Here is a 288,358-nt window from a genome sequence, read left to right as displayed (position 1 = left end):
CCTATTGTAAAACCTCCAAAAGTGGCAATTAGTAAACTGGCTACTTTTAATTACCCAAAACACAGGAGATTCTGCAGATGCTGTAAATGTGGAGCAACACACATAGAACGCTGGAGGAACTCAGTAAGCCAAAGGTCAATGATGAAGAGGGACAGTTGATGTTTCGGGCCGAGACCATTCATAGGACATTAAATCAGAATCAGAATCAGGTTTAATATCACCAGCATATGTTGTGAAATCTGTTCCTTTTGTGGCAGCAGTGCAAAGCGATACATAATAATAGAGAAAAACCGTGAGTTACTGTATGTATATAAAATAGTGAAATTAAATAAGTAACGCAAAAACAATAGAAATAGAAAGTAAACAACACACACAAAATGCTGTTGGAACACAACAGGCCAGGCAGCATCTATAAGGAGAAGCACTGTCGACGTTTCGGGCCGAGACCCTTCGTCAGGACTAACGTTAGTTCTCCTTATAGATGCTGCCTGGCCTGCTGTGTTCCACCAGCATTTTGTGTGTGTTTGAATTTCCAGCATCTGCAGATTTCCTCGTGTTTGCTCGAGAAATAGAAAGTAGATTGGTAGCATTCATGGGTTCAATGTCCATTCAGAAATTGGATGGCAGAGGTAAAGAAGATGTTCCTGAATCATTGAGTGTGTACCTTCAGGCTCCTGTACTTCTCTCCTGATGGTAGCAATGAGAAGAGGGCATGTCCTGGGTGATTGGGGTCCTTAATGATGGATGCCATCTTTTTAAGGCATTGCTCGTTGAAGATGTCCTGGATACTACGGATGTCCATGATGGAGCTGACTGAGTTCACAACTTTCTGCAGCTTATTTCCATCCTGTGCAATAGCAACTCTATCCCCCAAACCAGATGGTGATGTGCCTTTGGTGACTTACCAAAACTCCTCAAACTCCTAATGAACCATAGTCACTATCTATGGCTGCATCAATATGTTGGGTCCAGCATAGATCCTCAGAGATGTTGACGCCCAGGAACTTGAAATTGCTCGCTCTCTCCACTTCTGATCCCTCCATGAGGACTGGTGCATCTTCACTCGTTTTACCTGTTTTGAAGTCCGCACTCAGTTCTTTGCTCTTACTGATGCTGAGTGCAAGGTTGTTGCTGTGAAGTAGCATGGAAGTGAGTGGTAGAATTGGGAGGGAGCTGAAGAAAATACAGAGGGAATAAAAAGAGGATAAATGTTAGATCAGTGTAAAATATGTGGCTGGGTGATTGGTGGTTAGTGCAGATTTGATGGGCTGAAGGGCCTGTTACTGTACTGTATCTCTCTATGACTCTTTATGACTCCATGGCTTTATAACCACATGGAAACAGACATGACTGCATCTTCTGATCTCGCCAGAGGCAGAGTGCTCCCATCAAGTAGCCAACCATTATTGAATCCCTAGTCAGTGACAAAGATGAATGAATACCCACAGCTAATCTTCCTTCTCTGCACCCAGTTTCTTTTGATCAATAAACCACAGATGTTGTAAGCACGGATATCTTACTTTATACCACTTTGCACAGCATCCCTAAGCACTTTTTTGCAGACCCCAACCATGATGCAATGTTTGGAGGCTGCTGTCTCTGCTTGATATCATTCATGCAAATGAATATTCGAGGAGGGTTAGCTTTAGATAGTGCACAGGTGAGAAGTTTTATTCAACATGGTTACTTTTATAAATTGGCATGGAATATTGATTTTTGTTTTAGCATTTTGGTTAGGTCGATACAGGAATAGAGGCAAGGGGAAGGTAGGAAATGAATGGAAATTATGAGTTGTGTTTATTGATCGCACAGCCGGATAAATTTGGTCATGGACAGCTTGGTGAGAAATGCAAATTGAGATTATTTCCATTCCATCTGCTCCTCTTACCCCAGAGCCACTTGCCATCACGTTGTTTGCAAGGGCTGAGGCCTCACAGTCAGGTCATCAGACGTGTTGGAAGCAACTCCATTGAAACTTCTGAGTGCTGGCCTAAGCATCAGATTCATTCAGTAGGCCATTCTTCAGCTTTATTGGAAAGTTATCTGCACATTAGTTGCAAAATTTTTCATGTAAGTTTCTATATACTTGCAGATCTTTATTTTTCCTTGAGTTGCTAAATAAATTTACATCCAAATTGTAATTGAAACTGTGCCTACACATGCCTCACTTTCATAAAGTGCAAGAACAATCTAAGGCACAGTTTCATGAAATATTTGCATTTGAACCATATTTGGTGAATTGCTTTTTTTAAAAAAAAATTACATAATTTTCTGGGATCTGTGTAACAACAAAACCAATATTTATTTTCCATCCCTAATTGTACAGTGGCTTAGGAGTTAGCACAATCGCTTCAAGTGATCACTGATAGGAGTTTGATTCCTACCGCAGTCTGTAAGGAGTTTGTATGTTCTCCCCGTGACCATGTGGGTTTCCTCTGGTCCTGAGTGCTCTGGTCTCCTCCTATATTCCAGACAGGGTTTGGGTAAGTAAGTTGTGGGCTAACTATGATGGCATGGAAACATGGCAACATTTGCTGGCTGCCCCCATGTCAGGGCACTGAAGCAGGGACCCAATTGCAGACCAAGTACTGTGCACACTGATATTTACTGAGTAGCAAATCCAGAGGGGTAACAACATTGTCGTCAAAGTTCAGGCGGAGATCGAAAATTCCAGAGAAATCCAAAAACCTGAATCAGGAAACAGGCAGAGTTGCTATTTGGATGGACAGAGTTCAGATACAAATGCTGGACAAGCTCAGGAAAATTCATGGGCACAATCTAGTAACAAACAGTTGAAAACACAGGACTGAAATACACTGAGCAATAAACAGAGAGGCAGATGATAGATGGAGCACAATGAGACACAAGTGGCAGCAAAACAGGTAATAATGAGAAACAGGTGAGAGGCAGAGTACTCAGTAATAGAGGGGCTGGAGTAGAGCAGGAGTGGGGACAAGAGTACATGGGGCATGAGAACAAACAAGAGCACATGGCAATACAAAACTACAGACTGACAGCTGGGGGAAAACACATGTAAAGACAGAGTTCAACTGGAGGTACTGACACCCCAACACAATCCTTACTGATTAGATTTGACGTGAAAGACGCATTTCACTGTATGTTTCAATGTACATAAAATCATATGACATGGGAGTAGAATTAGTCCATTCAGCCCATCGAGTCTGCTCCACTATTTAATGGAAATCTGTAGATGCTGGAAATCTGAGCAACACACACAGACAAAAATACTGGAGAAACTCAGCAGGCCAAGCAGCATCTTTGGAAAAAAGCACAGTCGACATTTTGGGCTGAAACCCTTCGGCAGAACTGGAGAAAACAAAAGCTGAGGAGTGGATTTGAAAGGTGAGAAACACCAGGCAATAGGTGAAACTTGGAAGGGGGAGGGATGAATGCTAAACTCTTGTTCTTGAGAAGGTGGAAAAGGTCCTGGCATAGTATTGATTGTGAAGAAGTTTTAGGATTTAGGCATTTGGGGGTAAATTCTGTTAAAATTATAAGTACCAATTTTAATTTTATTTATTGCCACTGCTACTTCAGATATCAAATATTTTTTATTGAACTATTGCAAAAGATTTGAAGTAGAAGACTGCCTTGAGTACTGAGATCTGTCTCCATATAAAGAACGTGGATTAGTTTTGCTAACATTGATGACATGGAATATCTATCCACCCACATGCATGATCTCAAAAACGGAGTGAATTCTTGATAAAAAGGCTTTAGTTCACTTTAATTTGCTGTCAAATATTGATAAAACTTGTTCGCTAATCATGAATAAATAGTCCACTGAGAGAATATCCCTTACAGTTGCAATATTCCATTGGAGCCTCCTCAGTTCACTGAGAGGCTGAAAATTGTTGCCTCCTGGAATCTCTCTTGAAATTCTTTTCTGAGTTCATCAGCTTTGCGAAGGTATTATTCCTTGCTGACATCACATTGAATCTCAGAGCTTGTGCACAAAGATTTAAATATAGAAACGTATGCCAGGTTACTTTGAGAAAGTTATTCTGCTTTGAATCTCAAAAATGTAATAGAAAATACCGGCAGTGCTCTGTATTTCCCCATTGAATTCTCTAAGCTAAGAATTCCATTGAATTTACCAAGGTAGGAAAACCTTGAAATCTTTCATTATCCTGTGATTCTATAATAGCCTTTTTCCTTCTGATTCATGAGCAGTTGGCTCATAATTTCCAATTCAATAAATCGTTTCTCGACTTAGTGACTGATCTGCAGTGCAAGATTATGTCCTTTCAAAAGCTGGCTAAGTTCTCAGTGATTAAGACCTATAATCTTATAAGAACTACAGCCATAACATAGATCATTTTGAAGTTCCAATTTCTTGATATAATATTAAGCCCTTACTAAGCAAGAACCTAACAACTTTTGCTTTAAATATACCCAATGACTAGGCTTCCACAGGTGTTGGTGGCAATGAATTCTACAGGTTCACCACTCTCCAGTTAAGAAATTCCTCCTCATCTCCGTTCTAAGATGATGTCCTTCTATTCTGAAGCTGTGTCCTCTGTTCATAGATTCATTCACTATAGGAAACATCCTCTCCAATTTGTCTAGGACTTTCAATAGCCAATAGGTTTCAAGTTCAAGTTCAGTTTGTTGTCATTCAACAATATGCATGTATGCCACCAAATGAAAGATTTGTCCAGACCAAGATGCAACGCACAGCATATATAACTCACACACACAACTCATAAAGTATTACTACCACAAGTAAATTAATAAATAATAAGATGCAATTACGACACAAGTTAAAGAGTAAACAGTATACATGATGTGGCCAGGGTTGTGGCAGGAAGTACTGAAGTAGCTGTTTCCCATCCTCTTGTCCTAATATTACGGTACTTCCTGCCTGATGGTAGGAGTCAAAGAGATTGTTAGGTGGATGGAGCCCAGTGCCATCAAATGGTCCTCATATGTTAACCCTTTCATTCCTGGGATCACACTTGAGGACATCCTCGGGACCCTCTCCAAAGTCAGCACATCTTTTCTTGGATAAGAGGCCAGAGAATTGCTCACAGCAATCCAAGTGTGGTGTGCCTGATGCCTTATAAAACCCCAGCTGATATTGTCAGCTTAGAACAGTGGTTCACAACTTTAGGGTTGAGAGTACAATAGCTAAAGACTACAAGAACTTCATGAAGATTTAACAATGTTAAAGTTATTTAGTGTATGTTCACAAAACTCAGCATACTAGCTGCACTGTCTTGACCAGTCTCCAGGTACACCTGTGCACCTGCTGCTAATGCAAAAATATGTTATCAGGCAATTATGTGGCAGTTCTGTGGGTGAAATGGTCTTGTTAATGAGAGGTCAGAGGAAAATGGCCCGACTGGTTCAAGTTGACAGGAAGGCAACAGTAACTCAAGTAATCACTCATTACAACAGTGGTGTGACAAAGAGTATTTCTAAACACACGTGTCGAACCTTGAAGTGGATGGGCTACAGCAGCAGAAGACAACAAACGTAAACATCACTGAGTGTGAAAAAATGAAGCCTTAGATTAAAAACAAATGCTGGGAATCAAGTGGTTCACAGCAACGTTTTTAGCTGAAGCCTGGACCGCACATGTAGATCCCAATGGAGCCAGATGATCAGAAAATGGGCAGGTGTGTAGTGAGCGCACGTCTGGTAATGTGGACAGACAGGTTGCTGACAGGATGGAGCATGACTACATTATCAATGTGAAGGAAGGGTGGAGCTGGAGCAAAGAAATTTAGGATTCAAAGGGGGAAGTGTCATCTTTCTCTCACTCATGGGCACTGATTACAGAGAATCACCTTTATTCAATCCTCCATACTTGCTAACATTTCTCCCAAGCCCTGAAACCCAAATTCTGAATGAGATCCTCTTGGCTGGCAGCTTAATGAATCTCTTTGTAAATCTACCAATCCACTTAACTCCTTAGTTTATTGCAGACCCAAAATGTTATTCCAAATTTGTCAAATGCAGTTTCTCTTAAATCTTAAACATGAGACGCTGGAAATCCAAAGCAACACACACACAATGCTGGCAGAACTCAGCAGTGCTTCCTCCGGTAAAAGAAATTCATCCCCCTCCGTTCTTCTTCTATTTCCCCACTCTGGCCTCTTACCTCTTCGCACCTTCTTTCCGAGTCCCCTCCACCTTCCCTTACTCCTATGTTCCACACTCCTCTCATATCAGATTCCTTCCTCTCCAGCTCTTTATCTTTCCTGTTCACTTGGCTTCACCTATCACTTTCTAGCTATCCTCCTTCCCCCACCTTTTTATTCTGGTGTATACCACTGCCCCCCACCACTTCCTTTCCAGTCCTGAATAAGGGTCTTGGCCCAAAATGTCGACTGCTTATTCATTTCCATAGCTGCTGTCTGACCTACTGATTTCCTTCAACACTTTCTGTGTACTCTTTTAAATCTGCATTGATTCTCTCCAAACATATTTGGATCTTGTAAGTACCCTGGTCCACGAGATTAGATTCTTGCATTGCCCTTACCCTTGATCTTGCGTTGACTGGTGTACTGTTCCCTTTCCTCTATCTATGTTTTTTTTGAATAAGGTTTGATATCTTTAAATCCAAGCGCACCATTTCTGACATCTATGGAAAGTGAAATACAATGGAATTACTATCTGTGAAGAGATCTAGAGCCTCGGTTCAAACATGATAGCAGATGCAGTGGATGCATTTAATATTTGTATATTTCTTCCCCTTTCTATTTTCTTGACTTTGTCTGTAAAGAATCCACGTGCATTCTTGCTCTTCTCTACTTTTTACACATACATAGAAGCTTTTACAATCTGGTTTCAGCTCTTAGTAATAAAGGAGAGTAACAACTCCAAGCAAAGAGAGAACATGAGACAAGGTGACAGACCATAGTGAAGAAATGAGAAAGACTGACAAAGGGAAAGAGGGAGAGACATTTAGTGAGAAACATCGGGAAATGTTAAAGTGAGAGAGACAGATAAGAAGGGGTACCAGGTAGTAGACAAGTTTGGAGATTGACGAGTGCAGCAAAATACAGAATTACACAATCTTCGGATTATCTGAGGGAGACAGAACATTTGTGACTGAAATCAGAGTGACTGGGTCAGATTCAGAGGTAAAGAAGTGAAAGGGAGAACAAGCAGAGAAGCAAAGTGGAGATGAAGTGATGGTGAAAATGTGGATAGGGAGAGGAAGAGATATTGAAAGGAGCACATGGGGAATCAGGTAAAGTGATGAAGGGTAGGAAATAAAATATGAAAGTAGGAGGAAGAGTGTGCAATCCATTAAGTAGGCCCAGACAACCCAAGAAAACTGAAAATCTTATCAAACCAGGCAATAACTACTAATGTCTCAGATCAAAGAACATCAGAGGAATGATCAAAAGAGTCTGTTTTCTGGTTTTCATTTCCTATTTGATCATATCATTAAAAGGAATGTTTGCCCAGAAGTTTCTGCTCTTTCAGTAACAGTGAAGGTGCTCTATAATCACTGCTGAAAGTTCAGCTTTAAGATTCAAGTACTTTTATCATCAAAGAACGTATAAATTATACAACTTTGAGATTTGCTTGCTCACAGGTAGCCACACAGCAAGAAACCCAAAGAAACCCAATTAAAAAAAAAGAATAAAAATAAAATTAAAAGACCAATGCTCACTGTGCAAGAGATAGGAAAAAAACACAAGTCATGCAAGCAATTGAAATGAACTACAGCAATCTGAACCAAAATTGAACAAAACCAAAATTACTCTGGCTATTTTTACCTCAGTAACTGAAGCAACAAGATATGAAAGAAACAAGAGAAAACCTGAAAATCTTCAGATGTTGGAAATCCAAACAACACACACAAAATGATAGAGGAATTCCACAGGCCAGGCAGCATCTATGGGAAAGAGTACAGTCGATGTTTCGGGCCGCGTCCTGCTGAAGGTTTTTGTCCTGAAACGTCGACTGTACTCTTTTCCATAGATACTGCCTGGCCTGCTGAGTTCCTCCAGTATTTTGCAGTGGGATAAGAATCTGCTTTTATATAGCAACATCAGTTCTACCAACTAAGAATCAATCTGGTAAAAGGATGGCATCAGGATGCAACCTAGGAATTGTCTAGAGCTCAATATCTGGGACTAGTTTCTTAGAAGCCAATACCACAACTCTGGTGATAGTAATTTCTATATGGACTATTCCACAATGCATGGTAATACGTTCTTTCCTCTCTTGTTACATGAATGGCTTTGTGATGAGTGGGACACACAAGTTAGAGGACTGTCCATGATCAGGAACATGATTTTAGTCAGTGAACTGTGGAACAGCATAAGAGTTTGCCCTTTCGGACATGTTTCTGTTTGAATAGTTTCAGTTTAATTTCAGTACTTCCCTTGTCAGTTTCTACATTATTACTTCTTATTCATTAATACAATTTAAGCATCGTTGCCAAAGTTAACATTTATTACCTAATCTTCAAATATTTGTGAGAAAGTGATAGTGGTCAACTTGAACTGCTGCAGTCTGCATGGGTGAAGCTTTTCCCACTGTGTATCCTTACTACATGCAAAGATTCTAACTGATTTCTTAAGAAATTCTTTTAATTGGCACGCACCAAAGGATCACTCTGACTAATAACTCTTCAATAATGTGATACTTCAAAAGGAATGTGAAAGACTCCTCTTTTCCCCTCTCTGCAGGTTTTCCCTAATGTGCCAAAGCTACCTTTCTGCTTCATTAGTGCCTGTTAGTGCCACCATTATCCTCATAGAGCAACACATCAAGACTTTACTCATACTTAGAATGGTCACGGTAGGGAAGAAAGAAACATCAAATGCTTGATATAAACCCAGGTAATGTTTCGTGAATTACCTGTGTTAATGGGAAGGAAGAGTAAGCATCTTGTTAGAATCCTGGATTTGGAAACATGACAAAGTGCCAAGGAACCAGGCAAAATTCTGAATAACTACTCACTGAGGAACAATTTGGGATTTTGCTCTCAGCAGTGGTTTTTGAAACGTAGATGCCTGGCATGGCTCATTAAACGAAATTATACTTAATACGGATGGGATCTAAATATACCTAGTTTATCGATCCTTGGTTGGTTACCTCCAGAACAATGAAGTAATAAATTTATTCTTGCCATGTTATCATGGAAGAAGCCATGCACAAACCGAATATTTTCATTAAAGATCGCAACCTAAAATTGGATATACGAAAGCTTAATAAAAATGCATTAGTTCATTAAGAATTACTTAGCAGTTAAGTTGCAAATCACTAATAGGTAAGCACATTAAAATGAATGGCAAAGGTAAATGAGTTCTTCAGTGAACACTGTAAATCAACACTAATGAATGCGCACGTGGTGAATATTAGGACAGAGTAGTCTGATGTTCGAAACTGAGATTGCTAAAATCAATCTTTAGGAATTGCTCTTAAGTAATCTTAATTTAGAACCTCAGATTATAAAAAATGGTAAACTTTGAATAGTCAACATATCAACTAGCTCAGATCTCTGATTGGGATAAACAACATTCAACAATGTGATTGCGTCAGTTCCTTTCTTTGCCTAAGATGAAGGCATTGTGCTGATGATTTCTTTGTGAGTCCGGTATTTGATGACTGCTCTTTGGTGATTGGCATGTTCTGGGATCGATGCCAAAGATCTAGTCCTGAGGATGAATTGGAATCTGGAAGTTGAGGCCTAATGGCCAGAGGGGAGTCTGTAAATCTGAGAGTTCGCTGGAGTGGTTGAAGCCTGGTGTCTGTAGGCCTGAGTTTGTGTCTGCTGGAGGTTGTAACTGGAGGCTTGCCCTGGGGTTAAAGGACCAGGTATGTGCCTGGATGGGATGGGAGGGAGGAATGGGGCTTGCTTTTGCTTGTTGTGTTCTGTGTTGTTCTGCTGAGCATAGTGGGCATGTTATGTTGGAGCCAGAATGTGTGGTAACCCTTGTGGGCTGTGCCCAGCACACCCTTGGGTGTGTTGGTTCACTGTATGTTTTGATGTATACATGACAAATAAACTTCAATCCTGATCTTCATTTGGATTTCTATCTCACGTTGCTTGGTCAGGGTTATTCAAATTACAAATGTGCCACTTTTAGTTCTCCCTGAATGGACAATTCAGCCACAATTTAACTTATAATGCCTGATATTCTTTATTTAAAAAAAACTACTTTGATTTAGCTTACCCTATGTTTTCGTGATCTTGTTAAGAACAGACACAAAACTTCTTGACACAGAATGGAGAAGAAAATCTGTTGACTCACTAAAACTATTTTGGGAGACAGAAGTCTTCATGAAAAATTTGATTCCTAGCTATTGACTCCAAGTCTTGTTAGCAACTATCTGAAAATGAATGAGAATGATAATTATCTTAGCTGATTTTGTGGTGGACTTTAGATCAAATAATTGAGGTATTAAGGTTGCCTGTTTTTAACTCATTGACATTGCCTGACTCTGACTCCGTCACAGCTTATCGGATACTCATAATTTCTGTATTTAGCAGCAATGTTAATACACTCTCGCCCCTATCTTAAAATCCAAAGTTCAGCTATTCAAGCTCTAATTCATATTGTCCCATTTTCACATCCACTAGATGGCGCTGTGCTTACCTAATTACCACTTAGCTTTAAAAAGAATGAACGGAGGGGGACATGGGAAAAGCACATAGTTAAAATCTTCCTGTCAGAAATTTGCTTTCATCCTGAAAAGAACAGTTGTGGATGTATTTTCTCACAGCCAGATCAAAATTCAGGGTACATGAAGTAACACTACTAACTCTATTTGCAAATGATTTTACCACATTAGAGTCTGAATGCATTCATCTGTCATTTTGAGCACAAAACTTTTAGTTAGTGTGTTTAATTTCTGAGATTAAAATGACTTTCATCTTCCCATGTTGTACATTTGAAAGTACTTTTATGGCAAACTGGACCTCAGGCCTCTGCATTAGAGATTGGACTGTGCTGTAGTGGTTTATTGGTTGCTTGTTGGAACATTGAGGGCAGGGGAGATTGAAGAGAGATGGTAGCACTTCATACCAAGCTGATAGCACTTTTCTCATGGAGTTGAGTGGCAGAAAACAAATTCGTGTCATTCCTGAACTTGCAAAATCAAGATTTACTAGAATGTTACCTGGGTTTCAGCACCTAAGTTACAGAGAAAGGTTGACCAAGTTAGGTCTTTATTCTTTGGAGCGTAGAAGGTTGAGGAGGGACTTGATAGAGGTATTTAAAATTATGAGGGGGGATAGACAGAGTTGATGTGGATAGGCTTTTTCCATTGAGAGTAGCGGAAATTCAACCAAGAGGGCATGAGTTGAGAGTTAAGGGGCAAAAGTTTAGGGGTAACATGAGGGGAACTTCTTTACTCAGAGAGTGGTAGCTGTGTGGAACGAGCTTCCAGTAGAAGTGGTAGAGGCAGGTTCGATATTGTCATTTAAAGTAAAATTGGATAGGTATATGGACAGGAAAGGAATGGAGGGTTATGGGCTGAGTGCAGGTTGGTGGGACTAGGTGAGAATAAGCGCTCGGCACGGACTAGAATGGCCGACATGGCCTGTTTCCATGCTGTAATTGTTATATGGGTATAAAAGACATGATCATCATGCAGGAGGTAGCATGCTGTTTTGGGTATATATTGTTCGGCTCACAGGAAACAGAGAGCAGATACTAATAAATCTAGTTGGCAAATTTAACTGTGGTGCTGGGTGCTTATTGATTGATGACAGGACCAAAAAGATGTTTGCTTCATTTGACAAAGACACAAGAGATGAGACAAAAATGTTGTGAAGACGTCTTAAGGAGACCGCAAAGGTCAATGGATTGGTAAAGTGAGTAGACAAAGATTTGGTAAATGGTGTAGAATGCGGTAAAATGTGAAATTAAAAACAAAACAAGAATCATATAAAATAAGCAAGGAGAGTTTGCAGAGCTCTGAGATGCAAAGGTATCTGGGTGTCCAAGTACAGGATCTGGGACAGGCCAGTATGCAACACCGCATATTATTAGAATAGCTAATAGAATATTACTGATTATTATAAGAAGAACTGAATGCAAAAGTAGAGAGATTATGCTTTATTTATATATAGGCAACGATAAGACCACATCTTGAGTATTGTGCATAAAGATTGATCTCTGTGAGGAAGGATGCAAATGTGTTTCAAGCAATTCAGGAAATTGATATTCAGAAAATTGTATTATGAGGAAAGGTTGAATTGTCGAGTTTTGTACTTGTTGCTCTTTAGAAAAAGTGGGGAGGGGGTGGATTTAATTGAAGCTTCGGTGGGTTCTCAGCTGGGAAGATGTGAAGATGATGTTTTATTTTTGAGAGAATATAGAACTTGCAGTCACTGTTTAAGAATAGATTTCTCCTATCTAAAATAGACAAGTTTTGTTTTATTCTCTAAGGAATACTTGATTAGGCAGTGGTGTTCAGTGCAATATTCATATTGACAGTGACCTTTATTTCCACTCCGTAGTGCTTGGTTTGGTTGCAAAATGATGTCTGTGGCATGTTATATTTGTGTAATTGTTATTTCATTGGCACTGCCATCAACAACAGTTTGATTTCAAATGCCTCTTGTCAGTCTGGAGGTGAAAACAAATTGCCCTGATGAATATAGGTGAATGCTGATAATTGTTAGCATTGTTGAGGACACCAGGTGGAGGGATTGGTGTGATGCAAAGAACAATGTTCCTTATTTAAAAAAAATGTTCATAATCTCAAAGGAAATAGAACCCTGCCTGGAAGACTACAATGTCAGTAAAAGCAGGGCCTGTATTGCAAGCCTATGGTGGTTAGAAGGAGCTGAAACAACGGGTAGAGGTTTCAGAGTAACACTCTCGCAGGAGGTTCAGCTGATTGCAAACACAATGCTTCAATGGACAGAAGTTTGGGCAAGTCAAGAAGTAGTTACTTACTCTGATCTATGTTCTGGAGATGCTCCACTGGTACCTGAATGGGGAGAACTGCCAATGGTGATAGTGTTCTTATGCTACCTACATCAATAATACCAACACCCTGCAGATGAAAAAGAGAATGCTTGTGAGGAGACAGGTAGTCAAAGTAAAGATTTGATATTGTTCAGGCAAGTACTAGCATATTGTTACCTTTCTTGGTTGAGCACATCTCAAAAACAACTGAGCCTGAAATGGTCCTTGTACTGAGACGAATTCCATCCTTGCAGCCAGTGACATAGGCGATCCAGAGGATTGCTGACAAGATGATATGATGCACCATTTGAAAGGAGTGATTTTGAAAGGTGTGAAAGATATTCAGACTACACTTCCATGTGAGGAATTTAGCTAAACACTCAATATGACCTGATTACCCTTGGGTTATTGCTCTTCAAACATCAGGCTCCCGAACCAGCATGAACAACTTCACTCACCACAACACTGAACTGGTCACTGAACACAGCCTATATACGCACTCTGAAGGACTCGACAACCCATATTCTCAGGATTATTTATTTAATTTATTAATTACACTGGTTTCTGGTTAATTGGGACATGTTGGGACCAATACAATCTGGCCCCATTAAGCTGCCACGACAATTAGCCAAAGTTCCAAGGGAAAAGTTAAAAAGATATAAAAAAAAGACCAAATGAGTAACAAATTATTTATTTAAATGAAATACAGAATGAATTAGAACACAATCAATAGTAGTACAGTACTATAAAATTGTGTATTAGTTTCTAATATTTATTACTGGTGATATTCATCCAGGATGCAGGATGGTGCCAAATTTGTTGCAGTAGCTCCTGTGCTTTCTCACTTTTCATATTAGTTTATGTTTCCTTGCGTGTCATACTGAATTATTGTGTGCTGGGACCGTTTGTGATGGCTACCTTGTGTTGGAGCGAAGGCTGTGTTTATTCCGGAGACCGGCTGATTAAGCTATGCAAACCGATGCCACTGCCGGAGTAGGCCCTGAGACCCCGCTGGAGCTTGCGAGGCGACACCAAGGCTGCAGGGCCAGAGCGAAGGTTAAGGCTAAGAGGAGGAAATATAAACCATCTATCCCCGCGATCATCATGGGAAACATGAGGTCCTTGGGAAATAAGATGGATGAGGTTGGTGCACTGATTAAGACCCAGAGAGAATACCAGGAGTGCAGTGTTTTTGTTCTTAACTGAGACCTGGCTACATGCGCATTTCCTGGACTATAGTGCTACCATATCCAGCTTCAAAACCGTCTGAGCGGACAGAGATGTATATTACTATCCTGTACTTTATTATTAGTTAACTCTGCACACTTCTAAATGTGTTTTTAAATGTGGCTGCTGTAACAAAAGAATTTCCTACTTGGGATATTATTATTATTACACAATGAAAAAAAATCAATGCAGACACCTGGTGCAGATAATTGACTGCCTTCATACAATGCTATCGATCATTGCATCCTCCAAATCTTTATTTTCATTATAACATTCAGAATGATTGTTGACACCTTCAAATTCTTTGTGGTTCCTAATTTGTTGAAATAGTGAAATTATTTCATTTTTGCTACCGGCTGTTTGTTGCATCTCCAAGCCTGAATGCTTTTTGAACACAAACACATGCAACGTTCATTCTAAGCACGGTGTAGTATCTAATGGCTGCACAAGTGCAAATGACTAACACTAGTTAGAAGCTGTTCGGCAAGTCTCCTGCCCCAATTAAAGTAGCATAGTGGCCCAAATAAATGCTGTTTTCTCATTTAGCTTTTTGTTCTTTAAGAATTGTCTCAAGTAAGTGGTTGTCTATATTAACCAATGGTCCAATTAACTGGAATCCAGTGCATTATTATTATTATATTTGCACAGTTTGTCTTCCTTTGATTGATTGGCATTCTTTGCTTGTGTGTGGTTTTTCATTAATTCTGTTTTTTTTTTGTTCTACTGTGAATGCTGGCAAGAAAATAAATCAGGGTAGATTTGGTGACATGTATGCATTTTGATAATAAATTAATTTTGAACTTTGAACCCTCCACTTTGATCTTCAAGTGACAAAAGGAGAATATTCTTCCAGATTTTGAAGATGTAAAAAGATCAAAAGCACTCACTTCTCACTGGGGACTAAATGGTTATGTCCCAAAGCAGAGAGGGCATCCAGTGGAGGGGGTTGAGTGGGAAGGTCAGAAGCCACGAGCAGAAATGCCTACGACTAGAACCAACCTGAGAAAATTGTTCACGGTCATCAAGTCCCAGGGGACCCAGGACCAACGTAAGGTCAGATTTATTTCACTGAGAGTTGAAATCCTTCTGTTAACAATAAACTTCATTCCCTCTGATTTTTGAAGCTAGATTTTTTTAGAAAACACACATCCATCACTGGTTATTTACAAGCTCGAAGAAGCATTTTCCAGAAATGGTATCCTCAAGGTGCTGATCATGGATAATAGGCTTCAGTTCAGAGCAAGCAATGGTGGAATTTTCTCGGGCATTTTGTTTATTGGGCATTAATAGCTCATTTTTCTGCAGAATACCGGAAAAGTGGAGAACACTAGGCTGGTGGAGGAACTGATGAATGGACTAATTCATCATCCACCAAGCTTGTTGGAAAGAGAATTGCAGAACTGCGTAGGAAGGAAACAGAAGGCAGTCAAGGGAAGTCTATTAGAAATGGTTTCCAAAGATGTGCACTGCAGAGGACTACAATGAAAGCCACATTTCTGCCTGGCAGTTCACTGAGTCACTATTCACAGACGGACATGTACATTTCATTCAAAAGGGTGACAATGCACTTGACTATACCAGGTATGTTGTAGATGATCACTGAATGCACTCACTGCTTTGTGTACACTGCATTAGGAAATTAGGAGGTATTGTTTATAGTAAAGAAGGTTGTGCTGAAAAAAGATATAGATGAAAGTGGGATCTTGACAAGTTGGGGAAGTTCAAAGTTCAAAATAAAATTTATTATCATGTCACCGCATACAACTCCGAGATTCTCTTTCCTGTGGGCAGACTCAGCAAATCTATAGAATAATAACTGCAAAACAGGATCGATGAAAGAGCAAGAGCATAGAAGACAGCAAACTGTGCAGATGCAAATATAAATAAATAGCAATGAATAAAAAGAGTGAGAAATAACAATAAAGAGTCCTTAAAGTGAGAAAATTGGTTGTGGGAACATCTCAAAAGATGTGTGTAGTTATCCTCTTTTGTTCAAAAGCCTGATGGTTGAGGGGTAACTGTCCTTGAACCTGGTGGTGTGAGTCCTAAGGCACTTGTACCTTCTATCTGATGGCAGGGCCAAAAAAGGAGCATGGCCTGGATGGTGAGGATCTGTGATGATGGATGCTGCTTTCCTGCGATATTATTTCATATAAATGTGCTCAATGCTTGTGAACAAAGGAGTGGCAAATGGTTTTCAATACAATTAAATGTGAGGAAATGCATTTTGGATGACCAGGGAATGACTTATACTATAAATGAGAAGACAATAGGAAATGTCATAGACCGGAGGGTCTTAAGTGTACAAGTGTAATTTATTGAAAGTGGTGTCACAGGTAGACAGGCTGGTGGGAAGGCCACTTGGCATGCTGGTCTTTATCAACCAGACTATTGAGGACAGGATCTTGGATATGCAGCTGTATAAATCATTGTGAAGCTGCACTCGGAGAACTATGTACAGTTTTGATCACCCTGTTACAGGAATGACATGATTAAGCTAAAAGAGTGCATAAAAAGAGATACGAGGATGTTGACAGGACTAGAGGGCCTGAGTTATAGAGAGAGTTTAGCCAAATAAAGTCTTTATTCCTTAGAATGTATGAGAAGGGAGGCAACCTTATAGAAATGTTTATGATTGTGATAGGCATAGATAAGCTGGATAGTAACAGTCTTTTCCTCAAGGTAGGGGAATCCAAAATTAGAGGACGTTGATTTAGCACGAAATGAGAGGCAATTATTTCACACAGAGGTTTGTGGGTATATGGAATGAGTTGCCAGAGGAAGTGGTTGAGACAGGTACAAAAGAATAATTTAAGCAGAACTTGGATAGGTACTGGGATAGATATGGGCCACGTGCAGGAAACTAGGACTAGTTACGTGGACGGCATTGTCAGTATGGGCTCATTGGGCTGAAGGCCTGCATCCGCACTGTATAGTTCATAACTCTATGGCACATACACATGTTAACTCTTCCTTACACTGTTAAAAACTCTGCCTTGTACCATTTCCCAGCTAATAGGAGGTAAAAGGGAAGCAAAACATCCAAGTTATTTCCTGGCTGCAGTTATGCCTTCATTGCATTAGTGAGTGGCATGCAATGTATTTTGGTGATGAAGCTGGCATGGTTGGCACGTGACAGTGTATGCAAGCTGAGTGATGTCGAGGTAAGGCTGGCAGCAGGGTTAAGTGGGTAAGGGTGCAGGGAAACACTGGAAGTTAGTTATGTGCATTGTTATGTCTCTACCAAAGGAGGTATAAGGTGCTCCTTCCCTCCACTAGCCTGCAGAGCACCCTTGGGCAAGGTATAACATCTACTTAGTCCCCCCTCCCCCTGGGATCAGGGTCACATGAAGCCATGGGAGCAGGTGCTGGTGGCCGATTCACAAGATCACAAGACAAAGGAGCAGAAGTAGGCCATTCGGCCCATCGAGTCTGCTCCGCCACTTCACCATGAGCTAAACTATTCTCCCATCTAGTTCCAATTTCTGGCTTTTTCCCCATATCCCTTGATACCCCGACTAATTAAATACCTATCAATCTCCTCCTTAAACACCCTCAATGATCGGGCCTCCACAGCTGTATGTGGCAACGAATTCCATAAATCCACAACCCTCTGGCTAAAAAAATTTCTCCTCATCTCTGTTTTAAATGGGTACCCTCTAATTCTAAGACTGTGACCTCTTGTCCTGGACTCACCAACCAAGGGAAACAGCCTTTCCACATTTACTCTGTCCAACCCTTTCAACATTCAAAATGTTTCTATGAGATCCCTTCTCATTCTTCTATACTCTAATGAATACAGTCCAAGAGCTGACAAACACTCCTCATATGTTAGCCCCTGCATTCCTGGAATCATCCTCGTAAATCTTCTCTGAACTCTCTCCAAAATCAGTACACCCCTTCTAAGATAGGGGACCCAAAACTGCACACAGTATTCCAAATGAGGTCTCACCAGTGCCCCATAGAGCCTCATCAACGCCTCCTTACTCTTATACACTATTCCTCTTGAAATGAATGCCAACATAGCATTCGCTTTCCTTACTGCCGATCCAACCTGGTGGTTAACCTTTAGGGTATCCTGCATGAGGACCCCCAAGACCTTTTGCACTTCTGACTTTTGAATTTTCTCCCCATCTAAATAATAATCTGTCCGATTATTTCTTCTTCCAAAATGTACAACCGTACATTTCTCAACATTTTATCTCATCTGCCATTTCTTTGCCCACTCTTCTAAACTGACCAAGTCTCTCTGCAACCTTTCTGTTTCTTCAACACTTCCTGCTCCTCCAACTATCTTGGTGTCATCCGCAAACTTAGCCACAAAACCATTTAATCTATAATCTAAATCATTGATATACAGTGTAAAAAGAAGCGGCCCAACACCGCCCCCTGTGGAACACCACTAGTAATCGGCAACCAACCTGAATAGGATCCCTTTATTCCCACCCTTTGCTTTCTGCCTATCAGCCAATGCTCCACCCATTCCAATATCTTTCCTGTAATTCCATGGGCTCTCATCTTATTAAGCAGCCTCTTATGCGGCACCTTATCGAAGGTCTTTTGAAAATCCAAATACACAACATCCACAGCCTCTCTCTTGTCAATCTTATTTGAGATTACCTCAAAAAATTCCAATAGGTTGATGAGGCAGGATCTTCCCTTCATGATAGGGAAAATGATAGGAGAAGACCGGAGGGGGTGGGATGAAGCTAAGAGCTGGAAAGGTGATTGGTGAAAGTGATACAGAGCTGGAGAAGGGAAAGGATCATGGGACGGGAGGCCTCGGGAGAAAGAAAGGGGGGGAGCACCAGAGGGAGATGGAGAACAGGAAAACAACTAAATATGTCAGGGATGGGGTAAGAAGGGGAGGAGGGGTATAAACGGAAGTTAGAGAAGTCAATGTTCATGCCATCAGGTTGGAGGCTACCCAGCCGGTATATAAGAATCACAATGCTGTCTGCTCCCACTGCCTACTGTGTGTGGGTATAGAACATCTCCTAGCCAATGTGAATATAGGATTCCTTCTTCTCACCTTCATCTCCTCCACTGAAGTTCCAGTCTACGGACGTGATTCTCTTATGTTATTATATCACTTGCTGTTCCTTCAGTTTAGTTTGTAGCACACTGTACCACTGTTACAAGCTGCAGTCTGACTTTAAATAATACGTGGAAGCTTTAACCAGTTGTACCTGTTTATAAATTGAACCTGTGCAGAAGCGTCCAGCCAATGAATAGGATAGTAACTGCTGGGTGTTGCTGATATCTGCCTGGTCAACAGACAGCGTTGGTGTGCTGTCTACGTCCCTCGGTAGGTGTGCGTTTCCAGGGAGCTCTGCGACTCCGCTCCCATTAGATCACAACTGCAGTTCAGTTATAGGAAGGAGTAAGATTTTTGTTTAAAACAGAATACAATCGACAGATAAAAGTAACATGTGATGTTAAATCATAAGGAAAGAGAATGGTCATGATGGACAACGTTTGAAAGTAAAAGCAGAAACTTTACAAATACTCCTGAGTTGTAATGCTGGAATTAGAAACATTATCCTTTTTAGGGTGAAATGATGCAGTGACTCCAGGACAGCTACAGGATGAAGGATTTATACAGCAACAAACACAAAATACCGGAGGAACTCAGCAGGTCAAGCAGCGTCTATGGAAAGGAATAAACAGCTGAGAGTTCGGGCCATCATCGGGACCAGAAAGGAAGGGGAAAGAAGCCAGAAGAAGAAGGTGGGGGAGGCAAGGGTGGTGAGGAGGGGAGGGTGGAGAGGAGGGGAGGGTGGTGAGGAGGGGAGGGTGGTGAGGAGGGGAGGGTGGAGAGGAGGGGAGGGTGGTGAGGAGGCGAAGGTGGAGAGGCAAGGGTGGTGAGGAGGCGAGGGTGGTGAGGAGGGGAGGAGGGGAGGGCGGTGAGGAGGCGAGGGTGGTGAGGAGGCGAGGGTGGTGAGGAGGCGAGGGTGGAGAGGAGGCGAGGGTGGAGAGGTGAGGGTGGTGAGGAGGGGAAGGCAGAGAGGAGGGGAGGGCGGTGAGGAGGGGAAGGCGGAGAGGAGGGGAGGGCGGTGAGGAGGTGAGGGCGGTGAGGAGGTGAGGGTGGTGAGGAGGGGAAGGCAGAGAGGAGGGGAGGGCGGTGAGGAGGGGAGGGTGGTAAGGAGGTGAGGGTGGTGAGGAGGGGAAGGCAGAGAGGAGGGGAAGGCAGAGAGGAGGGGAGGGCGGTGAGGAGGGGAAGGCGGAGAGGAGGGGAGGGCGGTGAGGAGGGGAAGGCGGAGAGGAGGGGAGGGCGGTGAGGAGGGGAGGGCGGTGAGGAGGGGAAGGCGGAGAGGAGGTGAGGGTGGTGAGGAGGGGAAGGCAGAGAGGAGGGGAGGGCGGTGAGGAGGGGAAGGCGGAGAGGAGGGGAGGGCGGAGAGGAGGCGAGGGTGGAGAGGAGGCGAGGGTGGAGAGGAGGGGAGGGTGGTGAGGAGGGGAGGGTGGAGAGGAGGCGAGGGTGGTGAGGGGCAAGAAGTACAGCTAGCAGGAAATAGGTGAAATCAGATGAGGTGCAAGGTAGGGTGGGACAGAGACATGAAGTGAGAAGCTGGGCGGTGGTAAGTGGAAAAGGTAAAGAGCTGAGGAAGAAGGAATCTGTGGGAGAGGAGAGTGGCCCATGGGAGAAAGGGAACGAGGAGGGGCACCAGAAGGATATGATGGGCAGTTGGAGAGAGGGTGAGGGGTAAGAGGGGAACTAGAATGGAGAGTGGGAAATGTGAGATGGAGGAGGGGGAGGAAGTACCAGGTTCGGGAAATTCAATCACCAACAAAAGAAAATCTGCAGATGCTGGAAATCCGAGCAACAGAGACAAAATGCTGGAGGAACTCATCAGTCCAGGCAGCATCTATGGAAAAGAGTACGGCTGACGTTTTGGGCTGAGACCCTTCAGCAGGACTCTGAAGGGTCTCAAACTGAAAGTTAAATGTCAACACTGCGGCTGGAAGCAATAACTAGATACTAAGTGAATGCCGCTCCTTTATAGCCCCCGTTGAAATGGAACACCTCTTACCTGGACAAGGACGAGGGTAAGCAGGGACCGTAAATATTGCTGTGCTTTTGGTCAAGTCTCGGCAAGAATGAAAAGAAGGGAGTTTAATGCTACCATAATGAAACAGTAATTAGCTGGAATGTGCATACTCTGTTGCAACGAATGGTGAGGATAGCTGTGTTACCATGTGAAGGGGGTAGTCCAGTGACAAAATCAAGAGCTATACGGGACCAAGGGCAGACAGGGACAGGTAGGGGACAAAGCAGCCCAGCAGGTGGCCGATAGGAGGCTTTTCCCCGGGCACATGCTGTACAGGCGGAGAGGAAGGAGCGAGTGTCAGCATCCATGGTGGGCCACCAGAAATGTTGCTTCAGAAGGGACAGGGTTCGACCGATTCCAGGATGGCAGGCTAACTGGGAATTATGCCCCCATTGGAGAACCTGAGAACGGACAGAGTCAGGCACAAAGAGACGATTGGTGGGGCCATCGCCTGGGTGAGGTTGAGTCCTTTGGGCCTTTCTAACTACGGACTCGATCTCCCAGGTGAGGGCAGCCATGACACAGGATGGTGGAAGGATGGTATCAGGATTGGAAGGGCCCTCCTCGGAGATGTACTGACAAGAGAGAGCATCTGGCTTCAAATTCTTGGAACCAGGACAGCAGGTGAGGGTGAAATTGAAGTGGCCAAAAAGTAGTGCCCAATGGGCTTGGCGGGTGTTAAGGCGTTTAGCTGTCTGGATGTATGCCAGGTTCTTATGAGAGAAAATGGTGGCGAGATGGCAGCGTGTGTGGCCACTCCAGGAATGAACATCTGTTACCTGTAAGTAGGGGCCGTGCACAATCCTGATTTGATGGAGACGGATGTGAGAAGCACGGAGGAACATCTGGTGAACCTTCTGACATGCCTGTTTCGCTGCCGCTGCTACTGTGCGATCAAAAAATCTCTGGAGGGGAAGGCCCTGAATCCTTGGCTTTGCCTGTTGCTTGGCGGCTGGGGCCAGTGTTGAAGCACTCGGCAGAGATGGTGCTTGGTGCTCGGTGTCAGAGAGCTGGTCGGAGGCTTGAAGTTTTTCGGATGGACTCAGAGTTGGCTGTGGTCCGATGCTTCCAGAGGCTGCATCGGGAAGCTTTGCGGCACTGGAGGTTCATGGCAGGAAGAGTTCTTCTTCCTTCTACCGTTTACGTGAGATGATGGGCTGTCGAGGACTTTGAGACTTTTCACCATGTCCATGGTCTGCCCTTATCAAATTACAGCATTGCTTTGCACTGTTGTAACTATATGTTATAATTATGTGGTTTTTGTAAGTTAGTCTTGGTCTGTGTTTTGTGATAGCATACTGGAGGAACATTGTATCATTTCTTAATGCATGCATTACTAAATGACAATAAACGAGGACTGAGTGTCCTCACAATCTAATCTAATCTGTCCAAACGATGAATGGGTGTTCTGCTCCCTCCAGCCAGTGCCTCCACTTCTCCAAGGCTAGTTTGACGGCCAGCAACTCCTGGTTCCCAACATCGTAGTTCCGTTCAGCAGGGGATAGACAGTGAGAGAAGAAGGTGCAGGGATGGAGCTTTTGGTCTGAGACGGAGCGTTGGGAGAGGACCGCTCCCACCCCAGAGTTGGAGGTGTTGACTTCCACTATGAACTGGTGAGATGGGTCAGGTTGGACCAGGGTGGAAGTGAAAGTGAAACGCCTCTTAAACTCCGAGAAGGCTGAATCCACTTCGGGGGTCCAGTGGAAGGGGGTCGCAGGAGAGGTGAGCTGAGTAAGGGGCGCTGCCACTAGGCGCTGCCACTAGTCCCTAATGAAGCAATGGTAGAAATTGGGCAAATCCCAGAAATCGCTGGAGTTGTTTAAGCGTCGTGGGTTTGGGCCACTCTGCCACCACCCGGATCTTTTTGGGATCCACCCTCACCTGTCCGCTCTCAATGACGTACCCCAGGAAACTGATGGAACAGGCATGGAATTCACAGTTCTCGGCCTTAACAAATAGTTTGTTCTCCAAAAGCCTCCGAAGAACCTGGCGGACATGGTGGGTGTGCTCCTGGAGATTACGGGAGAAGATTAGGATATCATCCAGATAAACAAAAAACAAATCGATTAATAAAGTCCTTAAGGACGTCATTGACCAGAGCCTGGAACACCGTGGGAGTGTTGGTCAGGCCTAAAGGCAGGCCTAAAGGCATCACAGGTATTCAAAATGACCGAGGGGGGTGTTAAAGGCCGTCTTCCATTCATCTCCCTCCCGTATCCTGACCAGGTGATAGGTGTTCCACAAGTCCAATTTAGAGAATATTGTGGCTCCGTGAAGGGGCTCGCATGCTGAGTTGAAAAGGGTACTTACGGTAATGCTGTTCAGGCCACGGTAGTCGATGCACGGGCATAGCGAGCCATCTTTCTTCCCCACAAAGAAGAAATCAGCGCCTACAGGGGAGGATGAGGGTCAAATGATGCCAGCTGTGAGTGAGTCATTTACGTACGTCTCCACAGCTTCTCCTTCTGGGTGGGACGGGTTATACAGCCGACTGATGGGTGATGAGGCTCTGGGGAGAAGGTCAATTGTGCAATCGTAAGGGCAATGTGGAGACAGAGAAAGGGCCCTTGCTTACTAAACACCTCTCCAAGATCGTTATATTCTACGGGAACCATGGACAAGTCAGGGGGTTCAGAGGCGGATGAGGTAGCAGTGACCTCCACTCGGAGAAGGGCTGATTGCAAGCAAGAGGAATGGCAGGACAAGCTCCAGCTGACCATCTTCTCGGTGGGCCGGTCGATGTGGGGGTTATGATGGCTTAGCCAAGGGTAGCCGAGAACTAAAGGGGCCTGAGGAGAGGAAATTAGATTGAATCGTACCTGCTCCCGATGGTTTCCGGAGAGAAGGAGAAGCAGGGGTTCCGTGCAGTGTGTAACTCAGGCCAGGTGTCTACCGTCTAGTGCCTGAGCGTCTGGGAGGGGGGGAGGTGTCACGAGGAATACCGGCTTGGAGGGATAGGTTTTCGTCCATGAAGTTTCCCTCTGCGCCATAGTCCACTAGCGCTAGCAGAGGCAAGGACAGCTGGTTGTAACACAGAGTGGCTTGAAGCTGCATCCGGGGTTGGGGGATGAAAGGGAAGGTTGTCTGGCTCACCAGGGTCACCCTGGCTACTGGTGAGCCTTCCCTTTTTGGCCGAAGGGGGCAGGTGGCAAGGGAGTGGCCGGACCGGAAAGGCAGGTGGCAGGCAATATTTATTTTGACACGGAGTGACAGAGCTACACAGGAAAACCTCGGTACTGAAACAAAACCTAGAATACACAATCCTAAGCGGCCGGGAGCGTGAATTACCACACTGGCTGAAACCACGATCTGGCGAAGAGTGGATGCCAAGCCGGGGGATTTATGCTGCAGGTTTAGATGAGAATCAGCTATGCCACGATAAAGGAGCCCGGGAGAACACGGGGAAAAGGGAATTAGGAAAATATGAGGAATCAACAGTCGGGACTGTGACATACTCATGATTGCCAAACCTGCTGTACAGCCCACAGAGGAGTCTGTGGTCACGACAGGATCATTGCAAATCATGCAAGCTCATGAAATGGTCTTCTTGGGGGGAATTATTTTATCACTATTATCACTCTGCATTTCAATTAAACCTTTGTATTAATGGGTGTATACATAATTTTATTAAGCCTTCTCTTTCATTGATAGCCGATGAACATAAAAAGACCAAACAGAATCATGGAGGAGCAAAATTCCAATTATGTTCTACATTCTTCTAACATCTAATAAATAACTTGATGTAGACATAAAGGAGCATTGTTTGTGAATCATTTCAATAATGACAAACATTGAAATTAGCTCAAGCTAATATCTAGGAATTTTTCTCTAATGCATCATAAAATTAAGCCAGCTTTTAGCCTTCAAAGAGTGCTTCCGCAATGTCCTTAAGCAGCCTATCAGTTTAATTTAATTTAATTATATCCTCTTGCATACTATGTCTTCCATTAGTTCAAACAAGTAATCAGACCCAACTATATAGTTGGAGGATGCAGAACATACTTACTCTAAAGGTTTTTATAATTTCACAACAAATGCCTCAGAAATTGTGGGTTTTCATAGTTTGTCATCGTCGTTGGGTCGCATCTAGAATTTCTAATTGGCGGACAATTTCCCTCCACGCCGCTCTGACATATTGGGAAATCATGTACGTGGCGGGTTACAGCAGTGGTTTGCCTTTGCCTTCTTCCAGGTGAGTTTAAGGAGATCACCACCTCTGTGGATGACCAGGATGTCTAAGTGTCTTGTCGTGCTCTTAGCGCTCCACGATGCCTGCTGGCCTGCCTTCTTGACCGTTGGACCACTAATCATTCTCCTCCGCTCAGTCTGTCAGGGCCAGACGTCACACGCTGGGATAGGCAAATCCCCTACTTCACTGAGGATCGAAGACTTGTCGGCTACCCTCACCCGTCTTGGCCTGTCTGCCAAGACGGTTTACCGGGGTGTGGCCGCTGCTCGTGTTACAGCTACTTGGAGCTACAGGTGAGAGCTGAGCTCCAGGTGGGGACCAAAGGTGGATGAGCTGCCCTGAAAAAGGGCATGGCAGGCCCCCCACCAGAGGTGCTACCCCTCCCTAGACACCCCATACACCTCTTTTCATAGTTAAGTACTAAAAATGTTGAAGCTGAGTGAGATTAGTCAGATTTACATCTTATTTTTACTTTTTATCCATTCAAGTGACAGAACAATGCAAGATTGTTATAATAATATCCCGACACTTTAACAAGGTTTGATGTGAATCATCCAGCTGTTCCATTACACAGTAAATGAATACACAGAGCAAATGCTATGATCAGAATATTTAATTTAAACAACCCTATTTGCCACATGGTATCAAGACAGAAAATACTGAATGCACTGTAATTTGGTGTGCTTGCCTTTGCAAGCAAGTCTCTAATATTCCTCCTCCGTTGTTTCCTAGCTCGCTTCCGATTTTAGAGCAGGAGGCAGTGCGGTCTTTTTTGAAAAATTCTGCTTCTCGTGACCCATTCAGTATCATTTCCTTCTGCTGCTCTAGAGTGTATGTCCTTTCAGACCATCTGAGGCCAGTAATTGCTTAACCAGATGGCACGCAGGCTACAGCGCAGCCCATGAGATCTTTTTGCTTTCTGTCTGCCCCACAACTTCTGACACGGCATGAGGAACCTTCGGCCGGCTTCATTTCCTTCTATGAATAATTGATGCTCCAAGCTGCCTGCCAAAAGCACAACTGGTCCTTTATGAAATTTGATAGCCTTTTACAAAATAGGCACGTAGCATATCTTGTAATGAATGGAATGTGCCAGCAGCCAGTTTGCTAGTGCCATATGATCGCTGATGAACAAAAGCACTTTGAGCATTCTGAACAATTCAACTCGGCATCTTTCAATGATCCAGTAACTTCATGATGTCTACGTCTTGTTCCTCATTTCCAAGTAATAACCTAACATTAGGTTAATAACAATAAACTCTACTGCTCTCAGCCAAAAATCACATTGCCCAAACAGACCTATTTTCACTAAACTGTCTCTGTAACTCAGACCCCTTAGTCCTGCACATCTTCATAACTCTATTCGGCACTCTTTTAGCTTAACCACGTCTTCTCTATAACAGAGTGACCAAAACTGTGAATAGCCCTCCAAGTACAGCCACACCCACAACTGCAGTGTGGTGTCCCTGATCCGGTTCTCAGTACCCTGACTGATTAAAGCCAGCATGCCAAAGAGTGTATTGATGAATCTGCACTGAAAAAGGCATTAAGCAGGAAACAATATGTGTGGAATCATAGAGAGTTGTTTTTGCAACACATGCTTTTCCATTCTTCCTTCCAAACTAGATAATCTCACATGCTCCCACTTTATACTTTGCCTGCCAAATTCTTGCCCACTCACATAAACTATCTATAATCCCTTTGCAGGTTCTTTCTGTCCTCCTCACAGTGTGTTAACTTACTCACCTACTTCAACATTAGACATGATATATACGGTAGTTAAGGCCCCTGGACTGATTCCTGTGACACCCAGTAGTTACTGATTGTCAAGGTGAAAATGGCACATTTATCTCAGCTTTCTCCTTTCTCTTTCAAAGGTACATTTAATGTCAGAGAAATGTAGACAATGTACAATCCTGAAATTCTTTTTCTTCACAAACATCCACAAAAACAGAGGAGTGCCCCAAAGAATGAATGTCAGTTAAATGTTAGAACCCCAAAACCCTCCAGCTCCCCCCTCCCATTCATAAGTAGTAGCAAAGCAATGACCCCCCCACCAGCAAAAAAGCATCGGCACCCCCCACTGAGCGCTCAAGCATGCAGCAAAGTATCAGTAAAGACACAGACTTGCAGTATCCCAAAGACTACTCGTACATCTGGTAATTCAACATACCACAGGCTCTCTCTCTCCCTAATAAAGGAAAAAGCAGTGTCCCTGTTTCACTACTCTTCTATCAATGGCTATATAGTACCCCCAACCTTGTACATTATAATATTCACCAGTTAATACCTTCTGGAAGTATTAAGTCCATAATTCAATATAGAGACCTAGTTCTTAACTTATCTACTGTTGGTTCCTGGTGCTTTTGTGATCCAAAGGTTTTATGGAGCCCTAAGAAAGAAGCATAAAACTTGTTGCTTATGTTTGTTTATTAAGTGTTACAAGAACAAAGAAGATGGAGGGAGTAGAAGCATGAGGACAGTGAATGAAAAAGCAGAGAGAGAGAGAGAGGGGAGAAGAGCAGGCTGGGAAGAAGAGGAAGAGCAATGTAAAGATTGTCTGGTCTTCTTCTATTAGACAACTCATTAAACTTGTAACACCCTGGTTAAGATTTTTACTGCTATGCTGTAGGTATTCCATTTTAGCAGTTCTGTAAGAGCAGTCTGTACTGCTTTCAGGCTGTTTGGGTTTGAGCTGAGATAAGACACTTTGTTGTTCAACTTAGGAATGTGGTGTCAGCCAGTCAGGATGGTGGAATTGGGGGGAAGGTTCTGGAGAACACTGGGTTGAGATCTTTTTTTGGCGGGAGCTGGGAGAAGACAGGAGGGAAGATGGCTGAGGATTGAGGATACTGTCCCTGTCGCACAGAGTGCTTTGTGCAGAGGAACGGCTTCGAGAAAGGACCAATACTCCCATGGGAGACCCATTTGTTCGAGATGGATTTCGAGCGACATTCAGGAGGTGGTGTGTGTTTTCATGCAGACCAAGGGTCCAGTGTGTGATTGACGGACAAGTTCAAGGCAAGCTCCAATTTAAGTGCATTTGACTGCTTAAGTATAATGGACCCTTTTTCTCTTTTTCTTTCTTTCCTATATAACTGTTTAAGTTAACTTTCTTAAATATACTTCTTTATAATTGTATGCAATGTTAATTATTGCCGGCAGATGATTGCCTGGGGCAGTGAGTCACACAGCATTTACACAAACCAGGGTTTGGGTGGGCAAAACACCCCAACATCAAGGATTTGACACGACCAAAGTCACATACACCCTAGATGTATGAAGCCTGAGGTAGTTGGGTTTCCCGCCAAGGAGTCCAGTGGCTGTTAGCAAGAGGCTAACAAGGCACATTTCTGGAGATGCCCAATAAAAGGTGTTTCACATCAAATTCTATTGTTAACATTAACCAATCAGATAGCCAGATTCAAGTAATATAGTACCCACTACCAAAACCAAGAAGTTTCCAGAGAAATACAGAGACAACTACAACCACTGAGACTCTCACTAAACAATTAATTGTATATGGGTGATTATATAAAAGCACAACCAAGCATAGGAATGTTAAAGTACAAGAAAAGTAACAACTCTACACCACAACACTACACTACCTAACATTGCTGGTTGCACCATACACAAAGTGCAGGAGGAACTCAGCAGGCCAGGCAGCTGGAAGAGGGAGAGGGCTGAAGTAAACAGCTGGGAAGTCAGCTGATGAAAGAGATAAAGGGCTCCTCTTACACCTTATATAAGGTTGAACAACACCTTATATTCCATCTGGGTAGTCTCCAACCTGATGGCATGAACATTGATTTCTCACACTTGCAGTATTTGCCCCCCCCCCAACATTTCCCATTTCCATCTCTCTTTCTCACCTTATCTCCTCACCTGCCCATCACCACCCTTTGGTGCTCCTCCCCTTCCATGGCCTTCTGTCCTCTCCTATCAGTTTCCCCCTTCTCCTGCTCTTTATCTCTTCCAATTGGCTTCCCAGCTCTTTATTTCACCTCTCTCACTCTCCCAGTTTCACCTATCACCTGCCACCTTGTGCTTCTTTCTCCCCTCCCCCCACCTTTTTACTTTGACTGTCCACCTTTTTGCTCCAGTCCTAATAATGGGTCTCGGCCTGAAATGTTGACAGTTTACTCTTTTCCATATATGCTGCCTGGCCTGGTGAGTTACTCCAGCATTTTGTGTGCGTTGCTTGGATTTCCAGCATCTGCAGATTGTCTCTTGTTTGTTACTACTGGTTTCAACGTCAGATTAATCTTGATTTGCACTCCCTTCAAACTCAGCAAATGAAAAGGTTAAAGTTGAACAAAGACAGAATTATGTGCTTGGCTTAGCACAGCTGAGACATTTTTTAATTGGTTTAACAAATTTCACAGGATATTTATGCCTTCTTTTGAAATAATTATCCAGAATCATAGAGTTTGTTGTCACATAATTTGTGGTTGAATATATTGCAATGCATTCCTCTGTGAATCTTGAGGAAAGTGCTCGGCCAGGGGTGGCAAACCTTTCTGAGAACATGTGCCCAAATTGATGATAATCTTCTAAAAAATTCTCTCTTGTGCCATGATAATTTTGAGCTGAGATTAACATTGATTAATTAATTAGTGACAATAATCATGGGCTTTAAGGAAAAAGGATGAGTCCTTTTGCTTAATTACATATACTCATTGTTTTATTATTAATAAAAGCACAACAGAGACACATTAATATTAATCTTTTAAAAATGAATGTTCAAGTGTGTACTAAACTATGTGCAGTATTTACCATGATCCAATGTTCGCTGACAAGTGATGGAAGAAGGAAAATAGAAGCAAAGAGAAGGCAATGCCCAAGAGTTTACTATCCAAATGTTGATGTATACACCTGGTCTGCAAGGATTTTAAAACTTATCATTCAGCATCACATGCCTCACAATTGTCTACCTGGTGCCAAGCCAGAGTAAGATGTTTCCTGTGAAAGCACCTCATTGCTCACAGGTTGCAAAAATCATGCACTGCTTCATTTGGCAGTAAGGATAATAATTATGCATCTTTTCATTATGCATGCAGTTTAAAGTATCAAGGGTGGCACTGCATGCTGTATGCCAACTAAGTTTTTTCATGTGCCTTCTTCGTTATGGTGCAGTGGTCTTGCCGCCTCTGCTTTAGTCATTTCCGCATGCGCAGAAACTCAGAAAGGCCGAACAGGGTTATCACAGCTGTTCTGTGAATATTCTCTGAGCACACAGGCACTCGATGGTGGCCTGTAACAGGATTGATTTTGGAAAAAAATTAACTTTCTGGCTAAATGTGCCGAGAAGTCTTGAATGTGTAGGACTAGGTAATGATTGGGGGTGGTGATCTTGTTAAGGTGTTGGTAATCACTATATGGGCGATTGGACTTAAGGAACATATGTAGGGGTGAGGCCCAGGGCTACTCAACTGGCATACAATGCCATGTCTTTCCATGTTGGCAAACTCAGTCTTCACGGTTGCCAGCTTTTCTGGATCCAGTCTATATGCATAGGCATGGACTGGCAGGCCAATTGTGGCAATGTGCTGCTGAATCCCATATTTTGTGACTGTCATGGAGAATGTGGGCTTGGTGAGGTTTGGGAATTCTCCAGCAGGTGAGTAAACTCACGTGCAGTGCTGCATCTGCTTGACAGAGTCGTTGTGGAGAACTTACTGGGGGAGCAGGGTAATGACCCAAAGTCTCTGAACTCCACAATCAGAATCAGAATCAGGTTTATTATCACCGGCATGTGATGTGAAATTTTTTTAACTTAGCATTAGCAGTTCAATGCAATACATAATGTAATATGCTGTAATGTTCCACTGCTGAGGTAATGGTTTCTCTGTAGCAGCAATGTTTGCATTATGACTAGAGATAACGGGGCACGTTAGCCAATGAGTGGGATGTTTTTCTTTCTTGTGTGTCTGGGAGAGGGATTTTGCTGTCTTTTGCTGGGGAGAGATGAGGAGAGAAGACGTGAATGGAGAGAGTTGGTGGACCGCTGGATGGAGTGGACTTGGAGCGAGGGTCTGAAGGTCAGTGACGATCAGAGGAGGTTGATGGTGATTGGATGGCTTTATCAGTGAGCTCCAACCTTTGTGCATTAGACTGTTTCATGAGAATGGTCTCTGATTTTTTTTTTGTTTCTTCACTAACCATATAGTCAAATTAAGAATTATAAAGCTCAATCATTTACTTAAGATTAAATAATCATTTATTTATGGGTGTATTTGAGGCAGAGATAGATAGGTTCTTGATTAGCCAGGGCATCAAAGGGTATGGGATGAAAGCAGGGGAGTGGGGATGACTGGATGAAGTGGATCAGCTCATGATTGAATGGCGGAGCAGACTCAATGGGCTGAATGGCCTACTTCTGCTCCTACAACCTTTGGTCTTAGGGTCTTATGGTGTAATTGCATATTGTGTACTGTTCGTTATTTTGTGGTACTGATTTGTAACAGGGGACACATCGCGCAGCATCCACTCAAACAAGATTTCTTAAGTTTGGCCGGGCTGGGGGCTATCGTCCCCTAGACTTAGCCGCTAGCTGAACCGAGAGTTACAACTATGGGGGCTCATCTGGGATTGATTCCGTTGGATTCTGTGTGATTACCCTGAGCATTGAATCAGTGGGGTAGATATTCATACTCTGGATGAATTGTTCATTTGCCTATTAAGTACTGTTAAAGTTGCAATTGTGGATGGAGGTTTGATAGAATAGCTCAGCTCTCATTTTAATGCAGACCAGCGCTGACATAGCAGGAGCTGGGGGTGGAGATTTCAAAGACAGGGTTCTGTCGTTTCTGAGGAGTGAGCGGAAGGAGTGGTCAGATTTGGAATGTCTAATTAGTCCACATCCCCCAGTGAAGAGTGAGAATTCTGAGTTAGCATCCACCATTACCTCTCTGGCGAATAAATGGAAAAATGCCCAGGTTCAAAGTCCCAGCTATTAGGGTCCACCTATTCTCTGGAGTAATGCCCACCCCTAAAGGGGAAGAGGAGTATGAGACTTGAGCAGAGCGGACCTCTCAGTTGTTAGATGACTGGCAGTGCTCTGGTGATGTAAAATAACAGAGATTGGTTGAGAGTTTGAGTGGGTGGGCTGCTGACACTGTGAGAGCACTCAGGTTACAGCTGTCAATTACATGCAAGCACTGAACAATACTTTTGGCCTGACAGGAAGCCCAACGGAGCTCATGGTTGGGTTTCAGAATATGCGTCAGGAGAAGGGGGGAGAAGTTTTCTGCTTTTATTTTTCAGCTAGAGAGGCAGCTAAATTGCTTACAGCTCAGAGGGGTCATTCAGGTGGCTGAGGTGGATCAGTTAGTAATGGACCAGAGAGCCAGCGGGAGCCCTGATTGCTTGTGGTCTCCGACAGTCTCGTACAACGCGCCCTCCATTTTAGTGGAGCTGATCAGAGAGGTACGGAAAGAAGAGAACACCTTAGAGGCACAGGAGGGCTCCGTCAATAGGATACAGTCCGTGGTAGTAGTCCCCTGTGGTGAAGTGACCATGGATTGACTACTCCGGGGAGGGGAGACCGTGGGAGGTTGTGGCAGAGGTGAGAATGGAGGTATGTTGGCTGTTATCAGCAGGTGTGACCTCCCCACCCCCATATGATGAAGCTGATGGGGGGGGGGGGGCGGATTTCCCAAGGGGATGAACAATGCGGAGGGCTGCTGGCAGCAGGTGTCACGCCAGAAGGAGAGTGAGCCCCCGGGTACCTCAGCAGGGAGAGTCGTCGGGAAAACTTAGAGGAGACCCAGTGAAGTAACGGCCCGGTGTCTCTGGGGGAGCATGTTCCCAGTAATGTACCAAGGAACCCCCGAAGGTGAAAGGCCCAACTCCCGAAGGCTTAGTGGAACCATGCTCCAGTGTGTTGCTATGGGTAGAGGGTATTTATGCTAGTCACATTGTCGCAGGTCACGTTGTTGTACCATTCGGTTTACAACCAGTATCTGAAGCATTTACCCTTGACCCCATTCAGGGCACTGGAGATCTGGGGGTTTAGTGCTAGTGATTATCCATACGACGGTTATTTGTCAGTGAAGCTGGAGTTCTTGGAGGCCGATGTGGGAGTGTGAGGTCCTTAATACATTAGTGCTGGTTTGTCTGAACCCTGTTGAGAAGGGCAGTGTTTCAATTCTGGTGGGGACCAACACCCCTCTTGTGAGGAGGCTCATGGGGGCCTGCAAGGAGAAGGCTGGCAAGAGCTTTCTGGGAACATTGTCCATGCACCCAGTGTTTTGAACTGCTTTTGAGGAAGTGCGTACCTGCATTAAGCTGGATACCGAATTTAAACGAGAGACTGTGTGGTTCACCCAGTCAAAGTCAATGGTAGTACAGCCCGGGAAAATAACAAGAGTGATGGGGACACCCAAATTTCACGGAGTGCCTGAGGGTGAGGCCCTCTTAGTGGAGGCTCCAGAAGACCACGAGGGGGAGTCAGGATTTCATGCCGGGGCACTGGTGAGGCCCGAATTACAGAGGCCCTCAGTGGTACAGGCAAGCAGGATTGTCAGGAACACTATGAAGAGGGAGGTCACCTTCAAGCGGGGGATGCCCGTGGTGCATTTATTCCCGGTGACGGTAATGTCTAGTGTCCCTGTGAGACAAGCCGGGGAGAAACTATTGGCAAAAAGGGGAAAGTTGACCGCTGAGTCATTGAACTTCAGGGACTCACCGGTTCCTGCGGATTGGAAGAGGAGGATGGTAGAGAAGATGTTGAAGCCACCAAACACTGATGACCTATGGCATCCAGTTTCGCCAAGGTCAGGATATAAGTTAAGGGGTTGTTGTCTGTCCTCACCTCAAACTTGGCCCCGTAGAGATAGTCACTCAGCTTATCAACCACTGCCCATTTCAATGCCAGAAATTCTAACTTGTGCGTGGGATAGGAAGCAGCCTGAAGTACAGGCCAGGAAGCAGGAACATTGATGCTAATACTTTGTCCCGACAGGTGCATGAGGGACTGGTCAGGGATGAGGAGTGGGAGAGCATTCCTGCCCCAGAGGTAAAGGCTATGTGTCACTTTGCCATCACCGTGAAGGCAGAGGGAAAGGAGGGGCAGGTTCGAGCGGTGGATCAATTGGGGGCTTCTGATGATGCCATTCCCCAAGTTTACTGTAATCTGACTGCTCTGAAGACAAATCAGCTGGCGGAATTGGGTTCTGGGGAAGGGGCAGCTGCTCAGCAAGATGATCCGGGCATTGGTGCCATTTGGGCAGCTGTCGAAAAGGGAGACATGGATCAGGCAGAAAAGACGAAACACGCTTCGGTGCCTCCATTACTGCAAGAATGGCCTCGGTTGGAGCTGAAGAACCAGATCTTATACCGGGTCATGTCACCCCCCCCCCCCCCCCCCGGACTGACCTCGGGATTGCCAGCTGGGTCTGCCCGAGAAGTATCGGGGGATGGCGTTGAAGTAATTTCATGATGATTCTGGAAATTTGGGGGTGGAAAAGACCTATGGATTGCTCAGAGACTGGTTTTGCTGTACCCGGATGAAGTTGGAGGTTGAAGAATACTGCAAGTTGTGCATTCAATGCATATGGCGGAAGACACTGCCTACGCGGGCAGCTCATTTGTCCCACTTGCAGGCCTCTGGACCTGGCGTGTATGGATTTCCTGTCAATAGAACCCGATGCCAGCAACATGGTGAATGTCTTATCATCACGGCCCACTGCACCAGATATGCTCAGGCTTTTCCTACCAAGGACCAGAGGGTGTCCACGGTGGCTGGTGTTATGGGAGAAGTATTTCGTTTACTATGACCTTCCCAAGTGAATACGTAGTGATCAGGGACAAGATTTCAAGAGCAGACTCATCCATGAGTTACTGGGCATGCTTGGAGTCGAGAAGTCAAGCACCATGCCCTATCCCCAGCCAGAGAGGTTTAATCAGACCTTGATAGACATGCTCGGAACCCTGGAGATCAGCAAGAAGAGCAAGTGGAGTCAACATATTGGGCATCTAGTTCACAGTTACAAGTGTACACGAAATGAAGCTACTTGCTACTTACCATATTGTTTGATGATTGAGCGCGAGGCAAAGTTGCTGATTGACCTTTGTTTTGGGACTGACGAGGGTGACTTACCCCCGAAGATTTATCTGAAGTACGTGGCTGACATGAGAAGAGAGCTGAAAGGGCTTATGAATTAGCTGGGGTCACAGCTGCCAAGCAGAATCAAGGAAATAAGAGGAGCTACGAACAAAAGGTGAGATTCTCCCAACTCCTGGTGAGGGACCTCATAAAGAATTTGAGCCTACCTGGAAAGCATAAGTTGGCTGACTGCTGGGCGGCTACACCCTATGTGGTAGAGAGTCAGGTACCAAACCAGTTTTCCAGGTGAAACCAGAGGAGAGAAATGGGCCTATGAAGATTCTCCCTCAGAACCACCTGCTGCCCCGGGACAAGAGGTGCAGGTAGACCCAGAGCCCGACCTGGAACCTACACCTAGTAAGAGGACTCTGCAGAAACGCAGGGTGACTGCAGGGCCCCCAACAGGTGAGGTTAGGCCAGTCCCCACCCCTGAGAGGGATACTGATTTGGAGGATGAGGACCTGGGTGAGTGGTATATGCTAACTCCCCATTGATTGAGGAAGAGACTCCCAGCCCTTCTCCTGCTGAGTCAAGTGGTGGTGAGGGGTATCTCTGGGCAGTCTGGGTTACAGGGGGACTCTGCAGGGGAGGAAGCAGGTCTTGGCTATGGGACAGAGGGCTCCGAGTTGCAGGTGGGCAAGAGTGATAGATCAGGGGAGGCCTCGCCAGGTAGACTGGAAGTATCCCCAGTAGTGTCTGAACATGAAGAGTTAGATGAGGGGGTGCAGAGGCCTCAGAGAATTAGGAGACCACCGGATAGGCTGGCCTACATAGCACCTGGGGAACAGAGTGTGACCCCTACTGTTTTGGGGAACTATGTCACTGCCTTGTGCAGCTGGATTGGACTTTGTGTTTTGCAGAAAAGGTTGGCGAATTATCTCAAAGTCATGAGGACATGACTAAATTTGGTGGGGGGGGGGAGAGTGTAACACACTGTAAGGTTTCACTGTCAATGTAATGGCCTCTTTGTAATGTTCCACTGCTAGCAGCAATGGTTTCTCTGTAGCAGCAATGTTTGGGTTATGACTAGAGATAACGGGGCATGTTAGCCACTGAGCGGGATGTTGTTCTTTCTTGTGTGTCTGGGAGAGGGAATTTGCGGTCTTTTGCTGGGGAGAGATGAGGAGAGACGACGTGAATGGAGAGAGTTGGTGGACCGCTGGATGGAGTGGACTTGGAGCGAGGGTCCGAAGATTATTGATAATCGGAGGAGGTCGATGGTGGACAAACGGCCTTATCAGTGAGCTCCAACGTTTCTGCATTAGTCTGTTTCTTGAGAATGGCCCCTTTTCTTTTTTTTTGTTTCTTTACTGACCATGTAGTCAAATTAAGAATTATAAAGCTCAATTGTTTAATTGCATATTGTGTACTGTTTGTTATTTCATGGTACTGATTTGAAACAGGGGACACATCGTGCAGCATCCACCCAAATGAGATTTCTTAAGTTCGGCAGGGATGGAGGCTATTATCCCCTAGACTAAGCCACTAGCCGAACTGAGAGTTATAATAATATAGAAGGAAAAAAAATAATAAAATAAAAATAATAACAATAAATAAATAATTGTATATAGAATAGGTTAAAAATCATGCTAACTAACAGAAATACTGTATATTAAAAAATGAGGTAGTGTCCAAGGGTTCAATGTCTATTTTGGAATCAGATGGCAGACGGGAAGAAGCTGTTCCTGAATCGCTGAGTGTGTGTCTTCAGGCTTCTGTACCTCCTATCTGATGGTAACAGTGATGGTAACAGGCATGCCCTGGGTGCTGGAGGTCCTTAATAATGGACGCTGCCTTTCTGACACACCGCTCCCTGAAGATGCCCTGGGTACTTTGTAGGCTAGTACCCAAGATGGGGCTGACTAGATTTACAACCCTCTGCAGTTTCTTTTGGTCCTGTGCAGTACGCTCCCCCACATACCAGACAGTGATGCAGCCTGTCAGAATGCTCTTTACAATACATCTATAGAAGTTTTTGAGTGTATTTGTTGACATGTCAAATCTCTTTAAACTCCTAATGAAGTATAGCTGCTGTCTTGCCTTCTTTATAACTCCATCAACATGTTGGGACCAGGTTAAATCCATAGAGATCTTGACACCCAAGAATTTGAAGCTGCTCACTCTCTCCACTTCTGATCCCTCTATGAGGATTGGTATGTGTTCCTTCATCTTATCCTTCCTGAAGTCCACAATCAGCTCAAACTGGCAGTACTTAGAATTGACCAACAGTTCTTGGGCACACAGGAAATCTGCACTGAGCAGAGGTCTAGCCGCTTCAGCCAGGATGAATTCCCATGTGTAACATTGCCTACTGAAGCAGAGAGTCACCAGTTGTGTCCCATTGGCGCCATTGGTGGCCTCCAACAATGGTTCATCTCTCCTTGCCTTCTGATCAATAGGTGATGCCGACAGCACACTCACTTGAGCTCCCGTGTCACACAGGAAGTGTCGCTCTGAAAGGGTGTCCATAATGAACAATAGACATCCCTGACAGCTGGAACATGCAGCGTTCACAGATCTCTGATGCCCTGATGCACTGGCACAGTCAAAGTTGCGAGGTGTCGGCACTTCATAGCATTGCTACCAAAGCAAACATGGTAAAAGCACAGATCTGGAGTTGTCTATTCTACAAGCGCAGGCGTCCTTATGTAGGGGGGCCTTGCTGACTGGACTTATTGAGATAGAGAAAGGAGGAAGAATGATGCATCGTTGCCTGGCTGAGTGTAGACTATTAGCCATTTTAGCAAGCTCCCTATAGCTCTTCATGGTTGCATTAACGAGGGCTATATGATCAGGTATTTCCTGCAAAAGGAGTTAAAAAAAAATAAAACAAGTATGGTGATTTCCCAGGAGAGCCAGCATGTGGCCCATTAGTTCCGATGGTTTAGCATCACTGAGGCTGGGCAAGGAGAGCAACTGTTTGGCGCACTCAGACTGCGATAGTTGAAAAGTCTGTAAAAGGTAAGTTTTCTGCTATCGGTATTTATCATGTTCAGGCAGGTAGTTGCCATGGAATTGCTGAGTGACACTACCAGGTGGTAGAATTTGGTGTCTTCGGAGGTGATTTCTCGCAGAGTGAACTGAGCCTTGGCTTGTACAAACAAAGCAGCAGCATTTTGTTCCCAAAACTCTTGCAGTTTCAAAGCAACTGTACTAGCCAAAATGTTCAATAACTCTGGAACTGTCCTAGAGCATCAGGGTCATCAATGTGTGTTTTTGCAAATAAAATGAAGTGAGGCATGTTTAATGTTTAATGAAAGACCGTAACACATTTTATTGAACTCCAAATGCTAAACACAAAAGCTCGCTAAAATATAATAACGTCATTGTGTCAGACCAGGTTCTTAAAGTGAAACCCCAATTCAATATTGGTGGTTGTGAATTATATACATTTCTCCCAATTATATTACCCTACAGTATGATGGAGATCTGGAGGATAATGTTAAATTTAATCAATGTAATATGACTTTGAATGTGCATATTACTGATTTATACAGAGACAAATGTTTATAAATCTATCTTTTTGTTGAAGATATTCCAATAACCTAATATGCCTGAATTTGCTGAGTGTTAATCACCCACAAAGCAAATTGCAATCAGAAAATGGAGAGTTCAAGAACTTCACATAATTATGTTGGAAACTAAAATATTATTACAATATCTTTTCAGAAAATATTTTCATTTCGTTTTAAAACCCACTTTATTTTGAGTAATCATAGGGAGGATTACAATACGCACAAATACAATTAATTATTTTCTGTTAGACTCATTGCTAAACTGCTATTATAGCTCCTTGTAATATTAAATATTAATTTGCTATCAAAGAGTAAAACTCACCGATAGCAAAAAATGAGAATTTAAGTGTTCTACGGTGGGACCAGCAACAACTTCATGTCTGTTCACCTGTACTTTGTAATGTTTCATAACTTAAGAACATTAAACTAATTCAAAGGAAGACAAGGGGATCCAAAATGTGGGTCTAATCTCGTGCTTACTTTAAGTACGATGCACATGTATCACATGGTGGTGTGATGGTGTATGCAATGCACATATTTATACATATAACCTGTAATGAATTATTGAAACAAACAAGAATGCTTAATCAAACAATATATTTACAATACTCAAATATTACTGAAATATTAAATACATAACACTCCTCCCTGCCTAGCTATAAACTCCAACTCAATAAACAATGCATTTCAACTATATACACAGTATATTATATAACACAACTACTATATACAGACATCCACAGCATGGTAAATTTTTGTTCCATTCAGGTCTAGAGATTTAATCACATTAGAGTCTTTCTTACTCTTGTGGGATAATGTCTTTCCTGACGAGGGAGGTCATTTTGCTTGGCAGGTGAGACTCGTGGTTGTAAAAACAATCCCAGGCTCTGGGGCCTCAGTAGTTGAATCTGAGACTGCAGGAAATGGTTCTGACAGTTCTGGACTCTTTTCTTCTCCTTCCTTTCTTTCCTTCTAGTTTGTAAGTCTTCATCTTGGGAAGGAGCATTTAGTTCACTGGAGTACTCTCTTATTAATCCTTCTATTTCATCCTTTACAATGTGGCCTATTGGTTTCCTCATCCACAACCTCATCTGACAAATCCTCTTTTTTTGTATCTCCGTTGACACCCTTCTTTTTGACTTTCCATTCATCCAGCTGAGCTTTGGTCTTAGCATTACTTTTACAAGCAGCTTTTTGTCTCTCTTCATGCAATAAACGTAATACACGCAGAGTAGATTTTAGATCTTTATACTCATAGAAGCTGAATGCTTGTAACTTTCCTGAAGCTCGTTGAACTCTCTCCAGACTAGGCCACATTTCACAAGTAGCTGCCTTATTAACATATTACAAACTTTCTCGGATATGCTGCCAGCAAAAACTGTGGTAGTCAGACCAGTGCCTTTGTCACTTTCATGCTTCCTCTGATCCTTTCTTGGTCCAATATGCACTCCATCCAGAGACGTCAACACCTGTTTGTCCTCTGTTGGGCACTAGTTCATGGTATACAACATTTGGACAGTTGTGACATCATCCAGTACATTTCTTAATTCGACTTTATTGTAGGGGATGTGGCATGAGAATGGTGGATAGACCTTCAAACAAGTTTTAGTTGCCTCAGCACTCATGTCCCAACAATGCTGGTCCTCCTGTTTTTCCACATACAAGCTCAATGTGGTTTGTAGGTTGTTGTATTTCACTGTCACGAATGTCATTCCCACAGGAATTATCTTTTCTCTAGTATAAGTTCTTTGTTGGATATCTGCGGGCTTTAGGTTCAGAATCTCTGAAATACCATTTCAAACCCATTTTTTTTGGAATGACTGAAACAGACAAGCCAGTGTTCAATTTCATTTTAGTTAAATTGTCATTCACTTCTGTTGTAAGCCATATTTCTTGCCTATTGTAGGTTTTCACATTATAAATCTTGAGGCTACTCAGTCCTGTGTCACTCTCATTATTGTCAGATTTTTCATCAACAGCTTGTTTTGAAACTGCCACTTGACTTCTTATGTTTTTCTTTTCTCTGTGCAGTCCATTTATTTTTGTCTGCCTAAATGCTCTTTGGATGTGACCTACTTTGTTGCATTTTCTGCAAGTTTCACCTTTAAATCTGCATTGACAATAGACAATAGGTGCAGAAGTAGACTATTCGGCCCTTCGAGCCTGCACCGCCATTTTAAGATCATGGCTGATCAATTCCTTATCAATACCCGGTTCCTAATAGACATTGATCTGGTGTATGTGAGCCCCTACAACAGCAGTAACACAGCTTGTTGGGGCAGGTTGGTTTCTGTTTAGACCTTGCAATTTGTTCACACTCACTTTCATTCCTGACTGCAACTCAATTGCATCTCTGTCTGCTGTTTTCATTGACACAGAGATTGCAACTGCTTTGTAACAGTGAGTTGTGCTTCAGTTAGCTGCTGTTCCTGAATATGTTCTTGCTAAATGATCTTTCAGTGCATCAATAAACCCATAATTGAACTGACATTGCTCAGACAATTCAGCCATTATGCAGAAATGGATTCCCCTTCCTTTTGATTTCTCTTATGAAACCTAAACTATTATGCGATCAACAATAATTTTGGCTCTAAGTGTTCCTGCATAACTTTCACAATAGCAGCAAAGCTCATTTCTGCTGGTTTGGTTGGACATTTAAACTTCAAAGCAAACTGTATGCCTTTAAACACAATGCACTCAGCAAAACTGATATTTGTTTTTCATTGGCTATTTCATTTGCTTAAAAATACTGTTCAATTAGCTCAATAAACATGAGCCAGTTACACATTGAGCAACTGAATGCATCTATTTTTCTGATGTAGCCTGCCATTTCTGCTCTTTTTAAAATTTATGATCATTATCTTGGGACTCATCTTTAAGAAGCCAAGAGTTCTTCCATTCTCTGCCATTTCTTTTAAAACTCAATTGTGTCTTATATTCCAAAGAATACATGCTGCACTATCCTTTTCAAAAATTTAAATAGCTTGCTGCATTTCAACAGGTTGGCAGCTATCTTGAGTTCACTTTAAAAATACCTCATCACCACTGTAATGTTTTGTAAATTCAAAACATTAAACTAATTGAAAGGAAGACATGGGAATCTGAAATGTGAGGTTAACTTTGTGCTTTCTTTAAGCAAGACAAGCATGTATCACATGGTAGTGCGACGATGTATGCAATTCTCGTGTTTATACATAGAACATAATGAATTATTGAAATAAACAAGAATGCTTAATCAAACAATGTATTTACAAGATTATTCAAACATTACTGAAATATTAAGTACATATTTTCTCAATTCTGCTGCAAACCACATAGTCTACAAAGATGTAGAGAATAGAATATACTGTAGAACAGTATAGCATACCACAATTAAGTTAGTAAACAATAAAGTTAGTAATCGAATTGCTAACTAAACTAAACTCTTCTGCCTGCACAATGTCCATATCCTTCCATTTCCCTTACATTCACGTTCTCATCAAAACATCTCTTAAAAGACCCCAGGCGGTGCATTCCAGGCACCCACCAATCTTTGTGTAAAAAAAACCTGCCCCTCACTTCTCCTTTGAACTTACCTCCTCTCACTTTAAATGCATACCTTCTAGTTATAGACACTTCACCCTAGGAAAAAGATACTGCCTGCCTATTCTCTCTATGCCTCTCATAACCTTTTAAACCTCCATTAGATCTCCCCTCAGCCTCCAATACTTCAGAGAGAGCAACCCAAGTTATTCATGTTGAATTACTAACAACAACTTCGGGAACTCCTGCAGTATGCTACACAGGCTCAGAAATTCCAAGTCAGCTGTCAGCTTTGTACTACAACTGTCAATCATCTTGTTTATTATGTTCATGTAGTCTCTGTGGCTGTATCCATTTGCCTATAGGAACATCTTCCACCTACATATAATTCCATGGGAATTCAGAGTACATGTTAGAAACAGTGTAACTCTAGCCGAAATGTCTGCTACTTGATGCAAAGTCAGAACACCGCTCCTTGTTCCTTTTAGAATCAAAATCAATTATAGATTGCAAGTGCAAAGCACTGTGAATGGTAGAAATGTAAAATCAAACAAAGTAATATTCTGGAAATGTTCAGCAGATCAAACAGTGCAGTTAAATACATAAACAGAGCCAAAATGTCAGTTCAATGATCTTGCATCTGAACATAAAATATTAACTGTTTCACTCTCTATGGGTGCTAACTAAGCTGCTGAATAATTTCAGCATTACCTTTTTTTTCATTTAGCTTTTTATTTTTGATTTAAGAGCACAAATCAAACAATGTCAGATTGGGATGTGCAGATTTTATATACTTATATTTAAATTACGATCCCACTGCCTTTTTCCATATTGGCTTATGTGCTTTCCTGTTATTTTTGTTTTTAATAGCCATAGCAAAATATGAATTACTAGATGGATTCACAAAACAATCTATTCTCACATTGAAAACCACAGCAACATATCCTGAGCAGGTTGCATCATCTTAACCCTTGAGAATTGTATCACTGTCTCTCGTGGAGTCTTTGCTATCTGTTTTTATCTGTGATTTTATTAAAATATTTGTAACAGGCATGTTATCCATACTTTGTTACCTATACATTTTTACTAATTTTGATGGAACTAATTTCTTGCCTTATTTGGGTATAAATTTAAGCACCATTCAAATGGACACTATGAGGTGCAATATACACTGGAGCACAAGTGTTACTATAGCAACGCTATTAATATTCAGTTGTAATACACCAAGCACGAAGAGATGTCAGTAGCAGACTCTTCATATTTCAAGCTGCATTTCTAAAGATTTAACATTTTATTGCAACACAGTGAACTTATTTAGTATTTTGTAACATTTTACAACGGAGAGTATTCCCTGTTCCGAACAGAGAACATTCCTCAGTTCTGATATTTATTGTGAATTAGACCTTACAATGTTCACTATGATATCCGAATATTTCTGTGGTATGTGTACAATAAATAATACACCCAAATTGCTCATAATCTGTACCCTTTATCATAAAACCCTGAGGTTGAGATGAGCATGGCTGAAAACTGCTTACTATGTGTTGCATGTTTGAGCAATAATGGTTTTATTGCTGGCTAGTTAATTCTTTATGGGAATCACTCCGCGGCAAGCAGTCATACAGATCATGTGGGTGATGAAGACTATTTAGCCCATCTATTTCATTTTCCATATCTTTCTTCCCTTATTCCACAGTCAATTGTCTCTTTAATGATACCAGAGCCTTTGCATTCATTGTTGTTAGAAAGGAAGGCATATAGAGTAGCGATGGAAAATTTACAGTATGTTCGCCTGATTTTATCTGCGCTGATCGAAGAAAGCACTTAGCCCATAGCTCTTGAGGCCCAAGGCTTTTTAAGGACACATAGAAGATACAGCATACAACAGTTCAGCATAGTACAGGGCCCTTTGGGCCATGATATTGTGCCAACCTTTTCACCTCTGTCAAGATCAACCTAATGCTTCTCTCCCATGTAGCCCTCTATTTTTCATTAATCCATGGGCCTATCTAAAGGTTTATTAGATGTCTCTAATGAACCGCCTTCGACCACCACCCCTGACATGTGTTTCATGCACCCTCCATTCTCAATGCAAACAAACCTAGCTCTGACATCCCTCCCTTTACTTACCTCAAGTTACCTTAAAATTATGCCCTCTTGTATCAACTATTTCAACCCTGGGAAAAAGGTGCTGACTGTCCACTATATCAATGCCTTTTATTATCATATACACCTCTGTCAAGTCATCTCTCATCACCCATCACTTTGAAGAGATAAGCCATAGAGTATTTATACTTGTGCGTCGCATCTACGCCGTAGGTATCGCGTACCTTACGCCGTACCTACGCTGTACCCTACGCCGTAGGTTGACATGCACTTCCCCAGAAAAGTTACACATCGCGGTGACGAAGAACGCAACAACTGTGATTGGTCCGCTTGGTAGCATTGCATTTCCTCTTACGCACTTCTGATTGCTTCTTCTCTGCCAAGTCTGTAGGCTGTGCATACACTGATACAAAATAGATTAACCAAGTCGTCAAATCTACCTGCCACCATGCGAAAATATTTAAAATGCATTTCCTCGTCCATGTCTCTCACGAAGAAACTCAACACAGTGGCATAGAAACCCCACTGCCAGCTAGCATTTTGGTGCACGCCAATGCATGCGAGCTAAGGTGCAGAACGACGCAGAAGTGAAAATCAGGGCTACAGCATAGGCTGCGGCATACCCCTTATGCACAAGTATAAATCAGCCATTAGTTAGATGTTCCTCATAAGGAATGCTCTCTAATCCAGATGGCATCCTGCCAAATCTCCTCTACACACTCTTCCACATCCTTCCTACAATGAGGTGGCCATAGCTGAGCACAATACTCCAAGTGTGGTCTAACCAGAGCTTTATAAAGTTACAACATTACCTCATAGCCCTTAAACTCGATCTCTCTACTAATGAAGGCCAACACATTGTACGCCTTCTTAACCATTCTATCAACTTGTACAGCAACTTTGAGGATGTGGACATCTAAGCACATTTTTAATGCAATATTCAGTGTGTTCCAGACCCATACTAACATCTGAAGAAAACACAACATCCTCAATTCTTCTCTAATCATGCTACCAAGTACCAAATTTTTGAATTCTCTGCTGTAGGAAATGGATCCTTCCTATTTCCTCTTTCTAGGTCCCTTTTAATTTTATAGATTTCAATTAAGTCTCCACTCAGCCTCTTAAAAAGCACAAGTCTAGCTTATTCAATTTATCTTCATAGATATTATTTTCCAGTGCTGGTAACACACCTATAAATCTCCTCTGCATTGTCTCCAGGGGAATCACATCTTTCCTGTAATGTGATCATTTGAACTTTACACGGTACTTAACTTGTGATCTAACTACTCTAGGGATTCATTTTTTGTACAAAGAGTTTCTTCTTGATATCTGTCATAATCTTTCCCTTTACAATTGGTTCAGAGTGTACTGAAGGTTGGATAGTTGCCAGCTATCCAGAGAGTGGATAGCTGTGCAACCTAAACATCTGTACTGACACACTTTAGACAGGAAATTAGAGATACACCTAACATCAGACTTCTCTTTGAGCCCCTTGTCTGACATTGAGTCTTGAAAAAGCTCATTTTCATGGCACTTATACCCTGTGTTTGTCTGCATAAGACAACAATGAATCTGATACTAAGTAAAGAGCTGAATACATTTTGTATCTGGCCCCTCAGCATTTTGCCAACCATGTCACCCAGGTCATCCCCGTTCATCTGAATGAGAGTTTGTCAGCCTTCATCTGAAAGATAGCTTCAGATTACTTCAAATATACTTAAGGCTTTAATTCATTAACAAAATTTTGTATGCTTCAAATAAACTACATTTTTGAAACCATTTATAATTTTTCTTTCTTTTTGAACTGCTTTTGAAGGTCTCTGATGATCAGAGAAGATGACAGTTCCTTTGATGTTGTGGGCTAGTGGGAAGTCATCAGTAGTCATTTGGGGTACTAGTCCGTCCATTGCTCTTTGTGGGAAGACACAGCACTGACACCTGCTCTGCTCTAAGAATCACACCAACACAAAAACTGGTGCAGCAACAGGGCTGACATGCGAGGAGACTGGGAAGCACTGGCTGGGTTCATTGCAATCCAGCCAATTTTGTTGGTATTTTTCTTCGCCACTTATAAGATTTAATGTTCAAAATAGATCCTTTGGTTGAATTGAAAGCTTAAGTCAGAGGTTGATTCTTCTCTCTAATCTGAATATTGTGGTGTGGGCCACAATGAGATAAACAAGAATGATAGCTGAAGTGCACCACTGTGATAGACCACTGGCCTCCAGAAGGATCAAGAGGTGAGACCCATGGACCAATGCTGCTGTGTCAGGGCCAGACATGTTGAAAGGCATGAAACACTCAGTGACCCCAGGTTAGATCACCGATGATGTGTCCCGGTGCACCCTAGGATGTATCTCAGCACCACGAGGTACCTTTCAAAAAGAACACATGCCAGGATGTAAAACATTCAGATTTAATACAGTGCAAACGAGTTCTTAGTGTTTTATTCAATGTTTGCACCTTGTTGCTCTTTGGCTCCAATTTCAGCTCTTCCGTTCCTAGAGTCTCTCCATTTGCTTCCTTGGTAACTGCTCCCTGCTTGGTCATGCATGTTATATTTTCTATTGACTCTCAACTACCTCTTACCTGTTTGTTAACAGGTTTGTTTATCTGTTTGGAAACCGGAGGATATCTATTGGATACCATATGGACTGGAATAGCAGGCGATCTAAATTCCACCATTCTCAAAGACAATGACTTGGCAAGTGTGGAGAGATGACAAATTTATGCAAAGTGAGTGAGCAGTATAATAATAACAATGCATGCACAGTAATAATGCCTGCATAACTATTTTATTTGGAGATACAGCATGGTAACCGTCCCATTCTGGGCCAATGAGACTGCACCGTCAATCACATGCATGTGATCAATTAACCTACAAACATCTTTTGAAAGCCGGAGGAAAATGGAGCACATGGAGGAAACCCAGGTGATCATGGAAAGAATGTACAATCTCCAAACTGACAGTGGCGGGCATTGAACCCGGGTTGCTGGCGCTGTAGTAGGGTTTCAATAACTGCTACGCTGTCCCATACTGTGCTCATGAGTAGTTCAGAGATTCATTACCTCAACATCTTCAGTCCAAAATCTACTGCTGCTTTCTTTCCAAAATCACGTATGATATAGGGAAAGGTTATTTGCATGTCATTTATTCTCATGTGACAAATGTTGCACGTCAGGAAAAGTGGAAGTTCCAGGTAAAATTAAAATACATAATCACAGGCATGGTATATGCCACTGTTCCAACAGATAGCTGATTCAATTCCTCAAGACATGGAGTCTTAGTGTGGCCTTTTTTTTATTTCAGTGATTATGTTTTCTGGTTTAAGATTGCGCTGGTAATGCCCAGCGACTACTTATCAGCGGCAAAGAACAAAATAAAGAAAATTACTAAATATCTTATTAATAACAATGAATACTAGCAATGGAGAAGTGAGCAGTTGTGGTGGTGGAGGTGAGAAATAGTTGAGGAAAGCCGAGGCAAGTGGTGATGGAGGCAGAGGCGCAGGGAAGGCACGGTTGAGGCAAGCGAAGGTGGAGTCAAAGCAGAGGCAAGGCAAAGTCGTGGTGTCCTTGAGACCGAGGGAAGTCCCAATGTCTGATCACTCTGAGCACCAGGCCGAACTGAAAATGTTGGGTACGGGCCAAATTGTGGAGGTGGGGTTCAGGCCTCAGAGTGGTCTGAAAGTGAAGAATGACTCAATGTTTGGATGATTTAAACGCCGGGCCAGATTGAAAAGGTCAGGGTGCCAGGACCGGAGGTGAGGTTTAGCTCAGTTCAGCTCATTGCTCTGTGATGTTAACTCAGCTCTGCGCTGAACTCAGGCTGTGGCCTGCTCTGGCTGCAACGATGCCTGGCTTTGTGTCTTTCATAAAACTTCAGCTGTGAGGTTATTTGCTTACTTTTATCATTTTGCATGATTTTTTTTCCTTTCCGACTGTCCATTGGGCGTTTGACGGTCTTGTTTTTAATAGGTTATTTTGAGGTTTCTTTGTCTTGTGGCTGCCTGTAAGGAGAGGAGTCACAAGGCTGTACAATGCTTAGATAATAAATGTACTTTGAACTTTAATTTTAGGCATGCCAGTGACAACAGGTGGGGAAGCTTCATTGGTAAACTGAGCAACTGACCCTTTATTGCTGTCAGATTTTCCTACAGAAGTCTCGAATGATTCATGCTGATGTATAAATCCATGTTCCCGAGACTGTAAAGTAATTCAGGTCACCAGCCAAGGAATTACCCTTTCCAGATGTTCTTGAATAGCAATGCCCAACTGTGCACAGCAACAACAACTTGCACAGAGACAGACCAGTAAATCTAGCATTGACAAAGGTAGCATTTTACATTTGATAATGCAGACTGAAATTGGTGATAAAAGTTCCACTTTGAATAACCTCCAGGTCATGGAGACAAAGTTTTCCCATAGGGCTGGTGTTGGACTCCCTATACAGTGTGCTTTACTGTGCATTTTTAGGTAAAAGGCAATTCTAAACCTGTATATCCTTTTGTCATGCAAAAGCAAGTTAAATCCCTGCTCTTATTAACTGCTACCCAGTACCATCTGCACCTGTTATACATTGCAAGATATTGCGTTGGTTGAATAAAACAAGAGAAATTGTCCTGATGGCTTTTGAAGCATTAATGAGCATCAGGACTGTAAATCTCTCAATACTCCAGTAGCACACTGTCACTAAACACCTGTCATATACATCTGTCTCTTGCTGTTGACTTTGTGTTCACTGTTGCCTGAGAAAAGGTAGACTCAAACATCTGAATTAAGATCATTTAATAATTGGAATTGTTATTTCCTTGGGAGCAGATTTCAATTATGCACTTTTACACACATCTCTCTGGAATTATTCTGAGGCATATGTTATTATCTCTTCCGTACACCACACAAAGTGAAATATCTTTCCGAGTTCAAGTAAAAGCATCATTAGATGTTTGACACAATTACAATGCAGGAGGAACTCAGAGGTCCTGGTGAATGGTCTCAGCCCGAAATGTTGACAGTTTATTCCTCTCCATAGATGCTGCCTGACTTGCTGAGTTCCTCCAGCATTTTGTGTACATTACTCTGGATTTCCATCATCTATAGAATCTCTTGTGCTTATAGGGTGTTTGATGCATTGATGCACAGGGTGTTTGATGTTAAGTGACAGAAGGAGCACTTCACCTTTCCAAAAGCCCCACTTACCTGCCCCCCTCAATTATTTCCTGGCCCACCTGCAATGGACTAAGGGCCCACGAGCTGCTCCAGTATCTACAGAATCAGGGACAAGTTGGCTTAGTTTCAAGGGATGGCCAAAGAAGAGATTACAGATCAAACTTACCGTTAGAATTAACCTCCATGTTTTTCAATCAACTTGCATCTGCCAAATACTAGCCTATTTTCTAAAGACTGGATCAGAATCACAGTACACTGGATGATACATTGCACCAGAGGCCAGTTTGAAATCGTGCCTTCTGTTAAATCCAATTTACCCTACAGACACGGTTGGGCGCAAGGAGTGCTATCATCCATGCTGAGAGGAAACACCATATTCAGCATGATTTTGTTAGAAAACCAGGGATGCGTGAGGTAGAACACTTGCCAGAAGGTTGTGCTTGTCAGAAAATAATTGAAATGTATTATTTCTTAAATATGGCAGAGTTCTTCAAACAAGACTTCATTGCAATTAATCATGAATGAATCTGAATTGGCATATCTAATTTGACAGAAAAGAGTGAATATGATTTGGTGATAATGACTAGACATGAATAACATAAATCATGGAAGCTCAGAATGATTCCCAAAAGGAGGCCATTTGGCCCATTATCCCTACTGACTCTTTTCCAAAACTATTGAATTAATTACACTTCCCATCCTTACCCCATTGTTCTGCAAGCATACTTACATTCAAATCGCAAGCCAAGTTAGACTGGAAATTCTAGCAATGTGGATTAGGAGACAAGGGGTATGATAATTCTCTTAAATTATTTTGTTTGGTTTATGTTTAATATTTCTTTGCATTTATGTGTTTTTAATTATCCTTTTATTTTTGATTCCTTTAAGTATCTTTTTTATGATTGATGTAAACATTAGTAGATAAAACATTTGAAACTTGTGAAAGCTTTGAGGAAAATGAAACTCCCTTAGTGATGGGGATGTTCTGGGCGGTTGCTGCCTAAGATCTAGGCATCACATGGATGTCAACACGTGAAGTGGCCCAACTACACCAGCCGTTTTCATCCACCCAAGGCAGGTGAAAATATACAGGGGCCAGATGGTAACTATTAACACTGTGCCAGTTCTCACACTATTGAGACCTTTCAGTTATCCTTTAGAAACTACTAATGACTTTGATTCCAATGTCACTTTGAGACTCTCCAGACCAGGTCATAATACTCACTGTGAGAAATAAAATTTCCTGATGTCCTCATCCCCACAGTCAGCCCTCCTCCTCCTATTTTGCCACACAGTCACTTAAATCCATGTTAGTAAATCATTACTGACCTACCACTCAGTGAAATACTTCTTCATTATTTCTCTATCAAAAAACATTCAGAATTTGGAACTCCTCTGTTAAAACTCTTCTCTACATGGCCTCAGGAGAACAATTTCAGCTTCTCCATTCTCTCTATATGATTCAGTTATCAAGCCTGATAAAACACTAGTGAATTCCTCCTGAATCTGCTGGAAGACATTGATTTCCTTCTTAAAGAATGGCAATTAAAAATGAACACAAAACTCTGGCTGTTGAAATTCGACCCATCATTTTTTAAAGATCAAAACTCAACATTTTTCCATATCATTTCAATTGGGCTTGCTTCCTTTCCATACATTCCTAACTTACCTTGTTTCTAAATTCCTCTTCAAAATTCATATAATTGAATTAATTTTCCTTCTTGCAATTTCTCCTACCAAAAATGCAATACTACCTGTATTTTCTGAGGAGTATTCTATCAAGTTCATCGTCTGTCCAGAAATCTATCCTTTTCATATTCATTATTACCTCTATTTCTGTGTTTCTCTGCATCTGCAAGTTTGAAATTATGTCAATCATCCAAAATCTATGTAAACATCTATATAGAGCTGTGATCCCAGTAACAAGCTTTTAAGAATAGCTTGTGCTCCCCGCTCTTTCCTTACCTTTTGCGTCCTTAGGTTAATTACCCCTTTAATTCTATGCCCTTTAACTGTTTCTGCTGTGGCTGCACTTCAACATTTGAAATTCTACAAACAGAACAACTGCACTATCCTACATAAGAACATGATCAATCCCATTTACTAAATATATTTGCAGTGGTTGCTTTTCAGGTTACTCTGAGTTTTACAGCTATTCGACAGCAACAATGGTTCATTTGGAGCTTTTAACATAGTAACCATGCCAAGCAAAATTTGACACCAAGCCCTATGGAGAGATAAGGGAATATTAGCACAGATAACAAATAACTTGGTCAAAGTGGTAGATACAAAGAATACTTAAAAGTAGTGCACAATAACCACAATGGGTGTTTTATTATCAATTCGTAAACATTTTTATGGAATATTTAAGTGGCAATTGAAAATTGCAATGACGCTGCACAAGGTCGACATCAACGTATCCAGTCTCCCAATAACTGAATCACTAGACTTATATCATTCAATATTATAAATCCATATCACTCATGTGACATCAATTTCTATCATTCATGGTTCAAATCTGATTAATCATAAGTCCTACTAACTCCTTCAAACTCACAACTCCAACAATCAGTCATATATTCCCAACTATTCAAGAAGGGAAGGGGCATTAACTGTTTACATTTGCCCAGAAGACACTCAACTGCCACCATTAACAATCAATTACTATACCCCTTAGCTCAATGGTTTGAAGGAAAGAATGTTGGGTACTATTGCACGTGCTCCCACCAAACTATTGAACAGAGATCTTCTAATGCCTAATCTCTTACTATGCAAGCTCTTTTGACTTACAGAATGGGGAGACTGTAAACATGTTCTTCTAATTCCCCTTTCCTGGGTAGCACAATGCTTTATAGCAACAGCCAGCGATCAGCATTCAGGGTTCAATTCCTATCACTGTCTGTCAGGGGTTTGTAGATTCTCCCAATTGGAGAACCCACTAGGGTTTTCTCCAGATTCTCCTTTTTCCACCCACATTCTAAAGTTGTACATGTTAGAGTTAGTATGTTGTAGACATGCTATGTTGGCACCAGAAGCTTGGCAGTACATATGGGCTACCCAGCACAACCCTTACTGATTCAAGTTGACACAGACAACACGTGACACTGTGTGTTTTGATGTGCAAGGGACAAATAAAACTACTCTTTACCTTTTGAAAGATCACTCTATCATTGTGACTTCCTTCATTCATAGAGACAACAACTCCCATCTTTATAGGTATTCCTTTATCGTATACCATGCATTGAAATTTGTCTTCACCAGCAAGTCAGGTTTTAATACTATTTCCTAAATACTCTTGAGAAAATGTTGAAGAGCCATCTATGTGTTCTACTTTAGTAAACACAGTGCAGGTACTCCCACTGTGCTATCGGATATGATACATCATCAAGGAAAAATTATGTATCTATTTCCAAACGTTGTGATGTATGTTTGGGACATGAGCTTGCAGGTGGAGATGTAGTCATGAAGCTGATAGCCTTGCTTCTCAAGGTGGTCACCGGGAGCCATTGGCAAGTTGCTGCTTTAATTTTTCTTGGAAGGTTCCAATTATGGATCTGGTGCCCTTGTGGAGAAGACAGAAGATGAACATTATGGTTGATGGGATGATGGGTAGGGACTGACTGGCAAGAGCTTTGCTTAGTTCTGTAACTACTTTGTTATTGTTGTGACTGAACTTATTCAGGCAAGTGATAGATATCCTTGAGACTTGTTAAGTTGCACACATTTGGAAAAGTGGAGATTATACAATCAAAATACCATAGAAGATCAAAAGGGATTTGTGAAGTCTAAAATAATCTACTTACCACTTGGATATCCTAGCATTTCCTGATCAAACGTGACATATTTTGTCCAGGTAGATTCCTGCTCGATGGTGATCTTCCAAGAAGTTCCTGGGGATCTAGGGCACCACACCCACTCTAATGTTGAAGGTTGTAAGGAGAATGATTAAACTGGTTCACATAATGAGCAGATGGGAACTGGGGAGCAGCTGGAACAGGGTCTCGGTGTACTCTTGAAATGGGGACTTGATATTGTCTATACCACTGGAGTTGGGCTCATTGGCCAAAGCCAGAGAGGATGTTGCAATTCTTGAAGGAGCTTTTGAAATCACCCTTGAATCTTTTCCTCTGTTGGCCAATCTCTCACAATAGAATATCAGCTTGGGCATGACAATGACATGGCCAGCCTGAATGTTTCTGTACCTGGGTACTTTCCCTTTTCCGTCCAGTCCTGATGAAGAGTCTCAGCTTGAAACGTTGACTCTTTACTCCCCTCCATAGATGCTGCCTGACCTGCTGAGTTCCTCCGTCATTGTGTGTGTTGTATCTGGGTACTGACTCCCAACCCCACTTGCTAGCTCTGTTAATGTCCTTCAAATCAATAGATAAAGCATACACCATCTTACAGCATCTTATCTAGTTTTAGCCTCCACACCATTACCATCTACATACATCTGCTATCTGTACTATGGCCTTCCCTCTGAGCATTCTCCTCCCCATGTTCATGGCTTGTGAGTGAGTGGGGCTGGTACCAAGACTTAAATGCTTGCAGAGATGGAGCTCCTTTGTGTCACATCTTACCTTCTGTTAAAGCATCCCGACTAATGAACGTTCAGACTTCCTGTTCAATGCCAGACAGATCGCGAACAATTGACGACAACTTTAAATAGTGGAGGTGTGATGTGGTGAATGGGTTGGGTGGGGTGTGAGGTGATTTTCCGGATGCTAAAACCAGGTTTTCTTTGGTACACATAGGATAGACATTATGTCAGCACGGCATGAGTGTAAAATGCAAACAATACCACATTGTTCATTTTTCAAAGTAGTGTTAAAATCATGCACTTGCAATTAATGAATGAAATTCTGAGCAATTTATCACCACAGACTGATAAAAGTATCACCAAACCAACACGTCTCAATCTAGTCCCGCAGTGCGTGCAATTCACAAAATCGAACGAATTGGAATTGATTACATTAATTGGTGATTTTTTTTTCCGGAAGCAGACCTGCGTTTAACGTGTTGCCACCATTGTTAGGCACATCAAATCAAAAGCATGCTATCGTCACAAGATTCACATGATCAGTAACTAAAGAATGAAAGAAGGAATCGTGTTGATCTCCAAAGTTCAAAGTACATTTATTTTCGAAGTACGTGTGTGTCACCGTGAGCTAAGTTCACAGCTGAGATTCATTTTCTTGCAGGCATTCACAGTAGAACAAAATAATACATTAGAATCAATTGAAAGCTACAAATAAACCAAGACTGACAAACAACCAACATGCAAAAAAGACAAGCTGAGCAAATACAAACAAAATTAATAATAAACAAGTAAGTAAATAAATAATACTGAGACAAACAAGAGAAAATTTGCAGATGCTGGAAATCCGAGCAACACACACAAAATGCTGGAAGACTTCAGCAGGCCAGGCAGCATCTAGGAAAAGAGTACAGTTAATGTTTCAGGCCGAAATGTCAACTGTACTCTTTTCCTAAATAATACGGAGAACATGAATTGCAGAATTCTTGGAGGTGAGTCTATATGTTGTGGAATCAGGTCAGTGTTGAGGTGAGTGAAGTTATCCACACTGGTTCAGGAGCCTGATGGCTGAAGGGTAATAACTGCTCCTGAACCTGGTGGAGTGGGACCTAAGGCTTCTGTACTTCCTGCCAGATGGTAGTAGCAAGAAGAGAGCATGGACTGGATGGTGTGTGTCCTTGATGATGGATGCTACTTCCTTGTGGCAGCACATCTTGTAGATGTAATCAATGGTAAATGGAGGTTTTCCATTGATGAACTAGGGCTGTATCCATCACTTTTTTGTAGTTTTTTTCCATTCTTGGGCATTGGTGTTTCCCCACCAGGTCATGATGCATACCTGGTGTGATGGCTGTGATCGTAGCTCAATGCAAACAGCATTCATCATTAAATGATTTGTCTTGTTAACTGAATTATATGTCCCTTTTGAGCTTCTATTTAAGGATATTTTCTATACACCCCCTCCCCACCCACCTCCATCTCTGCCTTTCCTCAGATATCTTTGGCAAAATACGGCAATAATATGACAGAACTGGAATAAAATGTTTATTTAAAATAAGATCAGCCTTGGAGAAATTCATTCTCCCACACTTGCTAGTGTTAATGGTAAACAGATAAAACGGCGAACACTGCCTTTCACTGAAACAAAAGTGACAGTATTGTTGTCATGATCTGTGATGAGAGAAGACAGTTTCAGATACAGTGACTTTATGCACTGAAGCAAAGAAGTAAAAACCAAGATTTATAGTGATGTAAGACTTTGAGAGATTGAGTAGGGAAAGATTATTTCCACTGGTTCAGTAGTCTGTGACAAGAAATCATCAATTTATAATGTCACTAAAAGACCAAGGAGAGAAGTTAGGGAATATTTCCTTACAAAGGTCATTATTAGAGCATAAAATCTTTTGTCACAATGAGTAGTTTATGCAGAAGCTTTTGAAGATTTTAAGGAAAAGCATTTTAACATTTGATAGCTACTGGGGCTGTAGAGAAGAAATCTGTAGGATCAGTTTTTGATTGCTCCAGAAAAGAATCGACAGAGACATTGTGGGTGGAGCCACTTCCTTTGGTGCTGTCACTGTCGAGTCCTTTTGATTTCTTCCTCATCTTTTTTGGACAACTTTAAACCCATCACTACATTTTTTGCTAAAATTAGATAATATATAACAAGAGCATTTAACACAGAAAAACATGGAATAAACTCATTGTTCATGTGGTGGATTATCTTGTTCCCTACTTCAATGAAAATTGAGAATTGCGGTTTGGAATTCTTGCATTGGTGTGCACAGACAGTGTCTTGATCCACATGTCAACATTGAGCTTTGATCTCTAAAGAAGTTATAACTGAGAAATTCGATCAAACTATTTCTTTCAGTATTCGCAACTCAACTGATTTCTTAAGTGTATGAAATTTACTCTTCTGCATCTAGATCACAATGTTAACGATAACACAAGAGTTCAAAAGAAGCAAGGGTATTTTAAGACTGCTACCCTTTAAAAGGAGGAGAACGAGGAAAGGAGAAATAATTACAAATATCTTGAGAGGTATAGAAGGACTTAACATACTTCATTGATGTAAATTCATGTTTATGCAATTATTTTTAAATCGTTTAAAATGTTTTAGAGGCTTGCTGTAGCATTTCAATTGCATGGGTTATTTTATTCTTCTGTATTTTTTATTTTGCTAAAAATATAACTGCAAATTCCCATATTTCCTTGCAACACAAGGCAGTCTGTTTGGCTCATCAAATCAATGCTGGCAGAGAGAGCTATCCCATCAGCCCACAATTTTCCCTGTAATCTATTCTTCCCACATTGCCACTGCTCATCCCAGGTGACCTTAATAATTTTCATGGTGTAAAACAAATAATAAGCATGGGTGAGTTCAATCTTTATTCCTAATGAATACATTTTCCCCCATTATTACCATGCAAATCCATGTCAGAAGTGCTGCTTTTTGGTCCAATATATGCACCTTGTCTTGAAGTTCATGCTATAGCGCAGGAATTAAGTTTGACTTTATACACAGCCACAGCCACCACATAGAAATCAGTTGATTTGAATAATGCTGTAAACAATATAGCATCAAAGCCTCAAAAGGCCTGGATATCTAACTGTGTGGAGGAAAGGAAGGTGGTGCATATTGTTATTTAAAAGCAACTTGCATCAGGAGCACACGGAAGCTTTCTGTAAGCCAGGGAAGGTATGCACTACCTCACGAATTACTCATCTGATCTTCCTGTCAGCTATATTGTCTGCAGCTCCTGAGCTCATTTGCCACCTCAGATCCAACAGGACTGGAATGGAAGCAAGGAACACCGGGAAAGGGGAAGGCACAAATAAGAAACCGCAGCAATAAGCAGAAGTAAAAGATCATAGTGGTACAGCAATTAGTGCTGTTGTCTCACAGGTCCAGAAGCCTGACCTTCAACGCTATCTGTATAGAGTCTGAGCATGTCTTTGTGGGTTTCTGCTGTGTGCTCTGGTTTCCTCCCATGATCGACATACTGAGAGTCGATTAGTTAACTTGTTATTGTAAATTGCCCTTTGGTGTAGGTAAATGTCAAAGGAACTCAAAAGAAGTTGATGGACATGTGAGAGAGAATAAGCTACACAGGAAAAAAGGAATCAGACTGATGGGATTTCTCAAATGTGAGCCAGCATGGACCTGTTGGACTGAACTGTATGGGCTGGAAACTTTAGGACAGTGCTTTGCAACTGTCTTTATATCGGATAGGCAACAGGCAGACTTCATGTCTGAGTGAGAGACTAAAAGCCTGTCTGAGCAATCTGAGAAGTGCCAAGTTGCTTCTAAATGGCAGAACAATCCTGCATTGTCACAAAGGCTTCAATTATCTCAGAATGACAGCTAGGTTATATTCAAAGACTAAATAGCACTCTGGATTCACTGAAGCAAGAGAGCATTGCATGTACAATCGCTCCTATATACCCTATTGGCAGTCCTATTGATCAAGGAGTTAATAGGTGAAGTTGCTGCATTCCTCCAAATCACTTCTCTCTTACCTAGCCATACATGTCTAACTGCTTGTTCATGCTGAACTTGTGACAAAGCTTTCAATCGTTGAACTCAAGAAATAATGTTAAACAAAATTAGGATGGTAAAAGAATATTAAGCACCAGTAACTACATCAATTTTTCATACAGAGAAAAAATTGATTATAATGCACTGAGGAATATTGGATGACAGGTGAAGGATGGGTTGACATCAGCATATAGGCTCATTGTGAGAAGGAGATGATTGGGATATTCAGTGTGAAAGCCTAAAGATATGTGGAATGAAGAAGCTAGTAGCTAACTCTGTCATCTCCAAACTCAACCTGGTGAACCACTCCTGCAGCAACTCCAGAGCCAGTATACCCTTCCTCAAGTAAGGAGACCAGACCTGTGTACAGTACCACAGGTGTAGCCTCATCAGTACCTTATATACAATAGTTGTAACATAACTTAAATTCAGTCCCCTTAGCAATGAAAACCAACATTCCATTTGCCTTCTTGGTGTCATAGAGTCATAGAACACTGCAGCACAGAAACAGGCCCTTCGTCCCATCTAGCTTGTGCTGAACCATCAACCTGCACGCGGACCATACCTCTCTCATCCATGTAACCACCCAAATTTCTCTTAAATGTTGAAAATGAACCCACGTCCACCACTTACGCTGGCAGCACAATCAACACCCTCACCGCCCTCTGAGTGAAGAAATCCCTGATCATGTTCCCCTTAAACATTTCACCTTTCACCCTTAACCCATGATCTCTGGTTGTAGTCCCACCCAACCTCAACAGAAAAAGCCTGCTGGAATTTACCCTATCTATGCCATTCATAATCTTACATACTTCTATCAAATCTCACTCATTCTTCGATGTTCTAGGGAATAAAGTCCGAACTTAGTCAACCTTTCCCTAGAACTCAGATCCTCCAGTCCTTGTGACATCTTTGTAAATTTTCTCTGCACTCTTCCAATTGACAGCTTTCCTGTAGGTAGGTGACCAAAACTGCGCACAATACTCCAAATTAGGCCCCACTAAAGTCTTATACAATTTCAAGATAACATCCCAACTCCTCAACTCAATACATTGATTTTTATAGCCCAATGTGCCAAAAGCTTTTTGTATGAGCCTATCTACCTTATGATGCCTCTTTCAAGGAATTATGGATCCGTATTCTCAGATCCAATGTTCTACTGCACTCCTCAGTGCCCTGTTGCACACTGTGTAAGACCTACCCTGGTTAGTCCTCCTAAAGTGCAATACCTTACACTTGTCTGCATTGAACTTTTTACCCCCTCTGAAACTCACCTCTCTTCCTCGAAAGATTACGCCCTCTGAACAAGGCAACAACCAGCTTGACTTCAGAACTCCCCTCTCCTCCTCAAACCTTGTACCCTCTGAACGCACTGTTCTCCACTCACTCGGCACCAATCCGAACCTCATAGTCAAACCCCCAGACAAAGGAGGTGCTGTTGTACTGTGGCGGACTGGCCTCTACTTTGCTGAGGCCAGGCGACAACCCTCAGACACCTCTTTATACCTACCTCTTGAAGGGAATCTCTCTCCAGGCCATCAGAAAACTGTTTCTGACACCATCATTGATCTCATCAACTCTGGAGAACTCTCATCCATTGCCACCAGTCTCATAGCTCCCTTAACCCACATTGTTCACTCCTACCTCCTACCCAATATCTACAATCCTGCTTGTCTGGATAAGGTCACTATCTCTGTCTGCTCCTGCCCCACTGAACTCATGTTCTCATGCCTCGACTCCATTCTATTTCCCTTGCTTCGGTCGCTTCCCACTTACATCCATGACACTTCTCATGCTCTTGACCTCACTAACTTTCAATTTGCTGTCCCTGACCACCACAATTTACACCATGGATACTTAGTCCCAATTCACTTCTATCCTCCATAAAGAAGGCCTTAAAGTCTTCACTCCTTTCTCAATGAAAGGACCAACAAAGGACCAAATTCCCCTTCACCACCACATTCCTCCTTCTGGCAGGACTGATCCTCACCCTCAACAAGTATTTCTTTCGCTCCTGCCACTTTCTCCAGATTCGAGGGGTGGCCATCTGGCCATGCACCTGCATGGGCCCCAGCAATGCCTGCTTTTTTGATGGCTACATGGCACAGTCCATGTTTCAAGCCTTCCCCGGCACGCTACCCAACTCTTTCTCTGCTACACTCATGATGGCACTGGTGCTGCTTCATGCACCCATGTGGAGCTCATCAATTTCATCAACTTTGCTTCTAACTTCCACCTCACCCTTAAAGTCACTTGGTCCATTTCTGACACCTCCATCCTCTTTCTCGATCACTCTGCCTCCATCTCTGAGAAAAACTATCGACTGACATCTTTTATCAACCTATCGATTCCCACCGTTATTTTGACTGTACCTCTTCCCAGAGGCCTTGCTAAAGTCCTTGTAGACAACATCCATTACCTTATCTTCATCAACATTCCTGGCAGTTTCCTTGAAAAATTCTGTAATATTGGTTACACACAATCTACTATGTACCTGTTGACTATCCCTTATCAGTCCATGTGTATTCAAAAACTTATGTATCTCGCTCCTCAGAATACCTTCCAATAACTTACCCAATACTGACGTCAGGCTCACAGGCCTATAGTTTCCTGGCTTATTCTTGGAGCATTTCTTAAACAACAGAACAACATTAGCTATCATCCAGCACCTCAGCCATGGCTAAGGATGTTTTGAATACCTCAGCTAGGGCCCCTGCAATTTCTCCACTAGCCTCCTACAATGTCTGAGGAAACAGCTTGTCAGGCCCAGGGGATTTATCCACCCCAATTTGCCTCAAGACAGCAAACACCTCCACCTCTGTAATCTGTGATTGGTTCATGACCTCGCTGCTGCTTTGCCCCACCTCTACAGACTGTGTAGAGTCTGTAGACTCCAAGTGAATACAGATGTAAAAAATCCATTTAAGACCTCTCTCATCTCTTTCAGCTCCATGCATAGATTACAACTCTGATCTTCCAGAGGATCAGTTTTGCCATTTGCTATCCTTTTGTTATTAATATATCTACAGAATTAGGATTCTCCTTCACCTTGTCTGCTAGAGCAACTTGATGCCTTCTTTTCGCCCTTCTGATTTCCTTAAGTGTTCTTTTTCATTTCTTATACTCCTCAAGTACCTCATTTGTTCCTGTCTGACTTTATTTGGTATGCACCTCCTTCTTTTTCTATACCAGGGTCTCAATATCTCTTGAGGAGCAATGATTAATGACCTTGTTTCATATACTAAGGGCATTCAGAAAGGTGTCCTTAGGCTCATTGTCCTTTTAATATCTTGTTAGCTTCGTGTCCTTTGTGTTTGAATTTTTTGTACTCCACTCTGACTTCTTTCTGCCGTTTGCTTTGGTCTCCACATTGCTTTCTCCTGCCTTTATGTCTGGATTGCTACATTAGTTCAAATCCTCCTCAACAACACTAGCAAACAATACCTGAGGACATTAATTCTGGTCCTACCCAGGTGTGGACGGTTTGGCTTGTATTGGTCCCATAGCCCCACAGAATTGGTTGCAAACTGTAATGCTCTATCTACACCACTGCTCAAGCCATATATTCCTTCTAACTAAATTGCAGTTCCTACTCTGACTAGCACATGACACAGGTAGCAATCCTGACGTTATCTTTGAGGTCTTACTTTAAATTTATATCCTAGCTCCCTTAATTTGGCTTGTGGAACCTACTCCTATTTTTTCCCCATATTATTGATACCTACATGCACCATTGCAAATGACTATTCATCCTCTCCTCTTGCAGTTGTTCTGAGACATTCCAGACCCTTGGAGCTGGGAGGCTGCACATCAACCAGGAATTCCATTTGTGGTTGCAGAAGCTCTTGTCTATGTTCCTTACAATGAAATCCTACCACGATAGCTCTTCACCCTTTTCCTTCCATCCTGTGCAGCATCCCATGGTGCCATGATCCTGGTTACTGTTACCTTCCCCTGATGACTCATATCTCTCAACAGTATCCAAAGCAGTATATCTGTTTTTGAATAAGGCAACTGCAGGGCTCTCCTACTCTACCTTTCTGCTACTGCCCTACCTGTGGCGCACCCATTCCTTATCTTTCCCTAGACTCTTAAACTGCGGTGTAACCAACTCACTAAGTGTGGTATCTTCAACATTCTCATCGTCGTGGATACTCCAACGTGAATGCATGCACGGCTCCTGGGCTGTCATGTGGTCTGTCGGGAGCTGCAACTGTACATACTTTCTGCACACCTAGACATCAGGGACTCTGGCCACCTCCCCGAGTTTCCTCATTGTGCAGGAGGAACATGACACAGGTCTGAGCTTACCTATCATGACTAAAAACCTTAGAGGGAAAAAAAAAGACAAAAATGATCAGAAACTTAGAGGGGCTCACCTTCCTCGCTGAAGCCCAGTGTTTTGTAAAGCCCACACTTAGACAACCAGCAGAACTTTGACATGTCAGCAGCCACTCTCAGAAGAATCGAAAATTTATGAATGGCGATTTGAGGAAAGACGTGTGTGTGTGTGTGTGTGGCTCTAGAAGAAGTCGATAGCATGTTTCAAGGCTATATAATGAAAAAGAATGTTAACATATTTATGGACATTCTAGCTAGAAATATAATGTGCATCTTAAGGTTTTGGAGTGCCAATCAGAGTCTTCACCTTTCTATCAACTCCAGCAATAATACTCTTCAAGTCAGTACCCTATGACAGAAGCATTTCATGGCATCTTGAAGATTTTTCAGAGACTCAAATGAAGAGATAGGATCATAACTTTTCCACAGAAGAATCTCCCTTAGAGATTTTGCTTTATATTGAGTGCTCCCTGTCCTCAGGTCTTTTGTGCGTATTCATTTTCCTAAAAATGTAAAAAATAATTGCAGAATTTTTGTACTACCAGATCTTGTCTCCAATATTCTGGTATTTGCCTATGTGTGCCATTTCACAGTATATGTTTTAAGACAACAGATAGTTTATAGCAGTAGTCTGTGTATATTTTAGAATAAGTGTCAGTGTCATATCTGATTTATGTCCTAAATTCCAATACTGTGGTTAGAACTACACTATTTTTGTCCCTGTTAAATTTCGAATTTTATGGTGTGACAGTGCACACATGAGCAATGGCCACTTTAATGAGGTACCAGGAGACAACTGGAATTTGTGGATCCTTACCAGCAGATCAATACCTTGGACAGAGGATTCAAGGAAATTGAAATGAGATTGTAATTTATAGACAAACCTTTGGAATGCTTTGTGAACCAGCTCATTGACATACTGAGACAATTCTTTCTCAGTACTGGTAAATTCTATAAAACCTGTTTTGAGGATGTAGCTGATATTTTAGCAAACTGATAGCATGGAGTTTGGAAAATGGGATTCTTCTGTGATATTGAAAACACGAGTAGAATGGGTATCCATTCTAAACATTTAAAGATCGCATGGATGAACTACAACAATTGTTCATCCCAGTTTAGCAAAAGAATAAACCAGGGAAGGTAGTGCACCCGTGGCTGACAAGGGAAATTAGGGATAGTATCAAGTGCAAAGAAAAAACATATAAATTAGCAAGAAAAAGAGGCACACCTGAGGACTGGGAGAAATTCAGAGACCAGCAGAGGAGGACAAAGGGCTTAATTAGGAAAGGGAAAAAAGATTATGAGAGAAAGCTGGCAGCGAACATAAAAACTGACTGTAAAAGCTTTTATAGATACGTGAAAAGAAAAAGATTGGTCAAGACAAATGTAGGTCCTTTACAGTCAGAAACAGGTGAATTGATCATAGAGAACAAAGACATGGCAGACCAATTGAATAATTACTTTGGTTCTGTCTTCAAAGGAGGACATAAATAATCTTCCGGAAATAGTAAGGGACCGAGGGTCTAGTGAGATGGAGGAACTGAGGGAAATACATGTTAGTAGGGAAGTGGTGTTAGGTAAATTGAAGGGATTAAAGGCAGATAAATCCCCAGGGCCAGATGGTCTGCATCCCAGAGTGTTTAAGGAAGTAGCCCAAGAAATAGTGGATGCATTAGTGATAATTTTTCAAAACTCTTTAGATTCTGGATTAGTTCCTGAGGATTGGAGGGTGGCTAATGTAACCCCACTTTTTAAAAAAGGAGGGAGAGAGAAACCGGGGAATTATAGACTGGTTAGTCTGACATCGGTGGTGGGGAAAATGCTAGAGTCGGTTATCAAAGATGTGATAACAGCACATTTGGAAAGAGGTGAAATCATCGGACAAAGTCAGCATAGATTTGTGAAAGGAAAATCATGTCTGACAAATCTTATAGAATTTTTTGAAGATGTAACTAGTAGAGTGGATAGGGGAGAGCCAGTGGATGTGGTATATTTAGATTTTCAAAAGGCTTTTGACAAGGTCCCACACAGGAGATTAGGAGATTAAAGCACACAGTATTGGGGGTATGGTATTGATGTGGATAGAGAATTGGTTGGCAGACAGGAAGCAAAGAGTGGGAGTAAACGGGACCTTTTCAGAATGGCAGGCAGTGACTAGTGGGGTACCGCAAGGCTCAGTGATGATTTAATGATTTAGACGAGGGAATTAAATGCAGCATCTCCAAGTTTGCGGATGACACGAAGCTGGGCGGCGGTGTTAGCTGTGAGGAGGATGCTAAGAGGATGCAGGGTGACTTGGATAGGTTAGGTGAATGGGCAAATTCATGGCAGATGCAATTTAATGTGGATAAATGTGAGGTTATCCACTTTGGTTGCAAGAACAGGAAAACAGATTATTATCTGAACGGTGGCCGATTAGGAAAAGGGGAGATGCAACGAGACCTGGGTGTCATTGTACACCAGTCATTGAAGGTGGGCATGCAGGTACAGCAGGCGGTGAAAAAGGCAAATGGTATGTTGGCATTCATAGCAAAAGGATTTGAGTACAGGAGCAGGGAGGTTCTACTGCAGTTGTTTAAGGCCTTGGTGAGACCACACCTAGAATATTTTGTGCAGTTTTGGTCCCCTAATCTGAGGAAAGACATTCTTGCCATAGAGGAAGTACAGAGAAGGTTCACCAGATTGATTCCTGGGATGGCAGGACTTTCATATGAAGAAAGACTGGATCGACTAGGCTTATATTCACTGGAATTTAGAAGATTGAGGGGGGGATCTTATTGAAATGTATAAAATTCTAAAGGGATTAGACAGGCTAGATGAAGGAAGATGGTTTCCAATGTTGGGGAAGTCCAGAACGAGGGGGTCACAGTTTAAGGATAAAGGGGAAGCCTTTTAGGACCAAGATGAGGAAAAACTTCTTCACACAGAGAGTGGTGAATCTGTGGAATTCTCTGCCACAGGAAACAGTTGAGGCCGGTTCATTGGCTATATTTAAGAGGAAGTTAGATATGGCCCTTGTGGCTAAAGGGATCGGGGGTATGGAGAGAAAGCAGGTACAAGGTTCTGAGTTGGATGATCAGCCATGATCATACTGAATGGTGGTGCAGGCTCGAAGGTCCGAATGGCCTACTCCTGCACCTATTTTCTATGTTTCTATGTTTCTATCCCACATGAGCTACAACCTTTTAACTGCAGGTCTCCTTTCAATAGATTCTCGCCCTCAGAAAGCCCAAAGCCTTCTTCAAGGGAAAGTCTGCCTTCTGAAGAACGAAGACAGTACGAGCAGGGTAGATAGGCACAACAACTGTAAGGACCTGGGGAGGGGGAAGCAGGCCAGTGGTGAGTCCAGAACTCCAGGTGGTGAGGGATTCCCAAGTTACGATAGATGCTTCAGACTGTAGGAGAGTGGCATGTTTTATGCAAAAAGCAGTAGATATGATGCTGACTGGAGGATCATAACAGTTGGATCTGACAATTTACAGGACACAGGAACTTTAACTCTTGGACCAGCTCATTGTGGTTAAGGAAAGACTTGCAATTAATCTGATGGGAGGCAGCCTCATTACTAAATTTGAATGTCATGAATACCTATCACGAGTGGAATGACTATCCACTCCCCAGCCCTCCTCCATCAATGCCAGAAGTATTCTGGTTTCTGTTTGTGGATTGTGAATGCTCTGCAGATTCCTGAAGACCTTTTGCAGAATGAGCTGGCAAATGCACATATGACACAAAAGAGTGTAAAACAAAGCCTCTTTATTCACACTGCGTCTTGGGACTTTTTTTATAATACAAGCCAAAGAACAGTTAGTCACAAGATACATTGCTTAAGGGAATAATGGCCATAAGGCTACAATTATTACTCACAGATAATATTACATATACCACATAGTTCCAAATATTTTGTTAGTTTAGTCACTGTCCTGACCCTGATCATGACCATAATCTGAGATATATGACACAGGGTTTCAACCCAAAGCATCCACAATTCCTTCCCCCACCCGTCCATAGATTCTGATTGACCCACTGAGTTCCTCCCGCAGAATGCTTGTTGCTTGGGATTTATGATTCATCCCTGGACGTGGTGAGCTTTGCATGACTTTCTCTTGCCGCAGTGCCTCCAAACATTGCAGCCTTTCTTTCTGTCATGTTGCTCTTGTGCTGTCTCCAAGTTTTCAGATCAGATGCTCTGGCTCTGGTTGTTTTCAACCATTTCCGTCTGCAGGGATATAACACAACATTAATGTTGTTTTCCACAAACAACATCACACACACACACACACACACACACACACACACACACACACACACACACACACACACACACACACACACACACACACACACACACACACACACACACACACACACACACACACACACACACACACACTTATGAGAACTGCAAGAACAGATGCCTTTAATTATGACCACATTGGAAAATTGAACTGTACTTCCTTACAAATTTCGCTGCATGCTGCACCTCCCTGTGATCACTCTGACAATACACCGCACAGTCTTGATTACGTTGTAAATCACTTATAAACAATGTGAACTCCTACGTTGTTGAATAAGTTAGCATATACTTATTGTGAACTCATGAAAATATGGGAAGATCACATCAGGAACAGCTACTCGGTTATTTTGAAGATCTTGCTTGGGAAAGTGGTGGAATGTGAAGGGTGGGAATGAGGGACTATGCTGCATTCCTAAACCATGTTATTTTTATTGAATGGCAGTTACTAACACACTCAATAACAAGAGGTGCAAGCATTTACAGGCTCTCATTTTATATGTGGGCCGGCTGGTGGCACAAGGGCATCAGCGCCGGACTCCAGAGCGAAGGCTCCCGAGTTCGAATCCAGGTCGGGTTGAGCATTGAGCAAGCCACTCGGCCTCATTAAAAAAAAGTGTTGAGTCAGGAACGTTCATATCGTGACCCGGTTAATCCGAAAGGAGACCAATCCTGACACCACGCGCCAGACAAGAATGGCTGACTGTCTGGTGCGACATGCCATTAAAAAAATTATTTATGATTAATTTCTTGTGCCATTTCTTATTTCCCTCATCTAAGTGAACAAACGCAATAAAATGGGAAGTCCGTAGATTTGAGAATTATGTACAGAATTATGTATTATCTATTAACTATCTTCTAATCTAATGTAGACCTCGATAAGAACACTAAAACCTCAGTTTGTTGGAATTACCTCAAAAAGCAGCACTCCAACAGGGAGATGGTTTTTTGTTTTAGCATCTGATTCAAACTGGCCTTCAGCCTGGATCTTCCCTAGAACAACTTTGCCAGCAGTAGGAAAAGGCCGACTTTACTCTAAGGTTCCAGTTTTCAACCCAAGTCAAAGAAGCACTACTGTAGTTTTAGTTTTTACTAGTTCTTTATTATTTCACTACTTGATAAAATTGCGAGATTGTAGAGACTATGGATCTGAAACATAGAGATTTCATCTGTTATTTGATTGCAAGTGCAAAAGGAACCCTTGAAATATGGACATTCTCTTATCAAAACATTTGAGGGTATAGTCAAAATCAATCAATATATAATTGATTATTTTCAATAGTCTTTATGTCTAATATTATCCTTTCTAAACAAATACAACCTTTTTGCCTTTTCAGTGGGCAGACTGTGGCGTGAAATATTGCAGTGAGGTTCACTAATCTTGGGAATTGCTTTTGCTATTCATGACACGAGTAAGCTTATAAATTTCAGAATATTGAAGATTCAGGCTTTCCTGTGGAAATTGATTTCTTGCTATGAATGCAAATAAAAGAGAGTTTGATGAGATTCTGAATTTTAACTTTTAGCTTAATTCATATGGATGTCACTCTCTCAAAAATTGAACTTTATGTTCCCGACTTTTTTATTCATTGTTTGTCAATAGTGGGGTACTTTTAATTTTCTTCAGATGTCTCTGCTTTTAATGAATAATAATAAACAGCTTAATCTGTTTATAGATGTGCCTGCTGTCTACCTTATAAACAGTGCTCAGGTGGAGAGCAGTGTTGCACCACCCACTGAAGGATAGCTGTTGTGAGTTGTTGTAAATATTCATTGCTGCTGATACTCTGGCACGTGCTCACTAAGAGGCAAGAGAAAATCATTTAGTTAGAGTCATTGTATAGTTTCAAAAGTAATGAATAAAGTTGAGGTTTGGTTGTGGGACATTTTCGTATTTGTGATCTGATTACAAATGAAGCTGCCGCATTGTGGCCACGCAGCAGAGCGAGCGTAGATGGCCTATGTGACCACCAGAACAGGGGTGTTCCCCTCTAAGTCATGAACCATCCTGATGTGGACATATATTGCCATTATCTCTTTCTTTTCTGGATTCAGGAGCTGTCCATAAGTACCATGAGAGTATCTTCACTATGAGGTCAACAATGGCTCTCTATTATCTTCACAATGGCAATTAATGCCGTCTTATGTACCCTAGAAGAATAAGACAAATAGTCCTCTAACTCTTGAATGTCTAGAGCATTTAAAGGGCACACACTGAATAGTTGCACCTAGATACTCTGGGACTCATTGGCAGAAAGCAGCCAACGTACAAAGAAAAATTGAAATGTTCACAGTAATTCAAAAACATCTGAAGCTGTAACTCAAAAGTGCTGTAGACATGCTGGAACATAATGAGATCAGTCCTACAGCTTAACAAGCAACAAACAATCTATTGGAGGAAGAAATGTTGATGGTCCAAGTTCAAATCCTACATCAGGATCAATATACAAGGTTTCAAACCGAAGTTTCAACACTTACTTTACTCTCCATGTGCTGAATTGAGTTTCTCCAGCAGATTGTTGCTCCAGGTTCCTACATTAGCACCCTCTTATAGATTAAGGATTTGGATTTAGACTCTGTTTCTCCCAGTCTCCATTTATTCCAATGCCAATAAACTGTCTTATTCACAATTGAAATACAGAAAAAGTGGCAAATAATTTGCGAGCTTATACAAAAACCACTATCAAAAGGACAGATAATGTTCTGGATTTTGGGGTAACAGTGGTGTGTTTAATGCTTACCATTGCTTATCATATTTTGTACCAATTCACCAAAAACCAGACACCTTTTCAAAGTGATGTCTCTGGAAGGCAGCTGGTTCGTCTCTGTGGTTTTTTAAAAAAAATATTCAGAATGAACCACTTTTCGGCTTTTGCAGAGTCTAAATATGAAAGGGAATGAAAGATGGAAACAAAAGAGTAAGTGACATATACAAGAAAAGTAAATTTTTAATGTTTATTCATTATTAAATTTATAACAATAATTAAATTTTAAAGGGATGAAATACCACAGTATTAGAGAACTTGGCTGGTGCAAATAAAGATGTACCATGTTGATGAAAATTCACATACATTTGAAGAGACAAACTATTGCTTTTCTAGGATATTTATAAGGCAATTAAACATTCAGTGCTATTACTTCATAACCCATTGAGTTTTAATGGTTCTGTTGAAAGTAAGCTGCCAATTTCTCAGGTTTGCTATTTACATACTGCCCTTTGAAATACCACCCAAAGAAACAGCAGAAATTTCAACACATATACGATGAGACATGGTGAAGCATCCCTGATGTCAATATCTTTCCTACTGGAAAATTATAGAAACAGCGTTAACTTTTCAGATCAAACACACAGTTCCGAGGAAGCACTCTTAACATGAAATGTCAACTATGTTTCCCCTACCCTCTGGTGTGGGTTGACTTGCTGAGTATTTCTAGCATTTTCTGTTTTTTTCTCTATTTCTGGAATATTAGAGACATTTTTTGGTGATGTTGTTTGAGGGCTGTGATTGACAGTGGGGAGAACTTCCCTGCTCTTACAGAAAAAAATCATTCAAAATATGCAACACTGAAGACAAGATTTACGTAAGTCTATGCCAGTCATATAACGACGATCTTCAAAGCATTTCATCAGTTGCTTTAAAACCATGTCCCCTGGTTTTTCACACCTCAGCCAAAGGAAATGTTCTTCCTCTCTGCTCCATCTTGGCCACTTATAGTTTTATCCAGCAAATTGTTCTTCCAAATGTTGCCTTCTACAACCATAAGAAATAAAGAGAGCCTTGCTTTAACATCTCACCTGAAAGGTAACATCTCATGTTTGGGGTCTCGGACAGAGTTTCATTCTTCAGGACTGCACCAATCTGGTGTCTAGGGTAGGATGGAATTTTACAACATTTTAGCTCAGAGAAGAGTGAAGCACCTTGATACCGAAAAATATTGAACATATAAAAAGGAAATCCTGCTTAATAATTGTAAAGAAAGCTTTTAGCACCTTGGCCTTCATGAATCAAAGTAGGAGATGGGATGTTATGTTAAAGTTGTACAAGACATTGGTGAGGCCTAATTTGGAGTATTGTGTGTAGTTTGGTCAAAGTTGGAAAAAGTACAGAGAAAATTTACAAGGATATTGCCAGGTATGGAGGGCATGAGGTATAAGGAAAGATTAAATAGGTTAGGACTTTATTCCTTGGAATGTGGAAGATTGAGAGAAGATTTGATAGAGGTATACAAAATTTGAGAGGTATCGTTAGGGTAAATGCAAGCATGCTGTTGTGTCTGTACAACTACATATCAATTAAATAAAAGCACACAAGTGGAGGTGAGGTTAACAGGTATATTCACTTTGCTTTGGGAAAACAAGTTGTCAGTCAATACGAAATGCTAATGGGAGTCATTGCACTAAAAGAAATAGATCCATACATTACACTTCCTCCACCTTTAGACTAATTTAAAATAAAACTGCATATGTAACAAAACATTCAATTTCCCATTAACAAACCATATTCAAATAAACATGCTTTCATAATGACAGTCCATAACTAACTTCATTATACTAAAGATTCAGTCTTTTGGGTGGTGCTGTGTTTCTTTTAGGATAGTGTCTCTAGACTTGTGGAGTGGCATCTGGTTTAGTAGGTTCTTGTCAAAGACAACTTCCTCTGTTGCAGGTGTAACGTTGCTATTGGAGACATGATCATCACTGAGAGGTAAATCTGGTGGATGCAATATGTCCGTCTTTTTGGATACAGTTGACTCAGGTTTGTTCTTTGGTTGAGCACCCAGTATCTGGTCCACATGATGCCTCCATGTATGATCTCCAACATCCACTGTGTAAATCAGTTCTTGTAGCTATCCTACCAGGTGTTCACTTGTCTTCTTGGTAATCATGTGCTAGGACATCCTATCTAACCTCGAAGTTCCTTGTTGATTTACTTGGCAACTGGCTGAACTGTTTATTCTGTACTTCCCTCTATAGATCTGATTTCAGGAGGTCTATGCGAGATCTCATGTTCCTGCTCATGAACAGCATTGCAGGTGTTTGATTTGTCGGTGCATGAACAGAGTTAAAATACACAAAAAGAAAACTGTCCACCTTGTGCTGTACAGAAATGTCCTCCTTGTCCTTTGCATTAATGGATCTCTTGAAGGTTTGGATAAACCTTTCAGCTAACCTATTCATTGCTTGGTGTTGAGGAGCTGACTTGAAATGTCTGATGCCATATTTCTATAAGAACAGTCTGAACTCTTCTGATACGAATTGTGGTCCGATGTCACTCACAATTTGTTCAAGTAAGCCATTTCTGGAAAAAATAGTCCTCAGAGTGGAAACAGTCTTTTCTGAGGTGGTTGACTTCATGGATATAACCTCCAGCCACTTTGAATGAGCATCCACAGCAATCAGAAATGTGGACTTCACGAATAGCCCAGCAAAGTCAATGTGTACTCATTTCCATGGTGACGACAGCTGCTCCCACAGGTGTAATGATGCCTGTGGGGGTGCATTTTGAACTTTGTGGCATCCTGAACAGCTTTTGGTCAAGTCCTAAATCTGTCTATCTATTCCTGGCTAGCACACATTGCTCCGGGCAAGACCCTTCATCTTGAATGTACCCAGGAATCCTTCATGCAGATTTTCTAACATTCTGGTGTGCAGTTTAGAGGGAACTACAACACAAAATCCACACATCAGCGTTCTTTGACATACAGACAGTTGGTCTTGACTCACTGAGAACTCTGGAAACACAGGGTTACCATGACCTGGCCATCTTTGCCTGGTGATGTCATAGACTTTTGACAGTGTCTGGTTGCTCTTCATTTCTCTTTGTATTTCAGAATTTGTTACAAACAACTGGTCCACCAATGCTGTGTGGAACTCTTCTGCGGGGTCAGAGAATGAAGACTTTTCTTCTTCAGTTGCCAGCAGTGGAAGACATGACAAGCTGTCTGCATTGCTGTGTTGTTTGGTACCCTTAAACCCTATGTCATTAGAGTGGGCTCCTTGGAAAAGTGCCCTACATTGCAACCGGTTAACAGACATCACTGGGATTCCCTGCCTGGAATTGAAAATAGGCACAAGGGACTGTTGGTCTGTCACTAGAGTAAACTTTTGTCTGTAGAGGTAGTGGTGGAATTTCTTTATTCCCCATACTAGACCAAGGGACTTTCGATCGATCTGTGCATAGTTGCATTCTGCGCTCATCAGTGATCTTGAAGCAAGTGCAATTGGATGTTCCAATCCATCTTTCATGATATGTGATGAAACAGCTCCAATTCCATAAGGGGATGCATCACACACCAGTCTGATGGGCAGGGATGGGTTATAACAGGTGAGCAGCTGTGCCAGTCTCTGGTTAGTGCCACCATTTGGTCTGCTGTTGCCTGATGATCTCACATTGAGAGCTTTGACTGTGTGTCAGTCCAGTTGGATTTTTCTCAACCATTCACTTCCAAAAAGTGCTGGCCCTCCACTTTTCAACACATAAACCTCTAGCTGCTGTGCTCTGCCTCTGTATGTCACATTTACTTTCAGTTCACCTTTGTGAGACAATTTTTCACCTGTGTGGGTCTTTAGCATCACCAAGGTCTTTTCTAATGGTAGCTTAGAAAACAGCCTGTTGTTGCCTGCCTCGAAAATTACAGACACACATGACCCTGTATCCAGCTCCATTTTCAGTTTTACACCAGACTCATCTGTTGTGATGCATTTGATTTCATGATCTGCTTCAGTAATGCTATGCAGCTCTACGCATGACAGCTCACCTTTGTCAGACTCGGTGTTGTCTGATTCCATTTCACATTCAGTTACTTTGTGCATTTGTTTAGTTCTGTGTTTGAAACTTTTATTTCTCTTTGGTTGTGCTTTTTGTCTGACTTGCACACTCTCTCTATATGTGACCTTGTGTGTGACACTTCCTGCACACTTTTTCTTTGAACTAACAGTCATTTGCATCATGGAAGGATTTGCCACATCAATAACATTTTTGGCTTTTTACACCATTCAGGGACATTTTGTGCATTTCACATTCTAATCTCTTCTTCTGTAGTTCTGGTGTGTCCTTTTCTACTGTCTCCAGTGATATTGCAATGGTCAATGCCCATTCTAAGCTTAGGTCTCTTTCTGACAGTAGTCTCTCTTGAGTGCTTTGACTATGCATGGCAAATACAAGCCTGTCCCTTAATGCATCAGAAAGTACATCTCCAAAGTCACAGTATAGGTAAAGTTTGTGGAGTTCTGTAAAGTATTCAAAATTTTTCATCCTTTGACTGGTTTCTTTTGTGAAATCTAAATCTCACAGCTATTACTAGCAAGTTAGGGGTCAAGTGATTTTATAAAACAGCAACAATTTTGTCAAACGTCTCACTTTCTGGCATTTCAGGAGTTACTAAGTTGGCACCCATTAAGCTAAGAAGCATGGAGATTTTCATTTCCTTATCTACATCGTTCACATTACAATACAGTTCAACCCTCTCGATGTACGATTCCCAGTCCTCATTAGCACTGTCAAATTCATCAGACTTTCACAACTAAGGCCATTTTCACATTATTTTCACTTTAACTTTGCCAGCATTGAATTGAATTGACTTTATTTCTTACTAACTTCACATACATGAGGAGTAAAAATCTTTAAGTTATGTCTCCATCTAAATGTGCAATGTGCTATCATAGTAATTTATAATAAATAAAACAGACAATGTTATATAGAGTACACTCAAATCAGCATGAGTTCATCAGTCTGATGGCCTGGTGGAAGAAGCTGTCCCGGAGTCTGCTGGTCCTGGATTTTATGATGTAGTACTGCTTCCCAGATGATAGAAGCTGGATAAGATTATGGTTGGAATGGCTTGGGTCTTCAATGATCCTACAGGCCCTTTTTACATTCCTGCCCTTGTAAATGTTCTGAATCATGGGAAGTTCACACTACAGATGTGCTGGGCTGTCCGCACCACTCTCTGAGGAATCCTGCGATTGAGGAAAGTACAGTTCCCATACCAGGCAGTGATGCAGCCAGTCGGGATGCTCTCAATTGTGCCCTTGTAGAAAATTCTTAGGATTTGGGGGCCCATATCAAGCCTCAACCATCTGAGGTGAAAGAAGCGCTGTTGTGCCTCTTCCACCACACAGCTGGTGTGTACAGACCACGTGCATCTCTCACTGTGTACCGTGCATGGTTACTCACGCATCCCTTTGTTAGCATCAGTGACAGCCTTCTCCAAACGGATTTGCTCTTTTTTCTCACTCTCTCTCCCTTTCTCTGAATTCTGTCTTCTCATAACTGTCAGTGCAGTTGGTGACATTCGCTGACATTGAGGTTCATACTCGTCGCCGTTTGTTGTCTCTGTACAACTGCATATCAATTAAATAAAAGCATTCCAACCAATATGCACAGGTAAGTCATCAGTCAATAAGTGGTGCGCTAAAAGAAATAGACCCATACATTACACATGGTTTTTCCACTGAGGTTGGGTGGGTCTACAGCTAGAGGTCATGGATTAAAGGTGAAAGGTGAAAAGTGTAAGGGTATTATGAGGGGAAATTTCTTCACTCATAGGGTTGTGAGAGTGTAGAACAAGCTGCCAGCACAAGTGGTATCAGTGTGCTCAATTTCAACATTTAAGAGAAGTTTAGATAGGTACGTGGACGGTAGGGGTAGAGAGGGCTATCTGGTGCAGGTCGATTGGAGTAGGCAGTTTAAATGGTTCAGAACAGACTAGATGGGCCAAAAGGCCTGTGTCTGTGTTGTACTTGTCTATGACTCTATGAACAGAAGAGATTCTGCAGATGCTGGATATCCAGATTAACACATTCAAAATGCTGAAGGAACTTAGCAGGCCAGGCAGCATCTACAGAGAGGAATAAACAGTCCATGTTTCAGCCCAAAACCCTTCATCAGGACTTGAAAGGAAAGGGGTAGAGCCCAGAATAAGAGGTGAAGTGAGGGGAAGGAACTCGAGCCAGAAGGTGAAACCAGGTGAGAGGGAAGGTAAGTGGGTGGGATTGGGGCAGTGAAGAAGCTGGGAGATGGCAGTGTAAAAGGCAAAGGGCCAAATAATCTGTTAGGAGTGGAGTGTACTATGGGAGAAAGGGAAGAAGGGGCACCAGAGGGAGGTGATAGGCAGGTGAAGAGAAGAGAAGGGGTAATGCTTTGAGCAGACTTTCTAAACTTCTCTTAATGACTGTGATCCAACTCACAAGCTTTAATCATTACTAAGTTAAACTTATTTTTTCTGAGGCGGGTGGGGTGATGAAATCTGGCGTTCCAAAAGCATGAATTTCCCAGATGTCAATCAGGGAATTGTGCCAGAGCTGATTGGTGGCCCAGAGACACAGCCATTCTCTCCCATCGTTTTGTTGTTTTGAAGGAGTCGGACGGAGGAACAACAGAGAAACGAGTGAAGTTTTAAGGTAAGTGCAAGTTTTCTAGCCGGCTGACTTTTGCAGACAAAACGCGGGGTCAGCTCCCCAGCGAAAAAATATTACGCGTGCCGGTTCCTCACATTAATAAATATATAATTTTGTGCTTTTTTTGGTCAACAAAAATGGTGAAATTGACTAGGTTATTTGTATTTTCATTTTATTACTCAATAAGTACATTTTTAAAATATTTTAGCCAAACTTTTCGAGTGCAGTAACCTTTAGCATTCCAAAGCATTTTGTTCCATTGATTGTTAATATTAAAACATAAATTATGTACTTTATTGAATTACTTTAGTGGAGTAAAATTGATGCAACTTTCTGCCTATGTCAATAGATCGGTTGATTTCGAATAAATGCTAATTTATATTTAAAATGAGGAAATCGGCACTGCCCCGATAAAATTATTTGTAAGCACAGAAGAGACATTCTTCTTACGTTTGCAACACAGGCACACATGGACCATCTTGCCCTCTCACATTTTCAGAAGTGACGGGGGCTAGAAGTCTGTTCCGTTGGACTCCCCGGGTCAGGGTGGCAGAGCTTAGCTGTACGGTGAAATCCAATATAGTTTCTTCTGGAAGTACAATCAGAAGACAAAAGGTACTCATAAGGGAATCTGCATTACCTTAGCGACTCTGAATAACACAAATAAGGAAGGTGTAAAAGTCTTAAGAGCATAAATTAGACGTTGCTCAGAATTGCATAGAGTCTATACTTTGCGTTAACTTTTTACTGCGCAATGGTGCTCAAACTTTGAGTTTCTTTAAATTGGCTTTGCGATGAGGTGACAAAACAAGTTGCCAATGGAAAGAATTTACTGGCAGTATTCAAAGATAAGCAAAAGTTTTTTTTGAACTAGCGCTCTGCCCAACATTCGTCCGTGTTCATTGCTCCTCTTGCCGTTTGTAGGATCTTGTCACATCGATCATCTGTTCTGGTTTTCCTGTATAGTAACACCTGATTAGACATCAAGCTTTAATTATTGACCATAAAGCTCACGCGAATGTTCTCGAACGTGAAAACTGTTTTATAAGTTCCGTGCTCTTGGTTAACCTTCTCCATTTCCAGAATCAAATGTTCATTCAATGCCTTGCCTTTTGAAGCGAGCCGGAATAAATTCAAATTTTATTCCTTAAAGATTTTTGAAATATCTATAATATCAATGCTTAAACAATTGTATTATTTGGGGAAAATATAATATGACTAATTCCATTATCCTCATTAATGAAGGTTAAAGCTTTTTGGAATTAATGATTGCTTAACCCCCAAAAGCTTAAAGGTTGCAATAATAATAGAAGCATTTGAAGAGGAATATTTGTGTACATGTATTAGACACCACAGAATCAGATAAAGCATCATTAACAATACAAATAGCTAATCAGCCAATCATGTGACAGCAACTCAAGGAATAAAAGCATGCAGACATGGTCAAAAGGTTAAGTTGTTGTTCAGACTAAACATCAGAATGGGTAAGCAATGTGATCTAAGTGACTTTGACTCTGGAATGATTGTTGGTGCCAGATGGGGTGGTTTGAGTATCTCAGAAATTGCTGACCTCCTGGGATTTTCATGCACTACAATCTCTGGAGTTTATGTGAAAAGTGCAAAAACAACAAAAAAAATCTATTGAGCTGCAGTTCTGTAAAAAAAAAATGTTTTGTTAATGAGAGAGGTCAGAGGAGAATTGCCAGGCTGGTTCAAACTGACAGGAAGGTGACAGTAGCTCAAACAACAGTGGTGTGCAGAAGAGCATTCCTGAACGCACAACATGTCGAACCTTGAAGTGAATGGTTTATGCAGCAAAAGCTCACAAACACGTAGTACACTCAGTAGCCGCCTTATTATATACGGGAGGTACCTAATAATGTGGCTACTGAATGTACATCATCATTCATCAATGTCAAACTCCTAGTATCTTGTTAAGATTTCTTAAGTTATTCCATCTTGAGAAAGACTGGTGAGGAGATAGATGTGCATGTATAATGAACAGGCAGTAATGCGTGCATATGTGTTGAAATTCTATTTCAGCAGTTCATTTCCATCAAAAATAATAGAATCTAATTTAATAACAGGGTCTAAAGCACATGTGTTAACAATTGAAGTGTAACATATACAACAGTAAGTATATTTTTATTAATGATGTCACCTACCAAGAAGGAAAAGCTGCTATGTTGATGGAGTTGTTTTGCGTAAACATCTTGAGAAGCACCAAGCCAGGAGACTGTGAAATTCATTAAAGGATCTTCAGCATTCTTTCCAAATGATTGCTAGTGTTGGAGACCAGGGTATGAATAGTAGCAGATTGTCCTACTCTTTTCATGATAAAAGGGCAGCAGAATGTGCTTGTAGGTAGGTCGGACATCATGCACACAGAGAGGAAAGAAGTAAGTTACAAGCTGAGTATAAATTGTTCAGTGGAAGGATGTTGGTAATGAAACAATGCTTTAAGAGGTTGGTTATAGCTAGAGTTAACTCTTGTTTCAGCAAGGACCTGGAGCTCGTGCAATTTGCTATCACCACAATAGGTCCACGGCAGGTGTGATCTCATTGTCTCTTGATGTGGCCTTGGATCACTCGGACCATACAAATGCCTATGTCAGGATGCTGTTTTTTGACTACAGCTCAGCATTTAACACTAACGTTCCTACAATTCTGATTAAAAAGCTCCAACAACTGGGCCTCTGTATCTTCTTCTGCTGCTGGATCCTAGACTTCCTAACTGGAAGACCACAGTCTGTGTGCATTGGAAATAACATCTTCGCCTCATTGACAGTCAACACTGGCGCACCTCAGGGAAGTGTGCACAGCTTGCTGCTGTACTCTCTAAACAGCGACTGTGTGGCTAGGCACAGCTCAAATGCCATCTATAAATTTGATGAATAAACTGTCATTGGCAGAATTTCAGATGGTGACGAGAAGGCATATAGGAGCGAGATATATCAGCTAGTTGAGTGGTGTCACAGCAACAATCTTGCACTCAACTTCAGCAAGACCAAAGAACTGACTGTGGACTTCAGAAAGGGTAAGACAAGAGAATACACACCAGTCCTCACAGATGGATCAGAAGTAGAGAGAATGAGGAATTTCAAGTTCCTGTGTGTTAATATCTCTAAGGATCTATCCTGGATTTAACATGTCAATACAGCTACAAAGAAGGCATGACAGCATTAGGAGTTTGGGGAGATTTCGTATGTCACGGAAGACACTCAAAAATTTCTACAGATGTACCGTGAAGAGCATTCTGACTGGGTGTATCATCACCTGGTATGGGAAGCTGGGGGGGATGGTTGTCTATTGCACATGACAAAATAAGCTGTAGAGAATTAGCCAGCTCCATCATGGTCTCTAGCTTCCATAATATCCAAGACTTCTTCAAAAGGCGATGCCTTAAAAAGGCGCCATGCATCATTAAGGACCCCTATCACCCCTATCAAGGAGGAGATGCAGGAGCCTGAAGGCACAGACTCGATGATTCAGGAACAGGTTGATCCCCTCTGCCATCTGATTTCTGAATGGACATTGAGCCCATGAACACTGCCCCAATATATTTAAATTTTCAAAAATCTTTTCACTACTTATTTAATGACTTAATATATATACATGCTTATTGGAATTCATTTTTTTCTCTGTTATTAAGTATTGCATTGTAATGCTGCAGCAAAGACAACAAATTTCGCGACACATGCCAGTGATAATAAACCTGATTCTGATTCACCCGTTGTAAATGTTCCATGTGAAAACGGAATGTCACTGGTGCCTTTTAAAAGGCTGTGGACTTTAGATTAATTTACTTATCCCAGGTACTGTGAAATGCATCATTTGCATTAACAAGCAACACAACCCAAGGATGTGTTGGCGGCAGCTCACAATTGCCCCCCATATTCCAGTGCCAACATAGCATGTCCACAATGCTCAACGGAACTACACAAGAGAACAAGTCTCCCCACCCCTCTCCCATCCACACATACAGGCAGTCCTCCAACTCCAGTACAGGGCCCCGAGACCCAGGCTTCAGCCATGAGGCTATGACCTCTGGACTTCAATCAACCTTCGCTCTTTGGTATCAAACCCCAGACCAGCTGATGACTGGAGCCAACAGCTCGAACTCTGAGTGTAGCAACTGTTGAGCCCTTGTGCATCAGTATATCATATTTGACTCATCTACTGGAGTTTTTTGACAATTAGGATAATACGGATATGGTTGGTCAACAATGTTAGAGCGCACAGTCGAGAGCAATATTCTGACAGGGATTGAGAATTGGCAATGGGAACAAAAACAAAGTGTGGGGATAAATGGATCTCCCCGAGGTTGCTAGACTGTCTAGTGGAGTATCAGAAATTGGACCTTGGGCCTCTGTTGTTCATATTACAACAATTTGGCTTAGGAGACCATGTGCCATTCTTCTAAGTTTGCTGAAGATACAAAACTAAATGGAATTGTGATAAAGGGAGGATATCAGAATGCTTCATGGATGAGCTGCACGAAAGACAAGAATGTGGCTGAAGCAATGTAGTGTGATAAGATGTGACATTAACCAGAGCAACTGTGAGTGCTGGAGGAACTCAGCAGGTCAGGCAGAATCTATGGAAAGGCAAAAAGAGTCACCATTTCTTGCCTTGATGCTTCTTCATAACTGATGCAAAGTTATCCAGCCTGGTGCATAAAATAGAAAAGCAAAGCATTTTAATGGCAAATAATTGTGTAATATCAATGTTCAAAAGGACTTGGCTGTCTTTATACAACATAGGTCACTATTAACCAAGGTACAGGGGCAGCTAGGGTCCATGGAGACAAATGGTATACAGTAATAACCTTTATTACTAGAGGATTTGTTTGCAGGAATAAGTAATTCTATTGCAAATCACACAAAACAGGTCAGGCAGCATCTATGGAAAAGAGTAGACAGTCAACATTTCAGCCTGAGACCCTTCTTCAGGACTGGATAGGGAGGGGGGAGGTGCCTGAGTGAAAAGCTGGGGGAAGGGAAAGGAGGCTAGCTCGAAGGTGATAGATGAAGTCAGGTGGGTGGGTAAAGTCAAGGGCAGGAGAAGAAAGAATCTGATAGGACAGGAGAGCGAACAACAGGAGAAAGGGAAGGAGGAGGGTTCACAGGGAGAGATAGTAGGCAGATGAGAAGAAGTGAAAGGTCAGAGTGGGGAATAGAGGAAGGGGAGAGATGAGGAAATTTACTCAGCAGAAGGAGAGATTGATATCCCTGCCATCAGGGCCTTGATGACACCAAACAGAAATATACACATTTTAAATACATGTACATATTTCTCACAGAGGTAGATTTGTATAGAGCAATGTAGAGAGGGATCTTGTGGTCCAAGTACATGCCTCCCTGAAAGTGCCAACATACAGAGAGTGGTAAAGATAGTATATGGCATGTTTATCGTCATTTCTAGGGACATAGAGTATAAGGGTTAGGAAACCATGATATAGCTTAATATACACTTTGGTTAGCCTGGAATTTGGAGTGTTAGAAGAGGTGCAGAAGAAGAGACTTACCAGGATGCTATCTGGATTAGAGTGTATTAGCTAGTTGGGCTGTTTCTCTAGAGCTTTGGTGCCTGAGAGGAGACCTAATTGAAGTTTACAAAGTTATGAGAAACATAGATAGGGTAGATAGCCATAAATCATTCCTCTCACCCTCAGAGAAGAAGTGCTCTGAGGAATACTGGAGGATGCACCTTTAAGGTGAGAGGGGCAAGTTTTTGTACAGAGTGGAAGGTGTATGGCATGTGTTACCAGGGCTGGTATTGGAAGCAGATACAACAGTGGTATTCAAGGGGCTTTCAGATAACCACATGAATATGCAGGGAATGGAGGTATTAGGGAGAATTCTGGAGTTATCCGAATATAGCAGATACTAATCCAAACATGAACCATGCTTCAGTTCTTATTGCAAATGTAAATTAGTTCAAAAAGCTGTCAGTTCTTGCAAATTGTAAGCAGTGAATTGAGGTTAAACTGGCCCATAGGGTAAGAGATTGCACATGTAACAGCCAAATGTTAGAACAATGGGGTTGTGTTAATTGACTTGCATCAAACAGTCAACATGGGCTGTGTTAATTGCACCATTGTGACTTTGGTTCAAACTGGAAGACTGGACAGATGTTGTCACTTAGCATATCAAGCATGGTCACAGGTATAGGCAATCAATAATTTTTGTGTACTCAAAGATAGCCGTGACATCATTAATTTTGGATGTCTGGCTCTCTGTTGTCAAAAGTTTTTAGAATATTTGTGTTAATCAGTTTCTCCCAAAGGCATTTGGATCTTCAGAGGTGTCTTATCAATTACCATATGCTTCCAGTATACATCTCAAAGGAACCATTTGTCAACCCAAAGCACTGAAATAAGAAATATCATTGTAACTATTGAAATTGTATTGAATCACCTGCTGTTACTTTTGATCGTAAGGATGTAAAAATGTGATGTACCTTTGGGTTTGTGAGTTTGAGTTTGATCTTTTCAGGTCAACAGTCACGGATCATGGTATTAAAGAACAGGGCAGAGAGCTGAACTGGCACATATAAATGTGGATGCGTGTAAGGGACCAGCTATCAAATAGTTTTGGGTAGCTTTGGTGTAACAGGGCTACCAATGTGAAATGTGTTTACTAACCATCAGAGGGGTGTGTGTATACTTGTACAGGGGAACGGTATAGCGACATTCTTAGGTCATAAGACCATAAAACTCAGGATCAAAATTAGGTTATTTGACCCATGGTGTCACACCCACAGATTCTGCAGCACAGTAGATACAGCAATTGCACTTGTGGATTTGTACGTGACAGCTAATTGTTATTTAATCGTGATAGTATTTAACTCCATACTTGTCATTGTAGTGCTTGTTGAGACTTCCACAGAGTACAGCAATGCTTCACTGCCTGTTAACTTTCGGTCTTCCCTGAGAAATCCGACTTCTGACTCAACTGACTCTGAAGACTAGCGGTATTTGTTTAATGTCTAGATTTTCTTTTCAGCTGCAGAGTAGGCTTCATTTTCCATTTGAGAGTTTTAGTTAACGGCCCTGTTTGGTCTAGCGTTTATTATTTATTTTCCCTTTAACACTATTCGCAATAAAGTTTGTGAACTATCATCCTACTTCAGTGTCTCTCACTCCGCACTTGGGCCATATCGGAATCTGGTAACGGCAAGTCTCGATAGCACAAAGATGGACCCAGCAGAGAGAGAGCAGCTGACCTTGGCTGTGAGATTCATTGGTTAGGTAGGGGACAAAGTACAGGCAATGGAATATGTTCTCAGTGAAGTTACAGAGGCAATAAGGCAGATAAACTTGTGCTGCCAAGCCCAGTCTCATTTGGAGGAACAGGTCTCGTCCCTAGCCGCAATTGTTCAACAGCTCACCACAGACAATTCGACTCAGGTGTCTGCGATTTCTGCACTCACGGCTGCTGTCCACGAACTTACTGTGAACAGCCAACATCAGCTGACAGCCATTAACGCTCTCGCCAACTCAATTCAGCAGCTTTAGGCTGCCTCAGTCCCATGCCCAGCATCTCGCAGGTCCTCCTTCTCTGCTGCCCCAACAATCTCTGCTACTAATGCTCCCGCTGCCGCACCCGGACCAGAGCCGACTCCCACGACCGATCAGGAACCGAGTATTCCACCACCAGGCAGATATTCTGGTGATCCCAATGGTTGCAGGAATTTTATTCCCAATGCGAGCTGACATTCCAAACCCAGCCTGGTCGTTTTGGTGATGATGTACGAAAATTGGCGTACATGGTCAATCTTCTTGACACACCTCCACTCAGCCTGTTCGATGCTTTACAGGAGGTAGGATACCCCGCAGCCCAGTCATTCCAACATTTTGTGGTGGAGTTAAGGAGGGTTTTTGATCTTCCATACAGGGTTAGGAGGCTGCCCACCAACTCTTGGACCTGCGCCAAGGCAGAGGAACGTTGAGGGCCTATGCAGTTAAATTCTGTACCCTTGCAGTAGAGACAGGATGGAATGAGAGATCTCTGATCACTGCCTTCCAGTGTGGGCTGAACGCAGGGGTCTGGCACGAGATCGCTGTCCAGGACGAGCAGGATAGTCTGGATGACCTGATTAATCTAGCTATTCGAATTGACAACCGGGTAACTGAGTGGCGCAGGGTAAGAATGTTTCAGACTTCCTACCGTCTTTCCTCGCCCTCTCCCCTTCCCTCACCACCCAGCACCCAACCCATGGAGGAGCCTATGCAAGTGGGGCGCGTGAGCCTGTCTCAGGAGGAACGAGAGCGGCGCTAGAGAACAGGTTCCTGCCTCTGTTGTGGTGATCCAGGACACTTCCGGGCAGCATGTTCCAAGCATCCAGTAAAAGAGAATACCCGTCAGCAGGGAGGGGAATCCTGACGGGTCAGTTCTCTCTTCAGTCAGCTTCCCCTAATTCTGCAATGCTCGCAGCTTCCTTGTCATGGAGGTCTCAGACCCATGAACTTAAGGCGTTTATTGACTCCAATGCAGCTGGGAATCTTATGGACATCTCTCTCACTCAAAGATGGGGAGTTCCAACTCAGGAATTAAGAGAAAAAATCAATGTCAAGGTGCTGAACAGTTGACCTCTGGGAACAGGCCAGATTCACCTTTCCACCCAACCCCTCCAACTGGTGCTCGAAGGCAACCATCATGAAGAAATACCTTTCTATCTGGTTAATTCACCTGAACTGCCACTGGTACTTGGTCTCCCCTGGTTATCCTGACATAACCCACGGATCAATTGGTTTCTGAAGGTACTCTGAGAGGGATTCCAGCTGAATACGTGGATCTCCTTGAGGTTGTCAGTAAAAGAAAGGCCACCACACTGGCCATACGACTGTGCCATAGACCTCCTACCCGGCACTAGTCCTTCCTAGGGCCGGCTCTTCTCCTTTTCTTGTCCGGAAACGGTGGCCATGGAGGAATACATTAAGGAGGCATTGAGCATAGGGTTTATCTGTCTGTCAACCTTGTCGGCAGGAGCTGGCTTCTTTTCTGTGAGCAGGAAAGATGGCAAGCTCCATCCCTGCATCGATTATCGGCCCCTGAACAACATCACTGTGAAGAACCCCTACCCTCTTCCCTTGCTGGTGTCTGCGTCTTGAACATCTCCAGGGAGCAACCGTATTTTCCAAAATTGATCTGCGCAATGCTTACAATCTGATTCGCGTAAGAGAAGGGGATGAGTGAAAAACGGGTTTTAACACCTCTATTGGCTACTATGAATACCTGGTGATGTCTTTTGGCCTGGCCAACACCCCCGCTGTATTCCAGGCCTTGGTTAACGATGTGCTCAGGGACATGTTGAACCTGTTAGTGTTTGTGTATTTAGATGACATCCGTATCTATTCCCGCTCTCATCGGGAGCACGTCCAGCATGTCCGGAGAGCACTCAGACGCCTTCTTGGAAATAACCTGTATGCCAAGCCTGAGAAATGTGAACTCCATGAAGACCAGGTGTCATTTTTGGGGTATATATTTACCCCATCCAGTGTTCAAATGGACCCTAGTAAAGTTCAGGCAGTCGCAGAGTGGCCCAAACCGTCTACAGTCAAACAGGTATGGCGCTTCATGGGGTTTGCGAACTTTTATCGCTGCTTCATCCAGAATTTCAGTTCTCTCGCTGCTCCAATTAATGCACTCACCAAGAAGACCTCGGCAGGATTCCATTGGGCGGACGATGCTGACCAAGCATTTTCCAAGCTGAAGCGCCGTTTCACCACTGCCCCGCTGTTGCGACACCCAGACCCATCTCAGCCATTCATCGTCGAGGTGGATGCATCCGATGTCGGCATTGGAGCTGTCCTCTCTCAGCGCTCGTCTGCGGGTAGCCGGCTGCACCCTTGTGCCTTTCAGTGCCATCGCTTGACTCCGGCCGAGAGGAATTATAACGTTGGGAACTGGGAGCATCTGGCTGTCAAGGAGGCCCTGGAGGAATGACAACACTGGCTGGAGGGGGCAGGGCATCCATTCTTGGCCTGGACAGATCACAAGCACCTCTCCTATATTCAGCATGCTGAGAGATTCAACTCTTGTCAGGCCGGGTGGGCTCTCTTCTTCACACGGTTCAATTTCATCCTCTCTTATCATCCCGGCAGCAAGAATACAAAGACCGACGCTTTCTCCCGGCAGTTCAACAGATCTGAGGACAATGCCGATCCAGAGCTCATCCTTCCTCGCTCGTGTATATTGCTGCTCCAAAGATCTGGGGAATAGAGGCAGAGGTGAGGGTCACCCGACAATCAGATCCAGGCCTGGATGTGGGACCTCCCAACTGGCTGTTTGCCCTGCTGCGGTGTGTTCCAAAATGTTGGAAAGGAGTCACCCTCCTGTCTGGCTGGACATTTGGGAATTCAACGGACTCAAGTGTTTATAAAGAGACAACTTTGGTGGCCGTCTATGTTCCAGGATGTCTACGACTTTGTATCTGCCTGTCCCACCTGCGCTGGGAACAAGACATCACACCAGCATCCTGCGGGTCTGTTATGTCCACTGCCTGTGCCCCACTGTCCCTGCTCCTACCTCTCAGCAGATTTCATCACTGGTCTGCCCCTGTCTAATGGAAACACCACCATTTTTGGTCATTGTGGATCGATTTTCCACGGCTGCCCGCTTCATTGCCCTCCCCAAGCACCCATTGGCTCGTGAGACTGTCACACTCATGGTTCAACATGTGTTCAGGCTCCATGGCTTTCCTCAAGACATTGTCTGATCCTGGACCACAGTTCACTTCCCACTTTTGGAAGGCTTTCTGCTCTCTTGTAGGAGCCACGGCCAGTCTCTCGTCTGGGTTCCACCCCCAATCTAATGGCCAGACTGAGAGAGTGAACCAGGAGTTGGAGACAACCCTGTGCTGTCTTGCCTATTCCAACCCCATGTCCTGGAGCTTCCAATTGGTTTGGGCAGAGATCGCCCACAATAACCTCCAGTCGTCCTCCACCGGCATGTCTCCCTTTGAATGTCAGAAGGGATTCCAGCTCCCGCTCTTTGCTGATCAGGAGATTGATGTAGGAGTTCCTCCTGCTGAACAGCTGATCCAGTGCTAGAAGCACACCTGGAGATGAGCCAGGGTTTCTCAGCTGTGCGCCCAGAAACACCATTCCCGGCAGGCTGATCGGCTCCATCGACAGGCAAGGCCAGTCAAACCAGGGGAGGTGGTCTGGTTGGCATCAAGGGATTTTCCCCTGAAAGCCAAGAATCAGAAATTGGCACCATGCTACATTGGACCATTTGTAGTGGAAAAGGCTGTCAGCAAGGCATCCTATAGACGGCGTCTACCAGCATCACTGAAGATCCACCCACTGTTCCATGTTTCCCAGCTCAAGCCAATTACTACCTCTCCCCTGGCCCCAGTCACCCCACCTCCCCCTCCTCCCCACCTGGTAGGTGGTTCCCTTGTTTATACTGTGCGGCACCTCCTGGCATCTCGCCGGGTACGTGGTAAGGTTCAGTATCTTGTGGACTGGGAAGGGTATGGCCCAGAAGAATGTATTTGGATCCCGGCAAAGGACATCTTGGACACGTCGCTGATCCAGGACTTCCAGCGGACACAGGTCTGTAGCGCCTCAGGGGCTGCTCCTAGAGAGGTCACAACCATGGATTCGGCAGCACTGTAGATACGGGAATTACGCTTGTGAATTTGCACGTGTCAGCCAATTATTATTTAATCATGATAGTATTTAACTCCATACTTGTTGTCATAGTGCTTGTTGAAACTTGGACAGAGCATAGCAACACTTGTGTTAGCTTTTGGCCTTCCCTGAGAAATCAAACTTATGAGTCAACTGACTCTGGAGACTAGCGGTATTCGTTTAATGTTTAGATTTTCTTTTCATCCGCAGTGTAGGCTTCGTTTTCCTTTTGAGAGTTTTAATTAACAGCCTTGTTTGGCTTAGCGTTTGTTGTTTATTTTCCCTTTAACACCCTTCACAATAAAGTTTGTGAACTATCGACCTGATTCAGTGTCTCTCTCTCCGCACTCGGGCCATATCCGAACCCGGTAACACATGGAGTCTGTTCTGTCATTACATTATGGCTGATCCCTCAAACCCTAAACTCCTGCCCTCTCCCATAACCTTTGATACCCTGATTGATGAAGAACCTAACAACCTCTGCTTTAAATGTACCCAATAGTTTGGTCTACACAGCTGTCAAGGGAATAAATTCAACAGATTCACCTCTGGCTGAAGAAACTTTTCCTCATCTCTATTCTAAATGGATGTTCCTCTATTCTGAGGCTGTGTCTCTGGTCCTAGACTCCCCCACTATAGGAAACATGCTCTCCACATCCACTCTCTCTAGGCCTTTCAACATTTGATACGTTTCCAATGAGATCCCCTTTCATTCTTCTAAATTTGTGAGTGTGTTTGTGTGTTTTAGAATAACTTGAACCTTGGTAATAAGACTTTCGAATGTAAGGGCACACAACAGGCATTTTGAGATCAGCGGCACACAAGTGGAAGATTGTGGAGTACATTGTCTGTGGTTTGAAGTGTGTACTGTTTAATTTTTATCCATCCTTTCTGTTTTGCTCAGTGTGGGAATTAGTGTGGAAATATTTGAGAGAGCGGTTATACCTAGGAATATCTGTTGGATGGGTCCCCATTGTGGTCAGACAATATCAGATCAAGAATCCTGTCTACCCCAGCCAGTCCTTTACACTGATTACCACAATTCACAGACCCTTCACCCCCAGAGCTTTTGTCTCAACTGCCCTCACCCAAAGCCACTTGTTGGGATTCAGAATTTTGGCACGTGCTTGAGGAAATGATTGAAATTCACTGGATGCACCCCAAAGATATGTGTGTTGGTTAAAGAGAAATGCCGGGGGAATACCTGGGGTAGCACAGCCCAGGGGGTGTGGGATGGGACAGGAGTAACTGCTGGGAGTGCTAGTAATGAGGAGAGATATTGCTTCTTTAAGAGGGAAGAGAGGCAGTGACTGGAGGGAGGTGAGGGTAACTGGGGAATGATAATGTTAGTACAGAGAGGCTGAAGAGTTTGCCATGGATTATGCAGAATGTAAATATCGAGCATACAAGGAATATTCAGTGTTGGAGAACCCAGGGAGGGTCTTCCTGAAAATGCTGGACGGAATCCTGAGCTCAGCCCACCAGGAAGTTTTAGATTTGAAGATAGCAGTGTGATCGAGCTGCCCACGATAGTACTAAGGGCAGGGGAGATAGACAGGGGGAGGGGGAAAATAAATTGCTGACATCCCACCCTGCAAAAACTCACTTCAGGGAGGTAGCACCATGATCCCCGCCCCCCCACAACCCCATATCCCCCTCCCCCAGTCAACCTCCAAGGACATTTGATTATGAAAGAACACAACAATTTATTTGATCACATATTGAAACTATTTACATATATATTCCTTGTTGAGTATTTTGTTGGCAGTCTCAATGCAAATATCTCTTTTGCAAACTTTCCTTGTACTGTGATGTGGCTTGCTTGGCAGATTTGAGCATTTTGCTGGAAGTCACAACCTCATAGCAGTCTGTGTCAATGAATTTGTTAATTTTGCAAGACATCAGATTCACAAGTGTTTTGTGAGAGAGCTGACTTCTGAGTTCTGTCTCAATGTGATGCACCATGCTGAATGCCCTTTCTACATCACAATTAGACTTTGGCAGCACCAAAAGCGGCTTCATCAACTGGCAGAGCTCTTTGAGTCTCAACTGCCCTGTGCTCACAGATTTTACTTTGGACAGCTTCCCCCAGAACTCATCAACTGGCAAACTTTTGTAGTTTGGCACCAGCCCTTCCAAGAATCAGGATGCTCTCTCTGTCACTCTCTCGCCACGTCTGTCACTCGCTCTCTCTGTCTGTCTCTCGCTCGCTCACTCTCAAAAAAAAAATCAATTTCCGGTATATTGTGTATAATTTGCGGGCATCAGGGAGCCACTATCAATATGAGGGAGACTCCCGGAACTTCCGGGAGAGGTGGGATGTCTGAAATTGTGGCAGTGGTGCCACTAAAGGATTTGTTTAGTGTCCCAGCAACTAGTAAGGGACTGCTAGAGTAAATGTAAGAGTGTAAAGGAGATGTGGTGTTCAGGAGATGTGTAAAGGAGATGTGGTGTTCAGGAGATGTGTAAAGGAGATGTGAGGCCTATTGGGCTACAGATAGAGGCAGTGTCCTAAGAAGAGATAAAGGTGTGACAGTCACCCACCAAAACAGGTCAAAATGACAGCAGTACCTTGTCTATCCAATCAGATTGTAGAGCTGGCTAGGTCTGCATCCAGGCCAGGCAAATGGCTGGCCATTGCCGATAGTGGTCACCCATGAGTGTATACAAGAGGTTTATTAGGGGAACAGCAATGTGAAGTGTAGTTTACACAGGGTTATTGGTGTTGCTAATTGTTCTTGTCCAGACTGGAGAGGTGATTACATTACCAGTGCAGAGGTTCAAACAATGAGGGAGAGAGAAGTGATCATCCGGTACTTGAAATTGAGGGAGTGTGGATTTTTGGGTGCACCCAAACAATGAGGAAACTGCCCTGGGGGCTGAGTAAGGCAGGTGTGGTCATAGATTCAGGAAAGGGAGAGACAGCATGGACAAAGCAGGGCGAGTGAACAGAACAGAAAACATGCCCCACAGAGAAGCAGCAGCCCCAAGCAGGGACAGGAGACAGGACAATGTGTGTGAATCAAGTCATGAGATCCCAAGTGTAGGGGTCAAACACAGTAAAGGATTGTTAGAAGTAGTGCAGCTGCCTGCAGAGAGAGCAGCAATTAGAGAGGCAGCAGAAAGGGGAGAGAATACTGATACATCTGACTTTAGTTTCTCCTTTTCAAATTTCAGGGTGAACTTGGTCGTATTATGATTACTTGTCCCTGAGGGTTCTTTTACCTTAAGCTCTTTAATCAATTCTTGTTCATTATACAACACCCAATCCAGAATAGCCATCTCGTAGGCTCTCTAGAAGTTCCCCCTCCTGTAATCCAGCACCAACCTGATTTTCCCAATCTATCTGCATATTTAAGTCCCCATGACTAACGTAACATTGGCCTTTTGGCATGGATTTTCTATCTCCTACTGTAATTCATAGGCCACATCCTTACTATTGTTTGGGGGTCTGGATACAACCCCCATCAGGGTCTTTTTACCTTTGTAGTTTCTTAGCTGTATCCACAATGATTCAACACCTTCCGACCCTATGTCACTTCTTTCTCATGATTTGATTTCATTTTTTTACCAACAAAACATTGCTGCCCCCTCTGCCTTTCTGCCTGTCCTTTCGATACAGTGCGTATCTTTGGACATTACGCTCCCAGCTATAATCTTTCAGCCATGATTCAGTGTTGCCTACAACATCATACCTGCCATCATGCAACTGTGCTGCAAGTTCATCTACTTTATTCCGTATATTGCATGCATTCAAATATAACTCCTTCAGTCTTATGTTCACCCTTTTCAAATTTGTCCACCTTTTATGTTGCAATTCATTCTGTTGACTGCAATTTTGCCCTATCAGCAGCCTCTCCTCACTACACAGTGCCTCTGTTTGTAAACCAGCTACCTCATCTTCAGCACTATCATCCGCCTTTCCTGTGATACTCCTTGTATTGAAATATAGGCAGCTCAGGACACTAGTGGCACTATGCTCAACCCTTTGACTCCTGACTTTGAGGTCTTACCAACATCTGCCACCAAAACCTCTCCACTAACTGCCCTGGCACTTTGGTTCCTATCCCCTGCAACTTTTAAACCTCATGTGCAGTATTAACAAACCTTCCCGCTAGGATCTTTGTCCCCCCTCCAGTTTAGGTGCAAACCGTCCCTTCTGTACAGGTCCCACCTTTCCTGGAAGACAGCCCAATGATCCTAAAATCTTGTGCCCTCCCTCCTACACCAACCCCTTAGCCACATATTAAACTGTATAATCTTCCTAGTTCTGGTCTCACTAGCACATAGCACGGATAGCAATCCTGAGATCACAACCCTGGACCTGCCCTTTAACTTAGCACTTGAACTCCCCATGCAGAACCTCGTCTCTCATCCTACCTATGTCATCGGTACCTGCATGGACCATGACTTCTGGCTGTTCATCCTCCCACTTAAGAATGTTGAGGACTTGGTCCAAGAGATCCCAGATCCTGGCACCCGGGAGGGAGCATACCATCTAGGAATTTCATTCTCGACCACAGAACCTCCTGTCCGTTTCCCTAACTTACGAATCCCCTATCACCATGTGTACCTCTTCTCACCCCCTTCCCTTCTGAGTCACAGAGGCAGACTCAGTGGCAGAGACCTGATCACTGTGTCTTTCCTCTGTTAGGTCATCCCCACACCCCTCCACCCCCCGACAGTATCCAGAGTGATGTACCTGTTGTCGGGGGCATGGTCACAGGGGTACTCTGCACTGTCTCCTTAACCCCTTCCTGACAGTCACCCAATTTCCTGTGTCCTGCACCCTGGGTGCAACTAACTTTCGGTATGTCCTATCTATCACCCCCTCCCGAATGATCCAGAGTTCATCCAGTTCCAGCTCCAACTCCTTATCATAGTTTGTTAGAAGCTGCAGCTGGTTGCACTTCTCACCGTTGTGGTTGTCAGGGACATTGGAGGTCTCCCTGCCTTTCCACATCCCACAAGAGAAGATTTCACTATCCTGCCTGGCATCTCTACTGTTCTGGCTGAGTAGATGTAAAGAAGAGAAGAAAAAAAAAACTCGAGCTTTTCTTTCCTTTGCTTTCTCTGACTGAATCCTCTCTTCACTGAAGCCTCAAGATCACCACTCTGACTGTCCACTCAGACAATGGCTGCTGCCCTTCCTTTAATTTGCTCTTATTAATCAATCCCAAACGCTGATTGGTCGCTAGCCAGAGCTCTTTTTCACTGCTGCCTTTTAACCTCAGGCAATGGACTTGATTGAAGTTCCCTCTTCTCCAAATTTCTGTTGTCTGGATTGGCCTTTGGTCAAAGCTCTTTTAACCTCTATATCGCCAGGTTCAGCGTCTCTCCAGTGACTTTGATCTCAGTCTCACCAGAGGGATATAGCTCATGTGCAGTCAGAAGAGCTTAGTTTAATTTGGCATCATGCTTGGAACATTTGTCATGGGTTGAAGGGTCTGTTCCTGTGCTATACTGTTCTGTGGAGCCATATTCTTTTAGGGTTTGACAGGCCATGTACAGGGAAGATGTTTCCTTATCTCCGGAGCATAGAATTAGGGGTCAAAGTCCTAAAGTAAAAGTTGATCCAATTAGGATTGAGAGGAGAAAGTTCTTCATTCAGAAGGTGATGAATCTTTGGAATAGACTACCATGGAGAACAATGGAGGCACAATCCTTCAGTTCATTTAAAATAGAGATCAATATATCTGGATATTAAGGGAATCAAGGGATGAGGAGATTGTGCAAGAAAGTGATGTTGATGTAGCAGCTCATTGTGATGAATGGTCGAATATGCTTGGTGGACCAAATAGCTTATTGCTACCGATTCCTTATGTTCTTAAGTGAGTAATGGGTTAAAGTAAGACTAGAATGAGAATAGGTAGTCTGCTTAACAAATTGTGATTAATTGGGGGAAGGAGGAATCACTTTTACCAAATATAGCCTAAAGAAGACCCAGATAGCTGGCTGGTGGTATAGTGGCATCACTGCTGGACTTTGGGGCAAGAGGTCCTGAGTTCGAATCCGGCCGGCTCCCTTGCATGCTCTCCATCCGTGCTGGTGATCTCTTAAAAAAAAACTCACCCGGCAGAAGGCAAAGGCAAACCACTGCTGTAACTTGCCACGTACATGATTTCCCAATATGTCAGAGCGGCGTGGAGGGAAATTGTCCGCCAACTGGAGATTCCAGATGCGACCTACCAACTGATCAAAGACCCAAACTTGCCCTTTGTGATTTCACGAACAAGAAAAAGTCTGCAGATGCTGGAAATCAAAGTAATGCACACAAAATGCTGGAGGAACTCAGCAGCCCAGGCAGCATCTATGTAAAATAGTAAATAGTACGTGCTTTGAGCCGAGACCCTTCATTCAATTCTGATGAAGGATCTTGGCCCAAAACATCGAGTGTTTACTCTTTTCCATAGATGCTGCCTGGCCTGCTGAGCTCCTTTGTGATTTGGCCAGGTTAGTAAAGGCAATCCTGTGTGAGGTCTGGCAGAGACACACAAGAACTTGCTCCTCGGCTGTTTCTCCAGATCTGCTGCAACAACTTTTTTGGCAACTTTTTTCAGCCAGATGGAAACTGGATGTCTGTTCCTTCAGCTGCTGAATTACATCATAGATGTGTGTGAGACCTGACGATTTCCAAATAAATTCCAACATTAGCATGTTTGCAGGAAAGAAAAGGAATATTTTAACATGTTTGTGTTTAGTTGTGTTTCTATGGCCTTCTGTTCATCAGACGCACTCCTCGAACATGTTTTAGGAGTGACCTTTATTGGAGAAGTGTACCCCCCCCCCCCACAGGGAAAACAAAGCTTTTAACATTAATTTTTCACTTCAATCAATTCTCTGGAGAATGTTGCAGCATTCTTCTTTGGAAACCCATGTTCCACATTCATGCTTCCCTCCCCCCTTCCTTCATCTGCTCTATTTCTGCAACAAACAAATATTGTTTCCTGGCTGAAAAAACATTGTTAAAGACAAAGAAATGGAAATAGCGAAGTGTGAGCAAAAAGGCTCATTTTATTCCTAGGGTCACCCTTACACTTCCAAAAATACTCAAGTTATTCACAACCACTGAACAGCAGATGTTTTATTCATGCACAGTGGGAAGTGAAAAGGCTAGTGCTACTGATGTGGCCTGAGCACTATGACTGGTTGTGCAGTGATACAGCACATTGATAATTCTAGGACTTGAGGAAATACCATCTCACTATTGTCCTTTCTGATTTAGCAGCCCCAGTGTGCAAAACTATGCTTGATGCTAATCTACAATGCTGAAGGAATGGTTGTCCATGTAACATTAATATAAATCTGTAGTCTAACTTAGTTTTAATTGTTCTGCAATACTATATGGCGTGTTTTTTTAAAAATTGAGTTTTGGAGTGGATGTAAGTAAGGGAGAAGTAGCACATGAATTCCAGGTGTAGGAGAAAAGATATTGCACTCAGTTATACTGGGGTTACTTTATCACTAGATATATGGTTTGGTTGAAGATTGTGAAATTTAGACCATAAAGGTACACATGTACCGTACTGTGTAAAGTCTTAGGCACATATATATATAGCTAAGGTGCCTAAGATTTTTGCACAATATGTAGTAATTTTACCTATTGCACTGTACTGCTGCTGCTGCAGAAAGACAAATTTCATGAGATATGTGAGTAATAATAAACCTGATTCTGATATGGGTCTCTATTGTGGATTGAGAGTGGGAAGGGAACCGGGAGAGGGGAATCATGGTTGGGACAAGGGGAAGGGAGAGGGGAGGGATCAGAAAGTACCATAGAGACATTCCGTAATAATCCATTAACAAATTGTTTGGAATCAAATGACCTTGCCTGATGTATCAGGACTGGGTGTGTCTGCATCCGCCCCACCCTCCACCTCTGGAACTTCTCCTCTGCCACCCGTCCCACACTCCTCCCCCGGCACTCCACCCTCACCATTCCCAACATCCTTTGCTCCCGCCACATTTACAAACTTGCTCTCTGCTCTACGTTGACAAATACGAGGGGTGATTAATAAGTTTGTGGCCTAAGGAAGAAGGAGTCAATTTCAGAAAACCTAGCACATTTATTTTTCAACATAATCCCCTCCTACATGTACACACTTAGTCCAGCGGTCGTGGAGCATACGGATCCCTTCTTTGTAGAAGTGGTCCACAGCATGGGGTGATTGATAAATTCGTGGCCAAAGGTAGAAGGAGATGAGTTATACAGCACTCGTTACATGCACATGCAGTTCAACTCTTTGAGTGAAAATACGGAAAATTTGAAGTTAATAACTCATCTCCTTCTACCATAAGCCATGAACTTATCAATCACCCCTTGTACAGTACTGTGCAAAAGTCTTAGGCACGCTAGATATTTAAATATGCTTAAAACTTTTGCAGAGCACTGTAAGTACAATGTGAAAGCTCAGTCAATGAAAATGGGAGGTTAATTTCAAAATGAGAGGTTAATATCACCAAAACATCTGTTTTGAATAATAAGTAGTTTTGGATACATTAGGAAATAATTCTCGCTTAATATGTGGTTATTATGTAAGCTTTTTTTTCCAATCTTTAGTGATGTTCTTGGAAGGTAAAATTAGGCATTATTTAAATCCTTGTATTCCTTCCAACTTCGGCCCTCTGTCACTACTGGGTTAGCAGATCATTGGTTCAAGTTTCACTCCAGAGAAATAATCTGCCTGGTGCATTTTAGGAAATGCAGTCCTTTGGCAAGATATTAAACAGAGATCTTCGCTTAGACGGATGTAAGAAAAAAAAGACATTATTAGAGGAGGAGTGAAATTTTCCTGCTGTTTTGCCAATCATTTATTAAAATGATATAATGAGATTATTTGAGAGATAACACGCAATCAAGCTGTAATGTTAACTCTCTCAGGTGGTGCTTGATCTCTCAAGTGTTTCAGCATCTTCTGATTTTCTTTCTCCGAAACAGATTTTTAAAAAAAATGTGTAATCTTGCTTTTTCTCACATTAGTCGCTGTAATTATATTTGCCCCATGGTGGCTCAGAATGTTGTTTGAATGTTCATTGGGCATGCATGTCTCTATGTAAGTGTAGTTACAGGTACGTAAAAGAATCATGCCCTGGTTTTAATCCTCAATGTGCTTCTCAGTCCCACCTCCAATAATATAATTCCAGGCAAACTCATCAGCAAAGTTGAAACTCTGGGAGTCTGCAACTGGATCCTTGACTTCCTGACCAGTAGACCACTCTCAGCAAGGACTGGTAGCAACAGCTTCAACATGATTATTCCAAACACTGGTGCTCCACCAGGTTGCACCCAGAGCCCCCCTACTCTAGTCCCTACATATCACGACTGTTTGATCAGACTCTGCTCTAACTTACTCTACAAGTTTGCTGATGATACCATCATAGTGGGCATATCACAAATAACAATTAACTGGAGGACAGGAAGGAAACTGAGAGCTGAGTGATGTGGTTGCATAACAACTGTTCCCTCAATGTCAACAAAAAAAAACTTGTCATTGACTTTGGGGGGGAGGGAGTGGAGGGACTGTGCACATGCTCTTGTCTACATCAGTCTTGAGGTTGGGAGGATTGAGAGCTTCAAGTTCTTAAGAGTGATCATCTCCAATAACCTGTCCAGGTCTAACCGTGCTGATGTCATGGCAAAGAAAGTTCATCAACCCCTTTACTTCTGTGGTGAACTACATATACCTGTCTGGACTGCTTCTGTGGCTCCTCCCACAGACCCCTGTATAAAGGCGATTGAGGCCTGATGCCCGGCCTCATTCTCCAGGATGTAGTGTTGTTCATTCTTCCAGTCAATAAAAGCCGATATCTCGCTTCTTACGTCTCAGAGTGAGTTATTGATGGTGCATCAACTTCCTCAGGAGGCTAAAGAAGCTTGTCATGTCCCTGTTAGCCTTTATCAATTTTTAATCAATGCACCACAGAAATCATCCTTTCTGGGTGCATGACAATTGCCCTCGCATGACAGCAGAGAGTTTTGGGCACAGCTCAGCACTTCAAGTAGACCAGCCTCCCCTCTGTGGACTCTGTCTATACTTCCTGCTGCATCTCAGTAAAGCAGCTGGCATTCTGAAAGACCCTGTCTACCCCAGAATTCTCCCTTCTCCCCTCTCTCAGCAGGCAGAAGGTACAAAAACTTCAAATCACATTCTAAGCTCAAGGACAGTTTTTTTCTGAATCCTGAAGTCATCAGACACTTGAATGGAACTTGTGTGATAAGATGGGCTCTTAACCTCACAATTTACCTCATTATGACATTGCACTTTGTTTCTGTAGCTTGTACACTTTATTCTGCATTATTATTGTTTTATCTCGATGCACTGTGATGTTTTGATCTGTATGAATAGTATGGAAGGCAAGCCTGTTGCTGTATCTTGGTACATGTGACAATAATAAAGTAATACACTGTAGCATTTGAAGTTGTTCTCTTCTGAACTTAGTTTCAGAAGCATATTAGAACCCACAACCACTATTGTATTGGAATATTTACTGTCACCCAGCGGGATGAATCTCTAACCATAAATCTATCCTTTTTTTCCTGATTTTTTTTTGTAATTATACTTACTTCAATAGAGAAGCAAATTAACAAAGTTTCTGGATGGTTAGCTGTAACAGGTTAAAAAAAACTCATCTGCCTTCTTACAATTAGCATATAATACTTGTAAAGTTTGCCCCATCTCAGAAAGAGAGTTCCTGCTTCTTGAATTGATGATAAAGGGTAGCCCGGCTTTCCTATAATTACGTCCCTTCACTGAATTTAAATTATAGGCATCTTTTGTGCTGTGAAGGTACGCAAACCCTATCTTATTATAATCGTTAATCTCTTATTCAACTGTACGTGATTTAGACATTGGTCCCAGACCAATCAGAGTTAAAAATAGGGCAACATAATGAGCTCCCATTGGACAACTGCAGTCATTGAGCCATGGGAGTCACTGGAGAGATCAGAACTCTGTAGGGGGCCTGATAGGAGCTGCAGTTTGTACATTAAACGCAGCAGGTTTAGATTATTGTACTTATCAAAATTTGGAACTGAGTGTCAGCGCAAGCTGGAGGTGTTGCATTGTCTTCTCCCGCTCCTGTCTCTCCCAAACATAGAAGTGCGGTACATTCAGTTTGTGATTTTAATGTCAGTGCAGCCGGAGAGGAGTTGGACTCACTTGCTCTACAATTTGCTGACTGAAGAGATATCAAAGAGCAAGATCTCTCTCATCTAAACAGCATTTAATTAGCATTTACTGTGTAAGCGAGAGGTTTGGCTAATCTTTCAGGAAATATAGAAGGAGCAAGATCTGTACACTGAAAATTGAACTTTTATCTTGCATTTGTCTGATTGGATCTGGGTGACATTGGAGATAATGGCCTTTATTTCACAAAATGCGCTCATCATTTATGCCTTTCATTATAATACAATTGTGTTGTTGTTATAGTTGCACAGATCAGTGCTCTTGCCCTCATCTGGTTTAAAAGTGATCCATGATAATTGCAGTAAAAACATCCTAGAAATGCTGAAGCAAAAATCAAGTGTGCAATGAGTAGATCAGTGTGTACTGTTGATTTCAACATCAAGGCTAATGGAAGCTTTGGTTCTATACCTTCACAATGGCATGGGATATACTGTATCGTTATTGTGTATAGTTAGAATCTATTTACCGTGCTTTGTATCGTTTTGGCTGCCATATTATGGGATGGAATTAAAATCCGCACAATACAATAGTAACCAAAGGTGAGTAAAGGGAAGAGAAGTCCAGTTGAAAAAAAAGGATAATTTGATAAAAACCTATTTAAGGCTGTGATAAGTCAGGATTAAAATTGTTAGCAAGATATTATCAAGAAGACTCAAGATTAAAGCAGCCAGAAGTGAAATAAAGATGAATATACATTTTTTACTACACAGAAGGACTGGATGTTTTATTCTTTGCAATAAATATGTCCTTTCAAAGATTAATGGGTAATTCCTTCAAAAAAACTGGTGCATTAATGGAAACAGGGGCTCAAGGAGAAAATTACCAGTCCCAGGCTGATTATTTTCAATGCTTTAACAGTCCATTGGGGTAACTTTCAAATCTGGAGGGGCTTACAATGGAACAGGAGCAGAGTGGCTGCTGAATATAAACACTGCTTGTTTCTAGACCTTTCTCTCTCTCTCCACTGAGGTGAATTTTAAACTGTGAATCTAAAAATTAAATGTGGTGCCCCAAGCTCTTTCACCATTATTTCTACTGCAATACAAGCTTATACATAGAAATGTTGGAATGGTTGGAATGTGTTCAGATGTCAGAGGAGTTTCAGATTATTTGGCTTGAAGCAACAAATCTGCAAAATATTTACTTGAAAAGTTGCACTCAAAGTTGTGCAGCCAATTTGTAATATTTATTACCTTGTATTTAAGAACTACTGTGTGAAGAGCCCAGTGCTTAGCTATAGTATATAGTAGATGGATTTGAGTGAAAGCTTATAGTTTCATCTATACCAAAATGTTATCCAAATAGTTAGAATCTGATTGTGCTAGCAAAGTTCACATCCAAGACTACTTTCAATTTCCAGATGCTTAATCAAAGCATCTAATATGCAGATACAGGTATATAACAACTACAAAGCAATATTTTGTTGATGAGTTTTGGGCTGTTTGACATTCTTTATTCTTAGTTCAACTTCTGAAGAATGCTTCAGACAGAGCGTCCAATGAGTTTAATATTCCATAAAGGTAGAGTGTCAGTTTTTCATTTATCCCCTTCCTGACTGTACTGACTCAAGTGTAGCTTAAATTAAATTATTTATTTCCATGAATTTTTAGAAGTCTTTCGTGCATTATACTGCTTGCTTCTAAATAGCTTCTGAAAGCTGAAAAGTGACTTGATGGTCTGATGAAGAATCTTTGACCTGAACTGTTAGCTCTGTTTCCCTGTCCACAGATGCTGCTTGTCCTGCTGAGCATTTCCAGCATAAAATATGCAGAGTTTTCATCTTTTAGGTTTAGTTATTTCCTAAGATCCTGAATACACAATTATAAAATTAATCTTTACAGAATATCTGTATTGTATGGATCTATTTCTTTTAAAGCAATGGCTCCCCCCCCCTTTGCACTACATATTAATCAGTTCCCTGTGCATGGTGCATGTACCGTTGTCTATGCATGTGCATTCTTCTCTTTCTCTCTCGCTGCAATGTAGTACACCAGTTAAAGACATCTGCATGTGTGCTTTTATTTAATTGATAAGTAATTGTGCACAGACAGAACAAACTGGCAACAAGTACAAACCTGAATGTCAGGAAATATCACCAACTCTACCAAAAGTTACAGGACAAAACTACAAGAATTAAACAGCATGAGAAAGTCATCATAGACACTAACAAACATGTGAGTACAATGCAGAGTAACAGTGAAAGACGCACTGAAATTAAAGTGAAAATGACGTGGTGATGGCATCAGTCAGGGAAGTTGATGAATTTGATAGCGCTAATGAAGGCTGGGAGTCATATATCGAGTGGATTGAACTGTTTGTAACGTGAACAACATGGAGGAGCAAAAGAAAGCTCCTACACTTCTTAGCTTAATGGTTGCAAGGGCGTACAGTCCGTTATGCAACTTAGTAGCCCCAACAAAGCCAGCAAGCAAGATGATCGATGAAATTGTTATAATTTTACAAAATCACTTGCGCCCTAAACCACTAGTAATAGATTTAGAGGGATTTTGATTTTACAAGAGGAACCAGTCGAAAGATAAAATCCTTTCTGAATACATTGTAGAACTGTGCAAACTTTTCCCAGTACTGTGACTTTAGAGATGGACTTTCTGATACATTAAGCTTGTATGTGGCATGCATAGTCAAAGCACTCAAACAAAGCTACTGGTAGAAAGAGACCTAATCTTAGAATGGGCATTGACCATTGCAATATCGTTGGAGACTGTAGCAAAGGATGCAGAGGAACTACAGAAACCGAGATTAAAATGTGAAATGCACAAAATGTCCCTGAATGGTGCAAATGGCAAAATATTATTGATGTGGCAAATCCTTCCATGATGCAAATGACTGTTGGTTCAAAGAAAGTGTCACAGTCAAGGTCACATGGATAGAGAATGTGGAAGATAGACAAAAAGTTCAACTGAGTGAAAGGTCTCAAACACAAAGCTAAGCAAATGCATTAAGTTACCAAATGTAAATCAGATTCAGACAACATAGAGTTTGACAAAGGTGAACTGTCATGTCCAGAACTGCATTGTATAGCTGAAGCAGATCACAAAATCATCCCTATCACAATAGATGTGTCTGGTGTGAAACTGAAAATGGAGCTGGATACAGGGTCATCTTTGTCCATAATTCCAGAGGCTGACTACAACAGACTGTTTTCTAAGGTACTGTTAGAGAAGACTTCATTGATGCTTGTTACGAATGTGCCACAACTCTGAGGGGCCGAAGGGTACAAAGTCGCCCCCTCCTTTTTGAGAATCGCAAGATCACTATTAATTCGGGTCTGGGACCCAGGAAATGAGAGAGAGACACACAGAATCCACAAGGTTTGGAATGTGTCCTGGCCTCAGCGAAACAAAAACCCCTGATAACGGCTATTGTCTCTTGGAGACGGAATTGTGTATTGAGTACTGCACTATTCATTGAAGCCCCTCAGGGGACGACCAGATGCTGGTTGAGGGATTGCATCATCCCAACCTGATTGACATCTGAGACCCCGTGAGTAAGGATAAAAGAGGGTCTGGGGAACAACCCCTTTAGACGCACCAGGAGAAACGCTGGAAATCCAGTGACAGCGTTTAATAGCGACAGCCAGTGGGGGCTCGTGTGCGTCCTTCCCTTGCCTGGGATTGGCGGGCTCACCACGGAAGAACGGTTTAGCTAAAGGAGAGGCCACAAGTGAACGGCCACACCAACGAGACTCCGACGGATCGAAATCATAAAAGGAAAGCTGGCAAGTTTTTCTCCCAAAACTCTCTCTCTCTCTCCAACCATTGCAACCCAGCGGTCCCCAAAGGCTGCAGCCTGCATGAACTGAGCGAACTTTATATTTCCATCGGACAATACATTATCCCCTAGACAACGATAGAGCTATTTCTTATTGATTATTATTATACCCGCACTTTTAGATTTAGTATTGATGACGTATATTATCTGTATATTTGCATTGAAATTATTTTTGTGTATTTTTACTAATAAATACTGTTAAAAATAGTATCATCAGACTTCAACGGACCTCTCTATCTTTGCTGGTAAGTGACCCAGTTACGGGGTTCGTAACATGCTGAAGACTTACACATGCAAAAGTGTGTCTTCCAAAGGCAAAGTGAAAGTAAACGTGATGTATGGAGACCAAACACAACTGTTAGAGCTTTATGTATTGAAAAGTAGAGGGCCAGCACTCTTTGGACGTGAACGGTTGAGAAAATTCCAACTGTACTGGCACCAGTCAAAGCTCTCAGTGTGAGATCATCAAGCAACAGCAGCCCAGATGGTAGCACTGACCAGAGACAGGCACAGCTGCTTAATGCTAATGAGAAGGTGTTTGAGAAGGAGATTGTAAGGAAGGCCAGAATTAAACTGGATGAAACAGCAACACCAAGATTCCATAAAGCGCGTCCATTACCTTATGCACTATATCCTAAAGTGGATATTGGACTGCAAAGCTTGGAGGTGTCTGAAATTGTCTCCAAGGTTGCGTGGAGTGATTGAGCCACGCCCATTGTCCCAGTGATCAAGATAGGGAAGACCGCAGCTGTTTGCTTATGTGCAGATTTCAAGGCGAGCATCAGCCCAGTTCTGCAGAGAATACGTACACAACGCTGGAAGAACTCAGCAGGTCAGGCAGCATCCGTGAGAAAAGAGTAGCCAACGTTTCGGGCCGAGACCCTTCATCAGGAATGGGGGGGAAGAGAGGGCCAAAGCCCAGTAATAGAGATAGGGGAGGGAGTAGGGCCTAGGGGCGCCAGGTGGAAAACCAATCAGAGGAAAGATAAAGGGGGGAGGGGGAGGGGATAAGCATGAAAGAACTGTAGAGATAAAGAAGCAGAAAGTTGAAAGGAGAGAGAGGCAGAGAGGGACCTGGGATAGGGGAAGGGAATTACCGGAAATTGGAGAATTCAATGTTCATACCACCAGGATGGAGGCTGCCCAGGCGGTAGATGAGGTGTTGCTCCTCCAACCTGAGTTTGGCCTCATCATGGCAGTAGAGGAGGCCATGTATGGACATATCTAGATGGGAATGAGAGGCAGAGTTGAAGTGGGTGGCAACCGGGAGGTTCTGTCTATCCACTGACATCTTCTACAAACCCACTGACTCCCATAACCATCTTGACTATACCTCTTCCCACCCTGCCCAATGCAAAAATGCCATTCCCTATTCCCAGTTCCTCCGTCTCCACCGCATCTGCTCCCAGGATGAGGCTTTCCGTTCCAGGACTTCTCAAATGTCCTCTTTCTTTCAGGATCGTGGTTTCCTTCTGACATCATCAAAGATGCCCTCACCCACATCTCCTCCACTTCCCGCACTTCAGCCCTTAAACCATCCTCCCATCACCACAACAGGGACAGGGTTCCCCTTGTCCTCACCTACCACCCAACCAGATCCAGCATATTATCCTCCGCAACTTCCGTCACCTTCAACAGGACCCCACCACCAAGCACATCTTTCCCTCCCTACCCCTCTCAACTTTTCGCGACTACCTGGCCCACACGTCCCTCTCCACAGAACTTCCACCTGGCACTTATCCCCGCAAGCACAAATGCTACACCTGTCCCCACACCTTCCCCCTTACCACCATTCCGGGCCCCAGACAGTCCTTCCAGGTGAGGCAACACTTCACCTGCGAGTCTGCTGGAGTCGTCTATTGCATCCGGTGCTCCCGGTGCGGCCTCCTCTACATCGGCGAGACCCGATGCAGATTGGGGGACCGCTTCGTCAAGCACCTACACTCCATCCGTCACAATAGACGGAACCTCCCGGTTGCCACCCACTTCAACTCTGCCTCTCATTCCCATCTAGATATGTCCATACATGGCCTCCTTTACTGCCATGATGAGGCCAAACTCAGGTTGGAGAAGCAACATCTCATCTACCGTCTGGGTAGCCTCCAGCTTGGTGGTATGAACATTGAATTCTCCAATTTCCGGTAATTCCCTCCCCCTCCCCCTTCCCCTATCCCAGGTCCCTCTCTGCCTCTCTCCCCTTTCAACTTTCTGCTTCTTTATCTCTACAGTTCTTTCATGCTTATCCCCTCCCCCCTTTATCTTTCCTCTGATTGGTTTTCCACCTAGTGCCTCTAGGCCCTACTCCCTCCCCTATCTCTATTACTGGGCTTCGGCCCTCTCTTCCCCCCCCATTCCTGATGATGGGTCTCGGCCCGAAACATTGGCTACTCTTTTCTCACAGATGCTGCCTGGCCTGCTGAGTTCTTCCAGCGTTGTGTGCGTATTCTTTGATCCATAGCATCTGCAGTTGTATTTTTGTGTTTTGAGCCCTGTTCTGCATACTGTGCACTATCCTCTGCCACAAATAGAAGACATTTTTGGATCTTTGGCAGGCAGGGAAAGGTTTTCAAAGATTGACTTGTCACAAGCCTATCTGCAAATGGAGATTGAGGAGTCTAGCAAGAAGTTCCTCACAATCAACACTCACAAGGGACTGTTCCAGTATAATCATTTCATCTTTGGCATCACCACAGCTCTAGCAATTTAGCAAAGAGCAATGGACCAAATGCTCCAAGATATTCCAGGAACACAATGTTATCTTGATGACATCATTGTGACTGGCAAAAGTGATAAAGAACACCTCTAGAACCTTGATAAAATGTTTACCAGGCTGAGTGACTATGGTAAACACAAAGTACACTGCAGATACTGGGGTCAAAGCAACACATACAACACGCTGGAGGAACTCAGCAGGTCGGGTAGCATCCGTGGAAATGAGCAGTCGATGTTTCAGGCCAAGACCCTTCGTCAGAGAGAAATGTGAGTTTTTCAAGAATGAAATCTTATATTGTGGACATGTCATTGACAAACACGGCTTACATAAATCACAGGAGAAGAATGAAGCAGTGCTGCGGACACCCAAACCGGAAAATATGTCAGAACTCAGGTCATACTTGGGCCTTGTAAACAACTACCACCAGTTTCCTCCAAACATTGCTACAATGCTGCATGCATTGAATGCACTGTTACAGTCTGGAACAAAGTGGGAGTGGTCAGAAAGATATGAATAAGCATTCAAGGAAGCAAAGAGACTAATAACATCTGAAGAACTGCTCACCCATTATGACCCATCCTTGTCCAGCAGACTGGCATGTGATGTGTCCCCTGATGTCATTGGAGCTGTTTTGTCACACATTATGAAAGATTCATCTGAATGCTCAATTGTGTTTGTTTCAAGATCGCTGACGAGCACAGAATGCTACTATGCACAGATCGACTGAGAGGCCCTTAGTCTAGTATGGGGAATAAAGAAGTTCCACCACTATCTCTATAGACAAAAGTTTACACTACTGACACATCACCAGCCCCTTGTGTCCATTTTCAATCCTAGGAAGGGAGTTCCAGTGATGACTACTACCTGGTTACAAAGTTGGGCACTGTTCCTTGGAGCCCACCCTCATGACAGAGTTCAAGGGAACCAAACAACACAGCAACTCTGATGCTTTGTCACATCTTCCACTATTGGCAACAGAAGAAGTAAAATCTTCACACTGAAGATTTCACATCTTCAGCAGAATCGTTCCACATCGCATTGGTGGGCCAGCTGCTGGTAACAAATTCTGAAATAGAAAGAAAAACTACGAATGAACTAACATTGTCAAAAGTCTATGAAATCACCATGCAATGTTGGCCAGCTCATGATAACCCTATGTTTCCTCAGTTCTCAGCAAGACAAAACTAATTGTCGGTATTTCAAAGAATGCTGATGTGTGGATCTCGTGTTGCGGATCTCTCTAAACTGCACACCAGGGTGTTAGAAAATCTGCATGGAGATCACCTGGGTACAGTCAAGATGAAGAGTCTCGCCTGAAGCTATGTATCGTGGCTGGGAATACATAAGCAAATTGGAGGCTTGGCCAAAAGCTGTTCAGGATGCCAAAAAGTTCAATATGCACCCCCATTACACCCATGAGAGTAGCCATCTTCACCATGGCAAGGAGTATATATTGACTTTACTGGGCTATTCATGGACTCCATGTTCCTGATTGCTGTAGATGCTCATTCAAAGTGGCTGAAGGTTATATCAATGCAGTCAACCAGCTCAGCAAAGACTGTCTCTGCTCAGAGGAATATCTTTGCCAGAAACGGCTTACCAGAACAAATTGTGAGTGACAACGATCACAATACACAGCAGAAGAATTCCAACTGTTCTTGAAGAAAAACGGCATCAGACATTTCAAGTCAGCTCCTCACCACCCAGCAAAAAATGGATAAGCTGAGAGGTTTATCCAAACCTCCAAGGTCCATTAAAGTGATGGATAAGAAGGGCATTTCTCTACAGCACACACTGGAAACCGAGAACATTGTCTTACCCAAACCTGATGCCACTCCAGAGGTCCAGAAAGAAGCAGAGCACCACGCAAAAGACTGAACATTTAGAACTGTGAAGTTAGTTACGGACTGTTATTGTGAAAGCATGTTTATTTGGAATATGGGTTTATGAAAGGGAAATTGAATGTTTTATACATATACTTTTTTATGTTGCATTAAGCTAAGGGGGAGGAAGTGTAATGTATGGATCTATTTCTTTTAAAGTAATGACCCCCCAACAACACTATGTAATGATCTGTTGTCTGTGCATGTGCACTCTTCTCTCTCTCTCTGCAATGTGAATACACCAGTTCAAGACATCTCCTGCATGCGTCCTTTTATTTAATTGATAGGTAGTTGGGTTTAGACACAACAATAACCAAATTGGATCTGCTAAAACAAAAAGTGAAAGGTAAGCCTCCAAAAGCTTTGGAGAATAACTATCAACTATATACATTCAAATATTTAAATAGCATATAATTATATACATTGCAACATTTGACCCCTTTCACATCCCTATCCCCTCTCAAACTATACAAATTGAACATTTAACAAAATATTTTGAATACACATGGAAATCTCCCCTTCCTGAGGTGGAACAATCTAACCCTCATTAGAGATTTTGCGGTGTCCTTCTTAATTTACTTGGCTGGGATGAATAAAATTTTTAAAAAGTTATCTCTGAAAGGGTTAATCCAGGGTTGCCATGGGGATAAGATGTTGAGGTTACCTGTTTGATCGATCAGGGCAAGAATAAAGAGAGAACATGAACAAAGAATCTTAAGAGCAGTGACACGGGGCTGAGGGGCGAGGGCAGAGGAAAGTGAGAACTGCAAAATGCTGAGCTGTAGGAAATGCCCAGCAGGCCAGGCCTTGCTAATGAACAGAGAGAAATCTGAGCCATATGGTTACATACCGTTGACTTACAACTGAATACGGATGAACTGTCTAGTTCTAATACAAACCACAGAAGTTTATTACTTGAGGTTGCTGAATTCAACTTTGAGTCCAGAATTCAGCAGCATTAGAGACAAGGTGAGGTGCAGTTCCTTAGGCCTACATCGGATCCTGTTATAATAGCACTGGAGGCATTGGGGCTGGGGGTGGGGTAAACAGTTCAGACTTGAAATGGCAGGCAGAAAGAAGCTCCTTGTCTGAACACAGTTGGTCTTTAAAATAGTCACCTAGTCTGTGTTTGTTTTCTCCAGTGTAGTAGCCCAGTCCTTCTGTAGATTATCCATATATAGTTTTGGCTCATTTTCTACCTCCATGGGTTATGTTGCTAAGCATTTACTACAGCTCTGCATTTCATTGCTTCCATGTTCCTTTGTTTTCTCTCTCGCCCCAGATGATTTTCTTAAATTATCAGTCAGATTCTTCTTCTTCGGTTGTCCATCGAAATCCGATGACGACATCCACTCCTTTAACGGTGAGATCTTTGATGACTATACAGTCCTATCCTGGACCCACAAGCTCTATTGCAGGTGGGACATGTAAATGTGGTAGTGGTGGCAACCATGGCTGCATTTCTCCTGGCTCTCTTCTGCTGTCTTCTGGTTGTTTTTCCCATCTCCAGAATACGAACCCTGTCCCTACACAGCTGACGTCAAGTGATACGGTCAGCAGCAACATCCTCCAGGTCCTTGGGTCTGATCTTGTACTTCCTTAAAGCATTCTTCATCTGATCCTTATAGCGCTTCTTCAGCCCTCCAGCTGAGTGTCGACCATGATGTAGCTGGCCGTATAACGCTCTGCGGGGTAGCTGACATGGGGGCATCCTTATCACGTGCCCCAGCCGCTGCAGCTGACACTGGGAGATCATTGCCTCAATACTTCTGCAGTTGGTCTTTACAAATATTTCAGTGTGAGGCACCTGCTCAGACCAGGTAATACCCAGGATGTGCTGAAGGCAGCTTATGTGGAAACACTCCAAGGACTTGATGTGATGGCACCCAGAACCGCATTAAACAGGCATCAGCTGCCTTTGGGAGACTTGGGCATAGAGTCTTTCAGAACAGGAGCCTTCGTCCCTCCACAAAGGTCACCGTATACCAAGCAGTCTGTGTCACCACCCTCCTTTATAGATGTGAAGCTTGGGTAACCTACAGCCGTCACATCAAGTCCTTGGAGTGCTTCCACATAAGCTGCCTTCAGCGCATCCTGGGAATCAATCAGATTACGTCATCAATTAATCCCCAAATAACACCTTGGCCTCATCCTTTGTTACATTTGTTCTTTCCCACCATCTTCAAATTAAAGCAAACTTGTTTTCTCTTTCCCAGTCGTGACAAAGGAGTATTAACACGAGATTCTGCATGAGATACTGGAGAGCCAGACTAGCACACAAAAAGCGAGAGGAAATTGGAAGGTCAGGCAGCATCTATGGAAAGGAATCAAGTGTCGATATTTTGTGCTGAGACCCATTTGTCAGGGCTGGAAAGGAAGGGCAAGAAGCCAGAATAAGAAGGTGGGACAGGGGAAGGAGTGTAAACTGGGAAGTGGCAGGTGAAACCAGGTGAGGGGGAAGGTGGGGGAACTGAGAAGCTAGAAGGTGATTGGTGAAAACGGTAAAGGGCTGAAGAAGGAATTGATAGAAGAGGAGAGTGGACCAAGGCAGAAAGGGTAGGAGGAGGGGCACCAGAGGGAGGTGTTAGGCAGTTGAGAAGGCATAAGAAGGAAAGCATAATAGGGAATGGGAAAGGAGACAGAAGGGAAAGGGGAAGAAATTGCTGGAAGTTGAAGAAATTGGGTATTCATGCCATCAGGTTGCAGGTGACCCATATCAAACATGGCATGCTGCTCCTTCAACTTGAAAGAGGTCTGGTCACAGCAGTAGAGGAGGCCATGGAGTGGCATGTCAGAATGGGAATGGGGATTGGAGTTAAAACAGTTGGTCAGCAGGAAATCCTGCTTGTTGCAGATGGAGAAAAAGTTCTCAACATCAAGCATTAACTCTTTCTCCATCCACCTGTGTTGCCTGATCTGCAGTCCGAATTTATCTTTAGTCCAGCTGGGCAGATTTGCTCCAGATTTATTAAACTGTAGCCCATCAGATGTAACAGCATTAAATCTTGCGCTGTTATTTTTCAACTATATGTTGCCTGTGTGTGATGTGATCAAAAAATACAGGAGGGGATTAGCAATGATATTTCATTTGTAAACGGCAGTGTACCTGAATCACACCTCTGGCTCCAACATAACTCACCATTCTTCTGATATCTAATAGCAGATGAAATGAAATTTTAACAGTAAGGGAAGACACATACCAGTCCTTGGTAAGTGGGAGAACAGTGGAAGGAGTAAGCAGCTTCAGGGCCCTGGGTTTCAGCAACTCAGAGGGTCAATTGTGGTCCCAATATATTTCATTTATGAAGAAGGCATGACAGAAGCTTTACTTTGTTAGGAGATTGAGGAGCTTTGATATGTCAGGGGCTCTTGAAAATTTCTATAGAGAGCATTCTGACTGGATGCATCATGGCCTGGCTTGATGGAAGCTCTAATATGCAGGATCGTAAAACACTGCAGAAGGTCATAGACTCAGCCATCTTTATTTTAGGTACAACCCTTTCCACCATTGAGGACACCTTGGCCAAATAGAGGTATACAAGATGAGGAGAGGCATCGATCACGTGGATAGTCAGAGGCTTTTCTCCCAGGACTGAAATGACTAACACAAGGGGGCATAATTTTAAGATGCTTGGATGTAGGTACAGGGGGGATGTCAGAGGTAGGTTTTTCCACACAGAGGGTGGTGGGTGCACGGAATGCACTGCTGGCTACGGTGGTAGAGGCGGATACAATAGGGTCTTTTAAGACACTCTCTTAGATAGGTACGTGGGGCTTAGAAAAACAGAGGGTTCTGCAGTGGGTTATTCTAGGCAGTGTCTAAGAGTAGGTCGCATGTCAGCGCAACATTGTGGGCCTAAAAGCCTGTAATGTACTGTAGATTTCTATGTTCTATGTTCAACAGGTAATATCTCAATGATAAGGACCCTCACCATCTGGGACATGGCCTCTTTTCATTACTACCATCAGGGACGAGGGACAGGGGCCTGAAGCCTCACATCCTACCATTCAGGAACTGTTTCTTCCAGTTTGCCTTCAGATGTTTGAACAGTCCATGAACACTACCTCATTCTTTTTTTTCCCACAGTTTATTTACTTAATTTATAGTAGTTTAATATCTTTTGCAAAGAACCTCTGCTGTCCAAACAAATATGTCACACAAATCAGTGATAATAAATCAGATCTTGAAGACTGTACTCATTGTGTTTAATCTCTGCTATTAGCCGAGCTTTCTGTATATCATTCTGGCCTCAAATTTTCTGAAATTAGGCAAAGCAATTCACACTTACGGTGCAAGATTTGACTTGGTGATTGTCATACATCTCTTCCTACTGAAGCTGAGTGTTTCCACTACTGTCATGATACCATGGCTGGGTGACTGTGGTTTTAACTCAGCTAACATGGCTATAAAACATAGGAGTAGAAATAAACCATTCAGCTCATTGAGTCTTCTCTGCCATTCCATCATGGCTGATTTATTATTCTTTCTCAAACCCCCCCCCCCCTTTTCTCTTGCATTCTCTTCTAACCTTTGACACCTTTACTAATCAACTGCCTATCAACAGTGGCTTTAAATATACCCAATAACTTGGCCTCCAAAGCCATCTATAGCAATGAATTCCAGAGGTTCATCAGCTTATGTCTAAAGCAGGGGTTCCCAGACCCAGAGTCCACAGATTCATCAGTTAATAGTAGGGGCCCATAGCATAAAAGTGGTTGGGAACCTCTGGTGTAAAGGAATTCCTGATCTAGTCTAAAGGGTCATCTTTTATTCTGAGGCTGTACCTTCTAGTGCTTGACACTCACTTATAGAAACATTCTCTCCACATCCACTCTATCCAGGCCTTTCAATGTTCAGTAAGTTCCATTGAGACCTCCCATAATCCTGCTAAACTCAGAGCCATCAATCAGTCCTTTTACATTAACGCTTTCATTCCTGGGATCATATTCCCAAATCCATTCGCCTAAACCTCTTCTGGACTCCCTCCAATGCCAGTACATCTTTCATTAAATATGTGCCCCAAGATTGCTTAAAATCATCCAAATGTGGAGTGATCAATGCTTTATGAAGCCTTAGCAATGTTTCCTTGCTTTTATATTCTGGTCTTTTCAGAGTTATTGCTAGTTTTGCATGCACATTCCTCACTACCGACTCAACCTGCAAGTTAACCTGCACAAGGACTCCCAAGTTCCTTTGAACCTCTGACTTTAGAGCTATCTTCCCAATTAGAAAGCAGCTCACTACCAAAGTGCATGACCATGCACTTCCCTACTCTATTCCATTTTCCACTTCTTTGCCTATTTCCCTAATCTGGCCAAGTCCTTCTGCAGACTTCCTGCTTCCTCAAAGCTACCTGTCCCTCCACTGATTGTCTACACACTTGGCCACAAAGTCATCAATTCAATCATCTAGCTCACCAACATAAAGAGAAGAGTGGTGGACCCCTCCCTAACCCCTGCAGAACATCACTAGGCACTGGCAGACAACCAGAAAAGGTCCCCTTTAATCCAAGTCTTTGGCTCTTGCTGGTCAGTCAATCTTCTATGTTTGTACCTTTCCTGAAATAGTATGATCTCCTATCTGTTTAACAGTCTCATGTACAGTACCTTGTCAAAGGCCTTCTGAAAATCCAAGTTAACAACATCCACTGACTCTCCTTCATCTACTTGGCCTGTTACTTTCTCAAAGAATTCCAAATGTTTGCCTGAATCTGTTAGGCGAGGTCTCCCCTTAAGGAAGCCATGCTGACTTCAACCTATTTTGACATGTGCTTCCAAGTACCTAAAACCTCATAATAATGAACTCTAACACCTTACCAACCAGTGAATAGGCCTATAATTTTCTGCCTTTTGCCTCCCTCCTTGAAGATGTCCAATCTCAAGAAAAATGTTTGGCTTACAATTTGAAGTACCTGTTTTAATAGGCATGAAGACAAAGAACAAGTCAAAGCACCGAAGTACATAATTAGGGCATACAACTTCCACCCATTTCAAGGCTAAAATGATAGCAAACATCTCAGATGTGAATACTGATACTTCGTTTGCTAATTTTTTCTTATAGTCACTTGAAACTTGGGAACATAAACAGAGACACCTGAATGACCTGTCACTGGATCATTTGAACTGTCCATGTAGAAGTGCAGGAATCCATAATATCTGCTGGCATATATTGCTGAACTTCCTGTGCCACTGACAATCATTCATCATCATTATCTTTACCTGAAGGCCCATATCAACCACAGGCAACGAGAAATACCATGGAGGAGTGACAATGGGTACACTGGGAACATAATCCATATTAAACATGCCTATATGTTGTGCCCATTCATTTCCCATCCACTCAGAACTGAATATCTTATGAATACAATGCTTCCAACACTCCAATGTTGCCAAAATTGGATGACCAACTTCACGTCCTCTTGTGTAAAGCCAGTAAACCAATGCTAATTGTAACCCATGTAGATGTAAGGATTGTGGTGAACTACATATACCTGTCTGGACACGCCCCCCCCCTGCTGACTGCTCCTGTGGCTCCTCCCACGGACCCCGGTATAAAGGCGATTGGGGACACAGCCCCGGCCTCAGTCTCCAGGATGTAGTGTGGTGGTCATTTGCTGCTTGTTCTTTCTTCCAGCCAATAAAAGCCTATATCTTGCCTCACGTCTCCGAGAGTTATTGATGGTGCATCAAGGATACTGCGCCCATTTCTACCAATAATCAAAATTTGGGATGCTTTAATAGCATTACCACATAATCTGAATGCTTGAGTTTGAACTTTATCGAGGGGCTTCAAGATGGCTGGTGAGGCTGACCCATGGGGAACACACCCATAATCAAAGACAGATCTGGTTAAAGCAATACATATTTGTTTGTGACCTCCTACTCATACGCAAAATACACCCAGTTAACCACCTGAGCATACTGTGGGCTTTTTTTCACACTTCTCTAGAATTTTATTCACGTGTACCTTCCATGTTAGCCTTGTGTCCATCCACAACACTAGAAACTTTACCACTGACTCTTGTTTAAGAGATTTACCATATAACTTGAGATTGATTGTGGGTGTAATGTTTCTTTTAGTAAAATAAATTGAGTCTTTGCAACAAAATTTAAACTCCCATCAACATCCCCATTCCTCCACTTCATTAATAGCTGCCTGCATTTTCCTAACTATATATTAGTCTCCCTCTCTTCCACACTGCATCATCATCAGCATACAATGATTTGGAAATGTCTGAGCCAACATTTAAGAAAATATCATCAGTCATAATATTAAAAAGGAGTGGTCTACACACACTCGCCTGTGGAGTCCCATTCTCTATCTCATACTCATTGGAGAATGCGGTCCCTTTACTTGTCCCTTAACCTGTCACGTAAAAAATCTTGAATCCAATTGAACCTTCTAAAACCTGTTCCCATCTTGTCAAGTTTAAGCAGCAACCCTTGTGCCTGTAACATATCATAAGTTTTCTCTACGTCAAAGGAAGCTACTACCACTGAGTCTTTATTAGCTTGGGCCTTACAAATATCAGATCCCAAACTTAACAGCGAGTGTCTGGTCATGCTCCCTTTATAAAATCCAGATTAGTATACAGCTAATTTTCCACCACTCTCCTCAAATAAGAACGTCTTGCAATGACCATTCATTCCATTATCTTACATTAATGTGAAGTCAGTGAAATAGGTCCATAACTGGAAGGATCTGATTGATCCTTACGAGGTTTCAATATAGGGATAACAACCACTAACTTCCAGGAAGCAGGAAGTTCCCCTTCAACCCACATTGTATTAAAGAATTTCAAAACCACCATAAACACATCCACCTGATCCTGCATCCCTGCTTTATTTAATTAGTTGTAATTTGCTATCTTTGTTTAATTATCATGTTGTCAGTAACCTCATTTAAGTCTCAACTATTAAGCAATTAACTCATCTGAGTAATTTAAAGAGGAAAAGTTACAAGTCTTACCTGGGCCTCTCACATCAAAGTCCCACACCTACACTCATTCAGCTGACAGGTCTTCTTTTTATTGACAGCTGCTGCCTAATTAGTCATTTAACTGATCAATGAGGCTTGCTATTTTACTCCTTCCCACTCTTACTCGCATATAGTAAATCTCACCTGCAACGAGGCTGCTGAAAATCTCCCCCTGTCCTTCATTATCTACAGATGATGTCCTAGCTCTGGCCTACATAAAAGTGCTCGTCCAAACCTCTGCTCCTTAACTCTCTCTGAACTCACCACGATCAAATTTATGTTTGGCTGCACTGAAAATATCCATCTCTGGATTCACCCCATGACCTCTATCATTTTTCCTACCTCCAGCTCTGGCCAGTCCCCATCCCTGCCCTGCAGCCATCAGTTCATCCAGCATTGTTTGTGTGTTGCCCAAGATCTCCAGCATTTGCAGAATCTCTTGAGTCAAACCTTTTAGATTTCAGTGTTTTCCAGTTTTGGTTTACTTCACATGTTTAGTTATAGAATTAAGTTTGATGAAAAATATTGGCTTATTTTTGCGGTGAAGTTTCTTAGTGAAATGCATACAACACTGAAGAAGATGAATGCTTTGAGTTGGTCTTCTTGTGGAAGAAGGTTGCAGGTGTGAACATATAGAGTTTGCCTTGGCATCACTCAGTGAGATGTTGGTCCAGTTAGTGAGATGCCTGCTTCTGACAGACATTGGGCTGATTTGTGGAAACTCCCAGGTAGCAAGGGTCAGAGTTATAGAATGCTACAGCACAGAAATGGGCCCTTTCACCCGTTTAGTCCATGCCAAACTATTGATCAGCCTAATCCCATTGAACTGCACCCAGACCATTGCCCTCCTCCCATCTAAGTAACTATCCAAATTTCTCTTAAATGTTGAAATCAAACCCAAATCCACTACTTCCACTGACAGCTCATTCCACACTTCCACCATCCGCTGAGTGACGAAGTTCCTCCTCATGTACTCCTTAAACATTTCACTTTTCACCCTTAACCTATGACCTTTAGTTCTAGTCTCACCCAATCTCAGTGGAAAAATCCTGCTTACATTTACTCTATCTGTACACCTCATAATTTTGTATACCTCTATCAAATTCCTCCTCATTCTCCTTTGCTCTATGAAATCAAGTACTAACTTATTCATTCTTTCCCAATAACTCAGGTCCTCAACATTCTTGTAAACTTTCCCTGCACTCTTTCAATTTTGTAGATAGGTGACTAAAACAGTACTGAATCCTCCAAATTAGTCCTCTCTAATGTCTTGTACATCTTCAGCATAACTCCCATCTCCTGAACTCAGTATTTTGGTTTATGAAGGCAAATGAGCCAAAAGGCTTTCTTTATGACCCAGTATACCTCTGACACCACCTTCACGGAACTATGGATCTGTATTCCCAGATCCCTCCGTTCCAAACTCCTCAGTGCCCAACCATTCACTGTGTAAGTCCTACCCTGGTTTGTCCTCCCAAAGTGCAATTTATCTGCATTAAATTCAATCTGCCAGTTTTGCAGTCCATTTTTCCAGCTGGTCCACATCTCACTGTAAGCTTTGATAGCCCTTCTCATTGTCCGGTCAAAATACAGCTCTTTAATATCTGTCCTGGAAAGATAGTCATTAGCAGGGTATTAAGGCAGCTCTCCTAGCATTCAATAATCTGGATGGAAGAGAGGTCATGCTTAGCGGTAGCACAGAGTAATGATACTACGATTGTGCCATAAAACCAGGCAGAGATCTGCATAACGCTTTACATGAAAAAACCCCATTGAATGTATCTGAAATTCCTTACAGTTCTCCCAGATGAAAGGGTTATCACATGGATGCACAAATCACAGCAGTGAAATTACATTTATATAACCCCTTAAATGGCCGTCAGATACCCCAGAGTACTTTATAGCTAATGAGGTAACTTAGAAGTGGCCATACTTACTTATGATTAAGGAAATGTAGCAAACAGCCTCCTTAGATGAAGGTCTTACTGATAATACTGAAAAGTAGACAAGATACAGTAATATATTGTTAGCTTGTAGAACCAATACTTGTCAGAGCAGTGACAAAACTCCACATCTTCATCTTCAATTGACCCATGAAGGTAGCAGGTGGCTTAAGTTCTTCCTGAAACACAAAGTTTGTTGTTTGTTGTTGTTCCTTTCTGCACCTTGTGGTGCCTCGGACAGCATCCTTGCCCGTTCTTTATCATTTGTCTGTTTTTATGAGGCCTTGTTGCTAGCTCGATGCTTAACCCAGCATGGGTGGAGAGTTTGCAAGAAGCCGGCCAAATCTGAACCCAGGACCACTCGAATTGAAAGCTGGTGTGGATGCCACTACACTGCTGGCTGGCTTGAAACACAGAGTACTCAGTCAGTATTACACGTAACAATCAGACTATATTGGGCTGAAACATCTGATCTGCCATTCACTGGGCTCCTAATCAAACTATTCAGAGTCATGCATCACTTGGCAAATCCCTTCCCACTGGCAAACGCTGCACAGCGCAGACTTCATCAGCATGTACTGATGATCACTCAGCTGGTCTTTCCATGCATTAATAAGTGTTTCTCTGGCTACAGTCATAACACTTTACCTCCATTAGCTACGAGGGTTGCATATGAAAGGAGACTGGGGAGCCTGGAGTAGTTGGGCATTTGTCAAACAGGACACAAACTCAATGTGGTGGTCTTATTTATTACATTTTGGAAGAAAATGTAATTATGGAAAGCTATAGACTACTAAAATCTATGCAGATACTCTCACAACCCTGCATAAGCACAACATACACACTGATACAACTTCAAAGTTCAAAGTAAATGTATTATCAACGTACAAAAATGTCACCGTATAAACCCTGAAAGTCATTTTGTTGTGGGCATTTACATCAAATACAAGAAACACAATAGAATCAATGAAAGACTGCATCCAACAGGAGGGATAAGCAACCAATGTGCAAAAGACAGCATACTGTCTAAATGTAAAAAGAAGGGGAAAAAATAAGTAATATTAATAAATAAATATGTAATAAATATTGAGAACATGAGATGAAGTGTCCTTGAAAGTGAGTCCATAGCTTGTGGAAACAGCTCAGTGATGGGGCGAGTGAAGTTATCTCCTCTGGTTCAAGAGTCTGTTGGCTGAGGGGTAGTAACTGTGGTGGTCAGGGTCCTGAGGCTCCTGTACCTTCTTTCTGATGGTAGAATCAAGAAGAGAGCATGGCCTAGATAGTGGGAGTCCTTGATGATGGATGCCTAAGTTAAAGTTATCTCTAAGTGAACTGTATACTAAATTTCATGCTTATAAAATTTGAAAGAAAAAATTTAAACAAAGAAGTTGGTAAAAAAAAAGAGTTTGGATTGTGTTGTTGGGACAATAAGGCTTGATGTGTGATGAGAATGGATGGACTGGGACTGTTTTCCCTTGTGTGACAGAAGCTGAGGGGTGACCTTAGGGGTTTATAAAATCATTTATTGATTTGTTTATTGAGATATAGTGTAGAAAAGGCCCTTCTGACCCTTTGAGCCTTGGCTCCCTGCAACCCTCGATTTAACCCTAGCCTTACTTTACAATGACACTTTACAATGACCAATGAACCTACCAACTGGTTTGACTTTGGACTGTGGGAGGAAACAGGAGAAGCCAGAAGAAACCCAAGTAGTCACAGGGAGAACATACCACCTCCTTCCAGACAGCGACTGGTATTGAACCCGGAGTGTTGTGCTAACCACCACACTACTGTGATGGGACATAGATAAGATGGGTGGTCACATTCTTTTCCCCCAGGGTATGGGAGTCTGAACTCCTGGCCATTTGTTTAAGGTGAAAGGGGAAAGGTTTCAAAGGGATATTAGCATTAAGTTTTTCACACAGAGGTGGTGAGTTTACGGAATGAGCTGTCGGGGAAGCTGTAGAGGCAGGGCAGGTCAGATGGAATGTTTCAAAGACCAGATGGTAATTCATGAATAGGAAAGGTATAAGCAAAATGCAGACAAATTGGTCGGCATATACGAGCTAGGCTGAAGGCCCTGCTTCTATTTTCGTAACTTGATGGCTCTATCATAATTGCACCATGGCCCACACATTACCTGTTTTACATGAAACTGAAATATATCTGATGCTGGCAGTGGTTTTAAAGCACCTTGCTTCCATAAAGCTTTTTCTTGAAACGGAAGGTTAATAAATTGTCCAGTGCATGCTGCATAACCAAAGACTGAAATGTGAATAATACCACAAAAGGAAATAGTAAATGCTTTGATAGCAGTTGTTAATATTAAAGAACTATTGCGGGTGACCGGAAAAGGACCTCCAAAATTTTGATTCATGCCCAGTACAGAACAGAAATCATAGCATGGAATATACTGTTAGGCTCCTGTGCCAGAAATAACTCCCAGCTTTCCCAATGGCACCTTTTATAAATCGGTCTCTTTTGCAAAAGAATTTCACAGATATATAGCATCTGAATAATACCTCATGGAGTAGAGTATTATTATGGTAGGAGGCAGGGTTCCAGCCTATTGATCAAGGAGCATAAGTCTGAAAGCCTCCAAAGAAACTGCATACTTTAAATTTGAGTAATGAAATATATGTGCAATTGAAACAACCCACCGTAATGTTAACCATGCAATTACTGCATGGTTGTAGGAACCCATGTGATTGTCTTTTAGGGAAGAAAATCTGCCTCTCTAATCTGGCCTGACTTATTTGCTACTTCAGTCCACTAAAGCTTCCTCATTTCTGGAACAACTAGGGATGGGCACTGAATGCCAATATTCAAGTATCATCCAAATCCTGTGCATGAATATAAGAACACTGGAAGAATGTGCTTTAGAACATTTGCGGTTGAGACCAATTCTCCCTTCCCTCCAATGCTAAAGTACCGGTCTAAGTCAGAGACCCAATTTCTTCAACCTGAGACCTCTCACTGGTCAGCAATCCAGACAAGGTGAAGCCTGGACCACTGATAGTGGAACTGTCTTAATGTGAAAAAGACTAAGGAGCTGGTGGTGGACCTGAGGAGGGCTAAGGCACCGGTGACCCCTGTTTCCATCCAAGGGGTCAGTATGGACATGGTGGAGGATTACAAATACCTGGGGATATGAATGGACAATAAACAGGACTGGTCAAAGAACACTGAGACTGTCTACAAGAAGGGTCAGAGCCATCTCTATTTCCTGAGGAGACTGAGGACTTTTAACATCTGCCAGACGATACTGAGGATGTTCTATGAGTCTGTGGTGGCCAGTGCTATCATGTTTGCTGTTGTGTGCTGGGGCAGTAGGCTGAGGGTAGCAGACACCAACAGAATCAACAAACTCATTCGTAAGGCCAGTGATGTTGTGGGGGTGGAACTGGACTCTCTGACGGTGGTGTCTGAAAAGAGGATGCTGTCCAAGTTGCATGCCATCTTGGACAATGACTCCCATCCACTCCATAATGTACTGGTTAGGCACAGGAGTACATTCAGCCAGAGACTCATTTCACCAAGATGTAACACTGAGCGTCATAGGAAGTCATCCCTACCTGTGGCCATCAAACTTTATAATTCCACTCTCGGAGTATCAGACACCCTGAGCCATTAGGCTGGTCCTGGACTTATTTTTTCCACTTGGCATGATTAACTTATTATTATTTAATTATTTATGGTTTTATATTGCTATGTTTCTTCACTATTCTTGGTGGTGCGGCTGTAACGAAACCCAATTTCCCTCAGGAGCAATAAAGTATGTCTGTCTGTCTGTCTACCTGCAGATGCCGACCTGTGTGGGACTGATTTGACTGTCACATTTGTAGACAGAAGTTTGGAACTTCATTATTCTACCTGAAGTCTCATTTTCTGACTGAATTACAGGAAAATGCACTCCCAGTTGGCAGGTCATTTGACTGGGCTCACTATTTTCAAGTCTGGTGTGAAACTCCACTGTCTTGGTGAAGTCCACACTTTGTTGCCTCGATTTCATTTTCCCGATTAGAAATGAAGCGATGAGGTGTGTTAATCCCTTTTAAAGTACAATTCGACTGCAGCAATGGAATTCAAACCAAGTAAGATTGTATTTGATCTTCCAGTCAAGATTTCACCTGCGTACAATGCTCCTTTGGTCGACATCTTCTGGATGGATCATGAAACCATTTATTTCACTTCTTTTATGCCTTTCATGTTTGTTTTTCACCTTGAAAGTGATTCTGGAGCTGTTGGGGCCTATGATTTGCAATTTGGAGATTGTTTGGGTGTCTCAGTGCTTTGCAGTTTCTGATGGGATTCGGGGAGGCAGAAAAAGCTTCTGTTGTTCACCATTGAAAGTGATAAGGGAGATTGAAATACCAACTGCCTGCTTTTGTATTGCTGGGGAAAATTACTCTCCTGCTGGAGAGGGAAGACTGCATTTTTATGGCATGTGAGATCCTCTGCTACAGAGAGAGGAGTCTGCCTTCTATTGCTGGTGAGATCACTGTGCTACAGAGAGGGGAGACTGCCTTTTTATCACTGGTGAAATAACTCTGCTATTGAGAGAGGAGTCTGCATTCTATTGCTGGTGAGATCACTCTGCTATGAAGAGGGGAAGCTGCCTGTTTATCACTGGTGTGATTGCTCTGCTATGGAGAGGGAGAATGTTGCCCAGGCTTTCTGTGGTTTGGATGTGGACTTGGACTGTGGACTTCTTTCAGTCTTGTGATTTCTTTTGTATTCTGTGTTTTCACATGGTCTATCTAATTTTTTTGTGTGTGGGGGAGAAGGATTTGGGGGTCAATGAGCCTGTGAGATTTTTGTTCATTTTTTGTTCAGGAAGGAGGGATCGGGGAGTTAATGATCATGCTTTCTTTCTTTTCTTTCTTGGTCTCATGGCTGTCTGGAGAAGAAGAATTTCAGAGTTGTACACTTTGATAATAAATGAACCTTTGAAATCTGCATCAAAGAGTAAAAGATGCGTGGACTATCAGGAGTATTTTTTTAATTCAGTTACTCTGAACCTCTCCTATCTATTGTGGGGGATGGGGATGCTGCAATAGGTTAAAAGTGGATATTTATAGGTCTCTGTAGTTGTGTTAACTGAAATGCGTGCATTGCGTAATATTGTTTGTGTGAATCTTTCACTTTTACAGAATCATTTCAGATGGGGAAAGCAACTGGCCCTAAGAGAGGCAAACTGCTGGTGGCTCCAGAGCAGTTTAAGCAACAAGAGATACATTTCAAGAAAGATGATGTCATCTTTTCCCTCCTGTGAGACGGAAATCCCAGTCTCCACATCTTACTTCATCCTCTTGCAGCAAAGAGCTCTGATTAAATACGAAGCTGAAGTGTGTGCTCTCGATTGATTGATAGTTATAATCATGCAATTTTCAACCTTGTTGAGCATGGTCTAGGTGTGTAACTGCTTGAGTCTAGTTGTTGAAGTGTTGCACAAAAGAACTGCTGATACTGTAATTGCAATGTAAACATATCAGCATTGATGTTCACATAATGCAATGCCCAGTGGCTGTGAGAAGCTCATTTAAAATGTTCTGCATCCTTGTTTATGATTAGGCTTATAAATTATACAGAATATATTTTGAAAAATCATTTTACATATAGCAGATTTGTCATTTTTAGTATGGTGGCACTTAATATTTCAGGCTGCAAAATATTTACTGTAGTATTTCACTGTGTGTAAAATTAATCTTTAAGTAAAATAAATCTGTTCTTATTTCAGCCTTGTGCAATTGTGTGAACAGGTGATGCAGTGATGGGGGAGGGGAGGAACTGAGGAAATGACAGGGTTCCCTGTATGTTCAAAAGAATTGACTTTAGTACTGCCGTTAGTATTAGCAACTTGTGCTGGTCACAATTTACCCATACCTTTTATACAAAAATATATATTGCTTTTCCTTCAGGAAATAGAGGGACATAATTTGAGTATAGACGATTGCTTATGTTTCATGTGCACCTTCTCATTGCTCGTTTACTGCTGTTGGGAAGTGGTTTTATCTGCATTGGTAAGGATATATTGCATTTTCCCAGTTAGCACAGCGATGTTACACAAACCTCAGGATTACAAATACCAGTCAGTGAATTGGGAACATTACATATTCTCTCTACATGGGGAAGATTGTGTTTGTATTCAAGTGTGTGCTGCATGTGGTGGGAGGGAGATGAGATCATAGACATCTGCGAGATAATGACTGATGGGAGTTGAGAGCAGCATAGCATTAGGGCAGCTAGCAAATCAATAGCGTCTGCAGACGAATAGGATTTTTTCATTACAGTTTCTTGCAGTTTCATTGCAGTCAGTTTATAGCATGTGAAATCCTCTGCTCCACGATTACTTTTCCTGATATTTTCCTCATGTACTTTATGGGTGCAGTATAAAGGATATTTTGTTCTGCCTGTTGGCTTTTTTTTTTATTGTGCTCATTTTTGAGTGAGTCAGCATCCACACTGCTTGGAGAAAGATTGCCATGTTGGGATTGGATGTGTGTGAGTTTGGCAGCCAGCTCCTGGAACTTATGTGGTTGACAGTATGCTACAAAGGTGAGCTGTGAGTTTTTAAATTTCTGTTATTTCAAATCCAAAATCCCATCCTTTGTTTGAAGAGCTATACAATGGGTTTCCTGCAAGACCAAGCCTGCTCACATCACTGCTGACTGAGCAGATTCTCTTTAGTATCTGTATTAATATATTCTCATTGTTTTGCATTTATAATCACGGGGTTCATAAAATGAGCTCCTGGTTGAAAGATATATAAAAGCAATGTTACTTTGTGATGTAATGTGCTGTATGTGCAAGTGTAAATTAGCATTGGTAAGCCACACCCATATATATCTTGCAGATGCGAAATAACTTTTTGTTGCTGACAAATGCCTGATACTGAGACATCGTCAGGAAATATGTGCAGTAATTATGACCGATGAAAACAGTCAATTGTGAGGTGGGCTGGTTTCAGGCCAGTCTGCGAATTATGTTTAAGCACAGTTTCATTTTTGCTTTCTATAGTTTGATCAATGTTGCTCCATTCGTAACTCTGTATGAGAGTGTTTGTGCGTGAGAGTTTCTGTCAGCTTAATTTCCTTTTTAAGAATCCGAACTTTCATACCTTTAACCCACCAGAATTCACTTCATACAGAAAAAAAAAGACTTGTACTGAGCATTGTGTAGTAATATGGCTTTATGCTCGATTTTTGTAAATGATCCAGTCCTTATTGTGGATTACGCATGCATTACCTGGGCTGTGTGAAGTCTCTGGAATGTGTCACTCCCCACGGTGAAACAATTGTACTGGAGTAGCTTAACAGTGAGGAGCATTTCTTGAACTGAAACTGCTAAACAAGAATAAGGTTCTGCTTTATTTCTGAGGCTTGGTAATGTGAATGTATTTTTGAAAGGTGCTTGTGTTTGGCTACCAAGATGCAGCAAGGCAATCTAGGTGCAACTACATGATGGCTGTGCATCTCTCCAAAAAGTGTCTCCTCTGTTGAACATATGGTCCCATTAGGCAGGACCTTTACATGCACAGCTGCTGGTTTTCAGTGCTTTAGAACAGTTACTTCAGCTACCCTGAGTGGTTTTAAATCACTTAAGGGATGTGCCTTCTTTCGCTCGCCAAGCCTCTGAAATTATAATGCCTGTGATGTATAGCTTCCATCACAACCCTTTTTTATCTTTCACACCCAATATTGGTATTTCCGATAAAATGCTCTGCTTTTGAGTATTTTACGCTGTTTTCAATCTCTTTACTGTCTTGCCATGTCTGTGTGCTTTATTCTGAGAGCAAGCTCTGCTCATGCACGCTTCCTTGGCAAAATTTCTCCTGTAGCAATCCTTATGTTGTCTAAATATTTAATTATAGATTGGCTTGAAGTCTATGGTCAGACTATGCCAGCCACCTAGTGTCTTTAGTTTGCTTCTCTTGATTTCATGTCCTTACTGCAACCCGTTCAATTGCCTACTAATATGGTAATTGAAGTACATTATGAGAGGTATTAATTTTCTGTTTCCGCACACAATTCTAACAGAGAGCTTCCATTTATAGAAAACCTTCTGATGCAGCCAGAAGATTCTTCAGAGGATTATTGTCAATACGAAAAGAAACATTAAAGTAAGAACTTAAAGTGGCAGACGACCAAAAGCTTGATCTGATAGGTTTGTTTTGTGAAAGGAAGATAATTGGGAATTTACAGCAGATCTGAGTCCTTTGGAAGCTGAATGCTTACCATTAGTGAAATGACTGAATCTGAAATTATTCTAAAATTGGAAGACTGCAGATCTCTTAAAGACTTAATAGATCTGGAAAGGTTTACATCAGTAGGGAGGGGCGAGACACGGGAGGATTTGAAAGCAAGGATGAGAGGGTTAATGTAGAGGCATGGCTTAACTGGGAGTCAATACCCAAGAGTGAATGGTATGAGTTATTACACAGGCAACAAGGTTTTGAATGGCTGTGGAGGGCATAACTAGGGAGGACAGTAAGGATTATACTAGTAAAGTCAAGCCTAGAGTTAACAAGGACATTGACAAGAATTCCAAAATTAATGTGTTGAAGTAAGGCTGGATCTAGGCAGTATTATTGACGTGGGAGTACAGGACACTAATGTGGAATGGATATGAGGCCCTGCCATTGTAGGGCCAAGTACATACTAAAGTTGTGAATGGTCTGCTTCAGTTTCAATTTGGCAAGGGAGAGTGGTGGAGTCAATAGCTGGGAAATGCAGCTTATGACAAGGTATGAAGATGATTACTTCAGTCTTTCTAGTGTTGGGGGAAGTTTCAGCTCACCCCTTGCTGAATCCTGGTCAAACAGTCTGACATTCGAGAGACAGTGGATCAGTCAAGACAAGTTGTGGTGAGGTAAAACTCTGCTTTATAAACATATCCTGTGTTATATTTGTAGAATACGTGGAAAGTGATGCAATTTGTAGTTCACCAAGGATAGATCCTGGGGTAGTACTAGTGGTAATGATGCAGATATGAGAAAGCTGGTAATTCTTTGGTTGTGACTGGAGGCATAATAATGGATGTTTTGGTTATGAGAAGGAACTGAAGAGACTGGACTTTTGGAATTATACACAGTTATTGGCACATCACACCTTCACTGGGTTCAGTTATTTACTAAAACTCTCTTCTCTCTTACACACTGAACATTGTATTTTCAAAAATATCCCCATTTAAAATCTAAAATAATTATTCTTTCATCTGCTTCAACAATCATCTCTGTTTATAAAAATGCAATCTCTACCTTCATTTTTAATGTGAATCCTTGTAGTAGCCACAACATTTATTTGAAAGAAGCAACCTTTTATTTTGAACACTTCACTCAGATTTTCATTAAACTTCTTTGCTTGTATAGAAAGAACTCTGTTCTTTTTAGCTCCTTCACATACCCTGGTTCATGCTGTGATGCTGTGATGAATTCCTTCTATACTTTTTTGTCAACCTTATTATTCTTAAAGCATTGCCTCCAAAACATAAATGAATATGTGGTTCACTCATATTTACTTTGTATAGGATTAACCATTATTTCTGTGCGATGTATTTATGGTTTTTGGAGCCTATTTTTTTTTACAGCTTTATCAACATGATTTTTTGAAAGATGTTTCAGTTTATATTTCAGAATCATTTCTCTAAATAGTTTTACCATTTCCTCTAATATGATATTGCCTCTAATTTAATTTTTCTGTCAGTTAATCCATTAACTGTTCCCTAAATCACAATTTTAACTGTGGAATATATCAGGGGTGAGGGGTCAGGAGACTGCAATTCATCTGCCTGCTCTCTGAGAATGAGACCTGGTAGATTAAAGCTCTAAAGCTTTCATAACTTCCTAAAGTGTTAACCAGATGCAGCCTTCCTTTATGTTCCTGTGTAACCCATAAAATGACAGAAAAGGCACATACTGATCCATTACCACTTCCCCTACCTGTAGGGCAGGCATGGTTAAAATCAGGGCCCTGAATCTACACAGTCTGCTGCAGAGTTATCATGCTCCCTCTTATCTGCCTTGCCTAAAACTATTAATACTATATCTGTTATTACCCAACTTCACGCCAAGTAAGTGTAGAAATAGGGATTCTGGAAAGGAGTTACGGAACACAGCATGAAGGGGGCGACAGTGTGTATTGTGAGGCCTGAGGAAGTATGCCTAAGCTTCTTCAGTTTAACTTAAAATGCCCTTTCTGCTGTCAAACCACTTCTGACCTGGTGGGAAATGACATCTCCCCTTATTCAAAACTGATGATGTTAAAATTGGAGGTAGGCTATCTTCATGGTTCAGTTTTATTATCTATCAAAGGGCCCTGACAAATCTGGGCGAATAGCTTAATTCCTGATTGCATTATTTGTGTAGAGTATTGATGGTTAAGTCACTAAATAAAAATTCACTGCTTAGTATCTCCAAAGCAGATTCCATCAGGTTCAAATGGGAGTTGAAATTAAATTACAAACAATCCCAGTATGTCAAATAATTCTCATGAAAAATAAAGCCAAATTTTGGATATATTTGTGTTGCATCATTGGATTGACTAAGGATCAGTTTGAAACATTTGTGAGAATGTTATTTCTTATTATTATTATGGTTATTGTGGGAAAGTACATTGACATGTGCAATCTATTTGATTCACATTGTGTAAAAGGATATTTATGTTGCACTTAAGAAAATTTATTTATATTCCTTCATTCTTTGTTCTAAATTTAAAGTAATCATCAATATTAATTCTGACATTTTATGTCTCTTTCTCACCACTCATACCGATGGATTCCAAATAATTTTCTAAGCAATTCTTTCAATACGTCTTTCAGGAAGTGTATCACTGAATGTGGTAGAAATAATGGAGAATAAGATTGAGGAGAATTGTTAGATACTGAGTCTAATAAAACAATACACCACAACAATCCAATAAACACAGAAGAACCAAACAGCAAACTACTACCAACATTGGAAATTTGAATTAAAATAGAAACATGGGTCATGCAGCATCTGTAGAGGCAGAAGCAGAGTTAATTTTTGGTTTGACAGTCTTTTGCCAGTACTTGCAAAATTTGAAGATCAAGTAATATTTAAGAAGTAGGGTAAGGGGAGGGATGAGGAGAGAGTACAAGGAAAGGTCTGCAAAGCTGAAATGAAGGTGGAAGCGATTAAGTGATGAATGAGGGATAGAGTGTGAAAAATGGTGGTACTGGCATTGGAAATTAAAAGAGGGCAGTCTGGATGAGATGGTAGACAGGAGGAGAAGAGCAAAATGCTCCTGAACCTTGAGGAGGACAGACACAGTTGGTCATCCTGCCACCAAATGGTTGGTTAATTGAACAGCTTTAGTCACTGCATGAGGGTGACATGAGTTTCCAGTTGCCCACCTTCTTAATTCTTCGCCCCACTTTAATGTTCATCTCCCTGGTTTTGGTTCCTACACTGTTCATGCCCAATGTATCCTCAAGCCACAAAACTTAATCTTCTGCAGAGGTGTGTTGTAGGCTTCACGGTGAAGAATGCACATGTATCCCACATTTATAATACTCTTTTTATACTTCACATTCTCTCTGCTGATAATTTCAGATATTTATTAGTCTCCTCCAGACATGCCTTTACCATCCTCTTTCACCAATCTCATCAGTCCTGTTGTCAGTAAGTCTGTGTAAGCCTTTAGAATATTAATGTGTGCAGATAAACCCATGGAATATAAACCCAAAAAAGCTGTGACCCAGTTCCTGAATTTCCTGCAGTGAAAACTTTAGTTAGTTAAGCCACAGTCTTAACACCACCACCTTAAGAGTAATTAGTTGTGGGTAATATATGTTGGCCTTTTCTGTATTTCTGTGTTCCATAAATAAATGAAAATTAAAGTCCTTTTATAATCTTATCTTGTTTCCTCTCTGTGCCATATCAACAGACCTAGATTTTAAGCTCCTTATTCTTTCACTCAGTACGGGCCTAGGTAATCAGCACTTCTCACAACCCAGTCAGAGAACGTATCCCCCGTTCCTACTTTCTGATCCTCTGACCAATTACAAGATTATACCTACTGCTACACCTTTTCAATTTATTACAAATCTTTTAGACAGATCCATATTAATTAGCCTCTGTTATTCACACATCCACAGGTAATCTTAATCATAATGCTCAGAAAAAAACAATTGTTTTAGTCAGGGATGACATATCTTCATGATTATTATTAAATGATATGTATGAGGACTCATTTACTGTGTGGAAGAAATTTTCCTTTAGTTGCTCATACTAAGTATGCAAAATACTATCTTTTTATTCTGCTCATCCAGAATTCAGTGCCATTTGTATTGATGTGTCCAAGGACAAATTTCTGTCTTTCGGTTTCTGAAGGTAAATTGCAGAAAGTTCTGCACAGTTGATGTTGGATAGATGATCTGGATAAAATGAAATTCTTCATTTCTAAATCCTGACACCTTGACAAATTATGATGAACCCAAATGCAATTGTTTCAACATTTGTTTTAACCCGCTGAAGTTCAAAGCATTCAATCTTAGAGTAAAAAAAGAGATTTAGTTAGTTATTTTAAATGCCTATCCACAAATTTCCGTAGAAAGGAAAACCTCTGATCTTTCTGTATCTAAGGCTTACTTGTGACTCAAGTTTGACCCCAATAAGGCTAACACACAACAAACTTCTGACATGGCCTAACTATCCTCCTCAATTATATAGAACTCAACTTCGGGGTTTGAAAGCAAGAAATAAGCATGTTGTAGATGTGATCTATTCTTTCCTTGACAGAGAATCCCTCACTTGAAATGAGGTCATTGGTTACTGGTGAATAACTGTCATTGTTTTCTAATCCTGTATAAATACACTCTGTTGGAAAATATTATTTTCACAGTCTAACAGACTTTAGCAAGATTCCTCATTATTGCATATCACTGAGAGCTTGCAGTGGATATAATGAGGTTATAGAGATATTAAGTTTATGATGTAAAGTTGAAAGCATTAAAGTACTAGCCAAAAGAGCAGAGAAATCTATATCAATTGCAGATTTGTTTTTAGTGTTTCCTCTTTAAATTCCTGGGGGGGGGGGGGGGGGGGGGGGGGGGGGGGGGTGTGTGTGTGTGTGTGTGTGTGTGTGTGTGTGTGTGTGTGTGTGTGTGTGTGTGTGTGTGTGTGTGTGTGTGTGTGTGTGTGTGTGTGTGTGTGTGTGACACAACTCCTGTGATAGGCAGAAATGTCTTTCAATATCCTTGCAGGCTTTTTGATCTCATTGCATCAACACTTAGCGCCAGGTGTCTCTCTGTAGAGATGACATAATGGGGATAGAAAGCAAAACAAGAAATTTCTATTGACGTGTTTTCTATTTTCTGAGATGAGGTGTTGGTTCATTCTTTTTCATTTTGTGTGCTTTGCTCAAGGTATTTTTCACTTCCTTTTATTTATCCCATAAATGACACAGGAGGGTAATGCTACAAGATTTGAGTCTACAGTATCCTGTACATTAGGACAATTACATTTTGGGTGAAAAGGGAGTTAAATGTAATCCATTCAGGTTCCTTCTTTATTTCATATTAGTTCATCAAATTCTCTACCCGAATCTATCCTCGCCCGTAAAGTAGGTCCCACACTACCACCCCCAGCAGTAAATCCAGTTTACCCTTGGACTGCATTTCCTTGGATAGTCTCTTCACGCAACAATCTGATTGCCAGGTGCAGCAGCAAGGTAATGGGATGTGGAAGCTAAATTACATATTGCACTTATATCTGAACACCATGCAGATTGAAACTAGATTTTCCTTTCAAGTATTATGAGCATTTCTGGGTCATTCCACGCTGTGTGCTAAGTTTTTTGATATTTTCTTCTAGTTGCCGGGCACCAACTCAATTTTGACTCAATATTGGAGAAAGTGGTGCCAAGGCAGACCTCGTTCCACCTTCAGTTCTTCACTTGGAACGTTGCAGAATAACTTGCAGACGTTGTTCTGGGGTGTTCATTTTTGGGACACAAGTAGACGCATGGTTTTAAAAAATCTACTCCATTAAACTTGGAGTCCTGCATGCTAACTAAATTAAATTCCCAAACCTTGCACCCTATTCTTCTCATTCACTGCCCCAAAAACCTTCCATGTCCATCTCTAGTCTATGTACAAGCCCCACCAAACCCCCAACCTCAATCCACACCCTACTTAACTTAACTTCAGTCTTGGTAGGAGGTTTTAGCTTGCAGTCACAACTGAAGTTTTATATGGAAGGGTGATGACCAAAGTAGTTAGTTGTAGCTACCCTTGCATCTAGACAATTCTAGTCCACCTTGTGGGTGCAGTAGACCTTATGTGTTCTGGTGCTTTATTGCAATTTTGTGAGTTTTTCCTATTATATACTCACTGAGATATGAATGGTATTTTTATTTCCTTTAATGTATCTTCATGGCATAAGTATATAGCATATTAAAAATTGAAAAACTTCTAAACATAGTATCATACTTTGATATAAATATCTAAGGAAGAAGCTGGCAACTTACTGGGCTCTATCTACTTCTGTAGATTTATGCCCCCCACCTCTGTATCAAATTTGGGTATATTATGACAAGGTTGGTGGATATTCAGGCAAAACCTGCAATTAGCATCTACTTTGGGTGCGCTTTTGGTAGTGTTTCATTCATGTAAAAAAACTACAGAGGAATTTGACTGTGTGCTAAATATGCAATTTAATAGTAAATCATGAATACCATGGGCCATATAAAATCCCACCTTCCAGCTATATTGGACCCTTTCCAGTTCGGTGCACTAATGGTGCCATAGCTTTGGCCCTCCACTCTGTTTTGTCCCACCTGGAAACAATGCCTCATATGCAAGGATGTTCATTGATATCAGCTCAGTGTTTAACACAATCACCCTTCAGAGGCTGGTGTGTAAACTGTCCTCACTGGGTCTCAAAACCCCATTCTGTAACTAGATCTTGGACTTCTAGATGGATCGATCGCAGTCAGTCCCAGTTGCAGCAACATCTCAAGCTCCGTCACGTCCCGACAGGGCTTTGTGCTCGGCCGCTGCTGTTCATGTTGCTAACTCATGACTGCACTACCAGATCCAGCTCAAACTGCATCATCAAGTTTGCTCATGAGCTGGCATACAGATAGGAGGTAGGGAGCTTGCCAGCCAGTGTGAGAGCAACAACCCGGGTCTCAATGGGGACAAGACAAAAGAGGTGATTGTGGACTTCAGGAAGGTGCAGGTCATCCACTCTCCATTGCACATCAGTGGCTGTACTGTGGAGAGAGTGAAGAGCACGAAGTTCCTGCGTGTGCACATAATGGCCAATTTAACCTGGACCAACACCACCTCCTCATTAGTCAAGAAGACACAGCAACATATACACTTTCTGAGGAGATTGAGGTTGTTGCCCTGATTCCAACAATTTTCTACAGGAGCACCATCCTGTCTGGCTGCATCACTGTGTGGTATGGAAGATGCAAGGCATCGGACCACACGACCCTACAGAGGGTCGTAGAAATCAGCAAGAGGATTACCAAGGGGAATAAAACAGAGTTGTGGGGAGGACCAAGATTAATAGTATTGATGGGGGAAGGATGATGATAATGGTTGGCGACCGGGGATCAGAATGGGATTGGAGTGGGGAGTTCAGCAGATGGACTATAAAGGGAAGAGTGCTGGAGACGGTTAGATCAGTGAGTTGGGAATCGGCGGTGGAGTGTCTGGGAGATTGGCGGTTAGAATAAGGGCCTGGTGGTCAGGTCAGCAGATTTGGATGAAGATTACGTGGGGTTTGGAAACCAGTGGGCGGTGAAGGAATGGGGTTCAAGAAGCAGGAGTTAAATACATCATTTAGATGTGACTTTGCAGATCTGGCCTTATAGCCCAGAGTCATGCAGGTAATGCCAAAAAACAAGTTGTGGCGACTTTCTTCCATGTATGTGACCTGCATGGATGAAAATCCATAAAACGGCATCCAGGCCTGCATGGCACACTAGCACCCATGACTGTGCATTGATAAGCAAGGAGGAGCTTGCGGAGAAGTCATTGGTTTTGTGCAACTTGAGGTAAGTCCCAGACTTGCCTCTGCAATTGTTTTTATTGGACGAAATATGAAGTACACAAACATGTTGTGGTATGATATGTCATTTTCAATTCATGGTGCTCTAAGTATCTTTCATAACCTTAGGACACACCAAAGCCCTGCAGAAAATAAATTAAAGTTTAGCAGATGCAGTGGCTGATTTGCACAGATAATGTCCTGCACAGTGGCCAGATGATCTGTTTAGACAGTTGGTAGAAAGCAAGCTGGTGACCAGTTCAGTGCATGAAATCTCCTGCTCCTTTTCAACGATGCCATTGGATTTTTCTTTTCTGTGGACGTTTCATCCCTGACGTGAAACCTCCGTCAGTGCAGTGTGAAGGTGGCAGTCTAGAATGTGTTCCCTTGGTCCTGGTGGTGTGCTTGCATGTAGAGTATTGTTAAATTGGATTGCGCTGCAGTGTTCGCACCAGTTTGTTTTGGTGCAGGACAAGCCCAGTATTTCCTAATACCATTCATCAATCATGACCAGTTCACTTATTGTTGCCCTAGTGCAGCACCTTGGACTCAGCTCTGTGAATGACTTGTGAGGTTCAGGCTATCTGGAACTAACCTGGTTTTCAAGTCAGTTGAAAATCATTCCATGGTGTACTAGGTGCACAAGCAAGATTGAGCACAAATTCCCCAATACAGCACGGTGCAACAGAAACATTCTCCTTCCAATTGACAGCTTTACTATTTTGTATTCATATTTCTACTTAACATAGAAAGAGGCCATTTAGCCCATTCAATCTATGCCAGCTCACACAGAGCAAATCAATTCCCTGATTAATTATTCCTATAACCAACTCTCGGTCCTGTTCCCATCAATTCCCTTCAGATTCCAACTCTTACTGCACCGAGGACAATGTACCATGGCCAGGTAATCTATCAACCTGCACATGTGTGGGATATGGAAGGAAACTGGATAAATAAAGGGAAATCCACACAAACACAGAGAGAACACACAAGCTCCACACAATGAGCATCAAAAATTTGGAATGAACCACGTAGATGATGTAGATGGGGTATTCATACCTAATCCTTCTTGTCACTGTTCACTTGTTCTCACATGATGGTCTCTTTGGATTATCAGCTGCATATGGCTTGATCTTCCCAGATCTCCGACCATAAACAATCTCCTGTCCATCAATGGCCCAGCGCTTGCCTTTTCGCTTTAGTCTTACTCCTGTGCTTTCCCAGCTCAGCTACTAAAACTGCACATTATGGAGATTTAGAAGCAGGACTATATGTAGGAATGGCCTAAGCAGAGGGCAGGGTGACAGCTCACTGTGGGCATGTTTTTATCACGGAATATTCAGGATCTTTATTGAACAGAACATACAACAGACTCTGAGGGCTACACAGAATGTGTTAGTACAACTTCAGCATGCCTTGTCCAGTTCAACCTTGTACAGAGCTTCTAACAGAACGCGGATCGGTACCAGCATGGATGTGGTGCAGAATGTCACTTCAACCCACAGCAAATGACGGCCAATCTTCCAACTTCAGCTGCAGCACAACCAGGAAAAGCGATTCACACGTACGTTGAAACATGCGGCGAAAAGTGTCATTTACGTCAAATCACATCAGTGAGGATTGTGCGGGCAGCCCGCAGGAGTCGCCACACTTCCGTTGCCAACATGGCATTCCCACAACTCACTAATCCTAACCGTACGCCTTTGGAGTATGGGAAGAAACCAAAGCAATGGAAGGAGACCCACGTGGTCACGGGGAGAAGAAACTCCATACAGACAGTGGTGGGAAGTGAACCCCAATCTTATAGCTGCCATTGTAAAGTGTTTCACTAACTGCTACACAACCATGCTGCCCCTCCACTTACTATCTAGCTGGGACAATGGCAGTCTTGATAGCTGCCATACTAACCTTGCCGTTATATTGCAAGGCTAGTTTTGGATACCAGCCAAAGTGGCTGCAAAGTGTGTCAATCAATCTAGTCTCAACTGGACTAAAAGGGATGATGAGGCACCAACCATGAGGGGCAGCAGTGGTTCTGGTGAACACCAGCCTCTTGTCATCTCTCATGGTTTAAGTGTGATTCGGCTCTACGGCATGATGACAGCACCATGACAATCATCATCAGTATCGCTTAAGTGTACATGGGCTTTCTACCTGAATAAGGAGGAGCTTATGGAAGAGAAGAGTTTGTGTCTGACAGTGGAATCTTGTTGGATTTTGTTGAAACTGTGAAGGCTGATCCATTGAATATGGAGACTGGAATGTCAGGATCTGGTGAATTCTGCCCTTGTCCTTTCTGGGAGGAGAAGTTTTAAGAGCAGAGGTGTGGTTTATAGATGAGGTGTGGACAAGGATTGTGTCCGCCAAGCTTACACAAAGTTGGAAGATGTTAGTGGAAGTTTTAATACTGTAGGAGTGGCTGTGGAATGGTGGGACCATTTTGTGTTGACATTTCTCATGATGTCCATAACACCATAAGACATAGGAGCAGAATTAGGCCATTTGGCCCATTGAGTGTGCTCCACCATTCAATCATGACTGATCCTTTTTTCCATCTCCTCCTCAACCTCAGTTCATGGCCTTCTCCTCGTAACCTTTGATGCCATGTCCAATCAAGAACCTATCAATCTCTGCCTTAAATACACCCAATGACCTGGCCAGCTGAACATGGCAGCAAATTCCACAAATTCATCACCCTTCGGCTAAAGAAATTTCTCTGCATCTCTGTTTTGAAAGGGAAATCCTCTATTCTGAGGCTGTGCCCTCTTGTACTAGACTCTCCCACCATGGGAAACATCCTGTCCACATCTACTCTGTCTAGGCCTTTCAACATTTGAAGGGTTTCAATGAGATCCCCCTCATCCTTCTGAATTCCAGCGAGTACAGATCCAGAGCCATCATATGTTCCTCATATGGTAACCCTTTAATTCCTGGAATCATCCTTGTGAATCTCCTCTGAAACCTCTCCAATGCCAGCACATCTTCTCTAAAATGAGGTGCCCAAAACTGTTCACAATACTCATTTCATCAGTGCCTTATAAAGCCTCAGCATCACATCCTTGCTCTTGTATTCTAGACCTCTTGAAATGAATGCTAACATGGCATTTGCCTTCCTCACCACCGATTCAATCTGCAAGTTAACCTTCAGGGTGATCTGCACATGGACTCCCAAGTCCCTCTGCATCTCAGATTCCTGGAATTTCTCCCCATTTAGAAAATAGTGCACACATTTATTTCTACCACCAAAGTGCATGGCCATGCATTTTCCAACATTGTATTTCATTTGCCACTTTCTTGCCCATTCAGCTAATCTGTCTAAGTCCATCTGCATCTTACCTGTTTCTTCAACACTATCTGCCCCTCCACTAATCTTCGTATTATCTGCAAACCTGGCAACAGAGCCATCTCTTCCACTGGCTGGGCATACCTCAAGATTTCTCACTTGAGGAGCAGTAATCTTTAAGAAAGGTTGTTGAGTTTAATACAGGCGATATCATAATTAGACTTATGAAACACTTTAAAGAAAAGTACACGTGAAAATGAATGCTTAATAGTTGCTATTAAGTTAATTGCCTCTATCACATTTGATTTTTTTTTCTTTGTTTTAATAGCAGCTTCTGAGTCTTCAGTGTCAGAAAATCATTGACAATGAAGTTGATTGAGTGGATAAATATTGGTTAGTGCAGAAAGATGGAATTAGTGAAGAATGTGATAAGGGTCGAGAAATTGTACCATGCTGTGTGCATTTTAGGTATACACGTGCTTAAATTTGCAACCTGGCGGACAGGCACCACAGTATTTGTAAGGACAACCTGTATTTGTGGTTAAAAAAGAGAAGAGACCTAATGCCTTATACAAAGAAATCAATCTTGCAGAATGTTAGCGGAGAAAATCCTAAAGCACTCTCCCCACTGTTTCCTTATTCATCCCCTTCAGTCCCTCCTCCCACCTCATCTAGGATGGATATTATATGATCTGACTCCCAGCTTCAGTCTTCCTTGAAGATCACAAAACTCTGATCTCCTTTGCCCATTTTCTATTTCAAATCCTGAGGCTGCCGCAAAACAACACATTTCACATTCTACGAGACATTGATAATAAACCCGATTCTGCTCCTGCATTTAATTCCTGCCTCATTATGTCTGCCACTTACCTGCAAACCAGTGACAGTCTGCTCTTGGCGTTTGGGTCAGTTAGTGTTTGCACCGGAGTTGACTCCAGCCCCTCCTCTTGACTCCCAGGGAAATGCTTGCTGCCCCTCTTCAAGTTGAGGGGCAGTTAATGGACTCGGTGTGAGATTACGATATTTTTGTCGTGCATGTGACTTATGTAGTATTGAGAATGTATCTCTTTAAGAATTGCATGCTATACGTTGCTGCGAATATTTCAGTGTAAAGCATTGCAGAAGTTTTCATTAGTAAAACCATGAAAATAAATGCATTATTTAATCAATAAATGGCCTTTATGTTGTTCAAATCACATAACCACCTTTCTTTCAATGCCTGACCAGGACACAGCAATGGCTAATTGCTTAGTTGATCCTTTGTAGTATATGGGTGTAAAGTGTTGATATTTCATGAGGATTTCCAGCCATATACTCTCCACATTCCAGCCTCTCTGTCATGTGACATTGTGCAGTTTACAGCCTCTGTGCCATGTTGCAAGTAGGGCTTAGATCTGTCTCTGTTAGTGCCTAGCTGTCTCCTTTAGCGTCCCTAGGGCATGATCTCTGCTATCACTACATCTGTGTTGCTCAGGTGCAGTGCTGTTGTAAAAGGGTGTGAACCATGTGTTCTTGGCTACTTTCTGTCTCCTAGCAAGTGACCTGCAATTTCTGAGCCATCCCTATTAGATGGACATATACGTAGATACTTTATCGATCCCAAAGGAAATTACAGTGTCACAGCAGCATTACAAATGCACAGATATACAGATATACAAATATTAGAAGAGAAGTAAGAAAGAATAAAAACTAAGTTACGACAAACAGTCTAACAGGAGGGAGTTGTCACTTCCCCAGCTATAGGTTGACTCATTATAGAGCCTAATGGCCGAGGGTAAGAATGACCTCATATAGCGCTCTTTGGAGCAGTGCGGTTGTCTTAGCCTATTACTAAGAGTGTTCCTCTGTTCAGCCAAGAGGGCATGCAGAGGGTGAGAAACATTGAACGGTAGATTTTTGTATGAAAATTTGCCACAAATGATATAAATTTTCTGAGGGGGGGGGGGGTGTATATGAATTGTGGAAATAAATACCTAAAATAAATACCTATAAAAAGTTTGTATTGCCATTTTCCATAATTGAAGCACTGCCATTAGTATTTGACTCAAGAAAAGCACGTTGAAATGATAAAATTTTGAAATAATTCATCTGTTCTATATTTTACATAAATTTAAAGAAAGCAAATATTATTCTATATCTCAGTTTTGTGTAGTGATTTGTGACTTCTGGAAGGGAGAGTTCCTATTATCTGAACAGATGTAATGCATAGTTTACCTGCATAATTAGCAGAAAATAACCAGTAAGTGAATGTATATTTGACACATTGTATACACTGAGGCTTTAAAAGGATTTAAGACCATAGACCATAAGACATAGGAGCAGAATTAGGCCACTTGGCCCGTTAAGACCTCTCCACAATTCCATCATGGCTGATCAATCCTCTCATCCCCACACTCCTGCCTTCTTCTTGTAACCTTTGACTCCCTGACGAACCAAGAACCTTTCAACCTCTGCTTTAACTATACTAAATGACTTGTTTTCCACGGTTATCCATAGCAATGAATTCCACAGATTTACCATCCTTTGTCTAAAGAAATTCTTTCTTAACTCTTATCTAGATGGATGTTCCTTTATTCTGAGGTTGTGGCCTTTGGTCCTAGATGCACCCACTGTAGGAAACTTCCTCTCCACATACACTCTATCTGAGCCTTTCAATATTCCATAGGCTTCAATGAGATAACCCTTATTCTAATAAACTCCAGTGAGTACAGGGGCAGAGACATCGAATGCTCCTGCTGTGTTAACCATTTCATTCCCAGAATTATTCACGTGAACCTCCTCTGGACCCTCTCAATGCCAGCACATCTTTTCTTAGATACGGAGCCCAAAACTTGTTAACATCCTTGCTCTTATATTCTAGTCCTTGTGAAATGAATGCTAAAGTTGCATTTGCCTTCCATACCACTGACTCAACCTACAACTTAAACCTTCAAGGAATCCCGCACAAGGACTCCCCAGTCTCTTTGCAGCTTTGATCTCTTTGCAGCTTTGATTGTTGGATTTGTTCCTTGTTTAGAAAATAATCTATGCCTTTATTCCTCTACCAAAGTGCATGGCCAAATGCTATATTCCATCTGGACTTCTTTGCCCTTTCTCTCAATGTGTCCAAGTCCTTCTGCAGACTCCCTGCTTCCTCAGCGCCACCTGCTCTTCCACCTATCTTTGTATTGTCCACAAACGTGGCCACAAAGCAATCAATTCCATCATCCAAATCATTGACATATAACATGACAAGAAGAGGTTCCAATACCAACCCCTGAGAAACATCACTTGTCACCAACATCCAAGCAGAATAGGCCCCATTTATTCCAACTTCTTGCCTCCTGCCAATCAGATAATCTTCTATCCATAGTAATATCTCTCTTATAATACCATGGGCTCTTACGTTGTTAAGCAGCTTCATGTGCGGCACGTTGTCAAAAGCCTTCTGCAAATCCAAATTCACTGACTCTCCTTTATCTATTCTGCCTGTTATTTCCTCAAAGAATTCTAACAGATTTGTCAGGCAAGCTTTCCCCTTCAGAATTTATATAACTTTCCTTTATATAACTGGAAAGGTATCATTAATACATTTTAAAGATTTTTTTCCCGTAACAAGATAACCTGTCCCTCTAGAGGGAGACCAGCAAAATTTTTGTCAACTTAAGTATCACTTTAACTTGTCAAAACAGATACTTGTAGGATCACATCAGTATGACAGAGCACACAGAGAGCAAAAACAAATTGCTAGAGGAACTCAGCAGGTCAAGCAGCTTCTGTGGGGCCAAGGAGGTGAGACCTTCCATTCCTTGACCTGCAAAGATGCTGCCTGACCTGTTGAGTTCCTCCAGCAATTTGTTTCTTGAGCAGAGAAGACTTCTGCTAATTGGTATGTATTTCATGTTTTTCATGAAAATTTTCCTCAGGTAACATAATCCATAAATTGACTTTCTCAACATCCTGCTCATCAATTCATTGTTTTAAAAATACAAATAGAGTGAAATATTGTTCTTTCCCAACAATTTGATCTAACAAGTCTGATTTTAATTAATTTTAATTTTTAACTTTATTGCTGCCAAGCTACACTTAGTTGATTACAAGTATCTGGTTACATTGGACTAATGGAGGAAACAAAGGTTGCTATATAGAGTGATAGTCTCAGCCCAGAAACAGGCCCTTCAGCCCATCTAGTCTGTGCTGAACCATTATTCTGCCTAGTCCCATTGACCTGCACCCGGATCATAGCCCTCCATACCCCTCCCATCCATGTAATTATCCAAATTTCTCTTACGTGCTAAAATCAATCTGAATTCACTTCCACTGGAGGCTTGGTTCACACTCTCAGTACCTTTGAGTGAAGAAGTTCTTCCTCATGTTCCCCTTAAACATTTCACCTTTCACCCTTAACCCATGATGTCTAGTTGTAGTAACACCAACCTCAGTGGAAAAAGCCTGCTTGTATTCACCTTACCTATACCCCGCATAATTTTGTATACCTCTGTCAAATCACCCCTCATTCTTTTATGCTCCAAGGAATAGGTCCTGACCTGTTCAACCTTTCCCTGTAACTCAGGACCTCAAATCCCATCGACATCCTTGTAAATGTTCTCTGGACTCTTTCAATCTTATTGATATCTTTCTGTAGGTAGGTTACCTGAACTGCACACAATACTCAAAATTAGTTCTCATTCAAAGTCTTATACAACTTCAACATAACATCACAACTCCCATAGTTAATACTTATTAAGGCCGGAGAGCCAAAAGCTCTCTTTACGACCCTATGTACCTGTGATGACATTTTCAGGGAGTTATGGATCTTATTCCTAGATCCCTGTATCCAAATCCACACTTGCGATTCTATTGAGAAGTGCATCTTGTAGCCTGGTCTTGCTGTCAGGCATCAGCGCACACTCCAATTAGTGATTTATAGGTGTTGTTATGACCCCTATATATGTTTTTAATGTCAACACCTCCCAAGCCATGTCCACTCAAACACCATGTCATTGTACTCTCACCAAACAGGGCAGGGGCAATAATGGGGCTGCAAGGCATTCAGTGGAACATATTTTAGTCTCCACCGGATTCATTTCTAACAGAGCTAGGACAGTAAAGGCGATGAGGTATTAGACCTCAGGACAGACATTTTGAATTTTGTTATGCCAGGAACAGGGATAATTGTAATTGCTCCTGTGCAAGTTTCCACTGTGTTGTGTCATGCTCAATATTTTCAATTTTAAACTGATACAGTTTTCAATTTGTATATCATGATTGTCCAAAGGAATTAAATTGCTCTCCACTCACTGCACACAATTTAAATGATAATATTCAAAGTTTTGGTAATTTATATTCACATAATATTATGCAGAATCTCTCTATACCAGATAATTTGCACAATATTTTGTCTAATAGAATAAACCTGTGAACCTTCTTCTTTCTCAGATATTATGGCAGACAAGGATCCAGAAATATATCCCGTTGAAGAGAATGCCTTGGTTGATACAAACTACAAAGCACCAGCACAGAAGACGCTTAAAGAAATTCAGGAGATGGACTGTAATGATGAGAGTTTGAACAAATACAAACAGGCACTTCTTGGCTTCTCTCCTAAGAATGTAGGTTAGTATTTCATTAATAGTGAAAAACTGAAGGAATGCTTCCCCAACTTGCTGCGTCTGAATTATGTGAAAGGAATGTTTCCTTTATAACCAAGGTGATAGGGTTGAGGATGGTGCAGCTTGTATATAAGTCAATGTAGTGTGTAGTGAGGCTCTGAGGACAGGCAGATGATAGGGCAAAATTGCCATCAGTGGGATGAGTTGAAATGTAACATGGGGCAGAATCATAAAAGGATGATGAATACATGACTTAAGGTTCATATTTGAATGCACGCTGTATACGGAATAAGACAGATGAACTTGTAGAATGGTTAGAGGTTGGCAGGCATGACATTATGGGCATCACTGAGTCGCAACTGAATGACGATTGTATTGAAAGGACACGCAGGTAGGCAGAGGGTAGCTTTATTTGTAAAATATGAAATCAATATTTGAGTTCAATGGAAAGAGGTGGCATAGGATCAGAAGATGTAAAATCATTGTGGGCAGAGTTAAAAACTGCAAGGGTAAAACCACCCTGATGGGAGTTATATAGAGGCCTCCAAGTAGTAGCTTGGATATGGGATATAAATTACAACTGGAGAGAGCAAAGGCGTGTAAAAAGTGGAATGTTACAACAGTCATGGAGATTTCAATATGCAGGTAGATTTGAAAAATCAGATTGATGCAGGATCCCACTAGAGGGAATATGTAGACTGCCAGTGAGATGGCTTTTTAGAGCAGCTTGTGGTTGAGCCCATAAGGAAAAAAACAGTTCTGGATTGGGTGTTAATATGAACCAGATTTGATTAGGGAGCTTAAGATAAAGGAACTCTTAGGAGGCAGTGATCATAATATGATAGAATTCACTCTACAGTTTGCGAGGGAGAAGATAAAATCAGATGTATCAGTATTACAGTGGAGTTAAGGGAATTACAGAAGAATGAGAGAGGAGCTGGTCAAAGTTGTTTGAAAGGGGATACTACCAGGGATAACTGCAGAATAGCAATGGCTGGAGTTTCTGGGGGAATTTGGAAGGCGCAGGATAGATACATCCCAAAGATAAAGAAGTATTTTAAAGGGAAGGTGAGAGAACTATGTTTGAAAAGGGAAGTCAAAAACAAAATAAAAGATAAAGAGGGGGCATATATTATAGTAAAGATTAGTGGGAAAGTGGATTGAGAAGCTTTTAAAAACTAACAGAAGGGAACTAAAAAACCATAAAGAAAGAAAAGATGAAGGATGAAGGTAAGATAGCCAATAATATCAAAGCAGATACCAAGGATTTTTCAGATACATAAAGAGTAAAAGAGAGGTGAGAGTGGATATTGGACTGCTGGAAAATGATGCTGGAGAGGTAATAATGGGGGACAACAAAATGGCAGAATGACTGAGTAAATATTGTGCGTCTGTATTCATTGTAGAAATCACTCAACATCCACTTCGAGAGGACTGGAATATAAGAACTAGGATGTAATGCTGAGGCATTATAAGGCATTGGTTAGACCACACTTGAGGTATTGTGAGGTATTTTAAGCCCTTAACTCAGAAAGGATGTGCTGGCATTGGAGAGGCTCCAGAGCAGGCTCACGAGGATGATTCTGGGAATGAAAGTGTTAATGTATGAGAAGCGTTTGATGGCTTTAAGCCAATTGTTTCTGGAGTTTAGAAGAATGAGGAGGGATCTCATTGAAACCTATAGAATATTGCAAGTCCTATATAGAGTGTATGTGGAGAAGATGTTTACTGTAGTGGATGAGTCTAGGATCAGAGCCACAGCCACAGAATAGAGGTATGTACATTTAGAACAAAGGTAAGGAGGGTTTTCTTTAGCCAGAGGGTGTTGAATCTGTGGAATTCGTTGCCATGGACAGCTGTGGAAGCCAAGTCATTGAGTATATTTAAAGTGGAGGTTGATAGGTTCCTGATTAGTCTGGGAATTAAAGTTTACAGGGAGGAGAATGGGCTTGAGAGGGGTAATAAATCAGCCATGATGGAATGGTGGAGCAGACTCGATGGGCTGAGTGGCCTAATTCTGCTCCTACATCTTATGGTGTAAGTCTTAATTTCTTTCCAAGTGCAAATGCCTTATTATGCAAGTAGCATATAGAAGTGTTGTGAGGCTTGAATCAGAAGATGGAGAGTAACCAGGTAAGCTATATTTTAATGCTGGGCTATGAACTGAACTGAATTTGCAAAGACAAAAATCTTCAGTGACAAAGTGAGCTACATTATTGATTCAATCTTACACCACCAAACAAGAAAAATATCCTTCCCAAATACTACCTTCATCCTAAATTCCGATTTATTTTGCAGTTGAATATTTGTTGTGCTGTTACTTCTTCCTTGCATAGAGTCAGTCATATCTGCTGACCTATGGGGAGGGTCGGCTGGGATATCGAGGACAGTTTTAAGTTTTGGACTGCGATGGGGAGATGGGAATGATTGGTCACGATCCCTGCTGATTTAAACAAAGAAGAATAGACAGCTGCACATGCCCCCAGTTGAGCTCTTCCCAGCTACTCGCAGTAATGAGAATGAGTGTGAGTGATCAAGCATTGCAACTTTGATAGAAAATGCTTCAAAACCTGAAATCCACTGCTACAGTTCCAGGGCAAGTTCTGGGATGATTAAATCTCTGATGATATAGAGTTCTTTCAATTGAAACTATTACTATTTTATGGACTTGAGAATGATTCTTGAGATCCATTTGGAGTTTGCTTATCCTTCAGCTGTGAAACAGTGACCTAGATGCAGTGTGATGCAGGACAATTTCTCTTCTTAAAAAGCTCTGAATTTCTGCTCTCAGTTAACATGTACCTCTGAACCATTCTTGTTACCTTTGTCAGATCCTCTGATGCATCTTATGTTTTACTGTATTAACTGTAACATAAAACTGCAAGTTGCTGTTAATTTCTTTCATGATCAAGTTGATGAGAGGCTAGTTGAGTGGTGTAACAACAACTTTGCACGCAATGTTAGTAAGACGAAAAAGCTGATTGTGGACTTCAGAAAGGATAAGATGAGGGAACACAAACCAATCTTCATAGAGGGATCAGAAGTGGAGAGAAAGAGAGCAATTTTGAGTGCTTGGGTGTCAATATCTCTGAGGATTTAACCTGGTCCTAGCATATTGATGCAGCTATAAAGGAGGCAAGATGGCAGCTATATTCCATTAGGAGTTTGGGAAGATTTGGTAGGTCACCTGAAACACTCAAAAACTTCTACAGATGTACCGTGGAGAGCATTCTGACAGGCTGCATCACCAACTGGTATGGGTGGGGGGGGGGGGGTGGGGGGGGGAGTGCAGGGCAGGTATAGCACAGGATCAAAGTAAGCTGCAGAAAGTTGTAAAATTAGTCAGCTCCATCATGGGTACTAGCTTCCATGGTATCCAAGACATCTTCAAGGAGCGGTGCTTCAGAAAGGCGATGTCCATCATTAAGGAGCCCCACCACCCAGAACATGTCCTCTTCTTGTTGTTACTATCAAGAAGGATGTACAGAAGCCTAAAGACACACACTCAGTGATTCAGGAACAGCTTTTCACCCTCTGCCATCCAATTTCTAAAAGGACATTGAACCCATGAACACTACCTCATGACCTTTTTATAAATTTCTGTTTTTGCACTACTTATTTTAATTTAACTGTTTAATGCACATACATACTTCCTTTAATTCAGTGTTTTTTCTATATTTATCATGTTTGGATTGTACTGCTGCCGCAAAGCTAACAAATTTCACGACAGTGGGAGATGTGATGACGCCTGTTAGTGGCTCAGTGAGCAATCACTGGGGACAGCGTGGGAAATACCCACCTATCAGCAACTGATCATATACAGTAAAAAAATAGACCCAAAATGGAGTTAGGCAGCTGAGGATTGAAACACAATGATCAGCTATTTGGAGGGTAGAAGATGGAGATAAATCATCCACTGTCAACTGACTCTTGGAGAATCTGAACAACCAAGTAGCCCAAATACATGAATAAGTGATTACAGGAGACCCCTGTTGTGGTGGGATTCGATTCCTAGAAAAGGATCTGTGTTAGAAACATAGAAAACCTACAGTATAATACAGGCCCTTCAACTCACAATGCTATGCCAAACATGTACTTACTTAGAAATTACCTAAGGTTACCCATAGCCCTCTATTTTTCTAAGCTCCATGCATCAATCCAGGAGTCTCTTAAAAGACCCTATTGTATCTGCCTCCAGCACCGTCGCTGGCAGTCCATTCCATGCACTCACCACTCTCTGTTTAAAAAAACTCACCCCTGACATCTCCTCTGTACCTATTTCCATGTACTTTAAAACTGTGCCCTCTTGTGTTAGCCATTTCAGCCCTGGGGAAAAGCCTCTGACTATCCACAGGAATAGTGTTGTGAATTTCCATAAGCTGAAGTTGCATGATCTGTGCAAGCTTCAATAAACGTGAAGTTTTAAAAAAAAGGAAATTATTTGTTCATTTATTTACTATTTTCACATAATTTCTGTAAGAGTGAATTTTAATCTGTTTCTCATTTTTGGGTAGTGATTTGTGAATTCTGTACAGGTGTATTTCTGTAACCTGAACCTTTTCACTTTAGTCTTGAGGTAAGGTGACAAAAAGAAAACAACATTCAATCAATGTCTGGAACAGGAGCTTTGTAAGATTTGTTAAATTGATAATTAAGTCACAGTAATGTGATCTGAAAAATCAGGCTATATCGTGACTACCTGTTTGTTCTGATGTTTTGATGTGCCAGTTGTTTCTTATGTCGGTGTAGATTCTAGAAATTTGTAATTTACAGCAGCTGCTTGTCCATTGGTAAAATACTGGTAAGTATTTCATAAAAATGACTTCATACCAATAAGAGGCTTACCTGGACCAAAGGTTCTATGAAACAATTAAAACTAGACTCTTAACAATACCTTTGATAACAGAAATCCTAGTTACAATTTGTATTTATCTGCTTGTGTTTCCACTATTGTCCTTAATATTCAAGAGTTTATCTGCCAGTTGAGAACAAGTAAAGTAATTTTTGGAATCTATCTTATTTGTCATGCCTGTTTGCTGCAAAATTTCCATGTAAACATTTACCAGTGGAGGAACTGATTTTTTGATGTTTTAGTCTGTGAGATATGGTTGTGAGGAAGCATATTGAGAAAGATCCAGAAATAAGTGGAGGATACAAAAGTTATGCTTTACATTCTGCAATCTAAATAATGGCCATTGAATTTGATGATCACAGTATAAAACAAAACAATTAAGATATTTCACAAGTGGATGGTTACCAGACCCATGAAAATTGTTTTGAAAACTTGGTATTGTGCTGATTATAGAGGAATCATTCATTTTTATTTAGAAAAGAATGTGAAAATGCAATTTGAGATTTAATGATCTGATACCAATTTCGTCTGTAAGGAGTGATTGAACAAATCTACTTAAAATTCCTAATTAAACCCATTTTCAATGGAAGCCAAATTAACTCATTACTCTAGCTTCCAATGTGTACTCACTGATATTTTTTACTTTTGATATATCGGAGGTCTAGGTTCACTCCAAATACAAATGTTGACAATGTAACCCATCACATGGATCAGTGCTGGGATCTTTATTGCTGTGGTATGTATCAATGATTAGGATGAAGGTGTAGATGGATAGATTAGAAAATTTGCAGATGACACCAGGATTGGTGGAGTTGTGGACAGTGTAAAGGACTACCAAAGAATATAGTGGGATATAAGTCAGTTATAGATATGGACAAAGAAGTGGCAGATGGAATCTAATCCAGCCCAGTGTTAGGTGCTGCACTTTGGAAAGTCAAATGAAAGGAAAAAGTATACAGTTACTGGTATACTCAAATAGCTTTGAGGTACAGACGGATCTTGGGCTCCAGGTACATATTTCCCTGAAAGTTGCTACACAAGTGGATAAGGGGTAAAGGAGGCATGTGGCATGCTTAACCTCATTTGCAGGGGTGTTGAGTATAAGAATAAAGAAGTGATGTTGCAGCTATATAAAACTTCATTCAGTTCACACTTGGAGTATTGCATGCACTTCTGGTTGCCGCATTAAAGGAAGGATGTGGAGGCTGTGAAGAGGGTGGAGAAGAGGTTTACCAGGATTCTGACTGGATCAGAGCAGATGAGCTATAAGAAAAGGTTGGCCAAATTGTGGTGTTCTTCCCAGAATGATGGAGGCGAAGGGGAGACCTGGCAGCATTATTTAAAATTATAGGAGGCATAGATAGATTAGACAGTAGGAATCTATTCCTCAGTGCAGAAGTGACAAACACCAGAGGACATATTTCTAAGGTTGTGAAGAGAGAGTTTAAAGATGATGAGGGACAGGTTTTTAATGCAGAGAGTGATAGGTTCCTGGAATAGGTTATCAGGGTAATTGAAGAATCAGGCAGTTTGGATGAATTTAAGAGGCTCTTAGATACATGAATATGAAGGGGATAGAGGGATATGGATAACTGGCATCAGGATCGATACAGCATTGTGGGCCAAATGGCCTGCCCAGTGCTGTACAGTTCTTTGTTCTGTCCTCTTAACTATCACTTCACGTTTATAAGTTGAAGATGCAGTGAAACTGGATGTCTGCTTTAATCTTGAAAAATCAACAGCACCATGCACTTAAATGAGGTTCTCGTCTTGGTCTTTTAAAGAATGTTGAGATAGGAACAAAGCATTGCATGGTCAGTGAAGTGATAGAGAAATGGAAGATGTTTTCTACTTGCATCTGAGGTAAATTTTAGAAAGTTGCTTATGAATGCTTATGAACATAGAATCTAGATTTCTGTAGCAAAGTGGTACAGAGAGATAATCTGTATGTCACTGGTGGTTTCTAGAGTAACATGTTTTCTGCTGCACTGTACACTAATGTATTCTGTCATTTGTCTTAACACCTGATTCCTCTGATAATTTAGTTCATCACAGATGTGATCTGCAAGGAGTGGTAGGTATTTGGAATGCGATGCAGATGGAAGTGGAGGAAGCAGGTTTGATAGCAACACTTAAAAGTCATTTAGATAGGCACATGGATAGTTAGGAAATGGATGGATATGGATCACATGCAGGCAGATGGGATTCGTCTAAATAGGCATCATGGTCAGCACAGGCACTGTGGGCTGAAGGTCCTGTTCCACTGCTGAATTGTTCTGTATTCTAATACCCCTAGTGTGTAACTGATCAGTAGAATCCTGGGGATAGATAAGGAGAATCAGAAGAGAATTAATGTACGATTAGCATAAATAAGTTGTTGATAATTGGCTCGGACTTGGTGGCCTACAGGTCCCGTTTCCTTGCTGTCTCTCTCAATGATTCGTTGGATTCCAGTGACAATTTTTAGAATGGGTGAACTGTTTAAAGATCTCAACATTTGCCATAATTCATTTTTGGTAAAATTGGCACAGAATGTAATAGCACATGCTTTGGCAAAGAGCTCTGTTATTTATTTCTTGTTACAGCTGGCACTTGAATCCTCCAATAAATTGATTTTTTAAAAAAATAACTTTTATTAAAGTGGTTGCCAACTCCTATGAGTTGAAAGAGACCCTTGCTCATTATTGGAAACATGAAAAACATTAACACCAATAATTGCAAAATATTTTCTTCCTTGGAGATTATGTTGAATTGTTGCATGTTTCATATTTCCAACAACATATGTTCGGATCAAATACCAGTCAGAGATTAAATTCAACTATCAATTTTATTTTGACAGTAAGATGTCTTGACCAATTGTGGGTTGTTTCAGATTAAAATTCCCCAGCCAGCCAAAGCTGTGGGCAAAATAATTTTTTCCTCAACCAAGTTATTTTATTTTCAACAAAGATCTTAGAAATGAAACATAATGTATCAAGAATGTATCAAGATGTTTAGTGACTTACATGATCAAAATGGGTGCATTGCCATATTTATAAATAATAAACTTTCAGTCCCTTCCCTGCTTGATTCCTGTTCATTCACCCAATGTCATCTGACACCCTTAAAGGAATAGATGGACAGGAGCTGCCAATGTAGGATTAGTGTGGGACTTACAGATGTTGAACTGTCGACAAAGCTGCATTATGATTTTAGTTATTAAGATACAGCTTGAAATAGGCCCTTCTGGCCCTTTGAGCTGCGCTGCCCAGCAATACCCCAATATAATCCCGGCCTATTCACGGGACAATTTACAATGACCAATTAACCTGGCAACCAGTATGTCCTTAGAGTGTGAGAGGAAACTGGAGCACCCGAGGAAACCCATGTGGTCACGGGGAGAGGGTCTAAACTCCTTACAGGCATTGGTGGGAACCAGACTCACTGGTACTGTAAAGTGTTGTGCTAACCTCTTTATGCTACCATGACCCCAGAGTCTACATACTCTTCATACTTTGTATTTGATCCCAGGATAGAAGGAACATATGAACAGACATTTTAGGTGGATAGAACAGCTTGAGATAGCCCTACACCTTGTGATGATCACATAATAATTAACAGTTTCAATTAAAGAAAGTATAGTGAAGTTTTGTGGTTGAGTCAGATTTAGAAATTAAAACTAAGGCCAATTTTGTGTTTAATTTTTTTTTGACTTGATACTGGTGTGAGACAAATTATATCTTCTGAACTAATTAGTGCTTTGCTTATGTTAAGAACCATTAAATATTAATGCAATTATTTTTATTGAAATTTCATCCTTAATATTTCTTCCATGAGTTATTTTAGGTTTGAACAGAACTTGTCATCATCCATATCATTTTTATTTATTATAGTTCAGACGTTATCCATTTTTGATTGACTTACATTCATGTAAACCAATTTATTTATTCACCTTTTTGAAGCGACTCTTTCATGTTCCTTTCAAATTCCTTCTTTAATTTCAATTTAATTCAGAAATACAGCATGGTAACAGGCCCTCCCGGCCAAGCAAGCCTGCAGTGCCTTATTGTACCCATGTGACTGATGAACCGACTAATCCATTCATCTTTTGGAATGTGGGAGGAAACTGTAACGGGGAACCGCACACAGTTGTGATGAGAACGTAGAAGCTCCTTACAGGCAGCGGCAGGAATTGAACCTGGTCAGTGGCGATGTAATAGTCCTATGCTGACCACTACACTATTGTGCCTTGTTGAATCCCACATTTTTGAGAAGCTTTCACAGTCTGGTAGATTTCACTTTTTTTTTTCTTTTCACTTGTGCAATTCTTGGGGATCAATCTTCCTGTGAGGTTTTAGGGGCTAAAGAGAAACTGTCATAGCCAAAAAGGGCCTTGAAATCATAAACCGTTTACTCTGGATTTTATTGCAGGAGGAACAGAAAAGAATGGAAACGCTCAGTAGGTCAGGAATCAGAAAGATAAATAGTTAATGCTTCAGGTCTGCGACTCTGAAACTAATCAATAAGCTTCAAGACCTTGGCCTCTACCTCTTTGTGCAATTGGATCCCTGATTTCGTCACTTGCAGACTGCATTTGGTTCAGATTGACACCAACACTTCCTCTTCAATCACCACCCGCATAGGTGCACCACAGGGCTGTGTGCTTAGCCCCCTGCTCTACTCACTTTACACTGATGACTTTTTGGCTAAGCACAGCTCCAGTGCCACATTCAAGCTGGCTGATGACACCACTGTCATAGGCCAAATCAAAGTGGTGACGAGTCAGTATATGGGAGGGAGATCAAAAATCTGGCTGAGTGGTGCCACAATAACATCTCACACATTATTAGCAAGACCAAGGAGCTAATCATTGACTTCAGGAGGAGGCAACTAGAGGTCCATGAGCCAGTCCTCATCAGGGTATCAGAGTAGAGAAGGTCAGCAACTTTAAATTCCTCAGTGTTATCATTTCCTGGGCACAGCACTTAAGTGCAATTATGAAGAAAGCATGGCAGCAGCTCTGTTTCCTTAGAAGTTTGTGAAGATTTGGCATGCCACCTAAAAATATGATCAACTTCTACAGCTGTGCGGTGGAGTGTATATTGACTGGCTGCATCACAGCTTGGTATGGAAACATTAATGCCCTTGAACAGAAAATCCTACAAATGTTAGTGGATATGGCCCAGTCCTTCATGGGTAAAGCTCTCCCGATCATTGAGTACATCTGCATGGAGTGTTGACGCAGGAAATCAGCATCCATCATCAGGGCCCCCCACCAACTAGGCAAAGCTCTTACCTCACTGCTGCCATCAGGTAGAAGGTACAGGAACCTCAGGACTCACATCACCTGATTCAGGAACAGTTACTACCCATCAGCCATCAGTATTGAACCAGAGGGGATAACTTCTCTCAACTTCACTTTCCCCATCACTGAACTATTCCCACAACCTCAGGACACACTTTCAAGGACACTTCATCTCATGTTCTTGATATTTATTGCTTACTTATTTTATCATTATTTCTCTTTTTCTTTCTTTTTGTATTTGTATAATTTGTTGTCTTTTGCACACTGGTTCTCTGCACTCTTTGTGCAGTCTTTCATAGATTCTAATATGGTTATTGGAATTATTGAGTATGCCCGCAAGAAAATGAATCTCAAAGTTGTATATGCTGACAAGTTTGTACATTGATAATAAATTTACTTTGAACTTTGAACTTTATCAGAACTGGGAAGTGCTGAGAACCTGAAGCGTTAACTATTTCTCATTCTGCAGATGCTGCCTGACTTGCTGATGTGTCCAGCAATCCCTATTCTCACTGGAATTTTTTTTTTAACTTTATGACAGGATAGCTCCTGGTAAATCGGTCAAATCATGTATTATGAATCCTGATCCTGAATATCTTTCAAGTTCTGATTGACAGGCTGTAGATGTTCGTTAAAAAAAACGTGTGCTGTTTTTCAGGTTTGTGCTTCAATTACTAATTCCTCCGAACAGCAAGCAACTGTACAGAGCAAATGAATAGATCCTGAGTGTTTCTAACACTACTTAAAGCCATGTCATGTTCACTTTGTGTTGGAGTTAGATCGCATATCAAATGGACTTCTGAGTCAAGTCAATAGTCTTTTCTGGAACTCTTAGCAACATAATATCAATATTTTATCTGTAGCTATGCTACAATACCTTCCTAAGTAGATTGTGGTCACAGAGTATATAGTTGTATGTGTGTCCTTAGCCAACCCCCATTCTAAATTCATCTGCTGCCTTGGGCTGGAGGACAAATGGAATAGAAACAGGCAATGGGAGAGATGGCAGGAAAGGTGAGGTGGGCTCCTTCCAACTATAGCCAGATGTTATTCCTTGTCCAGATTCTTTCTCCAGATCCACTCATGTAATGCTCTCAAGACCTCTTCTTACTTTGTAGCTGTGATATTCTGAACCAAATTTTGCCAACCAGATGGTGACACACCTCTAATAGAAGTAGGATTTTGGATGCTTCATTTGCATAAATATATTTTAATTGATGCCTGAGTATGAAACCTGGAGATATCTTCCTCATGCTTACAAAAATGCTTAAATCATGATAATCATAAACTGCCCAAAGAGATGGCCTCAAAACAGCCTTTAAATGGCTATCTTATTAGCACATTACCCATTTCAAGCTTATGGTACTTCCATCCTTTCATCAAATGGAGGCCCTTTTCTTTTAAGCTGAAGCTGCCTGTGACACCTTTTGTTGATCCTGTTTGCTAAATAAGTAGAGCTTTAGGTTTACAGATTTATGTGTTGTCTTTATATTCTTCTAAGAACTTAGGTGAACAATTCTGTATATTTCTTTGTAGACTGTTTCATTAACAGTGCAGCTGGTTTCCAGTGCAAATGGAATGTTAGCCTTCATTGCTAGAGGGATTGAACTTAAGAGCAGGGACGTTATGCTGCAACTGTACAGGGTTCTGGTGAGGCCGCACCTGGAGTACCACGTGCAGTTCTGGTCTCCTTACTTGAGGAAGGATATAATGGCTTTGGAGGTGGTGCAGAGGAGGTTCACCAGGTTGATTCCAGAGATGAGGGGGTTAGACTATGAGGAGAGATTGAGTTGCCTGGGACTGTATTTGCTGAAATTCAGAAGAATGAGAGGAGATCTTACAGGAACATATAAAATTATGAAAAGGATAGCTAAGATAGAGTAAGGAAATTTGCTTCCTCTGGTAGGTGAGACTAGAACTAGGGGACATAGCCTCAAGATTCAGGGGAGTAGATTTAGGATGGAGATGAGGAGGAACTGCTTTTGCCAGAAAGTGGTGAATCTGGAATTCTCTGCCCAATAAAGCAGTAGAGGCCACCTCAGTAAATATATTTAAGACAAGGTTGGCTAGATTTTTGCATAGTAGGGGAATTAAGTGTTATGGGGAAAAGGCAGGTAGGTGGAGATGAGTCCATGGTTGGATCAACATGATCTTACTGAATGGCAGAGCAGGTTCAATGGGCCAGATGCCCTACTCCTGCTCCTATTTCTTATATTTTTATGGTTCATTGTGGTCCATTTTTACTCCCCTATTGTGGTTTTCCTGGCATAAATTTAAAATATTAGCTTGTGACATTGATTTCTCTCTATCAAATCCACCACCAATTCACTTGTACCGTGGTTACTATTTACAAAGTTTTTTTTTCCCTGCAGATTGTTGATCAGATTGATTATGCTATTTTTCATTATATCCAAGCAATAGTCAATTTTACATAAAGTGGTTGGGCATCAATTTGTTTGCTGCACTTGGAATTTTTTTTTGTGCATTGAATAGATAAAGTTGAGATTGGGTGATAATTTGTTCTGGAACATGTTCTGAACTTTCTGGAGATTAAGTTGATCTTGGGCAGCAACCCAAAGCAGAGGAGAGTAGTGAAATGTCATCCTGTTTCAACAGGATTCTTGTTCCCATTAAACTGATTCCAATAGCAGTTAGCTAACATGAATTCTCTCAGCCTTGGCCAGTGTGGAAATGTTTGTAATGGGAACTTCTTATGGATTGGCGAAAGTCAAGTTTTATTTACTATCATGTGCACAAGTACGGTGAGATACAAATACAATAAAAAACCGTGCCTGCAGCAGCATCACAGGTACGTCGGTACAGACAACACACAGAGTATAAATGAATCATAATTCATACAGCACAATGAACAGAGAGAGAAAAAAAGAGCTTGCAAAAACAAGACAGTGTGTAAAAAAAAAAGAAAGACACAATCAGAAGTGACCTAAATGTTCCATTGCTAAGGCAGGGGTACAGTTGTGCAGGTCTGTTCAAGAAGCTGGTGGTTGTCTCTCAACCTGGAGGTGTGGGACCTCATTTTGCTCTTTCTTTGCCTGAAGGTAGCAGTGAGAAGAGGGCACAACCCAGATGGTTGGCCAGAGAATTAGTAAATAGATGGGTAAACAGAGTTTCTATTGATTTCCTGTCAGTTAATGCGGCTGGTTTGGAGAACCTGCGAAGAAAACCTGGCATAAATTCTTTATAAGCTTTAGAAATGTTTACCTGAGGAGCTTCTGTGTGTCAGGGAGTGCAGTATTAAAATAATGTCCATCAACAGTAAATCGAAAGACCAGTGTCCAGTGTAGCTGCAGTTGCATATTGTGCTTAATACTATGAATGGGGGACACATTTTGAGGTACTGGAACATGAGAAATGATGTGAAGGAATAAAATAGAGGTTTAAATTCACATTTAAAATAAAAATATGGTAGCAAAGGTTGCTGAAATGCTGTTGTGTCTGAGGTTGCATTTTTGAAGCAATCTGTGAAACATGATTCCAAGTTAAACATAATGGTCATAAAACTGAACAGCAACAGGTGATGAGGAAGCAGCAAAGGATTTTCTATTCCAAGTAATTTTCATTCAGAAAACTAGCTAAACTAGGATGCTTATTGCTTATGACCTTTGCAATCTTGTTAAAGACCCATGTTACTCATATTCTAAAGTAATCTGTTGATTGTAACCTTTTTTATCAAATAACAATGTTCAAGGAACTTTGTGTTGATGTACAACTGTTATAGCTGTACTGTTGTAACAAACTATGTAATTGGTCAGAAATATTGTAGGACTTTAAAGGTAAAAGCCTATTTTTAAAAGCTCTGCTGACATGTGTCTGTCATTTGCAGATCCCAGTTTACCCAACGTTCAAGTAACAAGATTGACCTTGATCTGTACTGCTGCACCTGAGCCCATTTTTATGGATTTAACAGGTAACTATCTTTTTCTGATGTGGTCTTTCAATTTCATTAAGTGAGATGTCATCAGAATGAGATTAACATGGCGAAGTTGCACTTGGCTCCAAATTAACTTGCCATTGCATGCCAGAGACATTAGGTTTGATTTCTTCCAGTGTGATCCCTATGAGCTCTGAAGTGTTATAATATTAATCTGAATTCACTAAAACTTTAATGCTGGGTGATAGACAGATTAAGATTTGGTAAAGTAAAGTGACAAACAGGGTGGTGAGATTGAAAAACAATGTTCAACCTCCATGTACAGTGCTTTTAACACTTGGGCCTTTTATAGAATTAAGGGTGGTCTGCAATTCCAAATATCCATGACGTCAGTCAGCGTACATTGCACTCTGTTTCTATGATTTATAGATCTCCAGACACAAGCAGGGACAACTTCTCTATTTCCAGTTCAGCTAAGTAGTTAGAGAATGCTTTTTGGCAGCCAGGAAAATATAGCAGGTCCTGTTGTTCCCTGAAGCTTGTTGCAGTAGGAGCCTTTGGCTCTTCCAGAGATCCCATCAATTAAGGGTGAGATCTTTGAAAATCCCAGCCTCGGTTATGGTGAACCCCATTTCCTTCCATGAACCTAGGTCACAGTGCTAGTTTTCCTATGCTTGCATCCAGATTTCTGCACTCATTGACTGGTGGGAGGTCAGATTCAGCCGAGATTACAGGAACATTTACGTATATAAGCCCCGGCTATTAAGATGGGTTTGTTCCCCGCGTGCCCAGGATCTCGAAAGGCTCTTCCTGCTTGGGTTTGATAGATACGGAACCTGCTTTCCATTAAAATTGGGTCAAGACTTTCTGCTCCTTCATTAACACTGGTCTTCTACACCCCATGTGTCGGGCATAGCTTCCCATAGCCAGCTCCCACCCTCATGCCGTCCAAAGTTCAACATCTCCTGAGATAGTTACTGTCTGCTTTTTTTAAAATCCAATACTTCATGACCTGTGGTGATTAGAGAAAGGCATCCACAATAATGAATAGCAAAAATATGTGGAAAAAAATGTTATTAAAGCTTGTGACTCTTTAAAATGGCAAGCTGCCTGGGATTCCCAGAAGTGTGTTAATGCTTTTCAATAATCAGGTGGACTGGGGCCAATTTGTTTCTGTGCAGTGTTTGTTTGCATGACAGTAGAACAAAGATGCAGCACCTTGCATATGTCTGGGTATGAGTGTTCAGTGATACACAGGACCAACTCTGATGTTTGTAACCCTTCTATCTACCTTCCAAAATCACCCACTGATGTTTATAGTTCAGGCTCACAGATACTGTCCAAATATCTATACGCTGCCAATACCAACTGCTCAGTACTTGGCACAGCATGGTGATTACTGTGATGTAGAAGAGAGATCTGCAAGTAGAGAGTGACTGAGCAAGAATGGCATATAGGTAACAAGGGCTAAGGAATAAAGGGTGTGCTTTGCTCCAGTGATGGACTTTGATGGAGCAGGCACAATGGGATGTCTGAATCACTGGCAGACTGCGTCAAGTTATCATGATGGGGTCATCCAGCTACAACCTTACAAATGGCTTTGTATAGTTGCATGCTTGTACAGTTTCATACTTACTGGGAGCCAACAGGGATCCAATAGGCTGAAGGGGACCATTTAACCTATTAGATCTGTTAATTCCCAGCAATTCTAGCAGTTCCATTCACCCTCTCCTTATATCTCTGTAGCCCTGCAGGCTATTCCTTCACATCCCTATCAGTTCTACCTTGGTCTTTTTTGTTACTTAAATATAAAGTTCATCAGTTACCCAAATTTTGAAGTGTGGGCACTCTATTTCTGCACGTAAATGAACCAAAACAGTGAAGTAGCTACGATCAGGTGTTTTTTTCGGCTCTCTGGAATTGTGAGTTCGCAGCACTAACAGTTGGCTGCCATGTTGTTCTCCACATTACCACATTTGTACACCCACCCGCCAGGCAACTTGTGGTGTTTCATCTTCCATTGTGCCAAGGAGGTCTCTGATTCCTGCCACGGAAGCTGACATCATTCCTCTGGTTCCTAATGTTCAGTGAAGCACCAAGTGTGACACAACACTCCAGTAGCCCATCCTGCAAGTTGCTAGTATTACAGAGTTCATGATCCCACCAGTGCCACTATCCATTGTGCCAGCTGATAACTCATAGGTCCAGGCTCCTAGTTTTGGGTCAATGGCACAGTCTGACACTTGACCTTCCAGGTACCAAGATTCTCAAGTTGGGCAATACTTTCACACTCCTGGGGTTCTGAAGGGCATTTAAAATAAAAAATATATATATGTTAGCAATCTTTTACTTAGAATTTCCTGATAGTTGCTGTACCATGAGGCATGGAGGTAGAATGGTGACATTGTCTGTACACGAAACTAGAAATGACTTCTTAAGCAAAATGCAGAATACCAGAATGCCTATGTGTCTTGAAGAAAGCTGTCCATATTGTTGTGAATGACGGTGGTCAGGATTTGCTACGTTTTTCTTTAGTGTGTGACAAGAAGATGCACTACAATCTGATCTATAATCTATAATTTAAAGGTCACCCTTAGATAGGCAGAGATTTGTGGTAACATTGAACCACATCATTTGGAAATTCACATAAACTGGATTCTGTAATGATTTGGTTGGCAAAATATGTAGTCTGACTGATTCAGGTTGATGCCCTCAGGGTAGGCACCAATTTTAGAACAAGTGATGATTATTTAAAAATAAAAGATTGCACACTTGAAGCATTTTCTCTTCTGTGAGGGTCATAAATCTTTGAAAGCCCCTTGCTTGAAGAGCAGTGGATATGAAGCCTTTGAATATTTTAGAGGCAGTTAGAGAGAGTTGTACAAGCAAGAGAGTGAAAGGTTACTGGGCATAAGCAAAATGTGGGATGAGGTTGTTATCAGATTAGTCCTGAATTCAATGAAGGGCGGAGCAGGCTTGGGTAGCCAAAAGATCCACTTCTGTTCCTAATTTATGTTTGCGTGCTCATGCTGTTAAATTCATCGCCAAATGCAGCATGTGTGTTCTGTGCAAGTCAAAATGTATTCCGTATCATCTTCCCTTTAAGTGGACCATGCAGCGTAATAAAAATGTCTCAAAGGACTTGACAAGAGTATTACCAAACTTAAAAAAAATGTTGATCCAGGCAGTGGATGTCAAGAAGATTGGCCAAAGAGCTAGGTTTTAAGGTGTGGACCAAATGTAAAGGGCGAGGCAGGGAAGCAACTCCAGAGCTAAGGGCCTTGGCAGCTGAAAGCATTACTGGCAACGCAGGAACAACTACGTTCAGGGATCAAGATGCCGACATCTCTGTCTGGCCAATTACAATCCCTGTGGAAGGGCTGTTGACTCACGAGTCAGCCTCCAACATACAGTTTATTAAAACAATGTGGGGGGAATGAAGAGCTCATTTATTAGCATTATGTAGACATCAATAATAAATTAGCATTGCTAGCTGTTGGTCAGACATCCGTAAAAGAAAAACGTCTTTATCCTATATGGCATTAGTTAAGTTTTAAAGATGCGGGTTTTTTTGATGTTTGTGAACATTTATGTTTGGAGTTTTATTGGAAAAGTTTGTTCCGCGTGAGGATCTGGAAAGAGATGCAATATTATCGTCTATGTTGGATGCAGAATCAGATCCCAGGGACTGAAGGGCAATGATGTGATCCGCTTTATCACCCATCACCTTTCATTAATATATACAAACACAGTGAATTCCGGTTAATTGGGATGCATCAGAACCTGTATATTTTGGCCCAATTAAGCACTGCCCTAGTCAGCCAGAGTTTCATGGCAATAGCTAAAGAAGTATAAAAAGACAAAGAGCAAACACGAGGAAATCTGCAGATGCTGGAAATTCAAACAACAACACACACAAAATGCTGGTGGAACACAGCAGGCCAGGCAGCTTCTATAGGGAGAAGCACTGTCGACGTGCCGAGACCAAGACAAAGTACAGTTTAACTGAGTAACAGGTTGTGTACTTAAATGAAATACAGAACAAATTAGAACATTACCAATACTAGTACAGTACTATAAAACTGTGTATTCGTTCCTAAGAGTTATCGACAGAGGGATTCATCCAATGTGTGCTGTTGTGTTCTCTTGATTGACTGTCAATGAACAAAATCAAAATCAGTGCACACACCTAGTGTAGATAATGGACTATATTCATACAATGCTTTTGATGATTGCATCCTGCAAATCTTCATTTTCATTGTAACATTCAAGATCATTGTTGATATCATCAAATTTTTCATAATTCCTAATTGTTGAAATTTCTTTCACTCCTGGCAGTTTCTGGTATCTACAAACTCAGTGTGCTTACCATTTATTTCCAGTGTTGGTTTTGGAGAGAATGCAAAATTGCAAGAGCCAGATTTTACTAGCCTGATCACTCATCTAGAATTGCTGCCTGTTACTACCTGGTCTGGCTGCAGAGGGACAATCTCACAAGTCCAAAGGCCCAGATTTCAGTAACATGGTCTAAATGGCAAGTGGGCCTTCAGTGCCATGGTGCCAAACTGTTCCCAACCTGTTTTTGCTAGCTGGCAAAACATTCCTCATGCTGGGCAGGATGTAAATCTTGCGAGTGATTTTAATAGCTTTTGTCTTTGGACAGCAGAGACATTTGAAAGCAAATAACAGAAGTAAAACAGTTTTAATAGGTAAAATTTAAAAATAAATAACCATAACACTAATAATTAGGAACATTAAATTACAGCAAAAATTTTTCAGTAACTTAAATTTCCCTTTTCTTCTTAATCTACTGTATAACCTTACTGAACATATTAAAATCAATGGGACCTCCCATATTACACAGATATACCCTGCTGTAGGATCTTAGAAGCAAAATGAAGGGTCTGTTTCACCAGATGACCTCAGGAGTGAAGTGAACTAACAGATTCAGCTTCCAAATCTGAAAACATCAAGAACTTTGACCTTTGACATTGCATGCCTGTGTGCTCACTGGTCTGAACAGCTAACTCAACTTTGGAACCAATACACAGCAAGAGCCACTGATTAACATCTCATTACTATTACTTTTACATCTGAATAACAGCTATTAAAATCAGAACCGAAATGTATTAAAGGTAAATATTGAAGTCTTTTCAGAGCATAGCTTTTGTTAAGGTATACTGACAATAAGCTTGTGATTCAACACTGAATATAAACCTGATCTTAGTTTGAACCTAAGAGCAGCTTGGATTTTATTTTGCATTTACAGCTATTAACTTAATGAACTTCAGTGTTGGCAGTAGCAATCAATTCAGGAATGATTCTAAATGAGATTGAATTGGATCAATGACTCCAGCTGTGGATGAAATGTAGCACCCTGAATTTCCTTCACTTTCAAGCACTAGTAATCATTTCCTGAACTTTGAAAGATTTCCACTTGGGAGGGAAGGAGATGAAAATTAATGCATCATTGTGCCAGTGAATAGCAACACTCTCTTTGTTTTCTTTTTAATTTATTCTTCCAAAAGACAATTCATGGGACTAGGACTTAATGTCTGCCTTTACTTTGTTTGCCATTGTCTTTAAAATGAATGAAATAAAATAAACAATCCATTGTGAACTGTTAAGAGTCAACTACTGTGATAGGTCTGGAGTTATATTTAGCCAAGACTAAGTAAAGACAGCACATTTTCTGTCATAGTAAACCAAATAGGTTCTTCCAACAAGGTGGCAGTATTTATCTGGTCACTGGTATTAGTTTTTTAAAATTTCTGTAAATACTTAATTGATTGAATTTAAATCCCCAGCAAGCAAGATGGAATTTAAACTCAGGTCTTGTGATCAATAGCTCATGCTTTTCACTCTGCGTCAAATAATGTAATCATAAAGCTCTTGTATCCCTGTGATGTTAGCACATGACAGGTTTGTAATTTAATGCTTTATGTATTGATCTTTTTCTTGAAAAAAGGGCAATAAATTGTGTGGGAAAGAGAAGTAGATGTTGGGTCCATATATTTGTGGCCCATTTCTATCCCACATCACTATTTAATCTTAAGTAGGTCTATTTTATGGACTTTACAGGCTTTTAAGTCTGTAAAGTTAAGCACACAAAGAGATGTTTCATTCTTTCATTTCTACCCTTTGCATTTTCATCAATAATGTATTTAATTTGCCATCTGGCACCCGACTGGTATCTTCCGGGCTGAAGGAAGAAAGAGTTGCAGTATTTTGCCGGCAACTTTTTTGTGACAGAAACTTCTGAAGCTAAACATTGAACAAGTGTGCGTTTGACTTTGAGGATGTTGCATGCCAACTCTACTTCAGACCTGAACCAAAATGGTTCTATTCCTGTATCACCCATTTATGTATAACCAAAGGCAGAAAACCATTTAAGTCAATGCGTTTAGATTCTATACATCAACCCATTATGCTAACTACATTTGAGTGACTATAGCAAACCAGAGGATGGCCACTTGCCAACAAATAAAATCCACAGATTGCATGGCTGATGGTTCTGATGGATGTTCCACATGCGGCAATACGTATCCAGTGAAAGCAGGACTAGCACACAATCTCTGATTGCTGATCAGGCTTGAGCCACTTCTGGAAGGTTGCTACAGTAATCGGGAGAAAAAGAAGAGAGAAATTGCCTTTCAACTCTCGAGAGAGCATAGGCCATCAGCTTTTTTTTTGCTGTTGATGTTTCTGTAGCAGGCAACTTCTTTTTTACAAGTTGCTAGCTCAACACTCAACCCAGCACAAATGGAAAGTGTGCACAGGAGCCAGCTGGATTTGAACCCGGGACCTTCCACCCCAAGGTCCAGCACTGATGCTACAATGCCACCAGTCAGCCACAGTAATCAGGAGACTGGAACACAGATTTTCCCGGTGGTCTTCTACATGGGAACCTCTGGCCCATATGTAATTATAGCTCTAGACACAAAAATACACTGAGCTCATGAGAGGCAGGAAAACAAGGAAGAAATGGAGCTGAAAGAGGAGGAAACGGAAGAAGGAAGTGGCAATCTAACAGCCCATCTCTGCCAAACTAATCCTTAAGATCATCTTAATACATTACAAGTAACTACAAACCCAGCTCCCTGCTCAACTCATGTACCTTCCCTCTCCCTTCAATTATCACATTAGCTGTTTGACCATGATACAAAAGCAAGTGTCCCCAGCAAATAATTATTCCAAGACATTTTTGTAAATGAGAGTTACCATATTGCAAAGATAAGCCATCTCTTCTTCCATTCTGTGAGTGCCTGTATCCTGGCAGATTTCCCCGATGTTTATTGGGATGCAGTCGGAGACAGAGGACATCTTCAAGCAGCTCTGAGCTGTGAAGGCCTGGTTTTGGCCAGCACCTCTTTGCCACATGCAAGCTAGACTAGCTGGTATGCAAAACCACTGGTATAGGATACCAAGTTCCTGTCGTGGGCGTACCGCCTCTGTTACGTACCCCGTATCTGGGTCACTTACCAGCAAAGATAGAGAGGTCCGTTGAAGTCTGATGGTACTATTTTTAATGGTATTTATTGATAAAAATACACAAAAATAATATCAATGCAAACATACATATAATATACGTCGTCAGTACTAAATCTAAAAGCGCGGGTATAATAATAATCAATAAGAAATAGCTCTATCGTTGTCTAGGGGAAATGTATTGTCCAATGGAAATATAAGAGTCACTTTAGTTCATTCAAACTGCAGCTTTTGGTTGGAGAGAAAGACGGAGGTTTAACTTGCCCATTCCTTTTATGATGTCAATCCTTTGAGAGTCATTGGGGGCTGATTTCCCCTTTGTTGTTAGCTAAAGCCATGCTTCCGTGGTAAAGGCCCACCAATTCCGAGGCAAATGGAAAAGGACGCATGTGGGCTTTTCCACCGGCTTTCACTATTATGCTGTTACAGGAGTTCTAGCATTTCTTCTGGTGCGTCTGCAGGGGCTGTTCCCCAGACCCTCTTTTATCCTGACTCACAGGGTCTCAGATGTCCATCAGGTTGGGATGATGCAATCCCTCCACCAGCCCTCCTCGGTTCATTGCCTGGGGGCTTCGATGAATCGTACAGTATTCAATACACAATTCCGTCTCCAAAAGACAATGACCTGTTTCGTGACTTTGTATCGCTGGGGCCAGGACATTTTAAACGTCTCTCTCTCATTTCCTGGGTCTCCTGACCTGACTTAATAACAATCTTGTGATTCTCAAAAAGGAGGGGGGGAGCACAGACGTAACACCCCCTTTCTTCAACGCGTTTTTTACCATCGGAAAAAAACGAAGTAATACAGAGTCTTACAGGATTTTAGAATCTAACACCATACAGAAGTTTTTTTTTTACAGGGTAATACAGTTATACATTCAATTCAGTATCTAGATGGTTACCGATTACATTGTCACTTCCTTTAATATCTTAACATTTTGTACCTTACTAAAGTCTTGTGGCATCAGACTCCAATTTAATAACCACCTATTTGTAGGTCTTATTTTTCTTTAGCAAACAAAAACTAAAGTGTTGTGATCTTAGCTTACGGGTATATTACAAAAGTTCATGCAAATACTAATCTTTATGTTGCTTTCAAACTTAATAGGCAGGCTTCCATGGGGTTGTCTTTATTATTCACATGCTTTGTCGAAATCCCGTAAAACCGGCTTTTGCTATTTAAAAATGGCGTCCCCATTAACCCTCACCTCTTTTCCGGTTAATTCCCACGTGGGGAGCTTGGGCACCCTGACGAAATAGGCTTTCATCCGCTCCTTCCATAGGAGTTGTTTTATCAACAATGTGTCCCAAACTTAGACCATCTTCTGAATTTCCACCCAATTCTTTAATTTTACGCAAGTTGCTAGTTTTCTCTTCAGGACCCTTCAGGCTATTAGTTTTCAGTTCAACCTCTTTGTTCAAACAGCATTTCAAATTCTGCCTTTTCACACCACACTCTGGAATAACAATAACGTGTGGGGCCCCGTTACCCTCCAACTCAATCTGTAATTGATTCACAGGCTTTGTGGTACCACGCCATTGTCTCTGTAGCCTGATTGCTGCTTTTGATATCAGTCCAGCCTTTAAATTTTCTTCATTCAATTTGGGAACTACATATTTCCCTTCTCCTTCAATAATAATATTCATCTCCCCACTTTTGATCTCCGCACTAACTTTTAACACACCTTCGAGCACAAACACCTGGGAACTCTTACTTCCCACTATTACCAAGGTTAACCCTTTTTCCACTGAACCAAGTCTATCTGACCCACAAGGACTGCATTCTTTTTTGACTGAGTCAAATACCTCAGACTTTTTCTGAACTTCATTACTAGGTTCAGTACCACGTGCATCCACATCCTGGACACACTCAAATGGGACATTTGCCTCTTCCAGGCTTTAAATACCCGTACCCAGTACAAATTCTAAATTCCCCTGATTCTCCCAGCTACTCTCTGGGCACTCCCTTCCAGAGTAAACTCAACCCCGCGGGCTGAAACAACCTCATCTGCCAACCCAGCAGACTTCTTCAAGTTAAGGGCACCCTTTTCATCTAGGACTGCCCTCATTTCATTATCGGGAACACCTTTAGAATTTTCAACTTCTTCAAACAGTTCTGCCAAACCAGACAGATCATCCATGTCCAACTCCAGACCTTTTAACAGCTCTATCTGTTTCTCATCTTTATTTCCTGCCTGTAGAACTTTTCTCCTCACTAAGGGCAGGTCTACCCACTCTCCCTTACTCTCTTTCACTTTCCTATTCTCCGTTTTCCCACCTTCCTGGTACAGGGTCGGTAAAAACGTCTCGGCCAAATCGATACTGGCCTGATTTAAACTGCTCTCTGTCTCAGCTGCCTTTCTCGACATGCTGTGAGTGACCGCGCATGCGGGATAGATCTTGGAATCTAGGGGCGGAGCCTCAACACTCACAGGCTGTCTTGTCAGCGTCATTGCTGCCCAAACCTTACCACCGGCTAAATCATTACCCAGAAGGACGTCCACGTCAGTTCTCAGGAATTCTGATCGCACCCCAATTCAACTGGTCCAGAGACTAGCTCACAATTCATAATGACCCTATGCAAGGGCACCATTTCCGTCCCTTTTCCTATTCCTTTCACAGCTACCATTCCCGTCTTGCGACCAAAATCTAGTACCTTACTGCTGATCAATGATAGTTCAGCCCCCGTGTCTCTCCAGATCCGTACTGGAACTGGTGTATCTCCCTCCCTCACAGACACGGTTCCGTTTGACATACAAGTCTCAGACCCTTCTCGTACTCTGTCTACCTGGGGCTCTCTTGTTGATTTACTGATTACCACGGCACATCCGATAGGGACCGCGGCTTTCCCTTTTCCTGTCTCCTTCCTCGGAGCAAAGCACCTAGATGCAATATGTCCCCCCTTTCCACAATTAAAACAGGTCAAGCCCGGAAATCTCCAGCCGTCTTGCCTCTCCTCCTCAATCTTACCACTAGCTCCCGGCAGGACCTCTGCCTCAGCCAGCGGGCTTTCTCTACCATTCCCATGGTCTTTCTGGTAACTGTTATTCGAGGAAAACTTTGTCTTGTGGGTTAGGGCATATTCATCTGCGAACCTAGCAAATTCGGAGATGGACTTAATCGGCTTCTCATTCAAATACATCCGGATATAATCCGAAACACAACCTTTAAATTCCTCAATCAGAATTAACTCCAAGACGCCAAACATCTTCGTCCACTATTTCTACTGCACACCAACGATCCAAGAGCACACCCTTCTCATAGGCAAACTCGGTATACGTCTGATTCCACCCTTTCTTTGAATTTCTGAACTTTTGTCTATACGCTTCAGGTACTAATTCATAACTCCGGAGAATGGCCGCTTTCACTTTGTCATAACTCTCCGCTTCTTCCTCCTCCATGGACAATGCCGTATATGTTCGTTGTGCCTTCCCTTTTAACACACTTTGTAACAGCGCCACCCACTGATCTCTGGGCCACTTCTGATTCACTGCCACCTTCTCAAAAAGCAAGAAATAACTATCAACATCCGTCTCCTCAAACGGAGGTACTAACCTCAACTCCCGACTAACATTAAACCGCTCCTCTCGGTCTGACCCTGGATCTCTTCGCTCTTGCCTTAACTTCTCCATCTCCAAGGCATGTTTCCTCTGTTTCTCTGCCTCCTCATACTCTCTCTCCTTCTCAGCTCTTTCCTTTTCTTTCTCAGCTCTCTCTCTCTCTCCTTCTCGGCTGCTTCCAGCTGTTTTAACTGAATTTCATGCTCCCTTTGTTTCTCAGCCCTGTCTTGCTCCCTTTTCACCTCTAACTCCTTTAGCTGGAGCACATGCTCCCTTTGTTTGTTGGCCCTTTCTTTCTCTCTCTTGGCTCTTTCTTTCTCTTTCTCGGCTCTTTCTTTCTCCTTCTCAGCTGCTTCCAGCTGCTTTAACTTAATTGCATGTTCCAACCTTAATTTCTCCAACTCTAACTGAGCTGTCCCACTAGCTGGTACCTTTTCAGGGATATTTTCCAATACCTCCACTGCAAATACATTCTTCTCAAAATAATACTGAGTTATGGCCCTTCGCACCTCCCGCTTTTTCATTGACAACCTCACCTCTGCGAGGTTTAACACCTTCGCCATATTTATTAAGTCTGATTTGGTGGCCGCCTCTAGCGCCTCCAGAGTCCAGTTTTCTATAAATACACCCACGTCCAACTTTGCTGGTTTCCCATCTGGCTACCCACGTAACCAGATCCAAGTTTGGACTTACAAGCCCGATTCACTGGCTTCCCAATTTGGTGTCAAATCCCGGACGAGCCCCCAATTATTACGTACCCCGTAACTGGGTCACTTACCAGCAAAGATAGAGAGGTCTGTTGAAGTCTGATGGTACTATTTTTAATGGTATTTATTGATAAAAATACACAAAAATAATATCAATGCAAACATACATATAATATACGTTGTCAATACTAAATCTAAAAGCGCGGGTATAATAATAATCAATAAGAAATAGCTCTATCGTTGTCTAGGGGAAATGTATTGTCCAATGGAAATATAAGAGTCACTTTAGTTCATTCAAACTGCAGCTTTTGGTTGGAGAGAAAGACGGAGGTTTAACTTGCCCATTCCTTTTATGATGTCAATCCTTCGAGAGTCGTTGGGGGTTGATTTCCCCTTTGTGGTTAGCTAAAGCCATGCTTCCATGGTAAAGGCCCACCAATTCCGAGGCAAATGGAAAAGGACGCACGTGGGCTTTTCCACCGGCTTTCGCTATTATGCTGTTACAGGAGTTCTAGCATTTCTTCTGGTGCGTCTGAAGGGGCTGTTCCCCAGACCCTCTTTTATCCTGACTCACAGGGTCTCAGATGTCAATCAGGTTGGGATGATGCAATCCCTCCACCAGCCCCCTTTGGTTCATTGCCTGGGGGCTTCGATGAATCGTACAGTATTCAATACACAATTCCGTCTCCAAAAGACAATGACCTGTTTCATGGCTTTGTATCGCTGGGGCCAGGACATTTTAAACGTCTCTCTCTCATTTCCTGGGTCTCCTGACCTGACTTAATAACGATCTTGCGATTCTCAAAAAGGAGGGGGGGAGCACAGACGTAACACCTCCAACTGGGGTTTCTACGAGGTTTCCAGTAATCAGTTGATGGACATATTGCTGTGATTTTCTAAGAGTGTCTTTGATGGCAGAGGTCTGAGTTTCCATGTTATTATTCAGATTCAGGAGAAGGACTGAGGCTTGGATCATGAGATGCTGCATCCATGTTAATCCCCAAGTGGGTAAATTGGAAATTCCACACTGAAAAGATGTACTACAAGCTCTGCGTAAAGTTCTAAATCGTACTAATTCCATAACCTTCTATGTTCCTTGACATACATGCAAGCATTTTGGCGGGGCACATGTACTTACAGTATCAGTCATCTTCATGAGTCTATTATCATCCAGGACTGGGACAGAACTTGTGTGCAACCTTATTTTCAAAACAGCTAACAGCCATGTTGATCCTCCACAATCATGTATGCTGGGCATCTAAGCCTGTTGACTCAATCCCCCCTGCCCCTCTCCCCTCCCCGCCCCCCCCCAGGTTGTTTGCAGTTCTTTAAATGCATGAGTGTTGAGTTCAGGGATCGTGGTAAGAGGTGCAAAATCACATGGCAATGTCTTTTCATCTTCACTTTGCCCCTTCTGTTCCTGAACTGCCTGGCATGTGATTCCTCAAATGAAAATGGCATAGTAAGGTTATGTTGGTAGGAATCATTAAAGTTATGACTCTGTTTCACCTTAATCAAAGGGTATAGTTTCTAATGAGATGTGATATGAGAGGCAGCACAGTAATGTAGCAGTTAGTGCAACTACTTTACTGCACCAGCATGCTTCAATTGGTCTTCAGTTCCTGCTGCTGTCTGTAAGGAGTTGGCACGTGCACTCCATGACTGTGTACGGTTAGGGTTAGTGAGTTACGGCGACACTTGTGGGCTGCCCCCGACACAGTCCTCGAGCTGTGTTGGTCATTGAGGTGAAACGATAGGTTTCACTGTATGTTTCGATGTGACAAATAAAATTAATCTTTAAGATCTTTAAATACCTTCAGTGTCCAAAGGTTTTCAATTCATCATTAATTCGGGATTTATCCATTGATGTGTCTGTGAGTGTGAGCACTGTTACATCCTTTGGGGATTAGGATGTCAGTCTATCTCTAGTTATTTCTGCCTTTGTGCTATTATGAGCTGTGAGAGAGAGATCAAGTGGCCCATTCAGTGTTACCAATTCTTTCGTGACAATGTGGCTTTCATAATTGACGCTGGCATTCTGAGAGAGGTAGTGATGAAGTAAATATATCTGAGGATGAAGTCAACTTATAATTGTTAAAATCAGGTCCTTATCGACAGTATTGTTGTTAATTGAGTCACAGAGTTTGAGCGCATTGAATAGTGTCTGCTGGTGCTGTTGTGAAGTGGAAAATGCATTCACTGAACTTGATCAGTTGTTTGAGGTCACTGGATTATTTGCATCCTGAGGTTTGATTCCTAACATTGACCTCCAGGTTTGTCTAATTCCACTGCCTTCCCAGTGAGCATCTGGAGGGTGTTTCCTTTTCCTGAAGGTCCAGCTCATCTCTCGATTTCCTCCAGCTGTTTCTCCATCATCCAACATCTGTGAACCATAAAGCCCTGACCCTTCTCAGAGCTGTGCTGGTGTGAGTATCTCTCAGATCAGATTCACTTGAACTACTATTGTTGCCAGCTGTGGCCACAATGAATTACTCTTAGAGTGGATCCAGCCTAGTTTCCAACAGTGCAGTTTTAACGGGTGCTTGCCCACCACTTAAATTTCTCATCTAACAAAGCAGCAATATGGATTTGGTCCTGAAATCATTAAAGTGAACAGTATGCATTAAGTTTACATTGTGCCTAAATTGCCAACTGTGGTACATTAACTGCACATCATGATCCTCCCTCCTTGCTTTTGGTTCAGCATCTATGTTATCCTTTCAAGAAAGGTTTAGAAGTGCTGCCCTCTGCAGGTTGTTTGTCAGCATTTAAATCTATTGGACTTTTTTTTTCTGCTCTTAACACAGAAACTGTGAGTGAGCCATAGATGTCAAACAGCCTTTGTACCATGCTTCAGTGTAGAGATAATCACATTTTCAGTCTATAGCATGAAGGTATTCAAGATGAGAATTAGTCATAAGCTTTAGCCATTTTCTTGAAAGGATTACTGAATTAATAAAATGGAAAAATAGTGAAAGTGACATTTATTTGTGAAGTACATGCCATTTATAATTTAGTGCATTTTCTAAACCAATATGAACATTAATAATTGTTATCATTTTTCCAAAGTCTAGCATTTCAAAACTGAGAATTCAAAACTCCAGTGTGTTTCTTTTTTTTTGTGTGTTTTCTTGTGCCAGTAAGGGCCATTTACCTGATTTACTGGGCAGCAAAACAGCTCCCAAATGTGGTGTAAAATTTGTATTAAGAGGTCATTATTGCTGATTCATAATGTGCCTCACCAAGACTGTTTTCTAACTTAGTGTCAAGTCAAAGGTATAAATTGCTCTATGATACAATTTATTTTCCAGGTGACCTGGCAGCTCTGAAGAAGAAGACCTTTGTGCTGAAGGAAGGTGTTGAATACAGATTGAAAATTAACTTTAAAGTACGAATTTTTATTTTAATGCTAATAGATGTAATAGTATTGAATAACTTCGAAGAATTCAAAGCCTTGTTCTTAACACATATTTGCATTTAGAATGACAAAGCCTTGATTTAATGAAGGATTTTAAAATGGTCAGTTGCAGCTCGATTATAATTATGACTGTCATCTTACTTCATGCTATGAGTGTCTTGTATCTGTATTTAATGCTCTGTTCTGTTCCATGCTGCATGTTGACCATTCAACTATTTGTGCACCTCTCATGCTTGGTGTTAGCTGAACAATAACCAAAGTGGAGTGGAATTGCTCTTCCTCACCCATCAATGATTCGGATTCTGCCTCAGAACATTATACCTTGTGTTATTTCTGCCTGTAAAGCTTTCTGCTTTAATGATCACTTTGCCCTTCAAGATAATTTCAGCAGTCCTTACATTCAATTCATTCACACACCTGATTTTCTCTCTCTGGTTTAACATCAGGGGTTTGATAACAAGGATTTCCCTCTTGGCTGTCAAAACAAGAGGAAGTGGGTTTACGTGAGAGGAAGGGGATTTGAGAGATAATTATTTTACACAATGTAGTTCATGCTTCTGGAGGAGATGCTGGAATCACATACATTCACTATCACATACATTCACTGTGTTTGAGAGGCATTTTAGACAGATGCATAGATGGGATATGGACCTAATGCTTGTACATGGGATTAGTGTAGATGGACAATAAGATTGGCATGGACGTTGTGGGCCAAAGTATACATTTCTGTGCTGTATGACACATTGACTACACTATTTTTGTTAAATACTTGAACAGTTCAGAATTAATAAATAAAGCCATTGGATTTTTTGAATAATTTCATAGTTGTAAAGGTCTTTTGCATTGGAATTATAGAAATGTATGCTACAGAAGGAGAACATGCAGCCATTATGTTTATGTTGGATTTGATTAATGCTACCAATTGCTGTGGTGCACAAAGGCAATACTTTCACATTTGATTTGTTCTGTGGAAAACAGCAAAAATTCTCACAGAAGACTTAAATTCTTCTGTGAAAATAATTCTGTACTCTAGTAGTAGTCGAGCATAGGCAGATCTGCTTTCATTTGCATTACATGAAGCTGTTGCAAATTGAGCTCAAGTACTTTGCCAGAGGAAGATGAGAAAAATGCTTAATTTTAAAAATAATTTATTTTAAGTTCAGTCGTTCACTGACTCCATGGAGCCTGGCTAACCTCATCGAATAGTAGAATTCTATAAGTCAAAGAGTTAGGCAGGGAGAGAAAACGGTGGAGTTCAGTATGGCCGACGCCCTACAGTAAGTGACAAATTGCTAACCTGCTCATAACTGAGTGGAAGATAGGGTTGTACTTAACCCTAGCTGCCTCATGAAATTATATTGTGTTTGTGAAATGTAATCAGTTTAAGTACATTGATAATGTTGAAACTTTAGAATGAAATAGCTTATTGATTTCTTTTTTAGGTTAACAGAGAAATTGTTTCAGGCTTGAAGTACATCCATTACACGTGCAAAGGACGTTTGCAGGGTGAGTTGCACATGGGATTACAATATCCTAGGCACTTTGTCTAAAATATATGAAGGCAGATAATAACATTTGCACTTGAGCAAATGGTCTGATTTGTCTAAGCAAAGCATGCATTCTCTTGAATTATTACATACAGAACGCAGGAGCAGGAGAAGATTATTCAGCCCCTTTAGTTCTGCTACACCATCCATCATAGTTATTATGGTTGATGATACACTTCAGTGTCCTGCTCTTCCATTCTCCCCATATTCCTTAAACTTGTTTTTCTTTTAGAAATGTATGTTTCCTTGGGTATATTTTAATAACTAAATTATTGTAGCATTATTATTCATCACTTGTAGCAAATTCCACAAATTTAACAATCTTTGGGTGAAGAAAACTCTCCTGATCTTGGTTTTTGGTTCTAAGTGACATGCTCCTTGCCTTGATTCTGTGACCGCTTTTTCTCCACTATCCATCCATCGGGAAGATGTGTCTATCTAGTGCATTTAATCTTCTTAGTATTTCTGTGAGATCACTTCTTAATCATCTAAACTCAGTGAATTGATCCCAGTTGACTCAGACATCATTGAGCAATACAGCTCAGATACATGCCCTTCAGCCCAACAAATCCACTGTGGGCTACAGTGCCCACCCAGCTTGTCCCATTTTCCTGAATCCTGCTCAAATCTCTCTTAAGTCCTTCCCTGCATGCAGCTATGCAAATGCTTATTAAATAGGAGTTTGTACATTCCTCCCATGACTGTCTGGGTTTCCTCCAGGAGCTCCGGTTTCCTCCCACAGTCCAAAGACATACCGGTTGGTAAGTTAATTGGGCATCGTAAGTTGTCCTGTGATTAGGCAAGGAATAAATCGGGGGATTGCTGGGCGGCGTGGCTCGAAGGATTAGAAGGGCCCATTCCAACAAATAAGTAAGTGATACATTTGTACCTGCCTCAACCACTTCTGGCAGCTCGTTCCATATACTCACCACCCTCTGAGAGAAAATGTTGTCCCTCAGGTCCCTTTTAAATCTCATCCTAAAACTATAACCCCCTGTTTTTGGACTCCCCTACCATGGGGAGAAGACTTAATAATTTTGAACGTTCTATAGAGTCACCCCTCATTCTCCTACATTCTAAGAAATAAAGATCTAGCCTGGCCAGTCTCTTCCTATAACACCACCCTCTGGTTCTGGCAATCTTGGCAATGTCCTCATAAACCTTTTCTGCACTCTTTCCACTTTAACCAAGTCTTCTCTATAACAGAACAACCAAAATGATACACAGTACACCAAATGAGGCCAATCCCTTTATTTATTGCCTTCACTGATAAAGGCCAGCAAGCTACACAGTGCTCTCACCACCCTGTCTACCTGTGATCCCACTTTCAATGAACTATGCTTTTATACACCATTACACTCCCTCGCACCCTACTATTCACAATGTAAGTCCTAGCTGGTTGGACTTTATACAATACATCACCTTACACTTACCTGCATTGAAATCCATTTTCCATTCCTTGGGTGACATCCTTAACCAATCAGGATCTCCCTGTAATCTACTATAGCCTTCGTCACAATCAACAACACCTAACTGTGTCATCTGCAAACTTACTGGTCAATCTTAATGAATTCACATCAAATCTTAACAGTGGTCCTAACAGTGACCCCCTAGTCACCAGCCTCCACTCTGAGAAACACCCTTCAACCACTATCCTCTAATTCCTGCCTCTGAACCAAATTTGAATCCACCTAACTAGCTCTTTTTGGATTATATGGGTCCTAACCTTCCGTACGGGATCTTGTTGAAGGCCTTGCTAAAGTTGAAGCAGACAACATCCACTGCCCTACCCTCATCTACCTTTTTGACGAACTCTTCAAAGAACCCTAAAAGATTTGTGAAGTACTGCTTTCCACACACGAAATTGACCAGAGCTTCAATTTCTCATCAGCCAAGGTTACCGAAACTTGTCAGGTTTACTTAAACTTCCCCTCACTCTAATGGGAATATGTCACTCCTGAACTTTTGCTATCACACTCTTAAAGGCCTTCCACCTGTATTTGTGCCTTTCGAGCTCATTTTACCCCTACTGGATTCAATTTGCTTAATCTAATATAGCACCCTAACCCGTGGACCTCTGCCTTCCTTTTCTGGAGCAGCACACACATTCTTTTCCACCACTATAGTAAAATGAATAGAATTAGGGTCACTGAAGACAGCGTGTTTCCTGACTTCCTCTTCAATTACCCGCTCGGCCATGCTCCCGAAGGGGAGGTCCAGTATTGCATTCTTCTCTGTAGGAAACTTACCTCACAAATTCCACCCTGCCCAGGCCCTTAACATCTAGGTGGCCCAGTCAAATTTAAAAATATCACCGATACAACCCTATTATTCCTACAACTGTGAGAAATTTCTCTGCACAACTGCTCATCAAGTTTCTGCTGATTGTTGGTGGGTGGGGTGGGGATCTAGAGTGATACACCTCTCTTTGTTTCTAAGTTCTACCCATAAGGCCTCACGGATGATCCCCCAAGAATGTCATCTCTAAGTACTGCTGGTTGTAATCCCTTATCAAAAAGGCCACACCCCCTCCTCACCACGGTCATGCCTGTAGCATCTTTATCTTGGAATATCGAACTGCTAGTCCATGTTTCTGTTATAGCTATAATGTCCTGCTTCAGAGCTAATCCATACCTAAGTTCATCCACCTTGTCTGTTAAACCACATGCACTGATATAACAAAAGTTTCTCTTGAGTTTTCCTTTCCTTGCCTTTACTGTACCTCTGACTAATCTGATTCACTCTTGCAGGTCACCGCTTTATCTAGGACTTGCTCCTGCTCAGAGTCCCAGTCCACTGTCAAGTTACCTTAAATCCTCCTGTGTAGTATTAATAAGTTTTTCCTGCAAGGATATTGGTCTCTCTCCTATTCAAGTGCAACCTGTACCAATTGTACTGGTCAGCTGCACCTCAGAAGAGGTCAATAGTCCACAAACCTGAATCTCCTGCCCCTCTGTATCAGCTCTTCAGCCTTGAATCCATCTGGCCTGTCTTTCGATTTAATCATAGGAGCATAATTAGGCCATTCGGCCCATCGAGTCTGCTCCACCATTCCATCATAGCTGATTTATTGTCTCTCTCAATCCCATTCTCTTGCCTTCTCCCCCGTAACCTTTGATGCCTGACTAATCAAGAACCTATTAACCTATGCTTTAAATATATTCATTGATTTGGCCTCCACAGCCATCTGTGGCAATTAATTCCATAGGTTCACTACCCTCTGTCTAAAGAAATTCCTCAGCATCTATATTCTAAGTTGACATTCTGAAGCTGTGCTCTCTGGTCCTAGACTCCCCCACTATAGGAACCATCCTCTCCACATCCACTCTGCTAAGGCCTTTCAATATTTGACAAGTTTCAATGAGATCCCTCCTTATACTTCTAAACTCCAGTCAGTACAAGCCCAGAACCATCAGATGCTCCTCATACTTTAATCCTTTCATTTCCAGAACCATTCTCGTGAACCTCCTCTGGACCCTCTCCAATGCCAGCACATCCTTTCTTAGATAAGAGGCCCAAACCAGCTCACAATGCTCCAAGTGCAGTCTGACCAATGCCTTATAAACCCTCAGCATTACATCTTTGCTTTTATATCCTAGTCCTCTAAAAATGAGTTCTAACATTGCATAGGACTTCCTTACCACTGACTCAACCTTCAAGTTAACCTTTAGGGAATCTTGCATGAGGACTCCCAAGTCCCTTTGCACCTTTGATTTCTGATATTTTTTTCCCCATTTGAAAGGTAGTCTATGCCTTCATTACATATGTAGTGCATGACCATACACTCCCCTACACTATATTCCATTAGTCACTTCATTACCCATTCTCCTGATCTGTCTAAGTCTTTCTGCAGACTCCCTGCAGCCTCAACACCATCTGCCCTTCCACCTATCTTCATATTCTTTGAAAATTTGGCCACAAAGACATCAATTCTGTCATCCATGTCATTACCTTATAATGTGAAAAGCAGCGATCCCAACACTGGCCCCTGCAGCATCCCACTAATCAGCAGCAGCCAACCAGAAAAGTGTCCCTTTACTCTAACCTTTGCTTCCTGCCAATCAGCTGATGCTCTATCCACGCTAGTATCTTTCCTGTAATACCATGGGAGTTCTTAGCTTGATAAACAGCCTCATGTGCAGCACCTTTGCAAAGGCCTTCTGAAAATCCAAGCAAACAACATTCACTGATTCTCCTTTATCTATCCAACTTTTATTTCCTCAAAGAATTACAAAAGATTTGTCAGGCAAGATTTCCCCATGAGAAAATCATGCTGACTGTGGCTTATTTTATTATGTACCTCCAAGTACCCCAAAACCTCAACCTTAATAATGGACTTCAACATCCTCCCAACCATGGAAGTCAGCCTCACTGGCTTATAATGTCAGCTTTTTTCTGCCTCCCTCCCTTCTTAAATAGTGGGGTAACATTTGCAATTTTACAGTCCTCCAGAACCATTCTAAAATTCTAGCAATTTGTGAAAGATCACAGTTTTCACAATTTTTTCAGCTACCTCTTTCAGATCCCTAGGGTGTAGTCCATCTGCTCCAGGTGACGTATCTACCTTCAAACCTTTCAGCTTCCCAAGCACCTTCTCCTTAGTAATAACAACGACAGTCCTTCTGCCCCCAACACTCTCGAATTTCTGGCATACTGCTAGTGTCTTCCACAGTGAAGACTAACGTACAATATTTATTAAGTTCGCCCACAATTTCTTTATCCCTCATCACTACATCTTCTCTGTCATTTTCCAGCAGTCCAATATCCACTCTCACCTCTCTTTTACTCTTCATGTGCCTGTAAAAACTTTTTGTATCCTCTTTTATATTATTGGCTAACTTACCTTCATATTTAATCTTTTAGTTGCCTTCTATTGGTTTTTAAAAGCTTCCCAATCCGCTAACTTCCAACTAATTTTTGCTATATTATATGCCCTTTCTTTTGCTTTTATGCTGTCTTTGACTCCTCTTGTCAGCCACGGCAATGTCAACCAAGCTTTAAAATACGTACTTCTCCTTTGGGATGTGTCTATCCTGCACCTTCTGAATTGCTCTGAGGAACTCCAGCCATTGCTATTCTCCTGTCACCCCCGCCTAGTGTATCCTTCCAATCAATTCCGCCCCGCCCGAGGTTCCTTTACCTTAAGCTCCCTAATCAAATCTGGTTCATTACACTCACCCAATCCAAAATTGCCATTTCCTATTGGGCCGAACAATAAGCTGCACAAAAAGCCACCTGAAAAGGCATTCTACAAAATCACTCTCTTGGGATCTATCCTGGTTCTACCTGTATATTGAAATCACCTATGGCTATCATAGTACTGCCCTTTTCAAATGCCTGTTCTCTCTCCTGTTGTAATTTGTAGCCCACATCCTGGCTACTGTTCAGAGGCCTGTGTATAATGCCCATCAGGTTTTTTTAAATCCCTGCAGTTTCTTAACTCTGCCCACAAGGATTCTACACCTTCCGATCCTATGTCACCTCTTTCTAGGGACTTAATTTCATTTTTTACCAACAAAGCCCTCCCACCCTCTCTGCCTACCTGCCTGCCCTTTCAATACAATGTGTATCCTTGGATGTTAAAGCTCCCAGCTATGATCTTCTTTTAGCCACAACTCAGTGATGCCCACAACATCACACACACCAACTTCTAACTCTGCTCGCAAACATGTGGCACCGGGAGTAGTCCAATGATCACAACCTTTGAGGACCTGCTTGTTAACTTCTTTCCTAACTCCCTACATTCATTCTGGAGGACCTCATCCCTTGATCTGCCTGTGTCGTTTGTACCACCATGTACAATGACCTCTGGCAGTTTGCTCTTCCTCTCAGAAATTTTCTGCAGATGTCCTTGACCCTGACACCCTCATGCAATGCACCATCCTGGTGTCTGTCATCTTCCTCCCAACTCGCTATTGAGTCTCCTGTCACTATAACCCTGTCTCACTGCACCCTTTCTTTTAATTGCCTGTGTCACAGTATCAATCATTCCCTCAATGACAGAACATCTTTACTCAGATAGTCTCCAACATAGCATAGAGAATTCCAGATGAGGTTTCACCAATGCCCTGTACAGCTGCAGCATGACATCTTATTACTGTACTCAAGTCCATTTACAAAGAGAGCTAAAATATGATTTGCCTTCCTTAATTGTTTGCTGCATCTAAATGCGTCTTTTTGAATGACTACAAGAGCAGCCAGGGCTTATTGTCACTTCCAGTTTTCTAATTAATTATCTGTAGATAACAATCAGTTAGATAGATAGATAGATACTTTATTCATCCCCATGGGGAAATTCAACTTTTTTTCCAATGTCCCATACACTTGTTGTAGCAAAACTAATTACATACAATACTGTTCTGTTTTTAAATCAAAGTGTATTATTTCAAATTCATTCATGTTAAACTGCATTTGCCCATTCACCCAACTTGTCCAAAATCGCATTGGAGCCTCTTTTCAACCGCTGCTTCAGTCACATTTTCTCACAATGTCATCTGCAAATCCGTAGATGCTACATTTAGCTCCCTTATTGTGATTTGTGACACTACAGGTCCAGATGATGCATTTTTCTCTCCTCACTGGGGTTACAATAACACTAAAGAGCTGTGTGCTTTTCACTCTTTATTGGTTATTGTGCTCAGGTGAATGCAAAAGCAGATTGTATACACGAAATGGTCAAAATTGACAACTTTTCTGTTTCTGATGGTGTTTTATTGCAAGGGTGATTAATGTTAAGACAAGCAATTATTCTTTGCATGATGATATTTTTCATATGAAATGGTCTTACTAGAGTAAAACAGCTGACATGCTTTTGACTAGTAATCTTATTTGCACACATTCATATTTCAGCTTTTTCAATAAATGAAATGACTTGAAATTATTTGAAAATTATGCTTGTAGAGTCATTAGCTCCAAAGGTAATCACAAGACCTATTATGCTATCCTATGCCATCGTTAGTCAAATATGTTCAGTCAGGTGTTTAAATCTGGATGTTGCTGAGAAATTGCTTGAATCACTTGACAATGTTATAACTTTTTCTTTAATTATCTCTTCTATTTATGGCAAACAGCAAGCAAAGACACCTATATGGTCGGCAGCTATGGCCCCAGAGAAGAAGAGTATGAGTTTATAAGTCCAGTTGAGGAAGCACCAAGAGGAATTATGGTGAGGGGCATGTATACCATGAAGTCCTATTTCACAGATGACGACAAAAGTGACCACCTGCACTGGGAATGGAAGCTGAATATAAAGAAGGATTGGAATGACTAGGACCTGGCTCGCTCTTAAATAAGATAGAAACCGGTAGTCAGAGGGATTACTGTCCTGGTACCAAAGTTACTTTACGGCTTTTTACTACCATTACTAATTGCGTATGTCATTAATTGTACAAAAGTAACTTTGTCTGCAGAACCCTTTGCTTTTAGTACAAGTGCTTTAGGTAGTAATGTGTGTTCTGGTGTTTTATTGGTGATATGAAGATTGATATTAAAACTGACTATTCAAAATGACTAAATGTGAACATGGATATGAGAAAGACTAGTTATTTCTGAATGGCTAATAAAATACACTGTAATGGCATTCATTATGTGAAATGGAAGCCAATGAACAGTGACTATGTTGCTAAGCTCTGCTTTCGGGCACATGTTCTATAATATATTCTGCTTCTTCATTAACATAAATCTGAAATAAAAACACAAACTGCTGGAAGTGCACAGCTACTTAATTGGCATCCAAAAAAGAAAGATGTGTTAAAATTTCAGATATATACTTCATTGGAGCTGTATTTCCCCGAATACAGTTTATTTTTGGATTTTACTTCAATGTGAAAAGCCAGCCAACATTAAATTACAAATTATTGATAATATTTAAATTTCACAACGATGAAAGAAATATTTGCACCTTGCAATCAAAATTTAATATGGATAGTCACTTTGAAACCATGCATTGAACACCTTTGCCATTAAGCACATTAACTACTATATTTACATTTCAAAAGTACTTCACAAGCTGTAAAGCACTTTGGGATCTTGAAGTTTTGTTCTTTTTGTCAGCTTTTCTTTCTGACATTTTTGAAACATATTGCCATTGATTCACTGCTTTATCTAAAAATGGCATTGGTTCTGAATACAATATCTTTGCTGATGACAGATAGAGATTTTAAAATTTTAAGAATTAATTTGACAAAAGCGTACCTTTGTTTTTACTCTTTCAGAGCAGTGTCTTTTATTGTAGATACAAATTCACTTGAATTAGAATTTAATTGCATTATTGTAATTCTTCCTGTTTTTGAATTTGCCTTCCACAAAGCATAATTCATTCAGGTAGCTTTTAGTGATTATTGTGGTGGAGGCAGCATGTTAAATGGTTTGAAAATGTGTGTTAAGGTGCACAGGAATGTGACATAATGGTACTAGTACACTTCACTTTCCAGCTTTCACTGCTTCGCTGCTCTTTCTGAGAGTTAACTATAGAAATTACAAATGTGCATTTTTTTAGCCTTTTCCATTTCAAAGCAGTTTGTGACATTTTAGCAAGATTCTTAAAATGTAATAGGACAGGGGTCCAAAACTTGGGCTCTGTCTAATGCAGTTCTATATTCCATTGTGTGACCAAAGCCTATTTATTTCAGTATGTTACAACCATTCTATCGACTTGTGAGGCTCTTATTTTTCTGTGACCTGTATTTGATGCTTCAAATAAAGATTGGGCACGAACAAGACTCTTTAAAAACCATACTCTTATTTTTTATTTGATAACAGTGAACGGAAGAGTTATATCTACCACAAGCAAAGCTTTCATCAAAGCTAATCCTCAAGAATTTCTTGCTAATTATACTCTTGGTTGACCTAATTATAATATTAAGTAAAAAATGATTAACTTGCACCTTTGCCACCTAATCAAAAATAGAAGGATTACATCAACTATGTACACAGATTGTAAATTGACTATATTCCTGTTGTATGTGTAGAAAATGACATTTTTGCTTGGAAATGTATCTACAGTAAGCTGCACTAAACAGAATCCTCAAAATTACCTTCTGGGTATCCAAAAGGACAATACTGACAATGGTCATATGTACACTTCCATAAAGTTTACATATGTTTTGAAATGTGCAATACGGTTTCCAGTCAGACAACAGACTTGTAGTTTTCATGGCTGTAATTGCAGTTAGTACTGGTAATTTTTCCCCAGATGTTTTTAATTAGTTTGCATTTCTTTGAGGTGTGTGCTGTCAGCATGTCTTCACCCATGAAGCTACAGTTTCTTTGAAGCTGCTACACACTTCATTGATGCATTCAATAACAGCAAAGTTTCCCCAGTGCTTCTACAAATATGACATACAGGCTCAAAGCCCACCTTTGATAATGCACTCTGACGAACTAGATCTGGGCTGTTACTTGTATGAGGCGAGGAGTGTGTGAGTGCCCAAGAAATAAAACGAGAGTAATGGTGTATTATTTCACAAAGATCTGCCAATCATATCCATGCCAGCTCATAGGGGACAAAGACATTAGGTTTCATTCCCCACTCATTTGTTAAAAACTATTTCCTCTCTCATGCCTATCAATACCCTCTTGATATTTTTTTCCACTAAGGGGTGATTTACTGTGACTAATTAATCTACCATCATGTCTCTGTCAGTCCTGATGAGTTAGCTGATATTTTTGCAGCTTGTGATCACATTCCTGAAGTAAAGTGAGGCTGCACTCAATGCCAGCGCCACCTATTTTTGACTGGGTGAAATTGGCACCTTATCTCACTTCTGTTTCTTGTTTTGGAATTGCAAGACTGATTTGTCAGAATTACTTCACCTTTTTCTGTTTCTGTCACATCCAATGTTGCTTTGTTGACTCCATCCAGGTTTTGGTATGTTTACACATTATTCTAAAATGGTACAAAAGCAGTTATGAGACGCTCGGTAAACCAGCTGGCAGAAAACCTATTGAACCATTTACTTCTGATGTGCTGCTTCACCTGACTCCTGCATGCTTCAATGTTTCAAGCAGTACCATTAAAAAAAACAGTACGGTCTTTTTAAAAGTTCCACTCTATGTTTGTAGTATACTACCTCATTCCCTGCAGGAATTGGTCCAATGAAGAACTAATGGGCTGACATTTGTACATAGAGTAGTGCAACTCATTTCCAATTAGAAAAAAATATGGTATAAACCACTAGGCAGAATTCTGGGGTTTGTATCGCTGCATATTTTGTACAACTAATATTGTTATTTTTTTTATCAGGCATTTATTTTCCCCTTGTAATATCTGCACTTCATGAAAAAGTGCTGAGTTTGTACCTTTGGACTCTGAATTTCCGCTTCCATTATGCCTCACAGAATTCAATTTCTGCTATGTGTGAATGCTATTCAATCAAAAATGCAAGCTTTCCAATGAATACAAATAGTCGAAACAATTTTGGTTGAGTCACCTTTTACACTTTCCTTTTTGTAATTTAATAATATTCATAGAAAAATAACTAAACACTAACATTATGATTATATTTTTGTGGGAATTTGCTCCTCCAAGTTAGGAATTGGCTATTTTATCATGCAATATGTTTTTATATCTTACTCCCATATTTGTTGTCAAAGGTCAGCTGCTTCACTTAAAATCAGCAAGCTATTAAATTTGATGTCTTACAATATATTTGATCCTTATTTAACTATCAGTAGGTCAGAGTGATATTGACAATTATTTTCACCAGCTGAGCTCTATATTGGGTGATTTTATATTATGTCCTAATGTGATTTGAATAAATTCTAAATTTGTTTCAAAAATTAGATACAAAGTAAAATGAACACTTTAGAATAATAGTGTAGCTGGACAGAAGTTACACAATGTAACTCAATTGCAATGTTTAAGGGAAGTTTGGATAGGTACGTGGATGGTAAGGGTGCAGAGGGCTATGGTCCTGGTGCAGGTCCATGGGGTAGACAGTTTAAATAGTTTGGCATGGGCCAAATGGGCCAAAGGGCCTGTTTCTGCACTGGTCATCTCTGTGACTCTATGTAATTTACATTAAACATAATTGTTAAAAATAATGTTTTGTTAATGTTTAAAAATAAAGTTAAATATTTGTAGGTGATGGCTAGCTAATATAATGCATAATCTACTTACTTAAATTTGTTAGTACATTCTCAATGACTAGTTACAACTTTTATCATTATTTTATCAAAGTCATCCCAGAGTTGATTCAATATTTGGCAATATCAATGAGAAGGTCATTGCATGGAAGTCCAGTCATTCAATGTGAGAAGGTCATCAAACAGAGTAACTGACTTGTACCTACCAACAGTCACCACGTGTACCATTGCACCTGTTTAAGAGTTACAATTTCTCATCATTTGTGTGTTGTAAGCTGAAGTTGCCTGAAAAAATCCATCAGATCAAGTCATTTGCACATATGGACAAGGCTGGCAAATTCTCACATCTATATTTAAGATTTAAATATACAGTAAATACAATTTTGTCACACATCAGGGTAAATCAAACACTGTATGAGGAAAAACTACTGCTATTGAAAAACAAATTTTTAAATAAAACCTATTGATTTATTATAAGAACATGTAGCATTACTTATGAGTCCTCTACTAACCCACATTTAGCTTCTGGTGTGTTTAACATAAATAGAAGTATTTTGGCATGTATACAATCTTATAAGATCACTTTACATGCAGGAGGTTCTGCAGATGCTGGAAATCCAGAGTAATGCACAGATTTTCAAAGACACTCAGCAGTTCTGGTTTCCACACTCTAGGAAGGATATGGCTGAACTGGGGAGAGAGCAGAGGTGATTGCCCAGGAATTGCCTGGATTTCAGGACATTAGGAATGGGCAGCGACTGGATAGATAGGCTGGGTTTGATTTTTCTGGAGAGAAGGAGGCTGAGGTGTGACTTGATGGAGGTATAATAACATTATAAGAAGCATTGATAGGGAAGATGGGCAGATAACCATAATCATTTTTCATGGTAGGATTATCAAAACAAGTGTTTGAAAGGATGGAGTTTTAAAGGGCATTTGAATGAATTTTTAAAAATTTACACAGTATGGTTAATTTTCTAGAATGTGTCACCAGAGGAGATGGAGGAATCAGATAAATCACTACCTTTAAGAGATATTTAGACAGGCACTTAAACAGGCAAAACATTGAAAGCCTGACCTGGTGCAGGGAATTGAGATTAATGTAGATAAACAACTACGTAGGTTGGCATGGATGTGGTAGGCCAAGGGCCTGTTTCTAAGTTGCACCGCTCAATGACTGTACCTCTCTTCTGCACACCAGGGAAAATTTACCATCAATTAACTGCACATTTTTGTGTTGTTGGAAGAAACTCGAGTACCTTGTAGAAATCCCACGTGGGAGACAGTCCAACTCCACACAAACAGAAGTCAGGATTGATCCCAGGTCACCGAGTCGTGAGGCAGTAGCTCTACACTGCCACCTGCTGACTATCATCTCTGCTTCTCTGATCCCTCTCCTTACCACTAATCTCTTCAGCTCTGTCTTCCTCTCTATCCTTCAAACCCCTGGCACACAGAAAGTTGACAACAAGAGCTGCACACTGAAAGTTGACAACAGTGGGGCTGTTGTCGACACTGGCTCTGATGATGCAAGATTATACAATGCTCAGACTCCAGAAACCTGTACAAATATGTAAGCAGGCTCATATTTTACATACCTATTTCATTCCCAGGACAATAGGTTTGTCCATTGGCCTGGTTCATATTGTGAACAAGTTTTATGAACCATTGCTCTTCTAAAGCATATGGTTACTTGGAGGAACAGAGTCCTTCACTTGAGAACTGCCCCAGAGAAAAGACAACAGATAGCTTACATTTTGTGGAGCAGCAACAAATACTCATCCGGCCAACACTTCGGAAATTGTTTCAACCACTCAGAAATTGAACCTAATTAGTTTAGAATGAAGATTTAATTTTATTTAATGCATTGATCATCAATGCAGTGAAACAATTAATGGAATAATTTCAGAAGCATTAACAATCAAGATAATAATCAGACTGTGATTACCTTTGCAGAAAATGACATGTTTACCAATGTGCTTATATTAAGTGCTTTACCTGCTACAACACCAATTCATATTCTAATTCTATAGGCCAAGAATAAGCTTTAAACTGCTTTATTAATACCACAACCAGTAATAATACTCCACGAAGTGCTGTCTGTCAGGCGTCATGGTGGCCTTGTCTTTATCAGTGTTGCCTGCAATCAGTATACAGTTCTGATCACCATGGCCAAGTGGTGCCTCTTAATGCTGTTCTTCGCCTTCATCACTGCGACGAAGGCTGAAGACACTGAAGTGAAAGATGAGGCTTTGCCACCAAAAGAAGATTCTGAGGAAGTCATTTCAGACGAGATTACTGAAGACGAAGATGTTTTAGTGCTTAACAAGCACAATTTCGAGAGAGCTTTAAAGGAGAACAAGTACCTTCTGGTGGAATTTTGTAAGTAAGCATGACTTATTTGCAAGCTTTGACTGAAAGTTAAATCAAATTTCCTTGACAAATCAATTGTGTATTGGTATCAGTTAAAAATATTGCCATAAACTGTCAAAACATTGCTGAACACTATATCCAATAATAAAATTAGTCAATTAATGAGTAGAATATGGTCATTTTCTGATATAATTACATATTGCAAAGTTTAATGATTGCAGTTCCCATAGATGGATAATTTCCTTTATCCATGCACAGTTCTATTTCTCATCCTTTGCTGTTAGATAAGAATCAGTATCTGAATCAGATTTATTTTCACTGACATATGTTGTGGAATTTAATATTTTTCAGCAGCTCTCTACTGTAAGACATAAATTATTATAAGTCACAAATATAAATAAAGAATGCAACAGAGGAATAATGAGGTATAGTTCATGGGTTCATGGACTGTTCATAAATCTGATGGCAGAATGGAAAAAGCTGTTCTTAAACCACTGAGGTGATTTGTAAATACAGATCATTGTCTCTAATTACTTAGAAATAATTAATATTTCATCCTTTCTTTGTATTGAAGACTGCACTATAATACAATGTGTTGTGTTAACCAATCATAAGTAAGTGATGTGTGAGAATAGTGTTACTTTCTAAATTTTTGTTCTTCTTACAAATTAAACACTTTCATACTAATTTGAATCGAGCTAAAACTTTGCCCATGTATTGACTTCCAAACAATATTATTCATGCTCAAAGTAAACTCTAAAACTGGAATAATAACTTGTATAAATTCCACAGTCGGCAAACATTGTGCTGAATGAACCTTAGAATTTTGCTTTTATTCAGTATAAAAGCAAAATTTTGAATCAAACGATTCAGTGTTACTGTCTTCACAGAAATCAGAATCAGGTTTATTATCACCTGCATGTGTCGTGAAATTTGTTAACTTAGCAGCAGCAGGGGCAATGTACTCAGGGCTAGAAATGACAACTAGGATGGCACCATCACATCTTTATATGGTATTGCAGATCCATTATGCTGACTACTCTATCTAAACCCTTAAGTGGTAGGACATAGTTTAAATACAATAAACATCTGTCTCCTTTTGTGTCTCTTAATTTAAATGCCATCTGGTTACGATGCAAATACTGGGAATTTAGCAAAGAACTACCAACTTTCAACTGCTCGGTATGCCTGTTCGTTGGGAGTTGGGGATGATCCATTCAATTAAATAAATTATGCCTAATTTGGGTGCCAGGGTAAAATTATTCGGAGCAACCAAAGATACAAATCCAATATTATTCTGTTTTAGTTTTATGAAAATGATTCAGTTATTTGGGATAGTTTTTGTATGCTTTACGTACAGATTTCTTCAAAGTTGAAATATTGCACTTGTTCAGACCTTAAGATGGCAATTGATGATTTAGCATGTCTAATGTATTCTGTGGTAGAGCATTTGGCAGACAGGCATATCAAAGAAACTTGAAGTCTTTTTTATGTAGCACCCGAATAATACTGTTTTCCAAATGTATAGAGTTTAAAATAATTCTTTAATATTATTTCTACTTATCCTTCCCAAAGATGCCCCTTGGTGTGGACACTGCCAGAGGTTAGCACCAGAATATGCCAAAGCTGCAGGACAGCTGAAGACTGAGTCTTCAGAGTTCAAACTGGCCAAGGTTGATGTCATAAAGGAGACCGAGCTGGCATCAGAATTTGATGTACGCAGCTATCCCACACTGAAGTTTTTTCAGGAAAGCAACAGAAAAACTCCAGTTGACTACACAGGTAATGTGATTTCGACAGATATTTACTGACTTCAGACCAGACAAAAAAATACAACAGATTTAATTTTATGGAAAATATCGGATTAAGGAACTGCAAGGCAGTTGGATCATATGAATGCAAAATTTAGATTCTGCATAAACCATTGGATTAAAACCTGAAATGCCTTATAACCAAAGTCTAAATCCCTCTCATTATGTTATTGCATTGAACAGTGAGAGGTAGATAATATGCATTATGTCACTTTTAAACACACAGTGGCCACTTTATTAGGTATCTTCTGTATCTAACAAAGTGATCACTGAGTGTATGTTTGTATTTTACTGCTGCTGTGGCCCATCCACTTCAAGTTTTCATGTGTTGTGCATTCAGAGATGCTCTTCTGCACACCACTGTTCTAATGCATGGTTATTTGAGTTGCTGTCACCTTCCTGTCAGCTTGAACCAGTCTAGCCATTCTCCTCAGATCTCTCTCATTAACAAGGCTCTTTCACCCACAGAACTACTGCTCACTGGATTTCCTTTTGTTTTTCGCTCCATTCTTGGCAAACTATAGAGGCTGTTGTGTGTGAAAATTCCAGGATATCAGCAGTTTCTAAGAGACTCAAACCACCTGTCTGGCACCAAACATTATTCCACAGTCAGATTCACTTAGACCACATTTTTTCCCATTCTGATGTTTAGTCTGAACAACAGAACCTCTTGACCTTGTCTGCATGCTTTTATGCATTGAGTTTGATTAGATTTTTGCATTAATAAGTAGGTGTCTAGGTGTACCTAATAAAGTGGCCACTAAGTGTGCCATAGAGCCATACTGCACTCCAAATGATTTCAGCAAGATCTTTCCACAAATTTTGTTTTACATCGTGGCTAACATGTTTCAGTCCTCATGTACTGAATATTTATTGTAAGAGACAACATCTTTCAGATCTCCTTGATTCTGTTAGCTTTAATTAAGACCATTTAATTATAGTGTTTAACATTTCCCTTTCAAATCTCTTGGTGCATTCAAGCACCAAAATGGCTGATTTTTATTTTGTGCACATCTGTACTCTGAAGGCTGTCTTGTGGCGTCCTCCAGCGCTGTCATAATAATCTATCTGATCAGGTACCTGTAATGCATCTTGATCTGGAAAATCATGGGCAAGAATTTCTATTGTGAGTTTGCATTAAATGAGATAGCTTTGAAATGCAAAGTCATTACTAATGGGAGCAACACTTCTATGGCATAACTAGGGCTCAAAACTGCTGAGAATTGTCCAAGTGGTTGCCGCAAACGTTGTGGTTGCACACTGTCACTGGGTGAACAGGAATCTGGTGTAGCATGTTGTATCAGGTTAGATCTGTCCAGGATCCACAAGCTCATTCATTTCATGCAGATCTCATGGCTATGAGCAGCAATGATTAGAATAAAGTGGGTTACATTGTATAATCATATTGGTCTGCTCTCATGCTTTTAATTATTCAAAAGTTTTTGAAAATCGTTTTCATCCACTCCATAATGTACTGGTTAGGCACAGGAGTACGTTCAGCCAGAGACTCATTCCACCGAGATGCAACACTGAGCGTCATAGGAAGTCATTCCTGCCGGTGGCCATCAAACTTTACAACTCCTCCCTCGGAGTGTCAGACACCCTGAGCCAATAGGCTGGTCCTGGACTTATTTCCACTTGGAATAATTTACTTATTATTATTTAATTATTTATGGTTTTATATTGCTATATTTCTACACTATTCTTGGTTGGTGCGACTGTAATGAAACCCAGTTTCCCTCGGGATCAATAAAGTATGTCTGTCTGAATGCTCCTGAATATTAGCAAGAAGAAGCATTGAAAAATGATAGCGCAGTTTAACAGTAAGTGATCGTCTTAGTCGATTTTCTTGTGATCACAAGAACCTGTTGGACTTTGGTTAAGTGGAATGCTGCAAGTTTAGTTCACTTTTTTTTTGTTAGGAGCAATGGTGGGGTAGCTGTGTGGCCCCGTTTGAAACATGGAAAAGGCTTCATGGCGCAGTGTCACTTGTTTGCAGCCATCTGGGAGAGAAGTGTCAGAGTTGGAGCCCGGAGGCAGTGTGACGCGGTGTTGTGTATTTAATCTTTCAATAATAGTTGAGTGATCTTGTATATATGTTGATTGATTAAATATTCTTTTCATATAAATAATTAGTTATGGGCTATACATGAAAATATGTCAATTGCGTTTGTCATCACACTATCACATGGTACGTGCACCAGTGTTCCCTCTAAGGTGTATCTTTTGCTACTAGCGCACAAAGGAATTTAAACTGCACACAAAAGGTTGCCACCCTCTACCTTGTTGGCATGTTAAGTATATTTCACGATCATGCACAATCATACTTCCTTTTCCAGTTTCTGATGCTGAAGGTGTTGACAACATGGTTTCGCGATGATTTATCTGCAGTTCTTAGAAATGGCTTATTTATACAGTTTTTATTGAAGAAATTAATCAGTGCACACATGTTGTTGTCGCTGGGCAAAAAATTGCACAGCACAATATTTTTGCGAACTCTCATTACAAATTAGAGCATAAATTGACATGAGCGCCTCGTTTAAAGCAAAAGTCGAAGTTACACCCGTATTTTGGACTCCCCACAAATTCCTTTGAATTAGTTTAATGTTTTAAGTTACAAAACATAACACACACAACAGCCATGCTGGCATTGGTGCTGCTCTCCAGTGTTTGCTCAGTGGATTGCGTTTGTCTGCAGACTGCAGTGAGCTTGCTCTTGCCAACAACATTCATAGACTCAGAGACTTGGGCTATATTATATTTTTTTTGGTTTGACTGTATACTTACTGCTATCTTGTGTGTGCTATATGTGCCTTGTGCTGTGTATGACTGTTGGTACTGTGTTTTGTGCTTTGGCCTCAGAGGAGCACGATTTCGTTCGGCTGTATTCATGGGTATTCATGTATGGTTGAATGACAGTTAACCTTGAACTTGAGTTTAACTATGAAGGACAGCAGCTTTGGGGGACTTCTTTGACATTTAGCAAATGTTGCTGTATCTCTCATGGAACAAGAAGATTGTAGCTGGGAGGTTAATGTCTGAGGATGCGTATTGTATTGAAAGGACAGGCTGGAAGGCAGAATGGCTGGCATTGCTCTGTCAATAAAAAATGAAATCAAGTCATTAGAAAGAGGTGGCATTGCATTGGAAGGTGTTGAGTCATTGTGGACAGAGCCAAGGAAATGCAAGAGTCAAAAAGACCCTGATGGGAGTCATATACAGACCCCCAAATAGTAATAAGGATGTAATCTACAAATTACAATGGAAAATAGAAAATGCATGTCAAAAGGGCAATGTTACAATAGTCATGGGGTATTTCGATTTGCAGATAAATAGGGAAAATCAGGTTGGTCAGATAGGTGATGGGGTAGGTAGTTTTGAGGAAATACAGAGGCCACAGAAGGACTTGAACAGATTAGAACAGGTAAAGATATGCCAGATGGAATATAGTTTTTGGAAATGTACGGTCCTGCACTTTGGATGAAAAAATTAAAGGGTAGACTAATTTCTAAATACAAAAAACGGAGGTGCAAAGGGACTAGGGAGTCCATATGCAGGATTCCCTCAAGGTTAATTTGCAGGTTGAGTCTGTGGTGAGGAAGGCAAATGCAATGTTATCATTCATTTCAAGAGGATTGGAATATAGATAGATAGATAGATAGATAGATAGATAGATAGATACTTTATTCATCCCCATGGGGAAATTCAACTTTTTTCCAATGTCCCATACACTTGTTGTAGCAAAACTAATTACATACAATACTTAACTCAGTAAAAAATATGATATGCATCTAAATCACTATCTCAAAAAGCATTAATAATAGCATTAATAAAAGCAAAGATGCAATGTTGGGACTTTATAAAGCACTGGGGAGGCCTCGCTTGGAGTATCGTGAGCAGTTTTGGGCCCCATCTTAGAAAGGATGTGCTGACACTGGGGAGGATTCAAAGGAAGTTCACAAAAATGATTCCAGAATTGAATGGCTTGGCACATGAAGAGCGTTTGATGGCTCTGGGCCTGTATTCACTGGAATTCAGAAGAATGAGGGGTGACCTCATTTAAACCTATTGAATGGTGAAAGGCCTTGATAGAGTGAATGTGGAGAGGCTGCTTCCTATGGTGGGAGAGTCTAAGAGCAGAATAGTGGGGCATCCTTTTAAAATGGAGATGTGCAGGAATTTATTTAGCCAGAGAGTGGTGAATCTATGGAATTCGTTGCCACAGGCATGTGTGGAAACCAAGTCTTTATGTATATTTAAGGCAGAGGTTGATAAAGTCAGGACATGAAGGGATACATGGGAGTCGGCAGGAGATAGGGACTGCAGGAAAAATGGGTCAGCCAGGATGAAATCGTGGAGTGGACTCGATGGGCTAAATGGCCTAATTTTGCTCCTGTGTCTTAAGGTCTTAATCTGTTTTACCCGAATAGTTTTTATTCCACAAGGCCCAAATTCCACATATGGATTCACTGGTTCTGTTATACCAAAGGTTGAAGTTATGGATAAGGATGAGATAAGTGCAAGATACAGTAATTGTATATAGAACACAGAATTAATTACCTACCTTTTGAAATCCCATTTAGCAGCACTTGGCCTGTAGCCTACTATGCCTTGATGCAACTGCTTATCTTGCTGTCTATTAAATTTTGCCTCCAGACCTGCTCAGACAGATTCCACCTCCCTTGACCCCATTAAAATGTTCTTCCGCTGAATCCTTCTAAAACTCTTACACATTGCTCTATATCTATCCTTCTGCAATGAGGATAAGTTTTCAATTATATATCCTTTCCCTCAGCTTCCTATAGTACAAGGAAACAAGCACAGCCTATCCAGTCCCTCCTTATCAGGCAATGTGCTGGTGAATCTTCTCTGTGTCGTCTTTGTGCAACCACACCCTTCCTCTAGGACAGTAACTAAAACTGTACACCTGACAATAGCTGAGGCCTAACCAGTGCTTTGTGATGTTGTATTAGAACTTCCCTGTTCTTATATTCTGTGCCCAGGCTAATGAAAGCAAGTATCCTGTGTCTCATACAAAATGCTGGAGGTATTCAGCAGGTCAGGCAGCATCTTTGTATGAGGAGAATTAACAGTCAATGTTTCAGGCTGAGACCCTTCATCAGGACTGGAAAGGAAGGGAGAAGAAGTTAGAATACGAAGGTGGGGGGGCATGAGTGGAAGTGTACAAGCTAGCAAATGATAGGTAAAACTAGGTGAAGGGGAAGGGATCCCATGGACTTTAAACTTTTGTAGCAATCTTCCATGTGATTGAAGATATGCATAAGTTAGCAGAGAGGGTGCATGGGAAATGACACTTAGCAAATTAAGTCTATAACGACCAAGTCATCCTTCATGCATGTGACCTGTATATTGAGGAAGGTCAGCAATAACAGAATGAGCAGGCATTACGCTGGTATTACTTCTACAAGATTTCAGTGTGCATACTTGTAGAAACTGTGTGGTGACTGAATCAGAATTAGAATCAGGTTTAACATCACCGGCTTATGTCACTGAATTTGTTTTATATATATATTTACAAGTTAAGTTAAAATAAGTAGTGCAAAAAAAACAGAAATAAAAAAAGTAATGAGATAGTGTCCATCTAGAAATTGGATGGCAGAGGGGAAGAAGCTGTTCCTGAATCGCTGAGTGTGTGCCTTCAGGCTTCTGTACCTCCTACCTGATGGTAACAAGGTGAAGAGGATTTGTCTTGGGTCTTGGGGGTCCTTGATGATGGACTCTGTCTTCCTGAGGCACCACTCTTTGAAGATGTCATGAATACTACAGATTCCAGTACCCATGATAGAGATGACTATTTTTACAACATTCTACAACTCACTTCAATCTTGTACAACTGATTTTCCCCATCCCATACCAGATGGTGATGCAGCCAGTCAGAATGCTCTCCGTGGTACATCTGTAGAAGTGTTCAAGTGTTTTAACTGACAAACCAAATCTCTGAAACTCCAAATGAAATATAGCTGCTCATTTGCCAATTTATAGCTTCATCAATATAGTGCATCCAATTTAGGTCCTCAGAGATATTGACACCCAGGAACTTGAAATTGCTCACTCTCTCCACATCTGAGCCCTCTATGAGGACTGGTTTTTGTTCTCTCGTCTTACCCTTTCTGAAGTCCACAATCAGCTCTTTGGTCTTACTGACACTGAGTTCAAGGTTGTTGCTGACACCATTCGACTAACTGGTATATCTCCCTCCTGTGTGCCCTTCATCACCGTCTGAAATTCTGCTAGCAGTGGTTGTATCATCTGCAAATTTATAGATGGTATTTGAGCTGTGGCTAGCCACACAGTCATGGGATTAGAGAGAGTAGAGCAATGGGTTAAGCGCACACTTCCGTGGTGAGCCAGTGTTGATTGTCAGCAAGGTGAAGATGTTATTTCTAATTCGCACAGATTGCGGTCTTCTGGTTAGGAAGTCAAGGATTCAGTTGCAGAGGGAGGTACAGAGGCATACTGTAGATTGTGTAGCTTTCTGATCAGGACTGTAGGAATGATGGCGTTAGATGATGAACTGTTGTCAATAAACAGAACCCTGACATAGGTACTTGCATTGTCCAGGTGATCCAAGACCACATTCAGAGCCATTGAGATTGTGTCTGCTGAAGACCTATAACCTATTGTGGCGACAGGCAAATTGCAGTGGGTCTAGGTTCTTCCTGAGACTGATGTTGATTCTGGCCATGACCAACATCTCAAACCATTTCATCATCGTACTTGTGAGTGCCACTGGACGATAGTCATTAAGGCAGCTTACACAACTCTTCTTAGACACTGGTATCATTGTTCCCCATTTGGGAATTTCCGACCGTAGCAATGAGAGATTGAAGATGTCTTTAAATATTCCCGCCAGTTGGTTGGCGCAAGTATTCAGAGCCTTACCAGGTACTCCATCGGGCCCAGCCACCTTGTAAGGGTTCACCCTCTTGAAAGATAGCCTGACACCGGCCTCTGAGATGGATGTCACAGGGTCACAGGGTCACCGGATGCTGCAGGAATCCTCATCGTTGTGATATTATTCTCCCTTTCAAAACAGACCTAAAAAGCATTGAGCTCATCCGGTCGTGAGGCATCACCGCCATTCACGATGTTGGTTTTTACTGTGTAGGAAGTCATGGCCTGCAAACCCTGCCAGAGTTGACGTGCATCCAATGTCGACTCAAAGCACTCTCATAACTTTTTCTTGGATCTTGAAGTAGCCCTCCGCAAGTCATACCTGGTTTTCTTATACCGACCTGGATTGGCAGACTTAAATGCCACAGATCTTGCCCTCGGTAGATTATGAACCTCCTGGCTTTTGATTTGGGAGTGTACAGTAAGTTTTCATAGGCACCCACTCATCCACACAGGTTTTAATGAAGTCAGTGACAACTGTGGCATACTCATCCAGACTCAAAGGTAATTCCCTGAATACTGTCCAGCCACTGATTCAAAGCAACCCTGTAAGCACTCCTGTGCCTCCCTGGTCCATACTTCTTGGTCCTCAATAACGGTGCTGCAGCCAGGTGATCAGACTTACCAAAGTGTGGGCCTTGGTTAGCACAGTAGGCACTCTTGATCTTAGTATAGCAGTGGTCCAGTGTGTTATTTCCTTTGGTGATAATAATTATTGAATGATTTTATCAAGCTGGCCTGGTTAAAATCCCCCAAAATGATGGCAAAGGCATCAGGATGTTCTGTTTCATGCCATTTGATTACATTGAACCTGAATGGAGGAGCTGAGCTTAATGGGAGGAAGCAGACCTACATCTATAGAGGCTGAAGGGTCTCTATATCTGAACTTCTATCAGTCTTCCATTGAAGTTAGCCTTGAAACATCCATCAGTTATCCCCTTGTGCTCAATGTTGCAAGGAAGTTGGGGGAAGGATATTACAAATCAGCATCTCGGAGTGCCTACCCATAAGAGCACACTGTGTGAGATTAGTTTCTCATCCTTATCCTGTGTCTTCAGAACACATTGTACAATAGCATCACATCGACAGGAAGTGAATGTTCACATTGAGACTCATTGCTTTAGGAGCTCAAGCAATGGTGGGAATGAGCTAATTACTTGTTTTCCCAATTTGCCAGCGTTTTGTGGATTTGGGTCAGTCATTAGGACACAGTTAATGTCTTAGAATATATTAATGTCTTAGACTTCAGAGTACAATTTCCAAATTCGAGACTGATGCAAATGTTGGAAGTTTAGTAAACCATGAGGCTGATATTAAAAGATTTCAGGGAAATGTGGATAAGCTTGCAGAATGGGTGGATGGGTGGCAGATGAAATTTTACATCAAAAAAGTATGCAATATTACACTTGTCAAGAACCATAAGAGGCAACATAAACCAATGAGTACAATTCTCACTGGGGTATGCAGATATATTCCATGTCATATTAGAAGAAAGCAATTCAAATTGATAAAATGCTTCAGATGGCCTAGGATTCTGGGAAGTAGGATTGGAAGTAAAAAGCAAGGACGTAGGGATAAACCTTTCCAAAACAACAGGTGTATTATTCTCAGGTCTGCTGATCGTACTTCAGGAAGAAATGCAAAGGCTTTGGAGAGAAAAGGCATTTTAAGGTGATTCCTGAGATGAAAGATATTAGTTTCCTAGATAGACTGAGAAATTAAGAGTGGATTAGATTAGATTGGTGTTGGTACCTGTACTGGAATGTAATGAAAAACTTTGTCTGCATACCATTTATTGAGGAAGTAAAAAGAAAATAGATTGCAGAATGCAGTGTTGCAGTTAGAGAGAGAATACAGTGCAGGTAGACAAATAAAATGAAAGACCATAACAAGGTACATTATAAGAACAAGAATTCATCTTTAGCATTGAGAGGTTCAATTAATAGCAGATTGAGGCTGTCTTTGAGCAAGGAGGCATATGTTGTCAAGCTTTTTCAAGTTCTGCCCAACAGTCCAGAAACGGCCACATTTGACTATCAGCCATGTGAGTGACCATGACCCCTTCATTCTTGGGCTGCTAAATTGGATATTGCCACATCTGAAAAACAGGACTTCTCCTTAATGAATACTTTAGTCTTTTCCCTACTCACCCCACTTTACGAAGATTGTTCAGTATGGTTTTTAAAGTCCCGTCTTGGGTCCTATTGATTCCCACCTGCTGTCTGTTAATTGCCAAAGTGCCTGTTACAGCTTTAGAAGAGCTCTAGTGTTGCTGTAGTGTGGTAATTTTCCATGTTCCAACCAGCATTTGGGTAATGCTATCGACTGAGCCAACTAGTGCTAAATTAGCTACTGCTTTATTATCTGCAACAAAGCCAAATTTTAAATTGGACTCATACTGCCAATTGAAGAGATCAATCCAGGTTCAAGGTGTAAATGCATTGGAAACACCCAGGTACAATTCCTGGAATTACATGAGGCATATTTCACAGAAATAGGACATTTGATCCAATTGGTCCATACTAAAATTTATGTTGCAAGTTTGCCTACTCCCACCATAATAAAGTCATTTACCAGATGTGCCTGGACATTCAGAGTTCGATTGTGAGTGATTACAAAAACTAGAACTGTATCCTGAAATTCACAAGGTTAAAGAGTGATTTGATTCCAGAGGTAGAAAGAAACTATTTTTTTCTGACTGAAGTTATTGAAGAAAGTGGACAAAAAATATGTACATATTCTTTGATTACTGAAGTCAGCAAGCAGATGAGAAAATTTTGGAGCTTTTTGCCTCAAAGTGACAATTGTTGCTGGTCAATTATTATTATTTTTCTGAAATCAATAGTTTTTTTAAATTAAACAGAGGTATTAAATAGTAAGGAGAAAAGAAATGTGCATGCAAAAAATGTCACTGATCTGTCAAAAGTTCACTGAATGGTGGAAAGTGTCCATATCTCTAAATAGCTAGTCCTTTCCACTTGTACAGTTGGCCCTCCTTATCCGTGAATTCCGCATCCGCGAATTCAACCAACCACAAATCGCGAAAACCCGGAAGTGCTCTTCCAGCACTTGTCGTTTGAGAATGTACAGACTTCTTTTCTTGTCATTATTCCCTAAACAATGCAGTATAACTATTTTACGTAGCATTTACATTGTATTAGGTATTATAAGTAATCTAGAGATGATTTAAAGTGTACGGGAGGATGTGCGTGGATTATCGTGGATCGGGATCGAAAAAAATCAGAAGTTCTCTTACTAAGTAAGTCAGAACAGGTACATCCGGTATTATTTAGCATCAGTTAGTCAAACATTTGTCTTAGTATATAGTATATATTTTACCTTTCTATGCATATAAAACGCTTAAGAACGTATGTTTCAGCGCCAGCTCAGGAACAGAAGTTCCTGAGTTCGATCGAGTAACAGACCGCTCCCGAGCACACTCTCCACCGTGCCGGGGTGATGTGGAGGATCAAAAACTGAAAACCCCAGAACCCAATAGCCAAACCACTGCGTTGCTTAGTAATAATTGTAGCTTTCTTCAGGGCAGGGCCTTTCTCACTTTATCCTTTAAAATTGTTCCGATCGTTGACTGATGTAGCCTAATGCTTTTCCAATGACTGATGGTGTTTCACCTCTTTCTGATCACTTCATTATTTCCACTTTATTTCAATTGTGATCGTGATTATTTTTGTGAACAGAAACACTGCGGATTCAGAGCCCACCTCCGGGTCCTAATGTCCACCGCTCTGAGACAAGTTAAATAAGGTCTGGGGTTCCGCTGGGTCCTAAGGACCACCGCATTAAGACAGGTTGAATAAAGGACTTGAGCATCTGCGATTTTTGGTATCCGCGAGGGGTCCCGGAACCAATCTCTCGCGGATAAGGAGGGCCGACTGTACTTATGTTCCTTATGACTTGATAACATCCCATGAAACTCTGCAGAAGTATTCATTTTTGAAATAAAGTTTGTATTTCCAGTAACACACACAAAATGTTAGAAGAACTCGGCAAGCCAGGCAGCATCTACGGAAAAAAGTATAATCAACATTTCGGACCAAAACCCTGTATTTTTATGTAGTTTCAGTCTAATGAGATGACATTAATGTAAACAATTCCCTGATAAACAGAATATTCCTTCAGAAGAGCATTTTATTTATGAAAGTGATTACCAGCACAATTTGTGTTTACATTTTTGCCTCACGAGGATGTGATATTTGTCTTCACAGTGCACGTCTGTCACTTATCCACCCTTCAGTTAGGCTCAGATATATGAAGTTAAGTGACTAGTCCAGCAGCTACTTTTTATCTCTGCAAGTGAATTTATTTAAAATGTTAAAATGTTTATAATAGTTAAATAAATGTTGATTTTAGACACATGACCTGGTGATTTTGGATTATTTGAACTGCAATATATTTTGAAGGTTAGCTGATTTTTTTTTATGTTTTAAAGGGAAAAGAAATGCAAAAGGCATTGTCAGCTGGTTAAAAAGAAGAGCTGCTCCCAGCTATACATTTCTAGATGGTCTAGCTGAAGTTGAAGCCTTTATTGATTCAGCTGAGGTTGCCATAGTTGGCTTTTTCAAGGTAATGATTTTACCATGAAAGATTTTCAAAAACTTGCAAAATACTCTTCTAATTATTCTCTTGACATTATCTTTTGTTATACTGGAAGAAACTTATACCGCTGATTTTACATTTCTTTATTGAGGACCTTGAAAATGATGATGTGAAAACATTTTCTGACACAGCGAATGATGTTGTGGAAATGCCATTTGCTATCACCAATAACGCAGAGGCTTTTGAGAAGAATGGAATTTCGAAGAATACCATAGTAATGTTCAAAAAGGTAAGTTCTGTGAAGTTTTCTTATTTCATTTGGACTAACTATTGGCAATTGACAAGCTGAGCCTTGACATCTTTAAACAGTTCTCGTAAAGGCCCGCCCTGAACTGTAGGATAAATTTCAGAAAATACTCCCTTGTTGCAAGAAAGAAATATTGCCCAGTTTTGGCAATTTATTGGATATTTTTGTTTCGGGGACAAATGAAGAGGAATAGTGTGATGGGGAGCTAAGGAACAACTTGTATTGTGAATGCTTTAAAAGCATTTTATGCATGCTATTGATGGTGTTGTGCTGTGGCTGCTGAGGGAACAGCTGCTGTCATCAGCCAACTTTACCGAGTGAAGACCAAGCAATAGTTGGGGCAGCTCTGATGGCCTGTGCTAGTGATTCTGCTTAATCTCACAATCAGACATGAATACACCATCCCAGCAGCACCAGCAGACCTCAACATGGATCGCATCTAACACTCTCCTCACTCCGATAATCACTGACCTCTGTCCTGGGCCCATACATACTGTGTTCTCCCATCTCCTGCTAACTGCTAGTGTCTCTCCACCATCCCTTTGCTTTCTACTGGACTGGAAATCTAATACTCTGCATTTTCAGGAAAAATGCATTTTCTGTGGATTTTAATACTCATACGTTGGCCTCTACCTTACTAAGTCACAGTGTATAATCCCACAATTAGGCATATGAACCATTCACTTTACTTGTGCTCACAGCCTCTGAATCAGTCATGCCACTTACACCTTAATGTACAGTACAAATATTAAGCAATTAATTCCAAATGGAATTATTTATATATTTAATGTATCTATGTATGGGCTGAGAAATTGAACCTATTTATGCATAAAATGTACAAAAAGATCATTTTGGGCATGTTCTAAATTGATTATTCTGATTTGCATGAGTCTCGGAGTCATAACTGATTTTAGTTCTTGCTTAAACAAAGAAAATTCATGCAGAAGTCAACAAGCTGAAAATATTAAACTATTACACAAAAGCTGATGAAGGAACTCAGCCTTTCTGGAGGGAAATGGATGGTCGATGTTTAGGGTTTCACAGATGCTGCCTGACCTACACAGTTCCTTCAGCATTTTGTGTGTTGCTCCTAATTCCAGTCTCTGCAGTTTCTTGTGAGTCACTATTAAGGCATTGCCTGATTTAGTAGGTTTTCCTTACATTGATAAAACCATCACTGGGTCTCATTGTGTTTAATGTTGATCACAGTATACAAGCATGTTGTCATTTTTACCGACTTCTTGCCATATGGGAGAGGATCCTAGAAATCAGTGCAGTACAGGAACAGCTCTTCAGCCTTCTATGTTGTGCCAAATTAATTAAGCTATTCACGCCTAATTAAGCTAATTCCTTCAGCACGCACATTGCCTCCTCCGTTTTCTGCATATTCATGTGCCTGAGACCTTTGAGTGCCTCTATTATCTCTGCCTGTGCACCACCCCTCAATGCCGAGTGATCAATAATGATATATATGGGAAGAGGGGATGCAGGGTTTGGACCATGTATACTGAATACAAATGACCTCCCCCTCGACTTATTCCACCATTTTTCCTCCTCCCCTTGACGGCCTTTTCCTAAAGCTATCGCTGCTATCGTGGAGTTGCTTCCCTTTCAGGTTCTGATGCTTCCAAAATGTCTTAATAGCAATGAGGCAGTAACTGCAATGTCTGCAATCATTCCTGCTGGAATTGCATACTTTAATGCACAAAATGGTGAAATGACCCTGATGATTGTTTAAAGATCGATTTGTAATGAATTATGCATTTTTTATATACAGATTCCTTGATTGGGCTAACTTATTTTGCTGGTTTGGCCTAAAAATGCATAGATTGAAAAAATTATCAATTCTTAAGCTAAATTTAATGTTGATGCAACAATTTTCATTCAATCATGGAACTACCGTAGATTCCGTACTACAGAGCGCACCTGATTAAAAGCCACAGGCTCTAATTTTAGAAAATCAATTTTGTACTTGTACAAGCCGCACCGGATTTTAAGCCGCAGGTGTCCCACGTTGTAATATGAGATATTTACACAGAAAGATATTACACGTGAGGATTTTTTAACTTTTAATTAAATCCGTATGGTAACATAAACAAATACATATTGCAAATGCTTTTTTTCGAACCGTGCCTGTAACACGGCTACTTTTAAATATACATACGTATTGGTAACACACAAATTACGTTGCGTATACTTTTTTACTGAACAGTGCACAAACAACATTCCAATATCTCCTAACGACTGGTAAAAAAATATATACTGCAGCCTACCAGGAAAAGTTATTGATCGCCTTTAACTTAAAAGCTGCATCATCGCGCGGGTCTAATGCGCTCGCCCCCTCCTTTCCGTTTATCGCAAACCGGTATTTTCCCCACAAGACGCGGTGAAACCGGATGTGATGTCATAGCATCCCGGGATGTAGTACAGAAAACAAATATACTTAAAACACTTCTAACTTTAACTAGAAAATACTAACAAATGAATTACTAAGCGAAAATATTATAAACTAAATAACTGCCATAAAGGCAGCACAATGCTTTTCTTCGAGTGTTTTCCATGTTGATGAGGGTGAGTACAAATGACTGATTTACAATAATTTAATTGTGAAAGTGCGCTTGATTTATCGTACAATTTCATTGGACCTCTGTGAACTACTCATCAATTTTATTGGTCTACTGTTACGAGGCAAAATGTTTTTGGCGGCATGAAAAAAAAACATGCATTAGCCGCACCGTAGTAAAGGCCGCAGTGTTCAAAGCTGTTCAAAGCATGGGAAAAAAGTAGCGGCTTATAATCCGGAATCTACGGTAGTTACATTCACATTCTATTCCCAGCAGTGTGAGTTCAGTCGAGTGGAGGGGAAGGAAACTGGAATCTGGGCTGTTGGATTGGGGCATAGAATTAGTATTTTTCTTGTATTTGCCTTCCATAGTTTCAACAGGTACATTTAATGTCAGAGAAATGTGTACAATATATATCCTGAAATTCTTTTTCTTCGCAAACATCCATGAAAACAGAGGAGTGCCCCAAAGAAAGAATGACAATTAAATGTTAGAACCCCAAACGCCCCCAGATCCCCCTCCCCCCTTGTAGTTTAACTTCCCTGCACTTGCTTGTATTTTTATATTTTTTATATAATTACCTATAAACTGTATATGTAATCTTTCAGTGAATTTTCCAGTAATTATGGTACAATTGCATTTGTATTTGTCATCTTAGTTTTTAGTAGCAGGTGTCATGACACTTGAATCCGGCTACTTCATAGGTTAATCGTTATCACTGGAATCTTTTGTTATCTCTAAGTTGAGTTTGAGATGATCACGACTAATTTTTAGTCTGGTCTTCTCTTTGTTCTGTTGATGCTTCAGTTTGTTCGTTCCTTTTGTAACACTCGATAAATGATCATAAGCAACAAGTTTTAGTCTTCATTCTTGACTTCCGAAGAACTTTTGGATTGCAAAAACATTAGGATCCAACAGGCCCGTTCTACAGAAAACATGAAACTTTGAATGAGCAATTTTTGGAACATAATCACCAAAAGGAACTTCATTAATTCCTGCTGTTCTCTCTACCCAGCTGTCCCATAGATTTGTTAAGAATGCCCACAGGAAAAAGAATCTGAGGGTTGTATGTGGTGGCATGTCTGCACTCTGATAATAAATTTTACTTTGAACCTTATCTGGCAGCTTTTACCCATTTCAATATGGAGAAACTTGGAAATCCTGAGTGTTGATTGTCTTCTGCTTCAGTTAAATCCTGGCACATTAGTGCTGGTCTGATCACGTTCCTACTGGGCTCAGCAGCAATGCTGACTTCCTCAGCTATTCCAGCTGTGAAATCTGCCCTTTGAACCCACATCACATTAAAACAAAAAAAAAAATACAGATACTGGAACTCTAACATGAAAACTGAAAATGCTGGCGGCAATGAATAGATCAAATAGCATTCACAAAGAGAAACTGTACTGGTGTTTCAGATCAGGGAACTTTTGTCAGATGTAGAGAAGTGTGTTTTAAGTTACAGAGAGAAGGACAGAAGAACAATTTTTTTAAGGTAACAGTTCCATTAAAAATCCACTTAGAGATGGAAGATAAAAAGAAACAAACTGAAACAGAAAGGAGCAGCCACATCCATCAAGTGAGAATAAAGAGTGGTTACCTGAAAGTGTAAGTGGATTTTGAAGTGCCAAGGGATGCAACATACCCAGATGTTGTTCTTTAAGCTTACCTTGAGCATTGTTGCTGCAAGCAGGTGGCTAAAGGCAGAAGTATCAGAGTGGAACCACACACACACACACTCACACTCACACACACACGCACGCACGCACGCACACACACACACACACACACACACACACACACTCACACTCACACACACACGCACGCACGCACGCACGCACGCACACACACACTCACACTCACACGCACGCACGCACACACGCACGCACACACTCACACTCTCACACACACACACACACACTCACACACACACACACACACACACAAAGTCAGGCAGCATCTGTGGAGGGAAATAAGCAGTTAATGTTTCAGGCCATGGCCCTTCATGAGGGCACTGTCAGAATGGAGAGAGATTGAGAGGTACACAGGGTTAGCCTTATCAACTGAACTGAGGTGTCCTTTATTCAAGTCCAAGGCCTTGGTTTCAAATTGACCTAAATCATACCCTATTTGTATATGAAATTCCTTCATATTATGATCATTAATCACTAAACATCTTATCTACCAGATGATCAACTATCCCTTTACCTTCACATAGTACTAGATCCAAAATATCCTGTTTCCTCTTGTCAACATACAGAGTAGGCACCATCTTTTAAGAACTCCATGAATTAATTCTCCACACCAACTCCCATATTTTATAAAATAAAATTTATATATTTTAGGAAGTTTTTTCTCTGTTTTAGGAAGTCTATTCGGCTAACAAAAAAGTGAGAAATATAGACAGTTAATGCTGGAAAGACAGAGCAGATCGGGAAGCATCTATGAAAAGGAAAACAGAGTTAATTTCAAGTCATAGACCCTTTGTCAGGTTCTGAAGGTTGGATAACATGATTGCATTCATTGCTGTGGCAATGTATTAAAGGGAAGAAATGGTGATACATAACTGGACAGTATCTTCTTTCAATTTCAATCTTTTTAAAGCATGTAATTAGGGGGAATTTTGAAAGTAAATCCAATTGCTTAGAGCATTATTGATAGACTTTAAGTGTAGGGAAATTGGTTGAAGAAAGAGTGAAGAGGACAACAGTTTGAGGCCGAGTGAGTTTATGTCATTGAGGAAGGTTACGTAAGGTAGGCAGAGGTGGATGAAGAGTTAAAGGTAAGGGATAAATAGAATGGGAATGCAAGGTACATGGGTTGAACATGTACGTCAATGGAAAAGAGAAGTTCTATCACAGTGATGGCTGAGGAGATTCATGAGTAATGGAGGAGGACCTGACCGTAAAGGCAGTCTACACAATGAGCTGGCTCTTATCCCTAGCAAACCATGGCATACCTCCAGCTGCTCCTCACAGAAGATAAAGTTCAAATTAAATTTATTATCAAAGCACATCTACGTCACCATATACAGCCTGGAGATGTGTTTTCTTACAGGCATATTCAGTAAATCCAAGAAACATAATAGTATCAATGAAAGACCACAACAGGACAGACAAACAAACTATGTACAAAAGACAACAAACTGTTACAAAAGAAAAATAAAATAAATAATAATAAATAAACAAGTAATAAATATTGAGAACATGAGATGAAGAGTCCTTGAAAGTGAGTCCAAAGGTTGTAGGAACAGTTCGGTGATGGGGCGAGTGAAACTGAGTGAAGTTATCCCCTCTGGTTCAAGAGCCTGATGGTTGAGGGTAATAACTATTCCTGAACCTGGTGGTGTGTACCTTCTTCCTGATGGCACCAGTGAGATGAGAGCATGGCCTGGGTGGTGGGCGTCCTTGATGATGGATGCCGCTTTCCTGCGACAGTGCTCCGTGTAGATGTGCTCAGTGGTGGGGAGTGCTTTACCCATGATGGACTGGGCTGGGCCAGCTACTTTTTGTTGATTTTCCATTCAAGGGCTTTGGTGTTTCCAAACCAGGTCGTGATGGAGCCAATCTGTATACACCGCACCACACATCTATGGAAGTTTGTCAAAGTTTTAGAGGTCATGCCAAATCTTTGTAAACTTCTAAGGAAGAAGAGGCACTGCTGTGCTTTCTTTGTAATTGCACTTATACTGGACCTAGGACAGATCCTCTGAAATGTTAACACTGAGTAATTTAATGTTACTGACCCTTTCCACCTCTGATCCCCAATGAGGACTGACTGATGGACTTCCGTTTTCCTCTTCCTGAAGTCAAATGTATCTCCTTGGATTTGCTGACATTGAGTGAAGAAGGAAATTAAACACGTTAGGACAGAGAGTAACAAGAGTCAGAAAGAGCAGAACAGAAGTGAATTTAAGGAAGCGGAAGAGGCAAGATGTAAATAAATGAATTAAGATAGTTAAAAGGCAGATCATGTTCTCCAATACATGTTCAGTTCTAGGAACAATTAAGAAATGCATTGATTCTATTTTGCTTGACATTTATGTCAATCAAGAAAACCATATAATTTCTAGATATAATTCCTATCACCATAGCAAAACTACCTCAAAAATTCTCAACATATTCCCATAGTCTCCCACCTCCCTCTGAAAGTAACTTCCCCCAGTTCTACAACATTCCCAGGTCTCTGTGCCCCCCCCCCCCATTTCTAGATTATTGTACCAACCAATGGATACTAGATCTTATTTGATAATTACTTCCTTGAACTATCCTGGGACATTTTTACATTGTTAAAACTGTTTTAAAAATGCAAGCTTAGAATCATTAATGTATTCTGAAAGAAATTTGCTTTGTCCTAACTTCATGTAAGCAAAACCACAAGAGATCCATTAGTGGCCAATATGTGGGAAGTTTATACTCATGTCTGTAGAGAGCTATAGCCTGGTTGTATTTAATTGGAATTGTCAACTATTAAACAGCCCTCATGGATGCTTATTCAACAGCATATGTTTTTAACCACTCTCTGTGATTTGTTGCATACCTATTCTCAGTTAAAATGGTGTCATTGAGGATTTCCATCTAGACCATTGCTCTGACTTTTAATCTTAATTGTGTGCTTACTTTCAAGCTGTGAGACAATTATCTGGATTTATGTAATTAAAAAATAGTTTAATTTGTGCCAATTACAGAAAGTGAGCCCTAGGCGTTCGTTAGCAAAATTTTGCTGATGTTTCTAATTGTAGAAACAGCCTCCTTATCTTAATTGCAATGAACAAAGATATTTGTATTTGAGCAGTAGTGAATTTCTTTGTTGAATGTATAATTAACGACACTTTTTTCCCTTTAGTATGATGATCGGAGAAATGATTTTGAAATTGATAATCAAACAGGTTTGGTTAAGGATGAGCTCACTAAGTTTATCCTCGTTAATGAAATGCATCTTGTTACCGAATTTACTGAAGAGGTATGTTGCCAATGTTTTTGTTTCCTAAATAGAATAATGTATTTTTTTATATAAGTAAACCAAAACTTTGTGAATATTGAATGTCTATAATCAAAAATGATGACAAAGATATAGAGCAGGTTAAACTACTACATTTTTGTAGAAAGACTACAAATTTTTGGTTTGGAATGCTGATGTCACTTCAATTGTTTGCATGACTTGTTTTTTTTATCTTTCTCTCGTGCATCAAGTGTTTGTCTTTTTTTTGTTTTAATTGGGTTCTTTTGGGTTTCTTTCTTTATGGCTACCTGTGAGCAAGCAAATCTCAAGAACATTCGAACATAAGAAATAGGAGCAGGAGTAGGCCATCCGGCCTGTCGGGCTGCTCCGCCATTCAATAAGATCATGGCTGATTTGGCCGTGGACTCATCTCCTCCCACCTGCCTTTTCCCCAAGGTTCTGTAATTCATACATTCTTGACAGGAGAAACAATAGCTGAAGTGAGAGAAATATAGTCATCGTAGCCCAATAGTTTAAATATGGTTGATTTCCTGCTGCTATCTCTAAGGAATTTGTATGTTCTCCACATGACTGCATGAGTTTCTCCAGAAGCTCCAGTTTCCTCTGCATTCCAAGGGTGCATGAGTAAGAGTTATTAAGTTGTGGGCATTTTATATTGGCGTTGGAAGCATGAGAACACTTGTTGGCTGCCTCCAGCGCATCCTCACTGTATGTTTCGATGTTTCAATGTACATGTTATATTTTATCTTTTGATATCAGTTCAGGTAGGCTGGTAAATGAATTGTTGAGGAACCTGGTAGACCAAATTCTTATCATAAGAGGTCTATATTGTGGAGGAGTGTAAATCATGAGTTGAATGAGGACACTCAACAGTGAAAGGACAAATATACAGAATCTACAGGATTTAGTGAACATGCTCTCATCACAAATCCTACCTGAGATGATGGTAAAGCATTGTCAAATAAGATCTCAGGGAAAGTCCTTGGAAAACGAGCAACTTTCCCAGTAAATTATAACATAGTTATGTCTTTACATTCAATATCTTGGCCAGTTCCAGGCAATAGACCACAGGGAGGTAGTTTTGTGCTGTGGCAGGTAGTCTTGTTTCCTAACACCATAAGCCCAGGTTTGATCCAGATAAGTGTTACTGTGTGGAGTTAGCATATTATCCCTGTAAATGTATGGTTGTGCCCTGAATGTTCTTGATCGCCTCCCTAATCTTAACAATCTGCTGTTCAAAATATTAATTGGCTACTTGAACTTACTCCTAATGCAGCTAGATGTCCAAAGTATTAGAATAAGGTTGATAGGCTTGTGACAGAAAGTAAGATAGAGATATGTGTGAAAGCTGTGATAGCTTTGAGAGCCAGTATGATTAAATAGGCTGAATAACCTCCTTCTGTGCCATTAGAGGGCATCTACTGATTTATGTTACCAATAGAGGACTTTAGCCTGCACATAGTATTAAAGAAAATAAGGAACATTACAGTCTGAACCTGGTGTCCAATTGAAAACCCACATTGTTTGTTAAATATTTTCTAGATTAATTTTCAGTCTAATTATTGAGGACCAGCTTGATCGCAAGAAATCCAGGATACATTCAACCAAAATTGCTATTTTTATTTTAAACTCTACTAAAACTGTTAATACAACCTCATAAAATATAAGCTCAGAATTATTTATTCAAATTTTCTGGAAATCAATGTCATGGGGAATGGAGAAGGCAGGGAAGTGACAGTTTGACAGATTTCTTCAGGGCAGCTCCTGTGGTAATGTTGTAAACTTAGCAGGGAAGTACATAAGTGCTGTCTATACTATGGAAAGTTTGCCACAGGTAAACTCGCAGAGGGCCAATTATCCCAGATGATTTTATTTATAAATACAAAGCATCCAATATGTAAGCTGAGTTAGCAATATAAAGCAAGGAGTTTGGCTGCTATTTTTGATAAGAAGTTGTAGGAGTATTTTTTTTGTTTCTCTAAAATTGTGAAAAATACTTTTAAATGATAACCTGTCCAAATTAAACCTACCATTTTATTGCTCATTGAAAAACCAATGAATAATCCCTAAATAAAGCCAGCTGAGTTTTAAAGTCAAAGTTGTCTGTATTGGGAAAAGAGTTTAGAGAAAATTATTCCCCCAAAATATTATATACACTGGACAAAATTTTTTTGGAAGTGTTACTTCCTCAATATTTTTTTGTTTATGTTAGACTGCTTGAAAGTGAACACAAATATAATTTCAGACTACTTGTATCGTTTAGAAATTTGGAGAGACAGAAAATTAACTTTTATTAAATAGAATGCATTTAATTGCATAAAGATGCTGACACTTTGCAGTCGTTCACTAAGCTAAAAACATTCTGTTGATGATTTTCATTTGTACTCCATGTCTGAAGCTTCTTGTTTAAGTGTCCAACAATAATCAGCCAGCATTGATGGATTCCATTTACCCTGATACGGATTCCCCATGACCATGATGCTCTGGTGAAACCTTTTGCCATGCTTGCTGCTGGCCGTGCCAAGATTTGCAGAGGAATGCGGAAAATGAATCTTTAGTGACATGTTGCACTTCATGGCTTTGTATGCCTGAAACATGTTGTCAACCAGCTGCACATAGCTTGGTGCTCTGTAGTTGCCAAGAAAATTTCAACGACATCCTTCAATGCCTTCCACGTGATTTTCTGCGGTCCCACTCGAAGTTCTTTGAATTGCCTGTCTGATGAACTGCTTGATTTGTAGACCAACAAAAATGCCTTCCTTAACCCTGGCATCAATTATTCTGGCTTGACTTATGAATTAAAATAACAAATATAGGGGATTTCCAAAAAATTGTGCTTGATTGGGAAATTTCGTGGTGATTTTCATGATCAGCAGCCCAAAATACATAAGATACACTCAGAAGTATTCAGGAAATCTTTGTTATCCAGCAATATTAATACAGATACTTAAATAAGTTGTCACTGATTAAAATTCAGTTGTGAAAAGATGAAAATAAATTTAATTTACATATATTTTGGTAAAATGTACAATATTTTACATTTTGAAAGAATTAGTACTATATGTAGATATGAAGCTAAATAAATTACATGGAAAGCCAAATTTCTAGAGTGGAAGAAGAATCATTCTCTGATTCTTCTTGGGACATATAAGGTAAGAAGGGTCTGGTTAGGCAAGAGTTTCCTTCAATATTGACAATGCAGAAGGACTTCAAAAATATCTCAGTGATCTTGAAACAATTTAGTTATATTCAAGATATTATTGCCTTTCCTTTGATCTGGTAGTACTGGGAAAAAGAAAAGATGATTCAATAATATGCATCACCTAGTGGATAAAGAATCTGTTTTATACTGGTTTTTGTATTGCTACCAAATAATGTTTTAATACAAATAACTTACACAATTATGCATTGCAGTGTTCTGTCCAACTAGTTTTCACCATTGATATTTTAATTTGCAGAATAATCCAAAAATATTTGATGCTAAAATTGACAACCACATCCTATTGTTCATCAACAAGACAATTAAAGAGCACAATCAACTTTTGGAGAATTTTAGGGCTGCTGCAACTTCCTTCAGAGGCAAGGTACAGAATACGTAGCTCAAGTCTATTAAACCCTACCACTGTTTCCCAGTGAATCAATTACAGGTGTTTAAAGAGCTATTGGAATGGTTTTGTTTCTCTTTTTCATTATGAAGCACTTATACTTTGAATATCTTCTTAAAAGCAAGTTTAAAGGTGGAAAATTACTCATGTTCGAAAGGACAATTTTGTATCGGGATTAGAAGATCTATTGACTTGATCCTTAGAATATGTGTTTTACCTGTATGATACCATTTTGAGCAGCAGGCTTTTCAGCTTTTGACACAACTTCTTTTAATACTTTTAGAAATGTTGATACATTAGAGTGTTACAAACATTAACTGTTACTCCAATAATGTCAAGCAGTTCTGTGGTAAATCATCATACTGGGAATGCATCAATTTGAAACATTTGTTGTGAAGAACATGTGTGTGCACATATGTACATACACACACACAAACACTCATAGTCTTTGTCTCACACATACGGCATTTAATACATGCAGTATCCTGGGTAATTTAAAGGAGGTAAGGGTGAGAACTTGATTATCTCATTAAACTTATGGTCAATTTTTAGAGTCTTGATTGTATGATTTTAGTTTTCAGTTCAGTTAATCTCTAGTTTGGACAATCAACAGTCCTGTTTTCCTTTGGTAAACAAACAACAACATTGAAAGAAATTATAGATGTAACTATATTGACAATAAGATGGATGATCTTTCCTAAGTATCAGATTTTAGAAGGTAATATATGATACAAACCACCCATTACAGACTAGCCTGAAATCCAGTTATTTCGATATTTTTCAGATTCTTTTTATTTATATTGAGATTAGCGGTGACAATGATCATGTGCTGGACTACTTCTCTGTAAAGAAAGAAGATGCACCAACAATTCGTTTAATCAACATCACTGCTGTTAAGAAGTACAAGTTTCCATTTGATGAAATTAGCACAGATAATGTGAGAAGTTTCTGCCAGAAGGGCCTTAATGGAAATCTTGAGGTACACCCTAATTTCTTTTTTTTTGATTTTTTTTGGTAATTTATTTTTTTATTGAAGTTCATCATCAAACAAGCATTTCCATAAGATGTATTTCAGACATTGTACATATATATCATATAATCATATATATCACTAATCTCCACAAAGTATTTATCTGAGGTATACACTTACAGAAAAGAGTGGAAAGAAAAAACAAGCAAAAAGAAAGAACTATGTACAAGTAGGGAGTGATCTTTTTTTTTAACAACAGATTCATTGATTTGTGAGAATAAAATCAGGCCTATGAGGCATTATGTAGTTAAACCATTTTTCCCAGTATGAATCAAATTGTTCCAGCTTATGGTTAACAGATGCTGTTATCTTCTCCATTTTGTAAATGTCCATTGTAATTTCCATCCACGTATTTCTAATATAAGTTTGCCCTTGTTAGATTTTTAAGAGAGGAGTTTACAAATTATTATAAAATGTTAACTCTTTACATTATCCCTACTTTTATATAGTCTTGATTTGAAAGTCTTATCCTGAGTACTTTTCATGTCTTGTGCTGTGAGTAAGATCTGAAGGATGAAATTAATCAACAGCACACAAAAGGTCAGATTTTACCATGTCACTGATTGATGCAAAAACTGAGCACCTTTCAATGCTCATTTACATAACGTTCTAAGAGCTCCTTTTAAAGTAAGCATGAAGAGAAAGAAAAGCAGTTTAAATAGTCATAGCCACAGGTAATGATATTTAGACCCTTCAATATATTCAAGCATTAATATAATAGATTTTCTAGAGTGTATTATGCACAACATAAAAAAAGAAGAAAATATAAAGCCATTCGGCCCCTCAAACCTACCCCTTCAATCAATACAATCATGGTTATATCTACCTCCCCTTTTAATACCCCTAATGATCTGGCCTCCACAACCTTTTAGTTAGAAAGTTCCAGAGATTCACCACCCTTTGTGAGCCTTGCTAAAGATGCAAAAGTGAGTGAAACTTGATTATTTTAAAATTTAAATTTGGCTTTAGCAAACCAATTTCAACAAAGAAACATCCACACGTAATTTGGTGTTCCTGATCTTATTTCTAGGCAGTCCCTCAGGATTGTGGACAACTTGCTTCTCCTCTGATTCTGTGGGAATTGATGTCACTAATGAGGTCCGTGTAGGACTTGCAGGCTCTATCAGAGATGCCCGATGGAATTAGAGTCTGGGTAGATTGAGGGGTGTGTACTACTTTTGTCAATTACACTGAGTTTCCATGTGCTTTCAGTTCATGGACTCAAGGTTCTCAGTGTTATCCTGGAAGTTCCTTCCCCATTTGGAACAGTCCTGAGCCAGGGATTCATTGGAGTCAGTCGGGCCTTGCATTTTTTTTCAAGCTGGCTTTGGGAGACATTTTTGAATCTTTTCTTCTGCTCACTGTAATCAATTCCTGGTGACAGCTCAGAATAGAGTGTTTGTTTGGGATGTGACTGCTACAGTCTGTCCAATGGCGCTTACAGCACAGGTAGGATCTTAGCAATGGTGGTATTGTCCTGGTGGAAATCACTGATACTGGTTCACTTACCCTGCCAGTGGAACTGGAAGATTCGCAGAGATAACATTGGTGCTGTCTCTCCAAACTCTCTCCAAGATGCCTTCCATTGATATTCCAAGTTTTAGAAACATGTAAGAGAGTAGGGGCAACTGCTGTCCATGAAATCATGTTGATCATAAGGCCTACACTCTCATATGCTTCCCTGAATAAGTTTCTGAATATGTACAAGAATGTGCTTCATCTGCCACTGAGGTTAGGGAGGCCTTGTTTCTAAAATAGAGCTGTCATCCCTAATAACATCTCCATTTCCACTCTCAGAATTAGTCAGGTGGTCGATAGCATACAAAAAACTAAACTGATGGAGGAACTCATTGGATCAAGTAGCTTCTGTAGAGGCAAAGGAATCCCAGGTTGTTTTCTGCTCCTGATTTATGCATCGGCAGTGTCTTAACTTTCCAGTCAATCACTGATCTTAATTTTAAATTGTTTACAATATATTCCCATTCTATCCACTATAATTAAAGTTTCTTCAAATCGTTTAAAGCCTTATTTAAAGAGTAAAGACATACCAGAAGACTGGGACAAGAATCCTGTTAAAGTTTTGGTTGGGAAGAATTTTGAAAACGTTGCTTTTGATGAGACGAAGAATGTGTTCATTGAGTTCTGTAAGTATTGACCCAGCACTTGAACATATATTTAAGACATTGAATTCTGTATATTCAGATAAACACAACTGATCTACTGATTTTTAGATAATTTTGCGTTCAGTTTATCCAAACTAAGGTATAGAGTTCATTCTGTTTCACTCCTCATCCGTACTCCATCATGTGCCTTTACTGAAATTCATAAATGTTTCTAATTTAGGTTCTCCCATGATTACTTGTGATAGCGATATGTGTACACAGCCTAGTTTCAACAAATGTAAAGCTAAAATTATTAGATGAAAGCATTTTATGTATTGTATTATGAGATAATATTATGTTAAATATTAAATCACTACACATTAGCACTGATGTGGATTGTTCAGTCATGTTCAAAGGACAAGCTGCTGCTAGAAACTTATTCAAAGATAACTTTCCCTAGTCCTTGAATTTTAAGATAAACAAAAAACACAAAAGAATAAATCAAAATGTAGTTAGGAAAAAAGGTTTAGTTTTCAATAATCCTCCACTTTAAACTTCTAACCCCCTTCACCAGCACACAATGGCTATCACTCTATCACTCTATGGCTGGGGTGTGAAAGCTTTGAAAGTGGCTACGGTCACATAAGTAACTTTCAAACGTGAATTTGGAAACACAAACTGAAATGCCACCTAGGATTGTGCATAATTAGTACTGAATTATTTGAAATAACCCTGATATAAAACTGGTATCGGTAATGATGACCATAAAATTAAACTAAAAATAGAAAATTGCTAAAAAAAAAAAGTTCTTGGCTGGTTCAACTGTGTTTGTGGGAAGTGGAATAGAGTTAACTTTTCTGGTCAAAGAACTTTGACCATGAAACTCCAGGATTGTTGCACAAACCCATCAGTTTCCCAGACTGCCTCTGAGGAAAGAAACTGACCTTTCTGAATCTGGCCTGGCGAGCTTCACTATGGAGCTGATTCGTAACCGTTCTCTGAAAATGCCTAAAAAGCCTCTGAATTGTTAATCTGAAGGCTCAAAATTATTTTTTTTTTCGAAGTCACTTATCCATTGACAATAAACATTGATCTTACCAGCTCCAGGAATGAAAGCTGAAGTCATCCCCGGAATGCCTCCAAATGACTGAGTGTGAGCAGTGTGGGAGAACCAATGCTTCCATATTCCTCTGGGGCACACCCTGCCTTGGGCACGTATCCATCCGGTTCATGTGGTTGATTTTATTTGCCCTGTGAATGTAAAGCATATAAACGATAGCGGAAGAGTTAAGAAATTTGTCTTGATCTATTTTGCAACGGACCTCCGTCTTTTCAGATGGGAGTAGGAAGTTCCTGTCTGAGGCAGCTGGAAGGCTTATTTAAAAGTTGAAATACTCATGGTGATGCCCTTTACATGATTTCTTAAATATTTATTATTATTGGTGATAATATAATTCCTTTTAACTGGGTACCCAGGGTTGTTAGGGAAAGATAAAATCATGGGAAAATTTATTTAGTTGAATAGGTGTTATCTCCTAGACTATTTTCATCTTGTTTTGGATTGCCACTGGATCCTCCTGACTCTCCATGACCATCTCTCATTTCTTATCAGCCCAAAACTACCCTTTAATGGCTGATCTGCTGAGAATACAGCATGTCACGGTTTAGAAAATAAAAAACAGTTCAACCAATAGACTTGGCTGTACCAGAGGTTAGTGTGGCCATCTGCTGGTCCTCAAGACAACTACATCTGCAGACAAATCTGCGCACACGTTACCTTAGATCAGTGAAGTATGAGAGGCAAAGGTTCACTAGGAAGACTGAACCACCAGATCTGGTGAACACCTATAATATTATCACCTCAGGTTATTCTTGGTGATTGTAGGGATGACTTACAGCAGACTGAGAAGCTTGAGCATGTACATATTACGAAAGAGGATGTGCTGGAACCTTTGGAAAGCATCAAGTTGGATAAGTCACCAGGACCAGATGAGATGTACCCCAGGCTACTGTGGAAGGTGAGGGAGGAGATTGCTGAGCCTTTGGTGATGATCCTTGCATCAACAATGAGGACAGGAGAGGCTCTGGAGGATTGGAGGGTTGCGGATATTGTTCCATTATTCAAGAAAGGGAGTAGAGGTAGCCCAGGAAATTATAGACCAGTGAGTCTTACCTCTGTGATTGGTAAGTTTAAGGAGAAGATTCTGAGAGGCAGGATTTATGAACATTTGGAGAGGCATAATATGATTAGGAATAGTCAGCATGGCTTTGTCAAGGGCAGGTAATGCTTTATGAGCCTGATTGAATTCTTTGAGGATGTGACTAAACACATTGATGAAGGAAGAGCAGTAGATGTAGGGTATATAGATTTTAGCAAGGCATTTGATAAGGTACCCTATGCAAGGCTCATTGAGAAAGTAAGGAGGCATGAGATCCAAGGGGACATTGCTTTGTGGATCCAGAACTGGCTTGCCCACAGAAGGCAAAGAGTGGTTGTAGTTGGGTCATATTCTGCATGGAGGTTGGTCACCAGTAGTGTGCCTCAAGGATCTATTCTGGGACCCCTACTCTTTGTGATTTTTATAAATGACCCAGATGTGGAAGTGAAGGGATGGGTTGGTAAATTTGCTGATGACACAAAGGTTGGAGGTATTATGGATAGTGTAGAGGGCTGTCAGAGGTTACAGCAGCTCATTGGTAGGATGTAAAAGTGGGCTGAGAAGTGGCAGATGGAGTTCAACCCAGATAAGTGTGAGGTGGTTCATTTTGGTAGGTCAAATATGATGGCAGACTATAGTATTAATGGTAAGACTCTTGGCAGTGTGGAGGATCAGAGGGATTTTGGGGTCTGAGTCCATAGGACTTTCAAAGCTGCTGCGCAGGTTGACTGTGTGGTTAAGAAGGCATACAGTGCATTGGTCTTCATCAATCATGGGATTGAGTTTAAGAGCCGAGAGGTAATGTTGCAGCTATATAGGACCATGTTCAGACCCCATTTGGAGTACTGTGCTCAGTACTGGTTGCCTCACTGTCGGAAGGAAACTGTTGAAAGGGTGCAGAGGAGATTTACAAGGATGTTGCCTGGATTGGGGAGCATGCCTTATAAGAATAGGTTGAGTGAACTTGGCCTTTTTTCCTTGGAGCAATGGAGGATGTGATGCACCATCTATAACTCTCGGAGACATGAGGCGAGAGATAGGCTTTTATTAGCTGGAAGAGAGCACTATCAACCGCAAGAGACCACCACACAACATCCTGGAGACTGAGGGAGGTGCAGTGCCTCCAATCGCCTTTATACAGGGGTCTGTGGGAGGAGCCACAGGTATATGTAGTTCACCACAGGATGAGAGGTGACCTGATAGAGGTGTATAAGATGATGACAGGCTTTGATTGTGTGAATAGTCAGAGGCTTTTTCCCAGGGCTGAAATGGTCAGCACGAGAGGGCTTAGTTTTAAGGTGCTTGGAAGTAGGTACAGAGGAGATGTCATAGGTAAGTTTTTTATGCAGAGAGTGGTGAGTGCGTTGAATGGGCTGCCAGCGACAGTGGTGGAGGCAGATACGATAGTGTCTTTTAAGAGATTCTTGGACAGGTACATGGAGCTCAGAAAAACAGAGGACTATTGCTAACCCTAGGTAAAATTTCTAAGGTAAGTACGTGTTCGTGGGCTGAAGGGCCTGTATGGTGCTGTAGCTTTTCTATGTTTCAAAGTTTCTATATTTCAGCAACATCCCAATTGAATTTTTTTGTGTTTAAATGAACCATTGTGTAAATATAATGAATGTGGTTTTAACCTGATTGATCAGACAAGGTAAGATCTCAGCTATCATAAGCAGGCAAACACAAAAAAGATCCAAGTCATCCTTGGGCCTGTTTAGTGGTGCTCTAAGAAATCTAAGGACAGATTGCCCTTTGGGATATTAAAGCTGGCATAGCTAGTGATAAGTCCACAAATTATTGCAGCCATTATGCGATATGAGAACCCTCCATTTGTCTCAGTGATGGCATTATGCAGTGACAGATGCTGGAATGACGCTCACCTGAACTTCAGTAATAATACAGGACTAAAAGTTCAGCTTCTAAATAACATGCCTGCAGATTGGTGTTAGTATTTTGTTTTAGACCATAAGATCATAAGATATAGGAACAGAATTAGTCTATTTGGCCCATCAAGGCTGCTCTGCCATTTCATTATGGCTGATCCAATTTTCCTCTCGGCCCCAATCTCATGCCATCTCCCCATATCCCTGCGTGCCTTGACAAATCAAGAATCTATCAAAGTCTGCCTTAAATATCAGAATCAGATTTATTATCACCGGCATGTGACATGAAATTTGTTAACTTAGCAGCAGCAGTTCAATGCAATACATAATCTAGCTGAGAGAAAAAAATAAAATAAAACATAATAATAATAAATAAACAAGTAACTCAATTACATATATTGAATAGATTTTAAAAAAGTGCAAAATCAGAAATGTTGTATATTTTTTAAAAAAGTGAGGTAGTACCCAAAGCTTCAATGTCTATTTAGGAATCAGATGGCAGAGGGAAAGAAGCTGTTCCTGAATCGCTGAGTTCAGGTACCTCCTACCTGATGGTAACAGTGAGAAAAGGGCATGCCCTGGGTGCTAGAGGTCCTTAATAATGGTTGCTGCCTTTCTGAGACACTGCTCCCCAAAGATATCCTGGGTACTTTGTAGACTAGTGCCCAAGGTGGAGCTGACTAGATTTACAACCTTCTGCAGCTTCTTTCGGTCCTGTGCAGGAGGCCCTGCATACTAGACAGTGATGCAGCCTGTCAGAATGCTCTCTATTGTACAACTATGGAAGTTTTTTAGTGTATTTGTTGACATGCCAAATCTTTTCAAACTCTTAATAAAGTATAGCCGCTGTCTTGCCTTCTTTATAACTACATCGATATGTTGGGACCAGGTTAGATCCTCAGAGATCTTGACACCCAGGAACTTGAAGCTGTTCACTCTCTCCACTTCTGATCCCTCTATGTGGATTGGTATGTGTTCCTTCGACTTACCCTTCCTGAAGTCCACAATCAGCTCTTTCATCTTACTGATGTTGAGTTCCAGGTTGTTATTGCAGCACCACTCCACTAGTTGGCATATCTCACTCCTGTACGCCCTCTTGTCTCCATCTGAGATTCTACCAACAATGGTTGTATCATTAGCAAATTTATAGATTGTATTTGAGTTATGCCTGGGCACCCAGTCATGGGTATATAGAGAGTAGAGCAGTGGGCTAAGCACACACCCCTGAGGTGCGCCAGTGTTGATCGTCAGCGAGGAGGATATGTTATCATCAATCTGCACAAACTGTGGTCTTCCGGTTATACATAAAGACTTGGCCTCCACAGCTGCCTGTGACAAAGAATTCCACAGATTCGCCACTTTCTGGCTAAATAAATTCCACCTCATCTCCATTCTCAAAAGGACACCCCTCTATTCTGAAGTTGTGTCTTCTGGTCCTAGACTCTCCCACCACAGGAAACATCCTCTCCACATTCGTTCTATCAAGGCCTTTCACCAGTCAATAGGTTTCAATGAGATCAGCCCTCATTTTTCTGAATTCTAGTGGATACAAAACCAGAGCCATCAAACGCTCATCATACAACAAGCCATTTAATCCTGAAATTATTTTCATGAATCTCCTTTGAACCCTCTCCAGTTTCAGCACATCCTTTCTCAGATATGAGGTCCAAAACTGCTCAAAATACACCAAGTAAGGCATCACCATGCCTTCTAAAGACTCAGCGTTACACCCTTGCTTTTATATTCTAGTCCTCTTGAAATGAATGCCAACATCACACTTGCCTTCCTCACCACAGACTCAACCTGAAAATTAACATTTAAGGAATTCTGCACAAGGACTCCTAAGTCCCTTTGCACCTTAATTTTTTGTATTTTCTCTCCATGTAGAAAATAGACAACCCTTTCATTTCCTCTAGCAAGTGCATGACAATACACTTTCTGACAGTATATTCCATTCTACTACTACTTTGCCCATTTCCCTAATCTGCTTAAGTCCTTCTGTAATTTCTCTTCTTCCTCAAAACTATCTGCCCTTCCACCTATCTTCATATGGTCTGCAAACTTTGCAATAAAAGCCATCAATTCCATCATCCAAATCATTGATATATAACGTAAAAAGAATCGGTCCCAACACTGAGCCTTGCGGAACACCACTAGTCACCGGTAGCCAACCTTTATTTCCATTCTTTTCCTCCTGCCAATTAGCCACTTCTTGAATCCATGCTTGGATCTTTCCTGTAATACCATGGGTTTGTAGCTTGTTAAGCAGCCTCATGGGTGGCACCTTGTCAAAGGCCTTCTGAAAATCTAAGTACACAATGTCAACCAATTCTCCTTCTCCAGCCTGGTTGTTATTTCTTCAAAGAATTCCAAAAGGCAAGATTTTCCCTTGAGGAAAACACACTGACTCTGCCCTATTTTATTATGTGCCTCCAAGCACCCCGAGACCTCATCCTTAATAATTGACTAGAGTGGAGTGAAGAGTGAGTGACGTTTGTAATTTTCCAGTCTTCCAAAATCATTCCAGAATCTAGTGATTCTTGAAAGATCATTACTAATGCCTCCACAGGCTCTTCAGGCACCTCTTTCACAACCCTGGGTGTACACCATCTGATCCAGGTGATTTATCTACCTTCTGACATTTCAATTTCCCAAAAAACCTTCTCTCTCGTAATGGTAACTTAACACACTTCATGAGCCCTGACACCTGGAACTTTCACCATACTGCTATTGTCTTTCACAGGGAAGACTGATGCAAAATACTTATTCAGTTTGTTTGGACTTTCCTTGTCCCCCCATGACTATTTCTGTAGCATTATTTTCCAGAGGTGTGATATCTATGCTCACCTGTCTTTTACACTTTATGCATCTGAAGAAACTTTTGACAGCCTCTTTAATACTATTGGCTAGTTTATTTTCATATTCTACCTTTACCTTCTTTATGACTTTTTTAGTTGACTTCTGTCAGTTTTTGTCTCATGATTCTTGTCTTTCAAGCTTGGAATGTCTTTCAGTATTTCCATAATCCATTGAAAAGAATAATTATTTTGTTTGATCTTCATTTTCCCTTAATTGTTGCCGTCTAATGGACTGAAGTGCATTTGATCTGGCCTGCTTTACATGGTCAAATCCACCTATATTGCTCTTATGTCTGAGCTTAACTTCTGTGTTCCATGGGTGCACACATTCTTGAGGCTTCAATGCAAAATGAAGTGATCCATGAAAAGCAACTAGACCTCAGACAGAGGTTCCCAAACAAAAGCTCAAAGGTTCATTTTATTGTCCAAGTATGCCGGTACAATAGTCCAGATGAAGGGTTTCGGCCCAAAGTGTCAACTGTTTACTATTTTCCATAGACACTGCATGTTCTGCTGAGTTCCTCCAGCATTTTGTGTGTATTACTTTGATTTCCAGCATCTGCGGATCTTCTCTTGTTCATGTACAAAACAACTCTGATGTTTCCCTTCTCCAGATATCCATGCACTACAGAATAAACCATGGGAGTTGGTGAAAAAGAAATCATCAACACCCCTCCCTGCATGAAACAAACCCCCAACCCCCTCCCTCACAATAACAAGGTGATAATAACATCAAACCCTGAACCCCCTCTCTCACACACAAAAACTAACAGATTGCCCACACAGAAACACCGACAAGTACATCAACCTCTATATCCCCAACCACACTCTCGCACAAAAACAAACACATCACCCACCTAAGAAGTCAACTCACCAATCAGCAACAAGAAAGAAAATACAGAAAACTGAAAGAGTCCAATAATCACATAAATCTTAGAATTTCGAAACATAATGTGCCTTCATAGTAACCAATGCCAACAGAAAGCTGATGGAGAAATTACAGGGACTTTGTCAATGAATGGAGGACTTAGAGCAATCCAGTTATAATTTTTTTGGGATGTCCTCTGTTGCATGTCAACACTAAAAAGTATGCAGCTTCTATACAAGTTCTACAATATTTTTCCTAAAATAACTAACAGTTACAGTGTAAGATTAGTAACAGACGATTTAGTTGCTCAATAATGCATTTTTTCACAAGCATCAAACTCCTACACAACAGTTTGGGTTCCTTTATTAATATCATAATGAGCAATTCAGTAGAATGAAGAGATCAAAGCTGTTGATGATGTCTGTTCTAATTTTGTCTCTCAGATGCTCCCTGGTGCGGTCATTGTAAAGAATTGGCACCTGTCTGGGATCAACTAGGAGAGAAGTACAAGGATCATGAAAACATTGTAATAGCAAAAATGGATGCCACTGTTAATGAAGTTGAATCAATCACAGTCCAAGGATATCCAACAATCAAGTATTTCCCCGCAGGCTCAGAGAGAAAGGTACTGTATGTTGGGACTTTTCATTCTACGCACTGTTTAGGCAATTCTCTCCTGCAGTAATTACTAGGTCCTTGACTTTTAATGACATATTGAAAACTTGCACAATGTGTCAGTCACTTTCTTCCATTGCACTTTGCCCAATCAGGGATGGAATATGTTATCCTGGAGAGCAAAGAGACCCATCTGTCTGGCCCTTTTCTTATTCCAACTCATAAGAGAGGATGAGCTTCCCCAAATGAAAGGGCTCAAACGAGACCTTTAAGAGGCCTGCAGAGCTTTGTTTTCTAGGAAGATGGGAGAATGTACACCAGTAACTCAAACATCTGAGCAACCTGGCCACGTAGATTATCCATCAACACACAGAAAATGTTGGAGGAATTCAGCAGGCCAGGCATCATCTACGGAAATGAATAAACAGTTGATGTTTCAGGCTGAGACCCTGAAGAGGTTGCTTTGGGAGTACCAGACACAATAGACAACCTCAGCGGATTCACAGGTGCAGCGTTGCCTGATCTGGAAGGACTGTTCGGGACCCAAAATGGAGGTGAATGGGCAGGTGCTGCATTTTTGTTGCTTGCAGGAGTATGTGCCAGGAAGGAGATTAGTGGGAAGGGACAAATGGACAAGGGATTCACAGAGGGAGTGATCCCTGCGGAAAGTGGAGAGTGGAAGGGAGGTAAAGGTGCGTTTGGTGTTTGGATGCTGTTGAACATGGCAGAAGTTGAGGAGAGTGATGTGTTGGATGCAGAGGCTCATGGGGTGGTAGGTGAGGACAAGAGGAACTCTATCCCTGTTAAGGCAGCGGGAAGATAGGATGAGTGTGGATATCTGGGAAATGGAGGACATGCGGATGAGGGCAGCATCAATGGTGGAGGAAGGAAAACCCTGTTCTTTGAAGAAGGAGGACATTTCTGATGTCCTGGAAAGGAGAGCTTCATCCTAGGAACAGATGTGGTGGAGACAATGGAAATGAGAAAAGGGAATAGCATTTTTACAGGAGACAGGGTGGAAAGAGTTATATAAAGATAGCTGTGGGAATTGGTAGGTTTAGAAAAGATGTTGGTCAACAGTTTGTCTCCAGAGATGGAGGCACAGAGATCAAGAGAGGTGTCAGAAATGGAACAAGTGAATTTAGGGCAGGGTGGAAGTTGGAGGCAAAGTTGATGTAATTGATGAGCTCAGCATGGATTCCTGAAGCAGCTCCAATGCGGTCATGAATGTAGAGCAGGGACGACAGAATCTCTTGTGTTTATAGATTATCCATCAACTGGATTTGGGATTGATTAGTTGCTGTCTCTGCAAACTAATCAATCATACAAGTTTGATGATTTTTGACCTTCATAACAATATCACATCTCATCCTGAAACACTACCTAGTCACTTATTTTAGATCACAGTACTTTTGAAATGGAAGCAATTCATCCTGTAGATAAGTTGCATTTGGATTCTTTCATAGGTTGTGGACTATAACGGAGCAAGGGACCTGGACACATTTATAACATTTTTAGACAATGGTGGTGAATTACCTCAAGAAGAAGACGATGATAATGATGACACAGTCAGTGCATTCTCTTTTTGATTTCAATCAATTTTCTTAAGATTCCATTTCTATTCTCAGATATAATAACAATTTTCTAATGAGTGATTATTCTCTTCATTGCTACAGGACTCTGATGACATTCTTCTGGGGAAGACCAACAAAACAACCGAGCAACTTGCAAAAGATAAGGCTACTACCAGTAAAGATAAAAGAGATGAACTATAGTTTTCCTCATTAAAAAATCACTAATACAGTGCAAAACAGAGCTAAGCAATGAGGCTTTGGTAATATAGGTTTCTCAAAGATCAATCATTTCCCATTGGTAATATTGTCAAGTCTGTGTGAGAGAACCATTCTCCTTTGTACCATTCAGTTAATCTGAGTGCTTGTGTGTTTGAATTTATTGAGCCTGCTGGGTTTGATGAGTAGAGGAAAATTGGGTGGGTTAAATGTGGGACCATTAAAAAAATTGATGCGTTCACATTGGAATGCCTATTCAAGTAGACCCCTTACTGGAGCTGCTACTCATTGAATTTTTCTCTATTTACTATACCTTGGAAATCCTTCGACACCTTGGGTAGGAGTAGGAGAATTTATTCCTTAGTTTTACCCATATTATTTGCCTCATGTTATGAAAACGAACATTGTACTTATATTGTTTTAAGTCAAAATGGCACTTTTATTCGATACAAGACATGTTAATAAACAGTGACTTATATCCCAATCAAATAAAAGGTGGTATCACTGTATTTCCAACTATGATAGTGTGTTGTGTGACGTCTGGATTTCTTATTGACCACAATTGTTCATTTGATAACTACTTAATCCCACATTTCCCTACAGGAAACGTTTATTTAAAGAAGGCATTGCCTTTGTGATTTTTCTAATTCCCGGGTCAACAATAAATACAGTTCTATATATGTCTCCATTTTAAGAACAAATTTTATATGTAACTACAAACTATATTAAATAGATTTCAGCAGTCTTCTAATTTCTGAAGTCTGCAAGAGTAAGTACATTTATTGTTCATCTCTCTCTCCTTCTGTTATTCATGACCAGCCTTTCTTCTCACTGCCCACTGGTTGGTTCCAGAAATAGACATTACACAACTGGCTGGTACTGTAGTGGCATCTGCAATGGACTTCGAGGCGAGTTGTCCCGGGTTGGAATCCAACTAGCTCCTTGCACACTCTTCATCCATGTTGGGTTGAGTGTCGAGCCAGCAACTCAGCCTCATAAAAACAGACAAATGCTAAAGAAAAGGCAGGTTGCCACCCGATGCTCCACAAGGCATGGAGAGGAACAACAACAACAGCAGCAGACAGCAAATGTCCTGGTAAAGGACTCTAACATTCCTGCATTGTCTGCTTATGTTTTATGCAGAACAATCAGAGGTCAACAATAAGTACAATCCTATGTATGTCTCCATTTAAAAAAAAACACATTTTGCATGTAACTACAACCGATACTGAGATAGATTTCAGTTGTTACTTCTACTTTCACATGTTGACGAAAAAGTTAATAATGTTTCTGAAGGCAGTGCTGATTTTATATAAGAGAAAACCCATCACTTATTGCATTATCTTCACACTGCTGTGAGGATCTCAGATTGCGTCAAAATAAAGAGTGGTAAATATAATAATGTGTATCAACCAATTACAGAGCAGAGCTGCTGATAATAACGAAAACAATGAAATATTTGTTGCCAACTATATTGTGAGGTCAAGCAATTTAGATAATATGGATTTTATGGAGAAATACCACAAACTTTTAGGAACGCCCTATGGCACTATGTGTGATTATAGAATTCAATCATGAATGTGAATGCATATTAAACAATTCCAGTGCACTAACAACATACATGTATGTGGATTTGCTAATTACTTCCAAATCTTTACACCTGTTACTCATACACATATACATTGTTGACAGAAGTAACTGAAGCATCAAACCAGATTATAAAAACATGAAAATTTGCATATACTCACAAAATATCATGGACTTTGTGATCGATTCTGCTTGGTACTTTTGATAGCTGCGCTGTGATGCTCATCCTTGTGGTTGCCAATTCGAAATAGAGTCATAGAAAGGAACAAAGGAATAGGTAGTACTGGGAACTGATAGCAGGTTAAGATTGAAAAGGCAAAGTTTAGGGTTAAATAGAGAAAGAGCAAGAGAGAGTGCAGGTGTAGTGCAAAGGTAGAGAAGCAGCAGTCAGTAGATCACACCAGCCTCTCAGTGGATAAGTCTTTGAGGATTCAAGGAATGGACCACCAATATGACCATCATCTTTGTTAAGTTCTGTTTCTTTGGACTGGGTGCAACCTATCTAATAAATCTGTACTTTTAACCAATTTTTCAATTTATTTGAAGGCTTAAAGTATCTTTTGAGGGTTCATCGAATTTAATGGTTTGAATTGCTTTTAATAATTTTTGCATATTTCTAAATATCAGAATCATTCAGAGGTTTGTATTTGAATCAGGGTTAGTGGATTATGTTGCTTACCTGGTTGTCCAGGTTTCTGTTGTTCTTTGCTGGGGTGTTAACATTTCCTAACCAGCACCTCCCACAGCATTATCTCAATCATTAAAGACCCTTTCATGCTTGGGACTTTGCCAGGGTGGATTCAGCTATTCTTAACAGGAAGATCATATGCAAGTATCCATAGAAGGTAAGTTCCTTTCAGGGGCACTGGCTCATGCCAAATGTTCAATTTGAACTGCAAAGTTATAGATAATGATACCTTTCCCTCATTGAAACCCAAATCCATTTTGATGACTGCTCTGCAACCTGCTATTAACCGACTTGTTGCCTATTTCTTGAGGTACAGTTATTAAGTGTCTACATCTGAGCAACTGAAAAGTAAATTTGATGATGTTTATATAAAACCAGACTCTGAACGGAGCAGCAACAATTTAATACATTTTATGAATACTTATCATTGGTACTTGGATGACAATTGCTGTGATAGGTAAGACAACAGAATTAATAGCACCCATTCACAGTTTCCAGACATTGCCTTCCTTTGGCAATGACATCTCTTTACTCTTCACCTTACGATTTCTCATTCTCCAGGGCCAACGGTAGGAAGTCACAATATATTAACTATTAACATCTTATGAATCTGTGCCATCTCTTAAGTTATAAGTGTAAATCAATTGTTAGCTTATTACGTTGATATTATTAAATGGTAGCAAAACCAAAATGGTCCCTTCCAATATCTGTTTCGAAGTTTCCAGTCATCATCACTGAGTGGTCATTCTAAACTCTTTCTTCTTCATCTCTTTGCATCTTCAAAACAAAAAGCCTTTAATTTACCACCTTCAAGGCATACATGGAAACAGTTCTGTTGATGTAGCTTTTAAAGATTGTTGGCTAGGTTGTAGGGATGACCAGTTTTCTTGAATGCAGCCATTTGGGGTATTTCAGAACAACCTAATCAATCAATAACACCAGACAAGTGTAGGTCTATTCAATTTTCTATTTCAGGAAAGGGTCTTTTGGTGCTTAGGCCATTACGAAAGACAGCACATTTCAAATTAGAGTTGGTTTATTATTGTCACATGCTACATACCTAGGTACAGGTAACACCATTTTGCATGCCATCCATTTTGAATATCTCATTACAATGTATTTCCTGTAGAATTTACAGACAGGCAGGCCATTTCCCATCTTGCTCCATGTTACATGGCTGCATTTCTGTTCAATTCTAGGCTGCAAGCTAAGGTTGCAATCCATGTTTGGTGGTGGCATCCTTCGGTCTCGAGAGACCATGGATCTGCGCCTGGAGTTTCCAGGGCGCAGGCCTGGGCAGGGTTGTATGGGAGACCGGCAGTTGCCCAAGCTGCAGGCCTTCCCCTCTCCATGCCACCGATGTTGTCCAAGAGAAGGGCACTAGGACCCATGCAGCTTGGCACCGGTGACATCGCAGAGCAATGTGTTGTTAAGTGCCTTGCTCAAGGACACAAACACGCTGCCTCAGCTGAGGCTCCAACCAGTGACCTTCAGGTTACTAGTCTGATGCCTTGCCCACACACGCGCCAATCCATGTTTATTTCCTTAGTAAATAGTTATTTGCTTGCAAACTTGAAGCATTCCGATCATTGATTTCTGTAATTGTCATTGTCTTTGGGTGCCACCGTAGGACACCGTGTAAGACACTCTTACAGCTTGGGACATTCTGGAGTTTGGAGATCAATTTGTAAGGAATTTGTACGTTCTCCCCATACACTGTCTGGGTTTCCTCCAAGTGCTCCGGTTTCCTCCACAATGCAAAGATATACCAGCTACTAGGTTAACTGGTCATCGTAAACTGTCCTGTGATTAGACTAGGATTAAATAGGTGGGTTGCTTGGCAGCACGTCTTGTTGGGCAGGAAGGGCCTGTTCTGTACTGTATCTCTAAATAAAAAAACCTACTGATTTATAGCAATCGCTATTCATGAAAGCTTCTGTTGCTTCAATATTCAGCAATGAATTTGAAATTAAATGGTGGAAATAATCTCCCCAAAGTGATATGATTTTATCAGATTTAATGCAGGTAGAACTGTGCTATTAATAATTTCAATGTCACCAGCAGTCACTTATTTAACTCTCACAGAAGTTCAGTTTTAATATACAGTATCTGGTGACTGGTCTTTTCCTACCTGCAGAGGTGGGAAAGTGCAGTAAAATTATCATATCTTATGTGTTCACAGATGCAATAGCTCCAGCTAGTTTTCCCAACTGACAAATAATCCTTTAAAATTTTGTGGTATGGATTATTAATATCAAACCATCCTTTACACTAAATCCTCAATCCACTGGCTTTAGCGCATATAGTGAGTATTAATGAGCAATGAATAAAGCAGGATTCTGTTTATCCGTGGGGTAACCTTGCTACAGTGGCAAGGTTAAGAAGTAATATTTCATCATACTGATTGCAGATGCCTATCTCACCATTTTCCAAGTTTAGCTCCACAAGTTGTTTGTTCTGGCTATCTTAAAATTGTTCTGAAAGTTTCAATACAATGAAAAATGGAGAGTGATTGAATCAGCTTTAGCTCACCCAGAGCCACAGAATGAACACCTCAGTTCTTGTGCTTTTATTACCTGTCTTTTTATCTGCAGTTTGGGCTGAGCTCAACAAAAAGGAAAGAAATGACACAAGAGCTCAGCAACCCAAGATCAAAGAAGATCGGAATGTTCTTGTGCTAACTAAAGAAAATCTTGACAGCGCCCTGAGTGAAAACAAATTCCTCCTTGTTGTTTTCCGTAAGTTTTTTCAACTTGAGGCTAAACAATAGTATGTGTGCATTATTGTTAGCTTGGCTATGCTGTATCAGGTAAGTCTTTGGACTAGTTCTGAGAAAAGCTTCTACACTAAGCACTGATACGTGTAAGGCTAATGCTACCCAAGGTAACACAGCTTATGGTCAGACTTAAGATCCTTTTTTTCTAAACTTTGATATTGAATTAAGTGTCCTACTGGATGTGGTTCACAACACACCTGCTGAACACCTGCTGTAAATCCACTTGTGGAAATGCCAGGGCCTTCAAGAGTTTCAAGGATACCTGAAAATTGTTTCTACTTATAATAGCGCAATTTGTAAATGTCACAGTGTCTTTTGATATAAACTTGACTGACAATTTGAAAGAAAACGTTGATTAGTATCCTGTAATTTTGTAGCCATTGAGGAACTTTTCCTCAGTGGTTACAATGGTTACCATTAGTAGTCCCACAACACCAGATTCAGGAATCAGTTAATATGCTTCAACCATCAGGCTCCTGAACCAGTGCAGATAACTGCACTCACCTCAACACTGAACTGGCTCCACAACCTATAGATTCACTTTCAAGGACTCTACAAATCATGTTCTCAGTATTATTTATTTACTTGTTATATTATTTGCATGATTTGTCTTGTTTTGGGCATTTGTCAGTCTTTGTTTATGTATAGTTTTTCATAAATTCTATCGTATTTCTTTCCTGTAAGTGCCAAGAAAATAAACCTCAGGTAGTGTATGGTGGCATATACCTATTTTGATAATAAATTTACTTTGACATTGAACTTATCATTCAGCACCAGATGCAACATTCTCACTTAAAATAAAACAAGTCTTAACATTTTAACACTTTGCTCAAACTGCAGAAGAGAGGATCCTTGAACCATTTAGTTCCTTTCAGCTGGACAGTTATATATCTCCATTACAGATGTTCCACCATGTTGTAATGTTGATTCTTTTTATGTTCCTGTTGTCTTCTTCACTTTCTGTACAGTATGCTCAGACAACTGTTCAATTATAGCTAATCTTTAACGTCATTATCAGTGTGCATTTGCAATTGTTGACATTTGAATACCTACTGCAATTTACATCATTTCCACTTTCTATTATAAATGTTAATGGCAGAAACCTGACTTCCAAAGATAGAGTTTGTGCTGAAGCTATCTTCTCCACACTTAAAGCTGTTGGGTTATATTTTGCTGTATTACTGCAGCAAGACCAACTGTACTTGCTCTTACAGGGTTAATCAAACAGCAGTGACGACTGTCCTTGCCAACTTAGTTACATGCATAAATCTAGAAGCAAATGCTTCAACTGCTAGTGCAATTCATGCCAATAGAAATGAAAAGACTGCATTTATTTCATTAGCTCACTTTGCCCTCACAAAAAGCAGCTGAAACTTCTTGAACTTCTGGTAATGTCGCCGCAACCCCCTCTCCTTCACCATTTCCCATCCCCATTTCTGTCTTTCACCTTATCTCCTTGCCTATCCACCACCGACCCCCCCCCCCCTGTGCTCCTCCCCTTCTCTTTCTTCCATGGTCTTCTGTCTCTTTCACCTATTTACTCCATCCCTCCCCCTTCAAGTTTTACCTATCACCTTGTGGTTCTCTCTCCCCTTCCCCCACCTTTTAAATCTACTCCTCTGCTTTTTTTTCTCCTGTCCTGCAAAGGGTTTTGGCCTAAAACATCGACTGTACTCTTTTCCTGGATGCTGCCTAGCTTGTTGAGTTCCTCCAGCATTTTGTGTGTATTGCTTGGATTTCCAGCATCTGCAGATTTTCTCTTGTTTGTGAGCTGAAAGATCTTTTGTTTTTCAATCTTTTTATTAATATCAACATGATAAGATTGATACATAATTATTGGGATGACAAAATTACAAAATTAAAATGAGCATAAAAAGATACATAAGCAATAAGTACACTATAGTCTTCCTAAATCATACATGATACAAATATAATATAGACAAGACAAAAAAACTGGGTATATCAATATAAAAAAAACAGAAAAAGAAGAAAAAGAAAGAAAAAAATTATAACCCTCCCAAAAAACAAGAACTAATCTAAGAAATTAACCACTAACTAATAGAAAAAAAGAAAAGAGAAAAAAAATGGGCTGTTTATAGTATCTAAGAAAAGACAAAGAATCATCAGTATCACCAACTCCGATCCTCTCTACATATATAAAATTAGAACCAGAAAAAAAATAGGATCGGAACAGAGTCAAATAACATCATGTGAAAATATTAAATGAATGGGCTCCAGGTCTTTTCAAATTTAATAGAAGTGTCATATATGACACTTCTAATTTTTTCCAAATTTAAACATAACATAGTTTGAGAAAACCAATGAAATGCAATAGGGGGATTAATTTCTTTCCAATTCAACAAAATAGATCTTTTAGCTGTTAATGTAAGGAATGCAATCATCCGACAAGCAGAGGGAGATAAATAAATTGACTCCATCATTGGTAAACCAAAGACAGCAGTGATAGGATGAGGTTGTAAATCAATATTCAATACCGTGGAAATACTATCAAAAATGTCTTTCCAATATTTTTCCAAGGACGGACATGACCAAAACATATGATTTAGAGAAGCTATCTCAGAATGGCATCTGTCACATATAGGATTTATGTGGGAATAAAAACGAGCTAATTTATCCAAAATCGATGCTCTTGGCTTTAAGTATTTCCAACTGCTTAATCGCCAAAGGTAGTTTCTGTTCCAAATTCTCGACTTTCAAGTTACACTTCCAAGTGTCTTCTTGCAGAGTTGCGATTAAAGTTTGATGCTGTTTAACTTCATAACCAATCTTATCCAGAGAATCCTGGAAGACCTTTAAACGTTCTTTGAAAGTTTGTCGTTGTTCTTCAAATTTTTTATTTAAAAGCTCCAGTAACGTATTGTAAGACAATTCAGTATGCTTAGGTTCAGTCTTTTTTTTCTTTCCGTTGCCGTTAGAATCTTTCCCAGTGTCTCGCCCTTTAGATCTTAAAGCCATTTCTGTACTCATTTCTTCAAAATTCACAGTACAGACTCAAAGATAAATCCAAAAAAGTAATTAAAATCTTTAGGTGCAGGTACAAATAGGTTAAATAAGGGTGATCATAGGTTAAAAAAGTAAAGGTTATGGAGGCAATCCAAAACAGTACTCACTCCATGTGCGTCAACCTTAGAGCTGAAAGATCTAATACTTCCAAAAGTTTTGAATGGAGTGACACATAATAGTTAATGCTAATCAAGTTGTCTAACCTTGAAACATGAGTGGACTTATTATTCCTTCCAGGAGTTTGCTATTGGAGCTTTTTTTAACAAGTCATTATTTTATTTGTATCCTTTATCTCTCCATAAACTCAAATGTGTTTTTCAATTCATATATCACTTTCTACAAACTTAGTTTAGAGTTTTTGCTATGTGTTTCTTAATGTGGACCCAATATGCCTCTGAAAAGATCCCTCAAAATGATTGTTAGGAAATCAGTGCATGCATACACACACACCCACACACACCCACACACACACACACACACACACCCACACACACACACACACACACATGCACATGCACACGCACACGCACACACGCATGCGCACACGCACGCCATGTTTCATTATATACATGTGTGAACCTTTTAACAACAACCTCTTGCACTAGAGGGCAGCTCTCAGATCAAAACTAACTTAAACCAACACGCCAACAACAGATTGTTTACTGTCAGAAACCCAACCTGATTTCCTACAGCAAAGATTGCATCTCATTGTCAATTGTTAGAAATTGGAAGGAAATTCTTTTCAATGCCATTAGTGTTAATGGGATTAATTTAATAACAGAGCACTTACCACTGCTTTCACTCAGAGTATTACTATCAATCTAATTGTCACTTTGTTCCAGCCCAGAAGATTTCCCCCTTCAAGTTTGAGATCTATTTCACCCTATTATTCAATCTGTTTTAGTATCTGTTTAGTGACTACACTCCACATTAAAAAAAAACTTGGCTGTTTAAACTAAATCCTTTCCAACCTACTTCATTTTTTTTTTGCAAATTGATCCCCTATTCTCTGATTTCCAATCCTCTTGTCCAAATTATTCCATAGAACTCTTCAAAATTTTGTTCACCTTGATTGAAACTTTCTCAAGACCTCCTGGCTCTATGCCTTTTCTCACTGTCATCACCTGTAAAATTATTGCTGTATTTTGCAATCAAAACAGGAGATGGCAGCAAAGTGCAATCAGCAACTGCTGGCCGCAGTTCTAACAATTCACTGGAATCCAATCAATTATCAACTTTTACAATCTAATAGAGCAAAGAAATTTAAAACTAATGATATATAGCACTGTGGAAAAGTCTTAGGCACACACATATATATATAGCTAGGGTGCCTACGACCTTTGCACAGTGCTGCAGTAATTTTATGTTTTGCACTGTACTGCTGCCACACCAAAAAAACCACAAATTTCATGACTATATGGAGAGGGGAGGGAGTGGAAAGCACTAGAGAGACATTCTGTAATGATCAATAAGCCATTTATTTAAAATCAAATGGTGTCTGCAACCGTGCCACCCCTTCTCTGTCTTTCCACGGTGCTCCAGCCTCGTCGTTCCCAACATCCATTGCTCCCACCAGATTTACAAACTCGGATCTCTGCTCCACATTGACAAATACAGTACTGAGCAAAAATCATAGGCGCCATAGCTACATATGCGTATACGTGCCTAAGACTTTTGCACAGCACTGTATTATCAGAGAAAGAACACATACTCTTTGATACAATACTAATGTAATTAAATTTGATTTAGTGGTAAGTTACTGCACTTATTTTTAACAATTTGAGATAATGCCAATATTATGATACCTTAGCAGTGTAGAATTTGATAAATTATCAGTATCAAAGAATGTGGAATATTAAGCAATCTAGTGCAAACATGATACTGTAGAATTTAAAATAATGCTGTTATGCAACAGAAAATTCAGTCGATTGGGCAGCATCTGTGGCAAGTGAAAGAAAGTTAATGTTTCAGGCCAAATAATCTGTCAGGTTCTTCAATGTGAAATGTTAATCCCATTTCTCTTTTCACAGATACCTCCTGATCTGTTGAGTGTTTTCAGCATCTGCAGTATTTTGATTTTCGAATAGTATTGAATACAAGTTTTTAAAGATCATTAACATCAGTTTTTATGAGTAGCAGGTTTTAACTGAGTTTCTTTGCGAAAGAAGGAAGTCAGTAAGCGTAAAGAAGCTCCCCATATAGATAGATAGATAGATACTTTATTCATCCCCATGGGGAAATTCAACTTTTTTCCAATGTCCCATACACTTGTTGTAGCAAAACTAATTACATACAATACTTAACTCAGTAAAAAATATGATATGCATCTAAATCACTATCTCAAAAAGCATTAATAATAGCTTTTAAAAAGTTCTTAAGTCCTGGCGGTAGAATTGTAAAGCCTAATGGCATTGGGGAGTATTGACCTCTTCATCCTGTCTGAGGAGCATTGTATCGATAGTAACCTGTCGCTGAAACTGCTTCTCTGTCTCTGGATGGTGCTATGTAGAGGATGTTCAGAGTTATCCATAATTGACCGTAGCCTACTCAGCGCCCTTCGCTCAGCTACCAATGTTAAACTCTCCAGTACTTTGCCCACGACAGAGCCCACCTTCCTTACCAGCTTATTAAGACGTGAGGCGTCCCTCTTCTTAATGCTTCCTCCCCAACACGCCACCACAAAGAAGAGGGCGCTCTCCACAACTGACCTATAGAACATCTTCAGCATCTCACTACAGACATTGAATGATGCCAACCTTCTTAGGAAGTACAGTCGACTCTGTGCCTTCCTGCACAAGGCATCTGTGTTGGCAGTCCAGTCTAGCTTCTCGTCTAACTGTACTCCCAGATACTTGTAGGTCTTAACCTGCTCCACACATTCTCCATTAATGATCACTGGCTCCATATGAGGCCTAGATCTACTAGATATACTGAGCAAAAATCCAATCCAAAGAAGAGCTCAATCTGAATTTCACAAGCACTCAGAAGAAAAGGACTGAGAGACGTATACTGGACAATGAGAAACTCATTATTTGCAGATATACAATGTAAGGTTTTTCAGCAGATAAACCTATAAACTGGAAATAACTTCACAGAACATGTTGATTGTCATGGCTGCAGTCAGTGTAATGGAGAATTGTATTTGTATTTATAATGGCATAAAAATTTTCAATGAGCTGCAACAGTATTATATCAGCTGTAACTACAGATTACTTGTAGAGTTATGTAAACCAGGAGTATTCAGGTCAATGCCGTGTATATGTATAATGGAACAGCAAGAGGAATAAAACCCACAAAATTACACAGAGATCTCCTGTTCTGCATGAGACTGGACAACAGCTCTTAAAAGTGAAATAAACACAAAGAATGCTGAAAACATTCTTCAGGTCAGGCAACAGTTAGTGTTTCAGGTCAGAGTTAGCAAAAGATAGAAAGCAAACGCGTTTGAAAATGCAAAGGAGGCGGAAGGTGGAAAGAAAAAGGGAAGGAAGGCAAGAAGACAGAAAGCAAGAAAGGTTGGACAACGCTATTGGTGTTGGTGAGTGCTGAGGGCTTGCTCATCTGATCTTTCTTAGGTAGATATAAAAATGAGGTGAATGAAAACAGAGAGAGAAAGAAGGTAAAAAAATACTGGAATCATAAGATTACAAATACACCAGCTGATGGAAAGAAAAATAAATGCTGGAAATATTCAGAAGGTCAGGCATGACCTGTAGAGAAAGAAACAGCTAGCATTTCAGGTCAGTTACCTCTTGTTAGGACCAAGAAACATTTAAAGTAGTCCAGCTTGTTTCAGACTGCAGAGATGGGGGCTAGAGAGAATAGAAGGAATATTTGGGAAAGGGTGGAGACTGAATGAGAATCAGAGTCAGTTTTAATATCATTGGCATTCGTACTGCTCCTTGAAGTTGACTTGGATACTACATAGGCTAGAACCCATGATGGAGCTGACTAATTTTGCAATTTTCTGCATCTTACTTTGATCTTGTGCAGTTGCCCTCCCATACCAGGTGGTGAGGCTGTCAGTCAGAATAATCTTCACAGTAAATCTGTAGAAGTTTTTGAGTGTTTAAGGTGACAAACCAAATCTCCTCAAAGTCCTAATGAAATATAGCTGCATCATTATGTTGCGTCCAGGTTAAGTCCTCAGAGATACTGACACCGAAGAACTTGAAATTATTCACTCCCCCCACTTCTGATCCCTCTTTGAGGATAGGTTCATGGTTCCTTGTCTTACTTACTCTTTCTGAAGTAAACAATCAGCTCTTTGGTCTTGCCAATGCTGAGTGTAAGGCTGTTGCTATGACACCACTCAATTAGCTGGTATATCTTGCTCCTGTACACCCTCTCCTCTCCATCTGAGATTCTGCCAACAATAGTTGTATCATCAGCAAATTTATAGATGGCATTTGAGCTGTGACTAGTCACACAGTCATGGGTGTAGAGGGAATAGAGCAGTGGGTGAAACACTCATCCTTCAGTGTTGATTGTCAATGAGGTGGAGATGTTATTTTCAATCCGCACAGATTGTGATCTTCCACAATCAACAAATCAATCAATGTACGACAGGTGAAATGCTCAACAGATCAGACACCATTTGTTGAGTGAAGAAGCATGGTGTTAACCTGAGAGGTTAATGATTTTCCTTAGAATCAGTCTGTTCTGATACAAACTAGAAAACCTTGTTAGCTGGAATCATTGAGTTCAGTGTTAAATCCTGGTGGCTGTAGTGTGTGGAGTCAGAAGATGCTGTTCTTATCACTGAAGATGAGCACTCCTGATGGTACCGGCAATGAGTCACTGAGAACAGCAACTTAACAAGGAGTTTACTTAGCTAGCAATGCCAAGGGATGAAGCTGATGTTTCTGCTGAGGATTGATCATTCAGTGTTACAAAGGGGAACCTCAAGTAATGAAAATGTGCAAGGGTAAAACTGGAGGGAGAGTTGGGATCAGAGGAAAGTGAAGAGAGAGAAGGATATGCAAGGGCATTAGAATTTGAGAGTTGTTGAAAATTGTGATCTTCAATGTCTTAAAGGGAGGAAAACACTTTTGCTAAAGCATCAAAATGTGTAGAAAGTTGAGGACAAGCTATGGACCATATTAGTTTTGTGAGAGACTAAATTAGTGCTGTTGAGGAGAAAGAGGCTGCCATAGACAGCAGCAGGCGGGGTGGTACCTGCATTAGGGAAGGATTAGAGCTTAGTTCACTCACTCACTTGTCTGCTGGCATATATGAACCAACACACCCCAAATGCTGTAGGAACTCAGCAAGTCAGGCAGCATCTGCAGAGGGAAATGAACAGTCACTGTTTGGGCTGAAACCCTTCATCTGAACTGGAAAGAAAGAGGATGGAAGCTGGAATAAAAGGGTGTGAGAGGGATGGAAGCATGATCTGACAGGTGATAGGGAATCCAGTGACAGAGAGGGAAGTGGGAATAATGTGAAGCTGGAAGATGGGAAGGATTAAATGATAAGAAAAGACAATAGACCATGGAATAAAGACAAGAATGTGGTGAGCCAGAATGAGGAATGTGGGTGATGGGCAAGTCATGAGGAGAGATAGGAAAGAGAAGGGAGATCTTAATATTCTTTTTGTGCTATGTTACAAGAAGATCTAACAAATGTCAGCTGGATGGGAAAACCCAACCAGAGTGTGACACAGAGGAAAAGAAACTGCAAGTTCTCAGAATATCACCTACAAAACTCTTTGTAATATACCGGAGCTGAAGAGCTGAGCCATTGGGGGACAACATAGAAACAAGCAACATCAAAATGATTACTGAAACCAAATGGAGGGGAATGATGCTCACACTATTCAATTTTCTCACTTCCATGAATGAGACCAAATCTTAAAATATTGGTCCTTCTCTCTTTTTACCCAAGTGTCCCTTGGACATGCCTTACCACTTTCTAGCTGAGAAGCCTTCCAGCTTATTCTTCGCAATTAACTCTACTTAAAGGGAGCACAACCCACATCTGCCCTCAGCAAAATCTTATTCGTACAATCCCAAAACCCTTATGTTTCTTTCTCCTCTGAGGAAAAACAGCATCCAAGCCTTTAGAAGGCTAACTGTTCCATAAAACCAGATCCTCAGTCACTGCCACATCACTTTAGCACTGAGTAAAAATGAATTTCCCTGGTTACCTACAAAGAACTGTGTATCAGTCAAGTCACTTGATGTATGCTTGCTTGTGACATGACCAGGGTGGCTTTACAGTGATACCTCATGGCTTCATGGACTGACTTTTTGCCATAGATGATGATGGCAGTGATTAATTTCTGTTATGTTATGGAGGCCTAGTAGTAGTAGTAGTGTGACTAAGGGTCCTTGGGCAGTTTCTGGTAGGGCTGGCTCGTTATCTTTTGATGAAAGACTCTTTGCTTTCACACCAGCTTACTAAGGCTCTGCATAAAGTGAGGGTCTCATCTGGTCTGGTCTCTTCTCTTAAAATGCTGCCCATTTCTGCCCTGCTGCTGCCCCTGTCCTCTGAGCTAATGGAGGCACCTAAAATTTCATCCCCGCAGCTAGAGGTGGACTGACGTGGGGCAGGAAACATCTTTCCGTGGCTCTGTCAAAGAGAGTGGGAAGCAAATTGTTTGAGACCCCGCTTACTTCGCCATCAAAAAAAAATCTCAGCTGCTGAAATTGTCACGGAGTCCTGAGATCAATGCCTAAAGGATGATCGGAAGTCTGGAGGTTGAGGCAGAGCCCTGAATCTGTGAGTTAAGTGGGAAAGTCAAAGCTCTGGGTCTGCTGGAGGCTGGAGACCAGAAACCGTTTTGTCTGGGGGTTTGGAGCACTGTGTATGTGGAGTGATGGGTGGGAAGCCTCTTTTGCTGATGTTGCCTTGTTATTTGTTGTGCTATGTTTTGGTGTGTTCTGTGTTGTTCTGGTGAGCGTTCTGGACATGCTAAGTTTGTGCTGGAATGTGCGGTGATACCTCCCCTGCTGCCCTCAGCCCATCCTTGGGTTCTGCTTGCTGTTTATGCAAATGACTCATTTCACTGCATGTTCTAATGTTCATGTGATGAAATAAAATGAATCCGAATCCAGGATCTCTGTGGATGCAAAGCTGTTGCTTCCAATTATGTGGTTGGACTTATGAACATATCCATAAGTTCATCAAAGTCTCGGTTTACTGTAAAGCAGCAGTCGGAGCAGCAGAACACCTGGGCTTTAGTATAAACTGCAAATAAGCTAATTCAGAGCTTCATGGGAAGCATCATAAAGCTCTTGGTTATGTCAGAAAGCCAGTGCCATCCTATTTTCCTCCCAACGAAAAGTCACCCACAGACTGCAGCGTTCTGGGGCAGCTACTAGATAGATAGATAGATAGATAGATAGATACTTTATTCATCCCCATGGGGAAATTCAACATTTTTTCCAATGTCCCATACACTTGTTGTAGCAAAAACTCATTACATACAATACTTAACTCAGTAATAATATGATATGCATCTAAATCACTAACTCAAAAAGCATTAATAATAGCTTTAAAAAAAGTTCTTAAGTCCTGGCAGTTGAATTGTAAAGCCTAATGGCATTGGGGAGTATTGACCTCTTCATCCTGTCTGAGGAGCATTGCATCGACAGTAACCTGTCGCTGAAACTGCTTCTCTGTCTCTGGATGGTGCTATGTAGAGGATGTTCAGGGTTTTCCATAATTGACCGTAGCCTACTCAGCGCCCTTCGCTCAGCTACCGATGTTAAACTCTCCAGTACTTTGCCCACGACAGAGCCCGCCTTCCTTATCAGCTTATTAAGACGTGAGGCGTCCTTCTTCTTAATGCTTCCTCCCCAACACGCCACCACAAAGAAGAGGGCGCTCTCAACAACTGACCTATAGAACATCTTCAGCATCTCACTGCAGACATTGAATGACGCCAACCTTCTAAGGAAGTACAGTTAACTCTGTGCCTTCCTGCACAAGGCATCTGTGTTGGCAGTCCAGTCTAGCTTCTCGTCCAACTGTACTCCCAGATACTTGTAGGTCTTAACCTGCTCCACACATTCTCCATTAATGATCACTGGCTCCATATGAGGCCTAGATCTCCTAAAGTCCACCACCATCTCCTTGGTCTTGGTGACATTGAGACGCAGGTAGTTTGAGTTGCACCATATCACAAAGTCCTGTATCAGTTTCCTATACTCCTCCTCCTGTCCATTCCTGACACACCCCACTATGGCCGTGTCATCAGCGAACTTCTGCACATGGCAGGACTCCGAGTTATATTGGAAGTCAGATGTGTACAGGGTGAACAGGACCGGAGAGAGTACGGTTCCCTGTGGCGCTGGGACACAACCAGTGAGCTGGATTCAATCCTGGCTTCTGGTAATATCTGTAGAGAGTCTGCACATTCTCCCTGTGACCGTGTTGGTTTCCTTTGGGTGCTCCACTTCCCTCCAATATCCCAAAGAAGTGTCAGTTGGCAAGTTAAATGGCCAGTGTGAAAACCAAATAGATGTAGGTGGCTGGTAAGTCTGGGGCAGTTACGGAGATGTAGGGGGAATAAAATGGGATCAGCGTAGAATCTACAAACGGTGCTTGATGGTCAATGTGGACTTGGTGAGCTGGAGAGCTTGTTTTAATAATGTATGACTCAGTGAATCACTGACTGAAACATACAGTATCCCCACATGCCATGGGAATTCTGGGTGAGTAATGAGCACTTTATTCTGAGAACTGATATTCTGAGAACTTGCAGTTTCTTTTCCTCTGTGTCATGCTCTTGTTGGCTTTTCCCTCCCAGTTGTCCTTCGTTAGATCTTCTTGTAATGTAACGCAAAAAGAGTAAGTTATGCGCGTGCTATGTGAGAATCAGAATCAGACTCAGATTTATTATCACCAGCATGTGACGTGAAATTTCTTAATTTAGCAGCAGCAGTTCAATGCAATACATAATATAGCAGAGAAAAATAATAATAATAACTAAAATAAAATAATAATAAACAAGTAAATCAATTACATATATTGAATAGATAAAAACAAAATGTGTAAAAACAGAAATACTGTATATTAAAAAAATATGAGGTAGTGTCCAAAGATTCAATGCCCATTTAGGAATTGGATGGCAGAGGGGAAGAAGCTGTTCCTGAATCACTGAGTGTGTGCCTTCAGGCTTCTGTACCTCCTACCTGATGGTAACAGTGAGAAAAGGGCATGCCCTGGGTGCTGGAGGTCCTTAATAATGGACGCTGCCTTTCTAAGACACTGCTCCCTAAAGGTGTCCTGGGTACTTTGTAGGTTAGTACCCAAGATGGAGCTGTCCAGATTTACAACCTTCTGCAGCTTCTTTTGGTCCTGTGCCCTCCATACCAGACAGTGATGCAGCCTGTCAGAATGTTCTCCACTGTACAACTATAGAAGTTTTTGAGTGTATTTGTTGACATGCCAAATCTTTTCAAACTCCTAATAAAGTATAGCTGCAGTCTTGCCTTTTTTATAACTACATCGATATGTTGGGACTAGGTTAGATCCTCGGAGATCTTGACACCCAGGAACTTGAAGCTGCTCACTCTCTCCACTTCTGATCCCTCTATGAGGATTGGTATGTATTCCTTCATCTTACCCTTCCTGAAGTCCACAATCAGCTCTTTCATCTTACTGATGTTGAGTGCCAGGTTGTTGCTGTGGCACCACTCCACTAGTTGGTCTATCTCTCTCCTGTACACCCTCTCATCACCACCTGAGATTCTACCAACAATGTTTGTATCGTCAGCAAATTTATAGATGGTATTTGAGCTATGCCTAGCCACACAGTCATGTGTATATGGAGAGTAGAGCAGTGGGCTAAGCACACACCCCTGAGATGTGCCAGTGTTGATCGTCAGCGAGGAGGATATGTTATCACCAATCCGCACAGATTGTGATTTCCGGTTCGGAAGTTGAGGATCCAATTGCAGAGGGAGGTACAGAGGCCCAGGTTCTATAACTTCTCAAACAGGATTGTGGGGATGATGCTACTAAATGCTGAGTTATAGTTGATGAACAGCATCCTGATATAGGTGTTTGTGTTGTCCAGGTAGTCTAAAGCCATGTGTAGAGCCATTGAGATTGTGTCTACTATTGACCTATTGTGACAATAGGCAAATTGCAATGGGTCCAGGTCCTTGCTGAGGCAGGAGTTCAGTCTAGTCATGACCAACCTCTCAAAGCATTTTACCACTGTCGATGTGAGTGCTACCAGGTGATAGTTTTTAAGGCAGCCCACATTATTCTTCTTTGACTCTGGTATAATTGTTGCCTTTTTGAAGCAAGTGGGAACTCCCGCTTGTAGCAGTGAGAGATTGAAAATGTCCTTGAGTACTCCTGCTAGTTGTTTGGCACAGGTTTTCAAAGCCTTACCAGGTACTCCATTGGGAACTTCCGCCTTGCGAGGGTTCACTCTCTTTAAAGACATTTAACATCGGCCTCTGAGATGGAGATCACAGGGTCATCAGGTGCAGTAGGAATCTTCACAGCTGTAGATATATTCTCCCTTTCAAAGCGTGCATCAAAGGCATTGTGTTCATCTGGTAGTGAAGCATCACTGCCATTCATGGTATTGGGTTTTACTTTGTAGGAAGTAATGTCTTGCAGACCCTGCCAGAGTTGCCGTGCATCCAATGTCACCTCCATCCTCGTTTGAAATTGTCTCTTCACCCTTGAAATAGCCCTCCGCAAATCATACCTGGTTTTCTGGTACAGGCCTGGGTTGCCAGACTTGAATGCCACAGATCTAGCCTTTAGCAGATGACATACCTTCTGGTTCATCCACAGATTTTGTTTTGGGAATGCACAGTAAATCTTTGTGGGCACACACTCATCCACAGAAAGTTTTAATGAAGTCAGTATCAACTGCAGCATACTCATCCAGGTTTGAAGATGAATCCCTGAGTACAGTCCAATCCACCCATTCAAAGCAGTCCTGTAGGTGCTCCTGTGCTTCCCTTGTCCAAACCTTCTTGGTCCTCACTGCTGGTGCTGCTGTCTTCAGTCTCTGCCTATACTCAGGGAGTAGAAGTACAACCAGGTGATCAGACTTCCCAAAGTGAGGGCATGGAAGAGCACGGTAGGCATTCTTGATGGTGGTGTAACAATGGTCCAATGTGCTGTCTCCTCTGGTATTGCAAGTGATCTGTTGATGTATGTCTTGTTCCATACAAAACTAGTGAGGACGGGCGTAGATTGGCTCAGAATGAATAGCCTTGATTTCTAAAGATTCAGATCTACAGCCAAGGTACACAGTTATCCTTCCTTTCTCTCCCATACATCCATGGGGGTGTGTTGACAATCATATCCAGCGTGTCAACATGGCAGCTACAGTGCCTGCTGATGTCACCGTTGTCTCTCGTGCTAAGATTTGGTAAGTATCACACTCTTTTTTAAAGAAAACAGGTTCATGCTTTAGAAGAACCAAATAATTTATCCTTGCAAATCTGTAGTAATAATCTCATCGATTTTATTGGTAGATTAATTTTCAGTATTTTTCCACAAAATCTGACGTGATATCAATATGTGCCAACTACTGCTCTGGCCACTGTGGACCTTTCCTGTTATTATTGGTTAAAGTTTCTCTAGGGTTCTGTGATATTTTTCTTTGTGTTATGTTTTTGCAAGAGAAGTAGTTCTTGACATACAAGTTCGCCAGAATGGCAACTGACAAACAGATATGTAATTGGTAAATGAAGAATAGGATATAAAGAATAAAAAAATCAGAATAACAAATGTTCTTCAATAAGCAAAAGTACTGAACTGGAAGCAACAGGGCTAACTCCGATTTATAGTCACTTTACAGGAATGTTATAGGATCCAGGGGAAATAGTCAGGAAGGAGACTGAAGACTTGACCAGAGGCAGATTTGATTACAGTAGTTCTGTCTGCTCTTTTATATCTTACCACCTCTAAACACCACCCCTGGCAAAGTTTCCCCAATATTGCACAGAGCCCCCAGATCAGAGAATTCCTTCTCTGCAAATTTTTTCATCTCAATCCTAAACCGTTTATACCTTATTGCAAAATTGGACTTCCTATACCTAGATTTCCCAGCCAGGGAAAGCGTCTTCCTTGCATCTAGCCTTGAATTTTGGAATTTTTTGGAGAGACCTTTCATTCTTCTAAGCCCTGGAGAATGCAGATGCAGTCTATTCAACTACTTCCCAGATGGCAAACCTGCCACCCTGGGATCAGCCTGGTGAGTCTTCGTTGTTTGTCCTCTACTTGCTTTCTTACATAACGGCACCAAATCTACACACAATGCCCCAGGTGAGATCTCACCAAAGCCCGATGCGATTGCAGTTAGACTTCTTTAATCCTGTATTCCAATCCTTTAATAATGGAAGCCAACAATCCATTTACCCTCATGATCACTGACTTTGCCCGCTTGTTGGCCTGCCATGACCCATGTATAAGCATGTCTAGGTTCCTTTGAATATCAACACCACCCTCTTTCTATTTAACACTCTGATTTTCAGTTATTTCCACCAAAGTGGATAACTTCACATTCTTCCATATTTTGAAATTAGAATTGGAATTGCAGACAGCCCACCTTGCAAAAACTCATTTCAGGGAGGTAGCGCCATCAATTTGCGGGAGACTCCCGGAAGAGGTGGGATGTCTGCAATAGAGTGGCTCCTTAGCAGCTAGCCAGCTAGTTTAAATAATGTTAGCCATGCTAATGAATGAATGACGCCGGTTAAACTCACCTCCCTCTCTCTCCCTCTCCCTCTCCCGCTCTCCCAAAAATCGATTTCTGGGATATTGTATATCATTTGCGGGTGTCAGGGAGCTGCTATCAATTTGTGGGAGACTCCCAGAACATCTGGGAGAGGTGGGATGTCTGGAATTGGTTTGTTACTGTCACATGTATTGGTATACAGTGAAAAGCTTTTCTTGCATATCATTCATACAAGTTAAATCATTGCACAGCACACTGAGATAGAGTAAAGAAAAGCAATAGAGTGCAGAATAAAGCGTAACAGTTATAGAGAAAGTGCAGTGCAGGTAAACAATAAGTTGCAAGATAATAATGAGGCACACTTTATTCCATCTGCCGTATTCTAACCCTCCAACCCTGTTTGTCCATATTCCCTTGTATTCTCATGGCGTCTTCATCTGCACTCATAATTCCAACTTGTTTAGTATTAACTTGGAAATATGTCATTTGGGATCCTCAACCAAATAATGTAGTTTGAGAATAGTTGGTGCACTAACGTTAATGATCAACGTCCTTTATGGGATGTTATTGAAACCCTTCCAAAAATCCAAATACACCATATGTACTGGTTCACTATTACACCCTTCATTATAGATTCCAGCATTTTCCCTCTCACAGATGTTAGGCTAATAGGTCAGTAGTTTACTGTGTTTCTCTTTCTTCCTTTGTCAAATAGTGAGGTCACATTTACTACCACAAATCCATCAGAGTAATTTTGGAATGTATAAAAGTCTCAAAGATAATAACCAGAGCATATGATTACTAAGACATCCGATCTGAAGACTGAGTTAGAATACTTAACCACTGTGTTTTGGGTGATTTCATATATATTGATGTCATTTGCGTCAATGGCCAGTGCAGTCCGAGGATGGGCTAAGGGCAGCCAACAGGTGTTGCCATGTTTCCAGCGCCAACATAGCATACCCATAACTTACTAGTCCCAACCCATATGTTGTTTGGAATGTGGGAGGAATCCATAGCACCTGGATGAAACCCATGTGAGTCATGGGGAGGACATACAAACTCCTTACAGACAGCAGTGGAGATTGAACCCAATTGCTGGTGCTGTAAATCGTTACGCTAACTGCTATGCTACCGTGCTGGCCCTGGACTTAATGAACTTAATAAACTCAACCATTTAAAATAATTAGATGATTAAAACTGTGATTATATAGTTTTTAAAGCTTGTTACTGAATCTTTGGACAAAAGTTACAAGGGAAATAAAGGTAACTTCGTCACTGGAAACACATCAAACCAACCTTATATTAATCAGATATTCTAAACTGGAACAGGCAATGCTTATATAGAACGTTTCTCTCTATCCTGGTTCTGAGAAATAACTTCTTTGCTCTTTTTCCCAGTTCTGATGAACAGAATATGAAATAATAACTCTGTTTCTCTTTCCACAGACACCGCCCAACTTGTGGTGTGTATTTACCACTTTTGTCCTTGATTTTGATTAAATAGATCAATTTATTACCTAATTGTAAAATCTCTCTAAGTAAATCTTTAGTGTAACTAGATGAAAATTAAATAAAAGGAATAGTTCATACAGGAAAACTTACTCTGGCTGTCATTGTACATTTGATTGTGTAATAAACTTTGAGAATAAAAACAGCATATTTGATTTTGCAGTGGAGCATATGGTACCATTATGGTTGTTTTTTCACTTGTTACAGATGCCCCTTTGTCTGGCGCTTCACATGTTTTACTGATTGAATATGAGAATGCTGCCAAAGTGCTCAAGAATGAACATTTTGAAGCTAAACTTGGCAAGGTCGATGCATCAGAAGAAAAGGATCTTATAGAAGAATTCAATATTCAAGACTACCCAACTTTGAAATTTTTCGTGAAAGGAGACAGGAAGAACCCATTGAACTGCACAGGTCACTGTTGTTGTTATCAGCACTCAACCCTCTTACACTCTTCCTTGTTGGTTTGTCTTTGCATTGTAACACTTACCAAACACCTTGGTCACTCCTTGAGCATAGATATAAGTATCAGAATCAGGTTTATTATCAGAGAAAAGTGTCATGCAATTTGCTGCTTTGCAGCAGCAGTACAGTACAATGCATAGAAATTACTTTAAGTTACAATAAGGAATATATAAAGAATAAATAAATAGTTCAAAAAGAGAGCAAAATAGTGAGGTAGTGTTCATGGACCATTCAGAAATCTGTGGAAGAGGTTGTTCCTAAAATGTTGAGTGTGTGTTTTCAGGCTTCTGTACCTCCTTGATAGCATCAACGTGAAGGGGGCATGTCCTGGGTGGTGGGGTCTTTAGTGATGGATGCTGCCTTTTTTCAGGCATCACCTTTTGAAAATATCCTCAATGATGGGCAGGCTGGTGCCAATGATGGAGCTAGCTGAGTTTTTCCAATCCTATCCAATGGCACCTCCTTACCAGATGGTGATGTAACTGTCTAGAATGGATGTCAGGTTAATAGAACATAGAACATAGAATAGTACAGCACATTACAGGCCCTTTGGCCCGCAATGTTGTGCTGACCCACAAACCCTGCCTCCCATATAACTCCCCACCTTAAATACCTCCATATACCTGTCTAGTAGTCTCTTAAACTTCACTAGTGTATCTGCCTCCAGCACTGACTCAGGCAGGGCATTCCACGCACCAACCACTCTCTGAGTAAAAAACCTTCCTCTAATATCCCCCTTGAACTTCCCTCCCCTTAACTTAAAGCCACGTCCTCTTGTACTGAGCAGTGGTGCACTGGGGAAGAGGTGCGGGCTATCTATTCTGTCTATTCCTCTTAATATCTTGTACACCTCTATCATGTCTCCTCTCATCCTCCTTCTCTCCAAAGAGTAAAGCCCTAGCTCCCTTAATCTCTGATCATAATCCATACTCTCTAAACCAGGCAGCATCCTGGTAAATCTCCTCTGTACCCTTTCCAATTCTTCCACATCCTTCCTATACTGAGGCGACCAGAACTGGACACAATACTCAACTGTGTGGCCTAACTGGAGTTTTATAGAGCTGCATCATTACATCACGTCTCTTAAACTCTATCCCTTGACTTATGAAAGCTAACACCCCATAAGCTTTCTTAACTACCCTATTTACCTGTGAGGCAACTTTCAGGGATCTGTGGACATGTACCCCCAGATCCCTCTACTCCTCCACACTACCAATTATCCTGCCATTTACTTTATACTCTGCCTTGGAATTTGTCCTTCTAAAGTGTACCACCTCACACTTCTCCGGGTTGAACTCCATCTGCCACTTCTCAATCCTATCAATGTCTCTCTGCAATTTTTGACAATCCTCTGCACTATCTATAACACTACCAACCTTTGTGTTGTCTGCAAACTTGCCAACCCACCCTTCTACGCCCATATCCTGTCATCCTTTTGTTCTTCACATAATTGAAGAATGCCGTGGGGTTTTCCTTTACCCTACTTGCCAAGGCCTTCTCATGCCCCCTTCTTGCTCTTCTCAGCCCCTTCTTAAACTCCTTTCCTGCTACCCTATATTCCTCAATAGACCCATCTGATCCTTGCTTCCTAAACCTCATGTATTCTGTCTTCTTCCACCTGACTAGATTTCCCACTTCACTTGTCACCCATGGTTCCTTCACCCTACCATTCTTTATCTTCCTCACCGGGACAAATTTATCCCTAACATCCTGCAAGAGATCCTTAAACATCGACCACATGTCCATAGTACATTTCCCTGCAAAAACACCATCCCAATTCACACCCACAAGTTATAGCCTTATAGCCTCATAATTTGCCCTTCCCCAATTAAAAATTTTCCTATCCTCTCTGATTCTATCCTTTTCCATGATAATGCTAAAGGCCAGGGAGCGGTGATCACTGTACCCCAGATGCTCACCCACTGACAGATTTGTGACTTGACCCAGTTCATTACCTAATACTAGATCTAGTATGGCATTCCCCCTAGTCGGTCTGTCAACATACTGTGACAGGAATCCATCCTGGACACACTTAACAAGCTCTGCCCCATCTAAACCCTTGGAACTAATCAAGTGCCAATCAATATTAGGGAAGTTAAAGTCACACATGATAACAACCCTGTTATTTTTGCACCTTTCCAAAATCTGCCTCCCAATCTGCTCCTCCCTGCTGCTACCAGGGGGTCTATAGAATACCCCCAGTAGAGTAACTGCTCCCTTCCTGTTCCTGACTTCCACCCATACTGACTCAAAAGAGGATCCTGCTACATTACCCACCCTTTCTGCAGCTGTAATAGTATCCCTGACCAGTAATGCCACACCTCCTCCCCTCCCCCCCGCCTTTCCGTTTTAAAGCACTGAAATCCAGGAATATTGAGAATCCATTCCTGCCCAGGTGCCAGCCAAGTCTCCGTAATGGCCACTACATCATAATTCCATGTATGTTTTCAAGCTCTCAGTTCATCACCTTTGTTCCTGATGCTTCTTGCATTGAAGTACACACACTTTAGCCCTTCTACCTTACAACCTTTATACCCTTTATTCTGCTGCTCTTTCCTCAAAGCCTCTTTATATGTTACATCTGGCTTTACTCCATGCACTTCTTTCACTGCTCTATCGCTCCGGGTCCCATCCCCCTTGCAAATTAGTTTAAACCCTCCCGAACCATGCTAGCAAACCTACCAGCAAGGATATTGCTCCCCCTCGAGTTCAGGTGCAACCCATCCAATCTGTACAGGTCCCACCTTCCCCAGAAGAGATCCCAATGGTACAAAAATCTAAAACCCTGCCCCTTGCACCAACTCCTCAGCCACGCATTCAACTGCCATCTCCTCCAATTCTTACCATCACTATCACGTAGTACTGGCAGCAATCCTGAGAACGCCACCCTTGTTCGTTAATAAAAATCACAAAAATTAGAGGTCCCAGAACAGATTCTTGTGGGACACCACTAGTCACAACCCTCCAATCTGAATGTACTCCCTCCACCATGATCCTCTGCCTTCTGCAGGCAAGCCAATTCTGAATCCACCTGGCCAAACTTCCCTGGATCCCATGCCTTCTGACTTTCTGAATAAGCCTACCATGTGGAACCTTGTCAAATGCCTTACTAAAATCCATGTAGATCACATCCACTGCACTACCCTAATCTATATGCCTGGTCACCTCCTCAAAGGACTCTATCAGGCTTGTTAGACACGGTCTGCCCTTCACAAAGCCATGCTGACTGTCCCTGATCAGACCATGATTCTCTAAATGCCTATAGATCCTATCTCTAAGAATCTTTTCCAAAAGCTTTCCCACCACAGACGTAAGGCTCACTGGTCTATAATTACCTGGACTATCCCTGCTACCTTTTTTGAACAAGGGGACAACATTCGCCTCCCTCCAATCCTCCGGTACCATTCCCGTGGACAACGAGGACATAAAGATCCTAGCCAGAGGTTCAGCAATCTCTTCCCTTGCCTCATGGAGCAGCCTGGGGAATATTCCATCAGGGCCCGGGGACTTATCCATCCTAATGTATTTTAATAACTCCAACACCTCCTCTCCCTTAATATCAACATGCTCCAGAACATCAACCTCACTCATATTGTCCTCACCGTCATCAAGTTCCCTCTCAGTGGTGAATAGTTAAGTTTAATATCTTATCATGTTTGAAGATTTTCCTTTTAAAAGTATTCTCTCGCATTAGGTCGATAGTGTGTTGAACAATTTACAGACAGCAAAATCTTACAAACAGTAAAAGAAATGTTTGATTAAATTTTAAATTACTTTTAGTTGAACAGGCAAGCTGGCATTATCAGACTGCTTACACTCACAAGAACAGCTTTTTAACATTTTATTGCTTCACCTGAAAGAATGAGAACATGCTATATTGGGGAATGAAATTAAATGATCTACTGTGCAGTCTAGAAAAAATACTACGTGTACAAAGAAACAAATAAATGCAGATTTAAGTGGGGAACTGAAAACCATGAGCCATGTATATAATGGAGTTAGTAATAAATGTAAGGAGGAATTCAGGGGAAACTTAAGGCTGTGGTATTCAACACTTCGTGCAGTGGTTGAGGTGAATGGCATTGAGCAATCTAAGGGTGCAGCTGAATATGTATGTGAGCCAAGAAAGAAAGATGTATTGAAGGAGTCAGATGAAATGAAATGGGATATAGCTTCTATGGAACACTGTTAGCATAGTGGACCTGTTTCACTCAACGTTTTAACTCTGTTTTCTTCTGCACTATAAAGTACATTTCATAATGAATGTTTTTCTCTTTCTTCCGTACCACTGTCCTATTTTTGACATATGGCTCTACTGAAGCCGATAGAACTGAGTTTTTGGAAGTTGGGTAGAACACAAATTATGCATTTAGTGCATGTGGTTGACAGTAAATTTGCACTTCACAGCACAAGGACTCAGAAATGGTTTGTTAGGTCAGGACAAAGTTTTTATTTAATTTTGAAATATGTTTCAATTAGATTGAAAGGTTCTATAATGGTACACAATGTTTACATTTGTGTTCGTTATTCACAGCAATATTTAAAGCAGGTTTTAATAATATGGATTTCTGGGAGCAATCATTTTGGTTTAATTTATATATTTGAAATTAGTTAAGAACATTGGCAAATTCAGTTTAACCTGTTTAGTGCAGGTTATGTAATACCAATTTGATAATGAACTGTTTATTGTAAAGGTATGGGACTGCACAGGAAAAGTCACGTGACATTTTTAGACACAGTTTCCAGCTATTATCATTATTTTATAGAATTGTACACAAATATATTGGCATCCTAAACGGCATGCAGAAGCCCCAGTAGAGATAAAATATGAAAAATAAGCCCCTGATAAATAAGCAAAAGAAATGTATACTTTTTTCTTGAGTTAGCAAGCCATGAATTTCAATAAGTAAATGCAGAAATTAGGTTTTACATAAAAAGTAAATGCTGCATAGTCCAAATCCTTTCTTTTAGGAGTAAGAACGGATGTTTCCATTATCACCTGGCTAAAGAGAAGGATTGGTGATAGTGCTGTACGACTGACCAGTATGGCTCAGATTGAAGCTTTTATTGACTCTGAAGATGTGGTGGTAGTAGGTTTCTTTAAGGTAATTATTTTATCCACTTTTAAAATTAATAGTTTTTTGGCAAGTAGACGTTGTTGCGCTTTATGCTAACGCCTGATCATTTTCCCTACGTGGAATCATCAAATTGTCCATAAAGAGATTTGAACTATCAGAGGGATGGCTTGTATCTTGAATCTTGCAACACGTTACGCCACATTTCCCAGTAAGAGTTGAAGAGATCCATCCCCTTTTCTATGTCTCCACTGAGCCTTCTGCAGAAACGTTTGTCAGATACTAAAGGATTAATCAACCAAACAGCTACAGACAACTAGGTACATACAAAGATGAACTGGAGGCTATAGATTACACAGGGGTCACATATTTAAAGATCCACCACCACCATCTGACCCCATCCCCCAGGTGATTCCTTATCCAAAGCCCAATGGTTTAAAAAGCATTTAAATTTATAATTAAAGTCTGATTACATAGAATAGAACAGCACAAAGTTGTGCTGAGCTAATTACATTAGTGATCAAATAACAATCTCCTCTAATCCGTACCTTTCCGTTTCCTGCATATGCCTACCTAAGATCCTTTTGAATGCATTTATTGCATTTACAATCACCACTACCCCAGGCAGACCTTCCAAGCATCCACCACTCCATATGTAAAAGACTTGTCCTGCACACCTCCTTTAAACTTTACATTAAATGCATGCCTCCTGGCAATAGATCGTTCAACCCTGGGAAAAGATATCGGCTGCCTGTCAATGCCTCTCATAATTTTATAAACCTCTATTAGATCTCACTCAGGCTCAGCCATCCCTGAGAAGACAATCGAAGTTTGTCTAACCTCGCCTCATAGCACAAGCCCTCTAATCCAAGCTGCTTCCTGGTGGCAAGGTAGACGAGTGGTTCCATAACTCTTTACAGTACCAGCGACTCAGGTTCAGTTGCCGCTGCTGCCTGTAAGGAGTTTATACATTCTCCCCGTAGGTTTCCTTTGGGTGCACCAGTTTCCTTCCACAGTCCAAAGGTGGTCGATTCATTGGTCATTGTAAGTTGTCCTGTGATTAGGCTAGGATTAAATCGGGGGATTGCTGGGCGGCGTGGCTTGAAGGGCTGTAAGGGCCTATTTCATCCTGTACCCTAATAAATACGTAAAGTCTTTTCTGCACCTTCTCTGGAGCTTCAACATCCTTTCGATAATGAGGAAACCAGAAATGAATCCAGTACTCCAGACATGGTCTAACCTAAAATTTTATAAAGCTGCAACAAATTTCCTGAATTTTGGACTCAGTTCCTAAACTAATAAATGCAAGCATGCCAAATGCCCTCTTTACCACCCTATCAACCCATGTAGCTATTTTCATGGAGCTAGAGACTTGGCCCCCTATCTCCATCTGCACATCATCACTGTTAAGGATCCTTTCATTAACAGTATACTGTGTCTTTACATTTGTCCTCACAAGTGTAACAATTCGGCTGGGTTCAACTCTATATGTCATTTCTCTGCCCATACCTGCAGCTGATCTCTATCCCATTGTGTCTTTTGGCAATCTTCTATGTCATGCACAATATCAGCAACCTTCGTATCATCTGCAAACTTACTAACCTGTTCATCTGTGCTTTCATCCAGGTTGCGTGTGTGTGTGTGTGTGTGTGTGTGTGTGTGTGTGTGTGTGTGTGTGTGTGTGTGTGTGTGTGTGTGTGTGTGTGTGTGTGTGTGTGTGTGTGTGTGTGTGTGTGTGTGTGTGTGTGTGTGTGTGTGTGTGTGTGTGTGTGTGTAGAACCAGTACAACATATTATAAATTACTGTGATTGCACATCGCACATTTAAATGCGAATGTAACAAAGATTTTTACTCCTCATGTATGTGAAGGATGTAAGAAATAAAGTCAATTCAATTCAGTCAAGAATAGAAAATATCATCAAAAAATTTGAACTGGAACATCCAGGACAAAAATCAAGATAGACACTTTCATACATTAAATAGTTAAAATCTGGAAGTTCCTCATGCAAGGTACAGCTAATTCATATGTATATAAATCACTGATAACTTTTGGTGGCAGAAGTTTATATTTTGCCATTTTGAAGATGTTATGAAGAGAAGCTTTCCACATTTACAATAAATTTTCTGTTGTGTTATAATGTAATAGAAAGTTATTAAATAAAAATACTTGTTTCAATGCAGGATCTAAAAGGTAATGACACCCAAACCTTTTATGAGACTGCACAAGATATTCCTCATCTTCCATTTGGTATCACAAACAGTGCAAAACATTTTGTTAAGTATGGCATCACCAGGGATGCAGTCATTCTGTTCAGAAAGGTATGACTCTGATATCAATAGTTATATCTGTAATGTTTGAAATTAATGTAGTTTTTGGTTTCAACGTCTAAGTGGTTGTATAATATTATGGAGACCATAAGGTTTTGATTTAAATGCTGCTAAATGCTGAAAGGTGCTGTTGATTTCCTTTGCATCAGCAGATTTGTTCCCTCTGGAACATGTACTAACTGCGTCAGTAACAAGTATTTTTTGATTGTTTAATGTTATAGGATTATAGGCAATTATAGGATTACTTGATCATATCGATCAGAAGTATAACCAACAGCTGAAAATGGATAAAAATGTGAACTTTTTTTTAGGGAAATATAACAAATTTCTGTTAATGGAATGAGACAGAAATGCACATTTCCTTATTGCTGTTTGTGAAATATGTGAAAAGTCAGGCAAACTATTGTTGTAATTTATGCTGTTAAAGAGCTGATGATCATTTCTAAACTTTCTACTTTTCTTTTTGGTTGCAGTTTGAAGAAAAGCGTATTGATTATGAAATCACTGATGAAAATAGATTGGAGAAAAATATTCTTACTAAATTCATCAAAGTCAATGAGCTGCAGTTAGTCACAGAATATAATCAGCAGGTATACTTGTATGTTAATTAAATATAATTAACGATTTTAAACTTTTCATACTGCATATTAATATATTCAGAAGATAATTTAATTGTTTGTTTATTTGGGAACCTCCTAATTTCATTCAATTCAAATGGTGTATTCTCTTATTCCATATTACCACATAGAAATTAATGAAATGATATAAATTATTAACATATTTATACTATATTACATTTCTGACTACAAAACCATGGTAGTCAAAATTTTCTGTCCATATGTAAACTTCAAGTAGTATTCCTAACTAAAAATGTTAGTTTTTTTTTCTCCAAAGTAGTACCTAAAAGCCATTTTTTTGTTTGCAATATATTCAAAATGCTCCATTTTGAGAGATTAATGTTTCTTTTTCAATATCGAAAATATATTTTTCAGAATTCTATGAAAACCTTTGATGTTGACGTCGACAGTCACCTTCTGCTCTTTGCAGACAAGACCTCAAAGGACTTTAATGAGATTCACAAAGGCTTTAAAGATGCAGCTGTTCACTTCAAGGGCCAGGTTTGTTTTGCTACTGTTTGTTTTAAATAAATTAATTACTCCATATTGCAAACTTAAAGTGAAAAGTGCAAATAATTAATTAATAATTTTTTACTTAATCATGCATTTCATGACATTTGGTTTTACTTGCATCTTTTTTATTTCAGATCCCAATATTTTAATTTAATCTGCAATTTACACCTACAGTAATACATAACTTTCTGACAGTCATAAAACTCTTGATATTGTAATAATTATTATACTTTTACTCTTCCAATCATTCTCAAATCAAATGTGGACCACAGCTTAAAAAATAGCACTTAGTTTCAATTATAAATGTCCAAAATGAAGCTGGTATCATTCAACTAACACTGAAGTTGCAGTGCAGCCCAGAAATCAAATCAACAACGACTTTAAAATGTATTTTATCCTTTTCACTGACTAAAGCATTAAAACGTCTTTACTGTTTTGAGCAAGAGGCCTTGATAATTATACTGTAATGTCAGTCTGGTTTCCCTCTCTCACTGCCATACACTTCTTGGACATTCGTAATTGAATCCACATTTATTTAATGCAGATCATTTATCATTCATCTGATTCTGATCTTATAATGAGATAGCTATCAAGAACCATTTCTTATTCACTCAATTTCTCTTAAAGTTGTTTATAGTCAACATGATGAGCCCAGAATTTCAATCAAAAATGCTTAATGATATTATAGTTAAAACACTTTTCATGAATAATCAGCACAACACGATCTATTATCAAGTTATGCATTTTTTAATCACTAACCATTGCCAGACACATAATGGAAACTGTTTAGTTTAACCAAATGCTTGTCATAGAATGATTATATTTGTGCTGATCAAACAATAATGAGTTTGCGAGAATTGTGTTGTGGTAAAATTTAGAGTTGGTTTGATCATTTGTAGGCCATTCGAAGTTTGACACATGAAAAATATCCTGATGTTCTTGGTGAGAGAAGAGGTCATTGTCAACCCTTCTTATTATGGTGGCAAGTCAATAGATTTCTATTTGTAATGAGATGGACAATTATCTCAGGTATATGGGGATAGAAATGAAGTAACAATGAAGTCACCCATGATTCCATTAAAAAGTGGATCAAGCCTGAAGGTCTGAGTGATCTGCTCCTTCGCCCAATTCATATGCTTTATGTTGCTTCCCGAAGTTATCATAGCACTTTGTATCTTTAGTGATTTTGAAGTTGAACATGTATTACCAGACGGTCTTGAAATTCTGGCTTTCTCTCCTGGTAGGGAAACCTGCAACACTCTATGGAATCTTTAATCTGGTTCTTTTGAAGTTCTTAGTTTTGCTAATCCACTGATTCCAAGCCTCACTGACTCTTGCTCAATTTAATTGAAATCATGGAGAATGTGACTATCAAGCTAACATACTTTAAGTTAAGATACACTTGCATAAATAGTAATGCAAACAGGCTTTAGTATATAATGTCCCATCAGAATTTCTAATTGCTAATATTTGATGCAGACTAAAATAGTTACCATATTTGTCTCATGCAGATTGTAGAAAAACTTAACAAATTTCAATTACACAAAGAAGTTTTAACTGATTTTGCTGTGTGTGTGTGTGTCTGTGTGTCATGCATCCAATTAATTTACTCACATAGGAACTCAACTGGGTTATCAGAATATAAACACAAGTAAGCTATTTTTTGGTCCAGGAAATTTTTTCAATAATTGGTAATTGGAAGTAAGATTTACATTATATAACATCTTCCATACTGTTCCAACATAAGGACCTTAAAAATATGCCCTCTCGTGCTGACCATTTCAGCCCTGGGACAAAGCCTCTGACTATTCACACTATCAATTCCTCTCATCATCTTATACATCTCTATCAATTCACCTCTCATCCTTCGTCACTCCAAGGAGAAAAGTCCGAGTTCACTCAACCTATTCTCATAGGGCATGCTCCCCAAACCAGGCAACATCCTTGTAAATCTCCTCTGCACCCTTTCTATGGTTTCCACGACCTTCCTATAGTGAGGCGACCAGAATTGAGCACAGTACTCCAAGTGGGGTCTGTCCAGGGCCCTATATAGCTGCAGCATTACCTCTCAGCTCTTAAACTCAGTCCCACGATTGATGAAGGCCAATGCACCGTATGCCTTCTTAACCACAGAGTCAACCTGCGTAGCAGCTTTGAGTGTCCTATGGACTCGGACCCCAAGTTCTCTTTGATCCTCCACACTGTCAAGAGTCTTAACATTAATACTATATTCTGTCATCATATTTGACCTACCAAAATGAACCACCTCACACTTATCTGTGTTGAACTCCATCTTTCACTTTTCAGCCCAGTTTTGCATCCTATCAATAACCCGTTGTAACCTCTGACAGCCCTCCACATTATCCACAACACCCCCAACCTTTCTGTCATCAGCAAATTTACTAAACCATCCCTCCACTTCCTCATCCAGGTCATTTATAAATATCACGAAGAGTTGGGGTCCCAGAACAGATCCCTGAGACACACCACTGGTCACTGACCTTCATGCAGAATACGACCCATCTACAACCACTCTTTGCCTTCTGTGGGCAAGCCAGTTCTGGATCCACAAAGCAATATCTTCTTGGGTCCCATGACTCCTTACTTTCTCAATAAGCCTTACATGGGAGTACCTTATCAATTGCCTTGCTGAAATCCATATACACTAGATCTACAGCTCTATCTTCATCATTGTGCTTAGTCACATCCTCAAAAAATTCAATCAGGCTTGTAAGGCACGACCTGTCTTTGATAAAACCATTCTGACTATTCCTAATCATATTATGCCTCTCCAAATGTTCATAAATCCTGCCTCTCAGGATCTTCTCCATCAGGTTACCAACCATTGCAGTAAAACTCACTGGCCTATAATTTCCTGGGCTATCCCTACTCCCTTTCTTGAATAAGGGAACAACATCTGCAACCCTCCAATCCTCCGGAACCTCTCCTGTCCTCATTGAAGATAAAAAGATCATTGCCAGAGGCTCAGCAATCTACTCCCTCGCTTCCCACAGTAGCCTGGGGTACATCCCTTCTGGTCCCGGTGACTTATCCAACTTGATGCCTTCGAAAAGCTCCAGCTCATCCTCTTTCTTAATATTAACATTCTCAAGCTTTTCAGTCCACTGCAAGTTATCCCTACAGTCACCAAGATCCTTTTCTATAGTGAATACAGAAGTAAAGTATGCATTAAGTACCTCCACTACTTCCTCTGATTCCATACACACTTTCCATTGTCACACTTGATTGGTCCTATTTTCTCACGTCTTATCCTCTTGCTCATCACATACTTGTAGAATGCCTTGGGGTTTTCCTTAATCCTGTCCACCAAGGCCTACTCATGGCCCCTTCTGGCTCTCCTAATTTCATTCTTAATCGGTACATTTCCCTGAGAACATCTGTTTCCAATTTATGCTTCCAAGTTCCTGCCTGATAGTCTCATTGTTCCCCCTACTCCTATTAAACGTTTCCCTAACTTGTCTGTTCCTATCCCTCTCCAATGCTATGGTAAAGGAGATGGAATTGTGATCACTCTTTCCAAAATGCTCTCCCACTGAGAGACCTGACATCTGGCTTCTATGCATTGCAACATTAGCTCAATACAGCTTTATTAGATACTTCTGCTCAGACTTGAAGAAAACAGTGGTGTCAACTGAGCCACATCTGGTTTGAATAGCAATCTCTTTTATTAATAATCAACACAAATATATATTTCAAATGAAAATTCTATTTTTCTGCTCTTTAAAGTAGTCTACTGCTTTTACAGATATTTTCATTCCAACAACACTCCTTTTTGAACTCTTCAGATAATCTTTATTTTGGTTGACACTAATGAAAGTAGAAATGGCCGCATCAGTGAATTTTTCCATATTCGGGACTTGGACATACCTGCTGTTCGAATGATTAATATAACAGAGGCAGTGAGATACAGAATGCAAGCTGATAAGGTCACATCCGAAGCTGTGGAAAAATTCTGCCTGGCATACATTGATGGGAAAGAAAAGGTAATGTAACATCAATAGAAAATAATCAGACAACATGTAAAGTGGTCATTATCAAAAGCAAAGATGGTGCTTCTCCGTGCATCTCCTAGTCTTTCAAATGCAAACATTTAAATATGTGTGTATCTGAGAGAGAGAGAGAGAGAGAGAGAGAGAGAGAATGTCATTATTTTGTGTTAATATTACTGTAATAAAAGCATTTAATATCTTTAATAAGTATAATTTTGATAATGTAAGATCTAATGTGAATGTTCTGTATTTACTTATATGTGTGTGCATGTGTATTTGTTTGTGCAATTGTTTAATATGGTTTGTTTAATATAATGTGTTAGCATTATGAAACGTCACTGCCCTTTGTGGATGCTTTTTCTCATTATCTTAAAGCTCCTTTAGCAAATAATCTGGGTAAAGTCAAATTAAAGTCCACAGTCATATCTGATGTTAATTGAATTTTTTGGTTGCCAACAACACTGAACAAGTTTTTTTCTGGCAACTACTGGAGACTTTGCAAGGATCCATCAGTCTGCAATTCATAACTGCGTTCTTAATATCACAAAGCTGTAATTTTGGCCTGCTTGTGAAATCACCTTTGGGATGATTCAGAGTAGATCCTCACAGTTTTTCTGAAAGAGGAAACAGCAGCTTTGACATCTGAGTGATCAATTCATCATCCTTGCAGCTTCCAAAAGGACAAGTGAACAGCAGCTAAATTATATTAAATATCCAAGGAGCCTGAACCCACAATCATGAGAATATATATTTTCTGTGGTGCCAGTGTTGGTAGATCACAGGTTATCCACTACCTCCCAGATCATGATCAATCAATTGATGTTTCCTGGAGAGGTTAGCTAAGATATGCCCCAGGAGAAGTGCTGCAGGAACGAGCAGGGTCCAGCTATCATAATTTTATTTATTCATTTGACCTTCCATTATAAAGTCAGATAAAAGGATGTTTGCTGATGGTTGTATACCGTTCAATTCCATTTACAGCTGCTCAGCAAATAGAGCAGCAAGACAGAGACAGCATACAGCATGGCTCATATGTGGCAGGGAGCTTTCACACAATGAAAATGCCAGTGAAGGACCAAAACCGAGTCTGACCACTTCCCCCTGAAATTCAATTACCCTTGCTGAAGTCCCCACCATAACTATCCTATAGGTTCATTAAGGTTGTTATAGCCGTGGGCGGTAGTTCCCACAACCTATCAAATGCTCCTAATGGCGTGCATCTCAAAAAGTCTCTGACAACCAAGCCCAACTCCTGGCCTTCATGTGTGGCTTAGCTACTAAGCCCGGCGGAACCATTTCTACTGCCAAAGGCGGGTTACTGGAGCCTCAAAACCAGTCACTTAGTGCAGATGGGGCACCTCAGCCATGGTTGGGGGATCATCAGCCACAGCTGGGGGCTCATCTAGGAGAAAGAACACCCTGATCTCAGATCTGCACTACCTTGCAGCTATACCCACTCACAGGGAAGAAAATCCAGAGCCGGAGTCGCTAAGTCAGTCCTACACTGAGTTTAACACTGACTGGCCCCTCCTACAACGCCACTGATGCTGAGCTGTATCAGTCTCTGCCCTTCCTTTGGATCCATCCGCTGCATGGAGAGGGGGAGCCTGTTACATGGGCAACAGCTTGCTCTCCATATCCTACTGCCCTGGCTTGTGTATCAGGTAGACAGTTAGGACGTGAGAGGTCAGACCCCACTTGGAGTACTGTGTTCAGTTCTGGTCACCTCACTACACGGAGTAGGTGGATACCATAGCAAGAGTGCAGAGGAGATTTACAAAGATGTTACCTGGATTGGAGAGTGTGCCTTTTGAGAAAAGGTTGAGTGAACTTGGTTTTTTTCCTCCTCAGAGTGATGGAGGATGAGAGGTGACCTGATAGATGATGAGAGACTTTGATCGTGTGGATAGCCAGAGGCTTCTTCCCAGGGCTGAAATGGCTAACACAAAGGGGCATAGTTGTAATGTGCTTGGAAGTACAGAGGGGATGTCAGGGGTAATTTTTTTCTTTACATAGAATGCACTGCTGGCAACGGTGGTGGATACAGATAAAATAGGGTCTTTGAAGAGACTCTTCGATAGGTACACCGAGCTTAGAAAAATAGAGAGCTCTGCGGTGCGATAATTCTAGGCAGTTTCTAGAGTGGGTTACATGGTCGGCACGTTATTGTGGGCCAAACAGCCTGTATTGCGCTGTAGATTTCTATGTTCTATGATATCCACGGTCAACCCTGACCAACAGAGGGCCTCAGCAAATATCCTGGAGATTACCATCGACAAGAAACTCAAGTGGATAAGCCATGTCATACCATCTCCACAAAACATGCCAGGCGATGGGTATTGTGTGACGAGTGGCTTTTATCCTAACAGTCCGAGGTCTTTCCATCATCGACAAGGCAAAAGTCAACAGTATTGTGGAATACTCTTTACTTGCTGAAGAATTGCAGATCCAGCAGCTCTTGGGAAATCTGCTTTGATTGGTTTCCTATCCATTGTCCTAGATGTTAATTCTCAACATCACCATTTACATTTACTGTCTACAACATGCACTGCAATTACTTGCCTAGACTACTTCATTAGTACCTTCTAATCCCATGATCTGTACTACCAAGGACAACAGCACAAGATGCACTGGAACTTCACCTCCTGCAGGTTCCTCTCCAAGTCTCATATCACGATCATTCTGAAATATATTGTTGGTCCTTAATTAATTAAGGAGCTGCATGGTAGCATTATGGTTAGCATAACACTTTCAGCACGAGCAGTATGATAGGTGTTCTCTTCCCACTGCTAGCTACAAGGAATTTGCATGTTCTCCCCATGACCACATGGGGTTCCTCCAGGTGCTCTAGTTTCCTCCCACATTCCAAAGATGGACAAGTTAGGATTAGTAAGTTGTGGGCATGCTATGTTGGTGCCGAAAGTAAAGTGACACTTGCAGGCTGACTCCAGCACATTTTGGACTGTGTTAGTAACTGTGCAAATAATGCATCTCCTTGTATGCTTCAATGTACAAGTGACAAATAAAGCTAATCTTTAAATTCTTTATATTTGTCACTGGATCTAAGTCCTGGAACTCCTTAATGGATACACTGTGGAAGCACCTTTACCAGAAAGATTGCACTGGTTCAACCTGGTGGCTCGCTACTTTTTTCTCAAGGGCACGAAGAAATGGCCACTAAGTGTCAGCTATGCTAGCAACACTCTGATCCCCGAAAAAGGAATTAATCAAGAGGAAAGGCTGCATATACCTCGAATTACAGAGTACCACTGTATTCCAACATTGATTCTAATATTGGTTTCTGTTAGAGGTGTGTGACAATAGAAATGGACAGTTCCCTAAACTGCTTGTTATGATTTCTACCATACAATGTAGAATGGAAGGAGGCATTGACTAGTTTGTGAAGGAGCAGTGACAACAAGCTGTTGTACAGTAGGGGGAGGTTAAGGAGAAGTTATAGAAAACTGATCAGTCATTGCTGGTAGGAGATGATTGGATAAACCTTAGGTGTTCATTTTCAGTTTTTTACGTGGAAATGTTTTATTTCAGGACCAGGTTCCCAAAGTTATTTGTAAATCTGCTGCCTATCTTGTCAAAAAATATATATTTGGCATCCAAAAACAGTATACAGTACAGTATACCTTTTTTGTGATTTTGAATCCATTTCCAAAAGAATTTTATTGACAGGTTTTTGATAATTACTTCAAAAAGCAAAATTAAAACAGAAAATGCTCCAAATATTGTGCAGGTCTGAGGGGAGAGAAATAATTGGTCTTTCAAGCCACTGATCTTCTACCAGAATTGACTAAAAGTTGAGGCCTTACATTTAACTACCCATGGTTTTCACTCCCTCAAACTTTTGGCAGTTTCCCCTGCCTCTGGCATCTATCTCGCCATCTCTCTCAAGGAGGGCAGCAGCAAAGTATAAGATTTTAGTCTCAAACAATTGCTCTGGAGATTGGGTAGTGGTGATTGTGAGCTTTAATTATTTCTCCTTGTGCTCATTATCAATGCAAAGAAGAGCTTGGCACCGTTCCAAGGGCTTCCGGTGATTGCTTACTAAGGACAAGAATGATGGAAATATCTCATTAACTTTTCAATTTGAGTTTTAGCTGATGATAATAATATGTGCTCTTTACACAATAGCCTGAAGAGCCCAGTGAAGAAATTCCAGAAGATTGGAATAAGAATCCTGTTAAAGTTCTAGTGGGAAAAAATTTTGAAGAAGTTGTGTTTAATGAGACAAAGGATGTCTTTGTGCTGTTTTGTAAGTATCTTTTAGATGTTCACAGATTATCTTTGCAGAATATAAATATTAATAAACTTCACCAAAGTTTTAGATAACCATATATAAACACATGATATGTTTAATGGAAAGGTAATCTGTAGGAGTTTGTAACAATCAGATTGGCAATGTCCACATTTTGTACCAACACTGCAGTTAAATTTTAGCCCCCTGGAGTCCAATATTATTCTGCTGTAATTTATTCTGAGTCTTTAATGTTGAAAACAACTCATCATTCATTTACTTTTGCCATTTCTTCCTCTTCTCTTCTGATGGTTATGACTATATCGGGCATCAGTTACTCCTCTGAATCTCAAACAACCAGTGTATGCATGAGGAGCATCCAATTACTTGCCATAAGGGGATGGAACCACATGTTGTGTTCATCACCGCCCATAGTGCTCATTTCCGGTGGGTGGATAGGTACAGATGTCACAATAGATCTTTTATTTGTTTCTATTTGCAGCATTAATAACAATACCTCAGTCATTAGCCTGATTGAGGCCATAGGCCATGGCACAAGGCCATAAAGTGTAGAGTAATCCTGCACGAGTTCAACCAGCTGATCCTCTGGAAGAAACCAATGAACTATGGAAACCAACTCATGCAGTGTTGAGAAACAGCCCCTTTAATGGCAAAAGAAGAAGCTAATAAAGTTCAAAGTAAATTTGTTATCAAAGTCCATATCTGTCACTATACGCTACCCAAGATTAATTTTCTTTAGGCATTCATAGTAGAACAAAATACAAAGATCAATTAAAAACGACACACAAAGATTGACAGCAATCACATTGCAAAATAAGACAAACTGTACAAAATACAATAATAATAATATAAATAAATAATACTGAGAATATGAGTTGTAGAGTCATTGACAGTGAGCCCATAGGTTGAGTTCAGTGTTGAGGTGAGTGAAGTTATCTACGCTGGTTCAGGAGCCTGGTCGTTGATAGGTAATGACTGTTCTCGAACCTGGCGGCTGCTGTACCTTCTTCCTGATGGCAGCAGTGAGAAGAGAGCATGTCCCGGCTGGTGGCAGTCCCTGATGATGGATGCTGCTTTCCTGCGTGTAGATGCGTTCAGTGGTGGGGAGGGTTTTCCTGTGATGGACTGGGCTGCATCCACCACCTTTTGTAGGCCTTCCCGCTCTTGGGCTTTGGTGTTTCCATACCAGGCCGAGATGCATCCAGTGATAATTATACACATTACTATAACATTTTTCTTACAGTATCTGATATATTGTTAAATAATGACTTATTCCTTTCTCAACCTTTAAGGTGCTCCATGGTCTCAGAGATGCAAGGACATTAATTCTATATGGGAACAGCTGGGGAAGAAGTACAACAATTCTGAGAATATTGTTATTGCTAAGATAGACATTACAGCAAATGATGTTAATTTTGCTGTCATAGTTGAGAAGTTTCCGAGTGTAAAGTATTTTCCTGCTGATGCAGAGAATAAGGTTTGTACCTTCAGTATCCTTTGTCTCCTTTCCAAATATTTGCTTTATCTGTTTTTTGATGCTGATGTTTCCCTCCTATTCTCATAAAGATTGTACACTACACTGGAGCTCATACTCTGGAAGCCTTATCTCAGTTTCTGGACAAACAAGAAGAATTAAAGGTAAGAGTTCAGCCATGGCAAGTTCAGACAACTTGATTTCAGACCAGTGCTAAAGACTGGAATTTCAATATATTTTAGCAATATCTTAGGAGACAAATCTGCTTTTTAATATGTACACCCCCATATTTTCACAAATTTTCCCAATAAAATGTTTACCTGCTTTAGCTCAGAAGATAGAGTGCTCAAGTTGTGCCCCTGAAGCTTGACTATATCCAGTCCTTGCACATTCTCCCTGTGATCACAGGGGTTTCCTCCTGGTCTTTTGGTTTTCTCCCACAGTCCAAAGACTGACTAGTTAATTGGTCATTGTAGATTGTCCTGTGATTGGGCTAGGGTTGGACTGGGGGTTGCTAGGAGGTGTAGTTCAAAGGGCCAGAAGGGCCTATTCCACACTATATCTCAATGAATCTATAATGGCGGCCCATCCTGGAGTTGGAGGACTGTCTGTGCGTGTGGGTGGTGGGAGGAAGGAAAGGGGCTTGTGTTGCTGCTGTTGTTTTATTACTTGTTATGTTCTGTGTTGTTGTGTTCCATGTTCTGCCAAACGTCATAGGCATGCTGGAAATTTGTTCCGAGCCTTATTTATTTGTGTTGGTTGCTAATGTAAGCAACACATTTCACATGTGATGAATAAATCTGAATCTGAACTCTATATCCTCCTTTGCTTTCAAGAGATCCCATGCCATTATACTGTATATAGAAGGGCAATGAAATGTTCCCCATATCTAGCCCTTGACCAAAGAGTCCAATGTTTATTTCATGTGGAACCTTGTTTTGTTGCTTCATTTTCTAAAAAAACAACAGTGACCGCAATTTAAAAGAACTTCATTGGCCACAACACACTTTGGATTTCCTAAAGCTCTGAGAAGTGTCGTGGCACAGTTTTAAAAAAATTATTGACACATATCCATTAGATAATGATTGCAGTAATGTATTATTTTCTGGCATAGACGTTACAGCAAGGATCTTGGCGAAGATCAGTGCTACAAACAATTAAGCATTTGGTGATTGCATGGTGGACGAGGAGGCTACCACAAGACAGTTCTCCATCTAGAGCACATTTGCCAGACTACCCCAGGTAGTGGTATCAACACAGGTACAGGAAGACAAGATAATTGGTTGGGAAGCACTTTTGTGCCCCCTGCCTCAACTTGTGGATGGATAGGGAAAGATAGGGAGGAATCTTGGTAGAGAAGAAGGGAACTTTCACATAGCTTTGTCTACTGAGTGCACCAAGACCATCAAAGCTAACTTTGAGCAGAGACCCCACCAATATCTCAAGTGAATCTCTCAAGTCTCAGATAAATAGTCCTAGTTACAATATCTGACAGAATGAAAGTACAGCTCAATATCCTGATCTCTACAAATTGTTCTTGCAGAAACTTCGTGAAAATTCACATGCTACAGATGAAGAAATAAAAGATGAACTTTAATGATATAAAATACCAAAAAGCTTCTGCTGAATGTTTGTCTCTCCTAGTTGTCTATAATTGGTGAGGATATAGTGATCAGATTATGGGATGATTTAAAACAAGGTTATCTTTATAGTCTTTATATCAGTGTATCCCGTACAAATGTTAAAGTAACAGGCACTAGATAAATGTTCAGGAATAAAAACTTCACATTGAAATTTGAATCATTATATTTTGTGATTTTTGATAAAAATATAAAATGAACTGTTTGAAATCATTACGTTGCTACTTATCGCATATTGCAACACAGATATCTAGAGAAGAAGCTGGACTTGAATTCAGTGAAAAAGTGCAATGAACAACTTCACTATTAGAATCAAAAATAATCCTTCCTCAAATTTACAGATGGCTAAGTTGAACAAGTATCCAGTTAAGCAAAAAACTAGAAGAACACCTTAACTATCCCAACAAAATATCCAGAAACGGAACAAAGGAGGGCTACCATTGCGAAAAATAATTTTATACATTCACTTTATCGAAAAGTTAGTAATTGGATCACTTTTCAAATGTGATGGTGGTATCAGATTGATCACCTCTGAAGCACATAGGAGATCCACGGTTCACTACTGAGGCCACTACAGCAACTTGGCACCCGAAGCGGAGGTTCTGATTGGCTTTGTTCAGTTGCAGATATGGGTGGGAAAATGGCAGATGGAGTTCGATCTGAGCAAGTCTGGGGTGTTGCACTTCGTGAGATCAAATGTGGCAGGATCATCAATTGCTGATGTATAAAGGGATCAGGGGCTCCAGGTCTGTAACTCCCTGAAAGTGGCCTTATAAGTTGACAGGGTAATAAAGCATGCGTATGGCATTCTTGCCTTTATTAGGTGAGTCACTGAGTTCAAGAATCAGGAAGTTGTATCATTAAAAACCTTTGGTTAGGCTGCATCTAGAGTACTGTGTTCAGTTCCGGTATCCCCATTTTAGGAAGGATGTGGACACTATTGAAAGGGTGCTGAAGAATTTTACCAGAATGCTACTTGGATTAGAGGATTTATAGGACAAACTAGAGTTGTTTACTCTGGATCTGCAGAGGCTGAGGGGAGACTTGATAGGACAGAAGTTTGTAAGATTATGAGGGGCAAAAAGATAGGGTAGACAGCCAATTTCTTCTTCCTAGGGTTGAAGTGGCTAGTACTAGAGGGCATACATTAAAGGTGACTGGATAAGTTCAAAGGAGATGTGTGAGGCACGTTTTGCACAGAATGATGGGTATCAGGGATGTGCTGCCAGGGCTGGTGGTTGAGTTATAGGTGATGGAAGCATTTGGGAAGCTGTTAGATCAGCACATGAACATTTTGTTCCATATCCATACTTTACCCTCTATCTTTGTTTCTATATAATTCTTTATCTTTTTGATTGTTGAATATTGTTGTTTTTACATGCATGTCATATCCTGACCAACAAACCACAGCAAATCCCTAATGCATGTAAATATATATGATGAATGAAATTCGTCCTTGATCCTCAACCTGATCCTTAGAAGTGAAGGTTTACACAGCCTGTAGACGTAAAAACCTCTGAAAATAGGAAGATCTACTGCTCCTACCACTAAAACTGCCCCCATTATCCCCCATACCCTCCTACATCCAAATCAAACTGAATTTGATGATACTGACAATAAACCTTGGAGGCCAAATCATGCTCAGTATGGCAAAAATAGTCTCAGACAGAAATAACCTGGAAGCCAGGTCCCACTGGAGCCCAATCAATATCGTGGCATGTAGACCTTGAGAATCCAAAGTTTTGCAAGTGAGCACCTCTTTAAATCCAGTGCACCTTTGAGGTCAGTGTCACTAGGATATGTCAGCATAGTGTGTGTTGTGCAGGAAGTGAACATTAAAATTATATTAAGGTAATGATAAAAGGTTGGACCAAATTAAGCCCCATCTGATTGTTAAGCTTAGGAGAAACCAGCAATGTGGAGCAATGTGTACTTTGTGGCAATTTTACCAGATCACCTATTCTGAACCAAACGGGTTAAATCAGCCCTATCAAATTTTAAAATACATTTGAAAAATAAGAGCATTGCATTAATACACAGCTACTTTGTGCACTGTTTTGTCTGTTAATATACTCTAAATATTTGTATGCTAATGTTGCCTGGTGCAAGTTCACCGTTGTTACTCGGATGACAGATGTCTGTTTAGGCAGTAATACAGACTTCATTGTAACATATGGGAAGATGAGGTGAGGGGGTCCACATCACATACAAAATTGCTGGTACAACTAGATCCATGTGTGTTCCCATTAAAATACTTCTTCTGTGGGGTCCAAGGAGAAGTTGACCACAAGTGGACTAGGGCAAGGTGGACGTGCTGTACAAAGATAGCTAGGCTTTCTATCCTCATCCCAAAATAAAAACCTTTTGACAATTTTACGTCCATTCTCCTCTTGTCTTTTGCTTTTACATAGCTCATCTCTGACTTGAGGGCTCTGATCTCTGGCTGCATCACAGCCTGATATGAAACACCAATGCCCTTGAATGGAAAGTCCTACAAAAAGTTGTGGATAAGGCCCAGTCCATCAGGACTAAAGTCCTCCCCACCATTTAGCATATCATTGTCGCAGGAAAGCAGCATCCATTATCAGGGACCCCCACCACTCAGGTCATGCTCTCTTCCCACTGTTGCCATCGGAAGGAGGAACAGAAGCCTCAGGGCTCAGACCACCAGGTTCGGGAACAGCTTTTACCCCTTAACCATCAGAGGGGATAACTTCACTTTCCCCTTCACTGAACTGTTCCCACAACCTATGGACTCACTTTCAAGGACTCTTCATCTCGTGTTCTTAATATTTATTGCTTATTTACTTGTTATTATCTCTTATAATTATTTTGTATCTGCACCTCTTACTGTCTTTTGCACACTGGGTGGCTGTGGTGTTTAATTGATTCTATTATGCTTATTGGATTTATTCAGTATGCCCACAAGAAAATAAATCTTAGGGTTGTAATGTACTTTGAGAATAAACTTACGTTGAACTTTGAACGTCCATCCTTGACAAAATTATCACCCATTAGCAACAGTATCACAGGTAGTCCAGCAGATGGCAGCAATGCATAGAAATATAATCAACCTTGAGCATGGAAAACCAGTTCAATATGTCCCTTAACTTTGTCCATAGAATTTTCTGTTCCTATGCTTAAATCCTTCATCCCACCTGGCTCCTTGCTTATACACTAAGTGTACAAATGAATTTCACAATTTTTTCAATACATCCCATGGTTTTTGATCTCTTTTACTCAAACTCCTTTCAAATTTTATTTAAAGATCAAAAACAACTTGTTTTAATTTCAAATCTTTAATGTCATATCATACCCCAAATACTAAATTCAACTCCACTTTCATAGGTCTGTCCGAAAAGCTGAAAATCTGTATTTCTGGTGTTACCTTAATGAAGATGTTCTGTTCCTGTGCTTTTTTTCTTTGCACATTTAGTTTTTGGATGTTGAGCTTTGAATTCATACTTCTGACAGGTTTGTACAATTTGTACAATTCATACACTGCTTTCTTATGATAGGTTTGAAAACTCTTCGTATTCAACCAGCTCTGGAAGGTGATTCCGAAGTTTATGGTAACACACTTTACATGAACCTAGTGCATTAGTGTTTGGCAGCACAGAATTAGACCCTTTGGTGCAATATCCATGCAACATGGTTGTCAAGGTTAATCCAGTTTTCTTGCATTTGGTTCACATCTCTCCAAGCACTTCCTATCCACGAACCCATGTAAATGTCCTATAACTGCAATTCTAAATGTCTCATAATTCTATCATCTCTCCTACTTACTCTGGAATTTAAGAAAGTTAATAGGAATTACCAACTGTTTAACAGGCACAAAGTGCTGTAGGAACTCAGCAGTCAAGCAGTGTTTATGAAGGAAAATGAACAGTCAACATTTCAAGCCAAGATCTTTCACCTCATGTGCCTACCAGCTTCTTAAAGTCTCTTTAATAAATTGGTACCTGGAAGTACTGACTTAACCCAGAATGTCGCTCAGAAAGAAGACTAAAGCAATAATTTTAATGGGATCTCTCCCTCTACTCAAACTAGCATCTGGATATTTGGGATTTTTGGAGCCATTTGTTGACTTAATCAATGCCTCTGATTTCCACCAGAAGGAGCAATGTTGAGGATCTTTTTGTTTTGAGGCAGAAATAGGAAGTAACACCAATGCAGATATCAAAGTTGAAGGATAAAAACATCCAGAGAACCAGGACGTATCAGAAGTGGATTTAACTGGGGGTATCACAATTCCTATATTTTTAATGTGGGAACAAGGATCATCTTTTCGAACAGTTGAGTAAGGTGAAGTAGATGGAAGTGGAAAAGAATTCTTGACTTCCTGCTCTCATCCCAAAATAACAATTTCAGTAACTTCCTCAAACACGAGGAAATCTGCAGATGCTGGAAATTCAAACAACACACACAAAATGCTGCTGGAACGCAGCAGGTCAGGCAGCATCTATAGGAAGAAGTACAGTCAACGTTTCGGGCCGAGACCCTTCATCAGGACGAACTGAAAGAAGAGATAGTAAGAGATTTGAAAGTGGGAGAAAGAGGGGGAGATCCGAAATGATAGGAGAAGACAGGAGGGGGAGGGATGAAGCTGAGCTGGAAAGTTGATTGGCAAAAGGGATACACAGCTGAGGAAGGGAAAGGATCATAGGATGGGAGGCCTAGAAAGAAAGGGGGAGGGGAGCACCAGAGGGAGATGGAGAGCAGGCAAGGAGTGATTGTGAGAAGGACAGAGAGAGAAAAGAAGAAAAAAAGAAAAAATAATAAATAAGTAAGTAAGGATGAGGAAATCTACAGATGCTGGAAATTCAAGCAACACACACAAAAATTGCTGGTGGAACTCAGCAGGCCAGGCAGCATCTATAGGGAGGAGCGCTGTCGACGTTTCAGGCCGAGACCCTTCGTCAGGACTGTAAGTAAGGGATGTAAGTAAAGATGTCAAGTAAGTAAGGGATGTGGTAAGAAGGGGAGGAGGTGCATTAAGGGAAGTTAGAGAAATCAATGTTCATGCCATCAGGTTGGAGGCTACCTAGACGGAATATAAGGTGTTGTTCCTCCAACCTGAGTGTGGCTTCATCTTGACAGTAGAGGAGGCCATGGATAGACATATCAGAATGGGAATGGGACGTGGAATTAAAATGTCTGGCCACTGGGAGATCCTGATTCCTCTGGCGGACAGAGCGTAGGTGTTCAGCGAAATGGTCTCCCAGTCTGTGTCGCATCTCACCAATATATAAAAGGCCACACCGGGAGCACCGGACGCAGTATACCACACCAACCGACTCACAGGAAGGACTGTCTAGGGCCCTGAATGGTGGTGAGGGAGGAAGTGTAAGGGCAGGCAGAGCACTTGTTCCACTTACAAGGATAAGTGCCAGGAGGGAGATTGGTGGGAAGGGATGGGGGGGACAAGTGGACAAGGGAGTCGCGTAGTGATCGATCCCTGCGGAAAGCAGAAAGGGGAGGGAGGGAAAGATGTGCTTGGTGGTGGGATCCCGTTGGAGGTGGCGGAAGTTACCGAGAATTATATGTTGGACCTGGAGGCTGGTGGGGTGGTAGGTGAGGACAAGGGGAACCCTATCCCTTGTGGAGTGGCGGGAGGATGGGGTGACAGCAGATATGCGTGAAATGGGCGAGATGCATTTGAGAGCAGAGTTGATGGTGGAGGAAGGGAAACCCCTTTCTTTAAAAAGAGATGACATCTCATTCGTCCTGGAATGAAAAGCCTCATCCTGAGGGCAGATGCAGTGGAGATGGAGGAATTGCGAGAAGGGGATGACATTTTTGCAACAGACTGGATGGGAAGAGGAATAGTCCAGGTAGCTGTGAGAGTCCGTAGGCTTATAGTAGATATCAGTAGATAAGCCGTCTCCAGAGATAGAGACAGAAAGATCAAGAGGTGTCGGAAATGGACCAGGTAAATTTGAGGGCAGGGTGAAAGTTGGAGGCAAAGTTAATGAAGTCAACGAGCTCAGCATGCGTGCAGGAAGCAGCGCCAATGCAGTCGGCGATGTAGTGGAATTAGTCCTTACTCTTAATCATTTCTCGTTTGGCTCCTCTCACTTTCTCTAAACCAAAGGTGTAGCCATGGGGACCCGTATGGGTCCCAGCTTTGCCTGCCTTTTTGTTGGCTTTGTGGAATTGTCCATGTTCCAAGCCTGTACGGGTATCCATCTCCCACTTTTCCTCCGCTGCACACAAGAGGCAAAATTGTCTTGGCGCTTCTCTACACAATGATTTCAAGTCAAGTTCAAATTCAAGTTCGTTGTCATTCTTTCATATACATGTATACCAGCAAGCAAAGCAATGTTCCTCCAGACTAAGGTAGATACCATTGTACATTTCGCTCACCAGCAACACCTAAAGCAATACTACCACAAATAATAAAATATATTCCAGAAGACTGACGCTTAGCATAGAACACCTAATCGTTTTCTGGCATGCTTCCAGCACCAAATGATGTCCCATACTACAGGTTTTCCTTCTTGAAACATAAATTAGAGCTTTTGGCAAAAACTTGTAAAATTCATTGAATATTTAGAAAACCTGCAGCACATTGTGCTGAGGTTGCCAGCGAGATGTTAATTAATATGTCCCCATTCTGATATTGATGTCTTGCAGTGTCAGATTTTAATGTTCAAAACACTTGAAACCTCCTCACTGGTTGATCTATAACTGACTGCAGCCTTTTGAATTCACACACAGCAGTGCTATAAATTGAAAGCTCTGTCACATTGATCATCCTGCACTCATAATAATGTTGGATCACACGGAGTCTGTTCCAGAGCTTGATTCTGGGAGTAGAATACTGTGGTTATCCATCTGCAGATGGCTAACCCACTCTGACCTCAAGCAGGTCATTTGGTACATTCTCAATGAAATTGTTACCAACCTGACTACTGAGACACCTTGGATACTTCAGAATCGGAATCAGGTTTAAGATGATCGGTAAATGTCATGAAATTTGTTAATTTAGCAGCAAAGTACAATGTAATACATGATGATATAGAAAAAAATAAGTCAATTACAGTAAGTGTATATTTATTTATGTATATTAAATAATTAAATTTTAAAAAGTGCAAAAAACAGAAATAATATAAAGAAGTGAGAGAGGCTCTCTCTTTATCCCGCCCCCACTTCTTATCCCCCCTCGACCATCCCATGTTACTTCACTCCTGATGAAGGATTTCGGCCCGAAACGTCGTTGTTACCTCCTCCCATAGATGCTGTCTGACCTGCTGAGTTCTGCCAGCATTTCATGTTTTTTTTAAAGAAGTGAGGTTGTGTTCAAGGATTCAATGTCTATTTAGGGAACAGATGGCAGAGGGGAAGAAGTTGTTCTTGAATCACTGAGTGCGTGCCTTCAGGCTTCTGTACCTCCTTCCTGATAGTAAAAATGAGAAGAGGACATGTCCTGGGTGATAGGGGTCCTGAATAATGGTCTTTCTGAGTTACTGCTCCTTGAAGATGTCTTGGGATAATACAGAGGCTAGTACCCAAGATGGAGCTGACTAATTTTATGGCTTTCTGTAGCTTCTTTCAGTCCTGTGCAATAGGACCCCAGATAGCAATGCAGTAGAACCCCAGATAGCAATGCAGCCTGTCAGAATGCTCTCCACAGTACATCTATAGAAGTTTTGGAGTGTCTCAGGTGACAAACCAAACTTCTTCAAACTCTTAATGAAGATCTCTCAAGTTCGCAAAAATTAAACACCATTTAGAAAGCTAAAATTATTCACAATATTTAAATAAGTCTTGAAATCATCAAAACACTAAAAACTACAGTTAAACCACATGAATTACTAATTCAAAATTTTTGACAGAATTTAAAGCACCTTCAGGACCAATGTAGCCATTCTGGTGAAGGTGCCTTCACAATGTTGTTGGGTAGGGACTTCCAGGATTTACAGCCAGTGAGGATGAGAGAATAATAATATATTTCCATGTCATGATGTCAGGTACGGTTTGAAGGGGAACTGTAGTAGATGGTGCTCCCATGGCTCAATGAATACAAACTTTCAGTTATGAAATTTACTGTTGCCTCCAGTTTATTGTAAAGCCTGAGGATCTGAGGAAAAGATTGTTAAAGGTCAAGACCCCAAACCTGTCACAAAGTTTATGGCGTGCCCTAAAATAGACTTCAGTTGCTTGGACCACTTACAGCAGGCGCCTCAAAGCACTGGGAAGATACCAGTTTTAGCGCCATCACTAAAGCTTCCAGACTCCCCTGCAGGACAAGCAAATTTACATCGGCATGCTCTCCCAGATCAGTAATCCCAGCATTGGGGCCTTAACTACACTCAGTCAACTAGGATGAGTGGACCAGGTTGTTTGCATACCTGACACCAGGCTAAAGAAACACATTGATCTTATCAGCCACTTCTGAACACTTACTGCAGCAAAACATTTGAGATTCAAGATCAAAGGTTCAAGATTCAAGATTGTTTCCTGTCATTTTGCAGTACATGGATATAAGAGAGGACAAAATAATTGTTACTCTGGACCTGATGCAGCAACCCCCCCCCCAAAAAAAACACAACAAGATAAAGTACACAATAATTTAAAAAAACACAATAAAAATAAACATGAGAGATTCTGCAGGTGCTGGAAATCCAAAGCAACACACACAAAATGCTGGAGGAACTCAGCAAGTCAGGAAGAATCCATGGAAATTAAGAAACAGTCAATGTTTCAGACGAAGACCTTCTTCAGGACTGCAAAGGAAGGGGGAAGATGCCTGAATAAAAATAAATAGACTAGATAGCCTAAGTACATAGATTGATTGTATATCTATAAAGTAACGCTAGGCAGAGGAGTTTCTATACATAAGGTGACTGACAGGAAATGATAAAGGAGTGGTGGTGGGGGATGTGGAGGGGTGGGTTAGTGGGTGCAGGAGATGACCAACCTTACTGTTTGGAGAAAGGAACTGTTTTTGAGTCTGGTTGTCCTGGCATAGATGCCACATAGCCTCCTTCCTGATAGGAGTGGGACAAGCAGTCCATTAGCAGGGTGAGTGGGCTCCTTCATGATGTTACTAGTCCCTTTTCCAGCACTTTTCTGTATATATGTCCTCGACAGTGGGTAGGTTGGTGCCGCTGATGTGTTGGACAGTTCTGACTACTCATTGTAGATCCTCTCTGTGGGCAGCAGTGCAGGTTCTGTACCATGCAGTGATGTAGCATACTGGGATGCTCTCCTCTGCACATCTGTAGAAGGATGTTAAATATGCACAGTCCAGCTCTCTTTTGCCTCCTTAGAAAGCAGAGTTGTTGGTGAGTTTTCCTGATTGTGGAGGATGTGCTCCGGGACTATGAGAGGTTGTGTGAAATACGTACTCCCAAGAGTTTGAAACTGCGTACAGTTTCTACTGCTGTGCCACCGATGTGAAAAGGGATGCTGTTACTGCCAGTGGAGGCTCATTTGGGAGGGGGTTAGTTTTCATGGAATCCAAAGGAGAGAAGAAGAGGATGAAGAAGAGGAAAAAGGAAGGGGATTAAATAAAAGATGTCCTGTCTCTGTCCCTGTTGATCGTAGAGGTGACATAAGATGTGAGAAACTGCAGTGTATTTTGTAAATATGTGCATTGCATCCTGTGGTGTTGGGGGATGGAATAAACGTTTACTGTGTTGGATGAAGACCAATCAGGTGGAAAGCTTTGTCCTGATTGGTATCGAGCTTCTTGATTGTTATGGGAACTGCAATCATTGAGGCACGTGGCAAGTATTCCATCACACACCTGACTTCTGCTTTATTGTACCATCAAAGGCACCTTGCAGAACTTCGCTGATGGTGGTAATTAGAATCGTTGGATTTGTCCTCCCTTTGCTGAACAGAGTAAGCCATGGATTGTTTTGCTACTCACATCTTTAGTTTCACAGCTGGGAATTTCTCTGGTTCCCCCAGCCTTTTATGAAACTTGTCTTCTTATCTATTTGCTGATATTGTATGGAGTGAACTGACCGAGAGATGACTGACTTTTGGTGGAAGCTGAGATGAATAGTTTACTCATCACTTCTGAGTGAACATTTTGCAGATGCTTTTTTAGCACTCACATACTGGTCCCTGCCATTGCTGAAACCTTGGTTCCTGGACTTCTCCCCTTTCATTTGCGTCAATTGTCCACTGCCCTTCAGGACTAGATGTGAAAGAGCTGCAGAGCTTTGATCTGCTCCATCAGTTGTGTGATTACTTACTTTTGTCAATCGCTCACTATTTCTGCTGCTTAGCATATGGGATATTCACTTCCTTTACCGCTGGCAGAGAGTGGCCCTAGTTTACTCCACAATGGAGGGTAAAAGAGCAGCAGTTACATGGGTGTACAATCATCATCACCATCATTATGTGCCAAGTCATATAATGTAACGATAATGGTCTTGACCACGGTTCTTGGCAAATTTTTCTACAGAAGTGGTTTGCCATTGCCTTCTTCTGGGCAGTGTCCTTACAAGATGGGTGACCCCAGCCATTATCAATACTTTTCAGGGATTGTCTGCCTGGTGTTAGTGGTCACATAACCAGGTAACCAGGACTTGTGATGTGTGCCAGCTGCTCCCATGGCTTCACAAGACCCTGACTGGGAGTGCTAAGCAGGTGCTACACCTTGCCCAAGGGTGACCTGCGGGCTGACGGAGGAAAGGAGCGCCTTACACCTCCCTTGATAGAAATGTATCTCCACTCTGCCGCCCAACCACAATATTGCCTCCATTTGTTTAAACAGTAGGAATTCACAGTTTGCAACACACTGAAATCTCAGATCAAAATTGGCTAAATACACCGGAGTTCAACAGAAGGCTTTAAAACATGCATTGAAATTTTCTTAAGAGCTATAAAGCATAATGTGTGTAGACATGCATCAGCTGAACATTTTTAATATTTCCTTATTCAATACTGGGGCCTTTGCCCAAAAGGTTTTGTAGCAGGAAAAAAATCTTGGTTGCGCTCCAAAAGGTAGAGAAGACCGTGAGTCAAGTGGCTTGCTGCCACCATTGACAGCGGTTTGGACCACTGACCTATTTTAATTTATGCTCTCCTTTGGAGCAGAGAAAACCTGCAGACTTAGCAGTCGGAAGCCGATCACCAGCCAGAAAAATAGACAGGCAGAATTTAAAGATAATGGAATTAGTCTTAAGCCGGGGTGAATTACTGTAGCCTTCCTGTCAGCTGGAGCCAGTCTGGCTATTCTTTGACCTCTCTCAATAACAAGGCATTTTCGCCCACAGAACTGCTGCCCACTGGGTGTTTATTTCTCGCACCATTCTCTGTAAACTCTAGAGGCTGTTGGGCATGAAAACCCCAGGAGACCAGCAGTTTCTGAGATACTAAAACCATCCCACCCGGCACCAACAATCATTCCACAGTCAAAGTCACTTAGATCGCATTCCTTCCCCATTCTGATGGTTGTTCTGAACAGCAAATGAACTTCCTGAGCATGTCTGCATGCTTTCATGCATTGAGTTGCTGGCACAGGATTGGCTGAGTAGATATTTGCATTAGCAAACAGGTTTACAAGTGTACCTAATAAAGTAGCCACCGAGTATACATACCTGTATAAAGATCAATACATTTATAGATAGTTTATTTCTCTGCACTGTCCATTTCAAATCTGAAAGGAGGAACGTAAACTTACCCTGCTCCACAATGTACCACAAGGCTTCATACTGACTAAAATTTGCAACTGTAGTGCCACAGAACCAGTTTGTTCAAGACGGAACCTAGCGCACATTTGCCAGGACCCAAATAAATGAGCGATGCTGACATAGTGGTTTAGATCAGAAAGGTGACAGGACAATTACGTGGTCTGCAACGAGGTATTAATGTGGCTGCTGCTTTGTTTGGTGTTTTTTCTTCAATCAAAGGCCATTTTTCTTCCCCTTTATTGATCCTTCCATTATGCTCCATTCTCTAGCTATGATACATGTTGATTCTCCCGTCAGTCTTAAAAGTTAAAGCCAAATATTGTGTGGAAATTTCCCTGGGTGACGGTCCTCTCATTTATTAGGAGGTGCAGAGCTCCCTTTCAATAATTTTCTGGTGTCATGGACAAGACTGCTTGGTGGTGAATCTTAGATTATCACATTTTACCACTCTGTCATAACATGTCATTTATATAACCATTCCACATAACCTTCCTGATTAATAGTCAGAGAAAAGCAACTTCAGAAAATTGCTTTGGGTGGATTCATACTATTTCAATAGCTATTGATTTTAACTGCAAAGGACATTGCCTGTAAAGAGATATTAAGAGATATTAATATTAATATTAACATTAAGAACAATGAAGGTGACTGAGCACATGGAAAACTGAGCCTATTTCAGTCATTAAGAGCCAGTGGAGAAATCTATAATATAAAACATACCATGTAAAATGCAGACTAACAATAATATTCATCTATTTGATTGAAAAATAAGATGCTACGAAGTCTACAGTGGTTAACAAGGTGTGGAAAAAGAGGCACTGTGGGAGGGGACTGAGCCAATGGCTGTAAAATCCTTATAATTAGATAGAAGATGGGATGAGGGACAATTCAAGAGGCAAATCCAGAATAAAGAGTATTTTTAATGAATGAATCGACATTTCTTACAGTAGGTTAAACGACTTTAGGTTTTCCAATCTCCAAAATGAAATGAAAACCTTCACATCTCAGCCACCTTCCAATAAATCTTCTCTACACCCACACTGGGACTTTGATGCCTTTCTGGATGTATATGCCCAGGAATGGACAGAGTTTTGCAGATGAACCTAAATGATGCTTGAATATATCTTGATTTTGCACTCCTTGCTTCCTTTTATAATACCTGCATCTTTTAAATAACCATATCAATATTTACCATATTGAAAGATTTGTGGATTTAAACCAGCTCTGCTCCCAACAGCTCCCTACATATCACTTATTTTGCCTCACACTTTTTTTGCCACAAAATATCAGTTCATAATTACCTACATTAAATATCAATTGACGTGTGTTTCCCATTTTACTAGTTTATACTTGGTCCGGATCGAACTACAACTGGCTGTTCTTTAAAGATCCGCTGTCTGTATTCTTGCTGTTCAGTTTTCCTCACCTGCCCGCATTTGTAGTGTCAATAGCAGAAGTTTTAGACAAGCAGAAGATGAGGTGCATCGGGCTTCTAGACTCTCTGCTGAATCCAGAGGCAGAGCTCTGATGCACTTCGCATCCCACCTGGTTTTTCTCCAGTGCTGCTGGTGAAAGGAGTGTAACACCAATCATTTGAATGGAGTTATTCTCCTGTGGAAAAATTAGACTAGATTGCTATTGATACCATACAAAAATATTTTAATTATTGTCTATTGACAGTTTACCCTTCCTGCTACACCTCCAATTTTTCTACCTTCTGAGGAGGTTGGCGAGAGCTGGACTATGCAGATCAATACTCACGATTTTATACAGATGCACAGCAGAGAGCATCCTTGCATGCTGTATCATTGTGAATTCACACATGGCATTGTGTGTGGAATGGAAAGTGCAGTGATGGATGGGAGAGCTCTACAATGGGTAGTAAAACTGCCCAATGCATCACCAGCACCAGCCTGCCCACCATCAGAGACATATATACAGAAAGGTGCTGGGAAAAAGCCTGCAATATCACGAAGGATCACAACTGATCTTCTCATGGACTGTTCGCCCCACTCCCATCAGGAAGAGGCTATGCAACATCTACGCCAACAGCATCAGACTCAAAAACAGTTACTTCCCCCAAGCCGTCAGGCTGATCAGCACCTCCAGCCATTACTGCACTACACCCCACACCACCAACACGTTATCACTTCAACTGCTCAAGCGCATAGTGAGGTCCAGGTCATGGAGTTTACTGATTAGACCCAGGCCATGCTCTTTTCTCACTTTTGTCATCAGGTAGAAGGCACAAGTGCCTCAGGACTCGCACTACCAGGTTCAAGAACAGTTACCATCCCTCAGCCATCAGTCCCTTGAAGAAAAGGGGACAACCCCACTTATTTAAGGACTCTGTTATTTTCTTACTTCATGCTCGTTAGTTATTGTTTTTGCATAGTTTGTTTACAGTTCATAGTTCCTGATGTTTACAGTTACTGTCCCATAGATTTGCTAAGTATGCCCACAGAAAAAGAATCTTCGGCCTGTATGTGGTACATGTATGAGCTCGCATAATAAATTTTATTTTGAACTTTGATTTCCTGTCAGTCACCTTCTGTACAGATACTTGATACATAGCATAAAGGGTCACTTTACGTACATACAATCTGTCTAAATATATAAGCTAATCTTGCATATTTATATTTAATATAAAATGTCCTGCTGAAGGGTTTTGGCTGAAACGTCGACTGTACTCTTTTCCATAGATGCTGCCTGGCCTGCTGAGTTCCTCCAGCATTTTATGTGTGTTGCTTGGATTTACAGCATCTGCGGATTTCCTCTTATTTATATTTATTGTGTTTTTATATGTTCTTTATGCTTATTGTATTTTTGTTATGTGGCATCAGATCTGCAGTAACAATCACTGTGTTCTCCTTTACACTTGTATACAGACGAATAGCCATAAACAGTCTTGAATGTTGAAACTCGAAATTGTGTGCAAGCTACAAACTTCAGAATGTATCCAGGTCCAGTTTGTTAATATAACTTAAACACAGAGCTTTGTTACTTTAATCAACCAATGAGGGACAGAACTTTAAACTTCCCTCCGGTATGAAAAACAACAACTCACCACTGTTTTCTGTCCTTTAGACAAATTTATATTCTTACTGACAGTACCACTTTCATCCCTGGACTTTAACGTCGCTATCAAGCACCTTGCGTAAGTCTGTGTTCAAACCAGCTGCACAAATCCATCAGCCATCAAATTAAACAAATATGGGCTGCTTTTGACAAATCCATGCTGGCTATCATTAAGCGATATGTTTCCAAATGCTGAATATATTCCCTGAAAGTTTCTCCACGAGTGACTTTAGGCCATTTTGTATCTAAATGCTGCCCTATTGTCTTACTCAGCACTTTTGAACATTTTCTGTCATTAGCTCTTCAGTTTCTAACAGAGAGAGCGAGGGTTGTAATATGAGGAGATACATTTTATGGCTATTTTTGTAGATACACCTGTGGATCTGCTTATTAATGCAAACATTTAATCGTATAATCATGTGACAGCAACTCAGCAGGCAGATGTTCAGTTGTTCAGAACAAACATCAGAATTTGGAAGAATTGTGATCTAAGTGACTTTGACTATGGAATGATTGTTGGTGCCAGCTAGGGTGGTTTGCATAGCTCAGAAACGAATGATCACTTGTGGTTTTCACACACTAAAGTATCTAGAGGTTACAGGGAATGGTGCAAAATAAAGCATCCGGTGAACGGTGATTCTGTGGGTAAAAAATATCTTGTTGACGCGAGAGGTCAGAGGAGAATGGCCAGACTGATGCAAGTTGACAGGAAGGCAACAGTACCTCAACAGTGTCCAACAGTGGTGAGCGGAAGAGCAACTGTAAATGGACAGCATGTCAGGCCTTGATGTAGATGAGCTATAGCAGCGGACAACCACAAACGTGCGCTCAGTGGCTACTGTATTAGGTACAGGAGGTATGTAATAGTAACAAGGCCTCTGAGTGTATATTGGATTGTTACAAATTTCTGGCGGGATAATTTCTCCTGTTCCAAAACATTCTTCGCACTCTATTCCTGTCAGCATTCTGCATTGAATTAGTAGATCAATACTGCTCTGATGCTGGCTGACTCAGATGTTAAAACACTCCTCTGTTCCTCTCAATTGACTGCTTGAATGAATGCTCTAGTCAGACAGTTAACTCAAAGAGTATTGTGGGAAATGCCATCATTCATATCTCTCTGATGGACATAAATAATCCTATGCCCCATCTTGAAGAAAAGCAAAGGAATTCTCCTGAGGTTCCTTACAACATTTATCACTTGGTCAAAAAACAAGGATTGATGTAGAATTTTCAAGAAGAAGCGGGGAGGGGGGTTATTTTTGATCACTGTTTTCTAGAAAGCAATCTGATGGTACATTGTGATGTGTGCACAAGTGCAGCCAAGCAAAGAATCCAGAAAATCCTGTTGCATCAGGGGATGCATTGTTGTATCAACTTCAGACTGATTACTGAATTGATGCAGACTCTAATTATTTATAAACTATTCTCAAAGTAAAGTCATATGGAAATTACTGAAGGTTGGAACCGGGCATTTTGAGCCATTACATGGGGAGGCTCCATTTGGATCCAGCAGGAAAAAATGGAGGCAATGAGGAGTAGAGGGGGAAAAGGAGATGGTTGTGACGGTGAGAGTGGGAAATGATTGAGTAGAAGGTAAAGGAGCCCAGAAGAAATTTGGTCAGAAGGCGATGACTGCAAGTGGTGGGGATGGGATGGTTTGATAGAGCTCGGGAGAGAGCGTGGAGTCACCTGCTTGGGAATTAGTGGAGGTGACTGGAAAGGATAGAACAGGGACAAAGCTATTGTCTTCCCTGCTGCATTAGAGTTAGATGAAGCACTCGGGCTGTGCGGCGCAAGCGTATCACTGCACCGGGGTCTGGGTCCTGAGTGAAGCCCTACCCCATGCTTGAACAATTTAAATGCCGGTCCAGATAGAATGGAATGCCCGAGTATCGGGGCTGGAGGTGGGGTGACGTTGCTCGCTCTACCGTGATACTCACTTCTCTCTCCGCAGCGCCGAGGTGGTGAACTGCTCTGGCTGCTGTCATCTCTGTGAATTTAGTGGCATTTTGCCCGCTATTAAGACGCACTGTTCGAGGCTTGGGCCTACTCCGGCTGCTCCGGGGAGCAGATCTAAGGACTCAGTCTGTTTCAGAGAGCTGCCATTTGTTCCTATTGTTTGCATGATGTGAGTGTGTTTTTTCCCCACATTCTCAGCGTAGTGGTTATCGTATTTCTTATTCAAAACTGGATTCTTTGGGTTTCTTGCTTTGTGGCTGCCTGAAAGCAAACAAATCTCAAGGTGAAAAAATTGATACATTCTTTGACAATAAATATACTTTGAATCTTTGAATTACTGCTCCTCTGGGATTCTACATCAGGTTTTTCAAAGTCATCAGCCTCTAGAAAACCTTACAAGGATCACTGATTGAATTGCATGTACTCAGCCAATGCCAAGTCAGTGTCATTCAGAACAGCAGAGATTTGAGCAGGAAATTTGTGAATGTACCCTTTTGAGCATTTGCAAAAGGGGCAAAACTTGGTTTCCCTCTTTTAGCAGAGGATGTACATACAGCACAGAAAGCTGCTAAAGTGATGATAACTTCTGACATTTTCAGTTCTGCTTCATGTCTAAATCCTGATAAATTCTGTTTGAATAAGCTAAAAAGTTTATATGATTCAGCCTGCTGACTCTTCATGCTCTTAGCTGACTAAAGTGAGAACGAACACTCAAGTTGCCATCTGAGTTATTTCAAAAACTAACCAGCCATCCAATGACGTTTGTTTCTGGGATATTATTTTACCAGCTTCATTACAAATGGTGCTTCTGATTAAATGTTAATTACTTTGCAGATATCGGGCATTAAAGCTAATAATATGATGCCTAATAAAAGCAGTCATGGTCTGCTTGTAATCCACTGCTTCATTTCCTATATTACACTGCGGCAGTAGTGATAGGGAACATAATTAATAGAAGAAACAGCAAAATATTTCCAACTATTTTGGGGATCATATCACTCATAAGTTGCCACAAATTAATAGGATATTTGTTTATAGCAATATATAAATAATAATTGCAATTCCTTTCAAAATGTTGCTATTAACATGTAACACATTGATAGCAAATCAACAGCAAACTAATTAGTTCAAAAGAACAAAAATAAGAGAGAAACTAATAGTCCATGAGGAATTGCAATCTGGACTCCAAATTGTTTTCAAAAGACGAAGTGCTATGACATTGATTTTCTGTACATTTTCACCTGAATATCCAAACACAAATGAACTCAATGACTAGAATGTAACAATATTAGTTTTACTCATCAGTGACAATTTAATCTGTAAAGAGTAAAACCGCTTATGGCATTTCTTAGGGAGACAGTGAGTCTCAAAAGGAGAAACCTTTGGCAAAGAGGATAACTTTAAGGAATGTTGGAAAGGAGCAGGAGCAGTACAAAATCAGAGAGATTTGGAGATTCTTAAGGTCTAGCCAGCTAGTGGGGCTATAAGAGCCACTTAGGTGTCTATATTTCAGAAAACATAGCGCAGGGGTTCCCAAAATGAATTGCATGGGCCCCTCGATTAATGGTAGGAGTCCACAGCATAAAAAAGTTTGGGAACCCCTGATAGACTATGGTTGGACTGGTTAAAAAAAAATCACAAGAAATTAAGGCTGAAGAACTTGTTTGTCCTTTATTTGGTATTGGAATGACATGCAATCTCTCTGATGCTGTTTTCTAAAAGGCCTAATAAAATAGTGAAACTGCTTCAGCAAAAGCATATGGATTTCCCACTTACTAGGACATATCTTCACATTCCAATCTCAGGAAGTGACATCAGCATGCTTTCAACCATTGAGAGCATTGGCAAAGATGAACATGTGCTGCAGTGATGTTGGCGGAAGAGGGCAGAATCCTCACATACTGTGTGGAAGAACCTGAACAGGGGCTGTACAGGAAATGTCTGGCTACATATATGGCAGCCCTACTGATGCACCATCAATAACTCTCGGAGACGTGAGTTAAGGTAGGCTTTTATTGGCTGGAAGAAAGAACAAGCAGCAAGTGACCACCACACTACATCCTGGAGACTGAGGCCGGGGCTGTGCCTCCAATCGCCTTTATACCGGGGTCTGTGGGAGGAGCCACAGGAGCAGTCAGTGGGGTGGGGGGGGGGGCGTGTCCAGACAGGTATATGTAGTTCACCACACCTGCAATGTAGCCAAATCAGCAAGATGCAGAAAGGATCCAGAAGATATCAAGAGGCAAAGGGAATGGATAAGGGCATGGTAAATGGAATATTATGTGAAAGATATGTGCGGTCAGCTATGGTAGAAAAAGATAAAAAGATCCAAAATTTTCACAGGGTTTGACAAGATAGATGCAAAGGATGATAGATTCAAGGAAAGTAGTTGGCTAAGATAGAAAGTTGCTTCATTTTGAGGTTAGAAATTTTGAAATTCTCTACCCAAGTCAGATGTGGAGGATCAGACATTGAGCATCTTCATGACAGAAATAGATAGATTTTTTTATATTAAGAGAACTAAGGGATATATGGATAGTGCTGGAAAGCTGCATTTAAGTAAAAGATCTCCATTCATTCCCTCCTCTTCTTGCTTCTGTTTCCTTTGTTCTTAAGTACTAAAATCAATTTTCACAAACTCTCCCCAGAAAAGAAGAAAAATAAATTTGCATTACAATGCTATTGATGTCATTGAGCAAGATATATACACGGAAAACTGCAATAGTTCTAAAAAAATCTCACACCAAGGACTCCATACTCTCTAGAAAAGACTAATATCAAACCTCTCAGAAATCAGCACAAAATTGGTAAATATACGATGAACTCAATTCTCATCCTCACAATGTTGCTTCTCCTGGCGTTGCCTCGATGAATTTCTGGGCCTGTATGGTTTTTTTTTAAAGTGCAATAGATTATTCAGTAAATAGACAAACTGAAGAGGAACCTAATTAAAGTTGGCATATGTGTGATTATGGATGGTTCAGCTCTATGCTGTATATCGAATGTATTTAACATTAAATAAATGGTTACATTGATCTTGCCACACATTACAGTAGATGTTAAATATTCAAGTCATGCAAATACATTTTCCACTATGTCATTCTGTTACTGGCTTAGCTCCTAAGCTATTTAGACAGTAGTCCAGTGATTAACAGAACTCTCAAATCCTACACATGTATTAAGCAAAAGAAAGATAGGCAAAGGAATAGGATCAATCACATAACCTCATGAGCCTGATCTGCCATCCTCTTAGATCATGATTGATCTCTGCTTCATCTTCATTTACATGCCTCAGCTCTGAAACTCCTGATGTTCTTACTGAACAGATCGCATCAGTCCAGCCTTTCTCATTTCAATTGATGCAGAACGCATGGCCTTTTAGTCAAAAGAGGCTTAGATTTCCACTAAGCTTTGTGTGATGAAAGACTTTTCTGATTTCAGTTCTTATATAAAACTAAGCAGCCTTGTTATAAATTCCTCTAACAGAGGAATGATTGATTTACGTCCATTTATTAATTTTAGACAAATGGATTGGATAGAATCTATACAAACACATGGAACTGTAAGCTTTCTAAGCCAATCTAAAATTATACATCATTTAGACTTTTCACTTCTATTCTTCCAGGGGACGTGGGTGTTCGTGGCAAGGACAGCATTTATTGCTCATAGCTAATTGTCTTTGAAATGAAGTGACTTGCTCAAACTTTTCAGAGATCTGTTAAGAGTCAGCACATTGCTGTGAACCTGGACCAGACAAGGTAAGGACAGCAGAATTCCTTCAACAAAGGGTCTGCATCAATGAGATGGTGGCTTTTTGGTCATTGTTCTGTTACTGGTATTCAAGTTACACACTCTTTAATTTGCTGGTTTAAATTCCTTTTTCTGCCCTGGGGGAATTTGAACTTGTCTCCTATTCAGTAACACAATCATTATCCTTCTACATCCTCTAAGTCTGAGCATAACTTACTCCAACTGCCCTCCAAGTCCATTTAAATTTTCTAAGGTTCAATGTCCACATTTAGTTTTAGCATCTAAGTCATCCCCATACTTAATTACTCCTGCTTTGGTGTCTTCAATTTTTCTGGAATTCCCATCCTAAACTTGCCTTACAATCTCTCTTGCTTCCTTTAAGAGGATTTTTAAGATGTATCTCTTGATTTTTTTTTGTTCTTTATCTGCACTTAATGTAGAACACTCCAATTTATGTCTGATAATTCCCCCAGGACATCTCATGGGATACTTTATCACATTAAAGATGCAATATAAACAATCTCATTGTTGTACAGCAGGAACTGGACCCTGGTGGAAGACCCAAACTCATTTCAATTTATCAGTTGTTAACAACAGAGACTTA

At 41.0% G+C, this 288,358-nt stretch overlaps 3 protein-coding genes across 4 annotated transcripts; all 3 read left to right on the top strand.

The window, feature by feature from the left end:
* Positions 1 to 76,344: 76,344 nt before the first annotated feature.
* On the top strand, positions 76,345 to 181,920 carry arhgdig (Rho GDP dissociation inhibitor (GDI) gamma). 2 transcript variants are annotated; one of them, XM_073060566.1, is made up of 6 exons: positions 76,345 to 76,413; positions 142,269 to 142,445; positions 156,422 to 156,505; positions 171,536 to 171,612; positions 173,085 to 173,148; positions 180,260 to 181,920. In XM_073060566.1, the coding sequence occupies exons 2-6, from the start codon at positions 142,274 to 142,276 to the stop codon at positions 180,457 to 180,459; spliced, it is 597 nt and encodes a 198-aa protein (XP_072916667.1). In that variant the 5' UTR covers positions 76,345 to 76,413; positions 142,269 to 142,273; the 3' UTR covers positions 180,460 to 181,920. The 2 variants fall into 2 exon arrangements, with proteins under 2 accessions (XP_072916667.1, XP_072916666.1); XM_073060565.1 differs by lacking the exon at positions 76,345 to 76,413 and adding an exon at positions 123,638 to 124,104.
* A 4,452-nt stretch (positions 181,921 to 186,372) lies between these two features.
* pdia2 (protein disulfide isomerase family A, member 2) lies at positions 186,373 to 225,189 on the top strand. The gene is made up of 11 exons (XM_073060564.1): positions 186,373 to 186,656; positions 188,223 to 188,429; positions 199,824 to 199,957; positions 200,082 to 200,219; positions 207,644 to 207,760; positions 211,219 to 211,344; positions 212,150 to 212,344; positions 214,419 to 214,539; positions 222,709 to 222,890; positions 224,347 to 224,448; positions 224,557 to 225,189. The coding sequence occupies exons 1-11, from the start codon at positions 186,443 to 186,445 to the stop codon at positions 224,653 to 224,655; spliced, it is 1,635 nt and encodes a 544-aa protein (XP_072916665.1). The 5' UTR covers positions 186,373 to 186,442; the 3' UTR covers positions 224,656 to 225,189.
* A 4,231-nt stretch (positions 225,190 to 229,420) lies between these two features.
* LOC140735081 (protein disulfide-isomerase-like) lies at positions 229,421 to 267,470 on the top strand. Its single transcript, XM_073059880.1, has 11 exons — positions 229,421 to 229,683; positions 247,126 to 247,332; positions 252,355 to 252,488; positions 254,640 to 254,777; positions 255,260 to 255,376; positions 255,779 to 255,904; positions 259,723 to 259,920; positions 264,073 to 264,193; positions 265,489 to 265,673; positions 265,763 to 265,834; positions 267,214 to 267,470. Exons 1-11 carry the CDS (start codon positions 229,491 to 229,493, stop codon positions 267,265 to 267,267), a joined length of 1,545 nt encoding a protein of 514 aa, XP_072915981.1. The 5' UTR covers positions 229,421 to 229,490; the 3' UTR covers positions 267,268 to 267,470.
* Positions 267,471 to 288,358: the final 20,888 nt, after the last annotated feature.

Source organism: Hemitrygon akajei, chromosome 11 (genome assembly GCF_048418815.1).
Source record: "Hemitrygon akajei chromosome 11, sHemAka1.3, whole genome shotgun sequence".
NCBI lineage: Eukaryota > Metazoa > Chordata > Chondrichthyes > Myliobatiformes > Dasyatidae > Hemitrygon > Hemitrygon akajei.
This window is presented reverse-complemented; position numbering and strand designations above follow the sequence as displayed.

Excerpts from the sequence above, each read along its gene's own strand:
- arhgdig (XM_073060565.1), top strand. The coding sequence starts at position 124,032 with ATGTTGGGATTGGATGTGTGTGAGTTTGGCAGCCAGCTCCTGGAACTT. Across the intron at positions 142,446-156,421 it reads CTTCTCTCCTAAGAATGTAG|ATCCCAGTTTACCCAACGTT; the intron begins GTTAGTATTTCA and ends TGTCATTTGCAG. Across the intron at positions 171,613-173,084 it reads GATTGAAAATTAACTTTAAA|GTTAACAGAGAAATTGTTTC; the intron begins GTACGAATTTTT and ends TTTCTTTTTTAG.
- pdia2 (XM_073060564.1), top strand. The coding sequence starts at position 186,443 with ATGGCCAAGTGGTGCCTCTTAATGCTGTTCTTCGCCTTCATCACTGCG. Across the intron at positions 199,958-200,081 it reads CCATAGTTGGCTTTTTCAAG|GACCTTGAAAATGATGATGT; the intron begins GTAATGATTTTA and ends TTCTTTATTGAG. Across the intron at positions 222,891-224,346 it reads CCGCAGGCTCAGAGAGAAAG|GTTGTGGACTATAACGGAGC; the intron begins GTACTGTATGTT and ends ATTCTTTCATAG.
- LOC140735081 (XM_073059880.1), top strand. The coding sequence starts at position 229,491 with ATGAACACCTCAGTTCTTGTGCTTTTATTACCTGTCTTTTTATCTGCA. Across the intron at positions 229,684-247,125 it reads ATTCCTCCTTGTTGTTTTCC|ATGCCCCTTTGTCTGGCGCT; the intron begins GTAAGTTTTTTC and ends CACTTGTTACAG. Across the intron at positions 252,489-254,639 it reads TGGTAGTAGGTTTCTTTAAG|GATCTAAAAGGTAATGACAC; the intron begins GTAATTATTTTA and ends GTTTCAATGCAG.